This window comes from Falco rusticolus, chromosome 17, assembly GCF_015220075.1.
Source record: "Falco rusticolus isolate bFalRus1 chromosome 17, bFalRus1.pri, whole genome shotgun sequence".
In the NCBI taxonomy this organism is placed as follows: Eukaryota; Metazoa; Chordata; class Aves; order Falconiformes; family Falconidae; genus Falco; species Falco rusticolus.
In genome coordinates, this window is record NC_051203.1 from 2,914,500 (window position 1) to 3,141,088 (window position 226,589).

At 53.6% G+C, this 226,589-nt stretch overlaps 5 protein-coding genes and 1 long non-coding RNA gene across 19 annotated transcripts; 4 read left to right on the forward strand and 2 right to left on the reverse strand.

The window, feature by feature from the left end:
* The first annotated feature begins 472 nt into the window (after window positions 1–472).
* Window positions 473–33,263, forward strand: NUDT3 (nudix hydrolase 3). 2 transcript variants are annotated; one of them, XR_005107843.1, is made up of 6 exons: window positions 473–959; window positions 14,765–14,875; window positions 22,725–22,769; window positions 23,567–23,651; window positions 24,564–24,888; window positions 25,337–33,263. XR_005107843.1 is itself a non-coding variant. In XM_037410140.1 (5 exons), the coding sequence occupies exons 1-5, from the start codon at window positions 861–863 to the stop codon at window positions 24,731–24,733; spliced, it is 510 nt and encodes a 169-aa protein (XP_037266037.1). In that variant the 5' UTR covers window positions 473–860; the 3' UTR covers window positions 24,734–33,263. The 2 variants fall into 2 exon arrangements, 1 of the variants encoding a protein (XP_037266037.1); XM_037410140.1 differs by having other exon boundaries at window positions 24,564–33,263.
* A 3,158-nt stretch (window positions 33,264–36,421) lies between these two features.
* Window positions 36,422–39,577, forward strand: SMIM29 (small integral membrane protein 29). Of its 4 annotated transcripts, none has more exons than XM_037410805.1 (5): window positions 36,422–36,533; window positions 38,283–38,455; window positions 38,537–38,562; window positions 38,639–38,744; window positions 39,112–39,577. In XM_037410805.1, the coding sequence occupies exons 2-5, from the start codon at window positions 38,345–38,347 to the stop codon at window positions 39,172–39,174; spliced, it is 306 nt and encodes a 101-aa protein (XP_037266702.1). In that variant the 5' UTR covers window positions 36,422–36,533; window positions 38,283–38,344; the 3' UTR covers window positions 39,175–39,577. The 4 variants fall into 4 exon arrangements, with proteins under 4 accessions (XP_037266702.1, XP_037266701.1, XP_037266700.1 ...); XM_037410804.1 differs by lacking the exon at window positions 36,422–36,533 and adding an exon at window positions 37,590–37,629; XM_037410803.1 differs by lacking the exon at window positions 36,422–36,533 and adding an exon at window positions 37,638–37,665.
* Window positions 39,578–39,782: 205 nt separating this feature from the next.
* HMGA1 (high mobility group AT-hook 1) lies at window positions 39,783–49,263 on the reverse strand. Of its 4 annotated transcripts, XM_037410800.1 has the most exons (6): window positions 49,148–49,263; window positions 48,701–48,900; window positions 43,728–43,833; window positions 42,821–42,904; window positions 42,316–42,366; window positions 39,783–41,149 (listed from the first exon to the last, which is right to left on the reverse strand). In XM_037410800.1, the coding sequence occupies exons 3-6, from the start codon at window positions 43,827–43,829 to the stop codon at window positions 41,093–41,095; spliced, it is 294 nt and encodes a 97-aa protein (XP_037266697.1). In that variant the 5' UTR covers window positions 43,830–43,833; window positions 48,701–48,900; window positions 49,148–49,263; the 3' UTR covers window positions 39,783–41,092. The 4 variants fall into 4 exon arrangements, with proteins under 4 accessions (XP_037266697.1, XP_037266696.1, XP_037266695.1 ...); XM_037410799.1 differs by lacking the exons at window positions 48,701–48,900; window positions 49,148–49,263 and adding an exon at window positions 48,498–48,634 and having other exon boundaries at window positions 39,783–41,146; XM_037410798.1 differs by lacking the exons at window positions 48,701–48,900; window positions 49,148–49,263 and adding an exon at window positions 48,498–48,627 and having other exon boundaries at window positions 42,821–42,901.
* A 21,601-nt stretch (window positions 49,264–70,864) lies between these two features.
* Window positions 70,865–124,578, forward strand: GRM4 (glutamate metabotropic receptor 4). Of its 2 annotated transcripts, XM_037410661.1 has the most exons (11): window positions 70,865–71,060; window positions 79,504–80,286; window positions 89,529–89,745; window positions 101,118–101,253; window positions 103,669–103,823; window positions 105,930–106,070; window positions 111,907–112,107; window positions 112,994–113,130; window positions 113,691–114,626; window positions 120,281–120,527; window positions 123,691–124,578. In XM_037410661.1, exons 2-11 carry the CDS (start codon window positions 79,768–79,770, stop codon window positions 123,738–123,740), a joined length of 2,739 nt encoding a protein of 912 aa, XP_037266558.1. In that variant the 5' UTR covers window positions 70,865–71,060; window positions 79,504–79,767; the 3' UTR covers window positions 123,741–124,578. The 2 variants fall into 2 exon arrangements, with proteins under 2 accessions (XP_037266558.1, XP_037266559.1); XM_037410662.1 differs by lacking the exon at window positions 113,691–114,626.
* Window positions 124,579–184,114: 59,536 nt separating this feature from the next.
* LOC119158657 lies at window positions 184,115–198,670 on the forward strand. Of its 6 annotated transcripts, none has more exons than XR_005107938.1 (9): window positions 184,115–187,080; window positions 187,193–188,271; window positions 188,419–188,524; window positions 189,803–189,954; window positions 191,785–191,974; window positions 192,691–194,611; window positions 194,717–194,838; window positions 195,834–195,986; window positions 196,472–197,621. It is a non-coding gene; the product is annotated as an uncharacterized LOC119158657 (long non-coding RNA). The 6 variants fall into 6 exon arrangements; XR_005107941.1 differs by having other exon boundaries at window positions 184,115–185,210; window positions 186,261–187,080; window positions 192,691–194,838; XR_005107937.1 differs by lacking the exon at window positions 196,472–197,621 and adding an exon at window positions 198,213–198,670 and having other exon boundaries at window positions 192,691–194,838.
* A 20,360-nt stretch (window positions 198,671–219,030) lies between these two features.
* Window positions 219,031–224,129, reverse strand: LOC119158622 (green-sensitive opsin). The gene is made up of 5 exons (XM_037410806.1): window positions 223,548–224,129; window positions 221,542–221,710; window positions 219,835–220,000; window positions 219,479–219,718; window positions 219,031–219,278 (listed from the first exon to the last, which is right to left on the reverse strand). Exons 1-5 carry the CDS (start codon window positions 223,906–223,908, stop codon window positions 219,147–219,149), a joined length of 1,068 nt encoding a protein of 355 aa, XP_037266703.1. The 5' UTR covers window positions 223,909–224,129; the 3' UTR covers window positions 219,031–219,146.
* Window positions 224,130–226,589: the final 2,460 nt, after the last annotated feature.

A 226,589-nucleotide genomic window follows, 5' to 3' on the forward strand; every position in this document is an offset into this window, starting at 1 on the left:
GCTCTCCCAGAGGTGGCTCGGTGCCGGTGTCCCCCCACACCTTGCAGAGGTCCCCTCCCCGGGGGTGCAGAGCCCCGGCCCCGCTGCCCCCCGCTTTGTTCCGCGCCCGCCCGCGGGGTACAATGGGACCCCCCGCGCTCCGCCACTGGCGTAAGCTGCGCCCCCCGCCCGGTGCAGGACGGGCATTCTTCCCCCGCGGCGGCTGCGCGCTTTGCGTAGAGCCGCTGTCAAAGCGGAGCCATGTGCGCGGGGGGCCGGCCCGGCCCCTGCGCATTTTTCGTAACTGCTAGGGCTCTCCAGCATGCAGCTGCCCGCCGCCTTACGTGCAGCCGCCTTATTCTGGAAGGCGGCTTGCGTAGCGGGCTAGCGTCGAAGCGGAGGCGTGGTGGCGCCGCCTGCGCGGGGGGGAGCGATTCTGGAAGCTGGCTGCGCTGGCTGCGTGGCGGGCGCGCCGTGAAGCGGCAGGGGGCAGCCGTCGCCTCCCCCGCCCGGCGGCTCTACGCCGTTTGCGTAGCGTGCCCCAAGATGGCGTCGCGGTCGTCGTCGTCGGCGGTGGCCGGAGCGCTGGTAGCGGCGGTGGAGCGGCTGGAAGCGAAGGGAGGGATGAGGCGGGCGAAAGGCGGCAGCGCGTAGCGGGCGGCTCCCGGCCCGCGGGAGACAGAGCGAGACCCAGAAAGAGACTGTCGCGGGGAGGCGGCCCCCCTCCGTCCCCCCCGTCCTTCCCCGCCCGCCCGCCCCTCGCGGGAGCCCCGGCGGGTCCTTCCCGGCGCCGCCACCCTGCCCGCCCCCGCCCGCTAGGCCGCGGGCCTCGCCGTCCCTCCGGCCTCCCCCCACCCCCGGCCGCCCCCTCGGAGCGGAGGATGATGAAGCTCAAGTCCAACCAGACGCGCACCTACGACGGGGACGGCTACAAGAAGCGGGCGGCCTGCCTGTGCTTCCGCAGCGAGAGCGAGGAGGAGGTGAGGGCCGGGGGCTGGGGGGCGCGGGCCACCCGGGGCAGGGCTGGGGGGGGGGGGGCGAGGGCCGCAGGGACCCCCCTGCAGCACCCCGGGTGGCAGCGGGGTTGATTATTTATTTATTTATTGCCCTCCGTACCATGAAGCGTGGCTGGGAAAGTTGCTGTGTCTCCCTCTATTATTATTATTATTATTATTATTATTATTATTATTATTATTATTATTAATTTCCCGTTAAACCTAAGGGAAAATGCCCGGGCTGAAAGCCTGTGGGCGGTGGGACAGCGGTGAGGAGTGTTGTGGCACGGGATGTGGGGTTTGGCACTGGAGGGGGGGACCCACCACGCTGGCACGACTTCAGTCCAGAACATCACATGAGATGGGAGAGGAAACCTGACCTTGGATTTATAAAAAGAAACTGGGATAAAAGGGGACTGATGGAGTGCCAGAAGTTGCTGTCCAGAAGGAAGTGGGAATTAAAGGTAGATGGGTTCGTTGAGGAACGGCTGTGTTGCTCAGTGGTGGCATTGTCCGTGAAGTTAAAAAAGAGAAACTTTACACCGACGTGCCTTTTTTTTAATCGCCTCTTAACCTGGGCTTGGGGTGCTGGGGACCAGCTAGACTGCGGGTCTTTTATGTTTTTGTTTTTTTTTTTTTCTTCCTTCTGGAATCAGACATACTTCATTTCATTTACTGGTTCCTGAGTGGCTGTGCTAAAGTCTTTGTTCTCCTGATTATCATATTTGTAGCTACAGGAAATCGGAAGGGAATGCAGACAGTTCGCTGGAGGAAAGTGAATTACCATACCGTTCAGTTATTATTTAACGTGGTGAAGGAGGCTTGACAAACCCTTTGTAGCTGTGCTGTCATGGTGAGGAGTGTCAACAGTGCAAGCAGAAATGGTGTGAAAGGAAAATGATGTGTTTTGGTGCAGCGTTCGTCGTAGCTGGTCCTTCCCGCTGACTTTCAGGAAATCTATGATACTTTGAACTAACTACAAAGAAGAACGTAATGGTGTTGTGTAATGATACTGGGGCTAATCAGCACGGGTGGGCTGAAGGCATCTGGGTTTCCTCATGTGATTTTACACAATTTGTGGGGCAAGTGTGGCAATTCTTCTCAAGAGCTAGATGCCTGACCACGTTAGCTTACGGTATGGCTGAAGGTGGAAATGAAATTTGAACAGCTACCTGATGCAGTCAGCTTTTGTCCGGTTTTTAGTCTTTATTTTGCAACGGCTCAATTTGCAGTGTTGTACAGGCTCCCGTCTGCCCCATGGTAGTGGTCCGTTGTGTCTTCTGGCCAGTGGGAACTGGTCTTATGGTGTCAGTGACACAAAGGTTTGCCAACATGGCAGTTTCACGATGCTGACCCGAGATGGTTGAAGAAGGAAAAATGAACTCCTTCTAGAGGCGTGCAGACTTGTGACAAATCCCTTTCAGTGTAGGTTGAGCTGGTTAGGTTTGTTTAAGGTTGAGCTTTAAAGCTGTTTTTATGTGAAAGTTGGGCCCGTGTTGTAGTTTGCAGCAACTTTCAGTGGACTGAAAATCTCATTTAATTTCAACTGGTATAATTTCAGGCTTTAGTTTCTAGGTAAGACCTAGATTAGTCCAGTTTCAAAGGCAGGAGCTGAGGTAGCTGTCTCCCTGAGCGCCTTGTCTTTTCCGTGGGCCTGTTACGAAGGCTGCAAGTGAAACCCTGGAATTTGTTCTCACGTGAGTGTCATTTTCTCAGTTGAGCTTTGGTCGCTGTTAGCATTTGGCCTTGCCTCTGATCTCCCCAGTAAAATCAGGTGGTGTGCTCTGCTGTTCGGTGGCATGTTAAGGAGTGCTAATTGCTTTGTAAATGATGCAGCATGGGCTGTAGATTGATTTCCTCAAGTATGTGCATGTGTGTGCTTTTTTGTAAGTGAGCCATGGAAATAGTGAAGCAATGAATTAGTTTTGTTTTGGATTGGCCTCCTGAGGACATCACACAGCCTTTCTAACACTGTATTTATTTACGGTACCTATGTATTTAATGCAGAGCTGAAACTGCATCCTGTGTTCTCATCTACTGTGTACGTACTGCAGTGTCCATGTAAGTGGACTTTTTCAACAAATGCATTCAGGAAAGTTATTACCACTTCACACGGTACTAAACACTTACACACCAGCATAGACTCCTTTCACAGGTGTTGCTCTTGGTCTTAGTCAAAAGGCCTAGAAGCCATTTAAATTTTCCTTGTATCAGTTACTGAAATTGGCAAGCAGGAAACCTTTGTTTTTATTAATTTCTCCGATTATTTCTTAGGTTAATTCTCATTTGTTGGCGTTTACTTCATGTTTAATTTGAGAGAAGTCTACTTGCCTAATCTTACTGCTGCTTGCACTTTTTTGATAACAAGAAAGGTGTTATCTGTACACATGTAATTATATAGTTTAACCTGTCTGTGAAAGATTTCTCATTTTTCTTGGAGAATAATACAAAATTTTTTTGTGCTACTGACATACTTTATTATTGATTACTTCTATTAAAATGGCAGTTGAGATCTATTTCAAAGACCTCTCCCCGGAGAGGGTGAAGAAAACCAGACCCAAAGTATGTTAGTAAAGATCTATTAAAAGCTTGCTGCTTAAAAGAAAAAAGAAAAAAAAGAGCAGGTTTTGATAAATAATTTAAACTTGCTGTATTAAAGTTTTATTTTTCTGCAGGACTGGCTGTTTCTGGTTACTGCTTCTTTTAAGCACTTAAGAAATAGTAGACCTTAGCTCTCGTGTTTCTTCTTCGTTTCCTGCTATGAATTTTAAAAAAACCCAAGTTTTTTCCCTTTTTGAGCCCCTAATTAGTTCCTGAATTAAACCATTTTGTCAAGGAACAAGAAGAAATAAGAAGCATTTTGTTTACACTTACAGAGAAGGCTACTTTTTTTTTTTTTCCTTTTTAGGTGTTTAGCCCCTAACTCTTCAGTTCACTGATTTAATTTTCTTTAAAAATAGCTATCAATGGAGATTGTTAAGCAGCATGTCTTTGGTTAGGCATTACGTTTGCAAATGAAAAGAGCCTTCGCATAATAATACTTTGCTTCTTTTTTAGTTTTTTAAGTGATTGATTTTTTCCATGTGCTGCTTGAGGTTGCACATTTTCTCTGTATTGTATTTGGAAGCTACTACTTTTGGACGGGGAAGAAGCTCTGGAAGTTTTTGGAAGACAAAACGTTGGCTGAAAAGATGTCTTTGTTACATATTCCTTTAAAAAGCAGTACAGGGAGAATTCATTCAAACATGAATCTCAAATGGACCAAAAAATAAGTTTCTTAATTGGGCTGTGTGTGGGGGGAAAAAAACTCCTATATCTGTGTCGTTTCATAAACAGTGAGCCACCGCAGAGTTGATGTCTTTTTGGGCAGGAGGGAGAACAGGGGAATCAACAGGATTAATTCAAAGAGAGTGTGAACAGACTTCAAAGGACCTTTCCGCAACCAAACACCAGGGCTCTGCTGCTTCCATCTTTTCAAATGGAGTGAACTTCCCTTGCTGCTTCTGCGAAAGTGGGGAGAGCAGATCAAGGGATCCCCAGTCCTGTGTTACCTCTGAAATAATTTTATTGCTTTGTGATGGCAGCGCCTCTCACTATTGCTATTATGGTGTTATTTAAAAATAACACAAGCATTTTTTGTGTAGACCAGCTGTTTCAATGAGGAAATGTTCCAGAAAATGTCACTAATATCTTACTATTAAGAAGCAGATGGAAGCCTGCTCAATGGCAGCATCTCTGTGTTACATTTTGACAAAAATAAAAAGAAACCGTTTGGCTTTAAGTCCTGCGCTGGTGTAGCTACAGGTTTAAGCATGCCTGCATTGTATCTGGTGAAAGGACAAGCTGCTCATTAACAACTGGTATTTTTAAAGACTTTTTGGAGGAAATGCTTTGGAAAGAATAGGATCCCGGACTGCTCGTCTTTTCTGAATTGTGAATGAAGTCCAAATTGCGATGAGGAAACAGAACTTTCACACAGCGGCTGGTAAGCGCCCTGGCTTTACTGTTCTGTGAGCACGCCAAGGCAATACGGTCACCAAAAGCTACGTTTATGTAGCCCTACAACAGCCTCGGTTGGGGAAAGTAATTTGAATGCAAACGAACCTTTTTCTTCTTCTCCTGGGTCAGTTTTAAACCAAGCAATGATGTAATACGGCAGTTCTCAAATTCTCACTGTAGTACACGTTGATGATCACACAGTGTTCCTGGGCCATCCTTTGTGTGTTTGCTCCGATATAAAAATAATAATAGCTAAAAACACTTGGAGTACTTTGCTTTTGGGACATAAAGGGAGCCCAGCATCGTGTGATCGTTGTACTTTCCATGGAATATAGTCTCAGAATCTCTGTTCTGATGGCTCAGCTAGGCTCTGTACATTCCCTTCAGCTGCATAAAAGGGTTGTGGTTGAAACCAAATGAAGTTCTCCCTGGCTGGTGCGAACACATTACCACATCTCCAGTAGAATATAGTCCAGTTCAGAAATAGTTCTCTTGCTTGTGCTTCTCCTGTCCCTCTCAGCTGTGCCTGTAGCTAGTTTTCTCCAAGAGCAAGAGTATAAACCTCTGCAAACCCTTGCTTCCATCTTAAAAGGTGTTTAGTCTTTTCAGAGAGGCAGCTTTCACAAACAATCTTAGAAGCAATTCCATGATCTCTTGTACTTTCCCAGACTACAAAAGAAGGAAAATTGTTAAATTTTCACTTAATTTACTGGAAGCTCTGTAAGCTGTTGTGAAACTGGAGAATTGAGTCAGCGTTGTTCTGCTGCAACTCAGAGAAAGTGATGAGTATGGGCAGAGGAGGGAGCATGCTCGATCCCTGGGTTTGTTGAGAAGGTCCCAGCAGTGGTGGCCTCTGTCTCTTCCCTGCATAATGCTGCTTTGAAATCTCTTTCATCTCAGATTCATTTACTGCCTGACCAGAGGCTGTAGCTGTTTTCCCTGTCTTTCTCTCCTCACCCTTTGCGTCCTGTCCCCTGGCCTTATTTCTTTTTTTTTCTTTAACTCATGATCAGTTCCCCACCTTGGTTCATCTCATCACCCTTCAGACAAGCTACTGAAGTGTGGAGGCAGGTACAAGCAGCTGGGGGGTGTACCCAGCTGGGACTGCTGCCTAGGACCTAATCTTTCCATGCATGGTCTCTCAAGGTCTGGAAAAACAACTCTTTTGCTTCTCAGTCAAAGGAAAATGATCATGCACTTGGATTTTATAAGGAAAATTATCCTTGTTTGCATACCTCTGTGATAGGGTTGCCCAGAAAAATTGGGTAATTTCAGTTGAACAAAATGAAGAAACTCAATTCTGCCTTGTGAATAGTAAACGTCAGTGTTCAGATGCTGCTGTATATAATACGCAGCGGTTGGGAAACAGGTACTCAGTTTCTTTAAACACTAGCTCTTTCTCAGTCCAACCGAGAGAAGACTGGCTGCATAGGCTCGTCAAGGATCTTTCAAATTTTGTGCATATTTATGTCAGAATTTGTGTCTCTGTAGCTGTCTTTGTTGTGCAGTGGATAACGCACACTAAGTCTTTGTTCTCAGAAATTTCATGTTAACTTGAAATTCAGGCAGATACAGTTACCTACTGGCTAGATGCTTTTAATTTTTTTCAAGGTTCTTCAGATGGTTTGAATGTTATTTTCGTTTCTATTGACTTCGGTGGTTACTTTTTCTTGTGTAAATAACATATATTGATGTTACATGCAGAATTAACTACCTATATTTGAAAAGCCTCTCTAGAGTTTTCATGGCTGTAGGGTTTTTGAATGTTGTATGAGTAGTACTTGTTAATCAAAACAGTAAATGTATACATATGCAACTGCTGACATCCAGAGTCATTCAGTCCATGTAAAAGGCCAAAATAGTCCCTTCATTTCTCTTTTTTTCTCTCCTCATTAAAACAGGCAATTTACAAGCTAGCATTCCTTCTGGAAAAAAATCCACCTGGACCTGTTGTGTCACTACTGAGTGGTCAACAAACTGGTTTTGACAGGCAGAAATAGGTTATCGGTTTGGGGTCTTACACTGGGAGTTGCCTCCTTATCAGCCTTTTGCTTCCCAGGCAAGTGGCTGCTGGTTCAGGCATTTCAGCTGGTTTCTCTGTCCCGTCCCTGCTGCGAAAGGCATGCTGCAGATAATTTTTGTGGTTATCTGCAATGTAATTTTGATGGAGGGAGAGGACTCTGGATTGTGGTGTTCTTTGGTAAGAGTAAGCGGCTGCTCTGAAGTCACAAGAAACTGTAGTAACAGTAATATGACCCTTGGTATTTTGAAGCCAGAGCAGCAGTGCAGTGCGTGATGATTAGTGATTGTTATTCTAAGCAGCAGCCTAAAAACCAACAGAATTTTCTTGGGTTTTTCCTCTATGGTTATAGTACTTTATAGGTGCGATCCAAACACTTGAAATGACTTGAACTCCTTCCAGCTCACCTCTTACTCAGTGTTCAAGACTTGTGCTTTACGTTTGTGTCAGGTTCTGTAGCCTGGGTGCTTTCTCCTTCTAGCTTTGGGCCGTTGATTTTCTGCCTCCAGTTCCTAGGTACCACCTGGGAGGTTACAGCATTACACCACGGAGCAAAGCACGGGTGTGCGTGCAGAAATGACACTCGCCTAAGGAAATGGGTACTGTTGAGAAACAGTAGTGCCTCTGCGAGGACGTGCTGTTATGGCCAGGAAAGGGGTGTTCTGTGGCTTGCTGTTGAGGTTGTGTGTATTTAGCGAAGGACACTGTCATGTTTTAAGCTGGCTGTACCCTTGCTGACCACTGGCTGTACTTGTTACTACTATGTGCTAACTTCCTAACGTGCCCTGAATAGCAAGAGGGTGGGAGAAGCCCTCCTTGTAAGCCTTGGCGTCTGTGTTTAGACCGTCCTGCGTTAGCAGTTTGGCAAAATGCATGTTTTGTTGTAGGGTGACTGAGGCTGTGTTTCTGTGGGTTAAATTAGCTTAATTTTTGCATGGCTTTGCTAACTACAGGGTCTCTTTTCCCCTCCTGCTCCTCTTGCGCTCTGTCAGTGTATGCTGTTCTTGCTGTTTAAAGGCGGTTTGATGTGGTTGAATCAAGATCCCAGTTTTGTCAGATATAAAAACATTAAGTCCAGTAATAATAGTATATTGGGTTGGTAAAAACATTTGTTAACTTCGAGTAATGCGTAAAAGGTCTTTATTATGCTGGACACAGAGCTGCACCGGCTACAGCATCCTGCCTGGTCATAGGGCACATCGGAGAGTCGCTAGCACAGCTAAACTCCAGGCTCCTGAATACAGAGACTCTTATTAAATTGAAACTTTCAAACAAAGACAGATTGTAGGGGGGGGGGGGAGGAAATCATTGAAGTCAGCCATCTTCTCCACCAGTCTCACTACAGCGTGTTATGAGACATGTTACTTGTTTGCAGTCTATTTTCGGGTAAATAATGCTAAAGTGTGAAATGAATTTAAATGTCGGGAGGTTTGTGCTTTAGTCGCTATGCAAAAGATGTGATTTTGTGGCTTAATAGTGATAGAACGCGTGAAAGAGGTTGTTTCAGTAGCCAGTGGCTATAGGTTGGCTTCTGGCAGCGGAATGCTGGCTCGGCCAAAACCCATGTATTTAACATCTTGTCTGCTGTTTCTTATTAAGTCTGCCAGCTTGATTGTGTCCTTAGGCTGGCGTGTGTGGGTAGGACTGTCTTTTCCTGGAAGTCTGGAAGGTTCGCAGCTCATTTTCCATCGGTGTTGTAGCCCAGCTTCTAACAGCGCTGTAGCCCTTTTCGTCTTTGCTGTAATGCTTCTGTGGAGCCTCTTTCTAGGAATTGTGTTCCTTACGGTGTAGCTACTCTTGTTTTATTTATGGGGTGCTGATGGTGGTTGTTTAAATCCGCCACAGCATGAAAGAACCTGGGAATCCCTCAATCTCTCTTCTGTTAACTGAGAATTAATTCTCTGCCTTATTTTGGTTACCTAGTTCTTGCTTTGCAGAACTCCGTTTTTTTGGGGGGAGAAAAAAAAAAACCCTGATGTGAATACAACAGATTTGTATGTAATTAGGTTGTTTTAAGGTCAGCATTGTGTATCGGGGCTCCCAGATTTATCCCGGTGACAAATGCTTTTCCCCTTTTCCCATGGAGCTCCTAGCTCCGCGTGTGGCTGTCCAGGCAGCCTTAGATGTCTCAGCATGTTTCCTGTCTCCTTTCGGGGGGAAAGTTGGTAGGCTGCTCTAGATTTGTTTGGATTTTTTGTATGCATGCTGCTTTGAAGGTTGCTTACTGTAAGGGCTACAATCTAGCACTGTTTAGGAGCCCCTGCTGTAGACTTCAAACGTTGCTTATTTTTCTAACCTTTCTCTTATTTCATTGATTGTGTGTGAGAGCTACTTCAGGGCTGCCTTGTGCGTTGCCAAAGAGGCTTGTGTTGCTCATTTCCCTGCTTTGAAATGACATAATTGTCTTTCAAATCCTGGAAAACAGAACTTGGCCATGTGATGTGATACCTGCAAGTGCTTTTCCAAAAAGACTGCAAGACTTGGCTTCAAAAATCTGCCCACAGAATCCCTGGTAGGACCAGAGTCTCAGTAGCCATCTTAACCACAGTTGCCTGGCAAGAAGAAAATGGAAATGTCAACCTTCCTTTGTGTTTCAGCCTGTTGTTTTGTTTTTTAAAAAGGTAATTTTTCGTGTATTTGTATGATATTTTGATTAAATATCTTCATTATTACTTAAAAACATTCATCTGAATATATGCTAAAGAAGTTAATGAGCAAAAATCCAGGTACCAAGGACACACGAGGTGGTCCTTTAAAAAACTTTACTCTTCTGCTTTGTAAAATTGGATTGTATTGGAAAACGTTTAGTCTGAGCAATTGAGTAACACTTTTTGTCATGCTATGTTGTAAAGTGAATGTAAGCTAGCCTTACAGTGTATCACATGTTTGTTCTGAAACTTAAAAAATATTTTTGACCTCATTATGGCAGCAATACTATGGCATCACTCTTCTGCAACCTGCCCAGCTGGTATCTTTGCTTCCCCAGGTATTTTATGTTCACCCATCCAGCTATCTGGGGAAAAGGTTTCTGCAGGGGAATGTATTTCTTATTTTGCAAACAGCTTTTCAGAGTGGAAAACTTTTTTTGGAAACGGTTTTCAGAGAGAGGTGTTTTTTCAGCAGATCTCATTTTACTGGCTTTTGGGCAGTTTGTAAACATTTGAGTGATGTTGCCTTGTGAAAATATGCCTCGTGAGAAGCTCAAGTTTGTGACCACCTGAGGAACATGAACATACCTAAGTCTATGGGACCTGACAAGATGCATCCCGGAGTCCTGAGGGAGTTGGCTGATGTAATTGCCAAGTTGGTGTCCATATTTGAAAAGGACTGGCAGTCAAGTGGACTGCAGAAAGGAAAACATTGCACCCCGTTTTAAAAAGACTAGAAAGGAGGACCCTGGGAAGCACTGACCTGCTGCCTCACCTCTGTGCCTGGGAAGGTCCTGGAACAGATCCTTCCGTTAGCTATGCTAAGGCACATGGAGGACAGGGAGATGATTCGAAACCGCCAGCTTGGTTTCACCAAGGGCAAGTCCCGCCTGGCCAGCCTGGCCTTCTATGATGGGCTGACTACAGCAGTGGACAAGGGGAGAGCTATGGATGTTGTCTGTCTGGACTTCTTTAAGGCCTTTGATGCTGTCCTTCAAAACAACCTTCTCTCTAAATTGTAGAGGTATGGATTTGATGGGTGGACTGCTTGGTGGATGAGGAATTGGTTGGATGGTCGCATCCAGAGGGTAGTGGTCAACGGCTCAGTGTCCAGATGGAGACTGGTGGCAAGTGGCATCCCTTGGGTCCATACTGGGACCAGTACTGCTTAACATCTTCATCAGTGACATGGGTGGTGGGATTGAGCGCACCCTCAGCAAGTTTGCAGACAGCACTGAGCTGAGTGGTATGGGATGCCATCCAGAGGGACTTGGACGAGCTTGAGAAGCAGGTCCATGTGAACCTCATGAGGTTCAACAAGGCTAAGTGCAAGGTCCTGCACCTGGGTTGGGGCAACCCCTGGTATCAGTACAGGTTGGGGGATGGAGGGACTGAGAGCAGCCCTGCCGAGAAGGACTTGAGCTACTGGTGGGTGAAAAGGTGGGTGTGAGCCAGCGATGTGTGCTTGCAGCCCAGAAAGCCAACCGTATCCCAGGCTGCATCAAAAGCAGCGTGGCCAGCAGGTCAACGGAGGTGATTTTCTCCCTCTCCTCTGCTCTGGTGAGACACCCCACTCCGGGGCCCTGCATTCAGCTCTGGGGCCCTTCGCGTGGGAGAGATATGGACCTGTTGGAGTGAGTCCGGAGGAGGCCAGGAGGATGGGATGGAACGCCTCTCTTAGGGACGGGCTGGGAGAGCTGGGCTTGTTCAGCCTGGAGAAGAGAAGGCTCCGGGGAGACCTTACTGCAGCCTTCCAGTACCTAACGGGAGCTTGTAAGAAAGATGGGGACAAAGTTTTTATCGGGGCTTGTTGTGATGAGACAGGGGTCATGGTTTTAAACTAGAAGAGGGTAGATCAGATTGGGTATAAGGAAGAGACTTTTTTTACAATGAGGGTGGTGAAACAGTGGAGCAGGTTGCCCAGAGGTGGTAGATGCCCCATCCCTGCCACCATCCGAGGTCAGGCTGGATGGGGCTCTGAGCATCCTGATCCAGTGGAAGATGTCCCTGCCTGTGGTGGGGTGGCTGGAATTAGCAGACCTTGAAAGCTTCCTTCCAACCCAGATAATTCTACGATTTGGATTATAACGACCCTTTTACTGGATCCCTTGAAACGCGTTGCATGTATTGGGAGACGGGACTTTTTCAGATGTGTGGGTTTTTGAAACACACCAGTGTCTCACCCTCATTTTGAACTAGGCCCCTTTGTCTTGGGAGAGCTCATTGGTAGCAATATCCTGTTTAAAGTTGTTTTAAAAGAATGACCTTGTAGGGCATGTTTCCTGCTCTCTCTTGATGGGATTTCCTTTTTATTAAACAGGAAATAGTCTGATTACATAAAAGTGTGAGAATGACAGGTTTTTCCTTCCCAGTGAGGGTTGTTCATGTTAATTCTATTCAGAAAATGCTCAACAGCCAGAGCAGCTGAAGTTAATTTACTTTGCCTAAAACTGTTGTTTACACCTAAAAGTCCCTACTAGTGTGTTGCTATAGCATTGTCTTAGTCTGAGCGCTCCATCAGGCTTTCCTGTAGAAGTCTTTGTACAGGGGTTTTCTGAGCAGATACTTTTTTCTCACAAATAGAAGGTGGCAGGACTTCAATGGCTCGAAGTGTGCTGCGCCGAGTTTCAAAGATCTGTTTCTGCCACTTGTTTTAAATCTTTTCCTCCTTTTTTTTTTTTTTTTTTCCTTTGAGCTGGACCTCTGAATTGAAATGGGAAATGGCAAAGATGATGGCTTCCTTACCTGGCAAGAAAACAGATACTTGAAATATCTATTACCTTTCTTTTAAGTTTGTCCTCAGAATCACCTGCTGACCCAGAGGTAGGAGTTTCAGGCCAGGCTCTTCTGTGTACGATGCTGGTAATGAGACAGGATGAAGTGAAAGCCCTGTAGTAGGAAAGGGTGCAGTGATAAGATGGCACAGCCCATCGGCGTGCATGTGTGCTGAGCCTACCGCGGCCACATATCGGCAAACCAGAGGTGGCTGCTGGTGACAGCCATACAGTCCCAGCCCGTGGTACCTGGCTGCTGTCCCAAGCCTTGAAGGCTCCACGGATGAGTGAAGTTTACATTCCCTATTTAGGCATGGCTTACTGGTCGTGTTTTATATGGATTGGATGTTTGGGGGAAAGGAATTCCATCTTCCTCTTGAAGAAAGCCAAACACCATGGGATGTTACTATAGAGTAAATGCTGTTCCGTTGCAGCCTAAGCCAGAAGATGCGTCAGGTAGTAAGCATCTCCGTTAGGAAACTGCATGGCCCATTCAGCTTAATTCATTTCTGGTACGTGTTTGCCTTGATTCAATAGACGTACCGGGGAGTGCTCGGAGATTTCGATGAGCTGCTTTGGGAAATGATCCTGCTTCGTGCAGTGCAGGACTGAGGTGTGCGTTCGGACTGAACTGGGAAGAGGAGGCTTTGAGATGTTATTTTTGGTGGGATCCACAGAAAATTGCTGATTCGAGGAGTGCTGACACTTGAGAACACCGAGTTTAGTTGCAGGCTTAGGAAAGGTTAGACCAGCAGTTGCCAAAATCTTTGTTATGACCCCTCTTCAGTTTCTGCCTTAAGCTTTGCTACTGCTGGTTTGAAAGCTGTGGTTTGGACCCCCACAAGTGACCCTTGTCTCCTCGCCCTGGTATGTTCTAGTCTGCTGGCCCCCCCTCTTTTCCCCGTGCTGAGCCAGCGTGGTCTGGGTGGCCCTGGAAGACGAAAAATCACTTTGCAGCGTGGTTGGTTGGCAGATGAGTTTTCAGAAGATAAAAGAACTGGGAAACCCTGGAAATCTTACGCTTGTTTTTGTTTCAGAAGTTTTAATTTTGAATTCTGTAGGTAGGTTTCCCCTTGGTAATTAGCACAAATCTTTTCATATCCTACTGGTAAATCAACATTTACACAGTAAAGCCTGGGATTTTTAGTGTCTCGCACAGTTTAACTTCGAAATGTCTGAAACTGTTACAGCTGGCCTGTAACCTAATTGGACTGGTATGTTGGAAAGTTTCTGGAGCAAGTCGCTTTGGCTGTAAGCTTTGTGCCAGTGAAATGATGAAGTATAGCATGATGACTCTAATGAACAAGCTTTGTTTAGAGAGCTGAAAAACAGTATTAGTTTTGTTTTTAGTTTCCATCTCTGCTCATGGATGTATTGCAAGTAGATTTAATAAGCAGTGTCTCAATATTCTTTGGGGAAGTTTTTCGCCGGTGGAGATTGTTAGTTGGCTTTTTGTTTCTGGAAGACGACAGAACAAAACCTGAACTTGCACAGAGCAGAATTATGGTGGAATAAAATGTGTTTCAAGAAAGACTGCCACAAAGCCTGCTTATGAAAAATTACTCCTGTGAAAGTGGTTGAACTATTTTCCTGATTCAAAAAAAGTCCGTCCTTCTATGCAGCCTCGTCATAGGGCTTTTAAGTGGTTTAATGTAGAATTATTTTTTGTTTGTATCTCATTGAACAACCTCATCTAAAATAAAAGTAACCAAGTGCTGGCTCTAGAGCTGAACTCGGTGGTGCCTGCTGCAAAAGAGGCAAAACTGGGAAGTTGACAATCTCTGCTAAAACAATTGCACATAAATATTTTAGTGGGTAGTTACCTGACTTGTGTATGTCGTTAGCATAACTGCAGAGGCGGACAAGGCCAAAGGTACTGATAAAGGTAAATCAAGCTACTTCTGCAAAGGTGCTGAGCAGCTTCTGGTGCCATCTTAGGTTGTTGCATGCTGTGTATGTATCCCAAGCTGTCGAGACTATGTAGTGACTTTGAGTACAGCAGTGATCTCTTCCACTGTAAGTATTGTGATGCTGTATCAAATACCAGATCATTGTTCCGGTATGCAGAGGCACTGATTTATTCTGTGATGTGTCCGAGCAGTGAGAAGGTAGCGGCTGAAATAATTTGAAGTGTTGGAGTGCCTTGGTGTCACCGATAATATAGTTTGCCCAGCTGTCTGAAAGGGGCTAAGGAAATTGTCTTGGAAAAAGTGGATTATTTTCAAGGGCTCGTGTTGGATTGGCTGTGTCTGGAGGTGTGAGAGATGCAAAGACAACTTCTCTTCAGCTGGGCTCTGAAAAGGAGCATCGCCTTGAGTTTATACATCACCTGTGCTCTGCTTTCCACAGGTGCTGCTGGTTAGCAGTAGTCGTCATCCTGATCGATGGATTGTCCCTGGGGGTGGCATGGAGCCCGAGGAGGAGCCCAACGTGGCTGCTGTACGAGAAGTCTGTGAAGAGGTGAGTGTTTGACAAGAGCAGGAGCTCCTGAAGCTTTGCTGCTGATTATTGGTGAAGGCTTTGTGAATTTGTTTTCATCACTCTTGCTTGTTTTTCTTAAGATGGAAAGGAATACAAGGTCACTGGTGATATCCCAGTCATATGTGGGAGGGAAACCAGAGTCCTAAATAAAGATAGCACAGGAATGTAATTAAGGCGCTCTCGGTCAGAATGAACTTTTCCTCACCCGATACCTTTAACTGAAAATAGATAAAATTAAACTGTAGTCATTTCAATGCATATGATGATATTCTCTGGTTTGTTTTCTCTCTATGACGAAGAGTTTCTTAAGAGAACTTTAAAAAAGAGCTGTGCTTTTGTGGAGCTACCTAATACTTGAGTAGAAGGTAGAAAGTAAGACCTTATGAACCACTGAAGACACCCCAAATATAGGGACCTTGGTATGTTTTGATCTAGTACGTATTTTGAGTTTTATGTGAATAAGATAAATTGATCATGAGAGTTATAAGCAATAATCCCTAATATGTTAATTTTGGTGGGGTTTTTTTTTTTTACTTGAAGCTATTTCAGAAAGGAGATCAAACAGCAAATCAGACACAAGATTGATGATCTGTAAGGAGAAGGCGTATTTTTCTCTTAAAGCTGAAAGAACAATTTTATCCTTCACAAGGAAGAACTTAAAGACAGCAAATGGCAGTTGACTGCATCGTATGTAAAACACGTCTTTAGAACTTGCTTCTGAATATTTTCAAATTGGAGAGATGCTTGGATTCAGGAACGATTAAGTGATTATATATGGATGACCAAGTCGGTTCACAGTTATATAAGGCAGGATTAAAAATGCTTTCAGGAGGGTTATAAACATTTGTGCTGCGGAACAGAAGTCAAGAGCTAATTGATGGGACTTGGGAGGAAGCTGTGCCAGTAGTTGCTTTATTTATTTATTTAATGTCTGGTATATGAAGATTTTCCTCTGACGTATTTGGAAGTATCTGCTGCTGTCTTAACAAAATGCTGAATATTTGAGCCTTCGGACTTACCTAATGTGGCAGTTCTCAAGTCCTGTTTCTCTTTTGATGGCTTTATTATCTAGCAGTTTATCAGAAAGGTATGAAAGATGATACAGTCAAAGTTTATTTTTTTTAAAGTGTCTTTAGGTCCCTCTCGTACTGGGGATTGCTGCTTGCAAATTTGGTTTTCTTGCTTTTTTAGTAACTCGGCGATCGTTCAAATACGGTACCAGCCAAAGTGAGTTTAACCAGAACAATAGATATATTTTTAGCTGCAGAGTCCTGCTTTACAACCCTACCGTTATTAGTAATCATTTGATACAGAAGTCAAGGGTTCATCCAGGAGATGCATGGCTTCGCCTTTCAAATCCTTAAAATAAATCCGTATCGACCCTCCCTTCCTCGGGCAGCGCAGCGCCTTGGAAGAGTCGCTTTCTTTCCATGACAGCTCGGTGCCTGAAAGGAAGCCTTGGCACGGGCTCAGTCTGCAGCGAAGAAACTGGTTTGGGCTGGCTGAGATAATCCCCTCTCGCTCAGCTGGTGTTCCCTCGCTCACGTGGACCGGTGCCGAATGAGAATGTAATTCAAACTGTGGCAGCCTGGCAGGGTTGTGTCATTCCCAGCGAAGCACCTATCTGCTTGAATGCCGCTCAACAAACGGCAAACGGCGAGAGCTCCAAAAGCGGCAGGATTACCCCAACAGCTAACCTCGACGACACCTAGTAGCGTTTGACGGGAGCGCGTGGTTGGAATCTCAAATGGAGCGATCAGATGCTGTTATGGTAAAGGCTTTGCTGAAAGCGCTCTGCAGAAGAGCAGCCTGTCACGTGTGTAAAATTACTTGAGCACTTCTACAGCTAACGATTAGGCTAGCTGACACAGGTGGAAAGCACGGGGGAGCTTTTAGACGTGTAAGACCTTCCTCAAATAGGTTTGTGTTCCAGCACGCTGTTTACGATCCCCACACAAAATTATAATGTACATCAACTGCCTTGAGCTCGGCGAGCTGTTTACTGTTGCCTGGGAATGTGCGTGCGGGAGGGGAGTGTTTGTTATAGCACAGCTGTAACGCTCTACGGGACTTCGGCACCCGCTTTCCCAGCTTGTGCTGTTGATTTGGCAGAGGAGGTCTTTTGGGAGACTGCTGGCCAACCGGTGTGCGTGCTAGCTGGTAATTCTTGTTCATCCTTCCATGAGAATCTAGGCTTTTTCAGGTAGGCTGTAGCAGGGGCTGATTTCTGAGTAGGTTTGATGTCTTTGCTTCTCTCCTGGGACCGACTGATGTGCCACTCGCAAGCAAACGAGAGGTTAGCTGAGCTGCCTGCCGGTCCAAGTCGTGGAGGAAAATTGTGGACTTTCTTTCACTGGCTTTGGTGTGCCTTTTCCATTTTAACAAGACACAGTTGGAAGAGCCATGAGGACTCATTGCCCTTTCAGTTGCTTGTGGTCTTTGAAAATGACAATAGGCTGTTTTTTCTCAATTTATTCCTTTTTGCATGGTACGCATTCTCTTTTTAAAATACACTTCCCTAAACTAAGATTTTTAACTTCTGCATTCAGTGTTTTAATTTTACCATGTATGTTTGAGTTTATCCGTTTTTTTGCTGCAATAATTGCCCTACAAAGAAACCTGACTTTTCCCTTTCTCTGATTTTCAGAATTTTAGAAGACTGTTGTGAAAATGAAATGTTGATTCTCAGTGAAACCTGTGATCCCTCTGCCCCAAGCTGAGTTAAAGTCCTTGTCCTAGTTTGAGATAGTCCTTATCTATATTAATTTGTACCAGCAGAAGTATTGAATTAGACAGGTACCAACGCTTGTCATGCTTGCTGTCGTCTGCATAAAATTTGAAGTGACTTGAGTTCTTGGCCATTGTTTTAAGGCAAAGTGACAGTAGACAAGCACGCTAGCTCTGAATGAGAGCAACCTTTTCAGAATAGAACCACTTATTTCTGACAGACTGTTGAAAATTGATGTAGTCAGTCTTACACAGCTGTAAACTCCGTGTACATTCTAATGTCCACCTTCTAGAAAAAGTATGCCCTTTTCAAACAGTCATTAGCACCAATGTAGTATATTTTTTTTTTACTTCTTCATTCTTGGATTATTTTTTTTTCGCTATTGGCTTCTCTCCCCAAAATTAATCTTACGTTAGGAATAAGGATTTTTTACGAGTGTGAGCAACTGGCAAAGAACATGTTTTAGAAATAGATGCCTTAAATTAAACTTATTATAGAGTGACTTTGAAAAAAGCCTCCACGCTCATCTGTTAAACCCAAAGGCATTTCATTTTGCACTTACAGCATCTTTCACATCCTGACCTTTAAATACTTAGCAAATGCCAAGTTCTATAAAATTACGGGAGTGTTAGTCATGCTTTCTTCATGGGAATCAAAAGCCAGATAAATTGTGCTTGATCTGTGATCAAACAGGCAATTGATGCCAATATTAAAAATAGTCCATCGTGATAGTGCTTTGATCTGGCTGCTAGACCTTTTTTCTTTTTTTTCTTTTCCCCTCTTAAACATGTTTTATAAATAATTTTTTCTGTTTCATGTATTTTGTTAGTGATTTAAAATACGAATGTTGACACTGTTCGGTGCTAAAATAGGGAGACTCTTTGGTTTTTAAATATTGCAAGGACTGTGGATGAATGACAGAGGTGATGGCGTTGAACTCTTCCTACATTTAGTAATACTCGGTGCAAACAGCGGGCCGAGTTCACTACTTTCTGTTACTCTTGTGTACTCAAACTTCATACAAATGAGTACAGTGTCTTAAAAGTTCCTGCTCTGACATGGCATTTCATGTCTCTCTCACAGATGTAAAAACATATTATTGGTTGTAATGCAGTAAAGGGGTGAGTAAGTATAACCCTCTCTGAGACACAGCAAGAAAATTTGCCTAGCAGGTCCGTAATTGGCGCCTTTAGAACTTGTCTAAGCTAGCAGTTTTTATGGGTGTGCTTTACTACCTCAAGTAGTGCAACTATTAGAGCAAAGATTTGGGTGTTTTACCACAGTCCTCTTGCCCAGCAGTAATCTGTAGTAGATGCAGGCTTTGAGCCTAATAGAGCAAAGTAAAATAGCTGAAATTCCAACCCACATTTTCCTTAGCTCAGATGGAAGGAAATAAAAGCTGTCCCTAGGAACAGATGGTGTTGCTGCAGGCTGCTTTTTGCATCTGACCCCAACTTATTTTCAGCTTTGAAACCTGAACCTGCTGTTCTTGGATGTCTTCAGTAATTTTTCTTTATTAAAACAAGTTGTTCCATGAGCAGCAGAACTAGTAAAGCTTCATTTCCTCCAGATTTTTGTTCCTTGTCCCGAATGCCCAGCCCACCCCGCTGGGTGTGCAGCAGCGGTTTGAAGTGGTGTGCTGTTTTGGGGCGGCTGGCTGTTCTGTGACATTGATGCACTCTTGCCAGGTCTATCTTTTTTTTCCAGTGAGGACTACCTCGGATGCTGGAGACTGATTTGAATCTGCAGAGCAGTGAAAAAGAAGCTCATTTTTGCAAGCTGCGTCTGTCCTCTTTTTTTTTTTTTTTTCTACCTGAGTCTGCCTCTTCCTGAGCAAACACTGTCGTTTGATTGATGGGCTTTATTTTCACACCTACAGATGGAACAGTTGGCGCCGGTGATCTCTTACCCCTTGTTGATAGGTTTAATAGCATCTTCCTGGGACGTGTGCATATTTTGGGGGTTGCAGCCCAGGTTCCATGTGCGGCACTTCCAATGCTTGGTGGGGGAACATGTACCCAAATAAATTGTGCTGTCTCTGCCAGACGCTTACTGTTGTGGCCCACGAGGGCGGAGGATTCTCAGTCCGTTTACTACCGAGGAGAAAATTCCTGAGTCATCTGGTACAAATTAAGATTTAGATCCAGCATTCAATCCTGGATGAGCCTGTGACTGTGCTTTTAACTTTCCAAGAAAATGCTCATTGTCCTGCGGTGGAGTCGGGAGGGTGCTAGGGGTTGGCCCGTAGCAAGGCAGGAGGTATGGAGCTTCCCCAAAGAGGAGCCTGGCACTTCCGTTGCACGTTGTCTAGCTTGCTTTGTTAGTGATAACAGCTACAGATTATTTTCTCAGATGTCTTGCGCAGCTTTTATGTCAGAAACTCATGCGAGACTGTGAATTCCACTTCATGATTGTTTGTTCGATTAAAGTACGTGACTGTACAGAGACCTAGGATGTTCCTATTTGCGTGTGAATTAAGTGCTTTATCAAAAATAGGTGTATAACAATCCAGTTGGTCTGTGTTGGATGTCCTATATGTCATCTTTAAAATCCACTATACCAGTAAAATAGGTTGAGGGTGCCATTGGATTCCAGTGGTAGGATGTGCTTTGCAGTCTTCTATAAAATCAGCCCAGTATTTCTTTGAATCAAACCATTGCTTTGCCGCCATTTACTACTGCATGTGGTAAATTCATATGTGAAGAAAACCTTAGCACTTTTTAATTCAACGTGACTTTCCTACAGCACATGTTTATCTTGGCATCGTTTTTTGTGCCTTTTTGGGTGCATAAGACTAGGCAGAAGAGAGAAGAAGGATCCTAGTTTGCAGACGGAGTGTTATTTCTGTCGCCTCTCTGTTTAAGCAGAACAGAAGGAAGGGCTCCTCACCTGCCTGTATCACTTCAAGCACAGTTTTAGAGCTGGGGATAAACTGCTTGGGAGGCTGGTCGTGCTGTATTCATGCTTGGTTTCCAGGCTGGCTAGCTGCCTGGAGATAAATTTGTTTCCAGTCAGATTGAGAGTTCACTAAGCATCACAACAGCATCCCTGGCTTTTGATGCAGTGCCTCTGCAGGTAAGGAGAAAAGAAATTGGATAGCCCTCTCCAGGAACCAGTGAAGAAAATTGGCTTAAGACAGTTATTTACCTGAAATATTTGGTTGTGTATGTATGTTGTGACGGTGGAAGCCTTGCGTTCCTCCCTGTGTTATTGCTGGCTGATTGATATTGCTGCTTATGCAAAAAAAAAAAAAAAAAAAAAAAAGCCCACTGTTCAAGGCTGCTGAAGGTCTTCTTTGAATGAAATTCATTTGAAGTATTTGCCTTCCAGTTCACTTCTGAGAGAGATTAGCCCAGGGTTAGCAGTAACAGTTTTGCAGATGAGGTAAAATCGCTCATCCGCAAAGGTCAGACCCAGTTATCTGTCCCAGCCATGCTGGTGTGCGCATACACGCGTACATTGACCTTCATGGAATTGCTGTTTGACTCCAGAAATAACCTTGGGGTTAATAGTCAGTGGTCCACCTGTGGGCTGAGCAGAATGTCAGAAATACTGATAAGACAATAAATTTTGCATCCAAAGACAACATGAAAAGGTTCAGTTGAAAAGCTCCTTCCTAGAAGTAGAGGTCAGGGAGCATGTTACAGAAAGAATTACAGATTTCTGTGAACACCTGTAGTAGGGGCAGCTACAAATCCTTTTCTCTTGGGGCAGTTCTAGCATCAGCTGTCATTAGCAGCACTAGTGAGGTGTGCTCTGGCTGTGTAATTTGGTGTATCTGTATGTTCATTTAGTAGGCTGGGCACTTAACCAGAAAAATCTTCTAATTAATAAAAGTTCTTCCTTCCCAAAAGCATGTGACTGTACAGCAACTGGTTAGTAGCTGAACAAGTGGGAAATGGCTTATCTCAGCTGCTCAGGACAGAGGATTTTTCTTATTAAATATTTAGTTGCCCTCACCCAAACATCTTGTTTGTTTGTTTGTATAAGGAAAAAAAAAAAAGCCTGACATAATCAGATCTGCCTATCTTGGCTGCAAGAGCAAAGGCACGATTTTCCTGAACTGTTTCAGATGTGTTCCAGCTGCCAGAGACGACAGCCAAATTTACCTTCCAAATGTGGCTGGGTGGTTTGCCAGATTCTGTGGAGTGTTTGAAACCAGTTAAGTCGTGGAGCAAAATCTCGTCGTGTTTGTAGCACTTCAGTTGCAGGCATCTATAGTTGTAAAAAGGGGGGGAAAAAAAATAATGTAAATTACTGGGGAGGGGAAAGGAGAGGTCTGGGGGGAGAGGAGTGGGATGGCATTTTGCATGCATGCATGATGCGACACCGGAGAGCAGAGGCGAGAAACAGCAGTTTGAGAAAGTGACTGAGCCACAGCGGTGAGTGGATGTTTAAAAAGTGACAGCAAATCAGATAAAGTGGGTAGATCCTCAGTAGTATTCGAGTAGAAGACAAAACTGTTGCTTAGATCTCCTCTTGATTTGTGTCTGTGCCTGATTCAAAAGGCTTCTCTCAATACCCATCTGTATTTTCATTTTCTATCAAAAAATAGTCTTGTTCCTGTTGCAGAGGCCACATTACAAGAAAGTATTTTATGTTTGTATTAGCTTGCTTCAAATGTATGCAGGGCATCCCTGAAATACCTGGTAGCTGTCATGTTGCTTTGATGGTGTAAGTGGATGTCTCGTACATACTTTGAAGTTATTTTCTTAAACTATAACTTCAAAGGGGTAAAACTGCTAACGCCAAAGCAAATTTTATCCGTGTTTAGGCTGTAATAACCTTTAGAGGAGATTCTGGTCATTTGGTGGATATTGGCATGCAATTAGTAACTCATCAAATAGTTGGTTTTTTCCTTCAGATTGAATTAAAAAATGGAATATAGAAAAAGAAGAAAAAAACTACTGGGAATGCGTGCATGGTTAGAACTTGTGATATATTTTTGTCGTTTTTCTTGTGACCGTGATGTTTTAAGGTGTACAGAATTTTACAGCATGTGCTTCCTGTTCTAAAGGAACTGCTCCTGCACAACAAATACGGAAATATGCACTGACCTGTCGTTAAAGTATGGTTTTTTTCTCTTTGAACTCTTCATAGGCTGGAGTGAAAGGGACGTTAGGAAGATTAGTGGGAATTTTTGAGGTAAGTTTCAGACATTGTTAAAAAAATTGTTGAATTTCGATGCAAAAAAAATTGTCTTGAAGTAAAAATCACTTCCTAGTTTGTTGCGAAGTCAGCTCGCTAACTTGTTTGAAGGAAAACTCAAAACTCCCCGTTAAATAGAAACATAGCTGATCAATTTTCAGTGATACCGCTCATCTGCAATTTGCAGTTCGGTTAACAACAGGAGGGATAATTATGCCAACGTAACGGTGGATATTCTCGGTGCCTTCGTACCTTTCTTGCTGCCACACAAGGGCACCCAGCAGCTGGGGAGCAGTGGGGCTTCTTTGTTCTTTAGCACCTGCCGTCACCCGTTGCCAAACTGGTGAAGTGGTGGAGCCCGTGTGCTCCGATGTGGAGTGCGGGAGCACGTGGTGAGTACCGGGGAGATGCTTTGCCACAGGTGGCGGGCATGGCTCTTTCGACAGTTGTTTTTTCATGGAATTGTGTGAAATAGATACAGATCTTTCCTGTGGGGTGGGGTTGGTTTGTTTGGGTTTCCCCCCCCCCCCCCCAGCTGAGGAACTGATTTATACACATACCTGTCCACCAGATACTGCCTTACAGTTTAGGCACTAGACTTTTTGGCTGCAGTAAATAATACTTTCAGACCTCTCATTTAAAACACAGCAATTTTTACTAAACGTGAGGGGAACTAGATGTAAGGTACCGTGGCATGATAGTGAGGCAGCTTGCCGCTTGCAGTCGCCACGTGCCCACTTGCCTTGTTTTTCCCTTGGTAGCTTTGCTTTTACTCTGTTCCCTTTGCCTTCTAGAATCGGGACAGGAAACACAGGACATATGTTTACGTACTTATCGTCACAGAAGTGTTGGAAGACTGGGAGGACTCTGTCAATATTGGTAAGCTCTTTGTGTTTGCTAGCGTGAACTGGTTGGATGCAGAAAAAACAAGTCAGCTGAGCATCCCTCTGGGAGCCAGAATCTTTGTGAGAGTGGTTCGGAAAAGTTGCAGTGGTGTGTCCTTTGGGTGCTTGGGGAAAAAAAATTGTGGTTAAACTGATGCTTTTGTAACCTCTGTGGCCCAAGGTAAGTCAATTCAGCTGTACAGCTGCCTCCACAGCAATTTTGTATTTAATTCTTGCACTTTAAGTTATTAAGTAAAGAGCATGAAGAGCTGTCCTTTCTAAGACAAGAAGATAGGGCAGTGTGGATTAATCATTCGCCGCTATCTTTCGAAATCTTTGCATTTAAATCAGATTCCCAAATGAAAATGAACCTATTGTTCCACGCGACGTTTGTCAGTAGTGCCGTAGCACCTGTAACTTGGCTTTCGTCAGGCTGTATATGGAATAATTATTATGGAAAGAGTAAGAAATTAGTTCTGTCCACCAAAAATTAAGGTTCACTTGCAAATCGATAGGGATTGGGTGGTGGTTGGTATCTGACTTGAATAGAAATTGCAGAAATAGCAAAAGAAATGTGTTTGTGTGTTGATTCTTTGGTTGTTTTTTTTTAAATAAGGAAATGCAAAATTGGTTTGTTTGGACAGTGGATGTAATGCCCTGAACAAATAGCTGTTACGGGGATAGAGGAGCCATTAGTGCGGTGTTTGGACTAGGTAGTCCTGGAGATCAGAAAATCCTGGGAGAAGATTTTCCAGTGTCTTCTGAACTGATGTTTTCTACACAGTGAAATTATTCTTGCAGCGTTTGTGCACGTGATAATGATTGAGAGCTAATCAACAGTAAAGTTTACACGTAGAAAGGATGCCATCGTTTTGCTGGGTCTACTGTTTTTTCTCTTTACCCACAGGAAGGAAAAGGGAATGGTTTAAGATAGAAGATGCCATAAAAGTTCTGCAGTATCATAAACCAGTGCAGGCCTCGTATTTTGAAACCTTGAGGCAAGGTTGTTTGGCAAACAACGGCACTCCCGTCATGACCACAACGTACTCTGAGAGCTCTGTGTCTGACATCAGATGACTGAAGACGTCCCTACGAGAGAAATTTTGAAAACTAGACTGAAACGTGGATTTCCCTCCCCCCTCCCCTTTTTCACATGCCTCCTCTATCAAACAAGGCATGGGCAGCAGCCTGTGGCAGAGCAAGTGTTAAAGAGTGCTGCAATTTAGTGCAAGGTGGGATTTTTTTTTTTTGTTGGCTTTTTTTTTTTGCTTTTTTGGATATGTATTTTGTAAAATACATTTTGTGCATGAAGTGCCCCTTTCCCCTTACACCGCTTCCATGGCCTGGCGAGCGAGGCTGCCCGTTTCGCCTCTGCCTTGTGTTCTGAAGTGTCCCGTTTGTGTCATCCCAGCCATAGCCACTTTTTTTTTTTTAATTAAAAGACTTCAAATGTGAGATCAGCTCTTTAAGTCTTAGTCTGTACTGTAAGGTGCTGTTCAGACCTGTGTGGTGGTCACTTTCAGCGCATATGTATAAACTTTTTTTAGATGGAGAATCTAACATTTTAATTTTGCGGGAATTTTTTTTAATCCTGGTCTGCTTCTGAAAACAAGGGTTCATAATTAATCTGTTTGCCTTTTGTTCTGTTTTTTTTAAAAAAAAATACACGTTCTGTGACAGTGCAAGTGGCTGGGCCAGTTTACTCCCTATATATCTCCCGATTTAGTGCAGTGACACTTGAAGATGAGGGCAGAGTTTTGATCACCTGCGGACATCCCTGCTGCTCCGTTGCTTCTCCTACAGCTTCCGCCAGTGTTTCTGCATTTACATGAAAATGAAACAAAAAGGAGTTGGTCTTTTAACACTTGGCCAAAAATAAATAGCCTCAGAAACGCTACGCTAGAAACTGAATTTAATTGTCTGTGGTAGGAATCAGGGATTTGAAGTGGGGTCAAAGTCTGACCAAGTGGAGCGTCGATCACCAATGCTGTTCTGCTGATCCTGCTGCGTTCTGCTGATGTCTCTTCTTGTCCACATGCCTTATACTGTGCTGAACTGGATACGTGTAATTTGTGCTAAAGCATCGGATTGTGCTTACTGAGTGTTACTGCACGAACCCTCGGTTGGATAACCATGTGTGTCCCTGAAAAGAAGTCCTGGGGGAGAAATTCGGGTGTTCAATCTCTGGTCCTGTGGTTCTGCAGCACTTACAATTGCACCATGGAGCATGCTCAAAATGTTTAAACTCTCCCTCTGTGAAAGGTACAGCTGACTCCCAGCAGAATTGCGAGTTGGAGGAGTACACCCTTTAATAGGATAGTTCCCCTGATGCATTGGCACACTTCACCTTTTTTTTTTTTTTTTTTTTTTTTTTGGCTTTTTCTTTTGTTGTTGATGTAAGTTTCATGCTGTCTTGATTTGCCAACAGTGTTGTCTAGTTGGGAAATAAAATGGGAAGGGTCGGGGGTGGGTTGGGACAGGTACAAGTTTTGGGAGGGGCATTAATTAATCCCTGGCTTGGGACAAGAAGGAGTTGCTGAGTTCAGTAACTTCTCCGTTGTCAGAGCATAGCCAAGATGTGAAATTAAATCTGCAGTACTCTTTTTTTTTTTTTTTTTTCTCCCATTTTTCCCCCCCTCTTTATTTAACAAAAAATATTCTAATAAATACTCACTGTTCCAGAATTTTCTCTCTTCCCGAGAAGCACTTACAATATGAAAAATCTGATAGAAATATCCATGGAGCCTGGGACAAGGGGGAATGGTATCCTTGCTGGTTTGGCAAGAAGCTGTTCATTTTAAGATCCTATTCTGTTCCTTTACTTGTTCTCCTTGCTTTCATCAGTGTGGAGTAGCAAGGCCAAAAGCAGTGCCAGTGATCGCTAACGTGAAAAACCACGCATAAGGAAAAAGCCGAGAGGCATTATTCAAGAAGTAGCTTGAAACCCAGCAGCTGGAATCAAGCCTAAATTACACCAGTTCAGTTCACTTCAACTTAGAGACGAATGTACAATACTTTCTTACTCTTTGCTGAGCGGCCTGAACCAAACTCTTGAAAAAGGGCTTGAATATTGTATCTGGAAGTGTACAAGAAATTCAGACAGCCTGCTGTTACCGAGCCGTGAGTGGCACCTAACAGCCATCTACTGCCTTCAATTGAGATTTTTTTTTTTTTTTGTCTTTACTGTACAGATTAGGATGTTGAAAACGCTTTGCAACAAAACAGCTGGTACTCCTGAAAGAGTAACTGCAGTTTTAATATCAACAGCATGCACACTTCTGTTTTTCAACTAAAATTGTTTTTACAGGGCTGTTAAACTGACGATTTAGGGTAGAATATTGTTAATGACTTGCTAATGGCTTATTTGTTTGGGTCAGAAAAATAAATTGTGCCAAGAAAGTGTTTTAATGTGGCATGAATTGATGCTGTTAACACAGTAACAGGGAGGGGCTGATATTATGCCTTTTTTAACTGGAAATAGCTCCTGGGTAGAAATAGCTTTTATTCGACAGATGTGGATTTTAAAACAGGTCTTAGTCCTGTGCTACCTGAATCTCTCCCTGCACCACACAAATTCCCCTCTTCCTCAGCATCTGAGGTTCTTCTCTAGTTACAGCTGCATGCCCTAGCAGTTTCAGCCATTTGATCCAAAATGATATTAAATTGGTTTGGGACCGACAATCAAACTACCTTTATTAGCGACAAAAAGAGTTGTGAGGACGGGGGTTTCGCAGTACAGCCGAGTGCCTGCTTGATTAAACGGCTTAGGGCTGCTGGCGTGACCAACCGCTCCAAAATCCTGTAGGATTAGACTCGGGCTTGCGGCGTTTGCTAAAACTGGTGCTATATCGAGAGAGCGGGATTCTTACCTCAGCTGATGTAGTGTCTCGTGACCCCTTAACGCGAGCGTTGCGGTGTGTCTCGGCTTCCCGTTGAATAACGTTCTTCGCTTGGCTTTCAGCGTGGCTTTGGTCTGGCTCGGCGCGGGTGTGTGCGTAGGTCAAAAGAAGAGGAAGGCCAGCGCTCCGTGGGGACGGCCCGCGAGTTCGCCGCGGATTTGTCCAGACCCCCTCAAGTTGCAGGTTTCAGACGCTTGTCTTCGGTTCTCTGAAATCCGGTTTGGGATGAATGCCAAATGGCGTGTGGATGATGCGCAGCCGCCGTCTGAGGGGCTACCATTAATTACCTTTTGGCACACCTCGCGAGGGGCTAACGTTAATTATCTTCTGGCGCTGCTCGAGAGGAGCTGCTGCTAACGAATTACCTTTTGGCACACCTCTGAACTCTGGGGTCTCATGAAAAGCTTCCAGTGTCCTCCGCCACTTCTTAGGGGTGGAGTAATTTTGCTAATATGAGTACTTTTTCCCTTGCTGCTTTTCATGTGTGTACTCCCGGTGTAAGGACGCCTCACTCTTGCTACAACAAGAAGCAAACCTGCCTTCGGCGAGGAAGAGGAGGGGGAAATTACTGGCCCTTGAAACACTCGCCTACTAGATTTCTCTCTGCACCTAAGTGTCAGCTCAGGGTTGCGAGATGAGTGATGGAGGAAGAGGGAGACCTGCTGCTCGGCGCAGGGAGGTTCTCTGAGCAGTTCCCACTCTTAAACATTGATTCACTTCCTCTGGTGGTGTCAAAATTAGAAATCCTCGTATCGTGGAGTTGCATCCGGCCATCTGGATTTTCAAACGTAGTTGAGACCTTAATGGGAGAAGTGCTTTCAGCACTTAGATGACGACGCTTAGCGTGATGATTTTTTAAACCTCAACATACTTAGAAAAATCTGGATCTCATGTCACTGGAAGCGTTTGACAGACCAGCTTGGATTACTGGCTGCGGCAGGAGAATGTTAGCTGGTGGTTTAAGCCAATGCTAGGTGGTGGGTATACTGGCATTTGTTGACACCAGCATGGGAGCAGGAAAAAAAAGGATGCCCTCGGGGTACCACTGTCTCCAGCAACTGCTTCTTGATCCTTCCAGCAGGATTTGTCAGATCCCCTACCTTTCTGATGGTCTTAAACGATGCGTAAAGCTCAAGAGGCAGGTGGACGTCCCTCTGCAGAAGAGTGCCAAGTGTAATTAAATTTAGCGCAGCTGAAATCAGACACGTTGTGCTGGAGGAGGTCTCTCTCAAATAAGGTTTTGGTATGGGGGAGCAGGGGTTTGGATGCGGTGGTTCACGTCAGCTTGCAAATCGTGCGCAGCGGAAAACGTACAGCGCCTTTGTCTTGAAGTGGTTACTGTTAAGATGGTTTGGGGGTTTCAAATTTGGCTTGTGCTTGTGCTGAGGCTTTCCAAGGACACGTTTCAAAAGGCAGAGCCTTTTTTTGGGTTAAAAATACTATTTTCTGTTTGGTGAGGGTTCCCCCCAGTATTTAACGGCTGTGCATGCTGGTGGCCTGGCTATGAGAGCTGTGGTGTGACGCTGCCGGGGAGGGGACACCTTTTCCTGGGAGATGCTTAGAGAAGAGTGAAAGGTTGCGTGTTTTTTTTGTTTTCCCCATTCTTCCTGAAATTTGCCATTCAGTGCTGTTAAAGTACTTTTGGTCGCTTCACAAAGATGTCTTTTGATTTCTTCACAAAGATGGGTTGTTTAATTCTAGACAGTAGTTGATTGGCGATAGAGAAGCTCGGTATTGTTGCAAAGCCAGGGGAGGCTTGTACATCCTTTATCTTTGCCCAGTGTTTCTCCTTGCTGTGTTGTGCTCTCTTAGGGTTCGTCGGAGCTGCTCAGCACCCTTGCTCAGAACCGCAGTGACTCCTTACAAGTATGAGTGGTTGGCGTTAGCCTCTCTAGGTTTGACAAGGCAACTGCCTCTCCAAGTATATCATTTGGTAAAACGTTCCTTTGAGTTAATGGCTACTTTGCAAACTGAGAATGAGATGTTTTTTTCAAATGGAAAGTGTGTTAGCCTTTGAACTGCAAAAAACTCGTCAGGACTGAGGCAGTGACAGCTGAGAGGGTGCAGGATGTGACAACAGGCTTTCTCACCGGCTGCTGTGCTGTGAGGACGAGATAGGGTAGCTACTGCTTGCTCCTGGTTTTGAACTCTCAGAACAAGATGTGTAGCCCCTGTGTGGTTTTACAGCTGAAATTTCTTGAGATGAGTCTGTCAAAGAGAGGGTGCCGGGATGGGGCGGTTCAGTGAGTGTAGGGCAGTTGCATCACCTGTAGCAAAAAGAGAACTCAGAAGTTGCTGATGCTCGGCTCACTTGTGTGTGTTTAATGCTGTTAAACAGAGCTGAACTCGTAGGCTGGTATTACTGATAAACTCCATTAGCCAGTAACTGTAATTAAAACCGAATAAAGAAGCTAAAAATACGGGCTTTAACGCAGGGGCGCTTCCTAACGAGTTGGTTTATGCTGCTGCATGGATCCGATGGGGAGGGTCTATCTGGCTGCTTGGAGTCTTGCTACTTCTTCCCCCCTTCCCTTGCTCATGTTCGGTACAGAAGGGTTCAGGCAACATTTGGGAGTGGCCGTTGGTTCTTGATGGTAAACCTGCTGTGATTTAACTGAGTTCTGTGCACGTTACGCTTTAAGGAATTATGGGATGAACAGGTAAAGGGAGCCCAGCCAGGGCTCTCCTCGGATCATGTCGTCTGCCTCGCTTTGCCATAGGAAGGTGGCACGGGCAGGTGAATGCATGCGCTGTCTCTGCATCTTTTTAAAATACATCCTTTGGGATTTGTTTCCTTTTTCATCCATCCTGGGGAGGTGGTTCCTTCCTAGTCAGTTTGGTCCCAGCTTAGCAAGGCAAGTGTGTTGTGTGACAGCTGTGCCAGTGGGAGGGAGCAGAGCCTTACCTGGGGTGTACTTCAGAGCTCCTCCACCCCAAAAAACTGCTGTATTTCCTCTGATGATGGCCTTCAGTCTCGCTGCTGTGGAGGAAGGTAAGAGCTCTGGTTTGGGGGCTGGAAAGGAACTGCAATTTAAACATTCACATCAGCTTTTTTTCCTCGATAGCTGGGCGTTGTGTGTGCTTCCCCGATTTCTGTTGAGCAACGAGAAGGCAGTTTTAATTCAGCGTGGTCTTGAACGTGCCTTAAAGCAAACTCTATAAACTGAAAAATTGAAAGGGATCATCGGAATCTGCTAGTGTTGCTTTTTTTCCCTAGTGCAGACACAAAGTATTCAGTGGCTAAAAATGTGGGTAGGGAATGTCAGGAATCCTCAGTTCCCTTCCCAGATCTAGCAACGGACTTTGGGCCTCTGCCTCAGCATTTCCATGCAGAAAACGCGTTCACCACCAAATATTTGAAGCTGCATAGATCAAATGTTTGCCCCTCCCAATTATAACAACTTCAGCTTTTCTTGCTTGTACTCAGAAACGCAGTTTTATCCCAAATTGATGTGCTTTGTGCTTTTCAGACAGCCAGATACAATGTTCGTAGCTGTGCAGAGCATCCAGTGAAATGGGTGATCTGGGAGTTTGTGAAAGGTTTGAATATTCAGCTTTTGCAGAGTGGAAGCTGTGGCTGGTTCTCGGGAAAAGGTGAAAATCCGTCAATCTCTTTAGCCAAACTTGCACCAAGAAATGAAGTTGTTGCAGACGCTTGTTGGTGTGAAGAGCTTTTATCTTATAAAGATAATCAGCAGCTTTGTATAACTCACCGACTGCTCTGGTCCTGCTTTTAAATGACTCCGTTTCCCCTCCTGGTTCTGTTCCTCCTGTTTAATAAGATAGCATCATCTAGTGGCTGCATCAGCCTGGGGATGCAGGTGACCTTGCTTCTGGTGTGCTCTCTCGTCTTGTCTCCGTGTTAGAGACTATAACATACATATATATATCTATCTATATCTATGATCCTCGCTTTTCTCAGTGTTAGAATAAATTTAATACAGTTAGAGAGGACTCTCGGCTTCAGTGGTGGAAGGTGGTGTGTAGATACGTGCAGTGTTTTACTGGGTGTAGTGTCATGAGGTCTGTACATAATTGAGAGAGGTGTAGATGGATGAAGAAGAACACTTAACTGGATTGAAGATGTATTTAGGAGATTTATAAAATCTTTTTTGGTGCTAGTCGATAGGGTTGTGTTTTTGGGGGTTTTTTCCTCTTTTTTTTTTTTTTCTTTTTGGTGGGAAAGTGAGAATTTTGAAGTTATACTTGAGAAATTGGCTCTAGAATTGCCTCAGAAATTAACCTTGGGAGGTCCAAGAGTGTTTGCTGAACTTCCTGTATGTCCTATTTTATATTTATTAAATCAGAAGATCTGGAACGATTGCTTTGCATTTTCTGCTCAGTCTTTTCCTGAACTCTCTGTACCTGAGACCCCCTGGCAGCACCCCTGAGCTGGGAGAGCAGGATCCCAGCCCCCATCGGAGCCTGTTGCCCAGGGTACGTCACCCCGCCAAGGGCCCGAGCTGGATGCCCGTGGGTATGAGCGTATCTGCCTTAGGCTGCTCCATTCCTTACCAAACCGAGATACCTCCGAGATCAAAGCTGTGGGGCTTTGACCGTCTCTTCTCTTCGCCTCTGAACTGGTGCATTCGAACCTCCTTCACGACCAAGGGTAAGACTTCGATACCACCAGTGTGGGCGATCCCTATGGAAAACGTTTGGGTTTTTTTAATCCTTGCAGATTTCCAAGTCCTTGAAGCATGCAGGCCTGGGGTGGGGGGGCACAGTGGCAGCAGCAGAGCGTGGCGAGTGATTTCCCCGGGGTTCCTGCTCCTGTGTGACCTGTGGTGTTGGTTGGGATGTCTCCTGCTGCTGCCCGGCTTTCCCACGGAAACGTCAGTGAGTTTGGAGGGGGAAAACTGGTGTAGAGAACAAACTTGCTAATTTATTAGAATTAAAAGAAGCCTGAGGTTTTCAGTGATTTTCAGTGAATCAGAAGTAATATAATAGTCGGTTCCCTGTGAGTTCTAGATGGTTTTGGACTTGCAGTTCCCATAGTCTGGTTTGGTTTATTTTTCTGGCTGCGGACTTCTGTTCCTCGCTCCAGTGCTTTGTGTTTCTAATCTTCTGGTAAATTTAACATGTGGGGTTTTTTATGATATATTAAGTTAAAATGGTTTGCAAAAACACTTTACAACTGCAAGGGCACTTTGGAAATCTAGCATTTCAGCTGATGCTTTTTCTTACTGACTGGGACTTGTTCTTACTTACAACACATTTGTTCAAAGTCAAATGCGTTCAGTAGAAAACACGTTTTGTTTTCTTTGAGGCTCAGATCTTAGTTCGAGCCTGTGAATAATGCAGGTGCTCTCTTGCTCCTGCTTAGTCTTGGCTGGCAGGTATAGCGTATACCTACATAATTTTGACATTCTCATCCATAGTGTTTCCAGAAAAAACGGAGGGCTCACTATCCACTCCTCGCTCAGCTCTGGTATCATCACAACCCCCTGTCCCTCTTCTGCCATGAGTCTCGGTGTGTTTTGAGCCAGATGTTGAGACGGTATGAAGCTGCGCTGATGTACAGCAGCTGGCGGTCTGGTTCCTTTCTCAAGGTGTTTCCTCTGTTGGAGTTGTGTGCGAGGGGGAGGTCATCACTGTCTTTAAAAGATTTAAAAAAAAAAAAAAAAAAAAAAATCGTGGATGCAAGTTTGACAAGAGTGTAGGCTGTAATCTAGTGCCAACCAATAAACACGCCAGTATTTCACACATGGCTCTGCTTGCTGCGTGGTCTCTCTTCTTCCCGGCACTTGTTACCATGTACGTGATCTTGGAGATTGGGCAATAGTGTCACCAGAGGAGAAAGCCCTTCCTGAAGTGTCTCGGGATATTCACAGTCTGGAAAAGAAAATTTGGAGGGATGTCACCCACAGCCTGATGCTGAGATGGGCTGGTCTGAGTGGGGAGAGCATCCTGCCATAAAACCAGGGTGAATTTTAAGGCACGGCGTAGTATCATCAGATGTTTCTGGTCCCGAGAGCCTCGTGGAGCAGAAGTGGTCCTGACTCGCAGAGTCCTTATGGAGAGCCCTTCACGTGGAAATAGCCACTTGCTGGGGGAGGGGCTGGGTGCCACCAGCACCCAGAGCACCGACAGCCTTCGGCAGAGCATGGTGTGGGTCGCCGCTCCGGCGAGGGGGTCAGCGAGGGCTGGAGGTGTTGAGAAACATGGGCAGAGATGCCGGCTGGGTCTGTGCTCTGCGTGTGCGCGCACAAATGCTCTGCCCAAGTCTGACCGCTGCCCCCAGACCCGTGGTCAGGCTGGGGGTGTCCCAAGCCCTTTGGAGGTTTGGTGTCCCCCCTGCCTGCCTGGGAAGGGTGAGCACTGGGAGGTGCTCAGAGCCCATCGCAGGGGATGCAGGATCGGTGCCGGGGTGTGCTGGGGGAGCGCACAGGGTGCTCTGCACCGCCGCAGGCTGCCTTCAGTGGGTCCCCCTGTCCTCACCACCAGTGGGATGGGGCTGCTCAGCACCTTCCTTGGCCTCCGCGTGCTCCGGTAAGAGCTGCCGGGTCCCTCTGCCCCATGCCATGCCTGGTGAGGGAGAGCTGGGTGTGCTGGGGGCAGCACCCGTCCCATGGGTGCCTTGCGTGGCCCCCAGAGCTGTCCCTTCCCCCAAACGCCCCCCATTCCTCTCCAGCTTGGGGGGGCCAGGCTCTGCTGATGCCCCAGGGCAGCAGATTTGCCTTGAGTCTGGGGGAGAGTGAACCAGCTCCTGGGGCTGTGGCCTGGCCCTCGCTCAGCCGGGGTGGGGGTTTCTCCCCCTTTTGGGATGCAAAACAAGATGCCGGGCAGGATCCAGTACTGCGCACCCGATCACAGCAGCGAGGCTGTAAATCCGGTCACGGGAGCTCTCGTGTTTTATCTGCGACGTGGAATGCGTCCTGGTTTGGAGATCCCATCCCGTGCCACCACCCTTTGGAAATTCCCGTTGGGATCTGAATGCAGCGGGGCTCCCCACAGCGTGTTATCGCAGCGGGGGAAAACACACCGGCTTGTGCCCGACGCCCTCGTGTTCGCAGCCGTGGCGCAGAGCCAAGGACGAAGTTAATCTTTGCTGACGGTGGAGTTAACACCTTGGCCGGTGAGCGGTAAGGCAGAGCCGGGAGCGGGCTGTGCCCCCGTGGATGGGTGACGGTGCTTCCCCCCACCCTGGTGTTTCTGGCTGGGTGAGCAGCTGGAGGGATGCAGTGGCTGGAAATCCGGCCACTTGTGTTTAGCTGCTTAAACGGGAGCTTAGCGGCTCAGCAAAGCTGTCCCCAATTATCTGCTGGGGGGCCGAGCAGTAGGGAAGAGGGGGCTGATGTCTCCTCACGGCAGGTTTTGGAGCAGAAATACCCCGTGTAACTATTCTAGCTCTCAGCACCTGCTTAAAATTTGCCCCCCTAGCTGACCCCCTCCCAGCTCGGTCGTGAAGGTGCCAGGATGAGCGGCGATGCTGCTCTCAACCCCCCCAGCATCCTTCCCCTACCCTGGGGTAAGTCACAGAGGTTTCCGCAGGGATGCGCAGCCCCTGTGCTGCCCCAGCCTCACCTCCTTCTTTCCCCATCCACGTGGGTAGCGGTGGATGGGGAAGAGATAGTCCCCTGGGATTTGGGGATACTGCAAGGGTCCAGGGCTGTCTCTGGCCACACGGAGGGGCTTGGTGACCCCCCAGTCATGCTGCTTCCCCCAGGACCCCGTGTGCCCTCTGGCCAGGCTGAGCTGGCTGCACGCTCCTGCTGGCCCCCGCTCGCTCTCTCCAAGGAACTTTCCGAGAAATTCCTGGATTTATTTTCAGCTGCCGCACAGCAGCACCGTGCTGGGAAGAGGTGGGCAGCGGCAGAGTGGGGGGTCCATGCGGTGTGGATGGGCTCCCCCGCTTTGCCCAGCTCCTGGCCCCTTTGGGCATGGAGGAGGGGATGAGGATGGGCTGCGAGGAGAGCTGCTGCTGCTCACGCAGGGGTGATGTCCTGTGCAGGGTGTGGGGTCCCCCTAGAACCATCTCATCGGTGCTGACCCCCAGGATCTGCCTCCCCTGGTGCTACCAAAGCCCTGGCTCCCATGGTGAGATGGGCATTGGGATGGAGATGATGCATGAGGATGGGTTAGGGGAACGGGGCGGGGGGCTGGGGCTGGTTTGGGAAGGCTGTGTGGGGCAGGGAGTATCAATGGGGCCAGTGGGACCACTGGGGACAACGAGATGCTGGGAACAGTAGGCATCAGGTGCTCTCAGGACAGCTGGTGCCCTTTGTGGGGCTGGGGGATCCCCCAATATGGGAACAAGCCACCCTGACCCCTACCCACCCTCTGCGAGGGGCTCCGGCGTCCCCCACTCCACACCGTGCCTGGCCAAGGGTATCTCCACTCCTGCATCCCCATCAGCAGGTCCCCAAGCCCTGGCCCGGCACTGGTGCAGGGACTGGGAGGCAAAATTAACCTGGCAGGGGGTGCAGGCAGGAGGTGCAGGCAGGAGGAGGAGGACTCTGGCTGTGCAGCTGGTTGGCCTCTCACTGGTTTTTGCCATGGGCAGGTTCATCCAGCGGGATGCAGAGTGGGGAGCTGCTTTCCCGCGCTGCTGCGTTGGTGCAGGATGTTCTTGGTGCTTTGCGGTGGCACCCAGCCCCATCCTGCCACCAGCCCAGGCACGGGGGGCTGTGTCCCCCCACCTCCACCATTTCCAGGCTCCTCTCTTCCACCTCATTTCACTTAATTATTATTTATTTTAGCTATGGGGAAGCAAAATGGGGCTCCTTGCTCCCCGGTGTCCCCCGCTCCCATCTGACCCACTTAGCGGGGCCATCTGGTCCCCACGTGGGCAAAGCGGATTACCCTGCGCCGGGATCAGGGCTGGGCCGCTGCCATCACCCCGGGGCCCCACCGGGGCTGCCCCCACCGGCAGCGTGATGGCACCGCCAGGGAGGGGACCCCCGGCAGCCCCCGCTGCGGGTGACCCAGCCCTGCCAGCCTGTGTGCCTGCGCCCACTGGGACCCGGGCCCTCGCGGTCTGTGGGCTCACCCTGTGCATGTCTCTGTCCCTCTGTCCCTCCGTCCCTCCCTCTGTTCCTCTGTCCATCTATTCATCTGTTCCTCTGTCCATCTATTCATCTGTTCCTCTGTCCATCTATTCATCTGTTCCTCTGTCCATCTATTCATCTGTTCCTCTGTCCATCCATCCCTCTGTCCCTCCGTCCATCCATCCCTCTGTCCCTCCGTCCATCCATCCCTCTGTCCCTCCGTCCCTCCATTATCTGTCCGTCCATCCCTCCCTCTGTCCATTCCTCCCTCTGTCTCTCTGTCCATCCCTCCCTCTCTCTTGTCCGTCCATCCCTTTGTCCATCCATCTTCTGGCCATTTGTCTGTCTGTCCCTCTGTCCCTTCCTCTGTTCCTCTGTCCATCCTTCTGTCCATCCCTCCCTCTGTTCCTCCATCCATCTATTCATCTGTCCCTCTGTCCATCCATCCATCTGTCCCTGCGTCCCTCCATTATCTGTCCTTCTGTCCGTCCATCCCTCCCTCTGTCCATCCCTCCCTCTGTCCTTCTGTCCCTCCATCATTGTGTCCCTCTGTCCATCCCTCCATCCATCCCTCTGTCCCTCCATCCATCTGTCCCCTGTCCCCCGCTCCCCTAACGGAGCAGGGATGCACCTCCCCACCCTGCTGTGCCCCCCGCCGTCCATCCACCCGTCGGGTTGTCGTTTCACCCTTCCACGCCCCAGATGTGCCCCCCACCCCCACCCCGCCAGCTGTGCGACCCTGCCCCACCCGCCAGCTGTCCACCCGCTCGCCCTCCCCCCTCCTGGAGCCCCCCCGTCCCTTCCTTCCCTCCTTTTTTTCCCCTTTTTCTCCTTCTTCCCTTCCCCTGTTTTTAATTTTTCCGGTTTTCCCTTGCTTTCTTTGCCTTTTTCTTTCCCCTTTCGCATTTCTTTTCTCCCCTTCCCCCGCCCCCCGCCCCGCCCGGTCTCTGCTGCCCCCTGTCGGCCCCGCACTGCCACCGCCCCGCCCCCAAGCCCCGCCCGAAGCCCCGCCCCGCCCGAAGCCCCGCCCCGCCCGTCACGCGCCGCGCGGGTTCCGGGGGCGGGCGGTGCGCGGCGCGCGCAGGTGGGGCGGGGCGGGGTCGTGCGCGAGGATGCGCGGGTGGGCGGGGGTGCGATGGGGGATGCGGGGAGGGGGGGGGTGCAGGGGGTGCGATGGGGGATGGGGTGCAGGGGGGGTGCAGGGGTTGCGGGGGGGGGGAGAGGGGCACCCAGTGCATGGCCGAAATTAGGCGCGGGGGGGGGGAGGGGGGGCTGTGGCGTGGGACGTGTCCTGCGTGGGGGTCGGGGGGGGGCAGAGCCTGGGCTGAGGGTGCTGCCAGCACCCGCCCTACTTGGCCCCTGTCCCGTTCCCCCCCCCGTGTCCCCCCCCCCCCATTCCTCCTGCTTTGGAGGCCGAGCCCCCCTGAGCCCAGCTCTGCAGGGGGCCGTGGGGTGACCGCCCCCACGTGGGGCTGTGGGGGCGCTGGGCACCCCTCAGCCGCATCCTGGGGGCGCCCGTGTCCTGGCTGGGTTGTGGGTACCGGCCCCCCACGGTCACGGTCACTGCCTGGCCCTGGGGGCTGTTACTGGGTGGTTATTGCCGGGGCGGTGGGTTATTGCCAGGGGAGTTGGTTATTATCAGAGTGGTGGGTTATTACCGGGATAGTTGGTTATTACTGGGGCAGCAGGTTAGTACCGGGATAGTTGGTTATTACTGGGGCGGTTGTGGGTTCGCAGACATCCCAGCCGGTGGGGGTGGCCACCCGCGTCCCCATGCAGGCAGGAGCCGGCTCTGGGCCATGAGCAACACCACAGCCCCCACAGCCCCGGGCGCAGCAGGCGACTCACTGGTGGGCTACGTCCTGGGACCCTTCCTCCTCGTCACCCTCCTCGGTGCCCTCCTGGCCATGGTGAGTGGGGGCTGGGGAGGGCTGGGGGGGGCACCAAAGCATTGCCCCGAGCCCTGTACCTGCTTACACCTTTCCCTGCAGGTGATGTACGTCCAGAAGAAGCGGAGGTGAGCGTGGGGGTGTGGGGCTGGGGGGTCAGGGGGACACGCACCGGTCACCGCTCAGCCGCCGTCCCCCTGCCAGGTTTGACCGGCTGCGCCACCGGCTGCTGCCCATGTACAGCTACGACCCGGCCGAGGAGCTGCAGGAGTCGGAGCAGGAGCTGCTGGTGGAGGCGGAGGACACCTGGGTGGGTCAGCCCACGGGGGTGCGTGGGGGGCTGTGTGGGTCGCTGGCTAGCTGTGCACGGTGCTGTGGGATTCGCTATTTATGTAATTTTTTGCATGAAAAATCAGCATTAAGCAACAGCCAGTTCAGGAATGCGTGGGGATGGCTGAGCCGGGGTGGAAGCCCCCCGGGTTCCGGGAGCCCCCCGAGAGTTTGGGGGGAATCCAGAGGTTTGGGGAGGGTTGGGCTGCGCAGCCGGTGCCGGTGCTTTTCCGCTTGCCCCGACGCCGTTCAGGGATGCCTGGCACCGGGGCTGGGGGGGGGGCGTCCAGGCTGGGGCCACCCACTGTGCCCTCCCAAGGGTGCTGAGGGCACGCTCTCCATTGCAGGCGTCGCCCGGCTGGGGGGGTTCCTCATCCCGTCAGCCCCCCCGCGGGGACTGGAAGGCCTGATGCTGCCCGGAGAGCTGGGACCGAATCCTGCCCGCAGGAGGCAAGGGAGGACAGTATCGGCACCGGCGCTGCCACCTTCGCCATCCGCCGGGAAGGGCAGGATGCGCCCACGGTACCATGGCGATGCCAGCGGCTGCAGCCTGGGAGCAATCCCACCCCGTGAGCACTGACGATAACGGGTTCTCTCCCACCTTAGCACCTATTTTTGCCATTTTTTTTGCTTGAATCACCCCGCCAAGCCCTTAAAACACAGCAGGCAGGACGGGCAGGACTGGCACCGGGGCAGGCAAGTGGCTGGGTACAGGGGCTGTGCCCCCAGGCACAGAGGGCAGGATGGCAGCCGGGGAGCAGCGTGGCGTGTGCTAGAGCAAATAAATATTATTTTTTGGGGGGTTTCTCTGCATTCAGCCCGGAGCCTCCCACATCGGGCGGGGGGATTCAGCAGCATGGGCACTGCTGGACCACGGGCCAGCCCAACGCCGAGGTGCTCAGCATCCTGCATCCCTCCCTCGCCAGCAGCACGGCTCGGTTTGCTGATAAAAAGGCGTCGAGGACAGGAGTTTGGCGGGGGGTGGCAGGGTTTTGCCTGTTTCTGTTTCCATCGGCAGCTCCTGTCCGTCCCGGCGGAGGATGGCTGGCACCATCATGGATATCCCTGTGGAGAAGGTGGCCGCTCCATGCCCGTCAGCTCTCCCTGCATGGAGAAAACCTGCTCCCACCCTGCTGCCGGGGCCGGACCCCAGCCAGAGTCCAGGGCGGAGGCATCAAACATCCATAAAATGTTTTATTCAAGTAACTGCAAATAGGAAACCAAAAGGTCGTTAACAGTAAACCAAAAAAAAAAAGAAAAAAAAAAAAAAGAAAACCAAAAAAAACCCAAATCCCAATTTTCTCCCACCGGGGCCGCCCGGCACCGACCTCCGGTCCCGCTGCAGCAGTTGTGCAAGGGCAGTGTGGTGGGGGAGCATCCCGCATTCCCCCCACCCCACTGCCCTGCCAGCCTCTATCCCTTGAAGCAGCAGAGCAACCAAGACCTCAAAATAACAATTTTTTTTAAAAAAAAAGCCCAAAAAAAGGGGAAGGAAAAAAATACCCCAGGGCCCCCAGCAACACCCCGAAAAAGGAAACACGGAGCCAATGATGCCCCGGCAGCTGGCACAGCAGCAGCATGTCTGTGAGTTCAGAGAGTGGAACTTAAATATCCAGAGGTAGTTGTGAATGAAAGGAAAAAAAAAAAAAGAAGTATTTTTTCTAAAAAAAAAAAAAAATATATATATATATACCAGAACCTATGAGGAAGGGGCTGCCCCGAGCCAGCCCCACTTGGGCACCCCCAGGGATGGGTGCTGAGCCCCGGCGTCACGGCGGGAGCTGCTCTCCCACACACAGTGCAGTCACCCGGGACTGGCGGGGGGGGGGGTGGGGAACAACACACAAGGGGGTTTTTGCCCAGGGTAGCAGCAGGCCAGAGCAAAGGTCTGATGCACGTGGGGGTCTCGCCTTTGCTGACCCCCCTGTCTCTTCCCTGCAGAAATCCCGGGGCAAAGCCCGGTGCTCAGGGGGCAACCAGCACCCGCTTTGGATGGGTGAGATCATGGGGGGGGGCAGCAAAGGTGGGGGGGGTCCCAGCCCCAGCTCTCTGCCTGGCACCCCCTGTGCCAGTGGGGCTGCTCCACAAAACCCAGCGCTGGGGAGAGGGGGGAGCCGGGGCGAGTGCCCCCCCTCTGGGCCGGGGGGCTGCGGGGGCTGCCCAGGCTGGGCCGTTTTCCAGTGCTGCCATTGTCTGAGGGTGAGGAAGGAGCGGAGGAGGGAGGAGGAAAAAGCCAGGGCGGCACAGTGGGTTTCTCCCCGTCCCTCTCCCCCGGCCGCTGAGGACGCGGGACCGTCAGGCGATGAGGTAGCGCCGGTTTGGGAGGTTTCACTGCTCGTCCTCGGATGATTCCTGGGAAATGTTCACCTCCTCCTCGTCCTGCTGCTGCAAGCCAAGGGAGTGCAGTCAGGGGGTGCCAGGGGCTGTGCCCCCCCCCCGCCCCATCACCCCTGGAGGGTGGCCAGACACATCACACCCCTTATGCAAAGAGGGAAACTAAGGCACCAGCATCCTCCTGAGTTTGGGACTGGTCCTTGCTCCAGGTTTAACCATTACAGGTTAAATCCCAGGTAAGACCCCCCCGGGTGGGCTTGCAGCGAGGAGGGGGGGGGAGCCACATGCCCTGGGTGCACACCCCCCCTGCAAGCCTGACACTGTGGTCCCCAGTGCCTCCAGTTGGCAGTGGGAATGCCGGTGGTGGCAGGACTGGCTGTCCGTGGCCAGGCGGCCGTGAGCATCACGGCCCCGCACGCGGCGGTGAGTCAGGGCTGAGTGTGAGTGTGAGTCAGCGCCGGCCCCCGCTTCCTCCCGCTCCATTCATAAAAAACCCACCACAGCCAGTGGCTGCCAGAGCGGGACACGAGTGTCCCCGGCATGGCCCTGCTGGCACGGGACAGGCTCGTTCCCACCCCACCCAACTGGCTGCCCACCCTGGGGTCCCTGAAACAGCCACTGGTGCTGTGACACTGGTGCAGGACACCCAGGATGTGCCCCCCTCGTTTGCTGGTCCCAGCCCTTCGCCCTCTGGAAGGAATTTAAGCGGGAAAAGGGGCCAAACCCTGCATGGGGCAGAGCAGTCGCACCTGGAGGATGCTCTGGGGTGGCTCCTGCATCCCAGCGTGTGGCAACAGCTCCTGGGCATGGGGACATGCCCATGCATGGGGTGGCCTGGGGCTGGGGACAGTGGGTGGCTGCAGTGCTGGGGGGATGCTGCACACACAGGCTGCAGGAATGGCGTGCTGGTGACACTGGGTGACAATGGGTGCCAGGCAAGTGCGTGCCAGCGTGCCACCGAGGCAGGGACCTGCGCACGACCCCCACGGAGAGGTGGGGGAGCAGGGATGGCTCACAGCCCCCAGCACTGGGGCAGGGCACGGCATGGCATGGAGCCCATCCTGTGCCACACTGTGTCCCCTTTTTGCTCACTGCTCTGCTGTCCTGCAGCCTGGCAGCATTTACCCCACACGTGTGGGGGCAGCCGGAGGGCTGCTGTGTCCCCACAGTGCCCAGCACCCTGCCAGGGTGGAGGAGGCAGGGAAAAGCCCACTCACCGATTTTTTGGGTCGGCCTCGAGGTTTTCTCCCTGGTGTGACTGCAGCTTTCTGAGCCAAAATAAAAACCAAGATGTTTTGGTCAGGCGGGGGCCGTCCCCTCGTCCCCAGGATGCTGTTGGGGGGGGCAGGGGGTGGTATTCCCCTTCCTCCCACCCATGACTTGCCAAATTCATCACCCCAATGGCATCTCCCGGATTGCTGCACCCAGGTGGCCCCGGGGCCACAGCCAGGCCCCCCCGCCCCCCCCTGCAGCCGGCTTCCAGCACCGGGATGGCCCCGGCCCTGTGACTCATGAGGCGGGCGCAGGATGTGACTCGCATGTTTTGCAAACACGTTTATCACGGGTGTCCACATGCTGACACGCGGTCCCCGGCTCCCCCCACCTTCCCTGGGGGCCAGTGCCGAGACGCCCCCACCCCACACCTCCCAGGGCTGGATCTGCCCTGAACTGGCTGTAATTGAGCTCCAAATGGATTTGTCGTCCCTGTCCCCAGCCACCTACCCTGCCTTTCGGGGTGGCCTTGTTTTTACTGCCCTTCGGCCGTCCACGGGGTCTCTTGGGGATCGGGGCCTCGCTGGGCTCCTGCTGGAGGGAGAGTGGAGGGGGATCATTGTGGATGAGGGTCCTCAAGGAGGGAGCCATGCCCAGGGGGGCTCCCAGTGCAGCAGCGCACCCAGAGATGCTCCAGGCTGGGAGTCCCATTCTCCCCAGCAGACCCAGGCAGGGCAGAGATGCTCTTGCACGTGGTACTGTGAGCACTGGTTGCACTGGGATTGGCGGCCAGGCACAGGCCCCTGTGCGTCCTTCAGCTGGGCATGTACGTCACCCATCCCACCCTGGCATTAATCGCTTGGCTTAGCCAGACGGTCCCCACAGGTTTCTCAGCACCAGACCCCGGCTTGCTGCTGGTGCCGCTGCCCTGCAAAGCGTTGGGCAACCCGCAAATTGCCTTTTCTGTGGGAAAATGATGCGCACAAACCCCACCTGCCCTTGGGGGGGGCTAGGGGCGGGTTGGCACTATAAAGGTTCCAGCAGCATCTTATCCTTCTGAGCAGCTTTTGCTAATGGGGCTTTAATTAGCCCATCTGCAAAGGCAGGTTCAGCTGCAGCCTGGGGAGGAGCAAGGGGAAGGCTCCAGCTCTTCCCTGGGTGAGGAGCAGCTCTGAGATGTTGCAGGGCTGAGGGGGGTGGGTGGGCTGTGAAGCCCCCCAGGAGGGTTTTGCTGAGGGTGAGCACCCAGGAGGTGCTGCTCAAAGGGAGGTAGGGGGAATGCGCCATGGGCGGCCCCCTCCCTGCCTGGGGGATGCTGCCAGGGTGCGAGTAGGGGCGTTTCTTGCTGTCCCATATGATGGCATCGCTCCCCAGTGGGGTGCCCCCTCCCTCCTTTCTCCCAGGGGACCCCACGTACCTGTGGCTTCTTCCTGGGCCGGCCCCGGCCCCTCTTCTCCGACACGTCCTTCTCCCCCTTGGAGGCCAGGGGCTGGCTGGATTTGGCGCTGGATTCGCTCATCGTCCTTCCAGCAGCGGTGGAGTGGGAACAGGAGGAAGGTCAGTCAGTGATGGCTTGCCATGCTGGCTGGCACTGCTCCCCCCAGCCCTCTCCCCAGGGCAGGAGGCCATGGAAGTGACTCACTGGGCCACAAGGGATGAGCTGAGCCACCGGAGCTTCCCATGGACTCAGCCTGGCCATACCTCTGCCACCTGCTGCCCCCAGGTAAGGATGCTTGGCGCCCTCAGCTGCCACCTGGTACCTCTGTGGGGATGGGGGCAGCTGGTGGGGTATCAGCATGGACAGGAGGTGACAAGGAGCAGGGTCCCCCCTCCAAGAATGCGTCTTAAAATTAAAATTCAGCTGAAATGAGCAGCTTCTGCCCTGCTTCAGCCCTTCCCGGAGGCTCAGCTGCATCCTGCCCCTCTCCCAGCATGGAGCGGGGACCAGCCCGTGCCCAGGGCACTGCCAGGGCTAGCAGGGCCCGTGGCGGAGAAACCAAAAGCATCACTAAGAGCTATGCCTGGAAGAGACCCCCACCTGTATTTTTGAACCCCCCCAAGCCCATTCAGCAGCACCACGCCGTGGGCTGCGGGGCTCTTCTGCCCCAGAAATGCAGAGCACCTTGGGCAGGCACGACCCTTCCTCCCGCTGCTGCAAAACCAGTATCTGCAAAACCGTCACTGCTGCACCCGTGTCCCTCCTGCAAACAGACCTTTGGCCCGTGCCGGTCCCCGCTGTGCCGTCCCTGGCACAGCCGCTCCCCACCGGTGCCCTGTGGCAATGCCCCAGTGCAACCAGCCCAGGCCAAGGCGCGGGGATGGAGCACGTGCCTGAGGCTGCAGGGCTGGACCCCAGCAGCGGGACCCCCTTGCTGCTCCCCAGTCTCATGGCCCTAACGACCAGCCACACGTGGTGGCTGGTGCTCTCCCATGGCTGGAAGAGGCTCTGGGTGCTCAGACCTCCCTGGCTCGCCCATCCCTGCTCCCTACCTTCTCGCGGGGGGGGGCTGCAGCTGCATCCCTTCTGGGGATACAACCTGCATCCTCCCAGCACCAACTGGGGAGCAAAACCAGCCGGCTGCAGGGCAGGAGTCCTGACTGAAACCCGTGGCACGGACACCCCGCTCGATCAGCCAGCGCCCTGGTGCTAAGGCAGCTCCCGCAGTCCCCAGCAGGAATTTGGGGAGCAGCAGCTTGGCCAGCCCTTCCTGCAGAGCCTGTTCCCTTGCCCCAAAAGGAGGAGAGTGGCTCCAGATTTAATCTGGAGTCCTTGAAAGCCCAGACACGCTGCTGGTACCAGCAAGTTGGAACAGGACGAGCGGTGGCACGGCACCGGGGCCTCTGGGCATCCCCGTGGGTGTCCCAGGCCCTGGAAGGGTGGTGCAGGCTCCCACAGCCCTGCTTGACCCCCCGCACCCAGGGTGGGATGCTGCACCCCTGCACCCTGCTCCTGCCACCCCGGCTGGGTTTAGGGACAGGCACCGCCTGGCACTTGTCCTAGGGACCCTGCATTGTCCCCTCCCCTGTGCATGTCCCAAAGGGCTGGATGGGTTTCCTTGCTCGTGGGGAAAACCCACAGAGCAAAAGGCTCCACGTCCCCTTTCTACCTCCACGCTTCCCCAGGGGGGGTAGGGAAAACCTGCTTTTCCAGAGCTGTGGGGCCAGTTCCACACCCAGCTCCCAGCCCAGGAGCCAGGAGGATGGGCTCCAGGCTGGAAGGGAGCAGGATTGCTACCACAGCCCCAGTGCTTACCAGTGACCCCAGGGAAGAGAGCAAGATTGTACCACAGCCCCGGTGCTTACGGATGACCCCAGGCATGGGGTACCTGCTCTGTTCCTTGGTGGGGTGACCGTGGCCGTGCAGAGGGAGGGCACCTGCTCGGAGCGATGTGACATTTCCCTGCAGAAACAGGGCTGCGAGAGCAGCGTCCCGGTCTTGCTGCTTGGGACACTTGGCTAGAAAATCACAGCTTTGCTCTGGGATGGATGGTGCAACCTCCCTGGGTCACCTCCTGCTCCGGGGACCGTCCCTGCACCCCTGCCCTGGCTCTGACCCATGTCCCCTGAGCACAGCAGCCCCCCGGCCCAGCTTCTCCTGCAGGCTGTGTGCCCAGTCTGTGCGCAAAGACGGAGGCACCCTCCCTGCGGGGTTCATAATGTTTGATTTTGAGCAACTGTTTTCAATTTGGATGGTGTTAGAGCAGCTGGGACAGCACTAGCTACCAGGGAGAGCGGGGTTGTGGGGGGAGCCAGGGTGCTGAGCCCCCCAAGGATGCTGAGCCTTCATGGGGTGGCTGAAGCAGGTGCAGGCGAGACGTGTGGTGCGAGGAGCCGTGCTCAGACGTTCAAGGCCTTTTAAAAAAAAAACACGTCAGCTCCCACTCCCCTCTGGAAGTGACTCACGAGTGCAAAACAACAACAAAAACCACCCTCGGATTCTTTTTTTTTTTTTTTTTGGGGGGGGGGGGAGAGACAGAAACCACGCTGTCGGGTAAACACCCTGAAAATATTACTCACAGCATCCCAGAACCCTTCAAGGATTCTCTTTAAAAAAAAAGAAAAAAATTTAGACTTGGGAAAGGAAAACGCCGGCCAGCTGACTGGGGGCTGGTATGAGTTTGTCGCTTTTCAATCTTTTTAAGTCAATCTTTGACAGAGAAAACGCAGCCTCTGAGCCACGCCGTACCCCCTCCTTTAGCTGGAAACTGCTGGGCCCAGCATGGCCCCCCACCCTGCTGTGCTCCCCTCCATCCTGCCAGGGATGGGCCCTACACAGGGGGCCAGCATAGGATGCTGATGGGACCCCCCCCCCCCCCCCACCATGGGGATGCTGCCGGGTACAGCCCCCCATACCCCTGCAAAGTTCTTGGAGCTGGGGAAAGCACGTGTGCTTTCCCACCCATCCCTCCGCCACCTCCAAACTCCTCCCAGGGGCTCCAGAGCTGAGACCACCCCAGGGGACCACTCCAGAGCTGAGACCACCCCAGGGGACCGAGGGCTCTGTACCCTGCTCTGGCAGGGGGCGTGAGGAGGAGGATGCCTGGGTGGGAGATGGGAGATGCTCCCACCTTCCCAGCCAACACCCCCCCTTTCCCAGCTGGGCGCGATGCTCCCTGGCTCGGTGGCACCTGCCTGGCCCTGGGTGCACCCTGATCCTGCGGGATGGTGCCGGGGATGCCACGGGAAGCAGCTCCAGCCCCACTGAAAGGCAGCAAAGCTGTCCAGGAGGGAGGGAGCAGCGATGTTGCCATGGAGGAAAGGAAGCAGCTGAGAGAAACCTTTCCAGGCAGGGAGGAATTGGTCGGAGAGGAGGGCAGGGGACTGCCGGGCTCCCCGAGGCTGGCAGGGATAAATCTCTGCAAGGTTTGGAGGTGGAAGGGCTATATCTGCCTCTTGATCGATAGAGTTGGGGGAAGGAAAACATCCTTCCCTCTCCATCCTTACGGATGGTGGGTTGCCAGACTCTCCTCCCGCATCCCCCTCTGCTCCGTGACACGAGCTGGGCCGTTCTCAGCAGCCGCCTCTTGCAACAAGCCAGGGGTGGGCTGCAAAAGAGAGACCCTGGCCCCTCGGAGCGATGCTCCTGGGTGCTCCTGGGCCTGCTCCTGCCTTCCCCCCACACACCCGCGCTGGTTTACACCGCTCTGTGCAAATAACCCCATAAATCCCCCGCTCCTGCCACCTACTCCTAGATTAAACAAACCAGCCCAGGAGAAGCGGGGAGCCAGGCGGTGGCTTAGATCTTATTTACCAAAAAAAAAAAAAAAAAAAATTAAAAAAATAGATTTTTTTTTTTTTTTTTTCACGCCCAGGAAATCTACCCTGATTGCAGCGGGAGAAGGATCCCGGCCGCACCTCCTGGCAAAGGGAGGCCGGGAGAGGGAGGAGGGGGAGGAATAGTGGAGCAGAAGTTGAAGAGCCAGTTCGGCAGGGGTGCGAGGGCTGCGGAGGGATGTGCGCAGCTCCTCGTTAGGACGAACCCTCCAGGGGGCTGCTTTGAAGGCCCCCCCCCGGCCTGCTATTAAGGAAAGTCGTCCCCCCCCCCTCCTTCCTTCCTGGGCATGTATAATAAAAGGAAGTGATAAAAGAAAGGAAGGAGGGAGGTGGGGGAAGAAAGAAAAGAGGCAGGAAGGGCACCATCATCACACGCTTTGTGAAGCCCCTGCCCTGCGAGGTGTAATAAAAGCCCGAGCGGAGCCAGCGCTGGGTGGCATCACCCCCCCGCCGGGGAGGGGGGGGAGGGGAGGGGACTGAGCCCCAGCCGTGCAACTTTGCACCGACCTGTGCGTCCCCCCCCCGCTCCGTGAGCCGCGCGTGGCCCCCTTGCCCCGACTCCCCCCGCTTTGCACCGACCCCCCTGCACCGACCCACCCCCGTCCGTGCACCAGCCGCGGCCCCACGCACCTTGCACCGGCCCGGCCCCACGCACGCCCCCGGCCCCACGCACCTTGCACCGCCCCCCCCCCCCAAGCGAGGGGGTTCCCGGGGGCGGCCGCTGCACCCCGGGGCCGTGCGCCAGCCCCCCCCCCCCCCCCCTCCCGGGAGGTGCGGGGCGTTTGCACCACCCGAAACCGAGCAAGTGAAGGAAAAGTCCCGCAGCCGGCACCGAGGACCACCCCCCCTCTCCGACCCCCCCCGCCAGGTGCATCACCCTATTAATAACAATAATTAATAACAAGAATAATACCGAGAGGCATTGCCGAGCCGGCCCGCCGCACGCACACACGCGTCCTTGCAAATACAGAGCAAACCGGGGGCGATCGTGCAAAGCATGCGGGGGGGTGGGGGGCAGCACAGCCCCGGGACCCCCCCCAACCACCCTCCCAGCACCCCCGGGCCCTCCCCCGCGCCCCCCGCAGCAAAAAGCAAAGATTAAAGGCCGGCACTCACAGTCAGCTTGATCTCGGAGCTGGGTGCTTGGGGTGTTTTGGGTGGTTTGGTTTGTTTTTTTGGGTTTTTTTGGGGTTTTTTTTTTGGTGGTTTTTAGGTTGTTTGTTTGTTTTGGTTTTTTTTTCTCCTGGCGTGTCTGTGTTGTGAAGCGAATTAAACCCCCCCCCTCCCGGCGGCTGCTGCTGCTCGCAAATGCGGATCTGAAAGGAGAAGGCAGAGAGAGAGGCTGCGACTCACACACGCATCCACAGCTCAGCCAGGCCCCCCTCTTATTTATATAAATAATAAAGAGAGAGGAAAAAAAAAAAATTGCTCCAGGAGGAAGGAAGCTGGGTCAAAATCATTTGCAGGGAATGAGGAGAAAAAAAAAAAAAAAAAAAAGAAAAAAAAAAAAGGTGGGGGGAAGGGGGGGGAGAGGGGGGGAAAGGAGAGAGCTCCCAGCCTTACTGGAGGGGATCCAGCTGCTAAAAATAGCAAAATCACACTCGAAATTAAATAAGGGCACCCAGGCTAACGGGAGCTTCCAGCCCTTGCGGCGGGGGGAGGGGCCGGCTGCATCACGGCCGCCGGGGGCGGGCGGCGGCGGCGCCGGGAGCGATAGGTCCGTTCAAAGGGCCGCGGCGGGTGGCGGCTGCGCCCCCCGCCCCAGCCCCGGGGGCGGCCCAGGGTCCCTCCCCCGGGGGGGGAAACATCCCTCCACCCCACCCCCCAGGCGGCTGCTGCAGCGATGCTCCCGCCTGGGGCGGTGGGGGGTGCGAGGACCCCTCCGTGCCCCCCGGCTGGCCTCGCCGTGGGGACACCCCCCACTCTCCCCAGGTTGCCTCCACGCCACAGCGGTTTTTTTTGGGGTGGGGAGTATCACCGGGGGGGGGGGGGGGGGGAAGCACGAGGACCCCTCCGTGCCCCCCAGCTTGCCTCGCCGTGGGGTAACCCCCCCCCAGGTGCCCCCACGCCACAGCGGGGGTTGGGGGGTGGGGGGCGATGCGGGTGCGAGGACCCCTCCGTGCCCCCCAGCCGGCCTCGCCGTGGGGAGCCGCCCCCCCGCAGGTGCCCCCATGCCGCAACGGAGGGTTTTTTGGGGGGGGAAGCAGCACCGGGCTGTGCCATGCACCGGGGCTGTGTGGGTGCGAGGACCCCTCCATGCCCCCCAGCTGGCCTCGCCGTGGGGTAACCCCCCCCCCAGGTGCCCCCACACCACAGCGGGGTTTTGGGGGGGGAAAGCATCACCGGGGGGGGGGGTGGAAGCACCGGGTCTGTGCCATGGGTGACAACGCACGATGCTCTTTTCCTTTTGCAGCCTCCCTGCCAGGTTAACACCCCCCCACCCCCCCCACCCCCCAAAAAAAAAAAACCAAACCCAAAAAACCAACCCCTCTGGTCCCCATCTAGAGGCACCAGCGGTGGGTGCTCCATCCCCAGCCCCCCCCTCCCCCTCCAAGGGCTGGCTGGGTTATGTCGCGATATTGATTTTATTTTTTATTACAGCACCACCGCAGAAATGGGAGGCTGGTGTGGAACTGGGTCTGGTCCTGCCTCGGGGATCGGGGGGGGGGGTTGGGAGCTGGTGAGCAGCCCTGAGACCCCCCCGGGGTTTAAGCAGACGATTGGCTCGGGCTGCAGTAAAGAAGTTTTATCCTGAATTCCTGTGATCTGTTTTGGAAGTGGTTTAAGTCAGTCCAGAGTAGGAACCAAGAGCAGCTCACCACGTAGGTACCCCAAAACTCACACACACCCCATGTCCGAGGGGCAAGGGATGTCAAGCGTTGGAGATCTTGTGGTGAGTTTTTTCTTGGGATATAAAGAAATCCAGAGCTCGGCATCCTGTCAGTGACAAACCTGTGCAACATTCCCCCAAACGCCTGTGGAAATGCAAATTGCAAATTCAATGGAAACTCACTTTAGGTGCTTTTGAGCATCCAAGGGTTGAAATCTGGAGTTAGGAGCTGAACTTCAGACTGGCTGGATTTAAGTTTCGTGCAGGTTTTTATTAAAAAAAAAAAAAAAAAAAGGCACCTTTGAAAATGTGAAACTTGGGAGTATCAATACCTGCATGTGCAAAACTTGTTCAGCAGGGAAGATTTATGATGAAAAAAGAAATAAATCAAACCAAGCTGGTCACCCTGGCAATTCTGTTTTGCTAATTGTTATTTGGATTTTTAAAATCCCCTGCAAATTCCCCCTGACTAAAACACAATCAAAGCACTGTCCCTTCCTGACAATTAAAAACTGAAAGCAAAGTGGGGGGAAAACACCACGCTGTAAGAAGCTGACCTGTTTTTCAAACACCAAAAAGAACCGGCATCGCCCTGCTGGCACCACCGTGTTTTGGGGCTGAGCTTGGCTGCAGCCCCCTGACCCGGGGACGGTGGTGGGTGTCCTCCACCTGGGGGCCTTGCATCCAGGCAAGGTATTCGCAGACCCTGAGTATTTTATTTTATTTTAATTTTTAAATTTTTTTTTTTTTTTTGCTAAAATTGGTGTTTCCCTTGGCTGCAGGCAGCCCTGCCTGGGTTTGGAGGTGCTGGGGTGCCTTCTGCCTGCAGTACCCCCTGCTCTGCCCATGGCCATGCTCAGGCTTCCCCCCTTTGCCTTGAGCTTGGTGAGGAATTTGGTTTCTGTCCCTGGCAGAGGCTTGTTGTTATTAATATCCCTCGTTATTTATTCTGTGGTGGCGGTGAATGGCTGTAACTGGAGAGCTGTGAACAACCAGGGCTGCTCTTCCTTGCTTTGATCCCTTCAAACTTTCGGCAATTCCCAGCTTGCTGGAGCCTCCCCAAGCCGGCTTCACCTGTGGGGTGACCACTTGGTCTTTAAAGCAAAATAATTCCATAGTGGTCCCCCGAAATTAAGGTGAGATGCTGCCAGCAGCCGGGAGCAACGCTGAGATGGGAAACCAGCACATGACCATGTGCAAGGAGGGGAAACAGGGGAAAAAAATTGGGATGAGGGGAAATGGTATTTGTTTGGCACTCTGAGTATGTTTGCCAGGACAGGAGGACCCTGGGGATTTTGGAAATAGCCAGGCAATGCACAGCAGTGAGGTCTGCACTAAATCAAAAGAAATCTGTGCCTGTGCGATGATGACGCGACGAGGTGGGATGCAGAGTGGTGCAGGGCTGCTGGATTGGAGCTGGGGCCAGGATTTCGGTGCGGGGAGATCATTTTCACTTTTGTTTTTGCGGTTTTCCCTGGCTCAAGCCTGCAGCTGGCGTGGGTCTGGGAGCAGGACCGGCCAGGTTCACCCATCCTGCCTTCTGCAGTGAGACCCGAAAGTGAAAATGGCTGGAAACAGGGAACCAAGCAGTGATTTCTTTTTTCTCTCCGCCGTGACCAAGGCGTGGAGGAGCAGCCTGCACCGTGCTGGGGTCAGCATCCCACCGAGCAGCGCTGCCCCACGTTATCCCGGCGAACTGGGATGCGTGCAGGGGATGTCCTGGGTGGGGGGCTTGCAGGCCTGGCCGGCCATGGCAGGAGGGGTCCGGGATGGGGACAGGGCCTTTGTTTCCCCTCCCGGCTTTGTTTCCCGATGGCCCCATTGATGAAGCCCCATGTGGCCAAACAGCCCCAGCTCCACCCCGAAACTGTCCTTTTAATTTGATTAAACAGCTCCTTCCTTTTCACCCATTGAGGAGCTTTAGCGCTCACCAGTGCAGTATTTTCCTGTAGTCCTACACTGGGGACAAATTCCTAAATCACCGGATAAATTAGAGGCTTAATGGCCCTGCTTTTGAAAGCGCAAGCCCTGCGTTTGCAGGACACAGCGATGCCAGCGCTGCGGGATGCGTGTGCTGCAGGTGGGGGGGGTGCACATGGATTCTTGGGTTTCCCTATATTTTTTCTAGCCAATGTTTCAGGCCTGGGAGGAGATCTGATGGGGAAATGGGTGCCCAGTGCTTGGGAAAAGCTGCACCTCTGCCAGGTCCCTGGAAAAGAAGGGGCTTGAAATCATTCCCGGCTTCTTCAGCTCCACAGGGATCTGCAAAACTGCAGGTGCTGGTTGGCCCCAAATGCAGCTGCCTTTGGGGGATGTGGGGGACTAGAGGGTGGCCCCGGTGGGGACATCTCATCCCTCTCTGCCCCGTGTCCTGGTGACTACCACGGAGACCTGCAAAGCTGCGTTCGGGATTTGGATGCCTAATTCCTGCTAATTTCCCTGGGAAAGGGGAAACCCGATCCTCTAAGGCAGCTCTGGAAAAAAATCTCAGCCCTGGTTGTTGGGTAATTGGAAGGGCTACCCAACTAATTAAGAGTGTGGTGTGTTTGTCACCTCCAAAGCCCTCTTAAACAGCAGTTAATTAATCCACGTGGTTCTGGCCCTTGTAGAGACAGGTGCTGTTACCCTCGTTTTTCGGTGGGGAAGCATGCGGATCAGAGGTGATGTGACTTGTTTGAAGCTGGGTGAAGAGCATGTTTCACGGGTGTTAGTGTCCAGCCCAGTGCTCAGGCTGCACCGTGTCCCTCCTAGGTGCCCTTACACGGCATCGCCAGGGTGCTGCTGGCTGGAGAGGTTCCTGCTACACCTGGAGCATCCCCCTGCATGCCCTGGTCCTGGCTGCACCGCAGGGAGCATTTGCTGAGGATCCTCCTTCTGTGCAAGTGGTTTTGCATTTTTGCAAAGCCACAGGCAGGACCCGGCTCGCTCTGAAGCTGAGTTTTCTCATTTCCAGCAGCCTTGGGTTATGTTTGTGATGATTGTGTTGATGATGAGCTTGTGTTCAGCTCCTCTGTATGGGGGTGCCCCTCTCCCTGCAGCCCCTCGGCTGCTCCCGGTGTCTCCGGGGAGGGGATATGTCTTGGCTGGCAAAATGCAGCTCAGGTGCACTTTGGTCAGGCAGGAGGATGGTGGCAAGGTCTGACCTGGGTCTGGGCTTATTGCTTCAGTCGTGTCCATCTCTTCCGGCGCAGGAATTGGTTGAACTCTGCATGGCCAGGATCGACATTCATGGCACTACCAGCGTCCCTCCAAGTCACTGCAGGGATGAGCAGAGATTCCCACATTTCCACCCATTTCTGCTCTTTCTCTGCAAGATAAGTGGTGGCTGCACAAGCAAGAAGGCTCCACAGATGGGTCCAAGATGATTAACTGCCTTCGTTAATTCTTGCCCGATGCAATATGGTGAGCATCATGTTCGCTATGCTCCACGTTTCTGACTATCTCAAGGCACCGCAGGGCTGAACTCCTCCTCCTGGGACGACATCTCTGGTGCGGAGCATCCTGAGATCACAGCCCTCAGGAAGGGCTTTCCTGAGATTTGCCACGTCCTGAAATGTTTCTGGCAGACAGGGAGAAATACTTCTTCCTCCAAGAAGCAGAAGGCCTTGCCCAGGTCCATGTGGGAGAGGCAGTAGCGGAGTGGGGCACACAACCCCCTTCCTTCCTCTCATTGCTGTTACCTTGGAGCTTGCGTGCAAATCCCTGCTGAAATATTTATTACTGGCAGCAATCAATAATTAGCCCCTAGGAAAAGACATTTCTGGCAGCCAGCTCCCCTGCTTGCATTCAGAGGGTGGTATGGGGCAAATGTGTGTGGGTCACTGAGCATCATGCCCCCCTATCCGCACCCGGGGGGGGGAATAGGGTGGAAACGGGGGTGCTGAGCACCGGGGAGAAGGGCTGCTGTGGGGGTGTGTGGGTCTCTGTGGAGCCTGCCTTGGGGCAAACTTGGAGGGGAAGGAAGGGAAGAAGATTGTGCCTTATGCCTGTCCCAACCCTCCAGCATCGAGGGGCCTGGGCTGATGAAGAGTGTGGGTGCCCTTTGTGCCTGAAGTGGCCAAATCTGCCCAGACCAAGCCAAACGTGTCAGGTGCTGTCTTGTTTTGAAAGCTCTGCTGGCAAGTTACTCCTGGGATGGCTTTGGCCACCTGGCTGGAGAGTTACAAGGCTGGTCCCGGTGCTGCCCGGCACTTGCTGGGCATCCTCCTGCCTGCCCCTCCAGCCGCGCTGCCGGACACGGCATTTTGTGATTGCAACGCAGAGGTGATGGGGCTGGATCCCCTGACTCCGGGAGCTGGGGATTTAGAGGAGAGTTTGTCCACTTGGCCACAGTGTGAGGAAGCTCTGGCCATGCCAGAGGAACCAGGGGAGAAACCACCCCCGTCCCCATGGTGCAACATCCCTGACTCGGGGCTGGGGGGGGGAGAGAGCCTGGGGGTAGGTGTGGGCCCCCAATGCCCTGATCAGGCAGAGCGACCACCAACCTGTCCCTGTCCCTATCCCTGTCTCACACACACCACGTCTCATTCTTCCTTTTGTTCACAGTCCCTAAAAAACCTGGCTTCAGGGGTGCTGAGCACCCTTGGGTGCTGACCTGCTGCCTTCCACGCTGCAGGGCTCAGGCTTCATCCCACCTCAATCCCAGAAATCAGGTTTAATACCCCCCTCCCTCCCTTTTAAACAAAAATTGAGATTTGCTTTTAATCCCCTGCCAGCAGGAGCCAGGCTTGGAGGGGCTCACCGCCCTGGGTCTGTAATATATATATAAAAGCCTGTATACATAAATATATACATAAACCTCCTAATATATAGCTCCAGAGAGTGCTGGCTGAGCCGCAGCATCCCACATGGTGCAGGGCGAGCCGGACGAGCCGGTGGGGCTGGGAAATGGCTCTGGCTCTGGCAGGGATGCTCCTGCCATGCCCGGGCAGCCACCTCCTGCCTGCAAGCCCCAACCTGCCGGCACCCATGGGGACATGTCCCTGCCGTGGTGCCCCACCTCAGCCCCACATGTGCCTCTCCCATCCCCTGGGATGGCAAGAGTGAGGTTTGGGTGCTGCTGTCAGCAGGATGGCGATGGGTGTGTGTGTGTGGGGGGGTGCTGCTTTGGCTTGGGTACCCCAAGGTGGAGCATCCCATTAATTTTGGGGAGCTGCTCAGTGTCCCGCCAGTGGGTGCCCTGTGCTCCTTGGCCACCAGCCGTGCCACCTCCTGGGGGCTGGGGTGGGCGGTGGGGCTCTAGGGCTGGCAGGGGAGCTGGGATGCTCTGGGGCTGCAGCCATGGCTGCGGTGCACAATGGCCTTTTGTCTGCGGGGCTGCCCCGGGAACATCCCGCCATCCCAGTTTCCCAGTAACATGAAACCTCCTCGGGCCTGCCTTCCCGAGCACAAAGCCTGGGGCTGCTGGGGGGGAGGCTGCTGGGGGGGGGGGGGCAGCTCTAGCCCCTTCCCTGCTCTCCCCCACACTGTGGCACTCATGCACTGAGCATGTTGGGGCTCAGATGGGTGGGGGTCCTGCATCGTGTGAGGCTCAGGTGGGTGGTGGGTGGCCACCGCCCACGCCGGGGTCCTGCAGTGCGTGGCTCCCGCTAGGCATGGGGTGGCATAAATCTGGGACCACCAGGAATGGAGCCACGTGCTGTCCCCATGCCCCTGGGAACCTCCGGGCAAGGATGCAGCATGGGGGGGGTCTCTGGCAGCTTCCTCACCCCCAGGGCTCCTCATCCTCAGCAAAGCAAGAGCACCGCCCCCCCCGCCCCCCCCCCCTTACTCCTCAGGGGCACCCAGGGCATGTGCCAGTGGGTGAGAAAATATCTGTGGGTGCTCCCTGGAGCCCCTTTCCCCTCTGCAGCCCCAGCCCAGCCTGCCCTGGGGCTGGGGGCTAACAAAGGGGGGGTGGTGGTGTAACAAGGCCAGGGAGGAACCGCTGTAAATCATTAATGAGGGATGCAGCGGAAGAGAATGCAAAGGGTCATTAATTGAGGACTTGCTGGCTGGCTCGCAGGGGAGTCTGGCTGCCTTATTTTTTTTTAATCAAGGTATTTTATTGCAAGTGGCACATCTGAACTAAACAGGGTAGTAAAGAAGCTGGCGGGGGCGGGGGCAGGAGCAATGTGGGAGGGAGGTGCTGCGAGGGGGGGGGGGCACATGGTGCAAGGGATGGTGGGCCATGGTGCAAGTAGTGGGGGGCCATGGTGCAAGGGATGGGGGTCCATGGTGCAAGGGATGAGGATCCATGGTGCAAGGAGTGGGGGACACGTGGTTCAAGGGATGGTGGGCCCTGGTGCAAAGGATGGGGGGGCACATGGTACAAGGGATGAGGATCCATGGTGCAAGGAGTGGGGGGCACATGGTGCAAGGGATGAGGATTCATGGTGCAAGGAGTGGGGGGCACATGGTGCAAGGGATGAGGATCCATGGTGCAAGGAGTGGGGGGCACATGGTGCAAGGGATGAGGATCCATGGTGCAAGGAGTGGGGGGCACATGGTGCAAGGGATGAGGATTCATGGTGCAAGGAGTGGGAGGCACATGGTGCAAGGGATGGAGTCCATGGTGCAAGGAGTGGGGGGCACATGGTGCAAGGGATGGAGTCCATGGTGCAAGGGGTGGGGGGCACATGATGTAAGGGATGGGGGTCTATGGTCCAAGGAGTGGGTGGCACATGGTGCAAGGGATGGGGGTCCATGGTGCGAGGGGTGGGTGGATGCACTCCAAGGGGCTTGCAGGGGGTTGGAGGACATGTGGGGCAAAGGGATGGGGGACATGTGCAAGGGACAGGGGACATGTTTTTCCTGCCCTTCCCAGCGGAAGGGCTGGCTCCCTGGACTCTGCAGGCCTGTGTGATGAGGAAGGAGCCCCCCCTTGCTCCCCAGCCAGCAGGCAGCTCCGCTGCCCCCCATGCAAAGACCACCCCAAGCTGTTCCCAGTGGGCATCCAGTTTGGCGCAGGGGCATGTCCTGAGCTCCTCCTCCCACCCAGGGCAGCACCCCAGGGGACCCCCATCAGTCGCATCCCTGGTACCTCTGGGACAGGACACCCAGCTCAGGGGGTGGTCGTGTCCAGAGCCACCACCGCTCGCTGTCACTTCTACATCCACCCCTCCGGGGGGTGCTCCTGGCACAGCCCCCCCCCCCTCCCGCCCCAGCCCCGTGCACGCGTGGGTGCGTGGATGCAGGCACCCTGTACTGGTTTGCCTGGGTCCACGCTTGCTGCTGGTGACCCCAAGGTCACTGTGGCAAAGGGGACACACCAGAGAGGCTGCTCCTTGTTGGGGCTCCAAGAAAATCCCTTTCCCGGCCAAATTCCTTGACACTTTCTCCTTTACTCAGCTCCGGTTGGAAACGCATCAAGGATCCAGGGACTTCCCTCCAACCCGGTGACTCAGGTGGTGGTCATGCGTGACTCAGCCGCTGGCAGTGTCCCCTGCTCCGGAGGTGTGGGGGGGCCTGGAGTGGCCACAGAAGCAGGGAAATGGAAGGCGGGGGTGATGCCGGAGGTGACGGGGCCAAGCTGCCTGCTGGTGTAAAGGAGGGAGCGGGGAGCTGGAGCAGCCCCGCTCTCTGCTGTGGATGCTGTGACTCGTGTCCCCCCCTGTGGGCTGGGGGGTTTAATTAATGGGCTTTGAGGGAGGTGGGTGATGGTGGGCGGTGGGTGCAGCACCGTCTGGGTCAGTGGGTGACCCAAGAGGCAGCAGGGCTGGGTGGGACAGGGCAGCCGGAGATGTAACCAGCAGGTTTTCCTGCAGAGAACAGGCTCCCGCCTTGCTAGAGCGAGTCTGGGGTGAAACAGGTTGGAAACCGGTTTTGTGGCAGAAGGAAAACCAGTGTGCCCAGCGAGCTGGTGGTCCGGGCATCCCCAGCAGCAGCCCAGGGCCAGTGCCCACCCGGTGCCAGCCCGGTGCTGGTGCGATGCCCGCCCGGTGCCAGCCCGGTGCCCACCCGGTGCCAGCTCTGTGCGAGCCCAGTGCCAGCTCGATGCCGGTGTGATGCCAGCCCGGTGCCATCTCGGTGCCAGCCCGGTGCCAGCTCGGTGCCAGCCCAGTGCCAGCTCGATGCCGGTGCGATGCCAGCCCGGTGCCATCTCGGTGCCAGCCCGGTGCCATCTCGGTGCCAGCCCGGTGCCAGCCCGGTGCCGGTGCGTTGCCAGCCCGGTGCCCTCCCGGTGCCGACACGGCGGTTCCCTGCTGCCACCTAACGGGGACAGGGGACAGGCTTCCCGGCAGCGGGGCGGGCGAGGGAAGCCCCTTCCCCAGGTCCCTCCTTCCCCGTGGGGCGGGCACAGGCTGCCGTGGGGTGCAGGTCACCCCAGGGCTGCATCGCCCCTGCAGCCGGTGGGACCTTGGAGCTGTGGGGCGGGGGGAGGGGGGCGTCCTTCTGCGGTGGGGGGAAACTGAGGCACGCCAGGGGCTGTTTGCACTGCGGCTGGAAAGGGATCTGGGTGTCCCGCTGCTCATCCCAGCCCACGCTGGGGGCTGTCAGGCACCCGCAGGCCGGGTGAGCTGCACCTGGCTTGGGGCGGGGGCTGCGGGGGCGGTGGGTTGAGCCCAGCTGGGCCCCCCCGGAGGTGTGAACTGGGGGCTGCACCTAGAGCTGGTCCCTGCCCTCAAAGGACTAGCCCTGCCTGCACCCTGCCCCCTGCCCCGCAGGGGTCTGCACCCTTCCCTGCCCACAGGAGGGTCTGCTCGGCCCCACGGTGAGTCTCAGCATCCCTCCCCCGGGAGCAGGATGGTGCTGGGGTGGGCTCGGGGCAAAGCAGGGCTGGGCATGGCTGAAACGCATCCCTGCCTCTTCCAGCAGGCCAGCCTGTCCCTGTGGGGGGGTTGCTTGGTCCCCTGGGGAGGGGGTGGCTGGGGGGATGCTGGTCACCCTGACCACAGGGCTGAGCCCGCCGCAAGCTGCTTGCTTTGCCCCCCAGGGACTGCAGGGACAACGTGTTTGTCCCTAGCAAGGGACACCCAGGCACGTGGCATGTCACCGACCCTTCGATGCAGCTCCCCGATCCCGGGGGGGCTGTGACACCCAGCCTGGCCAGAGGATTATGGCCGGCTATAACGGGTCGGGTGGTCACCGGTCATTCCTGGCTCTGGTTACGCAGTGCCTGGCCGGAGCGCTGCCCGGTGATGCCAGGGGGTCATCTTTCAAATGGCACAGACACACGGCGGGGGGCTAGGGGGTTGGGGGGGCAAGGGGAAGGGTGAGGGACTTGGCAGGGGGTGTCCCCAAGGTTGGAAGCCACCATGGGGCTGAGCATCCCACCGTGTCCCCACACCCATGATGGGGGTCCCACACAGCACCTGCCACCTTCATGGCTTCACTGTGGGGGGGGGTCAGGAGGCTTCTGGTATGCGCCGGTCCCCCTTCATCCATCACGAGAGCAGCTTGGTGGGAGTTTGCAAGGCTGTCACCCACCTTCCCAGCCAGCTCCAGGGCCTGATTAATTGCTCACTTAGCAACAGCTAATCTGTATGTAGGTGCTGAAGCCCAAAGAATCGCTCGCGTGTCTCCCCTCGGAGCGGAGCGTCACGACGGCGCGGGCTGGGGGGCGGCTCGGTGTGACTCGGCAGTGGGGGAGGACAGCACTCTTCCCATTCCCCATGAGAAGCCCCAGGGTCGCTGCAGAGGGAGAACACCCTTCAACCAGCCCACCCCCAGGCCAGCACCCACGCATCACCCTTAAATAGAAGGATGCATTTAATGAGGGTCCTTGCTTCGCAGCATCTTTGGGGCGCATTGGCTGGGAGGGGGGATTTTCCTTGAGGATTCAGGGAAGGCTCCTGGAGTGGTGTTGAGGACTTGGCTTGTGTTTCACCCACGGCACAAGGGTGCTGGGAAACTGGTTGCGTGGGAGCCGCGTGCTCACACTGTGCGGCACCTTTGCACGTGGGGCAGGAGGGGACAGTCCCCACCACAGCTGTGTGTGTGGGGGGTGTTGGGCCAGTGAATTGCCCCAGAGAACTTCCTCCCTTCCCCCCGCCCCAGCCTGGAGGGAGTCCAGCGTGGCTGGATCCCTCCCGCGGCGTGGCTGGATCCCTCCCGCGGCGTGGCTGGATCCCTCCCGCGGCGTGGCTGGATCCCTCCCGCGGCGTGGCTGGATCCCTCCCGCCGCGTGGCTGCAGTGAGGACGGCTGCCACAGGAAGGCACTGGTGGATTTTGTTGGAATTCCAGGGATGCGAGATGCAGGCTCCAGTTCTAGGACTGGAGCGCTGGTTTGGGGAGCGTGGGCTGGGGTACGTGGCAGCCGGCGGGCCTGGCTGGGGGTCCCGGGGGCTGGCAGTGCTCCCATGGGACCCGTTTGTCACCGTTCCTGGCCCTGCCCGAGGCTCCTGCTGGTCCTTGCTGCACAGATTTCTCCAGATTGTTTTTCATTGTGCTCAGCCCCACTCCCCATAAACTCCGTCTCCTGCTGCTGGGGTACCCTCTTCCCCTGGGACCCCACAGCCCCCTCCTCTCCTTCCCCACCGCCAAGCCTCCTCGGAGCTGAGCGATGCTCCCCCCTCACCTCCCTGCTTGCCGCAGGGGATGGGGCTTGTTTGACCTTGCTATAGGCGCTGCACAGGAGGACACCCCCCCTCCCCGGGACCCCTCGCGTGGGGTGCACGGAGCTGGATGCCCTGGCATGGCCGGAGCACCCAGCTTGGGCCGAGGTTGGGCTGCAGAAGGCAGGCTTGGTAGCAAAGGAGTTTGTGTGGGGTTTTTTTTGTTTGTTTTTTGTTTAATTGGCTTATAGTGTGAAGAACCGTGAAATCTGGGCCGTGTTTTATTACAGCACGTATGGCACTGGACAAGATGGGAGTAATTAAATGCGTGCTGCCACTCAGCCCTGCTCAAGCATGGGCTTGTCCCTGAGCGGTGGCAGTTAAGGGACCCCTCTGTCACCAGGCTGGGGGCTCTGCTTTAGTGTGGGTGTCCCCATGTGCCCTGCCAGTGGCTGGGGAGATGTCCCCCCCCTACACCGGTGGTCCCCAGACCCACCTGCCCCAGGGGTTTGGTGGCTGGCAGCTGCTGAGCACATCTGGATGCCAGAACCTCCCATGGGAGCCTGGCCTGAGCAGGGGCCTGGCTTATTGCCTGGGAATCAATCGGGTTATGGGTGAGAATTTTTAATTAGTGAATTTTAATAGCTGGGTCAGAACACTTTTCTCTATGGGAAGCTGTTCTCTTGGCAATAAAAGCAGCTTCAGCTGATGGTGCCATCCCTAAATTCCCGAGTGCAGCACTGCCAAGCACCCCGCAAGGACTGCGGCTTCATCTGCTGTTGCTTCAGCAAAGCCCCCGCCAGCAGCTGGTGCTGAGCTGATGCAAACGAAGGAGAAAAGTGCTGCTGTGGGGGAGCTTGTTCCGCTGCCAGGCTCAGCACCCAAGGCAGCAGGAGGTGATGCCACTCCATGCCACAAGCAGGGTCCTGGGCTGGGGCCATGGGACCCTCACTGCCCCGAAATGCTGCTCAGGATTGAGCTCCTTCACGGCTGGCTGCTCCCTCCATGGCACAGCCTCCCCATCCCGTGTCCTCCCCGGCTCCTGTGACCGGAGCCTGTGGTGCTGCCCATGCTGGGAAGAGAAAAAGCAAGTAATAATAATAATAATAATAATAAAGGGTTTGAATATTGCAGCCAAACGGGGCCAGGTCCCTCTGCTGAACTCTGCAAAGGGAGTGACATACAAAGGAGCTCTTGATTAATTGATCAGCATCCAAATTGAGGGACAGAAAGGGGGGGGGGGCTGGGGTGGCTGCCAGTGGTAGGTGTGTAATCACAGGCATGTTGGGCTGTGCGTGTGCAAGGAGTGGCGGGTATGATTGGGATGGGGCTGGATTGGAACTGGTGTGATGCTGGGGAAGATGGTCCCTTCTGGGATGGCTCTGCTGGTGCAGGGAGGCAGCCAGGAGGATGGGGAATCTCTTGGGATGCCACTTCACGGTGCAGGATCCATCCCACCTCCTCCCAAACCTTTTATGCCTCTTCCAAAAGCCGCTTTCTTGCATGGGGACACAGACACTGACACTGCTGGGTGTGTGTGTGCGCCTGGTGCAGCCCCTTTTCTTTGCAGCACCTGATCGATGAGGGACATAATTACTCTTGCAAAGGCAAATCTGTGCCGGCCTTGACTGCTTGGTTGCACTCCAAGGAAGACAGTGTTTCCTCACAAAGTATGAGGCCATGAATATTTTATGCCCGAGGAGGACATTTCTTTCAGGAGATTGTTGCATGAATTATGGAGAAGTTGGGAGAAGAAGACGGGTGCTGTTTCGAGGGGGTCGGCTCTGTAGTGGAGGCTGCCCTGGCTCCGAGGGGTTTTGCTTGCCCAGGGTGCCTTTCCCTGGGTGGGGGGCGAGGTGTGCCCCTTGCCACCCGCTGCAGCAGGGGTGCTGGAGGAGCCCTTGGTGCAAATCCATCCCGGTTTGGGGCAGTTTGCTTTCCAGCAGTGCATGCAGAGTGAATGGGGCCATTTTTGCCCAGGGTCGGATGCAGGATGGGTGCCTTTGCTGCTGTCTGAGGCCTTTGAGAGGGGCACGGTGGGTTCCCCACACACTTGGAGGGGAGAAGCAAGGTGATGGCAGCCTCTCTGGCCTGCTCCATGCTCTCCTTGCTTTCCCTGTGTCCTGTGTATCATCGTGCCTGGCTGGGAGCTCGAGATGCCGATGCTCAGCGCTGGGACCATCCAGCATCTTTCCCACTGCTTTCCAGTGCTGGTCCCTGGTCCCTCCCCAGTGGCTCGTGGCTGTTCCTGCTGGGAGCCGTGGTCCACCCTGTGCCCTGCTGATGTCCTGCATCCCGGGAGCTGCTGCAGCTCTGCTCTGGCACAGCTAGTCAGGAAGGACAAGGGGGTTAACTCTCCACACCATCAGTGACTTTTGTGTTAGTTAATAGGTAAAGATTTTTCTCTAATTGTCCTGTTGGTGCGGAGGGAGTATGTGCTGTCTGGCCGTCACAGTTAATTTGACCACCAAATGTGCTCTCTCCTTCCTTTTTACCTCTTTAAAGAAAGCATTTCTAGCCACCCATGATCCCCGTGGGTGGAAAAACCCCTCCTGTATCCAAATGGAAACGCAGCTAGAGCTGTCTGCCCACCTTTCTTTGTGACCCTCCCCCCCATGCCGGGGTTGGTGGACAGGGCTGTGTCCCTGGGATGTTGCAGTGGGGACAGTGGAACATCTCTGGCTTTAAAGAGAAAAGGGGGTGGGGGGGAAGGGAAGGGTGGTCCAGGGGAGCAGGGCAGCGCTGCTACATTGCCAGGACCCTGGTCCCTCTGAGGCTGTGTGGTGGGGGACTTCTGCACCGTGCCAGGCTCTTGCTGCCAGGTGAAGCTTTAAAAGTGGGATGGGGATAAAAGCCCCTACCCTTGTTGTCCCCAGACCTGCTTAAAATGCAGGTAGAAGTGGCTTCTTCTTGGTGCAATATTAGCCTAAAACACAGAGCTGTGCTGATGATGCTAGCATGGCTCTAGTTCTGTCCTGCATCCCTTCAGGGCTTTACAACCCCCGTGGGCCATGCATCTTCACTGTGGCAGCAGGGTGGTGGCTTTAGCCAAAGCTGCATCCCCAAATCCTGTGGGATGTGGGGTGATCTGAGCATGGGTGCGAGGAGTTTGAGCCATCTCTGTGCCTGTTCGGGGTAGGTCCTGCGCTCTCTGGAGCACCAGCCAAAAAAGGTGCTGAAGGTGCACAAGGAGAGATTTCCGATGTAACGTTATGTCCCGGCTTTTCATGTTTCCTTATTGTTTAGACCTCAAATCCTTAGTAATCACTCACCCAAAATAGCTGCTCGACGCTCAGCCACATCCCTGGCCCTGCGCCACGTGAGCTCGTGCTCTCCGACATGGAGCAACTCCTCTGAAACCATTGAGTCTGTCACAGCTATCTTGCTTGTAAAGACTGTTCAAAGGGTTTTGGCGTTGAGGAGGGATGGCTGGATATCAGCGGGAGGGGAGAGCAGGAAGATGCTGCAGGGCGTTCGCTGCCGCTTGGCGTTAGCTGGAGAAGGGTGGAGGATGGTTCATGCCGGCGCTGGGTCCGGCTGCGGAGAGCTGCTTGTGGCACAAGAAACCTGTCTGCTCCCTGTTCCTCGGCTTTCTCAGGAGGGTGGGAACAGCTTGGGAGAGGAGGAGAGCTGGGTCCACTTCCAGTTTTCTCTGCCTCTGGGTGAGGGCTGGCATCTTGCTCAGCCGCGGTGGGGAGGGGGAAAAAATTAAATCCATGTGTTTTGTCAAAGTGTTTGTGTGTATCCATGGACAACTCTGACACTTTCTGTCTGGAAATGTCCCATGTTGGCAGTGAGTAAAATAACTGTGCTTTTTGTGCCACCAGCTCAGCTGCTGAGCGCTTGGGTTTGGGGGATCCCTGGTGAATCGGGCAGTGGCTCCTCTACCTTCTCATTTATAAGCAACAGCTTCTCACTGGGATGGGATTCACCAGTTACACTGGGTGGGTCAAACTGGGGAGCACAACCGGCAGCAGCCCTCGTGCTCTCCAGCAAGTAGCAAAATGGGGTGCCAGGCTCCCAAATCCCCTCTCCCTTCCCGGTATGGCCATGCTGGAGCAGCAGCAGGACATCACCTGGAGGATGGAGTCAGCTGAGGGCTGGAGCAGCGGGGTGGAAAACCTCCATTTGTGCAGGTTATGGTGATACCCCAGGTGGGTATCACATGGGGATACAAGTTATGGGATGCATGGGGAATAAATGTAGCTCGAGTGATGCTGGGGGTGCCAAGCACGTGGTGAAATGTCACGCTGCCCAGGCAAGCTGCGCCAGGCTGGCGTGTTTCTATCACAGAGCTGCCTTGCTTATTTAATTGAGCAAAACTCCCCGTTGCTGGAGCCTCCAGCACCTGCTCACAAGGTCGGTCCTGAGGGTAAAGCCGGCAGCTTCTCCTTTCCCGATCCATCAGTGCACTGAGCCGTGCTGGCCTCTGCTCCGCACCCAGGGGTGCGGGGTGGGTGCTGTGGGGTGGGTGGCCCTGGTGCTGAGGGCTGTTTCCTTGCCCGCACTCTTGCCGTTAGGTGGAAGTGTTGTAGAGGAGAAGAGCGCTGGTGCTGCCCGGCTCCGGGCTCCCAGAGCAGCAAAAGCCAGGCACGAGTCCTTTGTCCTCCCGAGACACGGAGGCAGTGAGGTAGAAAGGGGAATTTTTAGGTTGGCTACACCCGGGAGAGAGGAATAAATCCCCAACAAGCAGCTCTGACACGGCAGCTGGAGGCGGCTCGGCCAGGGCTGGATATGGCCACGGAGCATCAGTGCCCGCTGCTCGCGCTGGATCCCCAGCGTCTGCTCCATCCCCTCAGTGCTGGCATGGGCTCTGCTGGGAAAAAGCCCCCCAGCCCAGGGAAAGTCCCCCCCGGTTGGTGGTCTCCAAGAGGCAGGTCTGGCTGCTTGGCCTCAGTCAGGGTTTTGCTGGGGGTCCCGCATCCGCTGGCTGGGATGCAGGTGCCTGGCAGGATTCCCGGCTGCACGGGGGCTTGGCAGCCCCCAATGTGGGCGAGGGGCAACCAAGGGGGCTGCCAGGGAGCTGGCACAGCTGCAGCAGCCTTCCTCACGAGGAGGAGGAGCTGTCATCACTCACAGCCTGCAGCCGAATCATCCCTCTTTCATTGCTAATTCCTCCCTGTAAGCCTGGATAGGCTTTCCCCCCCCCCCCCCCCCCCCCCCTGCATTTCTTTAAAATGCAACTCTTTCCATCAAAATCTGGTTAGTCATGAAGCGTATAATGAGTTTTATATATATTTAAAATGGTCTGACATTCGGCATCCCATTATCCTCACTCCTCGAGAGAAACATGGACTTGATGTGTGAATGTTGATCCAATAACAGCGCAGTCAGTACCATTTTTGCTCCCTGAAATATCCGTATCTATTACCCATATTCATGTGCTGTTTGTGTGTAGGAGTCTCTTTCTTGTGGAAAGAAATCCAAGGCTTTTTTTTTTTTTTTTTTTTTTTTTTACCTTGGGCCTGTTGTTTAGGTATTTTTTTGGGCAAGCTGACTTATTTTGTTGCTTGGTTTTGTTTTGCCATTTTGTTTATTCTTTTGGTAATCCCCATCTCTGGCTCTAATTGCCCAACACAGGGTAACTCAATGGCTTCTTGCAAGCGGCTCATGCAATTTCTGCTGGCAAATGGCTGCGGGGGGCTGAGCCTGGGTCACCCCACTCAATACCAGCCTGAAACACCCTGCAAACTTCCAGCACTTTTCCCATTCCCCATCCTCTTGCTAAGGTTCTCTGCCTGACGTCAGTGAAAACTTTCCCTTTGCTGCAAAATCCCCCGCAAGGAGCAGGACAAAAATGTCAATGTGTTCTTCTTTCTTCCTTCTTAAATCATTCTCCTCCTCTTTTCTTTTCTTGCAAACCAGCCTTTCGCTTCCTCCTGTGCCACTGCCACCAGCCAGGAGCCCTTGACCTGCCGTGTCCCGTGTCCCTCTGGTGCCGCTCCTCCTGGCCAAGGTTGTCCCCCAGACAAGTGGGACACCAGCAAAACATCTCCAACTCCCCCAGTCTCTTCCCCTGCAAACTTATTTTTTCTTTAAATACACACAAAAATAGTTCTTACTGGGACTCTTGCTTTTTAATTGTGTAGATATTACAGGTAATTACAGCTCTATTAATATTTCAATTTGAATTAAAGATTTTTTCCCCACCCTTCTATCCAGGTGGGAATGAAATCCATACCCAAGGCAACTGCACACTGGCAACAGAACCCACAGATAGAAAGGACCGTGTGTGATTCCTGAGCTTCTGTCTCTTTGACATGAGCGACCCGTGAAGAGGAATGAGGAGGTGCTGGCTTGGCCATAAATTATTCAAAGCCCTTTTGCAGAGCCGAACCGCAAAGTCCAGTCCATAAGATGTGGTTTTGTGCTTTCCTATATTAAAAAAAAAAACAAAAACAAACAACTGCAAGCAGAACGTCTTCCTGGTTGGTGCTTGGTGGCTTTAGCAGTGGACATGGTGACCTTCCTTGCTGCAGGAGGACCAGAGCAGTGGGAGGGTGGATGCTATGGATGCTGTGTGGCTGGCTGGGGGACAACCGTGGGCTGAGTGGGCTCGGGGAGTGCCAAAGCCTCCTGCCTGGGGGTCTGCAAACCCTGGAGGTTCAGGGAAAGGCTGCTGGTGGCCCTGGGGATGCTGGGGCACCCCATAATCCCTGGATGGACGTGAACACGGAGCTGGGACTTGGCTCAGGGTGTGCTCTTCCAACCCTGCCTCCAGGATGCGAGAGGCAGCGACTTGCTCAGTTCCTCTTGCTTTGAGCCTGATGAAGCCATATCGATCCTGCGGAGGATGGAACTGCATCCATTTGCTGACGGTATTGAACTCTCCTGGAATATTTGATCATCTTATGACCCCTGTGCCCAGGAGGAGCCCTGGCAGCAGCAGCAGCGAACTTTGCGGGATTTGCTGGAGTGCTCTCAGGGGAACCCCACGCACGGGCTGCTTCCCTGGCATCGCTGGGGCATCTCCTGCCTGTCCCTGTGCTACCCTACCCATCCTGCTCAGCTGCCACATCATGGCCTTCCCCATCACTCCAGGGAAGCGTGGCGGCATTGGCCTGAGCCGGCTTTCCAAATGTTAATTGTGTTTTGACATTCTCGATGGTGACACGAGCGCTGTGATATTTTGGCTTCTGGCTGACAGCAGGGAGAAGGGCGTGAGAAGGGGAGACGTGGTCTGTGAGGCTTGGAAAGGAGAAAGAGAGACACTGCCAGCTGCAGCTGTGGTGGCAAGAACATCCCCCAATTCCCTGGAACTCGGGTCGCCAGGGCTGGGTGATGGTTGTTTTCCATCAGAGCCAGGGGAGCATCGAGCATCCCTGGGCGAGCAGGCTGCCGGAGCAGTTCAGGTGCTGCTTCAGCCCAAACTTCTGCATAATTTAGCCCAGACACCTTCCCCCAGTGATTCTTCAGGACCTGGGAAAAGCTAAGCAGGCTGGCCTGGTGTCCTTGTGCCTGGGGACACAGCCCTGCCCCAGTGCCGCGAGACCCCAGGCTGCGAGTGGGATACCCTTGTTTCTCCTTGAAGGCAGAGCACATGTCTTACAAATCCCCAGGAGCTGAGGGCTTCACCTGGCTCGGAGCAGAAAGCTTGACCTCAGGGTGCCTCCGAGAGCTGCTTTTGGTGAAGGGATTTGTGTCCGGCTTATCCTGCGGTGGCTGGAGCACCCTCAGCCCTGGCTTGTGGGTGACTCACGAGCCTGGAGCCCTGGCTGGTGCCTCTGCTGTGCCCTGAGGCTCTTCGGGGCTTGGGGCAGGTGAGGGGCTCCTCTCCTCCCAGGGGCTCCGTGGTCCTGGGCACTGATGGGTGCAGACCCCCCACTCCTGCCCATGACTCTGCCCTACATTGTGCCAGTCCAAACAGCCCCTTTGGGTCACCAGGTGATCCCAGAGGTGGGTCTATGGTTGGGTCCTAGGGGGTCTCCCAGATCTGTTGCAGTGTTCCAGCTGTTGCCCATGGTGGAGACAATGTGGCTTCTCGACTTTTGGACCCCCCTCCCCCCCCCCAGCCACTCTGCTCCCCATGCAGAAGGGCCTGAGTGAGTCCTTGCTCCCCTGAGAGCCTTTTGGAAATGTCAGAGCCCCCCAAGACAGGCAGATAGTTGCTGCCTGGGAGCCTTGCTCGGGGACCTGAGGTGCTGCTGGTGGGGCAGATTGCAGCTGGGAGCTGGGCTGTCACTAGCATCCATCCTTGTGCCCCCTCCCCACCAGCCACAGTGCAGAGATCCTTTTGCTTCCATTCCTGGCACTGGTGCTGGCACAGCTGAGGTTGCACACCATGTGTGCATGCATGGGGGGGTGGACGGGTCTGTCCCCCTCCCGGGGCTGCCCTCCCCTGCATCAGAGCAGAATAACAATGAGAACAGCTCCAGCTCTTGCTGTAAACGAAATCGCTGCAACAGCCTGGTCTCTCTGCAGGCGACAGTGCTCTGGGCGCGATCCCGTGAGCATCTGAATCCATGGGAATATCGCCACTTATTTTAATGGCAGGAGGGCGGCTGGCCAGCTTTTCAGGCAAGTGCATCTCACTGGAGAGCACGTAGCTCCTTCAAAGGCCTGGCCAGGGTATCGTGCTGGGAGCTGGGCAGTTCTGAGCGCTTCTGAAAAACCAGCTCATCACCAGCCCCCCGAGCAGGATCTGTGCGGCAGGGCTGCGATGGCCAAGGCCGAGCCCTTCACACCGGCACCAGGACTTGGCTGACCTCACACCAGGGCTGGTATTTTGCTATTCCAAGCAAACAACACAGATCAATCCTTAGGGAAGATGAGGCTGGAAATGTGTGTTGGAAAGGCTGTGCTTTGCTTTTTGGTGCTCAGAGAGGGAGGTGGAGCTGCAGAGAGCCTTCCCTGCTGCCAGACCCCTGATTTGTGTGCAGGGACCGGGGTCCCTGCATGGGCTGGATGCTCTCGAAGCCCCGGTGTAGGGGCAGGTGTACTCCCTAATTGCTCCAGTGACCGATTATCCCGCAGTCATTACCATGATGGATCGGAGCAGTTAATGTGTCAATGGCCATTACTAGGGGGCTGTGTTTTCTCTGGATTAATGAATGGACACACCATGACGGGCTCCTTGGAGCCGCCAGGGCCTGGGGCTGGTGGTTTGGTAGCCAATGGAGGCGATGCGTGAGCTGTGCTCCACGTGTGTGCAGAGTGGGCTGGTGGCGTCACTTGATGGGAGGCTGAAGAGAAGGGCAATGGCTTCGGGCAACGAGCATCCTCCCTTGAGCATCCTTCCTTATCACTGCCCTGGGGAGCTGCTCCCACCACGGGGAGGGGAATTTAGGGATGGATTTTTTAGTGGATGCAGTGGGAGCCACAGCATCCCAGCAGCTGGGTGCGGGGGACCCTTCCCACGCCCCCAGCACATACCGTGCTCCTTGTGGGGCTGGGCAGAGGCTGGTGCATTTGCACCCATGGGAGCAGGCGTGGACCCCCACTTATGCAAATGCTGAAATTAGAGGATTGCAACCTGGGGGAGGCTCTTTAGCATGGGGGGGGTCTGGATGCCCGGGCTCGTGCCAGCCCTGCTGCTGTGCTCATGGCTGCGACGACGGCTGGAGGTGACGGGCAGGGACAGAAGGACAAGTCCAAGCAAAATACATCTCGATGCAAAGACCAGGAGGGGAGAGAGAGGCACGGGGGACTGCAGGGGTATGAGAGGGGCCGGGTCCACTCCCCCCGCGCCGGCCGGGGCTGTCGCTGCCCGGCGGGGGGGGGGCTTGCGGGGCCGCAGCCGTGCCCCCCCCTCCCGGGAGCCGGGGGGCAGCCGGGGGCGGCCGCGGGGTCCCCCGCGGTGCGCTAGTGCTTTAAAAGGCTGGCAAAGCCGGCGGCGGGCTTCCCAGCGCCTCTTCATGCAAAACTTCCCCGGCCCCAGCCCTCCTCCTCCTCCTCTTCCTCCTCCTTCTCCTCCTCCTCCTCCTCCTCCTCCTCCTCCTCCTCCTCGGCGCGGCTGCGGTGCGCGGAGCGCGGCGGGTCCCGCCCGGCTGCGGCTCGCTCGGCTCCCCGGGCCGGGCCGGGGCTGGGGGGGCCGGGCTGCCCCCGCCGCATGCCGCAGGGCCCCCCCGGGCTGCCGGCGCCCCGCCGGGGCCGGGGGCGGATCGCGGCACCGGGCAGCGGCCGCGGGCGGAGACGGGGTCGGCGGCGCCGCCAACTTCGCGCTGCCCGCGGGTAAGTGCGGGGCGGGCGGAGCATCCCCGGGACGCCCGGGACCCCCAACCCTCCCGAGGGGCTGGGGTGCCCCCTCCTCCCCCCACCCCAGCAACGCTCCAGCAGATTTTCCGCCTTTCCTTTTTTTTTTTGTTTGTTTGTTTTGTTTGTTTTTGTTTTTAGGGGGGGGCTGCGACAGCGGGGGCTGCAGCAGGGAGCCCCCTCCACAGCAGGGAGCCGCCTCCAGCCCCAGTCTGTGTCCCCCCCTCCGGCAGCTCCCCGGTTCCCCCCTCATCCCATTATTCCTAGTTGTGGGGCTGCGGAGCACTGCCCCTCACCCCGCAGCATCCCCGCCGTGGGGGGCACAGGGGGACCCCTCCTTGCCCCAGTCAATAAGCCTGTCACCTTTGTCCCCAGAGGTACCCGTCGCCCCCGTGTGGGCTCCGGGGAGGGGGCTGTGGGGGGGCTGGGGCTGGGGGCTGTGGCCGAGCCGCAGGCGGGTGGCTGCCCCCCCTCGCCGCAGCGGGCAGGGCCCGCAGAGCCCGCCGCAGGGCAGGGCAGGGGGAGAAGCAGCCGCTGCTTTGCCCAGCTCAGCGGGGAAGGGGCTGCCCCATGGAGCTTGGGGGGGGGGGGAGACCCTTCCCCAGAGCTGGAGCGACCCCACGGAGGCATCCCGGGTTGGGAGCTGGGAGCCCCGCTCTGGGTGCAGACACGCTCCCAGGTCTGTTTTCCTCTCCGGAGCGCTCTGGCAGAGCCGATCTGCCTGGCTCCGGGAGCCGCTGGGGAAGTTGGCAGCCGTGGGAAAGATCCACACAACTCTCCCACCACCTGCCTGGGAACAGCCCCGCCACCTTCCTCCTCCTCCTCCTCCTCCTCCTCCCGGTGTGATGAGTTTGCCGTGCTCTGCCAGCCGGCTTCTTTTTCTGGGGGCTGCTTTGGCTTTTGCGGGGGGGATGCCCGCTGCCTTCGGTGGCGGCTGCGACGGAGAGGCTGCGGAGTGAGTCATTGCCATCGCTGCTACCGGGTGACCTGTGGCTGGGGGCTTGGGGGGGGGGGGGCTGGGGTGACCGAAGCAGGGCTGGGGTGACCGGAGATGCTCACCGGCGCTGGCCGCTGGCCCACGGCAGGGCCTGGGGAGGGAGAGAACTGAGCCGATCTGTTGAATGCAGCGAGGAGCTCGGGGAAATGCCAAGAGAACTGCCAAAAGAAAAAAAAGCAAAGCGCTTTTCCTTCCCTCCCTCTGCTCCCTGTAAACAGGGATTTATCCACAGCAGGGCAGTGGGCAGGGGGTGCGGGGGGATGTGCTGGGCAAGATACAGGCTGGGGGGGGGGGGGGAGACCCTCCTCCCTGTGACCTGCCACCTCCGCACCGAGCCGCGGTCCGATGGGATGTGCAGAGATCCTGGCTGCTTTTGACCAGCCTGGCTGAGCCGGGGGGATGCAGTGCTGGGGACCAGGGTGATGGTGGTCCGATGGTGGTCTGCCTTTGCAAGGGGGATGGGTCCCCACGGGCACAGCAGGTTCCAGCTGCCCCAGGCTGGGGGGGCACAGGCAAGCCTGTTTTGGGGAGGGCAGCAGGTGCTGAGCGGGTGGTGCTGAGCTGCACTCTGGGGTGTTGGAGCAGCGGAGGGGGAGCTTCAAGGGGATTTTACAGTGGGAACTGAAGCTCGGACGCAGCCGTGGCCCGGCCCCCCATCCCAGGGGCCAGCATCACCCTGCAGAGGAGCGTGCCCGCTCCCTGAAAAAGTGTCACGTGCTTCAACTTTGGCATCAGGCAGGAGGAGGATGGATTTGTCAGCTCAGCCACCCCCTTCCAGCTCTTCCCAGAAAGGCAACGGCTTGAAGATGTGGCAGGTCCTAATTATGACATACGCGAACCCGCTCCTGCTGCCCTCCCCGGCTTTGTGCCCGCTGCGGGCACTGTATCATCCTCTCCGGCTTCACGTCTAATGGAGGAGTTTCCTCAGCGGGGTGGGCCGGTTCCCTGTGCCCTGGTGCTGTGGATAGCCCTGCACCAAGCCCAGCTCAGGATGGGTGTCTCTGCCCCCCCCCGGGGCTTTCCCAGGCTGGGTATGGGCAGGGGATGGTGCTGCCAGACCACGGTCTCGGGGTGTAGGTGTGATGGGGAGCAGAAGCACCACGCGGTGTCACGGGCACCACTGGGGACCGACAGTCAGCTCTTGCTCTGAGCCAGTGCCGTCCCAATTTGCAGAAGGTGATCAAAAATTAATTGCGGGATTTTGCTGCACGTGGCAGAAGCAGGGATGAGCGCCGGCTCCTTCCCTCCCTCCAGCCTCTCCTGGCTGGAGCTCCGTGTGCTGGCTGCCGGCGGAGACCCCGCGCCACCTCCCGCAAGGTGAGCCGCTGCGATCTCCGCTTGTTCCGCGGCCGGATCCTGCTCGCCTTCCCCTCGCTGTGCCATCCGATCCTTCAAAATGAGGGATTAGTCCTGGCCTGCTTGGCAGTGGGGAGGGAGAGGGAAGGAGAGAGCTTGGCTGCAGTTAAGGAGATATATATATATATCATGATAAATATGTCCTAGGTCTGATCCGTGCTCAGTGGGAGCATTTTTCTTCGGACTTCAGCATCCTTCAGGGGATGCTCTGTGGCAGTGAAGAGGGTGGTGATACGCGGCTTTGCCCGCTGCGGGGCTGTGAGCCGGGCGCTGGCAGGACGCGGTTGCAGAGGGGTTGAGTCGGCACCCTGGCACTGGGCTTGGGCTTATGCAAGCGTTGCGATATCTGTTCGTGCATCGATTGAGGCGTTTCTGGGGGATGCTGCATCTTGGAGCACGTCGGATGGGTTTTGATGTTAAAACCCGGGGTCTCTGCTTGCCGCTGCCTGCCGAGCCGTGGCCTTGCTTTTCCTCTGAGCAAACGCCGGGGTACTTGACCTGAATACTTAAGGTTTTGCCTGTCAAGAGAGAACTTAACCTGTTGTCCCCTTCCTCTATGTCTAAATTCTGCTATACTTAATGGAGCTTTTGTGATTAAAAAAACCAGGAGCCAAAACGAACTTCCCTGTAATCGCTTGCAAGTGGGGAAGAGTGAGCGTGCGCTAATTGGGATATTGTGCTGCATGCCGGCTGGCCCCGCTTACTGAAGGAATAGCAGGTGGGGAAAGAAATGGCCTTGATTTTCAAAAAGATGCTGGCGAGCTTGCGGCAGCCAGTGTGGCAGAAGCCGGCACAGCCCTTCCCGTGCTGGGGCTGGGCTGGGGAGGTCTCCTCGGTGGTGGGCTGATGGGTGGTTGGCTCCTTGGCAGCCAGGGATGGAGTCACGCAGGTGAGTGCTGGGCACAGCCTCTTCGCTGCTTATTCCTGCGTCTCCTGGATTGTGTCACCAGCTAAGCCTTTGCCTGGTTTAATAAGCCCTGATGCAACTGGGTGGGCTCAGCACAAAACCAGTGAGTGCCCAGGTTCTGAACTGGGAGCCAACAGGTCTTGTACAGCTGGAGGAGCCCCATCCTGCTCTAAGATCCGTGGGAGCAGGGTCTGCTGGCGGTGGGGTGGGATGCTCAGGATAAGCCCTGGCTGGGATCTGAATTAACACGCCTCTGTGCTTTGCCCACTGCCAGCGGTGACGAAGCCATGGTGGTTAGCGCTTAGCCGGCGCTCTGGTTGATGGCACACGAGATGTGAACTCGCCTGCCTGCAGTGGCATGGGCTCCATGGAGCTAATGGCAGCAAAATGACTTGGTTTTGACTGGGAGTCCTGCAGGGCGTGGAGCGAGGGAGAGAAATGGGCCATTCCCTTCCTTATTTATTTAACCCCTAAAGGAGCTTTTTCACTGCCGCAAAATCCCTGTGTCACGGGGCAGGTCTGGGGGGCTCCAGCAGAGACCCTCTGTGCTGTGCCGCTGTCATGGGCCAAGTCTCCTCTGGCCCCAGGCTCTTGGGGTTGGTCGGTGTGATTTGGGGGACACTCTGGGCTGTTTTTTCCTGGGGCTGCAGCAGCACCAAGCTGGGGAAGGGAAATCTTGCACACAAAACCCAGGCGATGTGTGGAGGGGGGGGCTCCAGCTGCCCCTCCTGGAGGTGCACCAGCCCCATGGAGCAGCTGCGAGCACTTGCCTTGGCTGCAGAGCCTTGGGATGCAGATCACCCTGGCGGGATGGGCTGCCCAGCTCCGGGGCTGTGTGTCTGGTGGCTGTGGTCACCTCTGGGCTCTGTGGGACATGGTGAGCCCGGATGATGTTTCTCTGCAGCCCTGACTGGTGCGGCGCTTGCAGGGATGCACAGGAGGAGCTGTGGGAAGGAGCTGCAGAGGTGAAGCCCGGGATGGCCAGTCCTTCCGCCAGGCACTGGAGATGGGTTCACAGCACGAGCTTTGTGGGGTGCAGGAGAATTTTTAATCAGCGCTGGATTTGTCCTGCCCAGCTGAGCCCTCACCCTGCCCCATCCAGGGACCTTCGTGGATGGTGATGCTGGTGCTGGCCCGTGGCTCAGTGGCATGGCCACCACTAGAGGGGAGCAGGATGCCACCATGCAGGACCGGCCCTGTGTCCTGGGGTGCTGGGGACCCGCAGGGCAGGGGTGCAGCCCGGTGCTGAGCACTGCCCCTGGCCCCCTTGGCTCTGCCCATCCCAGGGCAGCAGCAGCCCCAGCACCCGCATCTGCAGCTCCTGGTGCTCCTCAGATTGGTCTGGCTCGGGCCAGGCAATGACCCTTGCCTGGGTTCTGGAGATCCGCTGGGTTTGATTAGTCCTTGCACTGCTCTCCAGACTGCGGATCTGGCTGTGGCACAGCCGGGATGAGGGTGACAGAAAGGCTCATTCCTCACCGACGATGTGCTTGCGGGGAGTGGGAGGAAGCAGCATTGCTCCTTCCTTTGGTGCAGTGATAAGTGCCACACTGGGCGTTTATCCCACCCCCTTTATTGCCACCCTCGGTACCTGCACCTGACTTATTGCAAATCTGCAAATATATCTTCCCCTGGGGTGGTGGTGCTCCCATGGATGGGGCAGGAGGGTGGCTGTGTCCCCTCGTTGCCTGTAGCACGTGGGTAAGGCTGTTCCCTGCTCCACGAGCACCTGCTGTAGGCAGGTGTCTCCCTCCAGATGTGCATCTCCCTCCAGATGTGCAGCACCAGCCTCATGGGAGGAGGGCTGGCTGCTCTGGGGAGGTGCAGGAGCCCTGCGGATGCAGAGGCTGGTCTCACACCTCGGAAGAAGGATGGCTTTCCCTCCTTCTTGTCCTTGAGCTGTAAGGGCTCCTGCTGGCTCGCCCAGCCCCACGCGCTGCCCACCCCTCCGGCCAGCCCCCCAGGGCTGGGTGCATCCCTGGCACGGGTGGGACCAAGGTTTGGGGTCTGTGGGGAGCAGCGGCTCGTGTGTGACCGTGGGGATGCTCAAGACAGGTGGAGGGTGACAGTGGGAAGGGGACGCTCATCTCCTGCCCCTTCCCGGTGAGTGCTCAGGCCATTGGCAGCACAGGCTTATCGGGTAACTCAGGCTGCATCTCCCCTAATGATTCAGCGAAGGATTCAAACCAGCTCCCCCCTCCCCTTCCCATTATTTGCGCTTTCTTCTTGCCTGCCGTGATATTTTTACCTTCAGTTCGTTCAGATTATATGATCAAAGGAGGCACAAAGGGGAGAGAACAGAGAGGAAAAAGCTTAAAAGAAGAAAGGGAGAGGCTGTGGGCTCTGAGGGCACTGCTGGCTCTGCGGGAGCTGCTGGGGGCTCGCAGGATTTTCCTGGGAGCAGGTCCACGTGGTGACCATCGCACCTTCTTCAACGGGCTGAAATGTCGCAACTCCAGGGGTGAGGGTGTAAGAAATGACCTGATTTCAGCTGATGCGGGGCTGGGGGGGCGGGGGAGGGGCTGGCTGTGGTGTTGGCGCACCTCTGGGTCTTCCCATCATCTGCTCCCTCCCCATGGGCAGAGCTTGACCCGCTTCCAGGCTGTGGCAGGAGCCGCTTTCCCCCTCTCTGCTCCCGCTGCTGCTGCATGGGATGGTTCTTGCAAAGGAGACGGGACGATGTGGAGGGTTGATCCCTGTCCTTGATCCCAGTGGGAGCGGGGCCGTGCTGGTGGGAGCTCTCCTGGCGGCAGGGCAGGCTGGGGTGGGTGCTGTGCTGCAGCACTCCCAAGCTCCTGCCTTTCGGAGCAAAGAGCTTGGCACTGGGTAATTCTGGTTGCTTAAAAGCCCCGGCTGTCAGAAACGCTTTGGAGATGGGCCTTCAAGTGGCTCCGACGGACAGGGATGTGCATAATTTATGGAGGTGAGTTGAGGCAAGGGCCCTCCTGGCTGGGGCGGCTGCGGAGCAGAACCTCCTCCGTGGTGTAACGGGGCTCCATGGTGTAACGGGGCTCGGCACAGCCGGCCCTGGCGGGCAGCACCCCTCGGGGCTGGCTGAGGATCCGGCCCGGCAGGTGTGGGCTTGGATGCCAGGCTCTGTGCTCGAGCTGAGATTAATTTAAGCTCTTTCTTCGGTCTCGCCGTTGCAGTCTGTCCTGCTTGGGGAATGCATTTGCCTGCTCCGCTCTCCTCTGCTTTTTGGAGCTTTGCATTAATCATGCGCTGCCATCGCAGCATCCGTCAGCGGCTGCTTGGAGACAGCAGGGACGGGCTGCAAGGGAGAGCCTTCCCCCAGAGGGGAAACTGAGGCAGGGGGCTATGCTGCTTGGGCAGGGGCAGCTCCGCAGCGTGGGGAGGGGGATGAAGGGCTGTCCTGCCTGTGATCTCAGGGCCAAGACCGTGGCAGCACCCTGTGCCTACTCAGGGGGTCTGTGGTGAAAGCAAAGGAGACAAGGTGAGGGCACAGGGGGCTGCGGGAGGGTGGTGAGAGGTAAGACCCCCCCAGGCTGCCCCACAGCTGCAAGCAGGAGGCTGCCAAGAGGGTGTGGGGTGGAGGGGCTGGGCTGGGCTGAGCCCTCTCTGCCAGCTCCAGCACTGGCTCTGGAGGAGCCAGCAACTCCAAGACAGGGTGCGTGCACCGGTGTGCTGGGGTGGCATGGCAGTTAGTAGGAGCAGGTGGGTTTTTTCCATCTGGTGAAAGGACTAAATCTCACCCTGTGAAGGTTAATCGGGACCCAAGGGTGCCTGGCTGCTCTTCTATTGCTGCCTCTCCAAAAAGAGCCGCTGATGATGCCGAAATGCTTCCCATCGGCTGCACTTGGTGCCAGGGCTGCTGAATCCCTGTGGCCCTCGGGGAGGTGTTGGGATGTGGGTCAGGATGCAGCGGGTGTCCATGGGCACAGCCTGCGCGCATCGCTCAGCCACCGCTCCCGGTTTTACTCCCAGTTTTCCCAGGGACCATTTGCTCCTTCCTTCCCGCCCCGTGGGCACCCAGCTCGGGGTCCGAGGAGCAGCTCAATGCCCTTGGCACACAGCTGACCATCCATCTTGCCATTTTCAGTTTGGGTGGACCCTCAGGGTGCTTGCCTAGGGCAGCCAGATAGCCAAACTCCCCACGTGGCTCGGGCGAGACCTCGGTACCATCGATATTTGCTGCTGGAAGCTGTCGATAGCGGATGCTTGCGAGGAAGCAGCTGCTGGTTTGGAAATCAGTGGCCTGAAGGAAGAGCAGCAGGAGCAGCAATGCTTAGGGTAGCGATTCAGATCCGTGACGCTGGCTTTCGGCAGTGCCTGGATGTGTCGGCTCTTGCTTAAGATAGAAATCAGCTCCGAGCCCGCTTGGTTTGCAGTGCGGCGCTCGAGACGTGGGGACTCATGGCAGGCGGTTGAAAAAGCTGTTAGGAAACAGCCCCAGGTCCTTCGGCACCTCCTTGCTTTGGGCTCGGTGGTGCAGGGGATGGGGGATGCACGTGGCTCTGACCCCCACCAAGGGCATGAGCCTGGCAGACCTGGGAGGAGGCTTGGGAAGATCTTCAGTCTTGGCTGGCTTTGCTGGGGGCAGGAGCTCATGTCTGGCAGGGCCGTTGATGGGGACAAGGAGGGGGCAGGTGGGTGCAGCAGGGGGTGCTCCACTCAGTAGAGGGGGTGTTTAGAGAGCAGATTTCTCCCCACATCATCTTGGGGTCTAAATCAATCTTGGCTTTAAAGCGGCTGCTTCGCTCCTGTGCCTGGCTGTGTCCTGGGGCAGGAAGGATGCTCTAGGGCAGGCAAGAGACCAGGGCTGTGGGTGCATGTGGGGTTTGCCCCCCTCTGAGCACTGTCTAGGAGCCTGTCCCGCCCTGGCAGCTCCCTGAAGAGGGGGTGGGATGGGATGGGGTCCCAGGGTGTCACTCCAGCCCTGAGCTGGCCACTGACCTGGCCCTGCTCCTTTGGGCAGAGTGAGCCGGGGGCCCCTGCACCAACCCCCTGCCCAGATGCAGTCTGGGCTGAGCCAAAGCTGCTGGCATGAATCAAAAATCAAGTGAATCCCAAATCTGTGTTTTGCAGTAACCCCCAGTGCTAATTTCTGCCAGCATCCCTGATGAAAGCACGGAATAGCTGATGTCCTCTTCATGCTCCTGCTTAATTTTCTCTCTCCCTCCTGTTCCCCCCTCCCTCTTAAGGGCTCCGGAGGAAGGATTCGAAGCTTTGCTTGGGCTCACATCTCGGCTGCCACCTCCTCTCCCTGGCATAGCCATGCAGACCGTGGCACCCTCCTGCAGCCCGGCTGCCCGCTGCTCCCTGGGGGCTGGCATCACCAGTGGGAGCTGCTGACGGTGCCGCGAGCGGGAGCCCACCGGGAACCATGCTGCCCGCCCGCGCCAGCCTGGCTCCCTGACCACTGCCGGGATTTGGGCTGCGAGCTCTGCCCCATCACGGCTTTGGCGATGAGCGGGGGTTATTTTTGCATGGAGCGTCTGTCCTTCTGCCTCCTCCTGAGTGCCTGGAGCTGGGGGTGGGCGCCCGGGGGTGCCGCCAAGCCCAAGGGCCAGGGCTACCCACACATGAACTCCATCCGCATCGACGGGGACATCACGCTCGGGGGGCTCTTCCCCGTGCACGGCCGGGGCGTGGAGGGAAAAGCCTGCGGGGAGCTGAAGAAGGAGAAGGGCATCCATCGCCTGGAGGCCATGCTCTTCGCCCTGGACCGCATCAACAACGACCCCGATCTGCTCCCCAACATCACCCTGGGCGCCCGCATCCTGGACACGTGCTCACGGGACACGCACGCCCTGGAGCAGTCGCTGACCTTCGTGCAAGCCCTTATCGAGAAGGACAGCACCGAGGTGCGCTGCGTCAACGGCGGCCCCCCCATCATCACCAAACCAGAGCGCGTGGTTGGTGTCATCGGTGCCTCGGGCAGCTCCGTCTCCATCATGGTGGCCAACATCCTGCGGCTCTTCAAGGTAGGGTTTGGCAAGGGTAAAAAGAACCGCCCGGCAGAAACACCGCGAGTGTTTTTGCAGTGTTTCTCCACGCATGCCTCTTCCACGGCTGAGGGTAGGGAGGAGCTGGTGTCTTTAAAACCCTTCTCCTGCCTCCGCTGTGTTCCCTGGGATCCCTTCATCCATTCTCCTCCAGTGGTGACACTTTTAGCAGGAGGATTTTTCTCTCTTCTCCTCTGGTTTTGTGGCGAGGGGGGATGCTGATGCTCCTGGTGCCAGCGGGGCTGTGGGAGGGCAGTCGCCTGGCAGGGGATGGATGGGGAGGTGGGCTGAGTGTGAGTGTGGGCTGGGATAACGCAGGCTGGAAGGACTGTGGGGGGCTCATCCCACTGCCTGTGCCCACCAGGACCATCTCTGGGCTCAGACTGGGTTGCTCAGGGCTTGGTTGTGGTAGATCTTAAAAACTTCTGAGGCTGGAGGGGGTGCCGAGGATTTCTGGGGTGCAGCCCTGGCCCCCCTTCCTGGCTGGTACTTGAGGGGGCTTGGACAATCTGTGGGAGCAGTGTCACTGGGAGGGTCAGCCCGGGGGCCCCCTGCCCATCGTGTTCAGCACCCTGTGTGTAAAAAGTCACATAAAAGATGCCGGGCACCTCCCTGCTGTGGCTGTCACCTATAGACTGTCTCAGCTGCCTGCAACAGCTGAGAGTTGGGGGTGTTTCAGTATAGGTCCCCCTTACACAGGTTATGGGGGGTGGCTCATAAGGGGGGGCGGGTTATACCCCCAAAACGTAAGGTCACGCCTGAGCCAAACGGCTGGGGAGCTGCAGGGTTGCCACGTCCACTGCTGGGGTGGAGGCGGCTCTTGCTGATGGGCTGCGAGGGCGGCTGTGACCGCTCCGTGCTCCGGCCCAGGGGACATGGGCCAGGCTGGGGACACTTGTGCTGTGCCACTGGCCCCGGCTGCGTGGGGGGGAACAGGGGGCTCAGGGCTGCGGTGGGACACGGGCTCCCCCCGGCTCTCCCTACCAGCCGCAGGAAAGCCGAGGAGTTCATAATTACTCTCCCCTCGCTGTGCATTTATTTATCTGCATCAACATCCCTGGGCTAGAGAGTGTTTGAACAAGAGTCCCCTCTGCAGCAAACGGCAGGGAGAAATATAAATACTCTGCACACCCAGCAGCGGTGGGAGCCCCGTGCTGCCCCCGGAGTGGGGTCCCACCTCTTCCACCCCTCCCAGCACCCCGGAACCTCTCGGTTCTGCAGGATCGGGGCCGTTTTCCCTTTTTTCTTACCTTCGTCCTCCGCCAGCCCAGTACACTGAGAGCTCTGGGTGCCCTCTTGGGAGGGCTGGAAGCTGTTAGCGAAGACGGAAAAACCAGATCGCTGATGGAGTTTGATTTTTCTGGGTCCCTTTTTTTAAAATGTGTTAATGTTCCAGGCGACGAGTGAGAAGGCTATTCAATAATTAAAATAATATAAATTAGAGGGAGCGGGAGGAACTTAAAAGCTATTTGCCGAGACAAAAAAGATTGAATGCTTGCTTGGGAGAGGAGGAGGGAGGCGACAGGCAGTGGGAAAGGAGGAAGGAGACTGACAGTTGGAGGAGTGGGGATATAGGGATACCTACATCCTTTCTAGATTATGATGGTTTTTTTTCCCCCCTTCTCATCCAGTTTTGCTCCCTGGGCAAAGCAGCTGTGACCTGTGCAGGGAGGATGTCGCTGAGCTCAAATGCACCCACGCCGCAGCCTTGCAGCCAGGCACCAGTGCCGCTGGTGGCTCGGTGAGGGCACGTCCAGAGCCCTGGGGGTCCGCAGCAACTTTAAAACCCAGAGTTGATCTCAGCCCAGCGTGACAGTGTGGAAATGCAAGTTGATGGACAGGCAGGTAGAGGATGGAGACTTCAACCCCCCCGGGTAGGGGGATGCAGGGTGACCTCAACCATTCCTAGACAGCGGCGAATCTCTGGGGGATGGGGTGTGCATGCAGGTGGGCTCACCCCCGGCCGTTCCCAGAGCAGAGACATCATTCCCATGGGATGTGTGGTCTCACCTCACCTTGCTGGGCCCAGCCACATTGCTGCAGCAGCAGGGGCTCGGGGATTCCGGGGTCTCTTCCCCTCTGCCATGACCTGAGAGCTGCTGCTGCTCTTTGTTATTCAAATAGTGGGTTTATGGCAGGGACATGCTTAAAATGAAAATAAGGCAACTTCCATTTCACGCTGCCGCTGACCTTTAAGCACGGGTGACTCCACTCTGAGGTTCAGCAAAGCATTTGCCTTCCCGGGTGTCGCTGCACAGGCAGTTGCCTTTGCCTGTTCCCTGGGGAATGATGCTCACCGGAGCTCTGGCTCCTGCTGTGGCCTGCTGGCACAAGGCGAGTACGGCTCACATCCCCCTCCGAGTACTGCTCACATCCCCCTCCGAGTACTGCTCCGAGTACTGCTCACATCCCCCTCTGAGTACTGCTCACATCCCCCTCGAGTACTGCTCACATCCCCCTCCGAGTACTGCTCCGAGTATTGCTCACATCCCCCTCCGAGTATTGCTCACATCCCCCTCCGAGTAATGCTCCGAGTACTGCTCACATCCCCTCCGAGTACTGCTCACATCCCCCTCCGAGTACTGCTCACATCCCCCTCGAGTACTGCTCACATCCCCCTCGAGTACTGCTCACATCCCCCTTGAGTACTGCTCACATCCCCCGCCGAGTACTGCTCACATCCCCCTCGAGTACTGCTCACATCCCCCTCGAGTATTGCTCACATCCCCCTCCGAGTACTGCTCACATCCCCCTCCGTGTTCCCTGGCGAGGGGACGCTGATGGGAAGTGCTGGGAGCCAAACTGGTGCAACCTGCTCCCGATGCTGGGGGGAGCACTGGAATGCCTGCCCTGGCTGGGGGTCGGTGCCCCCTCCCCGTGGGCAGCTGGTGGGGGGGAAGCAGGGTGGCGTTTCAAGTGCCCTCCAAGTACTTTGATTTTTTTTTTTAATTGCTGAAGTGGTTCTCTGGGAGGGTTGTAGCACATCCAGACACAAAATCAATTGGAAAGTCCAACCAGGCAAGGAGCAAACAGCATCCCCCCCAACCCGTCCCTGGGTGTGCGCTCGCACCCCTGCACCCGTGGGGATGCAAGCAGGAGCCGTCCCCTCCCTTTGGTCACCCACATTTCAGCGATGGGTCCCCTCACCCCGCTCCAGCAGCAGTAGGTGGGTCACTGCAGGTCTGCATCCCACCCTGCAGGTGACAGCAGCCCCCCCAACTTGTCCCCAGGAGCCTGGAGCAGCCCCTTTACCTCCGGCCGTATGCATGGCAGAGGTGGTTGTTCCTGCCCCAGGATGATGCTGTCCCCCTCCGTGGTCCCTCGCCCCATCCCACGCTCCCCTCCCACGCATCTCTCCCTGCTCCCTTCCCATGCAGCCCACCGGCCCTTCCCCACCGGCGGTGAGCCTTGCCCCTCCCTGCCAGGGTTTTTGTTGCTCCTGTGCTACATAAATACGTAACGTGTCCTTTTAGATGCCACTGCCTAATTAAAGCTGTACATCAGTGGAACAACTTGCAGATGCGGCATCCTCTGTCCAAGCTGGCTCCATCTCTCCTCGTAGCTCTGCTTGCAGAAAAAACCTTCCCCCAAATCCCTGGTCTCGGCTCCTTGCGATAGCATCTCTCTGGCGTCACTGCAAGAGCTTTCTGGCATGCTCCAGCTCCTTCCCACCCCTTTCTGCTAGCTTTCCAGCCCCAGCTCTACGTACTTTCTCCTGAACCACCACGGTGATGCTGGTGTAAAAGGAACCAGGTCTGTCCCCTGCAAATATGATCCCCAAAAAGCTGCGTCGGGGTCTGGGGTTGCATTTTTCAACCCCACCCAGAAAGAGCTGGGACGTGATGAAGCCTAAGTGCTCAGCTGGGGTGAGGAGCATCCTTGGCCAGGGGAAGGACTCAGCACACGCCGGACACTTTGAGGTGCTTGTTTTCTTTGTGGCAGTGAGTGCAGCAGCTCTTTTTAGCACAGGGGTATTGTACAGCATGAATAATTCACCTAACGGAGGACGATGCCAGTCGTGTGTGTGGCGGGAGCCAGGAGTGCTCAGCACCTGCAGGCACATGAGGTTTTGCTGCCTGGGGCTGGGTTGCTGCAGCTGGGGGTGTGTGTATGTGTGTGTGCAGAGCTGGATTAGACCCCTGGTGCTGAGCCCCCCAGGTTTGTGTCTGCTCCCTGCAACGGGGGATGCCCCAAGGCTTTGGGGGCAGTGGGATGGGAGGGCTGCTGCATTCAGCACCACGCTTCCCCACTTAGTGGGTAAATAACCTTCATGAAGCCAGGAAGGTGGAAATCGGCTGGGGGACTCTGATTAATCACCCGCTCCTGCCACTTCATTTCCTTGTTCTTCACTGGGTTTATTAAAACAAATTGCAGCTGCCTGGCTCCCCCAAGCTGCCCTGGCCCCGCAGCCCCAAGCTGTGTCCCTGGGCTGGGCGAGGAGGAGCGGGAGGCTGAAGGCAGGGGGACCGCACTTTCAGCCAGGAGCATCCCGAAGGGCAGCATCCATGGCTGTCTGCACCCCATGCTTGGGATGGGAGCTGGGGTTTGTTTTGGAAAAAGGGATGCAACCACCCTTTGGCAGCACCGGCGTTATCCACTGGAGCTGCCTCCCCAGTGCAGGAAGCCTGGTCTGTGGGCAATTAAGAAAAAGTTTTCTTTCTCATCACTGGTTTTCCATCTGCCGCCAGCACCCCCAGCTGAGCTGTCTCCTTTCGGCATCAGCCGGTGCCAGGGCTGGCCGGGAGAGCCTCCCGCAGCTGCCGTGCTTCCCGGTGCTTTATTTTTTGACAAGAGCCAGATTTATTGAAGGAGACCGAGCAGCCCGTGCGTGGCTGGTGTCAGCCCCGGCGCTGGAGCTGCCTGATTTAGATGCTCGGTTGAACAGGTCACGACAAAGGAGCGGGCAGGTCGGGGAGTCTGTGCTCCCTACCCTGAGCTATGTCCTCTCAGGAGTGGCTTCATCCTGGTGGCACCGGCGCTGGGAAACGGAGGAATCTGGTATCAGCTCTGTCTTGTGGCGGTGTGCCGTGGTCCCTGAGCGATCTGCCTGCCCTGTGCGTTAGGAGCAGCCCACCCCCACCCCCACCCTACATTTTCAGCTGGGGAAAGTGAGGCACGGAGAGCTGGTAAGCAGCCCAGGGTCTGTGGGATGCGGGAACTTTATTGCTCTCCAAGGAGATGCTGAGGGCTGCTGGACCCTGTCTTGGCACTGGGCCTGATCCTGCAGCCCCGGGGAAGGGGCAGTGGCACAGGGGCTGCAGCTCATTCTGTTCCGATGACAAAGTCTGACCATCCCCACTCAGCCCCCTCGCTCCTCCAGCCCCTGCGGTGCTTTACGCTCTCCCTAATTAAAAGCTGCTGTCCAAATGGCTCGATGATGGAAATTCTAATTAAATCAATTCCATCTTGTCGGTGAACCAGAGGTTTGCAGAAGATACGCATGAAATTAATAAGTGTGGTTAGGGAATTAGCTGCCTCTGACCCTGCTCCTGGTGTGGGGGGGTCGGTGCAGGAGCCCCTTCTCATGGGGTTGCTCCCAACTGGTGTGTGAGGCTCTGGCCACGCGATGGCCCATTTGTTTTTTGGTTCCTTCCCTCCTGGCTGCTCGGGCTGATGTTCAGATTGATGGTTTAAGCCGTGCTGAAATCACCGCCTTTGCCTAATTCTCCCCAATCCAGAGGGATTCTGTCCACCGCTGTAGGAAAAATGGCCCACCAGCTCGGTGTTCGTGAAATCGGTATGAAATCCAGGTGCTTTGGCAGTGGGTTTGAGGTCGATCACACCAGCCCATTGACCTAAGGGGCTGGGAGGAGCAGGATGACACCCCCGACCATGGCTCTCGCCTGCTCTCTTACCCTGAGGGGCACTTCTGCAGGCTGGGGGTGCTTCTGGATGATGCTGACCCTGTTTTTTGGTTCAAAAAAAGGGAGGAAGGAGGTTTTACCCCCTGCTCTGGCATTACTCCTCACTCTTGATGGGACAAAGGAGTCTTGAGGTGCAGGAGAGCTGGTCCCACTGATTCCCCCCCGCCCCAGTATTTATCCCAGGCTGGAGATGAGCCAGAGAAGGTACCACTGGTGCCCAAATATGCAGCTGAGAGGCCAAATTTCCAGCTTTGGCCTCCCCGCTACATCCTTCTTCTTTCTAAGAACCCTGAATTCCCTGCCTGCATTTTGCTTTTACGGACCTAAAAGGACTTTTGTCTTTTATCTGAGAAAATAGCTGGTGCCAGGAGCTGGGCTATTGCAGACCAGGAGATCAAAAAGGCAAAGGGGAGGAAAAAAGGCAGAAGTCATCTATGAAATGGTCGTTTGAGAACTGGTATTTTATTTTCACTTCCATCCAAGGCAGAGGAATAAGAGAAAAAAGCTCTTTCCATTTGTTTATTAAAATACAGCTTCCAGTTTATAGCCCGTAGATCAACAGGTAGTTTCTAGGCTTCATTTTCCAGCAGAGATTCCGGTGGGATGGGCAGCCTGGGGGTTAAAGCCAGATGTGCCCCAGCTGTCCGAGCTTGGATGGGATGCGCGGTGGAATGGGGGAACAGCTGGGAAGTCTCCATCACCAGCGCTCTGCTGAGGAGGCAGGGATCTGTTTAAACTAAACCACTTTGCAGAGAAAAAAAATCATTGAGAAAGGATCCTCTGGAAAGACAGGGTTGCATCCCTGCCCCCCAAAATCTCCTTTGACGTGGGCACTGCTGCTTTCCATGCCCACTTGACCTCATTGCATGGGTACGCTGCCTGCATCACCTCCATCCCAAGCCCCCGTGTCCATCCTTTGCCCGGCACCGCTGTAGCCAAGGCAGGAAGGATCCTGGCAAGGAGAGCAGGCGCGGAGCAGCCCCCCCCCCCCCCGCCCCGTTCCCTCCCCAGGATGAATGATTGCCAGACGAGCGCCTCACCTGCTGAGCAGAATTTTAATCGAGTCTCATGTACCGGCTCCTGGTCACAGATACCCAGCGAGCAGATCACAGCCCCTCGGAAAGGAGCACAAAGCAGATTGTCACACAGAGTAATCCTATTTGTGTCTTGATAAAGATTCCTTCCTCTCCCACTCCTCCTCCATCTCTCTCTTTTTTTTTTTCATCTTTTATTTTGCAGGTAGGTGGAAGGGTGGCTGCTCCTTTCTGGGGGCCTTTTAGCATTCAGGTGGAGTCGTGAGTTTATAACACTGGTATTGCATTTTAATAGAGAGAGAGACAGGAGTGGAAGAGGGGAAAATAACGGAGAAACAAAGGAGAAACTGTGCGGTGCAGCCTGGGAGCAGGAGCGGAGGAGAATGGAGGAGGTCCTGGGAGGGTTGGGAGACCTGGGAGGGTCCGTGGGGTAACTCTGGTGCACGTCTCCCCATCCTTGGGATGCTGCTACCCTGCTGGGCTCCCAGTAAGGTGGCTTGGTCTTATAACACCAACTAGGATTCCCACAGATCCCCCCCTCCAAACCTCTCCCTGTCCCCTCCAAGCCCACCCAGGTGTTTCTGCTGCTGGGATCTGGCTAATTGCTTAACGGGGACTGGTGATGGGTGAGGCCGAAGCTGATTTAGGCATCTGGCATCGCCCAGGAGCCTGCTGAGCCCAGAGGATTACTGGGATCCCTTGCAGTCCCCTGTGGCTCTGGCAGCATTTGCGCTCCTGCAAGCTGCCATTACTGAATTATTCCTAAATGGATTAGCGGGAGCAGGAGAGGGGGGAAAACTCTCCGAGAGCCGGGGGCTGCTGCTCGGTGCCTGCTTGCCCCCAAGCCATGGGGTGGTTTGGGGTCGGCGATGCCCTGGGCTGTTCCTCCTCTGTTTGCTTGGTCCTGGCACTGAAGCAGCATCCGCAGGAAGGTGAGAGGGCAGCGGGTGGCCGGATCCTGCCACCGGCCGTGCCCGCTCCGGGTAGGGCTGTCGATGTCTCTGCTGTGCTGCTGCCCTGTGGCTCTGGGCGCATCCTGGCTGAATTTAACACCTTCCCCAGGTTTTGGGCTCTGCCAGCCCTTGCAATGTGTGGGGCTGCACCCTGGAGAGGTACCTGCTTGGGTGGGGGGGCGAGGGGGTGGTGGACGGGGCTGTCTGGGTGCTCGGTTTGCCTTTGGCAGGGAGCTTCAGGCTGGTGGGGAGAAACTGGGCTTGATAATTTAATAAGCCTTTTCCATCTTTAAGATAAATTAACATCTGTGGTGTGTTTTGGAGATGTAAAGTGCTGTGTAAGTGTTAAGCATTGCATGATCCTGCGGTGCTAAATCATTCTAATGTACTGCGCGAGGTGCGGTGGCTCGGGTTAATTTAAAGGGCTTATTTATGGCTTGGGTGGACGGGACCTGGTGGGGTGGGGTGGGATCTGTCCTTCCTGGGGCAGGAAGCCAAGGGGAGACCTTGGGAGTGCTGTCCAGGGCAGAAATAAGGTTTTCTCTTTGGCGTCTCCCATGTTGGGTACTTTCGATGTTCAGGCAACTGGGGATCCTGCTGGGTGTCCCTGAGCTTCAGGTGGTCCCTGAGCCCCGATGTCCCCAGGGGCTGAGCTAGCCTGCGTGGCCAAGGGTTGGAACCGGCTTTCCCTGCGTGGTGCTGGTCCCCTTTGCCCAGGCAGCACCCAGAGGTACCCACAGCTCTCGTGCTGGCTGGCACCCGCGGAGCACGGGGGGGAGGTCAAAGCAAGCAGGGAGGCAGGCAGGCGTGGTACATGCAGCAATGAAAGCTTGGGATGCTCTGAACCTCTCCTTGCAATGCCTGCCCAGCTCCATGGTGGACCTTGAAGGGACTTGTTGGTGTCTGCTCTGCCCTGGGGCTGGGCTCTGTTCTTCCTTGGGAGATCCTGGAGTCCTTCTGACCTGCTGGGCAGATCCTGGAGTCCTTCTGACCTGCTGGCCTCTGTGTGGGCTGGACTGGAGGGTGCAGAGATGTGTGTCTTGGCATGGGTTAGGGTGGTTTTGTGTCTCCTGTGCCCAATTATGCATGGAAGCTACTGGATCAAAGCCTTTGGGTTTCCACCAAGACCCAGTAGAGCTGATCACCCACCACTTCATAGTCTTCCTCCATAAGGTGCTGGTCTTGGGTGCTGTGGAGCATCCCATGCCTGTCTAGTGGCACATGCTCCCACCTACCCGGTGGTCTTCCTTGATTTCCACCCCTTCCTTCTCCAGAGCAGGGCTTTGGGAGCATGGGCAAGGTGAGGGCATTGCAGTGGGGTGAAGATCACCTCTTTCTCCTGATGCTTTGTCTTGCCCCCTCCATCCCAGATCCCCCAGATCAGCTACGCCTCCACCGCGCCGGACCTGAGCGACAACAGCCGCTATGACTTCTTCTCCCGCGTCGTCCCGTCTGACACCTACCAGGCTCAAGCCATGGTAGACATCGTCAAAGCCCTTAAGTGGAACTACGTCTCCACCTTGGCCTCCGAGGGCAGCTATGGTGAGAGCGGTGTGGAAGCCTTCATCCAGAAGTCCAGGGAGGATGGTGAGTAGGTTTCTCCTGGGATGGGAGCTTGGTGTGGGCTTTGGAGCAGCTGGGGCTGGAGGAGAAAAGGCAATGGCTGGGGATGGGTGGATGCATCTGGTGGGCTTCTCGGCTTGAGCTGCGATGTGATTGTGGCGCACGAGCAGGGCTAGGTGGCATGGTTCTGGGGACAGCCCTGGGGCAGTGTGGGTTTTGGGGCTGCCCTGCTGATTGCAAGGACAATGTGGTGGCCAGCAAGGATCCAAACTCTCCAGCAAGGATTGGGACCAGCAATCCCAAGCTGCCTCCACTCTGCAGGGCAGGCTGCTTTATTGCTGCTGGCTCTTTTTGGAAAACATCTCGAGATCCCATTCCCTGCTTGCCAGGAGACCTCAGATCTGCTGAGCTTCCTCCATGGCTGAGCCACGGTGCTGGGCGCGTTCCAGAAGAAAAGGCTTTTACAAATACTCCCAGGTTTTAACAGAAAATAAAGTTGGCATCACCGCGTGCTTCGCCCAATTTTAGTGGAATTATCCTCGAGGGCAGGTGCTTTAATTTGTCTATAGGCTTTGGACAGGCGGAAAGTCTGTGCTCAGCAAAACTCTTTGGGAGGATTTGTCTGGAGTCAGAAAGATTTTGCTGACAGGAGCACTGGGATGCTTAGGGGGGATTAGCAGCCTTGGGAATGGCAGAGGAGCTTGTGGGTACCCGCTGGTGGCCGAGCATCAACCCTGGATGGGCTGGGCTGGGTGAGGAGCCCTGGGGATCGCTGTTATGGGTGCTATCACCATGAGTGCAGAGCCACCCTGAGACCCCACGGAGTGACCGGCACAGCACCGGGGTCCCTCCTGGCTCCGGCATCATCACTTCGCCTCCACAGCATCGTGTGCACGGGGTGGGATGGGAGCTAAAGAGTGTTTTCCGAGGCAGTTAAAACCCTGCAGTGCACAGGCTGCTGCCTATTACTGGCTTAACTGTATCTGAATGGCACATTAAGTTCTGGCAAAATCGGTGGGACACCAGCCTATCTGGAGCTAGTCAAACTGTGTTACGGCCTTATAAATGGATAAAGGGAATAAAAACTTCTAGGTGACGAGCTCCTAATCAAAGCCCTATAAATAGGAACAGCGTTAATTCTGTCTTGCGTGCACGCCCTGGCACTGGGAACCGGCTGTGCTTTTAATATGCAGAGAAACCCATCTGGGGATTCAACCTGGAAACTGCTCTTCAGGATTTTAACTTGAAAAGCAGAATATTTTTACGGGGTTGTGGTTGAGCAAGAAGGAGCGTGTGGGGATGCTTCGGAACAGGCGGGTGCGATGCTCGTGCCCTGGGATGGGGATGCAGGTGTGAGCAGTGCTGGGGTGCCCGCGCCGAGCTGGGGTTGTGTCCGCGCAGTCGGGTGTGACGGCGAGTTGCTGCAGGGGATGATACGTGGATCTGCAGATGCAAAGGTGCCGGGGGGGGGGTGCGTGGGTCCAGGGGTGCCCTGCAGGGTGGGGTGCCCCATGGAAGGGCTGCGAGCAAAGGGCTGCCCTTATGGTGATGTTAACAGCTCCCAGGGTTTGTAAATGCAAACAGCAGCCCCAGCTGGTTAGTGCTGATAATGAGATTCTCATCTGACTATAGGAGCAGTAAGGGAAAGCAGCCTTTTTTGGGGGAGGTGGGGGCATTTTTGCATTATTTCCAGCATTTTTCCACCCAAAAAAAGGGAGTTTCCATGCCCGCCTTGGGCCGGCAGAATCTGCCCAGCGAGATGCCCAGGGCAGGGCTGATGGGACTGCTGGGTGACACGGGGCGGGCGGGGGGGGGGGTGACAGGGTGAAGCAGCTTCGTTAGCCTGTGCCTGGCTCTGTTGTGCCCTTATCCTGCAGCAAGCAGGGCTGGAGGATGCTCTGCATCTGCTCCAGCACCCATGGTGCTGCTCCCCGGGGTGCTGGGCTGCACATGGCTGGGGTGAGAGGGCTGGGGCACAGGCAGGATTGGAAGCCACGCTCCTCCTCCATTAAGCACCAGTAAGGAGCGGTGGTTGTGACTGGTGGCCCTACTGCAGCGCGAGCACTTCTTCTCTCGGATACCTGTGGTTACCGCAAATTCTTATAACCAGATGGTTAACGATATGACAGTGTAATTGCAGAGTAAACAAGTGTACATGGAGTCGAAATGCACGTGTATTAATCTGGGGCTGAGGCAGTCCTGTAATTTGTGTATCCACGTAACCCAACGATTATGTGCATTAGTGATAATTTAGTTATCAAAAAGCATAATTCCACTGTAATTGCAGTATAACAGCGGCGTAAGTGCAGCCTATGTGTTATCAGCAGTAATGCCACGCCGCAGGAATACGTTTATTTAGAAGAGCCATCGTTTATCAGCCGGAGTCAGGGCGCCGGGGCAGCAGCTCTCACTTGGGTGGGCTCCAAGCTGTTTCCCAAAGCATCTCCCCTGGGAAGGAGCACCGGGGGGTCTCACCCTCACTGCTTTGCCCATGGAAGAGGGCTCCATGGCTGTGAATAATGGTGAGGTTGGACCAAGAACATGCTTTTTCTTTTTTTATTTTTTTTTTTTAATTTTATTTTTATTTGAAGATCTCCCAGTCTTGCCCCCTGTGGTGGCAACTACAAGGGTGGAGGAGGAGCTGGGCTGCACCTGCTTCATTTCTCTGTCTTCCCCCCTAAAGATGGCTCTGCTGACACTAAATACCTTTACACCAGCACAGAGCCACTAGGAGCAGGTGAAGAATCTGGCCTCTCCTTCATAGCCTGTTTGTATATGCCTGGCACTCATTTGCATTTCTCCAGCAGCATGAAGGGTCCTGCGATTTATTGCTGCTTCAAGGTGCCTCCAGCATGTCAAAGTGATGTAAAAGGGCTGTCGGTTGACTGAGGATCTGGCCTCTGCCGAGGGCTTGCCAGCAGTTTGTCAAGCGATGGAGTTTACCTGGTCGGGGGTATTTATGCTGGGAGAAAGAGCCCTGCAGGAGGGAGAGCGGCGGGGGCAGCGCAGGGGGTCTCTGACCCGACCCGGGGATCAGGGTGAGCATCTCCCGCTCTCCTCCTGAACTCGCTCTGCTTCATTTTTCATGCCAAGCCTGAGCCTTCAGAGTCAGTTTTTATTTCCATCAGGCAATAATGCTCATTGCTGTAGTTAGCAGTTAGCATTCAAGCTGTTTGCTTTCTGATGCATTATCAACTTGACCTTCAGTTTCAATTTTTAGCAAAGCCTCATGCTAAAGCCCTCGCTGTCGCAGTGGAAAGTGTTTTTGCTCGAGGCACAAACCCACTCCCTCCGCTGGCGGGGAGGGAAGGATCTCACCCCGGGGACAGGTTATTCCTGCAGCCAAGGCTGGCCCTGGGTTACCAAGACATACTGGCACGTCTTATATATTGCAATTATTCTGGCAATTATGCTGTTGGCTCCTGGTGATTGCTGGTGGTTGCACCGATGGCCAGCTGGTCCTTATTTAGTAAATGCTTTTTTTTTTTTTTTTTTTGGTGCTAGCATTGCAGAGGTGTTCAGCCTGCAAAGGGTGAATTTCCTTTGGCCATTTTAAAGTGTTTTAAGTGCTTCCCTCAAAGCATCCTGCTCCTCTGAAGCATCCTGCAAAGGCAGTGGGTGTCAGCTGTATTTGCGCTGGGCACCAGCGCAAGGCAGGGCCAGCACTGGGGTGTCTCCAGTGTCCCCATCTCCCACCCCTGGTGTACAGCATCACCCCCTGACCCCAATCCGTGGCATTGTTGGGGTGGATGGGCAGACCCGTCAGCAGCCCTTTGGTTCTGGGTGTGCTGACATCTCTGCTGTTGCCGAGCTCTTGGAAATGAAGTATTAGATTTATGTTTATGTAATTTAGCTGGTGAGTGCAGCATGTTATGCCATGCGTCGTAATGTGCAGCGCTCGGTTTTGTGAAGAGGGTAATATTTCCAGCCAAACGCAAGACTCCTTAGTCATGTGTCTGGATCAATTTTACACTGTCATTTCCCCCCTCTGCTGTTTTATCCTTCGCTGAGTTTTCTATATTTTTTAGTGAGGAGGCTGATATGTATTTGTGATGCATTTGTTCATCTCCATGTGACATTCATGGCTGTCTCCTTCTGGTTTCAGCCGGGTTCATTACTTTTGGTTGATGTGTCAGGATGTTGCACCCAAAAAGCTGCTCCCAAATAAGCAAAAATAGGCTGTGTCTTTATGGCAGATCTGTATGTGCAATCCTGGATGTGGCTAATCCTGGTTATTCGCTGGTTTTGGGGAGTGCCTTTGTTCTGGGTCCCATGGATGTTGTCCCCAGCTGGGATGGATGGGAGGATGATGCTGGTGGGGCCCTGTCCCTGGAGTTCCCTCCCCAGCCGAGTGGGCAGGAGTTCAAGCGAGTGACCTTCAGCCCTGTGGCAGCGAGGTGTGATGAGCGGTAAGGCAGAGCAGGGCTGGTGATCCAGCTCCCTTTCATCCCTGAGGACGGCTGTTCTTGTGCAGTCAGCACTCAATTACCACGGCTCACCGGAGGGCTCTTATTTGCTGCCGGCGTCTCGGTTACCCAGCCAAATCGTCCCATCCAGCAGCCAGCGCAGAGTTGGATGGTTTTTTTTGTGGCATGATGCCATGAGCCCAAAGGGTCCCTGCTCTGCGGGAAGGCTGGCTTTTGGGTCAGTCTTTTCCTGTGGGTGTTTTCTGGCTGATAACGCCAAGGCTGGTGGCATCTCTGGCCCCTCCGGGGCTCAAACGGAGCATCCCTGAGAAGTCCTTTCATAGTATGGCTCATGAAGGGTCACCAGCATGCTTATACTCACCCCCTGAGCTTCTGTGCTGGACTGTATCATCCCACCCTCTGCCCAAAAATTACCCCCAGCTCTCACTGATGCAATGCCTTCATGCAGGACAGGGCAGCTGGAGGGACAGGTCTGGCCACTGAGGCTCTGCTGCCATCGTTGCTTTGGGTCCTGCAACTCTCGCAGGCTCCTCGGAGGCAGAAACCATGTTTCCCGAGTTATTTTCCTATTCTTCCCCCCCCCCCCCGCTTCTTTTCTTTTTGCTATTGTCAGTGCTGTGTACCCCAATACAGCCTGAAGGGAGCTGTGCCTCAGTTTCCCCACCTAAAAACCTTCCCTGCCCTTGAGCTGTTTGCTGGTGGATGCAAAGTGTCCGGCAGGCTGAGACTGGGGAGAGCCAGAGCCAGACTGGGACTACTGGGCACCGCTGCCTGGAAAAACACACGCTCCAGGCCTGGATGCCTTTGCTGGCCGAAATCTGCCTGTAAATAACGCTGCCCTCGCCTCTTCCCTCCGCTCCTTGTTTTGGCATCTCGGTGGGAGCGGGGAGGGAGGGGAGTAGGGCCGGGCGAAGAGGAGCTATTAGTTGTGGTCGAGGCTGGTGCGCGGGCTCTGGCTCGCAGCCCAAAGCTGGGTTATGGAGGCAGCTCGAGTCGATATGTTGCTTGTGAATATTTTTGATGTGTGTTGTGGGTGCCCACAGGCTGGCGACCCCGGCTGCGTTGTGCCAGTGCCAGTGGTGAGGTCTGGGTGAGACGGGAGACGCGGCCGGGGGGGTCAGTGAAGCGGGGAGCCTGGGTGTTTTCTGTGGTGTGGGCTTGGGTTAGGAGTGCTGAGCTGAATTATTATGGTAAATGAAGGGAAAAGCTGTCTTTGCTTTCAGGACTCACCTGGCACTTCAAGCCCCGGCTCCTGGAGCTGCGTGATGGGTGGGGGGCTCTGCTGCAGGCAGTGAACTCCAGCCTCTGACTGCAGAGCAATGCTCCCTGTGCACAGCAGTAGATGGGGGAAAGACTGCAAAATCCTGCTAGAAACCTCCCCAAAAATCCCAGAGCGTCCTGGCTCTTCTTAGTTCAGTGCTGCAGTAGGGTGAGGGGGAAGGAGATGCAGCTCGCCCACAGAGGGGCTGCAGGAGCTGGGGGGGCTTGACTCACCGAGTCCCTGATGAGGTCTTTGGCATAAGAGCTTTCCCGTGGACACAGACCGTGGTGCTGTTACTTACTTGCATGAGGAACCTGAATTTTCTGCTCCCCAGTGCCCTGCCCAGGGCCCTAGGCTTGAGCTGAAGACTTGCTTTTTTTCTTCTTTTCTTTTCCCCATTGCAAATTCATTAATTGCCGATTTAGCCCAGCAATGCAGGCAGTTGAAAAGCAGGCTCAAATTGCTCGGATTGATAATGCCTGATGAGATTTCAAAACACTGAAGAGCAGCGTTTGAGCCTGTTCCAGGGATGAGGTAGGCGGCAAGTGCCGGGAGCCTCTGGTGATGGGGATGCATGGTGCAGAGCTCAGGACACACAAGGAGGGACCCACCATCCCCAAAGTGGGACCAGGCTGAAAAAACTTGGGGGTTGGGGGGCTGCTGTCACTCCCTGCTTTGCATTGCCAGGAGGGAAGGGGTGAGATGCCCGCCTTGCAGTGATGTGCAGAAGTTTACAAGTTGAGAATCTGGCTGCACCAGGGGGATGCGCTGGGGCTGGTTTGGGGTGACAAAGGGGGGTCAGTGTCCCCAAGCACACCTGAGCTGATAGCGGAGGTGCTTTGCCAGCAGTGGGACTGGGACTCGTAGGATATTGCAGCCACCATGTGGGATAATCTGGGTATGGCTGTCATTAGGGCTCTGCCGCAGCAAAGGTGAGACCACACCGTGGGTGGTGGGACCAGGGTGGGCTCGCCAGTGCTGCTGTTGTCCCTTAGCTCATGCTGTGGCGTTGGGCTGTTCCCTCATCACACCACGCTCCCCAGCCGGCCTGTCCGTGGGTGCCATGGGATGTAGGGAGCGTTCCCCAACCTGCAGAGGCGCATGCTGCTGCAGTGTTGAGGGTGGGTGGGTGGGTGGATGGAGGATGGAAGCCCCCGCCCGGTGCGGGGCATCCTGTGCTCTGTGGTTAGACCAAAGTGTACCAGGCTCACGATGGTGCAGGAGCTTTGCTCCAGGAGGGCAAAGAGCCGTGTCCCTAATGACTTCTCCTCTACTGAGTTGGTTCCTGGAGGCTTTGAAGTGACATGAATAATGAATCCCAGGGCAGGGAGCAGCCTGCCGCTTGCCAATTAAGACTCTGGGCTTTGGAATCTTATTTAAATGGCTGGGATTAGGGAGGCCAGGAGCATGGAGGGAGCCGTGCAGGTGCTGCATGCAGACGGCCACCGTTGCTGAGTTGTGCAGAGCCTGGACCCCTCCTCGGGGTGCCTGGGGCTGCTTGGGGAGCACGTGTGGTGGTGCGGGGGACATGGATGTTGCCGTTCCCAGCACGGTTGAGCCAAGCCCCCCTTCTCTACGTGCCATGCCTGTGCTTGCCCAGCACTTGGCAGCTGCCGGCTCGGTGGGGAGCCCCAGCAGAGTGCTCCCTGATTGATGGTGTACGTTAGCAGCAGCAAAAGCTTATTAGCTACCTGCAATCAAGAGGGTGCTTCCCAGAGCAGCTGCGCTCCCACCGAGCCCTTAATGGTGGAGATTAAACCCTGACCTGTGTTTGACAACATGCGTTAACCCCACCTTAATGAGGAGAGTCCCTGCGGCCCCCAGCGAGCTGCGGGGATGCTGGAGGAGGCTGAGATCTCACTGGGCTGGGGGTGATGCCGGTGGGAGGGGTGCGGCCGCATGCTTGAGGATGGTGCAGGCAGCAGGTTGCTCCTGGGGGGCTTTGCCCTGCCCTGGGTCGGGGGGGATACACTCACAGGCAAGCCATGCACGGCGGGGATGGGTGCATGGGGCTGGTGGGTGGCACTGGGTGCAGACCCTCGTGGTTTTGCTCCTGGGGCCACCTCGGGGTGGCACTTGGGTGCAGGCACATCCCTGGCCCTGTGGCAGGAGGGTGGGTTGTTTGCTGGACAACGAGCCCCGCGGCAAATCCTTCCCTTGGCAGAGCTGCTCTTGCTGCGTGTCCCTGTTCTGCGTGGGAGATTTTTCCCTCTTGCCCTGCGCTGGGACCTGTCTGGGTGAGATGGGGCAGCCGCTGCTTATTAACCAGGGTGGGCTTGTTACAGCAAGCTCTGGCAGGCAGCAGAGAAAGAGCTGCAAGTGCAGTGCCAGACACGCTTGGCCACCTCCTGTAATTACGTCCCCACCATTTCACTTTCCCTGTCGGTCTCCGCTTCCGTGGATGCGGGCTGCTGAATATTGCATCCTTGGCTCTTCCTAGCAGCCTCCCTGCGAAGCTGCTGGCTCTGTCATCATGGGGCTGGGCTGCCACCGCTGCGGGAACTCTGGTGCTCTGGGTGCTCCCAGGCCCTGAGGCTGCAGCTCTGGGTGCCTGGTTGCTTCCCCAGCCCACAGGGGATTTGGAAATGGGCTCAGGTTGGGTTTTCAAGGCTGTTTCTTGCTGCAAGCGCCCTGCATCCTGCGCTGCCATCTGTCAGTGATGGCATGCACGGGACCGCGTCTGAGCATCCTTAAACTGGGCACCTGTCTCCACGCTGCCTCCAGCAGCTGGTTGTGAGATGTTGCCCTGATCCTGGAGGCTTTCCTCGCTGTTCCTACTCCTCTTTGGTCCTTTCACAAAGCTGGGGGAGGAAAGGGGTCCCTGTACCTTGCCTCCTGCTTTCTCCCAGAGTCAGACTTTGGCCTGAGTTGGGAAGCGATGCTGTGCTGTCCTGCTGGAGGAGGGAGAGTGGCCACCTCCTCCCCATGGCCACCGCCGCCTCGCTTTGATTTCTTGCTTTAAAGGAGTGTTTTGACTAAATGGATTTTTGTGCGGAAGACGGTAGGAGCATCACTTGGCAAATCCCCCTTCCCGCTGTGGCGCCTGGGGTCCATGAATAATGCAGGCGCTGAGAGCCTGGGCTGCTGGAGGTGAGCAGGGCTGCCCCGAAACGCACAGCTCTGCCTGCCCCACCCCCGACCCCTTTGACCCCTTTTTTCCATTATTAAGAAGATTTCATGAATTAAGAAGATAAAAATGTTAAGTGGTGTTGTCAGCATCAGTCCGTGGGGCTGGAGGAGGACGCTGGGGGAATGGGGGGCTCCCAGACCCCCCCGGGGGCTTTTACCCAGGCTGGTTTTGTGTTATTTTTGAGCTTGGAGATCCCTGATGAGCTGTAGCAAAACTTAGGGCCCAGGCCTGGCAGCCAGGGTTTGCAGACATCTGTGTTCATCCTTGGGGCAGTTTTCTCCCAGCATCCAGCCACTTTTTTGGGGCCCCATCCCCACTTTCCCACTGGCCTGGCCACGTCCCCCCTCACGTACTCGGTGCTCTCCAGCCAGTGCATTAATAAAGTCCTCATTACATCCTAATTGCCTGTATCCCTTTTTTGTTACATTCCTCGTTAGTTTGATTTAACAGAGCTGCCGAGCGGCTTGGTCATTTCTGAATTGCCATTGATTTAGTATCTTTTCTTATTTATTTACGGGCCCATCTCCTCTGCCACCCGCTCTCGCCACGCGTAGGAGGAGGTGGTCCCTGCTCCAAGTTTGCCCAAGGCCATTTGCAAGTGCCACCAGGATCCTGGGGATGCTCAAAGCCCCTGCAAGGAGAATAAAGCCCTCGTGGAGGGCGCCAGGGCAAAGCCTTGCTGCTGTGCCAGGAAAGCCTGGAAGCTGGCTCGGCTCTGGCTGTACTGGGAAGGGGCTGGTGCTGCAGCTGCCACATGCACACCTGGACCCGCCGTGTCCCTGTGTTGCACACTCATGGTGCGCATGTGTTCAGGGGCACGTGTGGCGGTGGGATGTGTCACAGCGTGTGTCTTCTTGCACGAGCCCAGAGCAGAGGAGCCTGGCTGTGTTGGTGGCTGGTGGCACACGGGTGTGCGCTTGTGTCAGCCCTGAGCTGTCACTTGCACGTGCACGCACCTGCCCGACTGCGCCGGGGCTTTTGGAAAGGGTCTTGTGTTTGCAAACTGCTGCTTTTGTTGGATTTTCTCCTTTTATTGCCATGGAAACTGTAATTAAGCTGCACCAGCTCCTTAGTTGTCACCTCTGGTGGCACAGCTGGTGCCACACTGGCCTGGCCGGGGGCTTGGTGGTGACCGGGGCTGAGTGTCCCCCAGCCAGGGATGCGCTCGTCCTGCCGGCACTGCCTGCTGCTGCCCGTCTCGCCTGGCTGATCTGTCTGTCCGGGAGTCTGTTTATCCAACTCCCTCCTCTCCATCCATCTGGCTCCCCATATGGAAAACACACAGCAAATTGGCCCAATTTCTTAGAATAGGAAAAAAAAGAAAAGCCCAACCTAACACCCCCCCCTCCCCCCTGTGCCGGGGCTGGGCGATGGTCCCCCGGCCAGTGGAGATTTGCTGGGGGATGCTGTTATCCCCATCCCTGCAGCCTCCCTTGCTGGATGCTCAGCACTCATCAGATCCCCCCCTCTCTCTGTATTTGACTGCAAGGGGGCCAAGTTACTCCAGCTTTACTCCAGCCCAGTGGGAGGGAGCAATCCCTCTGCCTCGGAGCCTGTCCCCATCCCATCCTCCCCCTGCTCCTCTCCAGGGCCTTATGCTGGGAAATCTCTCCCTGCCACCATGTGCTAATTACTCTGACCTTTGCTTAAGCGGGCATCTTTTAATGACAGGCGAGGTATCAGCCATGTCATTTACTATGCAAATTGAGACCATCAATTACATTCAGAAGGTCCCACAATGTTTAATTTTCGCTCCCATCTCTCTTTTTATTGGCATTTGCAAAAATGCAGGAGCAGGAGGGCTCTGGCTTTTCAGAGCTGGAGGCTGGGAGACCAGCAGCCATGTGTGGGGACTCTTCCAATTGCCAGCTTCCCCTCGTCTCTTTTAATTTTAATTAGCTGCTTTTGCAATCACTCTGTGGAAAGCTGGGCTGGGAGCTCGGCTGGTGCTGCAGGGATGGGAATAAAACCCTTCGCAGAGCCAGGCTGCTGTGTTGGGGGCGAAGGGCTGGTGCTGGGGCTGCAGCCCATCATCTCTTCTTCCTGTGGGCTGTTTGTGCCAGTATTTGACCACTGTGTGTGCAGAGCCCTTTGCAAAACCCAGTCCTGGGCTGGGGAGGGACTGGTGCCTGGAGCTGGCTGGAAAACCCTCTCTGAGCCACCGGGATGGGACCCTGTGTCTGTTGGGGGGATGGGGGGTGATGTGGTTGTGGCTTGAGGTGACAGGTACTTGGAGGAGTGGGTGGAAGGCAGAGAAGAGGTATGGAGATCCGGGATGGGAGGGAAGGTGGCACAGAAGGGCTGAGCTGTTGGGGAGAAGGAGGGGTGAAGGCAGTGACCTGGGTGAGGAGGTGTAAGGGCAAGGCTTGGGTATGTGTCCTGGGGGGCTGGCTGATGGTCAGGGGCTCTGGGGGCTGTGGGCTGTGGAGATGGTGTGGTCCTGAGCCCCTCACTGGGGTGGGAGCTGGGGAGCCCCCCTGTTTACCTGTTGTGGGGATGAGGAGCCCTGGGAGAGGGGTTGTCCTGGGGGATGGGGGCTCGTGGGGGTGTCTCAGTCCCGGGGCTCTCTCTGCCGCAGGGGGTGTGTGCGTGGCCCAGTCCGTCAAGATCCCACGGGAGCCCAAGCCGGGAGAGTTCGACAAGATCATCCACCGCCTCCTGGAGACCTCGCACGCGCGGGCCATCATCATCTTTGCTAATGAAGATGATATCAGGTGCGGAGGGGCTGGCCTGGCTGGGAAGGGAAGCTGGTGGGGGGAAATGCACTTCAGGGCACCCGCATCGAGCCTGTTGGGCGCTCTGCATGTGCCGTTGGCTGGGGCATAGGGTGTGGGATGCTGATGGCAGGAGCTGGGCACTACACCCGGAGCCAGCCGTGCCTGCAGTGTGCATATGTGTCTGCAATGTGGTGTAGATGTGTCTGCAACATGCAGCAGATTGTGCCTGCGTAGCTGCCTTCACAGCGTGGTAGGGACGTGTCTGCAATGGGAAGAGGATGAACTTGCAGCGTGGCATGGATGTGCCTGCAACGGAGAGAGGATGCACCTTGCAGCGTGGCATGGATGTGCCTGCAACGGGAAGAGGATGAACTTGCAGCGTGGCAGGGACGTGCCTGCAACGGGGAGAGGACGCGCCTTGCAGCGTGGCAGGGATGAATCTGCAGCAGAGACCCACAAGAGCTGACTTTGGAGTGGCCGCCTGGCATGTTGCTGCCATCAAACCACAGCGATGCAGAGCTCAACAGAGGAAAGATCTGCTTTCTGCTGGCTTTGGAAACCCCTGCTGTCACCACCCTGCTGCTTCACGCTGCTCACAGCTTGGGTCAGAGCTGGCGCGGGTCCTCACTGAGCACCAGCCGTGGCAGGATCCAGGCACCAGTTCGGCTTTGCTGTGCAGCTTCAGCCCCCAGCGTGGAAGAGGAAGCCTCTCAGGGACCCCCCCTTGTCGCCTTGCCTGCCCAGTGGGGCTGGGGATGCAGCCACACTTTGAGGTGATGGGCTGCTCTGCAGGCGAAGATGCAATGTCTTGCAGCTCCCGTTGTTTATGGAGCAGAATGATTCACATGGAACTACCCCTGATTTTCTAAGTATCTAATTTATTAATCAGCAAACATTATGTAAATGTGGGTAAACTGCGATTTTAAATCAGTTTACATCAGATGTGCAAACGCTCTGAGTTTCTTTTTTCCTTCCTTAATAGAAATGTCTGCAAACCTGACATTTACGCGGGTGTGTGGTGAGAAGCGGGGGATTTACCTCGCTGTGTAAATGGCAAGTCCCATTAACTGGGGTTTGTAAACATTTACCCATCCAAATAGGATTACATCCCATGAACAGTGGTTTACATGCACCTACCTCGTGCTGGGTAAACGTGGGTTTCGCCCGGGAGTGGAGACTGCCGTGATCCCGACCCTCGTGCCAGGATGGGCTGCGAAGCCTGGAAGACGATGTGCTGCCTCTCCCGAAACACGCGGGGCCATGCTGCCGAGCAAGATGGTCTGGGGGTGGTTGTTGCTCAAATTTCTGCCTGGCTCAGATCGGGTGTAAATCACTGATCTCACAGGAATATCCTAGATTTGCCCTGGGGAGCTCCTGCCCCGCACGAGGACCATGGGCAACTGGAGATGCTGCTTGTGCTTGGAGCGGGACGTGGGCTTTGCTGACCAACCTGCGGTGGGATGCACCCGGAGCTGGGGGCAACCCCGGATGAGCACGGAGCAGCTGGCACGGCTCCCTGGCTGCTTGCTGGCCCCGTGGCTCCCAGAGCACGCCTGCCTCTTCCCTTCTTGTCTCCGCTCTTTGCTCAGTTTGTATGTGTTATTTTTTTTTTTTTTCTCCTTATTACGTGTTTCAAACACCATCTGGACTTGAAATGATCAGCTCCCGACGGCGGGGGGTGAGTCACAAACCTGCCTCCTCGCTGCACAGGGAGATGGGGAGGTGAAGCTGCCCTGGGCCCTGCTCCTGTGGGGCTGGGGACCCACACAAGCCCCCAGGGGGACAGCGAGCCCTGGGAAAAAAGAGCCTGGAGGGTCGGATCCAGGAAAGCTCCCATCCACTACTGCGATTTTCTGAACTGGCTGGTGCTATGGAGCATGCAAGCGTGTGCGGCTGAGTGTCTGGCCACGGTGAGGGATGCTTGGCAGGTCGGATGGTGTCTCCAGCTCCCAGCTGCTGCTCAGCTGCCCAGTTTTGCCCAGCAGAGCCCAGTTTAGCTCTAGCCTGGGCACTGGCAGCACTGGCTGGCCCTCTCCTGTGGCTTGCAATGCTGATCAGAGCAGAGCACACGCGTGCTCTCTAGTGCTGCTGCTTCTCCTGCCTGCTGCAGCATAACCTGATTTTTTTTCCTAATGTTGGGTAATTAAGGGGGAAATTCAATTACCAGTCAGCAAATATGCAAATGAGGTGCGAAAAGCAGCCTGTGTGCCTGGGCTGGGGAGGACGGAGGGTGTGGGAGCTGAGCAGCATGGTTTGCTCTCGTGTGTCCATATGCACCGGGTGGCTGGTGCCGAACCGAGTGCCCAGCACAGGAGATGCAAACAGCGCTGAGCCCTGCCCCACGCCAGCATCCCTGCTTCCACGGGCCCTGTGGTGCTGGCAAGTGCCAGTGCCTCTTGCTTCTCTCCACAGAAGGGTGCTGGAGGCGGCCAAGAGGGCGAACCAGACAGGACACTTCATCTGGATGGGCTCAGACAGCTGGGGCTCCAAAATCTCCCCAGTCTTGCACCTGGAGGAGGTGGCCGAGGGCTCTGTCACCATCCTGCCCAAGAGGGTCTCTGTCAAAGGTAAGGCGTGGCACTGGGTGGGTTCCTGCAACTCCCCTCCCCCCTCCCTGGTCGGTTGTCCTCTCTGACAGCATCCCCTTAACTGCAAGGTTTTGGCTGGGAAACAATCAAAGAAACATGGAACGGTTTGGGTTGGAAGGGGCCTTAAAGACCATCTCGATGCCACCCCCTGCCATGGGCAGGGACACCTGCCACCAGCCCAGGTGGTTCCAAGCCCCGTCCAACCTGGTCTTGAACCGTGCCAGGGATGGGGCACCCACAGCTGCTCTGGGAACCCTGTGCCAGCGCCTCACCACTCTCACAGTGAAGGGTTTCGTCCTAATATCTAACCAACATCTGCCCTCTTTTCAGTGTAAAGCCACCCCCCCTTGTCCTGTCACTACATGCCCTTGTAAGAAGTCCCTCCCCAGCTTTCTTGTCGGCCCCTTTAGGTGCTGGAAGGTGCTATAAGGTCTCCCTGGAGCCTTCTCCAGGCTGAACAGCCCCACCTCTGCCAGCCAGTCTCCACGGAGAGGTGCTCCAGCCCTCTGACCACCTGTGTGGCCTCCTCTGGAGTCATTCCAACAGGTCCATGTCCTTCTTGTGCTGGGGCCCCAGAGCAGGATGCAGCACTGCCGGTGGGAGCAGAGGGGGACAATCCCCTCCCTCAACCTGCTGGCCACGCTGCTGGCGACGCAGCCCAGGATTCGGTTGGTTTCTGGGCTGCAAGTGCACGTTGCCGGGTCACGTTGAGCTTCTCGTCCACCAACACCCCCAAGCCCTTCTCCTCGGGGCTGCTCCCGATCCATTCTCCATTCTCTGCCCAGCCTGTCTTTGTGCTTGGCATCGCCCCCACCCACGTGCAGGACCTTGCACTTGGCCTTGGTGCACTCCATGAGGGTCACACAAGCCCACCTCCCCAGCCTGTCAGGGTCCCTCTGGTGGCATCCCTTCCCTCCAGCATGTTGACCACACCATTTAGCTCGGTGTCACAGTGAACTGGCCGAGGGTGCGCTCGATCCCACTGCCCGTGTCGCTGGCAAAGGTGTTGAACAGCACCGGTCCCAGTACGGACCCTGAGGAACACCACTCGCCACTGGTCTCTGCTTGGCCATGGCACAGCTCTTCTGAGCACGACCATCCAGCCAATTCCTCACCCACCGAGTGGTCCATCCATCAAACTCATCTCTCTGCAGCTTAGAGACAAGGATGTCAAGTGGGACAGCGTCCAATGCTTTGCACAAGTCTGGGTGGATGACACCAGTTGCTCTTCCCTCATCCACCAGCGCTGTAACCCCATTGTAGGAGGCCACCAGGTTTGTCAGGCACGATTTGCCCTTCGTGAAGCCACGCTGGCTGTCACCAGCCACCTCCTTATTTTCTGTGTGCCTTAGCACAGTTTCCAGGAGGATCTGCTCCATGGTCCTGCTGGGCACAGAGGTGAGACTGACCAGCCTGTAGTTCCCTGGGTCTTCCTTTTTTCCCTTTTTTCAAAAATGGGGGTTACATTTCCCCTTTTCCAGTCAGCGAGAGCTTCACTGGACTGCCACGACTTGTCAAATATGATGGACAGTGGCTTAGCAACTTCATCCGCGAGTTTCCTCAGGACCTGCGGGTGCATCCTGTCAGGTCCCATGGACTTGTGCACCTTCAGGTTCATTAAATGGTCTTGAACCTGATCTTCTCCTACACCAGGTGGTTCCTCATTCTCTCAGCCCCTGCGCCTTGGGCAGTGTGGCTTCACTTGCCAGTGAATGACACAAAAAAGTGGTTGAGTACCTCAGCCATCTCCATATCCCGGGTAGCCAGGTCTCCCATTTCCTTCCAGAGAGGGCTCACATCTTCTCTAGTCTTCCTTTTATAACCGACATACCAAGAGAAGCTTTTCTTCTTGCCCTTGATGTCCCAGAAAGACTGTGTTTTGCACTGGGTCTTCCTGAGTGGGTTCTCCAGCCTTCAGCCTTGCCCAAGTGGCACCTCAGACACAAACCCACCGTGGTCTTACATGTCACCAGGCCCCGTCACTCACAAGACCCTCCTGCCCTCTGTCTGGGGAGTTTTGGGCCATGCTGAGCATCTCTCTGCCATCCCAGAGATTTTTCCCTCCATCCTCTCTTCCCCGGGCAGGTTTCGACCGCTACTTCTCCAGCAGGACGCTGGACAACAACCGCCGAAACATTTGGTTTGCTGAGTTTTGGGAGGAAAACTTCCACTGCAAGCTGAGTCGGCATGCGCTGAAGAAGGGCAGCAGCATCAAGAAGTGCACCAGTAAGAGTGGTGGGGATGCTGTGGCAAGCAGAGGCTCGTGGGTGTGCGCTGCTGTATTGCACGGGGTGCATGGGGACGTGAAGGTGATGGCAGGGAGCCCAGGGCAAGCGTTAGAGAAGTTTCACTTGCCTTCCCCTTATGGCCTTTCAGCACAGCCATGTCCTTATTGCTCCAGAGCCGCCAGCCCAGCTCAAGGCAACTATGCGGCAATTAATGCTCTGTGCGGGGCAGGCTCAGTTGTGTGTTTTTTTATGGACTAAGCATCAAAGCTAGGTGGGAATTTGGGAAGACCTGGGGAAACATTGGCACTTCTGCAGCGTGGGGAATGTGGGTGACGCCGAGCAGCTCGGCTGCACGGGCACTCGGGTGTCTGCTGGGCTGGTGAGGGCGGTGGCTTGCTTAAAAGTGGACGAGAGTGTTGCACAAAAATGCTTTTGTGCATCCCGATGTGCTGTGTGTGATTGAGAAAGCGGGTGGAGCCTGCTTGGTTTGTGTGTGTGCAAAGGCACCGTCCCCGTGCAAAGCTCCCAGGGCTGCTCCCTCTCACGCAAGCTTCTTGCGCATCCCCCTTCCCTTGGCCCCGTCTTTTGTGAGTACAAAACCACCCGGATTTGGGGGATTTGGGGCTGAATCCTGCATTGCTTTGCAGCATTTGAACAATTGTCTGTTTCTCACTGTGGGCTTGGCAGAAGCACTGTTGTCCCATGTAAGGCACGAAGCCACCGGTGCATCCTTGCCCCCTTGCTGGTGGCTCCTGCCTCACCTGAGCAGGGTAAAAGCTGGGATGACTGTGGAGAAATGAGGCCAGTTGATAGCGCAGGGTCAGGATCCAGGTCTTGCTTAGCCAGCATTGAGGTTGGGGCTGTGGCACACTGATGCCTGCAGGGAGGGTGCTGCCAAGCATCCCACGGGAGGGTGCAGGGGTACCCAGGGAGGAGGTGATCACCCTGGGACACACGCTGGAGTGGTGTTTGCCCGTTTCTTGTTGCAAATTGCTTTGCTGATGTTCCCCTTTGTCCACTCCCGGCAGGGAGGCCAGCAGAGCCTGATCCCAGGCCCCTGACCCCCTCCTCAGGCCCCACTGTGCATTTTTAGCTATTTCCAGCTAAAAGAGAGGCTTGTAGGGATTAATGCAGTAAACAAGGCAACCAGGGGATCTGTCTTGCTGACAGCACTGCTGCTGAGGTGATGGTTGGAGGCTCAAGGAGATGACATGTTTACTGAGAGATGGGAGAGATTTACTGCCTGCCTGGCACCGGCTGAAGACAGATAACGACACAGCGGCTCACAGGCTGCGACATGGCAGGACTTGGGGATGTTTGTGCATCCCCCCCATCCCCTTCGAACGGATGCCTGTGGAAGCCGTGGCACATCAGCAGGCAGATGGACCTGGCTGTGCCTGGAAAGTTTGATCATTAAGGTGTTGGGTTTTTTTCCCCCTGCTTTCACCACTGAGGATGAGACGGATGGTGCTTCCATATCCTCTCCCTTACAGGCATCAAATCATCAGCTGAGGATCTGGGGACACCTCTCCTTCCCCACAAGGGCTTTCCAGTGCTGCAGCTTCCCCAAGTAGTCTTGTGTCTGATGCATAGGTGTGAGTTTGGTAAGCAGCAAAGGCATGCAAGAAACCTGGCCATGGCCATGGCTTTGGGTAGCTGAGAGTGCCTCAGCTTTCCCGATTGCATCAAGAAGTCCCCGGCAGGAGGAAATGCATGAGCAGGTCCTGCAAACCACTGATCTCTTCATCTTCACAGTAATGTAGCATTTCAACAAGCAATATTTCAGGGCCAAGGTATTAGTGGAGGCAGCTGAAACCATGACATGGCAAATGTCCTAGGAACTGTCTTTAAATTATCTAAATTTGTCAGCAAATAAATTATCTCCTGAATGTTTGCTTGGCAGATATGCAAAGCAGGGAAATAATGCACAATGAAGCAAATAACTTGCCCGTGCAGATCCATGCACTCCTGCTTTGCTCAGCTTATGCAGATGTCCTGCTTGGGGCTGTTTTCTAGAGGGAATTGTACTGACTTCCCCCATGGACTTCAAGTTTGGGTAGAGCCCAGCAGGCACAGAGAAATGCTGCCTTTGCTTGCTTTTGCACCCCAAAACCCAAGCTGGAGGGTCCCACCACTGAACAGGACAGCTCACAGCTCTCGTTCATGTATGGGAGAGCTGGGAGGAAGGTGAGGAGTGAGGGCTGGCGTGGGAGACCAACCCTAGCATCCATCAGGACCCGTGCGCTCCATCCCCAGGCTGTCCTGCTGGGACTAGGACCAGAATCGGGTCAGGACCTGTCTCCCGGCTGCTTTCGCAGTAGGACCACCTCAGCATCCTTCCTCACCTGCAGGCTCCCTCCGCTGGGCTGCAGCCCCAGCCCTCCGGGGCTGGGTGGGCTCCTGTGGGTGAGCCAGCCCCTGCCCGCGCCTAGTCGGCTGGGCTGGAAGGGTCCTGCCAGCTGCTTTGTTAATTCTCACACGTGCAGATGTAGACGGGGAGGTGCTGGGATGCTGTGAGCGGAGGTGAAGGAGCTGATGGCAGCACTGCATTTGCTAGGCTGATGGGGTGGCAAGGGCAAGATGACGGGGTATGGCTCGGGGCTGTGTCCCCCCACCTGTCACCCACACGGGGACTGCAGGATGCTCCCAGGCCCTATGGGCTACTTTTTCTCCAGGAGAGCTAATTAATGGCCTTCATTTAGCAGGGCTGGATGGTAACTCTGCTTTGAAGCAGGGCTGGGGATGTCTCTGCGTGCTCACCTCCAACCGACCAGGCTGTGGATCGATGCAGAGCAGCACCATGGGTGGCAGGGAGAGGAGCTTTTGTTTGGTTTTTTTTTTTTTCCCTTTATTGTGATTCCTTATATTCCTTTCCCTTTCTGTTTCGCTTCTCTCCGGTCTCTTTTTAATACGGGCTTATGTTTTTTGGCACTGGCTGTTTTCTAGCACAGCATGCCCCAGCCAGGCCGACGGGGGAGGATTTGCACTGCTCGCTGGGTAGTTAAGATGATAAAAGGCTCCTGTTGACTGAGACTGGGTCTGAGCAGGCAAAGATGTCCCGGCAATGCCTCTGCTCGGCTTCTCTTCGCATCCCTGGACATCCCTGCTGTCCAAACAGGCACCGCCAGCCTCACTGCAAGAGCAGCTCAAACCCTCGTTGCAGAGATTTTTGCAGCGAGTATCCCTTGGGGCGGGGGGCAGCCCCTGCTCCCCAGATGGGCTCACCCCACCTGACAATGCGGAGATGGGTGCTGCTGCCAGCACCCATGAGATTCGGAGTTCCAGAGGTGACACCGCTCCCCAGCTCTCCAGAGCAGCAGTGTGAGCGATTTTGATTAACTGCTGGTGCCGGCAATGTGATGGGAATTGATGCTAATCCTGTCTCATCCACCGCTTGAGAAGATAGCTGAGCCCATCCTCCAAGGGGTGCCTGTGGAGGCTCATCAGGCACTTGAAAATTAATTATCAGCCCTGTAGAACAATGCGCGACCCTGCTATTATAATCAGTGGGGTCACATCCTTTTTGCGGCCCTCATCTACTGCAAGTTTGGCGGAGATTATTGTCTCCATGTTGGGAACAAGCCTTGGCTTTCTGCTCCGTGTTGGCCTGTGTGTGCGCCAGCCTAATTCCCGTCTGCAAAAAGCAGCTGGGACCTGGGGCAAGGTGCTGGCCAAACATCCCTGGGGATGCTGCTTATCCGCTACGGCTCAGCGTTGGCACTGGAGCCAGCTTCTCCCACCACGCTGCTGGGCTGACGCTGCTCGCTGCAAGCCAGAGGGATGTTCAGGAGGAAAACCCAGCCTCCGCAGCCTGCCTGATCACAGCAGGTTGTGTTTTACTTGCTGGGACCTGTGTGGGATTTCAGGCGCCTGCTGGGAAGCTGGGAAGGGACAAGTCCTGGGTCTTGTGCATCCTCTGGGCTCGGCAGCCCCTGCGGAGCGGCAGGATGGTGCTGGAGGTGGCAGTGGGGCTGGGACATCCCCACAGGCTCAGCTCCCCTGGGCCTTCTGTTACACCCTTTTTTTTTAATGGGTAATTATCTTGACAAGATAGAGTGGCTTGTCTGCTCCTTGAGAGATGAATGCGGGGAAAGGCCTAAAGTTGAGGGAGAAGATTAATAGCTCTTGTCAATAACGTGGAAGAAAGGATAACTTGACGGGTTTTGCATGAGTAATCTCCACGTAGTCCGAAAGCATTTTTATAACTTTGAAGGATGGGCTATAAATTCACCTCCTTGATATCATCCTTTCTTGTTGGTCAGTTTGCTATCAGTTTGCTTTAGTGTCTTGTCAGTAGCACGTTTCACTCTCCGTCCTGGTGCGGGGACCTCCGGGCATGTGGCTCTCGGGGCCGTCCCTGCTCAGCGAAGATTTGCTCAGCGTCCAGCGCTGGCTTCGTCCCACCTTCCTGCAGCAGGGAGGGAGGAGACCAGCAACTGCTGCTGCCTCGTGCCTTCTCTGTCCCCATCCGCACAGGCGCGTGCCCTGCTCTCCTGCAGTCCCTGGAAATCCCCACCTTACATCAGGGAGCATCCGTGCATGGTGGAGCCAGAATTAATTATTTTGGACACCCTTGCATGGCTTTCTAGGATGCCTCTGCCTCTCCAGAGGATGAAGGCCATGTCCTCAGCTCCCTGAGAAACTCTCCTTCCCTTTTGCTGTTGCTGAAGAAAGGACCTGTGGCCTGGCGGGGTGCCCAGGCGTGCTGCAGAGGCGGTGATGGAGATGCAGAGGCCATGGCTCTTCGTCGTGGCATGGGAGATGCTTTCTTAGCTGTAATTAACAGCATGCTACATTAATCGGTGTCTTTTGCTAAATGATTAACATGTTTCTGGTCCCATTAAGGACAGTTATGACAGGAGAGGCAGGCAGCTGTCGCTGTAATTACCAGATCCTTGCAGGATCCTGCATGCCTGGGTGGCTGGGGAGGCTGCAGGGGGGTGCAGGGTCAGCGGGGTGGGAGGATGGCAGAGGGTGACAAGGGGAGCAGGGTGACAGGAGACTTTGGGAAGTGAGATGGGGGACATGCACCCAGTGATGATACTGCCTGGGCAGTCCCTTGATGCTGCTGATAGAAACTGAGCTGGTGGGAGCTCCTGGCAAGATGAAGGAGATCAGCCCATGGGGTGAGGATGGGATGTTGATCACAGACCAGCCCATGTCCCACTGAGGGACCTGGGAGTACAGGGATGGCTGGGGGATGTGACACCCCAAGGGCTCTTGGAAGCACAGTTGGGTGCCAGCACCCACATTTTCAGAACTACGTTACAGGGAGGTTAGTTGGGTATTTCCCCAGTAAACGTGTTCCCTGGCTGCATGTCACCCTCCTCCTGCCTGCAGAGTCCAGCTCACGGACCCCAAACCTTCCCGTGTGCTGCTCAAGAGGGGCTGGGGTGAGAGCCACAGCATCCCCCCAGCTGTCCCTCCTGACCCCTCCGGACAAGGGACACACAGGCAATGGGAGGACTTCCAGGGGGTGGAGAGGCTGGAGCCCAGAGCCCTGGCAGAGCAGATACAGCCGGTGCCTTGGGCTGGCACTGTGAAATACATCTGCAATGTGGGGTTTGTGCTGGGGGGAGTCTGGTGGTGTTTGAGATGCGTTTCTGCCCTGCTGCACCTTCCCAGGGCATGCCAAGATAGCATAAGCTTCCCGCTGGGAAAGAGGTACCCTGGCTGGCTGATGGGTTTGTAGTTTTGGGAATGGTGTTGGAGTTTCCAGCTGCTTCAGTCCAGAGGGGGCTTGTTTGCAAGGGTTTGGCTGCAGCAGAAACGTCCCAGCGGAAAACGGCTGGGATGGCAGGGAGATGGCAGCCCTGCTTCATGTGTGTCTGCAGACCGAGAGCGGATCGGCCAGGACTCCTCGTATGAGCAGGAGGGCAAAGTTCAATTTGTCATCGACGCCGTCTACGCCATGGGGCACGCTCTGCACAACATGCACAAGAACCTGTGCCCTGGCAAGGTGGGGCTGTGCCCCATGATGGACCCAGTGGATGGTGTGGAGCTGCTCAAGTACATCCGCAACGTCAACTTCTCAGGTCTGTCCATGCCCGGGGCGGTGGGGAGGAGTGGTCCCATGGGGCTGGGTGTCTTGGGTTGTTCCCTGTGATGGGTCACACAGCAGCACCTGCAATTATTGGTGTTACCATTTGAGACTCGCCATGCTGCAAATGCTGGGTGCAAAGACGGGGTGGTTTTGCAGCAGCTCAGCAGATGAGGAGGTCTGAGCTTCTACTTCTGGGAGCCTTTGGAGAGTAACCTGACTGCGATCCTGCCCTCGCCCTGTGGTCCTGCCTGCCTGGCCTCTCCCCTTGCCCGCTCCCCCCGCTGCCTCCTCGCATCACGACTGGCAGAGGTCCCGCTGAGTCCCGCTGCTGTGTCCTTGTCCATCATTAGATCTCTGGAAACACATCTTTTCCTCTGTCTTCTTAATAAACATTTTCTCTGTCTTGTCCTCCTTATTACTTCTACGTATCTCCACTCTGTGATCTTCTCTGCAATGTCTCTTTTATTTATTTTTCCTCTTGCCTGATTTTTCTCTTCCTTGCTTTCATTAGTGTTTATTTGCACAGTTCACTTGATTTGACTTTAAAGCTGCTTTCCCCCCGCTTTTTAAAAGAAGCAGTAAACTGGCTGGTGTAACAGCGCTCGGTGCCTGGCGTTGCTCCGTGAGCTCTGGCTCCTGGGGTGGTTGGAGGGTTGATACCATCAGGTCCCTGCACCAGCTTGGGTTTGGGCTTGGTTTTCTTTTCCTCAGCTGTTTCCTCCACCCTGTGCCCGCTTTGGCATCATCCTGGCAGCTTGCAGCACTCCCAGCAGTGAGAAACCCCACGCCAAAGGGGAAGCATCAAACCAGAGCCCCCTTTGACAGCATCACCCAGAGCACCCCATTCTGCTGGGTGCTGAGCCCTCCCTTTCTTGCAGGCATTGCTGGGACTCCCGTGACGTTCAATGAGAACGGAGACGCGCCGGGGCGTTACGACATCTACCAGTACCAGATCAGGAACTCCACTCCTGAGTACAAAGTCATCGGGCAATGGACTGACCACCTCCACCTAAAAGTAAGGCTGGGGGCTGGCTGGTCCTGTGGCATGGCCGTGCCAAGGGGAAGGTCCGGCAGATTTCTCCTGCACCCACTGAGGCCATGTAGGGTGTAGCAAACCTGGCTGGGAGGCAGGAGCCCATGGGTGCAAGTTTGGCAGCCAAACTTGGGGAAGGGTCAGAGGGAAGGGTGTCCCCTGAGTACACGCTTTTGGTTCAGCCACGGTGACCCACCGTCAGCGTGTGTGACCATGTCCCACTGGCTCAGGCACCCAACTTTGCAGCTCTGGTAAGGGAATTAGAACCCAAAACAGAGCAGAGGGAGTTTTCTCAGGGAAGAAGGGACTTTGTTTTGGGTTTCTGGCGTTGAATCTTCCCAAAGGGCTGATGGAGAGCTTCACTGCCTCCCTGTCCCAGCTGGGTAGGGCTGGGGTCCTTCATGGGATGTACTGGTGGGGTGAGGGGCCGGATTCAGGCAATGCTGCCACAAGCAGAGGCGAGGCACCCCCTCATGCCCCAGGAATGCTTGACTGATGCCCAGTTCGAGCATCAGTAGGGCTGGTGCCATCTCGCCCCACAGGTGGAGAACATGCTGTGGCCGGGGGGCGGGAGCCAGCTCCCCAGCTCCATCTGCAGCCTGCCCTGCAAACCGGGCGAGAGGAAGAAGTTGGTGAAAGGCATTCCCTGCTGCTGGCACTGCGAGCGCTGCGATGGCTACCAGTACCAGCTGGATGAGTTCCACTGCAAGCGGTGCCACTTCAACGAGCGGCCCAACGAGAACCACACCAGCTGCACCCCCATCCCCATCATCAAGCTGGAGTGGAGCTCACCCTGGGCTGTGGTCCCTGTCTTTATTGCCATTGTGGGCATCATTGCCACCCTCTTCGTGGTGGTCACCTTTGTGCGCTACAACGATACGCCCATTGTCAAGGCATCGGGGCGGGAGCTGAGCTACGTCCTGCTGACGGGCATCTTCCTCTGCTATGCCACCACCTTCCTCATGATCGCTGAGCCCGATTTGAGCACATGCTCCTTGCGACGCATCTTCCTCGGGCTTGGCATGAGCATCAGCTATGCCGCCCTGCTCACCAAGACCAACCGCATCTACCGCATCTTCGAGCAGGGCAAGAAGTCGGTGAGTGCCCCCCGGTTCATCAGCCCTGCTTCCCAGCTGGTCATCACCTTCAGCCTCATCTCGCTGCAGCTCGTGGGTGTCTGCATCTGGTTCATCGTGGACCCGTCCCACTCTGTCATTGACTACGAGGACCAGCGGACTACAAACCCCCACTTTGCCCGGGGCATCCTCAAATGTGACATTTCGGACCTCTCCCTCATCTGTTTGCTTGGGTACAGCATGCTTCTCATGGTCACCTGCACTGTGTATGCTATTAAGACCCGTGGGGTCCCAGAGACCTTTAACGAAGCCAAACCCATTGGGTTCACCATGTACACTACTTGCATTGTGTGGTTAGCCTTCATCCCTATATTTTTTGGGACGTCGCAGTCGGCGGAAAAGGTAAGGGAGGTGGGGAGGGGTCTGGCTGGTGGACTGCAAGGAAAGGGGCTGAGAGAGGCTTACAGGTCCTAAGCAAGGAGGGGTGTTTCTCTGCGGTCCTGCAAGCTTGGGAATCATGGTGGGAAGAGTTGGTTTGCAAACTTCTTGCTCTGCTGGGGAGCAGAGACTTTCCTGTTTCATTTCCTCGCTCTGGTTTTCTGTGCCCTGGTGGCCCTGCTGCCCCTTGCCGGGCAGGGTAGCGGTGGGCAGCTCAGGCTGCTGCTCTGTGGGCTGGGGGAGGATGAGCCCCCAAGGCAAATCCAGGTCCCCGGTGTCGTGAGCACCATTTCTGCATGGAAAAGGGACCAAGCACTGTCTAGCCAGCACCTTTTCCCAGTGCTGAGTCAGTGATGGAGGCTGGAGAGATGGAGCTGCCCTCCAAAATCCCCGAGAGCTGGAAGCAGTGGAGGGCAAGGGTGAAGGAGAGGGAGCAGAGAAACCCCACAGCACGTCCCCTCCCTTTCCAGGATGCATGGCAGTTTGCAGCTTCTTACTCGATTACCATTTTGCTGTGATTTTAATTAACACCTGTGTGTTTGGCAACACGGCACCAACAACAAATTGCTCGGCTGGGCTGCGGCGGGCAAGGTGGCACAGAGCTGCGGGGGGAGCAGTGTGGCTGAGTGGTTTGGGGAGAAGAGCATCCCCTGCGACTCCGAATGTGACTCTGCACACAGTGTAGACGAGGCCCATGCCAGATAATTCCAGATGTGGATTTGTGCTGTGAAACAACCTGTCCGTCCATCCTCGTCCCCATCCTCACTTCCTGGAGGGTGGTCCTGGTGCCAGTACCCATGAGACTGAGGCCAGCCTGGGTGAAGCTCTGTGCTCAAGTGAGAGGGAGTGAGAACAAAGGAGAAAAATCTCATGAATGAGACCCAAATCCCCTTTGCCTGCCAGCCAAAACAAGAATTGCATTTATGTTAAATGGGAACAGCTCACGCCTGCCAGCCCGGAGCTGCCTGTGACAAATAAACCTCAGTGTTGCTATTCCCTGGAAATCCCTGGGGTGACCCACTGCCCGGATTCCCTCTCTGGACCCATCACAACTGGGACAGTGTCTCCCGGGTGTCCCCCCCGGTGATGCTGAGCTGCTGATGCCACGGCTTTTGGGAGCGCCTATTGCAGAAGGGCCAGGGGTGGTTTGCTGAGAGGTCTTTTGCTGTGGACACCAGAGTTTCAGACATGTCCTGGAGAGCTGGCTCTGCTCAAAGCATCACACCCTGGAGCTCCAGCAGGCCGGGTCTGCACAAGCACCTTTAACCTTGGCTCAGCCAAAAAGCCTTTACCGAGCTAGCCGGCGCTGGCTGGAAGTGTGCAGGAGAATTAAAGGAAATAAACGGAGCCTTTTGCAGCATTTCCATTTTGATGAGATGGCAGGGGAGATACTAACAAGAAAGCAGGTTTTTTAAGAAATTACTGCAAAACAAAAGCTCCCTTAAAGCCTCCTTAATGTGCTCGGCATACTGTGGGTAATAAAGATGGAAATGATAATGATTGTAGATTATGCACAAGGTTGCTCACCTCTTCACTGCAGCTTGTCATGGGATAATTTAGGGCTGCCGAAAACTGGCTGTCAAGCAGCAGTTCGACAATAGGCTGTGCCTCACTTTGGGGGCTTGTAATGTGCAGGGCTTCTCTGTTATTAGGCTGCTAACAAGCTGATTAGAGGCGGAAAAAGTGATGTTCCCAACTCCCCTTGGATGCAGCTCTATTTCTCAAAGCCTGCCACTGCCACGGTGCCTGCTGAGCAATCCCAGGAGGGGTTTGTGGTGTTTCAGCTTGGTGCTTGGCTGTGCTGCCATGGGACATGAGCTCCAAGCATCTCCAGGCTGTGGCTGAAGGGTGATGGATGCACTCAGAGGGGCAGCTAGAGGAATTGGGTGCTCGGTGCTGCCCCGATGCTTTAGCTGCTGGTTTTCAGTCTTGGCAAGAAAAAGGTAAAAAAGGCATCCTTATGCAGCTTGCACAGAGGATCTGGCTCTGAGCACATCCTTGGGATGAAAATCAGGAGTGTTGGCATTGGCATCACCCCGTGGTGGTGCTGGTGCTGCCCGGGATGCTCAGCAGTGTGTCCCCAGGTCACTGCAGGGAGGGATCCCCTTGCCTTCGCCCCATTGCTGCCGGGACCAAGGCCCTGTTGGGCTCTGTGGAGGGTCAGCACACCTGGGAAAAGAAAAGCCAGGGGCATCGGCTGGGCTGTTGTTCTCCCCACAGAGCATGGCCTGAGTTCTGCTTGAGTCCTGAGGATGCCATGGGGCAGACCCACAGCTCCAAACAGTGCTCAGCACCTCTGCTCAAAGCCCATCTGAGGCTGTGGCCAAGGCTGCCTCATGGCCCAGAAAAGCTGGATAAAAATCTCAATTTTTATTTTATTTTGCTTTACCTCGTGCCTACAACTTTGCATGGAGGTGGCATATTATTATAACAAGTCCCCCAAGCCTTTTCTCAAAAGAACCTCTTATCCCTGCCGATCCCAGCGGATTACAGAAATAGCAATAACAGAGGATCTAAAGAAAGAGACAATTTCCTGCACTGATAAGGCAGCAGCTGAACAGTGGTGTCATTGTCTGGTTCTCTGTTTATCACATTTGCTTTCAGCAAAGGAAAAGAGGGAGAGAGGAAGGAATGAAAAGGACTGTCCAGTGATTTGTTTAGCAGCACTGGATGAGGGTTGAGTGGGTTTTCCCTTCCCCAACACCTGTGGTGGTGCAAAATCTCTTGTAGCTGAGCCAGGCATGGATTTAGAGCAGGGGAGTATCCAACTGATGGCAGAGATTTGTTCTGGGACAAACACAGGCTGTGCCTGGAGCTTGGGCTGCTCCGCCGGGGCAAGACAGGCTCATCCAGCCTTGGGGCAAAGGCTGAGCACAGTGCTGGGCTTGGGAAATTGTGCTGGGTATTTAGGTTGTGTGGTCCCTTGACACAGCGTCATCATCTTGAGTCAGAGACAGGCTGTGTTCTTTGATCCTATCCATGAAGCAGCGGATGCTGCTGAACCAGGAGCTGTAAGTTCTTTGATAACTGCAGCGCTTGGCTCAAAGGGCTCCGGAGGAAACTCAAGTGTCGTTAACGGAGGGGCAAAGTGGGGTCCTGGGCTGGAAAGCAATTAAGAGAGTAGGAACCAAGAGAAGTGAGAAATGGTCATTTTTTTGATGTGGCAAAAGGTTAACTGTGCAGTGCTTCGTGGCTGTGGTTAGACTCCAGGCTAAAAATATTCCTCTCTGAGTTGAAAAGGGCTTGCTGTGGTGTGATACAAAGCGACTGAGGTCAGCGCGGGCTGCAGAAAACGGGGCTGTTTCTGGCAAACGCATCATTAGAGTAGCCATGGTGGCCCTGTGAGCCCCCAAAGGTGCTGCAGGGACTGGAGGAGGGCTAAGAGATGGGGGGGAGCATGGAGAACCTGGAGCTGCGGGTCTGGGTGGAGGGGAGTCCCTGGTGGCACTGAGAGATGGAGACCCTGCCCAGGCGCGTAGAGGGACGCGTGCGTGGAGATGTCTTGTCTGAGCTGAAGCTCAGCTGCTCTCTCCACTTTGCTGAAACGCCTCCGAGTCCCGAGGCATGGGTGGGAGTCACTGCAGAGGCAAGAAATATGGAAATCACTGGGCTGAAAAGTGAGGCTCCTCCAAAAGGCATCTGCTGAGGACCAGGAGGGTGGGCAGGCGGGGGAGCCGGGGAGGTGAAGGGCAGCTGAGCCTCCGCTGTGCCCCATGGGGTCGTGCTGAGCAGAGCTGTGCTGGTCCCTGGAACAGAGGTTGGGGTGCCTGCGGTTCGTGTCCCAGTGCTGCCCTCATTCCTGGCAAGTCCAGGACACCTGCGGCAAAGTCTGTAGAGTTGCAGTGTGAAAAAAAATAAAGGAAGGATAAAAAAAAAAAAAAAAAAAAGGAGCAGATATTCTGGCACAGCTATATGTTTTGACTTTCCTTGATGAAATGACATTTTTAGTTCCAAAAACTGCCTAGATTGACTCTGCGTGCATATAGAGAGAAGGTGGAACAAACAAACCAGCGCATGTGACAGCAGGAGGTTTTATTCTGGGGACAAACAAAACTTTTCAGTTGACTCAGAACAAGCTTTGTTGGTTTTTCTTCTTTTGGGTTGAGTTGGAATGCTTTGGGCTGCTGTGTTTGTTTTCTTTGCATGGTCACAGCTGAGACTTGCTGGTCCTGGGGTGGGATGGCAGCCCCGGCTGGGAGCTGTTGCCTCCTGCCAGCTCACACTCGTGGGATGGAGCTACCTTCATGCACCTTCTCCCCAGGGAGCTGTGTAGAGCCTCTGCCTCATCTCCTGTCCTCCATCACCTGTTTGCTCTAGTGACTCCAGAAAATAAGCGCCCAGGTTAAGTGTGCGTGGCTTGGGGAGGTGAGGACCCCCTGCCCTCCCTGATGCTGCAGCCCCCAGGCTTCCCCTGGCTCCTTCAGGTCCTGCCGCTTTGCAGGGCACTAAATCCCATGTATGAAACAACTACAGAAGAAACTCTGGATACCACGCTGTGACTGAGTTATGGGATAAAGTTCAGGAACTGCCTTCAGCCTCCTTCTGAAACCTTGTTAGCAACCTGAAAAAGAGCCATGGCATCTAAGCACAGCTGGAAAAGAAAAAAAAGTGCATGCCAAGGCACCCAAAGACCTGGAGCCCCCTCCCTGCTGAGCCCAGAGAGCCAGCATGTGAGCAACACAGCAGAGAGGATGCTGGAGAGAACAGAGCCCTGTGCCAGGAGCAGGGATGCTGACACGGCAGGGATGCTCATGGAGGGGCTTGACCACCTGGTCTCCCCATGTTGCTCAGGGGCGAGAGGTGGGGATGGACAGAGGGAAAGGGTCTCTTCACCTCCCATTGCTGCCTGCTTCAGATGCCCTCAGCTTGTGAGGAGCCTGCCAAATGCTTTCCATAGAAAAAATGGATTATTCTACAGTCAGATTAATGGGCTTTCATTTTGCAAAACATCTGTCACTGTTAGTCCTGGACAGTGAGCGTGAAATTAGTTTTGACTGCAGAAAGGCAACGTCGGTGTGTAATATGTGACTTACATGACAACGGCCCAGGCAACCAGCTGGGGAATGGGAATTACCTGTTGAAAGGAGATGGGGGAGCAGGGGGTGCCCTGGGAGTGGGTGTCCTTGCTGTGCCCATCACCGCAGCATTGGAGCTCCTGCCCTGCAGCTGGTGAAGCGTGTGCTGTGAGTGCTGGGGAGGAGAGAGGGTGGGTGAAGAGGGTGTGGGGGGTCTGTCTCTGGTGATGTTTTTGCGTTGAGATGCTGGCAGGTTGCTGCCGGAGTATGCATGAGTGCTGGGAGGGCTTGGCACAGGGAGGCTGTGCCAGGGCCCCGAAATGCGGGTCAGGGCATCAGCACAGCCTCCCTGTGTTTGCAGGTGGGGAAGCAGCAGAAATGAGCTGAAGGCCTCTCCAGGTGCACCTTGGCCCATGCAACAAGTCAAGTCTGACGTTTAAGATCCAATACTGCCAACATTTGCAACCCTGGCTCCCCACCCCTTCATTTCTTTAACCCCAACTTTTCCGTGTTGCCCCGTTTCCTCTCCTCCTTTCCCAGCTGACCCTTTCTGGATCCTACAGAGCCGCGGTGGGTCTCAGCTCATGCCCTTGTGTCTTGCAGATGTACATCCAGACCACGACGCTCACCATCTCGGTGAGTCTGAGTGCCTCGGTGTCCCTGGGCATGCTCTACATGCCCAAGGTGTACATCATCCTTTTCCACCCGGAGCAGAACGTCCCTAAGCGCAAGCGGAGCCTCAAGGCGGTGGTGACAGCGGCCACCATGTCCAACAAATTCTCTCAGAAGGGAGGTTTCCGCCCCAATGGAGAAGCTAAATCAGAGCTCTGCGAAAATCTGGAAACACAAGGTAACGTGGCTCCCCATGGGGTTGGGAAGCTGGTTCTGCCGAGGACCGATGTGGTGCTGAGGAGCCCAAAGCCCTGGCTCGCCGGTGGGCTGTAGCTGTGCTGTCCTCCATGGGCAATGCCGGCAGCGCTGCTCCTTGGCAAAGGGACGTCTCAGCTCCCTCCCGCTCCATGGCTTGGCCCGCTGTCCCCCAGGAGCCAGGGCAGCGTGGGAAGGGATGCATCTCGCAGGCTAGGGGCCACGCTGCACCCCGCTGTACCCAAAGCCACCCTGAGGAGGGAGGTGTGCTCTGGTTATCTGTGCTCCAGCCGGGGCATGAGCTGGCTTTTGGCAAGGGGACAGCATCATCTGTCTGTGGGCAGGGGAGATCCTCCCTTCGTTAATACCCACCCAAGAAATGCCGTTTTCCATCACCGCAGCCAAAATAGCTGATCCTCCCTCTGATCAGGATCACTCCTAGCGCTCCGGTCCCTCCACAGGCCTGTTTGCATTATCCCATAGGAAATGCTGCTGGGCGGGTAGCAGGGGGGATAACGCTGGAGACACGCTCCTGCTGCTGCTGGGTGAGATGCTGGCTGGGGCACACAGAAATCTGCTCGAACACCTGGAAAAGGATCCTAACAGCCAACCCTGGGTGCCTGGAGCTGCTCCCGGGCAGGGTCTGGTGTGGCTGATGGAGAACGGTGTTTGCTGTCTGCCTGCGGGCTGTTCCCAGGGCCAGGCTGGGGCTAAGGCTGACACAGGGACAGAGCCACCAATCTCCCCTGGGAAGAGAGGCTGGGGGCTTGGGAAACCCTGGCAAACTGGGTGCACACCTCTTCTGTGGTTGGGTTTCCAAAACCAGAGCCTTGCAGGAGGAAGAATTGTTGGAGCCAGTGCTGCTGGGCTCCTTTGTGAAGGGAAATCCCATCTGGCCTTAATCTGAAAAAAACACCATGGAAATACAAATGTTCCTCATGTATCAGCAGAGTTTCTGGTTTCCAGCATCAGTGGGATGGAGACCAAACAGCATTTCCATGGAAAGCCATGACTGCCTTTGTAATCCCAGACTCTCTTTCCAACCTGAGCTATTTAATATCCCTTGGCATCTCCGTATAACCTCTGTATCCACATCGCTCTGTGTAATGCCTCTCGCTGGCGGTGGGTCTGTACGCGATGTCTCTCTGTAAGCAGTCTTTCTGCATAATTGACTTTCATCTACCTGTCTGCATTGTGAAGGGCAGCTACATGGTCAGACCCCCCTCACCGCCCGTGCTGGAGGTGGCTTTTGTCAGCCGCTCTTGCAGGTCTGTGGTCCTATCCCAGCATGGCAGTGGGTAGGGGTCCCTCTGTTACCCCTGCTTTGTCTGTGCAAGGGATGCTTCACGCAAGGTTGGGGGGATGTGCGGGCTCCCCACAGGAAGGGCTTGGTGGGAGCGTGCCAGCCCTGTCCTGGGGTGCCAGATTTCCCATGGCATCAGTGTCACAGGCTGTGATGCTGTGCACGCGTGACCTCATCTCCCTCCAGCCACACACGGCTCCTGGCCAGGGCTCTGCTGGCACGAAGGGCCAGTACCTGCTTTGCAGTGGCAGTCGGGGGCCTGGCTGCAGCAAGCACCTCGTCCAGGACCTGAACCCAAACATTCCCATATGCTCTCAGCTGCGCTGAGCATCCTTCTCCCCCACGGGATTTGCAGCAGGAGCCTCTGGGGACTGTATGTGCCGGGAGCCGGGATTGCTGAGCCTCCTGTCTGCCGCATCTCCAGCTCCGATGTGTCTCGCATGGGGAATGCGGGAGCTTGGTGCGGATGCGGCTGGCAGCGCGCCCCTGAGGTGTGCCAAGGCAAGCAGCTGGGCACATCGTCGATACTGGGGACAGAAGGCACGGTGGGGTTGTCAGCACAGCACCAAGGGGCTGTTTTTCACTCTGTCACTGGCAGGTCACGTATCCTTAAATAAACAACAGAATAAATAATTTGCAGGACTTTGATATGGACAGATTGGCTATGAAAACACTGAAGCTAACAAATAGCTCTGTCAGCTCTAATTTCTTATGGCCTATCTAATTGTTATCTGGGAACACCAGTCTGAAATCTGCAGCAAGGTTCATTTGTCAGCAAGGCACTGAGACAGAGGGAGTGCTGCTGGGTGTCCCCTCCGCGCGGTGCTGTGGGGATGGATGGTCTCCACAGGGGACGTGTTCGTGCTGCTCATGGTGTCGGGCTTTGCTGTCTGTCCCAGCACCTGTCCGTGTCCTTGGCTAGAGGATGTCCGTGTGTCTGCTGGTCCTGGGGACCCCAGGGTGGGATCTCAACAGAGCATCGTGCCTGGCTGGAGCACTGAGACAAGCCAAGGCGTTGCAAGCTGCCGCTACCACCTCTCCCTGAGCTGTGGCTGCTGCTAAAAGCAAGTGACATTCTGCAGCCTCTAAGCCCGAAGGCAGCGGTGCAGCCCTGTGGGGAGCAGGAGGATTTATTGCTATCTGGCATTTTTCTGGCTCTGGGCCTTGCTGCCACTCCCCTGGTGTCAGTCTGGGATGTGCGGTGGCTTTGTAGCCATTGCTGCTTCCCTCCTTCTGTGTTCAACCCTGACCCGAGGGCTGGGGAAGCTGGAACGTGGCAGCAGGTTTGAGTAGGTGCCTGCTCCTCCAGCACCCGAGCATGGGCACAGGGATCCCTGGCTGAGGGACACAGCTAGGCTGGCTGGCTTCATGCCACCCACTGCCGGCATTGGCAGTGCCCTGCGGCTCGGCTGCTATGGACCGGTGTGCTGGGGTGCAGGGCACCCAGCTTGGACCCCAGATTGTGCTCTTGCAGGGCTGGGGCAAGCTAAGGAACATGGACCACCTGTTGGTTTGTCTGGAAGAGGCTGCAGAAGGAGGTTAAAAGGAGCCTGAGAGCACATTCCCATGACTCGTGTCACATCCCAGGGTTGCTCTTCAGGATGAACTGTCTTTAGAGAGCCCCCAAGGGCTGCTGTGGGGCTCAGCCCCTCTGCTATGGCTCAGTGCCCCATACAGGGAATGATCCCAAGTGCCAGCGCTGGCCAGATCCATGAGCAAATTCTGTGTCACATCCCCACCAGCATCTCATGGCAAAACGGTCAGGTCAGGGTGATGGGATGGGAGCCAGAAAGGGAGGGTGGACCTCATTAATGATACATGTGAGGTTTGTCTCTCTCTCCAGCACTGGCTACCAAACAGACCTACGTCAGCTATAGCAACCATGCAATTTAGCTCCAGCGATCACAACTGCCTGGCATAGAGGGAGGCTGCGGATGCCACGACGCAGGAGGGAGCTGAGTCGCATCACTCATGGCAGGACGCTGGAGGGGGAGCCGGAGGGGATGGGGAGGTGGCAGCGGGGGGCACATGCTCCTGGTGGGGCCACTGGGCAGAGCTCCTGGGGAAGATGGCGATCAACAGCAGCAAAAAAACCCATAAAGAAACAATAAAAATAAACCACCGACCACCGTGACAATGCATGCCTCCCCAAGGAGGAAGAGGAACAGTTGAGTAGGGAGGATGTAGTGTGGGGAAGAGGTGACGGACTTCAGCAAATCTTTGGGGTTTTTTTCTGTATCTTGGCAAAAAAAAAAAAAAAAAAGAGACCCAACATTTTCCCTTTTCTGGAATTTGTGAGGTTGTTTGTGGTTGTGCAGAACCTTCTCTTTTTTCTATTTCTTTTTTTTTAATCCTCCATTTTCTTTTGTTCCTGTCTTCCTCCGTTCCTCTTCACTCTCTCTCCCGTATCCTACCAAATTCTATATGTTGCAAAAAGAAAAATAAATAAAAATACATAAAATTTAAATAAAAAACAGACAAGAAAATAAAATGAAATAAAACCTAGACTGTGTTCAAAGTGCTGATTTCTATAGGTGGTTAATTAATGTATGTGATGACCATATGGATTGAAATATGTCTGCTTTATGTACTGACCAGTCAAAAAACAAAACACACACAAAAAAAACAAAGTTCAGTGCCTGGATGTTTATGAATTATTCGATGACTGTGTAGAGCATGATCATTTTTATACAAGGAGATTTCTAATAAAAGACCATGGTTTTGCACTCAGCGTTTGGTGTCTCTTGGTGACTGTTCGTTCCAGGCTCCAGGAGGTGACTTGGTCTTGGCTGGCAGGGAAGGGTTTGGGTGGCCTAGTGCATCAGGCCAGCGTGGGGCTTGGTGTCCTTCTTCTCCAGGTCATGAGGGTCCTGGTGAGGGCAGAGCTCAGCATCACTCCGGCTCAGTGCGCTGGGGTACGCGCTGTAGCCTGCGCTGCACCAGCGCTCAGGGCAGGATCTGGGGCACAAAGGGCTGATTCCTCCTTGTTTGCTTTTTCCCAGGGTGTGGGGGGATGCTGGGGGGATGGAGCAGGGAGGAAGGGATATTTAGAGATTTCCCCCCACCTTCAGAGGCAACTCCACCCTCCCCATCAGGACCCATCTGGGCTAATTAGGGAGTTGCCAGCCAACAAAAGCAGCTCTGCCCTTTCTGGGGGGAGGGTTCCTCTTCCTAGTTCCAGCTGCCATTTGGGATGGTGCAGGTATGTGGTTGTTCAGAATCTCGGTCTTGTCTGTTCTGGGGAGGTCTGGTGTGTTTGCTGCCAGTGTCTCTGTGCTCTTGGAAAGGGGGCGGTTGTGCTTGTTTGCTCCTGGGTGAGGAGAGGATGCTCTGAGCTTGTCTTTTGGAGAGGAGATGTGGGAAGGAGGCAGAGGAAGATGCTGCTACCTGCCCCAGGGAGGTGGGCTGCCTCCAGCTTTTGGGCAGGTTGTTGCTTTAGGTGCCCAGCAAAAGTGCTGGAGCTGGTGGTGGCATCCTGACCTGGCACAGGCAACGAAAGCAATGGGATGGCTCCCCACCCCTTTGCATGTGTTCCTCCTGGCCCAAAGGTGCATATATATTCCCTTCTTTCAGCCTGAATGAAGTTACCCTTATGTTTTGCATGTTTCTAGACCTATTTGCGTATCAATCATAACTCCACTCTTGCTCTGGTGGGCTGCCCTGGGGAAGGGAGGCCTTGGTGCTGCTCTGAGCACCGAGGGGAGCTTCAGCCATTGATCAGTGCCAGACGGGAAACGTGACTGTTCCCTGCTGGTGTGGAGAGGACAGAGCGCGGCTTGAAGGCAGGAGTTAAAAAAAAGAAAAAAAGAAGTGTAATGAAAAGCTTGAAACTTTGATAAGATCATACTTGTCAAAAGAGCTTCTCAGGAGGAAAGAACTGCTCTGTTCCCACCGCATCCATCACTGTCGGATCAGATGTGAAATGCTGCCTGGTTCAGAGGGCTCCCAGCAAACTCTGGTTGATGTCTCTCATGCTGTTTCTAGCTCTGAGATCCTGCTCTACTGTTTTCCACCCCAAATTCTGCCTGATAAAAGGCTGAGTCTCCCTTAATTACAGCATCCCGCTCCCTTGCCTTGCAGTGCCTGTGAGGAGGGATGCTCTGAGTCCTCCAGAGAGGCTGTGGCTGAGGACTGACCCTGCTGCCGCCAAGCAGATCTCTCAGGCTCATCTGTCCTCTGATGGCCCAGGGAGCTCTGCAGGGCATGGTGTGGACATGGGGGCTGGACAGGGTGTGGGGAAGAGGAGACATGTGGTAGTGAGGTGATCTACTTGGGTCGGTGCTTCCTACCCAGGCAGGAGGCAGAAAGCTGCACTGATCTAACAGCTCTGCTCCAGTAGCTGAATGAGCTACGTTTTCCACGTGAAATCAAGGTGCTGCTTTGTGTCTGCCTTGTTCTCAAACATTTCTGCCTTCAAATTGCTTCTTTAGAAACACAGACGGCCCTGGAGTGCACCCTGCCAGCTGCTTGGGCTGCGCTGCTGCGGGGTGTTAGAGCAGAAAGGTGCGCAGGAGTGGGAGCGGTGCTGCGGCTGTTGGCAGCCAGCAAAGCACAGCAGCTCCGAAGCTGTTGCTTTGGACGCTGGGGTCTGGGCTTCGATGGCTGGGATGGCGCATCCCAAAGGGATGCTTTTGATGCTTGCTTGGTGTTGGGGGAAGTCACTTGGCTAAACTTCAAACATGGTTTCGACTAGATTCATGTTCTCCTCCTGTACCAGACCCTACTTAAGCAAAATAGCTACCCCGATTTCTTGATGGATCTGGTGGAGTGTTAAATCAAAAGAGTCCTCATGTGGGTACTTATTTTGGTGTAAGTGTGCTTTACAGTGATTCAGTCTTATTCCTTACAGACTTTAGCTTAAATGATATAAAGATGCTCTTAGGCAGATATGCAAAATATTTGCACAAATCCAACCTCACTGGTCTCAACACAGAATTTTAATTGGCCCCATTTTTTGTCAGCTACAACCTACACTACTGGCACCATTATGGCGTGCTGCTAAATAGACCCATATCCTTCCTAGTGCTGGGTGCATTTCAGCAGCAGATGCAGTGACCTCCGAACATGGCTGGTTAATTTTATACGGCATTTCATGATACAGTGCTGTTTAATTCTAGACACTTATTTGATTATGAAAGCTAATTAAAAGGGAGTAGTCTCTAAGCAATGGAGATGGATGTAGAGTGACGTGGATCTGGGCAGGCTCTGGTGCCAGTATCTGCAGAGAGGTGATGATAGATGCTGCCGGGGCAGTTTTGGGAGCTAGCTGATGGCTATTAGGATTGAGTTTCTGCTTTGCTTAGGATTTCTGAGGGCAGTTCTGCTGCCTGCGCCTGAGCAGAAGAGTAGAGTAATACTGATTTGTAGATACTAGATTCCTAGGGTTTGGTACTCTGTATATATACACTTTTTTTTTTTTTTTTGCCTTTTCAAATAAGGCACCTGTCCTAAAATCTGCGCTGTTGTTTCTCTTCCTCACCTCCCTTACAGCTTAAAAGCACTTGTCTGATTTTCCCCTTATTTCTGTGAAGAGCTGTTGAATTTAAATAGCAATAATTGCCTGAGTTCCCTGAATGGTTGACCTGTGTGTTTTTCACTTTCTGGGAATCCGAGAACTGGAGGGACAAACCCAGGCTGATGCTGTCTCCCTCCATTGCCTGCTCGTATTTCCCCCCTCCTCAAACTTTCTGTCAGCCTTGGCAGCTGTTGCCAAGCTGTACCTCTTCTCCTGAGCTCCCTTCTCCAGGGACAAGTGGGAACTTTTGGGGTCCCGCTGCCCTTGCCACGGCACAGCTAGGGGCTGGAGCGGGGAGCTCTGTGTGGGCTCATCTCCCCAGCCCTGTGCGGAGCAGCAGCAGCAGCGTGGAACCTGTCATTAGCTCTCTTCTGTGAGAGGCAAATTACAGACTTTAGCAGCACAATTAAGCCAACTCGATAGGAAATGGAAAAACAAAATAATTTCTCTGTGAGTTTCTTGCTTTGCCCGCCACCTCATCCCTTGCTCCTCTGTGGCAATGGCTGGGGAAAAATTGCTCACCTGCCACCCAGATCTGGAAACCTCCTGTTGAAGCCATGGCAAACCTCCTTAGTAAGCAAATCTGGAGAAAGGGGATGGAAAGAACAGGGCTGGAGTAGAGAGTGGCTTGTTTCTTGCTCCAATAGGTCTCCATCCAGCTCCTCTCCTACAGGGAGGGCCACAGAGTCCCTTTTTGGCCCCAGGAGAGCTGAGTGCTGCTCAGAGCAAAGGTGTGACTTGTGTTTAGAGCAGAAGGCAGCAAAGCCTGTGGCAGCTGATGTAGTTTGTAACGTGGTGGGGTACCAGCTCTGCAGCAAGCAAGTCAAGCTCATTTCTGTGCTACAAAGCTCCCAACAAGACCCTCTGCCAAGCCGAAACCTTTGGCCTAGAGCATCAGGCTCTTGTTGGGCCACTGGAGCTTTGGAGATGTAAATGGAGACCTTGAACTTAATTTTCCTGGGTTGCGGGAGGCAGCAAGGAGGATGGAGGGCTGCAATGAGCACATCGGTGCTGCTGAGAAGACTGGTGATGCCCCTGAGCGGCCTCAGGGGGACAGTGGGTGCCCCAGAGGGAGGGCACCCCAGCCCTGGCTTCTGGACCACCCAGTTTGCCCTTGGCAAAGTGGTCCCTGTGGCTGTAGCCTGCAGCCATAGATGGAGGCGTGTGGTGTGTGCGCAAGGGTCTCTCCCCAACACCAGTGTTCTCTTGTATGGCCCAGCGAGTCAATGGCAGATTGTGTTGAAATTTCACTTCAGTGGCGAAAGCTGCAATTAGCATTTAATGAAGCTTCTTGCTTTTATTTTTAGGTAACCTCCGATTCCCCGACTGTGTAATTTAGTCCTCCATTGCTTGGAGATAATTAAAGTATGTCACTATAATTTGCTTTTTTTAAAAGCCTGTAATTATGTTTTTATTGAGAATAAAAAAAGAGGGGGGAGGGAGAAATGAAAACAATGTTAGGGGAGGAGAAGGCTTTGGATGGGCAAGGGTATTTTTTCCAGCTTGAAGGTTTAGGAGATCTTTCCAGGATGCTGGGTAGACTGGGGACAGAGGAAAGGCTCCTTCTCTATTAGCACGGGTCATAGCAAGGTGCAGTGTTCCAAGCAGAGGTGTGAGAGCTTTGGGTATCCACAAGCCCTGACCATGCCTGCACGTGCTCTAGCTGTGGGGGGTGTGCATGGACTGTGCAGAGTACCAGCGCTGCTTCCTCTCTTGCGTTGTTTGTGGTGTTCAGCATCCTTCTCCCAGTGCCCTGCTCTGTCTGCACCCCAACCTGCGGCCCCTAGGGCAGCTGAAGCGGGGGCAGGCCAGGATGAGTTTAGCCTGGAGCAGAACAGCTGAGGTCTCATCCCTGCAGCCTCCCACTCCCAAGACCGCCCTGCCAAGCCTAGCAAACATCTGCGTGCTTGCTGGGTCTTCATGTTTCAATTGCAGGCATCTGGTCTCTGCGACAAAACACGCTTTGCTGATGCAGGGCTACGTAGCTCACACTATATGTCCTCCCCACACAATAACCAATTAATGGGGAGGAATTAAATGTATCTTCCCAGGCCCGGCAGGACTGCACAGCCTTTGGGGGATGCTCCTTGCAGCTTGGGCTGTATTTGCATCTGTAAATGCTGCTGCTGGATGTCAGACAACTTATGTCCCTCCAAATCCTGCCGGCACTGTCTATTGCTGAACGTGCCAGCTACAGCATCCCGCCTTGCTCCAGTCCATGTAATGCTGTGTATGGCCCTGGGCCAAGCGTTGCTCCCAAGCAGCCCAGTGAAGCTGCTTCCCTGCAAACTGGTCTGAAATGAGAGTGTGGCCATCGCAGGAGGAACTGCTCACCTACAATTCACAGCCTGGAAATTGGCTGTTACAGGGAAGTTGAATAACGAATAAATTCAAGATAATTGATTGGCCTGTGGCCAGTTCACAGCCAGAGAGAGCTGAAATGAGTTTGATTGTTGGCTTTTTCTTGAAGTTAGTCGCGCTCAAAATTTTTGAGCGCTAAGAGGTTACATTTAGTTTAGAATATATTTGATTCATTAAAACGCTGATCTTCTTGGCTGCAGAGTACAGATCTGATCCCAGGCTTTATTTCTTACCTAAATGCAAAGGTTTCTTGCCAGAAATACAAAGCAGAAAAAAAATCTTGGTGCTTAGGAAAAGTGACATGATGAAAGGAGCATGGTGCTGGACTGCGTTCCAGTGCTGGAAACCTGCTGCAAGTTGAGCTGACATCCTCACTGGCACATGCCCAGTTTCCTTCTTGCCCATGCTGGGATGCAGTCTTTGGGGGCTTTTTCCCAGTCCCACAGTGCTTGACATGTCCTGGATGCTGCAAGCAGCAACCTGGTGTGCCTGCAGCCAGTCCCTAATGCAGGGTACTTGTATGCTGGGATGCTGTGAAATTTGGTGCAATCCCCTGCAAAACCTCCCTCTGGAGCTGTCTGCCCCTTATGGAGCTGGGGCTGGAGTGACTCAGGAAAGCCTCTTTGATAGAGCAATATCAGGTCAGGGTTTTATTTTCAAGTGTGTCCTCAGGCAGTGCATCCACCCTGAGATACCTGCTCTCCAGGTGTCTGAATTCAATGGCACCGTGAGCAGGATCAGCCCCCCGATATGCTTGCAGCACGTTTGTGTTCCTCCTCGCTGTGCAGAGATCCCCCTCCTGAGCCAGGTGTCACACCACCTTCCTTGCAGAGCCTTTGTTATCTGCTGGGGATAACAAAAAGAAGGAACGGCACTTAAAACCCAACAAAACCCACACACCATCACCAGCTTTTGTACTGGTTGCTATGGGAACCCCATACATGCACCGGAAACTCTGGAGTATGCAAATGAGCTTCTTAATTAGTTCTCCTTAGTCTTTCATGCTCCTGGTTCAGCAATTTGATCATTAGATGAACATGCCACTTAATTATCAGCAGCTTAACCAAACACAAGTTGGGGTGACCTTTGGGGAGGGCAGTGTGTCTTGGGAGCTGGCTGGCAGCTAAGGAAGACGGAGACCAGTGGCTGCGTGGGGCTGGGAGTCTTCTCTAGCAGCTTTCGTACTGGCAGGAGCTGTTGGTATCATTCCTGTTGCCTCTGGAGAGGAGCAACAAGCCAGGGTGGGTCTGTGTCTCCGGATTGCCCCGATGCTCCTTCCTGGAGAGGGCTGGCCGGGTGCTGGGGTCTCCACAGCGTGGTCGCACGTACAGCAGGCTGAGATCGCGTGGTTAGCTTGAGCAGAAGGACCAAGCGCCTCGTCTCGCTGTGGGGCAGCGGTGGAGTGGGGGGCTGGCTGGCAAACCCAGGCTCTGAGCTGTGGGGCAGGGTGCAGTGTCACCCTGGCTCTGCTGGCTTTGGGGGTTGGGATGGGACTTGTTGCCGCCAGCCCAGCGTGCCAGTTTTGCAGAGCCAGATGCCAGCCGAGTGCATGTGTGAGCTCTTGCTGTAAATGCTATGAGTTTTTCACCAAACAAGCTTCATTAATCGTCTAATAACCGGATTAATTAAGGACACTGAAAGTAAACAGCAAGAATGTAATTTGCCTCTGATTGCCATGTAATTGCAGGAGTATGGTCCTATTTGCATATGCAGAAAGTGTTGTTGACAAAGGCACTGGGACCAAGAATAACAATTTATGGAGGGCAAATGTGCCCTTGGGGCGTCCAGACCCCTTCAGCCATGCTCTTTGCTGCCTTTGGTGCTGCCTGTGCGTGTGTGTGTGTATGTGTGGGTTTTTTTGTTTTTTTTGTTTTTTTCCTGTGGTTCTCTGACTTCTTCCCAATTAGCCAACTCTCCTGCTATTTGTGGAGCTTTCCGAGCTGTTTGCTTAGGCAAACATTGATGCTCCAAATAGACTGGCAGATCAGCTTGGGAACACTCTCCCGTGTCCTGCAAGACAGCAGAAATAGCTGAGAAACCTTTCTTTCTCTCAAGGCTGCCCTGCTGAGGGTTATGCCTAGTTCTCCCTTTGACCCTGCCTACTTGGGACTCGGGGATTTTGGTTGTGCTTGGAAGAACTTGCCCTTGCAAGCCCCAGAGAGCTCCCAGAGCCCAGAGAGGAGGCAGGGACGAAGAGGTGAATTGGGAGCATGCAGAGAGAAGCAGATGCTGTGTGGATTGGAGGCAGAGCCAGGGATTGAATACCAGAGTCTAAGTCCCACACCATCTTGCATATCTCATGTCCTCCACCCCTCATCAGCTGGCTGGCTTTTTTTCCAGCACTTCTTTTTCCCTGCAAATGCAGACATCTGGATGGTGACTAATCTTCCAACTCTCTGCCTCCCATTAGCCCTGGGTGAGCTTTCTTCTTGCATTTGACCTTGTCAACACTAGATCTGGGCTGCTTGAGGAATGGGAGTATGCAGTGCTCTGCGAAGATGGCTATATGCTCCTTCCACGCACGCGTACGTGTGCCCAAAGGGGAGAATTAGGAGGACTAATTCCATCCTTGGGAGCCCCAGGGTTGTATTTTTCTCTCCCTGACAGACACAATTTGGTGGAAGCCTACAATGTGCAGGGATGTGACCTTTCAGGAACAGCCCAGAACATCTGTGGCAGGCATGATTTCTAAGTGTATCCATTTATTTTTTTTTTTCCCCCTTATGGTGGGGATGAGGTCTGTATGCTTCAGCTATTTCAGCCTGTTCAAGTGTAGATGGACTTGGATTAAATCATTGTGCATTGTTTGACTTGAGACAGGCACCTGCTGTTCACTTGTGTGTCTTCACGCTCAAGTGGGATAAGAAGCAGCAAATACAATCCTTTGAGCAATTGTTTTAGAAGAGAGCTTGCTGGCAAAATGGATGGGGGCCAGTTCGCCAGCAGAACGCTGGCGACAAATATCTGTGAAGGAAAATAGGGATTTAGGACCCCCCTGCCTGTCTGCGGGCATCTTTCCCATCAACCATTTGTTTCTTTGCAGTGTCTGAAGGTTTTGGGCCAGTTTCCCATGGCTCCAAGTGCCATACCTGCCCCAAACAGCTGCCAGACTTCATTTATCACAGACAGCATTTTGTTTTCCTCTTCTGGAAATCTGAAATGTTTAGAAAGAAATCAAGTTTTCCCTTGAAATTCAGTGGGGAGAGGGGCGGAAGAAAGGTAGCCTTCTGTTTATTTTGCTCTGCCTTTCTGTAAGCTGCTACAAACAACCTGCCATCATGTCTCCAGTGAAGCAGCTGAGCAGGCTCCCCAGGTGTCCGTGTTTGGTTCCTTGCCATGGGAGGTCTTGTTAGAGGTGGTGTTTGTTTCTGGTTAGCCACGAACTCCCCTTGAGCCTGAAGAGCAAGACAGGGAAATAGCAACTGTTGTGATTAGGGCTTTATTTTGAACCTCTAACATCTCCGTTTCCTGCGGAGAACAACATCCTAGAGCAGCTGGAGGCTGCACCCCACTAACGTTTCGTGGTGAAATTTTCAAAGAGATAAACAAGGGAAGCAATCAGCCCCTCCTGAATATCAGGGGGATGTGGGTGGTGATGCCTGCCGTGCCTTTGAGACCTCTCCCGTTGTCAGCATCCTTTTTTCAGGATTCGAGGCCAACCTGACGGCTCTGACACTGCCGTTGCCTGCTTTAAGCTGGATCTGAATGCCTTCAGACCTTCCCTACAAGAACCTGGGCTTCCTCCTGGAGCAGTACCACTGCCTCTATCTAGGGTAAGCCAGCGCTTCTCGATTCTGAGAGCAAGCCTTTGCTTCCTCTGCATGTTGGCTCTTGGAAATCAAGTATTTGGTTGGTCTTGAAACTTGTGAATGTGAGTCAGTCGTTGAGGCTTAACGTTCTCACAGATGTCTCTTTCCCCCCGCCACCATCCCTCCTTTCCTTGTGCATTGGAGTAGGTGTGAGGGATTTGCAAGAACCTGACCTTGAATAAATGTGGATGAACCCAAAAGGATGGACATGTAGGCCTATTATCATGTCCTGGTTTGAGTGATCTTTGGCTTTGAGGATACTGAGATTCTGATTAGATTCCTATGGGATCTTGGCATAAGCAATTAATCTTTCCCTGATCTCACTCTTTGAAATCCCTTTTTTTTTTTTCTTTTCTTCCAAGTGGGCTCTGTATTCTGGTGCTGTTTTTCAAGGCTGATGGGGAAGCTGCCTCTGGTCTGATTGTCTATTATTTTTCTGATGCCTTGTGTTTTTTGGGGAAAAAAAAATTTCCAAACCCTGCTTTGTGATTTTTCTCTTCTCTGTAATTAGATGTAGCAGTGATCAAAATATGTTGCATTGCACTGCAAGCTTCTCCAGGCAGATGTTTCATCACCGGAGGAGAGATGACTTCATTCTTTACATTTGGGGAAAATTAAAAGAGAGGAAAAAAGAAAAAGGCGAAGGAGAATTGGATTTCCTGTAGTGTGAATACATCTTACTATGCTTTAGGGGAGGGATGTGTGAGAGAATGAGTGCTAGGAGTGAGAGGGAGGGCAGATAATTTTTTTTTTTTTTTTTAAATCCTGCTGGCATTCAGAACTTGAGAAATGCATCCCTTGGTACTTATTTTGCCCCCAGAACTGGGGGTGGTGGCTGTGACCTACCTTGCCGCTTCCCTGCAGCCTCCCTTGGAGAAGGGTTTTTAGCACGAAGCAGTCTGTTAGCTCCATGTTTTGACTTTCTGGGGTGCAGAGAGCCCCTCAGCTGCTGCCGTACCTCTACAGCTCTTATACGTGAGCTTTCAGAGCAGCTAGGGAGGCTGCAAAGGTGGCATGAAGCTCACTTTCTGTACTCTGGCATCTGGAACCCCTTGGTGCATGGTGCTTTGTATTGATGGTAAGAATGGATTAATTCCCCAAACATGATCAGTAGAGGAAGGTGGGGCAGAGGAAAAGATGGGAAAAGGCCTGTAAATGGCTGTTTGTTTGGGGGTGCCAGCACCAAATGTCACCAGCTTTGATGCAGAGACTTGGGTTTGGCTGGGGAGAGGGTGAGTGTGTAGGAAAAAATGTCTTCTGTGCTGGGAACACCGAGCACGATTCCTCAAGCTCGGCTTAATAAGAGAGCCATCAAAAGTAAAAATGACAGCAATTCTGCAGTCAATATAATGTGGCTGCAGGTTAAATAAATAATGTTTGAATGATAATAATTGCAAAATGATACTATTTCATCTGCCACAAACATGTGGTTAAGCTCTCATTAGCTGAGACTACGAGCTTTGCAGGAAGCACAGACTCTTTGAAAGCAGATCTCTTTGGATTATGCTGCTATAGAAATTCCTGGACTGTTTTTGCGAGTCTTTAATAATGCCTGTCAGTAAGTTTGCTCATGGGATTGAGAGGAAAAACAGAAAGACCAGCACCCCAAAGTGAAGCTGGATTTTTGTTTATTTGAGGTCTACTTTTTTGGCTTCTCGGGGCTTCTGAAAAACTGGGTTTATAATTAATGTACTATATTATAGTCCTTGCACTCTGCAGAAAAATAAAAAAGGTGTATATATTTTTAAAGTGTTTTTTACATAGAGAGGTTTTTTTACTCGTAATTGTATGTATATGAGAAAATCCAGCCACATCTAGCATAGTTTTGTTTGAATTTCAACTTTTGCCAAGAAGCTGCTCTGTCCTGTCCCAACATCCTCCTCATTGCCACCTCTTGGACCCTGTGAAGCCATCCTGGAGCAATGTTGTCTGTGCTCCCCAGAGATGGTGCTGAACCTCACACTGGGGAAACTGATGCGCTCAGCACCTCACCAGACCAGGGTGCTTTCAGGCTTGGCTGCAATATTGATCCTCTCTTAACATAGTAATGAGAATCTGCTTCTCTAATCGGCAAGGGAAAAATCTTATTTTCCAGCTGCTAGAAGGAAATGAGCTTTGAGTCGTGTTGGATGTGGGGTGGTAGGGAGGTGGGTGATGCTGGCTGGGCTTCGCTTTGGTCGCCTCAGTGTGGGCAGGAGCCTGCTGCCATCGCTTAGGTCGTGTGTCCTTCTCATCTTGGCTTCTCTTGTCCACCTTGATGTTTGAGGAAAGCTCTGTCTTGCTCATCCTGAAGCCCAGCTTGGGGTTTGATGAGGAACCCCATCATTCGTATTGACGTTTTGGAGTCCGCTGGGACAGGCGATGGCTTTCCAGCCCTGTTGCATCACAGAGCTGTGGGGCAGTGTCCCTGCCAGCTCCTCAAAGCCCAGCCTGGCACCTCATCTTCCTCATCCAGTGCATTTTTGGAGTTGGGGAAGCCTTATTTCCCTGTCATTCCTGGCTCGGGCCTCCTGGAACGTGGGTGAGGGACCTCTCCTCCCCTCGGCAGCTCTCCCTGGGCTGGGTGCCTCACCGGACCGTCTGGCTGACGGCAAATTGTTTTTTGATGGCTGACTCGGTATAACTGAACTCAATTTGCCTTTCAAAAGCAGCTAATAGTCGCATTAAAAAATCCATTTTCACTTGTGATTGAATTTGACGGCGGCTCAATCAATAAGCGAATGGAGTGTTTCACACGCTGTACTGAGCGGGCGTCACCATGGCAACGGTGTAAGCCAGCGCCGATGGGTGAATCCCCCTCCGGCGGGTGTCACCGGCGGGTGTCACTGGCCCTGCCACCCCGTAAGGGGCTGCCACGTGCCGCGGCGGTGCCCCTCCTCAGCCTCATGGCAGCGGTGCCAGCCAAAATAGTCTTCATTTTCCTTTTTTTTCCTTTTTGTCGCCACTGTGGAGGGGGCTGAGTGTGTTGTTGGTGGCCGGCCTCACCGGCAGTAGCTGTGGTGCCAGGGCCAGGCCTCCTGAGGGGAGGCGGCCATTTTGCGGTGGTGCTGGCACTGAGGGGACGGCAGCCTGGCACACGCCTCGAGGTAGGGGGGAAGGGGGTCCTGCCCCTTCCAGCACTTCTCCTTCTCCCACATCTCCCAGGCCTGAGGAGGAAAGCGGTTGTGGGGCTGCGGGCGAGGGTGGTAGGGCTGGGAATGGAGCTGGCAACGAGCTCTCCTGAGGGGACAGTTTTTCTATGGGAGGAAGATAATGAAATGAGGAAACGGATATATATATATATATATTTTTTTTTTTAATAGGGTTCATCTGCATTTGATGAAAAATGAAAGTGACACTCTGCTTCATGACAACCAGAGTGTTTCCTTTCAGCTATTGTTTGCCTTCCTCCTATCGTAGTATAAAACGAAAATGAAATGGTTCAGTCAGGAATCCTGCAATTGCGATCTTTTTTTTTTTTTTTAAATTTTTTTTATTTTCCACCCCCCGCTCTCCCTCTGCATGCTCCACGGCATCCCAGCTCCTTGCTGTCAATGCAGGCAGCCTACCTGCATGTTGGTGCCACAGCCATTTTGCTAGCGTGACGCCGGGGAGCCCACCCACGTGGTGCCACCTGCAGCCGCTGCCCGGCCTGCCTTCGCTGCTTCCCTTCAGCGCCGAGGGGGTCCGCATTGTGCCATGCCATAAGCTGCTTTACAACACGTTGGTGTGTTCTCTGCAGGGAGTTTGCCTGAGGCTCCAGGATGCCGTTAGTTGCCTTGTATTTCGTCTCCGTAAAGCATACGCAAACAACGCAGTCCTGTCTTCGAGCTCATTTCTATAGATTGATCTGCACTTGGGGGGGGCGGGGGGCAAGGTCTGTGCTGGGTTTGAGCTAAAACAAGAGGAAAGCCAGGCACCCTGGGTTTAACTTGATCTGGCAACTGGAGTTCACCCCCACTGAGGACTGAACGGAGTTGAACTGTTGCTGCCCACCTGAGTTAAATCTAAGTCCCTTCCCTCCCCAGCTCGCTTTCCTGGCAATCCCTGTCACTGCACCGGACCCAAATGGTTTTTCAGGGCTGCCCTGGACTGGGACGGGCTCTTGGCCCTGCTGCAGCATGGCATTTCTCACCTTTCTCTCCTTTGAGGTGTGCGCTGCATCCCGTGGGGACCTGCAGAGCTGGAGGTCAGGACGTGGGGCTGATACTGTGTCAGCTCAGCCCCTTCTCTCCTCTCCTGGCATGCTGGAGGTCATGACACTCTTGCTGAAAAAGGCAGGAGGCTCTGAGTTTCCAGCCCTTTTGCTGAAGGCTTCTATGTTCCTTGCAGAGGAAAGAAGCCGTTTCCATTAATTTCACAGGCTGTTTCCACCACAGCTATGTTGGCTGCTGCTGGTGGCTGAGGATGATTCTCTTCCCACGTTCACAAGAAGAAACAAAACCTGTAATAATGGTGCTTGAGCAATCTGTGGAGCTCTGGAGACAGCCTGGAGGGTCAGGGCTTTTTTTCCTGACAGGTACAGGGCTCCCTTAAACTGTAATTTCATTGTCACCGGGAGCTGACATCTCTTTGTTTTACATACTGGAAGGAACTGGCAACAGAGCTGGTTTCAGTGTGCAGAGGGGAACTGCAGTCTATTCCGCCTGAGAGAGCACAGCTTTGCTGCATGGAGGAGCCGCTCTGGATGCGACAGGCCAGGCTTCGCTCCCTGCGGGTGATGGACGGACCCGGTCCTGCTTCTGACTCCGCTGCTCACTGGCCTAAGCCAAACTGCTGTGCCCCAGCTTTGCGCCCCCGTTATCGCCCGTGTACCTACACCTCCCCCAAATTGGGTGATGGTACTTCAGGGAAATCAGAAGCAGCTGAGGGGTAAAGTCAGACTCCTTGTCTATGCCCACTCCGTGCCAGTGGGGATGCTGGCTTTTCTCCTGGGCTCCCTGGGTCATGCCTGCTCAGAGTATTGATCGGCTACCTGACCTTTTTGTTTTCAATCAGAAATCTTTCAAAGGCACCATGTTAGCCCTGTCAAAAGCTGAACTGAACGGACCAGTGGCCACACTGCTGCTGCCTGCACAAACCTCTCGGAGAGATAAAGAGACTCAGAGGAAACTGTGCCTGTGTCTGAGCTTTTTGCTTTCAAAGCCATGCCAGGCCCTGCTAGAGAGCTCAGAGTGAAATGGTTTCTCGGTGCTCTTTTCCCAGATACAAAGCTGCTGAGGTGTAATAAGCTGAGGGGAAGGCGATAAGCTATGTGGTCAGCTCCGCGTGCTGCAGCGGCACGTGTGCTGTCATTAGCCTTTGGGAGCTGTGTCTCATCTAAAAGTCGCTTGGGAATGAATTGTCTGCTGGTGCAGCTCCTGTGGGGAGATGGCTGGTTACATCTTGGCTTGTCCAGGCTTAGGAGCAGGGAAAGCATTTGAATCTCCATCCCAGCTAGATCCCATCTGCATGGCCAGGGATGCTCAGTGCTAGATTCTGTACTTAAAGCTGGGGATAGTCTTTATCCCAGAGATGAAGGAACGGAGGAGAAACCATCCCTTAGAGGAAACGAGGTACCGAGATTAAATGATTTGCTTGAGTCGTGCAGAAGATATAACAACGCTTGGGTGGCGTGCTTGAGGCGGTGATGGGAACTCTGGGTTGAGGTTTACAATTTGTGATGAGGCTTAACAAGCATTGGCTGAAAGAGCTCAGAGGAAGAAAGCAGCGCCGCGGAGGGTGCTAGTGTGGAGCCCTGAACTAAATCTAGTCAGACTGGGTTGTGTCACATTTTGAGCCAGGCTGTCCCAGGCCAGAGGCTGTTAAAGCTGAGAACTGAGCCCAGGTCTACTGAATTGACTTAAGGAAACTGCTCCTGGGTGTTAGTGTTCCCAGCGTTGCCTGTCAAGCTCTGCACAGGATGAGCTTGTGTGACAAGGGATAACTCTTACCCTGACGCCAGCTGGCATACCTCCATCAAAGTCAGCGAGGACAAGGGATGTGTTTCCCAGTACGGGGGCTCCAGGAACTGGTGGCTGTGGGTCCTGACGTTGCCTGAAACAGGGGGAGAATACCCGTTGCCCACCTGTGATGCCAGTACCACAGCCAATTGATTTGTGCTCACTTACGTGAGCAGCCCCAGATTAAAGTGGGCTTTGGGACCTGACGTGTAAAATGATTTCCTGTCTTACATGGCTGTGCAATTATTTCCAGATCTTTCCCCTTTACAATCGCATGGAGAAAAGTTAAGACAAGAGCCTAGCAATATTGCAGAAATAAATTAAAGAAATTAATATGGAAGGAGTGGAAAAAAGTTCAGGGCTGAGCTGGCATTATGATTAATTACAGATCAGCTGTTGCTATGTGTGTGTGACAGGGAAGTTGTCTTTGTCGCAGAGGGCTGTGTGCATGCTGATGCAGGGAAGCTGAGAGAAGGCCTGGGACAAGGTGCCAGTGAAATGGGAAGGCATCAACTGTGGAAGGCGTCTTCCCTCTGTCTTCCTTACCGCTACCCTTTGCTTTGGGCTTATCTATGTGCAAAAGGGCTTCTTGTCCATTAATAGAGCCTCTGAGAAAAATGAGGCACTTGTGATTGTGTTCTGTCCATCTATCTTAGCCTTTCTACCTCAGCAATCTTTTAACACATTAGCCAGTTTGAACCACATTTGAGAAAAGAACCAAGGTCTTGGAGATGTCCCGTTTTGTACATTAACTCGGTCTCTCTGTTGACAACAGCAAAAGAGGAGTCGATCACTGAGGGTGTTGAAACAGGAGCAGTTTTCCTGGATGGGGTTTTGCCCAGCCTGGTCTAGTGGCAAGTATCCCTGTCCATGGCAGGGCGGTAGGATCTAGATGATCTTTAAGATCCCTTCCAACCCAAACCATTCTATGATTCTAGAGTTGTTCTGCAGCCAGTATTAAGGAGTAGTAGCTGCCTGCTGATGTCCGTGGCCATATCTCAAAGCTATTGATAACAAGAGGTGTAAGAAATAAGGATATTTTTTTTTCCCCATCCCTTGTCCTTTTTCTTAGAGAGCATTTACCTTTGAGAATCACTGCCATAATCTTGCCAACTAAAAACTGCTGACAGCTCTTGATCAAGTAGCCCTTGCCTTCTGCCCCCTTATTTGTGGGATGATTGCCTTACTCCACAGCCTCCTTCCCTGAGATTGCAGCCTGTCCTTTTGCCAGCAGAGCCCTTGCAAAAACCCAGAGAAAAGCATATTTTAGCAATTCCTCTAGGTCGCCCCTGCTGAGGAAGAGCTGTTCCTAAGGGTGTCTCACTCCTCCCTGGAATGCATCAGTTTTTCAGCAAGTGGGTTGGAGATGATGCCTGGATCCTGAGAGACAGCACGTACACATGGAGGCTGTGCCCCTTCCCTGCGTCCCCAGCTCACAGGGACCTGCCAGGCTGCAGCAGGGGTGTGAGCCCGGTGACGGTAGACTTTTCCACCTGCCTCTTTCCCAAAGACTGCCTGCATATTGCTGCAGAGCTGTGCCAGGGCTGATGGAGCAAACGTGCTTGGGAGACCTACCTTGAGAGAGGTGGAAAACAGCAGGATTGGTGGCCTGTGTCTTGTAAGAAAAGGTTTGCCAGCCCTGCTGTATCTGCAGACTCTCCTACCGCTGAGGCAGCAGTGCCAGGAGAGCTTTCGCAGCCCTCTGACCCACTGCTTGCTTTGTTTGGCCTCTTGCGGATTACGTCCTTCGGGGGTTTTGTAAGAGCAGAGATGTTCTTTTCGGACAGGGCAATTCTTGATGCTGACTGATGTTTTTGGACAGCCAGATAGACCATGCTGCCTATCAACTCTGTTACCAAACCACCAGTAAGTTCAGAGACTTCTCGCTTTAGTCCTCCATAGATGGGAGTCTTGCACATACCCGTTTACCAGCTGCACTAAAAGAGCACCGTAGCTCATCGATTTAACTCATGGCCTGCTGCAGGGCTGTGGAAAACTTTGGTGTTGGTGCCTGCTGCGCTTTTGCCTTCTGTTTTCTGCCTAGGTACTAGGAAAGGAGGTGAGATGTGCTGGCCCTTCAAGAGGAGGGGCTGGAGGCAGTGTTTGTGCGGAGAGGACTGGCTGAGGCACTGTTCAGCTCAGCCTTGCAGCTGTAATTGCGCTGTTACTGGCAAGTTAAAGCAAACATTGCTAGGAACCTTTTCATTAGAACAAATGCATGAGAATTTATCACTGTTACTAAATGCCTTAAAACATGTCTGGAGGAGGAGTGGGAAGGGCAGCTTCCAAATGGAAGTGTTGGCATGTCACTAACCCAGCTGCTTGCTGCTGGCTGGGAGCGTTGCAGGGGGCTGTGCCACCACTTTAAGATGATGTTCTGTATTGCAGCCGTGGATGTTGGATCTGAATAGCTCTGAGCAATTCATGAAACACCGTAACTGCGTGTCTGTGCTGTGTGTAAGCTCTCCCCAGGGGGAGAAGTGTGTGTTTGAATGTCTTGTTTTGATAGGGCACTGCTGCTGGTTTTTAGCATGCACAGAACCACAGTCTGTGCCTGGATTCTGCCTTTGTATGAGGATCAAGAGAGATGAGACAACCTCTTATGTGAGCTTCAGAAAAACAGGCCTGCCTTTTCTTGGCCTGGTTTTTTTTTTCTTTCTTTTTTTTTTTTAGTGTGTGTATGTGGGAAGGGATTGTGTTATTTTTATTTACTATCCCTGGTTAAGCACCAGTCAAAGATCTGGTTCTTCTTTGCATGCCTAGTCCTAATTACAGCATGGCACGTTTGTTTTCTCTGAGAGGCTAAGCTCTAAAGCAATTTTCATCTGTGCCTTTGTTTTCATCACCCTGAAATGTGAGAGATCTGAGCGGCTGTCTCGGGTGCTTTGCTCAAAGTGGAGAACAAGCCCTAGCGAGAAGGGCAACTGGAAAGAGAGATTAATTAACCTGGCCTTGGTTGGCCTTGTAAACAGGGGGAGAAATCTCTCTCAAACTGCTTGTTGCTTATTTAGCTTGTAAAAAGCGCCCTGGTCTTGCACACAGTCTTAATCCAATCCACCTTTCCACAGAGCTAATTGCCAGTAATCTGCTTGTACGTTCTCTAGTGTCCTCCTCTTCCTGGCTGGCTTTGCCAGCTGTGGGCCAAGGTGATGAAGTAGTGTGCTTTTCCTTTCTTTGGCTACAGAACAGACAGTAGAAGTCTGTTGATCAAGTCCATTTATCTTGATAATCCCAGGAAGATACTTGTCTAAAACTGGGGAGAGGAATGCAGAGCAGAGGTGGTCATGGAAGATGTCTCTCCTCTGCTCCCGATGTATTTACAGTGTAATCTAATTAAATGAAGGCTGAGTAGCTGAGATCCATTGATTTTCATCAGTGGCAACCTTGCTATGTTATCAGAAGTGAGTAATCCCTCCTCTGCGAAGCAGGCATTGATAGATCAATAGGAGAGAACATGCTGTACCTCCTGGCAGCTCCATCAGCCTTGGAGGGAGAGCTATCAAGGGCACCAGCATTCCAGTTCTCCTACTTCCAAAGCTTCAGTGCTCCCTTCCATGCAGTTGCTGCACCAAGTCTTCCCTGTCATTGATACAAGCTGCTCATCAGCCCCCAGCCTGAGATTCCTCATCTCCCTAGAAGCATCTCTGATATTTCCTTCCTACTCCATGGGACAATCTGCCATTAAAGTAATCCCCCTCTTGGTCTGGCTGTGCTAATTACTGTGTTAGATCTGTTATTTCTAAGGGCATGGCACAGGGGAGTGCCTTCTAGCTCAGAACTGGGCAGGCTTTAGAAGGCAGGTGCTTGCCTTTTTGGAGAAGTCCCGTGGATAAAAGGAGGGAGAGACGTTAACCATAATGGGCCAAAGGTGTTTGGGACCGTGTCAGACCTGTTGAACACAGCTTCTGTTGTGTCAGACGCTGGGTGGACCTGGTCCCAGAGGTCTTACAATGACAAGACACTGGTAACGGTGGGGGGTGTGGATTTTGGGTATGGTTTGAGCATATTCTGGCTTCCCTCTGGGAAATGGGACTCTGACTGTGAGACTGAAGGCTTGTAGCAGAGGGAATTGAGATGGATAATTGATTTTGATTTTTAGTAAACAAACTTAAAGAGCAGATTTTTATCTAAAGAAGGTAGTCATCACAAGTTCTTGTGCCATTAAGCTCTAGATACACAGTTCAGCTGCAGCAATGCACAGTCAAAGCTCAAAGTAGAAGGCACTTGGGACAGAAAGGAAAGGCGCTGGGGTGAGAAGAATTAAAAACTAGCAAGGCTGTTACAACCCCCTCTGAGCTCTGCTGTTGAGACTTCTGATAACATATTTGTTTTTGAAGATTTCACGCAATGCTGCTCCTGGCTGGGGAGTGAGAAGATGCTATGCTTGCTGCAAATTGTCTTGATAGAAAATAGTGGTACTTTGGCCATTAGCTGCATGAACAACCACTTTGTTCTGCTCTCTAATCGCTTTGCCTATACATAATTTGGTGCCTAACATACCACTACAAATACTGTGATTATTCTTAACAGTCATATACAGTACATATAATTTGAGGGTGAATGCGGGAGCTGTCAGAAGGAAATGTCTAGCTTGTGAATAGTGAAGGTCATGTCACTACAATAGTAACTCTTCCGCTCACTTGCAGTTAGGTATGTGAAAGCAAATTCTGTGTCGGGAGGTCTCGATCTGCGTGGGACAAACAGGAAGGCAGGAAAAGGGAGAGCACATGTGGCAGGAGACCATGCGATGCAAGGGTCTGCCTCTGGCAATGTTTATTTTGGAGAAGCAGGGAGCCCAGTTTTGTCCTAGGAAATTTCAGCTGTGGCTTTCTGGTGGGATGCACTTGATCAGTTCCTGCGAGCGTGATATAAGGACAGCTCTGCTCTCCTGCGTGTGTAGATGAGGGCTGGTGTTTCCCTGGCAGAGCACTGTCCCACTCTGCCTCTACAGTATGCGAGCATGTTGTGAGCACGGTGAGTTGTAGCCTTCCCTTTGCTACGGGAGCAGAGGGACAGTTGTTTTGGAATTAAAACATAACAAATAATCAGCTTTGCCTCACCTTGAGTTTATAGGACTCTGCATGTGTCTTATCTTGTGTGTGATGATGGGACTTGCTGTCCCTATCTCATGATTTAGATGTGATTTCTACCTAATATTCCTTCCTCTGGTCTTGGAGCAGACTAATAAAATGCTACAATCCAGGGGGTAGAGTCCTAGGAAGCATCAAAACCCCTACAACAAATAGCTCACGAGTGGTTCTTCTCTCGCACATCTTATCTTCCCGAATTAGACACAGAGAGACAATCAAAGTCAATTCTACGCTTATTGTAAAATCTTTACAGCGTGCCTCTGCAGAAGTTACAAGAGGAGTGCTGAGTTGTTCCTTGGCTAAGTGATTTTTTTTTTTTTTTCCCCTTGCTTTGAAGCTTGCCAGCCGGGACTCTGCAGCTGGTAGGACTCACTGGGATCTGTATCACCTGAGCAGAAAAAGTGCTGGCCACACTTGTGTTACCATCCACAGCTCTTCCCCCTCAGCTTCTGCCTCTGAGAAACTTGGGAGAGACCAAATGTTACTAGTACTACTACTGAAAATGCTTGGAATGAAAATCCAGCCTTTTGCCTTGACTTAGCCATCACTGGAAAATGAAGCTTTGGAAATGTACTTGGTGCTGTGGCACCTGGAGAGCTGGAGGACTTTTCGGGAGGCGGGTGGGAGAGGAGGCTCCCGCTCAGACTGAGTCCTTGGTGTTTCTGTGCAGCAGTCTTTGGTTTCTTGAATTGAACCTTCGGAAAGTTCCTGTTTCCCCCGTACCCAACCCAGGGCTTCAGCCTGGACTCGGCGCCTCCCTGAGAGGCATCCCAGTGGGCTGGAAGGAGGCAAGGGGAAACCAGAGCACTGCGCGTGTGCAGAGCTTGTCTGAACCCTCAAAACATTTCCCATGATGTGTTTGGAGCTGCAATGAGCAAGAAGCACCCATGCATGCTCTCGCCACGCTCTGGCTGTCCCTCACTCCCACGCTTGTGTTTCAGGCAAAGTCCCTCGTGTGCTGATGTTGAACAAGCAGTGTTGGCTCCCCGAGGGCCCCTCCGGCTCCTCCTGGTTGTGTTGGCAGGCGTTGGGTTGGGATACCTGGTAAAATAGTGCTCCTTCAGCATCGGGTGTGCCCGGTGAAGGTGAGGTATGGGAAGGGTGGGTGTAGAAAGTGAGTAATTGGAGACCAAGAGGCAAAAGTGTCTGACAGAACAGGATTGATTTGAAGCTTTTCACTGGAACACTTGCAAAAAAAAAAATAAAATCAATGCTTATTCCCTGGACTCGAGAGTGTGTTTACTGTATTCAGCAGCTAGCATTAAAAGTGAATTCCAGCAACTGCAATTATAGCTTTCTCCTTCGTTGCCATCGCCCCTCTCCCTCCCCCGTTCCCCACTCCCCCTCTCTGCTGGCTGGCTTTCGTCATGTTTTGGAGCCTAAGGCAAAGCTAATGCAGTCAAACTGAAAGTGGTTTTATAAATTGTAAAGCCCACCTTCCCCCTTCCTTCTCTTTTCTTTCCCTGGGGATCATCTTTGCCTGAGCACTGTCAAACTTGATTCAGCTCGGAGCGACAGCGGTGCCTGGCCGAGGAGATGGCGAGGCGCTGAGCCTGGCTGGAGCACGGCTCCGTCGCGAGGCAGCAGGCCAAGCCATGTTAGTCCTAATGCTCTCTGATAAGACCATTTGATTTCTTACTGCCTGATGGCAGGAGACTTAAACACAGAGTTTCGGGGCTGGGGGGGCAGGCGGTGTGGTGGGATGGGGATGGGAAGCTGGGAGGAAGGAGCCTGGGCGGTGCCCGGGGAGGGCGTGCTGCCCACCCGCCTCGGGGGACTGCACCTATCCTGCACCAGCCTGGGCACATCCAACCCTTCTGCTGAGAGCTGCACAGGGTGCCCAGCACGCCCCCATAAACCCTTCTGACTGGTCCCAGTAGAGGGCACTGATGTCTGCACTCTGATCCTCTTCATTAACCTTTAATTAACATGCAAGTCCTGCACTGGTCCCAGCTCTGGACTGAGCGTGGAGGCAGGGTTTGTCCTGCCTGCTGCACAGAAGCTGTGGCTAAAGCATCAAGTGCTGGGGCCATTGCCAGGGTCCCCAGGACAGGCTCCATGACAAGGGTGACTCGAGGAGTTGTCCTGAGCGAGGCAAATGAAGTTGGTTGATTTTTTGCCTTTTTTTTTTTTTTTTTTTCAGAAAAAAAATATCCCCCCCCCCCATTTTCTTTTTTGCAGGGTGGATTTACAGGGGAGGGAGATGGAGCCTCCCCTGCCCTGTGTGTTAACCAAGCAGTCGCAAACGCTGCTGTCATCTGAGGATGTCTTACAGGGGGGTTGGGGTATGAAGTGGAAAGAGCTCAGCTTTACTTGCAGACACAAGCCTGAGCTGGGGATGGGTGGTCAAAATGCACTTGCTGTTGCTTGTAAACCGAGTGGTTTTTGGTCTGGAAGTTGCTGGTGGGGAAAAGAAAATATGAGAAATCAAGATTTCATTACTCCTGCTCTGCTTTCCTCATTTTACTGGTTGAATTTTTTTTGGTTTTGACTATATATATTTATTTTTTTTTGCGTGTGGCCTGTGTGGATAAGACAAGGGACTACTGACTGTATTTTGCTTGTGCTTTTGACTATATATATATTTTTTTTTTTTTGCGTGTGGCCTGTGTGGATAAGACAAGGGACTACTGACTGTATTTTGCTTGTGCTTTCTATCTATGCATTGATCTAGTCTCTTCTTCGGAAGAAGTGTCTCCAAAAGTGTGTAAACCTGCTGCTTTTGGGTGTAGGAGAAGCTTCTAATTTTTTATTATTTTTTTTTAGTGCTTCTGCGAGTTTAATCCAAAGGACCAAGCTGCTTCCCACCAAGCACGTGGGTTGCCACTTGCAGGGACTTCCAGGGTGTGCAGCCAAGACCCTGCTCAGCCCTTCGTGCAAACCTGCCAGGAGAGGTGGTTTGTAGCTCTAATCCTACTTCTGCGTGAGCTGCTTCTCTCCCCCTGCTGTGAAACCAGGGTTTATCTGCCTCCCAGGGAGTGTGGAGGAGGTGGATGCCAGTAATGTCCATACGCAGGCTCCGTGAGTGGTGTTGGTGTCAGGTCTTGCTCTGGATCTGGCAGAACCTCTGAGCTGGATTTTGCCTCCCCACTTGTGCCTTGTGTTGCAAAACTCCCGGCAGCATCCAGTGGAGAAGAAAGCGCTTTGCCAGACAAAACTCCTGGCGTTTGAATGCCTGGGTTTGTAAATGCCTACAAAAGGACCATTAAGCAGCGTCGGTATTTATCCCGCTCTCTTTGATAAATGCACTTCAGAAACTTCCCTCGTGAGCTGTTGTTTCTCAGCGCTTAGCTGACCGGAGCCGTTTGGGGCTGAACTGGGGAGCAGGAGCCCTTGGCTCTGAGCCTGCCTTTGCTACGGACTGCCTGCGCTGTCTGTTAGTTCAGCTCCGTTTTCCTCCAGTCCCATCTACTATATCCATTTGGAATAGCAGTTGTTACTGGGAGTTGTGTTGAGCTCAGGACCCAGCTTTGGGTCAGCAGTGTCAGATCTCAGCATTTTGTAGCTGACCAGCAGAGATGTCCCAAGTGTGAGAGTTCGATGCATGTGGGCTCCCTTCCTCACGTGTGTGCAGTAGCTATGAGAGCAGCGTCTTGTCTTCACGGAGGCTTGTTGGCATGACAGTGACAATATGCTGGTGTTTTGTTTTGGGTTTTTTTTTTTTTTTTTGTGGCTGTTTTTGGTGGGGTTTTTTTTTGTTGTGTGGGGTTTTTTTTCTTTTTTTCCTTTTAAACTGGAAAGAAGGATCTCCTCCGATGAATAACAGCTGACCCAGCCAGGGATGGGTTCAGGGCATGTTGTCTCTCACTTGTAACTTGAAAAGTCACGTGGGAAGAGGCTCTGGGCAAAAAAGGGGAGACTAGAGTAAAAAAAACCAGAGTGTGCTTCTGTGGCAGCCAGAGAAAGCACTGGTGGCTGCGAGCAGGCAGTCTGTCCAGGGCAGCCTTTGGACAGGCAGCTTTCAGAAGCGTTCAGCCCCTTGAATTTGCCTTGGGTCCTGAGTACTTTGCAAGATCTGGCACTTAATTCCAAACCCAGAGCTTGAGGGAAATGATTTTCCTCTTGATTTTGAGGGACGCTGAGCTGGGGACTGGGAAATAGACTTTGTGATGGCCTGTCATGAATGGATTCGGTGCTCCGTTTACCTTGGAGATGCTTTAGAGGTGGAAAATTCATGCTGAGCTTTCAAATGAAGCCACTGTGCCTATTTGCATGTATAAAGCATTCAGCAGGACTGGGGTTGCTGGCTGCAGACCCTTTTGCTCAGTCTAAATTGCCGGCACCGTGCACAGAAACAAATATTATGTTGATCTTCCTGACTAAAGTCAATAGCACGCAATTCCCCGGGTTGCTAGTGAAAGCACCACGTGCTCCAGACCTTTCCACAGCAAGTCATTGGAGACGCTGCTAAGTCAAACCCCAGCTTTTCCCAGACAGTGTGGTGCAGGAGTGTTTGTTTTCTTGAGTACCTAACTAAAGTTGCCACATACAGCAAATGAATATTGACTTAAACACAGTTGTGAAGACAAGACCCTAGTGGAGCTGAGGAATTCCTTTTCCAGGTTTTTGCAGGCACGGTTGATGAATATAAAGAAGGAGCAGCTGCTGCATGTGCCCTTTTTCACCACCTTCGCTGGGTGTCCCTCCAGAAGCATCCCTGTAGCCTGCCTGGCTCTCTTAGGCTGTGACAAAACAACGCTGCATGAAAAATAACTTCAGCTGGGATAGTCCCGTGGTCAACTCTTCTTCCAGCTTGGAAGAAACATCTTTGTTTGTCATGAGAGGGGAAAAAATAGACAGCCTTGGAACTAGATTGCTCAGCCAGGGCAAAACTGTCCATGCACGAAGGCAGCCGCCTACCTGCTGCTGATTCTTCCCTTCCCGGGAATGTTCCTGCTTCCTCCTGGGGTTGTCTGCCAGGCAGCACACAACAGACGGTCCCTGGAGGGGTCTGCTGAGCACACATATAGAAGATGATTACTGGCTCTGGAATGGATTGGGGAGGGATTTAGAGACTTGGAGCTCGGCTGCGTGGCTTGGAGATCTCCCTGCAAGTAAGCTATCCTCTTTGCTGACACCGGCTTTCTCTTCAGGTCATGCTACTAAACCTCTGGACCCCAAGATAAATCACTTCCTGCTGTAATTACAGAAACTCATTTGCCTGTGATTAAGCAGTTTGGTGGAAGGTGTTGGAAAAGTGGTAGCTGAGCTCTCCTGGGTTGTGCTTTAATTAGGATGAAAGGGCTTCCTTCCCTTCTTCCCACAACTCTCCCTGGGCTTTACACCAAGTCTGACGGAGGCAAGTTACTGTTGGCTTGACCCGCTGCTGACTTTAACGTGTTCATTCAACCCAGTGCAATCTTTAGGGTGTAAATATCCTTTAATTATACAGCATAGTGTTTGCATGGCCGTAGTTATCCCTGCCCTTGCTGGGTGTCCTGCACCAGCTCTCTGCAGGTCACCCCTTCAGGAATGGGAGGAGGGTGTAGAACAACTGATGAAGGTGAAAAAAGGATAGCCTGGGGTTTCGAGGCACTGGCAAACAGGGTGTGAGGCAACAGAGGTTCCTACTTTCCCCATCAATTGTCCTGGACAAACTTCCTCAGGTCCCTTATGCAGGCACAAAGCAGTGAGCATCTGGGGATGTATGATCCCTGTGGACTCGGTGGGAGCCGGTGTCTCGCTGAGGCTTGAGAGCAGACCTGAGTTTTCTGACTGCTAATGATGGTAATCCTACTGCTGTGTTCTGGAGTGGCAGCGTGTTGGACAGGGGCTGTGAGGATGGCCGGGAGATGATGGGAAGGGCTGAGAATCGAAGATTGCTCCTTCTTTTGGCAAAACTAGAGAGAGTGGAAAGAGTCCCCTGAGAAGGACTGTGTAAATGGAGTAAACCCAGCTCCTCCTGCAGGAGACTCCTTCATCCTTCCCTGGGAACTGGGAGTAGTCTCAACAAACCACTCTGAGTTTTTGTGCTCGTGCAGAGCATGTTCCCTTCAGTGTCCCACACTCCCCAGCGGTTCCCTGGGGCCGCTAATTGCTTGTGAAGGCTCTCTGAAGTGTTTTGCTTGGTGGATGTACTTTCGTGATCTCCAAGCAGTACTTGTGAAAAGTGGCGATCCGTGTCGCCAAGGAACCGCCTGATTCATCACAAATCAATTTCCCTTGGCCCTGGTACATGACTTGGAGACTGTTCAAGCCCGCTGCACGGGGGGAGAGGAGAGAATTGCTCTGGGTTGAGATGGGAAGTTGTTAAAAACCAATGCTTGGAAAAGTCCAGAGAAAGTGTGGAGTTGTAGTGATCCCTCTGGCTCTGCTGGTTTTTATTTCTCCCTCGTGCTACTGTTTGCTCAATGCCACACAGCTTTATGCAGAAAAGGGCCATCAACCTGGAGGTTTTTTCTGTGTGTGGCTCAGCCTGTGGCTCTGCACAAAGCTGCTTGGTGGAAAAGCTCTCTATAGGTTGGAGAGCCCCTGGGTTTGATAAACGAAGACCTGGGTTGTTCTTAGTGACCTGCCCCCAGTCTTTTCCCATGGATGGCTACGTATAATATTTGCATATGTAACTGGGGCTTTGACAGCACCGTTGCAAGAGGCAGGTCTAACACCATAGTGATGGCACCCGTCTTGGACAGAGACTGGGTAATTTAAACTGAAAGTAGCTGCTGGGATGAGCAGAAGAGCAATTGTCTGCGTCTGTCTGGGACGTGCATCCAGGATGCTGGTGTTTGTGACTCATAGCTTGCATCTGGCCAGTGCGAGTAGCTTTCCGTGCTTTTCATTCTCCTGCAAAGCCATTTGGTTTTTCTAGCTAATAAAAATCTGTTTTATTAGAAGGTAGTGTGGTGTTTTCCCTCCTTGTCTTTGCCTCTTCCCTTCTTCCTGTGGCCTGGACCAGAGCCCTTGGAGACCTTCGCAAGCTGTGCTCTGTTGATGGGCACCAGTTGTCCCCTGTCACACTCTGTGCTTGCACTGCATGCCCCAGCTGCAGAGGGCTGAAGAGTTTGGATTTGTACAGGGCTGTGAGGTGCTGTGCAGCCCCTTGATACCTCCTCTCCCAGCCCGTTGTAGGAAGCTATGGACCTGGGCTGTACAGATGGGAGAGGAGCAGAGATTGGGTTACCCCTGTTTGGTATAGCAGGGCAGTGTCTCGTACTTGCTGGGACGCAGAGGAAAGGCTTCAGCTTCCCTAGCTCTATAAATTCTCCTTACCCTGTGTGCTGGGCATGAACATGTGCTGGGTGCGAGGGCAGGATTTATCCTGATTATTGGGACTGGATTCTCAGACTTTGGGGACAAGAAGGTGACTATAAAAACAGCCCTTTCTTGTGTTGTCAGTGTGGGCTCCTCTGTACCTGTGTCAGCCAGGTCTGGTGGCTGCAATTTGTTTGTCCCACTGGCCCTGCCGAGCCGGCCGTAGGTGCCAGCGGTGGAGTTGGCTCCCTGAGTGCCTTCTGCAAAGCAGCCAGAGTAACTTGCTTTTGCATGGCAGGATACCCATTACAGGTGGCTGATCGGAGCCAGCCTTTGGCTTTCAGATCCCAGCAGGAGTGCAGGGCTTGGGCAGCAAGGCTTACAAATGCAGGAGGGTTTTAAAGCAAGTCTGATTTGAAATTGCCAAGACAAGAATGCCCATGGTGGCTCTTGCAAAAACCTATCCTCAAAGCTGGGTTGGTTTTGAACACCAATTAGTCAGTAGTGAAGTTGCTTTCATCCCCTGCAATGGCTTTAGCAATTTGTCGTTCAATTCTAATTCATCTGAAGCCAGGACTCTGTTTTCTGTATCCTAGTGTGCCCTCTGAGTTTACCTATGAGTCAGGCTGGATTGCCGTGTGCCGCTGCTTCTCTGGGACTGGGAACTTTTCGTTTGCTCCTGGCTGATTGTACAGGACGGAAACATCCACAGTTCTACAGAACTGCATAGAGAGACTGTGACCTTTTGCATGGGTTGCCTGGCTGCTGTGGATGCAGGGCTTTTGAGGATGGGTAGGAAGTCAGTGGGAAGGCTGTTGCCTTTCTCCCTGCCTTTTATTTTCCTTTTTACTTGTACTGACAATTCCATTCCAGTGATCTTAACGGCAGTTAGGCTTTCTTAAACTGGAGCTATCCATGTTGGGGAGGATGTGCTTTTAGTAGATGTGAAAGATGCTACAATCTAAATGGAGGAGATGGGTAAACAAAGGATAAGAGTGAAGCTAAGGGACAGCAGATCAATAACAAACTCGGGACGTGACCCTGAACTGTGTCTCAAACCAGCTCTGTTTCCATCTGTCTGCTGTGGCCCAGATGCCAGCATCTTGCTTATGCCTCGAATCTGGGGTTAAGCTGGTTTCCTCCTCCTCTTGCAATTCTGACTTCATTCAATCTTACCCAGAAGAAAAACCTCTTTAATAGTGCATGCCTGTGCTGCTGTGGCATGTTCATGCTGCCAGCAAGGCAAGAGTGTCCCTTTGCTGCTGGAGTGGAAAGAGACCTCATTTTGAGGGTGGCTGCAGGAGGTGGCTGAGTCACTGATGCCATCTTCAAGCACCCTCCTGCATCCTTCACAGCTTCTTCCCTGACCTGCTCTTGCAGTTTAATGGGTCTGGCAGGGACCTGCCTGGGGATGCGGGTACTGGCAGCGCTGCCAGCTGCCCTGAGGTGTCCAGGACCAGAGGATGAGGCCAGTGTGTTCCCTGTTACCCAACGGCTGTAGGATGCATCTTTGCTTTCCCCACCAGCCCATGGGTCTCCTTCTGTTGGGGGCTGATGGGAGGGGATGGGACGTATTGATACCTTGGTGCAGGGAAGCCGGGTGAGAGAAGGCTGAGCTGGTTCCTCCCTCTGGCTGGTGACAGCAGTAAAAGGAGGGGAAGGCAAGAGCTGTCTTGCCTGCTCCCCAGACAGTTGTGGCAATAGTGCTCAGCAGGACAGAGAGGGTAGAGAGCATGTCTCTGCACTCTCCTTGTGTGAACACCAACTTGATTTGTCATCCAAGGCCTGTCCTCAGAAAACGCCCACCATTTCCTTTGCTGTGAGCAGGATCCAGGCTTGCTCCAGCTCCCAAGAGGTCTAAAGATGCTCCCCTCTCCAAGGGAGAACTCCCATGGCAGCCCTTCCCAGTGCAGGACGAAGCCAGCCCTGCTCAGGCCAGCGCAGGAGCTGCCGACCGTGCCAGGGCACAGGGAGAGGATCCCATCTGTGCTCGGATCGTGGCCTCGTGCTGGCTCTGTCCCTCCTGTCTGTTCCAGAGGATGTTAGAACTACATGTTAAATAACTTCGTCTTTGGCACCTCTCCCTTGATTTGGCTGTGAAATGATGGCAGAGAGAGAATAGGTGGTTGTTTGCAAAAACAAAGCAGCACCCTAAAATGGGCAATCACTATAAGAACAAAAGAGCATATGAAATGCCTATAAATCTCCATACTGTGTTTAAATGGTGCAGGATTTTTTTTTTAATGCCCCCTTTTTTTGCTTTTTTTTTCCATTTTTTCAGTGAGGATTATATCCTAACAGATGGGCAGCATGAAGTAGAACATCAGTCATCGGGCACTGGAGAAGGGCAGGATTTTGTTAAATACCTTGAAGCTGAAGTCTATACTGTAGTAGCTCTGTGATTTTTTTTTTTTTTTTTTCTTGTTAGAACTTGCCAAGTTTAACTTGGTTGCATGATGGATGCAGGAGGGTGTAGGAGGAAATCTCCAGCAGGAAAAAGCCCTTGTTGAGGCTCTGGCTGTACCTGGGTCAGTAGGGTCCCTGCAGCACTGTGGAGCACAGGGACAGTGGCTATGGGGAAAGGTACCACTCCTGATCAGTGAGCAAGAAGGTGATGGAGCCTCGACCCCAGTTTTCCTTGGGATCAACATTGGTGCCTGGCTTTTGTTTTATCTCTGCTCCTCTCCCTTGGAGCAGCAAAAACCTGCTTCATGCCTGTTGCTGCTGTCGGGCTGTTCAGAGCAGCCTTTCCAGTCAGGTTCCTTGTCTGGCTCCAGGAACCTCAAAGCGCTACGTGTTTTCCTCATTGACCTCCGGTTATGTTATGCCTCTGTGTCAGCCTCGTAGGGTTCTGGACAAGAAAGACTCTAGATTGTTTATTATAGATTAAAATACCATATTGTGAATTACTTTTTTTTAAGGGAGGGTGTTAGAAGCCCTAGACTAGACTGTCTGTGCTAAGGAAGCATCCTAGGCTTTGGCTGGTGTAGGGTTAGGGCTGGCTTTAGGGTACTGAGGGCTGCAGATCCTGTAGTCTGATGCTCTTGCCACTGCTGGGTCTGGTCCTGTTCTGTTGAAGCACTTCCCACCCCCACCATACGGAGCTGGGGGAGGCACCAAGATGATGGCAGTCCCTGGCTATCTGTACCCTTCTCTTCCTGCCCACAAGAACAGTGAAGCAACTCAAGGCTCAGGCTTATTATGAGAAAGAAGTTCAAATCTCTTTTGCCAAGAGTGCTGGGAGGATGCAGAGCTTACACCACGCTTGGATGAGACAGGACAGCCGACACGTGGAGAGCGGCACTAGCATCATCCTCATCCTGCACTTGCACAGGGGGTCAGGTGAATTTAGGGGCTGTGAGTGAGGCCAGTGTCTTCCCCCACTGTTTCTCCTCCTCCCTAATCTGTGTGGGAGCCCTCGGCTGCGAGGATGGTTTGTCTCTACCGTTTTGGAGGTGGAGGCTTTCAGCCAGTCCTGTTGGGTTAGAGTGAGCGCAGTGGGTGAAGGAGGGGGAAGTGGTATTGCCTTGTCATATACCTTGTCATATTACCTGTAACCAGCCCCGTCCCTCCTTCAGCTGCATGAAGCATCTGCCCTCAATCTGCACAGCAAATCCCCAAAGCTGGCTCTCTAGTTTCTGTTAGTCCCCTGCCTCCTGCCTCATTTTCCTTCGCAGTCCATTGACATTTGCATTGCTGCAAGGGGAAAGCTGCCTTTCCAGCCGAGAGCCAGGTCATCTGTGCGACCACAGGGAACAGCAGCCAGGGACTGAAGCCACAAGTCCCCAGCAAATACAAAACAATGTATAAACACGTTTTAATGTCGGGTTTTTATTACAAATGGACTAAGAGATTAAGATGTTCATCTGCCTTGGAGGGAGTGACTTTATAAATCACTTTATAAATCTCAGCTTGCACGTGCTCACAGAGTGTTGCTAATCTCCATACTAGATCCAGATAGTGTGTGCGTGGATTGCTTGTTTGTGGAAACCTCTCTTTCTCCCAGCAATGAGAGCTGGGGCTCAGCAAGCCTTGCTTGGGCTTAAAGTAGCTTCCCACTGAGGCAAAGCTCTGGAGGCTCCTTCCCCTTTTCAGATGGTTAAGCTGGCCTTTTATATGCTAGTGACCCATGGTTTGAAGACCCTGCCAGGAGCCGCACTGGAGCCAGCAGACCCATGGCTGATATCTGCCGTATCAGCAGAGCCGTGGCTGCTATGAGACCCTGGGATCTTGTACTGGACATCGTTCAAAGATGCTTTGAGTGCTGCAGGGATGACAATGGCCATTGAGAAGGCCTTTGAAAGCAACTGGAGTGTTGCTTTCTGCCATGCTGAGGTGCAGTGGTGGAAGAGATTTAGGAGCATCTGAAAATCCTATCCTTTGGCCTCTTTTTTTTAAGCATGAAACAGTCGTAAAAGGATTGGAGCAGCTTTGGCAAGAGATGATTTGATTCCTGGCTTTTCTTTCTTCCTCTCTGCTTGTTTTCTTCTCCTATAAGCATTCATCTAGAAATTCCCCCTGGCCAAGGTTGGATTGATGGCTCTGGGACAATCAGTTGTATTCTGCTGCTGTTAGTGGTTTTAAAGGCAGTAAAGTTGGGTCCTTGAAGTGCTGTCAGTAATCATTTTTATGGTGGTCAGATTGCTCATTAGCACACTTGTTTTCAGATATTTAAGCTGGAAAGAAATCTATAGTCCTTGCATTTTTAACTTGATAACCATTCAATAGAACAAATAGAGTGGGAAATTAGAGCAGGGCTGGCCTGGAAAAAATAGTCCTGAACAGTCACCTTTTACCCCAAAGGTCTACGGAGGCAAGTGCTTTGAGAACACAGCTTGGGGGAACACATATATCCCCAGCCTACAGAGAGGTAATAACAGCTCAGGTTTACAACGGTGATTAACCCGTAGGATGGTCAGGATCTGGACATAGCCCTAAAATAGGTATGTTGAAAGCTTCTGCTCCGAGTTGGGGAGAAAGCCAAGGACCGGATCAGAGCATTAATTTTCAGGTCGTATACTGAAGTGAACAGTCTAAGAGGTCCTAAATGATGGTTCTCAGAGCTTGGAGGTAACTGGCTGGAAAAAAATCAGAGGATGCAGTGCAGAAATGGCTTTTCCTAAAGGCAGGGGCGTCAGCAGCTGGTTGCAAACTGCTCCGTGTCCTGGTGTGGGAGAAATCCTGGGTGTACAGGGTGCTCTGGCCCAGAGCTGGGCACAGCGAAGCATGAAGATGAGTCGGTATTTCCCCCACCACACCTTCAGTTCTGGCAATAAAACAGTAAAGAGGGCTGGGGGATGATGTTGGGCTATTTTTATTTTTTGTAAAACATTTTGGGATTCAGTTGGAGGCAAGGTGCCGTGCAGATGTAGGCTCGTTAGAAGATCATTATCATTATTTACCTGCTGTGTCTGTCTGCCTCTCTAAATAGCATTAGCTGTCAGCCTATTTATCCATGTACCCCTCACCATTATAGTGGCAAAACACCAGCTCGCCCCATCTCCCAGCCCCTCCGCACATCCTCTCTCCCCATTTTTCATATCCAGAAATACTGGTTGCACTGGGCTGTGTGTCATGGGAGCTCAAGGGGCATGAATCCAGACTGTGCCCTGGGTTCAATCTATCCTGTGCTGCAAGGGAAAACTCAGATTATTAAATTTTTTTTATTTTATTTTTTTTAAGCCTTGAAATGCAATGAGTTCCCCCTCGGCAGCCAGCCTTCGCCCATCCCTGGGCCCCCCCTTAGGAGCCTGTGCGGCTCAGTGCCGTTCTGTGTAGCGTTGTGGTCGCGTTGCTCTGAGGAGATAATTAGTATAAGGAAGCTAAAAATTTTGTCTTGCACTTTTTACAGCCTCTAACCCTATTAGTCAGGTCATTTGGAGTCCAGGGAGGGTTGTTTCTTGCCAGAATAGATTGCAAATGGATTGAGTTCCATTATGTTGTTAATTAAAAGGAATAGGAAAAAAAAAAAAGAGGGAAGTGGGAGGAGAAAAAGCAATGGAGTTGCCTGAAACTTTGGAAGGAAAATTAAAGCCTCTTGGGTATTTTCCACTGATGCATTCATGTGCATTACCTTGGTACTTCATCCACCCTGGGTTTTTTTTGCTCTCGAGCATCACAAGTGCCTGCCTGTCCCACTGGACCCCACCTGAGGAACCCCAACAGTCCAGCAGGGTCTGTAGCACAGCGCAGAGAGAGGAGCTGGTGGGTCTGTGCGAGCGTTGAGGAGGTGCAGCCGGTGGGGCTGAGCAAGCGTCGAGGCAGTGTGGCCAGAGGAGGAGGTGGCAGCCAGCCCAGGTTTGGCGAGCCCGCTGCCCCAGCCAGGCTGCTGGAGGGGTGAGCAGACGGTGCTGCGAGGCAGCCGGCCCCCCTGCACAGGACGGTGCTGCGAGGCAGCCGCCCTCCCTGCACATCAAGGCAGCCCCGTTAGACTTTCATGAGCGCTATCGGTTGCCCAAAGCACTCGGCGCGCTCACTTATTTTGTACCACGGTCCCGCCGCCTGTGATGTGCCGCAGCCTGTGATGTGCCAGACATGTCTAAGAAGCTGGGCTGTTCCTTATCAGCTGTTCGCACTGTCTCAGAACCCTTCTGCTAAGCGTCTTTTGTCCCCTAATAAACTGATAAACTCCTAGTAATCCACCGATCGCTGATAGGCAGGGCAGCCCTGCTCTCCCGTGCCTGCACAGATAAGACAGCTCTTTGCCAGAGGGCAGCGGGTGATACAGCAGCAGCCTGTGGAGCCGTGAGCCACCCGCCAGCAGCTGGGAAAGGGTGGGCTGGGGGGGGGGGGGGGGGGGCGTGTGGCCTGATCCAGCGTGCCCCTGCCTTGTGCTGGGAGAGGGGATGGGGCGTGATTGCAGGGCAATGAGGATAGATTGGTCCAGCCGCTCTATTATTTAGCCTGGCGCGGTGGTTTTGCACGGCTCGGGTAGGTGGGCTGGTGGCCTGGGTCTGCCCGCAGAGCACGGGCACAACTCGCTGCCCTCCCAAAGCTGCTTCCCGGTCGGCCAGGGCACGGAGTCCCACTGGCTGCCAGCGCCGCAGCGGCTTAGCAGAGGATAATTGAAAAGAAATGGAAAGAGGGAGAGAGAGCAAGGGAGAAAACACGCATTTTCTCCTCTCCCCTCGCTGTTACAATGCTGGTTTGCTTGCCTCCGCCAGGAGATGGGCAGGAAAGAGCTCTGCAGCTGCTTCCAGGGTTAATTATCTGAGGTCTTCCCTGTGCATCGGAGCTGCTCTGGTACAGACAGCTCCCTTCCCAGGGCAGTTGGCCACCTGGCACAGGGGGGAGCAAAACCAGCTCCAGCCTCCTGGCCTCCAGAGCCAGCATGGGATGAGGGGCTGGAATGCAGCATCGCTTCTCCCTGGGCACCCAGTCCCTGCTTCCCAGAGGCCAGTACAGGGCTACCAGTCTGCCTGGGTCATCAGAGGGGAAGACCCCCAGCTCAGGCAAGGGACCGCCGTGCCTTTTGCAGCCACATGTGCACACATCAGAGTCATTTAATTTGCCAAGTAGTAGGGAGGAAGGGAAAGGAGGGTTTCATTCCATGTTTTTACCATCTTGACGGCATTCTCCTCGGGGGTGGCTGATCTTTGGCCTGTTGTAGCTACAGCCCTTGTTTAGCAGAACCTGGACTTGTTCTCCTTATTTCTTAGTGTGGAAAACAACTCATTAGCACAAGGTATGCTGGAGCCCTGGAGACTCGCCTATTTTCCTGCTTTTTTGCACAGTGCAAGAATAGAGTATCTTTTTCCTGGCACCGAGCAACATTACGGGCTCACCTCTGTGTTCTCCTCCTCCTCTCCTCATGTGTTTCAGGGTTAATGCTAGCTGCTCCCTCTCCTTGATACAGGGTTTTGAGCTGGGGGTATAAAATCAAAAGTAGGATCAATTTTCCCCCTGCCTTCTCTCCTTAATTGCGTGCATTTATGTATCTGTTTGCTGCTGCTGGAATGAGTGGGCTCAGCCCAGCAACCTGCTGTGTGGGGATTGGAAATGAAGCATCAAGAAGATGCTGACAGCCTGCTCACGAAGGCTTGATCAATCAGTATGTAATAGAAAAATGGCTCTAGCTCCCAAAGGGAAAGGGAAACAAAGGATTTGATTAAAAAGTAGGACAGTAGTTGGTTGGAGGGGACATCTCTTGGAGGTGGATGAATCATCTGGCAGTTAGAGAGGGGTTTTGGCTTGAGAGTAAAGTGGGGAGAATCGTCTGCACCCTTGGGCTGGGGAGCAGCGTTGCACATCACAGAGTCTGTCGCTGATCTCGCTGCCTTCTTGATGGGAATGTTGGGTTAGCAGAGGCAAAGCTGTGGGTGGGAGATTGCCCAAGGGCTGTGGGCAGAGTCGGGGGTGGGTCTGCACTGCAGCCCAGTGGTGCTGCCTGGGATGGACCCGGGGAGCAGGGCGTGGGTGTTCGAACTGGGAAGCATCAAATCCAAGCCCTGAATCCACTTGATAAAGAGGCCAGTTGTACCCAGATGGCAAACCATGGCACCTTGAGTTGGTGTTGGAGATGGGCTGCAGGTCCCTGCTCCTGCTTGGGGGCTCTTGAGGATGGAGCTGTGCCGTGCTGTGCTCCTCTTGTTGCAGAGCCTGTTGCAGGTTGGTGCCTGCCCTGCTGGCATTTGATGTGGGCGAGCAGGCACTAAATAATCGGCAGCCTATCGATCCAAGGTCACCTGTGCCAAGGTGTGATCGATAGAAACAGACAGCTGAGTGGTTCTGTAATAAAGTGCCTTCACCTTAGTGGATTTGGGAGAGAGCAAGGGTATGGGAGATTAAATCCTCCTGCCATCGACAGCTCATCAAGCAAGAGATATATTAGTGAAGAAAAATTATGCTTCCTGAGCCCTGATCGAGCTGCTGGGAACTCTTTGTGCTCTTTGGGGGAACATCAGCCAGGAAAGCAGCTCTGCTGTCTCCCACCACCCCGTTCCCAGCACCAGCTGGCAGGGAGCTTCCCGAGCAGTGGCAAAGCCTTCGAGGGCTTTGAAGGTATTAGGGAATCAGTGAGGGAATTTGCCAGGGCTGCTCCTGCAGCCCAGCGTGAGGCTGCTGGCCAAAGGGCTGGTGTGGATCTGGCTGCACTGTGCTGAAACCCAGCTGCCACCGATGCCTTTCCCAGCCTGATGGGCTGTGACGGGCTGTGGCAGGCAGTAAAGGGCATCACACCCCGACCCCGCCGTGCCTGGGCTGCCCTGGAGCCCACGGAGAGAGAGAGGCTGGGAAACACCATGTTCCCAGCAGGTTCTGGGACCTGTCCCCATCCCCACGTGCGAAGGGAAGGGAAGGCAGTCCCTGGACACCAGGGTCTAGTGGGATAAGGCTGGTGTTATCTGAAGCAGAGAAATGGAAGGTACAGAGTTAGATTCTGCATCTCCAGGCTGCCTTGTCCAGCTTTTACCTGCTAACGCCCCCTTGCCTGGCTGTAATCTTGCAGTAGGAAGGAAAATAGTGAATAACACTTAAACCTGTGCAGGCCTGGGGTGACAGCAGCCTTCTGACATCTCCTCCACCTGTTTTTCAAGACAAACTTTCCGCTGTGATCCACACGCCACTTTATTGAGCTCTATTTCCTCCAGTCTAACTACAGAAAGAAATTGGCAGCAAACGTTCTCGCGGGCAGCGTGGAACGGCAGCGGCCGGCTGTCGGGGCCCCTGGGGTTTTATTGCCCTGCCAAACACCTACATCATGGTGACACGTACATAATTACATATCGGACCAGGGAGGATGAAGCACCCGGCACCTCCTAAACGTGTCAACATGATTTGAGAGGTTTGGGCTTGGCTGGACTTCTCAGGCATTAGATTTTAGACTCCAATCACACGGGCGTGCGGAGGATCAATAGCTGCACACCTTAAAGCAGCTGGCTGGAAGGTGAGGGACTGGGGCACTGGGTGTCAAGGAGGACAATTAAGTTGATGTATGAGTTGGGTTTGGGGTTAGTCGCTCTTCCTTCTTGCTGGGAAGAGGAAATCTCGTGGGCAGATTGTGTCTCAGCATCTCGATCTCGTGTCAGCGAGCCGCCTGCGGATGCTCCGTGACCCTCGTTATGCATCTCCCAGATTCACCGGTAATCCCACATCTCTGATCTAGACATGCCAACTCCTGCCGACAGCAAATAGCTGTGGGTAAGAGAAGCAAGCATCCGCTGGCTCAGCTCCATCTGATGGCAAATGCAGATGGCTGCCGGCTGTGCTGCCGGCACAGGGAGCGTGGCATCGTGGTGGGAGATGCTGAGGTTGTCTTGGCTTTGGCTCGAGACTGAGCAACAGGAGGGAGCAGACGGAGCTGTGATTTTGGGCCCTCGTGTGGGTTCTGGCCAAAGCCGTGTGAGACAGAGCTGCCCTGATTTGGGCGATGCCACTCTCCGTGGGTTTGGGCGATGCCGCTCTCCGTGCGCACTGTAGGAGCTGCCCTTGGAAAATGGGGGGAACTGGGGATGATTCGTGTTATTGGGGCTGAGTGGGAGAGGAACAACAATCCGAAAATTCTTGAACAAAACAAGTTGAGATTTGCACGGAGTCTTCTTGTGGTAAGCTTTGGGAGTAAATGATTTGAGCTCTTATAGCAAAGAGCTGAGGTTCATGGAGTTCTTGTCCCCTCCAGCTCAAACTCGTGGCATTAGGCACATGGGACTTTCTAGTGACTGATGAATAGTTAATTAAAATATCCATTGATTACTCATTAAGCCTGCACACGGTGCTTCAGGACAGCCCTGCTGTCAGCCTCCTTCCCTCTCTCGCCTGGGGCAGCTCTCCTGCAGCGGGATCCCTTGGCTCCTTTCCCCCCTTTGAACTTTCTCACCTCCCATCTTTCAGGTGGGGAAAGAACCGAACATCCTCCGCATCCCCCTCGGTCCTCCGCATCCCCCTCGGTCCTTGCTGTGTCCACAGGACCGGGGTCTCCCCTCCACACCAGGGAAGGTTTGCATGTGCATGTTTGTGAGCTCCTGTGTGCTGACAGGTTGTTCAGCCCAGCCCAGCCCTCACCCCATTTGTTTCACATGACAAATTAATTTCCCTGATATGGAAGCTCTGCTTTAGCCCCGTGACTTCTGTCACATCTTGCAAACCGTCCCTGGATCAGCCGGCACCGAGGTTTGTGGCATCTGTCTGGGGCTCCCCTGCGTGCTCTGCCAGCCCCGATTACCCAGCATGACTTAAGGGGAAAACACCTGCAAACAAATTGAATGTTTCTAAGTGCAAATTTGTTTTTCAATTGCTCAAGATTTAAAGTGGCTCTACAGCAAAATAACATTAATTTTAAGGCAGGTGTATTTGGAATACAGTTGTTTTTTTTTTTATGGGGTGTGTATGTCTTGGAGGAGTGTGTTGTATGGGGAGGGCGAGGGAGCTCGGAAGAGGCACGTGGCTTGGGTTGTTTGGGGATGCTGAGTGAAACGCTAAGTTTTTAGCTGGCTTCTGACATTGTACGAGGCAAGCAGGTCCTGGGAGGCTGGTTGCACTGGAATGTCTTGGACTGCTGCTGTCTGGAAACAGCCAGCAGATGAATCTCACACCTGCACTGCTGGCTTCAGCTGCTTCCAGTCTGATGCTCATGTCGCAGGGGAGGGAGGAAACACGGTACCCTGGCATGAAACGAGCTGAGAAGTAGTACCTGCTCTCTGTCCTATTTTGAGGCGTTGACATGATCTGGGGGTGACCCTGGACCTGTACCTGATAGATACAAACTGATGGATGCCGATACTGCAGCTCCTGGTGAGGCTTTGAGCGGAGTTCAGCACCGCTCCAAACTTCCTCTGTGTGCTCTCCAGTCTTCATTTCCACTAAATCACCTAAATCGGTTTTGCTCAGCAGTAGGAAAGCCATGTTCGGAATATAATGGTTGATCTTTTATGACATTTACCGCCACTCATGTAAGAGCAAGCGCCTGTTTAATTCACTTGTTGCTATGCCATCCGTCAATCACTATAAATGTTATAACAGCAATCTGTCAGGAGTGTGCGCAGGGATGCGCACGTGGGGTGTTGGATGGGCCTGAGAAATGATGTGCCACCTCTGAAGTTGTTTTTTTTTTGGGGGGGGGGAGGGGACATCCATGTCTAACCAGTGCTACTGGGTCCCCTGGCACTAACGCACCTGCCTCAGCAATAGCAAAAAAAAAGCTTATTTATTTGCTTGCAGCTGATTCATTTGCTGCCTTGGCCAGCACCACCCAGCAAACACCCTCCCTCTTTTGGGGAGCAGGAGGCTTCTGATGAGATTTTAAGTGGTGAAAGTTTGCGTGGTTTTGTGGCAGTTTGCATCCCCAACAGCCCATGTAACAGCAGCCATCAACAACAAAGAGCCCAGCAGCAAACCAAATGAAGACAAAGTAGCCTTAGGTTTCACTTCTTGCCCTTTGCAAGAAATTATATTAATACATCTGCAAGCTTGTGTGTAATAACAAAGATGAAATTCCAGTGACGCCTTGTTTGGGTGAAGGCAGGCTTGCAGGAGATGTTTGAGCTTGCTTTTCCTATGAAGAGTCAGCATTTTGATTGATCTTTCAGCAAAGATATGAAAATGCGCCAACTTTGTGTGACTCTTACTTTCTGTGGTGACATTTTGCACGGCTCCCGTGCCTGCCAATATAAAATAAACGATACGTGACGATTCCCACTGCACGTGGCTATAACTCCATGGGGTGATGCCACTGTCATTATAAGCACACGCTTAAAGCTCAGCATTTTCTGCCAGCACTGATTGCGCTCGAATGCGGATCCCAGCCAGCTCCCTGTGCTGAGCTAACTGGGATTGGGAGAAGTCCGGTGTGGATGAAGGCAGACCAGAGCAGGGTCCTGCTGTCAAAGGAGGTGTCAGGATCCAGTGTGATAGGTAAAAGCCCCGTGCCTCCCCCTCCTGACTTCAACATGGCAGGTGTTTTAGATGCTCCTTTTCCTCCTTGTGCAGAGCTCTTCATTGATGGTAATTAAGAGGGGCAAAGTTTGTGATACACTCATTGCCCCCAGACTCACAACTGTGCTGGTCTCTTGTTGCCTGGTGAAGGCATGAGGGTCTCCCTGGGTCCCCAAAGCAGCTCTGCTCCCTAGGGAGAGCTCTGGCTGCTGCACAGGGATGGTGGGAAGCTCCTGGATGAGAGGCTGGGGAAATCCCGCAGTTTGGAGCCAGCAGGCTCTCCGCATCCCCGTTAACCCTCACGGGTGTGATTTTTGGCCTCGGTGGGTCTCAGATTCCTTGTCTGTGAAACGGAGTGAAACTTTCTTTCCCTCTACTGCAGTGACACCGGCCCTTCCAGCCCCGCTTGGGTTTTATTCTCTTCTCCACAGAAGTGCTTGAAGGCGCTTGCCTGTGTCGGAGGCTGATGGGCAGCACGGTCGGTGAGCAGGGACAAGGCTCTTCCTATTAAACCACAGAAGCGCAAAGGCAGCTCTCCACTCCCCCATTATTCCCCCGTTACTGTCCTGTATTTCCTTCTTCCTGCTTCCCTCTCTGCCCTCCCAGATGATGCTCAGCTCAGTCATCCCTGCGATGCTGTCACAGCTGTGAGCAAACGGAGGAGCAGGGCTGGGAGGTGCAGACCCCATGCAAGGAGCGAGATGATCAGCCCTGTGCTCCCACTGGAGTTGTGTCTGCACCCCAAAATCTCCCCTCAAGGGGTCTTTGTGGGCCAGTGGCTGAGAACTGTGTGGTGCCCCGGGGATTCAGACCCACGAGAGCTGCTCTGAAAGCAGGTGGGAGCATCGCTGGACCAGCTGCCAGGGCTGCTGGGCAAGCTCTGGGTCTGGCACATCACTTTTGGGGCAGGAGCAGGTGTTGCATGCACTTGCAGATGTTTTGAGCAAATCTCTAATGCTGACATCTGGGTTTTGAACCTCAGAGGCTGTTCTTCATCACCGGCACCTCAGACGTGAGGCTGGCTTGGGAGCGAACTAACAAGTGTTTCTGGGGTCTCAGGTTTTGATTCAATTTGAGCAACGTGTTCTCCTTTGCTCCCCAGTCCCAGGAGACAGGCTTGCCACCCCTTTCCAAAAGGAAGCCGAGACCCTCGCCCCTTGGGTGAGGTTTCAGAGTCAGCTGTGCTGATGCAGAATTGCCAGCCAGCTGCACAAGGCACAGGAGCTCCAGCACGGTGCTGGCACGGAGGGACTTTCACCCCCTCAACACAGCCTGTGTTGGAAGGCACAAGGTTCCACCTGGCTTGCAGGTAGCTGAGATTTGAGGGTGCAGGGGAATAAAAGCAGGAGGAGAGCATCTGCAGGAGCAAGGAAGCAATCGCCACCCTGGGTAGGGGGAGGCAGGGGCTCCAGCTGGGCGAAGGGGCTGCTGGAGCAAGTGCTCATGGCTGCTTCCCTAAACCCTTGAACATGAGGATTTATAATGGAAAGGCTGCCAGAGCAGGAGCCTAGCGGGGTGAATGGAGCTGCTCTAATGGATATTAAGTGATTTGCGAGCCTGCTGCTTGCAAACACAGCTGTAAATAGAACCGTGTGTGGGGGGGGGTGGGGGCAGATGAAAAGAGGCTCAGGCTCTTTAGCGGTGTAGTGTGAAAAATGGGGAAAGGTTCCTGTGCAGGGCTTGGGCAGTGAGAGAAACAAAAGCTGCAGCATCTATTTTCATATCTTTTATGTCTTCCTTGCACTTAATCTTGTTTAGCTCTGCAATTAAATTTTAAGACGCATAAGAGTGTTCGCTTACACACTTGGATTCTTCGCAGATTGAATTATTTAATAGAGTGTGGAGCGGCTCCATGATCTCGGAGCTATGGCACCAAACGCAGCCAAGCAGAAAATTAATAAACACTGCCTGCCGTCTCCGCGCCTCCCGCGCTCCCCTCTGCCATGTTCCCTCTCCAGCATGCTCTCCTCCTGCCAGCCGCCCCCTCTCCACCTCCTTCTCCAGCCTTTCCTCTGGGGTTTCCTCCTTCCCTCTGTCTGCTGCGTACTTGTTTGCTTTTGCTATTCGTCCTCCTGCTCCCCGCCGCCCCGCCACTGTCTGTGTTTCAGACCCTTGGCTGGGTCTATGGGCTGCTCTGCCCGTGCGTCCCGTGGTACTTGCAGGGTGATGGGGATGTCCAGCCCACGCTGCCATGGGTGGCCAGGCTGCTTTGGACAGGTGGGTTTATTGGACCCCATCCATGGGGTGGTAGCTCAATCCCAATGAGCCGTGGCTTCACCCACACCGGGGAAGCCCCTCGCAGCGAGCAACGGGTTGTCCCACACCTTTCTGCAATTGCATGCCTTGGCCTGGAATAAATTGCCCTTAAAATGCTGTTGGCTTTCCACGCTCTCCTTCTCCCGCAGCCAACAAAGTTGTTCTTCTCTCCCTTCCTTTCTGGTTTGGTAACCTTTCCAGGCAACAAATTGCAGGGGGCAATTATGCCGTGTGCTAAAGAGAGCGTTAAGCCAGCCACAAATTCTGTAGAGAATGTTGCTCAGCAAACAGCAATACAAAAGCAGCCTGTGAAATTCATCAAATTGCCTGTTGGATAAAGGCATACATTTACAATGCACTTGGAGCCCTTGCGAATTATCTGAAGAGAAATCAGTTTGTTATTTCTTTTCCTTTTAAGTTCCCCTCTTTACAAGGCACCAAATAAAAAGGTTTCAAAATTGCTGTTAAAGAAGAGGTCTGGCCTCTCCTTCCTCGGAGCTGCTGGCGGTGTTCCTCTGTCGATTGTTGGCGGGGATGTGCTTGGGGTTTTATGGCTTTTAATGCAAGTCTCGATCACTCCTTCCCACAGAGCCTCCCTTCCCAGCTCCTGCCCTTCGTGTTGCTCTTGTGACGGCTGTTGGACATCGCAGTGGCACTTCATGAGGCCACCCAGCATGGGTGACGGCAAACGGAGGCACCAGCAGGTTAAACTGCATGTGCCCCCGGAGCTGAGCCATCCCCGCATCCCGGCCCCTGCCCAGCATCTTTGTGGAGCCACCGGTCCCCAGCACCGCTCTCCTCCTTCAGGGAGGTGGCTGCCAAAGTGCATCTTTTCCTTCTCAAAAGCCAAGGGAGGAAGCTTCCTCCTGGATTGAATTGTGATTATTTCTCAGCCTTTCCAGGATATTTTTCTTTTTGTGAAAGCTTCCTTCCCTGCTCCTCCCTGAGGCTTTTTGGGAAGAGCGAGGGCTGGGGCACAGGCTGTGGGGTCAATGTTTCCCTGGCCTTGCTGCAGGATGGAAATAGGTCTTGTGCAATTGAAATTCTGGAGGGAATAACAGGGACACAGCAGAGAAGCAGCTAAAACACCTCTCTAATTGCTAATCAATAACCTAAAGAAATGTTGCCCTGGCTGAAACCTGCTCCTGAGGAAAAAATAAAAATCCACATGATTTGTTTCGTGATTAGAATGAGATTTTATTTGTCTGGCTTCTGGTTTGCTTTCCCCCCTCTTCTGTGCTTCTGCCCCCCCTGCCTTGTGCTGAGGTTTATGAAGTTATCACCCACTCCTCGGTTCAAAACCTCACTGCGAAACTTTTGGCTCTGCAGAAAGACCGACACTAATCTTCTGTGTAATTGAATCATCATCGTGGATATTATTTGGCTGCTTTGAAACAGTTCTGTTTCTCGAGTAATATTTTTATGAGCTTTTGGTGCTGTTGTGGAGTGAGGGTTTGTTTTCTTTTTTGGTTTTTGGGTGGTTTTTTTTTTTTCAGTAGTAATATTATTTCTTTGCTTTGAAATGCTGTCTGCAGCGTGGCTCTTTATTGATGTGTTACTAAGATTTTGGTCTGTCTTAAATTCTCCGCAGAGCTGCGAATCCCTCTGCGCTCTAACAGCAGCTGTCGTCTCTCCGAGGACGAGTAATTAAGGGACATGACCAAGGAGAATTTCCCTGCACTTAGCTCTCTCCAATCTCTTAAACCACCAGCTTGCCGCTTGATTTGGGCTGGTTTGCAGCTCAGCGGGGTTATCACCATTCCCTGGGGAAAGGATGGGATTTCCTCCATCCTTCAGTGATGGGAAGGCAGAGGCATGGGGCTCCCCTAACCACAAAGGCTCTCTGCAGCCTGGATAACCTCTTCCATAATATAGGTCCCATCCCTGTGCTCCTGCCATCAGGGATGGCTCCCGGGGAAGAAAAACCATGGATCAGCACGTTGTGCTTTGACCCAGAGATTTTTCGTGGCAGTTTGGAGGGAAGACTGGGGAAGGGGCCAGGCAAGGAGCTCCGGGGGGGTCGGGCTGAGCTGCTGGGGCTGCGGGAGGGATTTGTTGAATCCTGCAATTGCCTGAATTCATTTCAGTTATTGGCAGCATTTCTCTACAGAACTAAATAAAGTAAAATAAATAAGGAAAGCAGAAGGTAATATAAAGCAGTTAGAGAGGATCAGTGGTGAATTGAATAATTCATTCAGGAGAGAAAAGGAGCTATTTGCAATGTCAGTCTTATCTTGATTGTATTTATAGACAGGAACTTTTGACAAGGAAATTACCTGTAAATTCCTCTTCTTTTTAGTTGTTTTTTTTTGTGTTTTGTTTTTTTTTCTCCTTCCTTCATCCAGAACATAACGGGCAGAAAGATTTCCTACAGGTTTTGGTTTTTTTTTTTTCCTTTTTTTTTGGAGGTGATTTGATGCATTTCTGTGAAGAACATGAAGTCTTGTGACCTCCCTGGGAGCCCAGGGGAAGCTGCTGCTTTGATGGAAACCGAGGTAGCGGCAGCTGGAAACTCAGGAGGGAAAGGAGAAAAAATGTTCCTTGGTGCTTCCAAAAAGGGATGGAGGCCGCCTGTTTTTAATTCGTAAGCTGGATTTTGGAGCAGGAGGGGTCCCTGTTTGCTGGTAGGAGAAAGTCACTATGAGTTTCTGTCTCTTGAAAGTGTCGATTTGGGGATGGGGGTTTTGCCGCAGCCTTGCCGGAGGCAGGGAGGCTCTGGGCAGGGAGCTGGAGCCAGCACCCATCACTGCCAGCGGGACTCTGCCCATGGTCCTGGGGTGCAGCAAAGGTGCTCGGGCTGTGAACAGGGCGCTCGGCTTCCTGCAGCCCCCGGGATGCTGGCGAGGAGGAGGAGCGGGCGAAGGGCAGCGGGGCCAGCCTGAATGCCTCTGTGAGCACGGCTTCTCCTCCTGTTAAGCCACAGCCTGTCAGGAGTGTCGTTTTATTTCAGAAGACATCATTTGGAGTGAAAGATGGTTTGAAAAAAAGATTAATCCTACTGAGTTCCTTTGGCAGAGAGGGACCCAGGGGCTTTAAACATTTTTTTTACAGCTCTCACGCCTTGTATTTGCTCTTCCCCTTATTGAGAATCGGGTGACTTTTGGGATCAAACTCCACTTTTCTACCCTAAAAAGTGGCCCTGGAGTGAATTCACAGAAATCCAGCCCAGGACAGAAGCTCCGGTTCTGCCTCTGAACAGACGTCGTTGTAATTTGTTTTCCAAACGGTGTTGGGAAAATGCATGTTGTTCACAAACCCTCCCATTTGCATTGAAGGGAAGTTATAATTTGAGCGAAGCATGAAATACGGCAAACTTCTTGTCTCCGCGAGCGCACTGGAGCTCAGCCTCGTGTATAATTGAGTTGTTGTAATGAAGTCTGGGTTTGGTTTCTCAAGAAGGAATTTGTTGCAAAAGGAGCCTCTCGACTTAATTTAGATTTCATGCTATTTCCTAGCGCTTGCTGCGAGTGTTGCAGGTCTTACGGGCCAATTTCTCCCTGGGGTAATTCCACGGAGGTCAAGTGGTGCTGGGATGTGGCTCTCCGAGGAGCTCAGGGATGTAATAGCCAGCAAGTGGTCCCTCGGCAGTAACAGCGGTGCTGCAGAGGGTCTGAGCAGGCAGCGTGCTGAGCTCCGACCGCGCAGCGCGCTGGATGCTCGGTGGTGCTGCCGTGTCCATGGGATGGTGACAGTCTGGGGTCCCCACGGGAACCGGAGCTGGGGGTTGCTCAGTGGAGCACGCTCTTGGGATGGACATATGGCTGGGGGAAAAAAGAGCGTTTTCCCTGTTATCTTAAAACTGAAATGGAGGAAATACAGGGATGGAAGGGGCTGACCTTCCAGTACCTCGCACCGTCTCCAAAGGACCAGACTTTTTTGCTCTGTTGCCCTTCTGGGAACATCATCCTCCTCCTGCCGAGAGGATGGTAAATACTTTAAGGCTCCATAACTCATTAGCATCTCTAAGCAAATGTAAAAGCAACAAGCAAACAAGCTCCCTTTCCTTCATTTGTGCATTTTGGTTTAAAATATTACGTTTCCAGGGATAAACGTTGGCAGCACTTGAAATAAGATGTATTAATTAATGAAAGAAGCACTTAATTTAGGTTTAATAGGATAATCCTTTGCCGCGTGTTACATAAATAGTAATTGAATATTAAGAATGCATTGAATTAGAATTAACTGCTAGGGGAGAGATGCAGTTTATTGCATTCTTGTTAAACATGTGGCCCCAGCCTGGGTCTCCAGCATGGGAAAGCTGGATTCAAAGGCTCTGAAAGTCAATGCAGAAACTGCTCTGAAATGTGTGTGGTGCACAGGGTGAGAAATTCAGAATTAGGCGTTTGTTCTTTACTGGTCGGTGGCCTGACCCGAAGCTCAGCTGAGCAGGGGCAGCAGCCTTGCCTTGGCTTTGAGAACAGCTGGATCATTCACCAGGTGGAATCAAGCCATCATCCTAAACACACGCCTAGGATAAAGGTAATCGCTGGTGAGGGGGATCAACAGGTCTGGACGCAAAGGGCTGCTTTAGTCATTACCCAGAGCCGTGAGGCTCTCTGCTATGCAGAGCTTGACGGCTTTGCCAGGTCTGGAAAAATTCAGACTGAGCCAGGAGAGGGTGGCTGAGCACCAGTGATGGGCAGGATGGGGCCCTGATATCTCCTCTTTGTGGCTTGAACTGGTGGAGAGCTGTCCCTGGGTGGTGTGTCCCTTGGTGCCAGGGTCACCCAGACCCCCCCTAACCCCCCGACTATGGTGACCACTGGCAATGCAGTCCTGCGTCCTTGCTCACTCATGGAATCTGCCACCTTCATTTTGTTCTGATATTTATCTATTGCCACTCGCTCAATTACATCATTGCCAAGTGTGAGTGATAAAACCCTTAAATTACTTATAGCTCATCCTTGTTTAGGGGAATAATTAGTGTGCTTCTAAACAGAGAACAATTCTTCACAATGGGAAATTTAGTCTTTAAGGCTATATCCCCTGTAACTTAAGCTATGTATTTTAGCACTGATTACACAAGTGTTTTGTTCCGTCTAGCCCTAAAACTTTTCCTCCTTCCCATGCCAGTTTAATCCAGTGCTGTGGGTCATTGCACACTGGAGGTGCTGCAGAACCTGCTTAGGGGACTTGCTGAGGGCAGCTCCAGCAACCCATGCCAGGGCAGAGGACTAACATACAGTCCCCTAAACTCTCCATCGATGGAGCAGTGAACCCTGAGATGCTCCCGCTGGCTGCATCCCTGTGCTGTGCCCACCTGCAGCAGCCGTGCCAGCTCCACCGAACCCCCAAATGCACTTTCTTTTGGCAAAACCCCAGCCTGGCACTGGCAATCAAGTTGGTGACAGGGTTTCTCTGGCTCTTGTTTTAATTATTTTTATCCTTGGCCAGAAAAACTACTTCAAACCTCAGCTGTTTGCCTGTGTCACTTCAGCCTGTCCAGGTGATTTATGCAGCCGAGGAGAGGGAGGTTATTCAGCTATTGTTTCAAAACCAGGTGCAGGGGAGCGGCGAGGGGGGATGGAGACGTATTTAATTTGTGATTCAGATCCTGCCACCTGGGAGAGGCTGTGGGTGACAGGTAGGGAGAGCTGGCGTAATTCATCTCCCGCACTGGGAGGAGCTGGAGCCTGAAAGCAAATCGTGCGGCAGGAGTTTGGAACATCTCCCTTGGAGCTGGGGATGAAGGCTCTGCTGGTGCAAGGGGATTTTGGGTGGGAGGAGAGGTGACAGCCCCCCCCGCGGGGGACCGAGCCGGAGGGGTCTCTGCCCTGACCCGATGCTGTTGTTCCTGCGTTGAGCCGGGAGCAGGAAATTCAACAGCAGCTTTTGTGATGTGGGGGGAGGCAGAGCGCCAGGATTTCCAGTGCAACCCAGTTCTCCCTCTATGTTAATTAAATGGGACAGGAACATGGATCTGGCTTCTCTAAATAAGAAATCAACTGGAAGGTGGCACCTTCCCTGAGCCCTGCTGCTTCAGCAGCCAGACGGGAGGGAAGGTGGGAGGAGAAGAATATCCCTGGATTAAATTTAATTAAAATAAATATATCAGTTCTACCAGCAGCAGACGGGGCCCTGTTTAGGGAACAGCAAGTCCAGCTCATTCTTCAGGAGCTGTAACTTTTGTGCTGGCTCGGAGCCCTCTTAGTGGCTTTGCACGAAGTGTTTTGGGAGGTGCAGGAATGATGCCTAGGAGGTAGGTGAGACAGCCTGGGAGACAATGATAGATGAAGTAATGCTTCACGAAGCTGGCATATGCTTGACGATGAGCCTATTATGCTGGATGCTAAATACCAAATGGTGATTAAATGGTGGCGGTGTGGGAAGGGAGGGGGTGGAGGATGGAGAGTTTGACCTGTCAGGCAGCTCCTGGGCACTTTGCTCAGCAAAACTTCCTCCAAGGTTGTGTGGAGGTGTGGAGGCTTCACGGGTCCATTTGCTCCTTGGCTTTGTTACGCAAGTATTTCTGAATAGTCTAAGCAAAACAGGTATTTCCATAAACAGCTGGCAGTAAGAAAGTTGCTCTTCTATGGTGCTCTCCCAGATTTGGTTCCTTTGGTGTCCCACAAGAACTGGCACAGGCTCCTGTCCGTGGTGGGGACACCAGCACCTGCCTCCTCTCCCCCATCACGGTTGCTACAAAGCATGTGAGATGGAAGAGGTGACCAGGACGGGAGCCAACCTGCCCCAAGCTCTGTGGTCAGTCCCTGCCCCCCAGCCCCCCCAGTTTTGCAGCAGGGATTTAAGACGTACCTGGGGCAGCCCCTTCCTCAGGTCACTAATTAGAGGTTTGCTCATGGCCTGTCATGACTTGCTGGACTTTCTTTGCTTAGCTGCACACCGCCAGTGCTCTGGGCTGTTTACATGTAGGGATTTGATTTCAGGTCCATCTCTAAGCCTTGCAGTGTCTTGTGGTGACATTTCCCTTGCTAAATATCAGAAAAAGGATGCTTGAAAGCCAGAACGAGGAAGGACAGAGTGAGAGATGCAGGATGAAGGATGGGAAAGGGCTGGAGGAGAGGATTAGGGAAACAGTAATAGGAAGTGAAAGGAAAACAAAGTCCAAATCAGGCCCCGTGGAGGAATAAATACCAGGATGGTTGGGTGGTCAGGCAAGGCTCCTGCAGAGGCTGTAGGATCATTCAAAAAGCAGTTAAATGCTTTCCTGGGGAAAAGGGCTTACTGGAAAGAATAAGCCACTTTGGACCTTTTCCAGTCCCTGCTATCTTAAATGATCTTCCAGCAACTTGAGCCAGCTGGTGGCTGAAGGCAACAGCCAGGACGTCCTAGAGGAGTTGGGCAAAGTGGTGAATTGGGGCGTTGCAAGCGGGTGGTTCGGTACCGCACAGCTCGGCAAGGACGGGGTGTTACGGGGAAGCGTCGCAAGGGAGGAACCCCCCCTCGAATCTCTGCCTTCAGCCCTGAGTGTCCCCAAAATCCAGATTCTGCAACATCCTGGTGAAGAACAAGGTGATGGCCTTGCTTGAAGCTGTGCAGCGAGTGGATGGAAGGTGCCGGCTGCCTCACTGCTCGGCAGTGGTTCCCAATCCTGCACGCAGCCGCCGTGGGCTTTACCCTTCCTCTGCTGTGTTGGGACTAGGAGCCTGGCTGCACCACACCGCTGTGGGAAGGGCACTGGGGAGACGGGCACGGTGACCCTCCACGAGTGACGGTGCTGCAGGAACCCAGCGTCACTGGGGCTGCAGACCCTCGCTGGCCCCGGGCAGGGCTTGCTGCAGGACACATGTTGGGGTTTTGCTGCCTGTGGTCGCTCTCCCCTCTCTCCAAGGCTTTTCTGACCTGTGCAGGGCTGAGCCTTTTGGGTCTGTGGGCTTTTTCCAGTGGTAACTTGTGTGCCCAGTGGCTGAGCAGAATCAAACCCAAGGTCCCGGTCCCAAGGGTGTTGCTGGCCACAGACCCACCCTTGCACGGGATGTGAGTATCTCTGCTTTCCCTGGCATCTATCCTGGTCAACTTTTTGGTTGTTGATTTTGTGGTTGTGGGTTTTTTTTTTTTTTTTTCGCCTTTTCCACTCCTGTAGGAGCAAATGATCTGAAAAGATCTCAGGAAATGTGAAAATAATAATTATTCACTTCAAAATAGCAGTTCTGGGACACCTGATCTCCCCATCTTGTTTTAAAATGAGGCTGTAGCAGACTGATGCCTTTCACAACACAGAGCTCGGGGGGGTAGGCAGGCGAGCTGGGAAACATGCTACGTGCCAAGGCAGCACTTTCCTCTGTGCCACGCTCGACGGTGCTGCGCCCACCTGGCTCCTCCGGAATGGCCCACCCATGGCACCCCATCCCCTCGGCAGCCGAAACGCCAGGGTGCTGGCACAAGGCACTGGGAGTCCCAGGCGCTTTGATGGGACCGGCTGTCGGGCAGGCAGGGGAGATGTGCAGGAGGCAGGAGGCTTGAAGTGCAATTTGCATTTTAATAAAGAAAGTTGTGTTTTTGCGGTAATTTGCATTTAAATCAGCCGTGTTTCATAACGGAGCATCCCTCTTAAAGGGGCGCTCGGAGCTTTACCTGACTCGGGGAGGGTGGGGGTAGGTGAGAGGAGACTTTTACTTCTCCGGCTCAAACTGGGGGCTAATAATGTCACCACTTCTGTTTCAGGTGGTACCTACTGACCCTCACCCACCTATTTCTGTCTGCTGGAGTATCCAGAGTCCCTCACAGTGCTGACAGTGTCTGAGCGGCTCTGGCATGAGCAGGCAGAGTGGAGGCAGCACATAGGAGACAGGGGGATTTACCCAGGTAGAGGAAAGGGGGACCCTGGCAGCGACCCAAGCAGAAGCAGGGTTGGTGCAGAGATGCCCAAACTTGGGTGAAACCATGAAACCGCTCCTTGTGGGGCAACGGTGGCAGAGGGAAACATTTATAGTGCAGAGAATATAAAGATATTATCATTTTAAAAACTTGTTTTGGACAAACTGAAGTATTCTGTTTTCCACAAATTTGATGCTTTTTTTTCTTTCAACTCACTTTTGTTCTAAATCCATTCCTGCTCCAGCACAAAACACAGGATCTTGAAAGGAGATGGCACTTCTGAAGCCAAACAAGGAGCTGTTCTGTTCTGAGCACGCTGGAAAGCTTCGCCCCCTCCAAACGTAATGAACTTTTACCACTGTTGAGAGGTTTCTATAAAAAGCCGTTTTCCGATGCGGAAAGCATCGCACCAGAGGCCTGTTTTGCTGGGTCGCTGGGTGACGGAGCTGAAGTTACTCGGCGCTGCCTCTTCTGCCTCCTGAGCCCACCCGCAGCATCATCTCCTCTCCCCGGCACCCGGGGGTGCCCAGGACCTCCTGCACCCCGAGGAGAGCACTCTGCAAGGTGCCGTTTGCTTGCACTTGCTTTTGTTTGCCGAGAGTGAGTTTTCCATCAAAGCTGCTGCTGCCTTTCATCCCTGGGGATAGCTGCCTGTGAGAACAGCCTTTTAACCACAGCTGATTTAGAGGATTGGGAGCCTTTCATGGCCCTACTTTTATCTTAGGAATGGGGTACCTGTCTTTGTAAGACGTGGATTCAAGAGCTTGGAGGGGGAGAGACCGATGGGGCGTGGGGCTTTGTCCTCCCCCTGGATGCTCCAGCCCTTGGTACCAGGAAGATGCGCTCCAGCACATTCATGCTCTTCCCTTTGGAGAAAAACCTGCCTGTGATGAGCCGCTGCTATTCATTTATGGAAGGGCAAAAAGCTCAAACATTAATTTTAATGTTTAATGCTTTTCGACGAGGTGAAAGCAGAAGGAGGAAGGGGATCACTTCCTATTTAAGCACCTCGGTCGGATGCCAGGGTATTTAGGTGAGAGGGTCATGGGCTAAATCCCATCCCAATTAACTTCCACACCGCAGGGCGAGCCACGCACCCTCCTGGGAGGTGCATTCAGAGGAGGGTTAGGAGTGCAGCTGCTGAGCTAAGCGCAGATATCTCTTACAGCATTACCTGGACAGGGGGTACACATTGCTGCTGACGCTGCGGTTGCCAGCCGAGGAGCTGCAGGGTCTCTATCCAGGAGGTGATGGCCACAAAGGTGTGACCTGGCTGATCTTCACGTGCTGCTGAGCTGGAGATGCCGAGATGCTGCAGCGGTGCTGTGTCACCACCGGTCCTTCCCGTAAAGGATGGGAAAGGCGTGAAGGGGAGGTTGAGTAACAATGGGTATAATTCAGGTTGATTTCCTCCCAGACTCTTCATTTGCTGAACATGTCACCAGCCGTGTAGTATATGGGGTGTTTCGTATCAATTTTCTGCGATGCCAGGCCATAAATAAAGAAAATAAATGTTGCAACTGTTAATCAGTCGCCGCTCACCCAAATGAGTTCCCTATACATTTTCCTGTTCTATAATTACTTGTCACCTATTGCTAGTTTGTAACTTTTCGGTCCGTGATTCTGTTAGGTGGCTTTTCCCCCTTCTTTTGACAGGATTAATCTGTTGGTTGTGGGGTTTTTTGGTTTTTTGTTTGTTTTTTTTCCCCGAGGCGGAGGGAGTTAAAAACCTATTGATTGGTAGTGGAGGTTTCCTACGGATTAGGAGCTGAGGGAAAACAACCTCCAATCAGAGCTGTATTTTTAATGTCCAGAACAAATATTCGATGATACCTGGTGCTGGCACTGTGTAATTTGTGCAAACAGACTTTTTGCAAGCCTGTGTTGGTTTAAGCTTGGTGTCGTTGCTGGGAGGCAACTGCAGCAGTGCTATGAAAGCAGGAGCAGGTGCTGGATGCTATCCCCTTTTTCTGCCTGTCTGTCTGGTTTTCCACAGCTTTCCAGTGCTCTGGAGATGCGATGTCTTGCAGCACTGCTCTGCAGGCACCCCACCGTGCCTCTCCTCTGGGATTTGGGTCAGCCACCCCATTTTGCAGGTGGGTGAGTGGAGGCAGGGAGCCTTCCTCCTGACCGTCCTCTGCGCCAGGCTCCCAGCCAGCCATCCTGGCTCCCCGTCCTGCAGGCTGGGAGGAGGAGAACCCCTGTGAAGTGATGGCTTCTGATGAGGACTGCTTTAAAACAGATAAGTCTAATGGACGAGAAACAACTGTGAAAGCATAGTGTAATTTTTCAGCCGGGCCCTTCAAGCCGGAAAACAGAGCTAACTTCATCTCCTTTCCCCTTGCACCGAAAAGAATTGTAATTTACACACCAAAGGGACAGATACGCTGGAGCATCTTGTGGCAGGAAAGTATTAACTGCAGCTGTCATGCGGAGCCGCCCCAGGGATGGGTATATTAGTGGGGAGGCTGCGGAGATGGATTTTGGGGAAAGAGTGCAGGGAAAACGAGCACAGGTTCATGGGGAGGCTGCGGAGATGAATTCTGGGGAAAGAGCACAGGGAAAACGAGCACAGGTTCATGGTGAATACATCCCTCGTGCCTCTCCAGGCTGCCTGGTGGAGCTGCCTGCCGCACACGGGGATGCCTTGCACTTTATATCCATTGAAACCTTCCCGTACATTCATTTGCCTGGCAGCCTCTGCTTTGAAGGCAGAATAAAAAGCTAAATTTCTAATGCGGTAAAGGATAAAACACAATGGGGAAGTCGGTCTGCTATACAGGAGGAATAATAGGTCTATTAGGTGCATACATTTTCTGTGCACCCAGCCAAAACGTTTCATTAAAACAACGGGGCTCCTCCTTCCCCTGCTAATAAATTAACCTCTGCGGAGGGGACTGAGATGCTGAAAGGATTCATTTTCCCAAGTGAAATGTGAGCCTGCATCTCTCACAGGGAGGGCTGCCTGGTCCTCCCCTTCAGGGGGAGAGCTTGGGGTCCAGCTGGAGCCCCCAGCATGGGATGCTGGGCACTGGGATGGAGGCTGGTCTCTGAGTCTTCATGGAGGGGGCTTCCTGCATCATTACACCTCCTTTCCCCCATCTCCTTCATTTCAGGCAGTTGAGTACCTCTCATCTTTGCCCTGGGTCTGTCCGGGGCCCAGCAGGAGCCTGAGGGACTGCAGAGCCCACCCAAGCCTCCAGCCTGTCCTCCCCAGCCATCCAGGGGTGAGCCGGAACAGCATCCCTCCTCCAGCCGTTTAGAATCTTGCAGGGTCCGAGGATGACAGACACGGGTTTGGGTTTTGAAAGAACAGAATCCAAACATCCATCTAGCCGTGAGCTCGCCACCATCGCCCAACCCTCAAAACACCTCCAGGCTTTGGCACCTCCAAAAGCAAGGCATTTTTGTGAAAGGCATGTGGGATGGAAAATTGTTGTTTGTGTTCACAGAAGCTGGAGATCAGATGCTCTGAGCTGTAAACCAGCCTCATTGCTCAGGGCAGCACTGGCAGAGGGAGAAGGGCCTGCAAAAGCATCTGCTGAAAGGGTTCAGGTAGCTTTCTCTGCTGGAACAGCAGCTGCTGCAGGGGTTTTGGTAGCCGAGCTTGATTTCCTGCAGAGCCGGTCCCTGGGGCTACCAGCAGATCACCGAACTCAAAATGCACAAACAAACCAAACCTCCTGCAAGAGTTTCCGTCAGGGCTGTGTGAACGGTGCCGAGGTGCCTGGGCACAGCAGCCGACCCCCTGCCTTTTGGGGGGGACCAGGGACCGAGCGCTTATAAATATGGATGGAGTAATTTAAATATTACTCTTGCAGTAAGCGGAGTCAGTCCTGTCGCTGAAAAGATCTTATTGCAAGTCTAGTGCAGTCTTACACATTTCTCCACAAATTATTTATCAGGATAAATAATTATATATTAGGACCATAGTGGATGCAAATTATTTAATTAATAATACACCCTTCAAGAGTAATTTGCAATTTAAAGTGCTGTGTAAAAGCTGAGTATTAGCAATACTTATTTTTATTAATTAATTGCTGGCTCTCAAAAGCTCTGTGGTGAATAATTTCCCATCTTTTTCATTTTGAATTTATTTCTGCGGTTCTGGGGAGGGGAAAGGCAACCTTGCAGTGACCTTGCATGGAAGGGAGTCCCCAGCCCTGGCACCCCCTTGGCTGGTCTGTGGCTTGTTTTTTTTAGCCGTCATTACCGGAGACTTGGGGATTAGGGTCTGTGATCTTATGAATAGGCTTGATTCACTTTTTTTTAGCTGGTACCTACCACCTGAGACTGCCTTGCTGCTCTTTCGAACTGTGCGTTTGGCTGATGTTTAGGGAAACTGTTTCCAAAATAGGGATACGGTGCTTGTACCAATTCCTTCAGCGCAGCAAAAATGAACCCTGGGTGGGATTTATGGCCTCGACAAGCCCCGCTACCTGCCTCGCAGCAAGTGCTGTGTCCCAAAAGCCCGGTCTCCGCTTCTCCCCCTTCAGCTAACGCCTCCAATGCACGGAGACCAGGTCCCTAAACTTTGCCTTTCTGCTGCGGGAAATGCAACTCCCCTGCTTTTACATCTGCCTGTGCTGGTACAAGCCGTTTCACTGCTTTACACACGGAGGCAGAAAGGTGCTGAGCACTGCGAGGGTCCTGCCAAGGTCAGGAGGGGCAGAAATGGGTGCCTTTCCCCTTCGCAGGGCGTCCTGAGAACTGGTCTCTCTCCTGGCATCCCTCTTGGTTTGAGCATCGCACCGAGCAGGACTGTGGGCTGGCTGCCGGCAGGCGCGTGGCAGCTTTGCCCTTTTTCTGATACCAAAGCGTTTTGTATAACATGCGAGTCCTGACGCTTTGCTGCCTGTTTCTGAAAAGCTGGCAGAACCTGGTGGGCGCTGGGAGCTGCAGCATATGGTGCGCGTCACTCCGAGTGCACCCAGCAAAAGCAGTCTTGGGGAAATGGGTCAGGGCGCGGGGGAGGAGGGATGCTGTGCCGGTGCTGCTGGAGCCGTCCCCCTGGCAGCCACCCCGGGAAGCGATGTGGGAGCTCAGCCAAGCAGGGAGCGAAGTGGGAGCTGCTTTGAGGGTTCCTCGGTGGGTCTGGACAGTGCCACGCATTGCTTTAGCCGGGGGGCTGCCGGGGGTTTTGTCAGGTTCCTGGAGTGGGAACCCACCGTGGTGATGGGTGCTGACTCCGAGTGCTGCGCTGTCCCCGTGCTTGCAAGGGTGGCACCTGCAGCTGAGGAGTGTGTGCTCATCCCACCCCACGGTAGAGCAGCAGGCTGCGGGCTCACCTGGCCCACAAGCAGAGGGCAACCAGGACCCAAACCCACCCGACCACAAATCCCCCAGCCTCTGCAGCAATGCTCTCGGCAGGAGCTGGAGCTGTCGCGGCGCAGAGGATCAGTGCCGGCGCAGGGAGGGAGTGCAGTGGGATGGAGAACTGCCGGCGGGTCGGTGCCGAGCGTGGCAGTGGCAGCGACGCAGCTGCTGGCCCATCTGGCAAAGCAGCTGCTGGTGGGAGCTGGGGCTTTGCAGGCAGATGTGCAGGCGGCTGGGAATAGCAAGGGGGAGAGGAGGCACCCAGTGGCACAAGGCTGCTGGGGAGCAGGGGGAGGCGTGTGGACTAAATCCTGCCATGTGTCGTGCTGGTCTGGCACTGGTGATGTGCTGACCAAACTGGTGGCAGTGTGGGGGTGAGCAGAGACGTGTGACCCTGGGACGAGTAACGGCAAAACCTTCTGGGGGTTTTGGCAGGTCGTAGGATACCTGGTTGCTTCTTGGTTTCTCTTAGGATCTTGCTGCAGTGCAGCAAGGATGTGATGTGCCAGGTAGGGTGATGGTGGGACCAGAAAGGGTCTGAGCAAACATGTGGCTTGGACCTGGGGTGCAACCGTGCTCTCGGTGCTGGGGGAGCTGGCCTGCCCGAGGAGCGCATGGCTCATCTGGGTACATGGGTTAGATAGCTCTCTTCTAGGCTGAAGTATTTTAATGCTGTTTCTATGTTGGCAAGGAAAAATGGCATGTCCTTGTGTCTCCAAAGCCTTGGCACGGACGCAGCCTGGTGGCACGTGCCCTGCCAGAGGCCAAAAGCCACCCCTTGCAGGTGAAGATGTCCCTGTGAGCAGGGTGCGGTGCTGCAGGGATCTCAGTACAGGCTCTGGAGCGTGTCAAAGACTCAGTGCGCACATCCCTGCTCGCTAGCGAGGATGCTGGAGCAGCGGTGGACCTGGGTGCTCATCCCTGCCCCTCCCCGGCTCCTTCCCCCAAGCCACCGTGCTCGTCCAGTATCGCAGAGTGATGAAGATGCCCGGCTTGTCTCCGTGGGGCATGGGGAAAACGTGGCAGGTGACAGGCTTGTCACAGCGCTTGGGATTAGAGCCCGTCACAGCCCATGTGCTGACGTTCTCATTGCAGAGCCTGCTGCTCCTGCTCGCAGCCCCGGGGAGACGGCGGGGCTGGGGCAGGACCCTGAGCCCCTGTGTTTCCCAGGAGCTCAGCTTTGTCAGCTCCTGTCTTGCCAGGCAATTTTTTTCTTTTCTGTCTGGCACTGCCAGCAGGTCCATTAATCCTCCAGCAGCTGAAGCATGGAGGGGTTTTCCAGGTGGAGTTTAGGCTGGGTCATCAGGTCCTGATGGAGCCTGGAGGGATGGATCTGTCCAAGACCAGCAGGGCTCAGAGCCCCAAAACCCCAGAAAAACCATCCCAGCCATTGCTCAGGCAGTGGGGAAGACAATTCCCCTCCTTCCACCAGTCCAGCTACTCCAGGGAGGCCAGAGAGCAAGGACAGTCTCTTCCTTAAAGGTATTTTTGCTCATTCCAACTTTCCAAAGGTACTGTGGAAGTCAGTCATTTATCTGTAGGGGTTTGTCTTCTGCAGCCTGTCTTCTAGGAGCTGGGATCTCTTGGCTGGATCCTTCTTGCAATTCGTCATCACAAATATCATTTACCCTCCGAAGTCACATCTTGCTTTTAATCAGTCTTTACCGTTCAGGCATGCTGCAAACTGCTCCCTAGATGGCAAAGCGTTATCCTTCTTAATGAGTGGGACTTTGGGGGACATGGGAGAGCAGAGCAGCCCATTTCTCTTCATCACCACCAACAGATCAGAGCAAATCACTTTTGCATTAGCTTTAATAAATCGATTCAATTTGGTGAGCGCCCCCCACCCCCCAAAAAAAAGAAAAAAAAAAAAAGAGAGGAAGAGATTAAAAAGTAAAGGAGGAAACAGCATGGGATGCTTCCAGCAATTGTGGTGAATGGTAAATCTCTTCTTTATTACTCTTTTATTATTTCCAGAATCTGAAGTTTAAATAATTAAGCAGAATAAATGGTGGATGAATATTATTTTCAAGTTTTATTTATTGATTCTCAAAGGACAGATGTGTAAAGAAACCCAGGCATAAAGGAAGCTAATTTCTCTGGTGGTGTAAATCAGGGTAGGAACATTAACATGAATGCCATTTAAAGGAGATTTACACCAGCTGATCATCCACTCTCCTAATTTTGGGAGGAAAATATGGAAGACTACATAATTTTTAATAATTTTTTGTACTGTCTTCTGTGCGATTAATTTATTTTCCAATTTAAAAGCACATCAGGTTCGGGTTTGTTTTTGTGGCTTTTTTTTTTTTTTTTGGTAATTTAAATAAATTTGTTTGCAGTATTACTCACTCTAAAGGTCTTTTCAGGAGCATGAGGCTGGAAAAGCTCCATGTGCCTGCGGGTTTCTGCTCACAGCATCTGCAAAGCCGGGCTGGTACCCTGCAAGGCGAGGATGTGCTGCATCGCGCAGCAGGCGCTGGACTCGTAATACCTGCTTTAGCAATGTATTTATTTTTTTAAACATATAGATGAAAGCCCAACTTCCTGGAGCACACCCCTCTGTGCAGTCCCGAGTCTGCCACCGTGCAGGGTTGCGTTTGGGGGCAACCACCTCATCGTGCTTTCACTGTTCTTAATTGCAGCTTCAGTCTCAGGTCACTGCTGATCCGTCGCACGCGGGGGTGGGGGGGCTTGCCTTCTGCAGGAGATCTCCAGCGCTGGGATATTTTTGGCAGGAGGAGGAGGAGGTGGTGGCTCCAGCAAGAGCAACAGAGGCCTCGGAGAAGCAGAGGCATGCGAGTTGGTATTAACAGTGGGGCCAATTAAGGAGACAAGGAATTAAGTCAAACTGACACCTGTAAGTAAATCGACCCAAAGGAAATAGGATGCTACATGAAATTTCTGCTACGCAGGGAGGGACATACGGATAAAGTAGCTACAGGAACAGATAAATAGGGGGTTCCCTTTGTTACCCACCCTTGCCTGTGTGGTAAAACCAATTAGGGCACGTCGCTGGTGCAGTCGCAGCTGATGGGGATGGGCACCGGCGTGGGAAGCACTGCCAGTTTTCAGGAATCCCCAGCTCAGCTCACTCTGGGCAAGTTTCGTCATGCAAAGTCTCAGCATCCTGAGAAGGAGTTTCTCGTGCTTGAGGCATCATGCAAAGTCTCAGCATCCTGAGAAGGAGTTCCTCGTGCTTGAGAGAGCCCTGAAATACAAATGCCGGGAAGGCGAGGCTGGGTGTGCGCAGCTCTGACTTTTATGGCTTCATTCTCCACGGATGGGGTCATGGGAAGTTATTTTGTTCCAGCAAGACGGGGAGAATCTCAGGCGTCGGGAGTTTGGCTTGGGTCCCTTCTCATCTATTACCAGCCTAGAAATGAAAAATCTGGCTGTGATTTGTAGTGATTGCAATGGAGCAGAAAAGCAGTTGGTGTCTCCGATCCCTCACCGTTCATTATTTTTTTTCCCCCTGTGCTCCTTGATAGGATTGGCAATTGGGATTTGGGGAGCACAGGGGTTGGTGTTTGTGGCCTTTTCAGCTCCACCAGTAGCACCTGCATCGCAGTGTGCCCTGAGGCTTGTTTGGGCAGCCTGAAGATAAATCAGAGAGTTTATAAAATGTTTCAGAGGAGCACGTGAAAGTTGGGGATTGCCATTGCACGGTGTGTTTGCGACCAAGGAGGATCCATCCACTGTTGCCTCTGGAGATGCGTGGAGTTCATTATCCCCCTGCCTGGAAAGCAGGCTGGAAAGCCAGGAGGCTGCATTCATGTCTCTGCCAAAGTATGTCAAATTAATCTATCTAGCATCTTTGCGATTTTTTTTTTGCCCAGCTTTAAAATGGGGACAGTTGTCACCTGCCTTTTTTAGAGCAGGCTCATGTGTTTAAGAGGAACTGCGTGTGGGACGAAGTTTTGCTCCCACGCTCGCAGCAGGGGTGAGATTTGGTCCTTCAAAATGCCACTTGATAAATAACAAGTAGTGATAAACACTTATTGTTATTCTCCCTTTTTTTTTTTTCTTCTGTGGGAGTAGATGATATTGCTAAGTGACCGAATACTCATTTGACCCTTGAAAATGCAAGAGTCATGTTTAATTCATGTCTTTTATTTATAGATTTAGGCTCCTCCAGTTTCTGTCTTGCAATGTGCAGCTGCTGCTCCAGAGCAGAGGGAGGGTGTTTGGCCAGAGCCCCCCCCCTCAAGGAACAGCTTTCAGGACCAAGCTGTGGCAGGAACGCTGTTGGGTACCATGTCAGCCCCCTGCATGCTGATGAGGGCTTGTAAGAAAATAAATATGGGGATTTTTGCAGCCAAATTGCATGAACATTTTTGGTGGAGCAATCACAGCTGGCTGCCCGCCTGCCTGCCATCAAATCAAGGGTTTTCCAGTGGTATTTGCATCCAGCATGTTCCTCCAAGAGACCAGCCCAGCGAGATGGGGTGGAAGGGAGCCATGTCTCCCTGTCCCTCGCCCCACCAGCCCCATGGCGCCCTGCCGAAGCCGAGCCCAAGGGTTGGAGCAAACTGGGCTGAGGGGGAAGCTCTGCCCCATGACCACAGTCCAGCAAAGCCACACGAGGAGCTGAGCGCAGCGCAGAGATGCGTGAAGCCAGGAGATCATTAATCAGATTAATGAGGCCATGATCTTAAAGCCACATACAGATGACAAAAGTGATTGAGTGGTGCTGGACAGAAGCAACGTGGGCAGAGCTGGCTCTGGGATGAACTCGTGTTGTCAGCAGGGAAAGACAGTCCTGGGATGTGTGGCCAGGGGCACCCGAGCAGAAGGACGGGGACATAATCCTGCCTCCCAGTACAGCACTGGTTAAACCACTGTCAGCTGTGGGCAAAGCATCACAGGAAGGGAGTGGGAGAGGCTGCAAAGGGAGGGAATTGCAGCCTGGAGGAAGATAAAGGGTTTAGAGAGGATGGCTGTGAAGAAAGCGATTAGAGGAAATTAAAAATGGCCAGGCTGGAGATCAGGGTTGGGGAGGAGGAATCTGGCCATGCCGGTGCGAGGGTGCACTGCAGCACGGGGAAATTGCTGTCATCACTGGACCGTGCCGAGGCTGGCAATAAACAACGACATTAGATGGAGCAGGAGGCTCACGCGCGTCCAAGGCCAGCCAGGCACTCCAGCACTGGCACCAGTTTGGGGCTGAAACAAAGCAGCAGGCCAGCGAAGGGGCTGGAGGGGGCAGGGAGGTGTTAATTCCTGCCTGGTGACACCCTGAGGTATATGCTTGGTGAGTCCGAATGAGCTTTTGGTAGAGCTCTTCTGCCTCTGGTTTTTCAATCTAGTGATTAAACATCCATCGCAGACGTGCCTCTTCCCTCGGACAAACGTCTTGCAAAGGCCAGGCAACCTTGGGCATCATCAGTTGCCTTGAACTTGGCACCTTCTGCAGCCACAGAGAGCCACGGGAGATGGATGTGTCGTCCCCAGTACTTCGGGGCGCTGGCTGGAAGCTTGCCTTGCCCTAGGAGCTCTGAGGATGCTGAAGGACCGGTCCTTGGAGTGCAAACGCTGGATTGGAGCAGGATTGGAGATTGGGGACAGATAAGGATGCTCTTGCATGTCTCAGCAGTGCCATCAAATGCACTCGTGTCGCTTTGGTGGGGGAGAGGATGAGGTGGGCTCCTGGGTGCTCCCTGGGTCATTGCTGCTGCTCCTGGGAGGTGCCCGAGGGCACGACCCTACAACTTGCTCCCTAGAAATTGCTGCCAACCTGCGGGGGCTCCGACAGAGGCAGTGTCACACCAGAGGTGTTGTGTCCATTACAGGTGGCTGTGCCACACCTCCAGGTTGAAGAACAACTAGGAGAGCCGAGATGTTCACCACAAGCCTTCTCTTGAAAAGGATGCTGCTGGAGGGGAGAGCTCCGGGTGGTGGTTTGACCCCTCGTTCTCCTCTCCCACTGCCTCTTCTTAAAAAATAGGAAAGAATTAAATCCCATCAGTGGCTTTTAAAAGCTAACTGAAAATGTCCTTTATTAAATTACCACCCTATTGATCTAGCAGTCATCCGAAAGGGGATTGATTGAGGACTTAAACAGACGCACAGCCGGGCCAGATGTTCAATTAATGTGCATAAACGGGCAGTGGAGAAGCAATTTTCAGAGTAAGTCAAGCAAAAGATCAATCCTGTTTTGCCTCCCATGCCAAAGTTGCTTCTGTATTTATTTTTATGTTATTTCATCTTTTCCCCCCCTCCCCGTCTCTCTTATGATAAGGATGTCGTCGAGAGACAGCACTCAAAGCCCAGCTCGCTCCACTCACGGAGCCATCGCTCCCTTCCGTCAGGACTTGGAGAGGACACGTTTGCAGAAGGGTCGGGGAAAGCCACATCGAAGAGAGAACTCGCACCTGAGGGTGTTTTTAGCATTTTAAAATCCCAGGTTCTCTGTTAAACTCCTACAGAGAAGGCAGGATGCAGCAGAAGATCTGTCACCTACTTTGAGGATTCACGTGTCTGATGAACCTTGAGTTTCTCCTCCAAGTCTGGGGAAGATCTGGGGGGGAAAACATCTTTATTGAGTGTTTCCTCCCGTCTCTTCCCCACATGATAATTCCAGCTGGATGCTAGGGGCGAAGCAACTATGATGGATATACAAATATCTAGCTTCTCTCCGGCCTTTCCAAAGACAGCCCGCGGACACAGCTGAAGCAGGAGTGAGAGGAAAGCATTTGAAGGCAAGTCACCGTTCTGTGTGTGTGTGTAAACAGCAAGAAATACTCTGGGTGGGTTTTTTCTCCAGACTTAGCAAGGATCCTGGCAAGAAATGCTGCTCTCTGAAGGCCATCAGCACAGCTTTGGCTTGAGGGCTTTGCTCCCGATCTCCCTTAAGGCAGAGGTAGGTGGCATCACCCCACGCACGTAGAAGGGATCACCTTTGACGCGGCCCAAGGAGAGCGCAGAGCCAGGCTGCTGAGCCCCAGTGCATGGGGAGGCTGAGCCAAGGCGTTCCGTGGCTCCAGAAGAGCTTCCAGGTGGAGCTGAACCACGGACCCAGTGAGCTGGAGATGCTGAGGTTCCGCTGTGCCTGATGCACCATCGGTGCAAATCCGCTGGGTCCTTCCCCAGGGAGCCAGCAGTGCCTCACAGCAGTGACACTGGGGACCTTGATCGTCTTGTTGGGGACGCTGGGGCAGAACTGGAGCCCAGTCCCCTGCACTGGGTTCTGCTCATTCAGCTTTTGCTAAGCAGCGGCTGAAACTCCTTCTTCTCCGTCAAGCAACAGAACAGGAATTTGGTGGGGCAAAGGACTCTTGATCTACTGCACTTGGGGAATATGGGCTCAGGAACGTCCATGTGAGCTCTTCCACCTTCCCTTCACTCTTGGCTTTGTCCTCTGCTCCCCCTGGTTGGGTGGATGTGGGGTCCCCAAGGTCCCCATGGTCTGGGCACGTGGAGAAGGATGCTTTCCACTCGCTGACCTCTCTCCTCCTGCCCCCCCAGACCCAGCCGTCCCCTCACGCTGCTGCTGCTGCTCTGGGTGACAACATGGCTTTGTGCATCTCCTCCTGCGGGAAGGGGGGGACCGTGTCCTGAGCTGGCATCACAGGTGAGTCACCACGGCGGACAGCCTCCCCTTTCCTTAACAGCACAGCCCTGGTGCTCGCAGCTCCTTCCCCAGCACCAACAGGAGGGACCAAGCTCTGAGCTAAAGCCATAATTAGCAGGAGCTCATTGCAAAGGCTGGGACCGAGGGGCTTTTCCGGTCTGTTACTGCTTGAGGAGCCTTTCATTATGAGGATGGAGAAGTGTTATTCCTCTTCCCCTTGGCAAAATGTGGGATTTCTTCTCCCAGGAGGGGTGGGGGTGCCCTGGGGTTCACTTTCCTCCTCCTCCTCCCTGGGGAAACATGGTTGGAGCTGCTCTTGGTGCAGGGAGGAGGGGGCAGGAGGAGGGGATGAGGAGGGCCATGGGGGGACAGCCATGGGAGGAGAGCCAGAGGGATGTGCTTGGTCCAGATTTGTTCAGTCTAGTGATTCAGGAGCCAAAAAAGAGCTGGCGGGGGCAGCAGCAGCGCAGCCCCCGTCTCGGGTCAGGGCAGAGGGGGGGTGAGTGGAGCGGGGAGCTCGGGGGTCCCGACCTGTCTCCTCTCTCCACCTGTGGTGCCCGTGGGGAGCAGCAGAGAGGGAAGGGAGCTGGAGGCTCCTTTCCCCTCTCTCATCTGTGTGATAGAATCATTTTTGAGGAAGATAAATTATTAAATGAGTGAAATCTTCTGTGAAGAGTTAATAAAAATGTATCTTCAATGAGAATGTGCTGGGGCTTTTTACAGCACCTGAATGGAAGCTGCTCCTGCGGCAGACAGAGACCTCTCATCTCCTTTTCCTTTTCTTTTCCTTTTTTTTTTTTTTCTTCCTCTTTTTGGTTTTTTTTTTCTCCCCAAGATCATTGTTTCTTTCCTGTTCAAGAATAGCCGTGCAGGAATAGATCCGCACCCCAGCAGCTGGCAGGAGCCATGCCAGCGGGGGGACATTGGACCATCTCTTTTAAGTCAAAAACTGGTCAGCAGTGAAAAGGATTTTTGTGTGTTTGTTTTTTAATTTTTTATACCTCTGCTTTTGGGATTTTTGCAGCCAGTATGTTATTTTAACGTGTTACTTTGTCCCTGGTAGTACAGGCTGTAATTTAATGTGATTCTGTGTTAATAAAAGATTATTCTGTCTTTCTTTTTTTACTTATTCTTCCTTTGGTTATAATCAAATAAGTGGAGCACATTGTTTAACAGGCTGTGAGTGCTGGAGTGTGCCTGGGTGTGATGGGACCTGCATCCTGGTGTGACAACTCGCTCCAGCCAGCACTTGCATTGCTTTTCCCTCTGTCTTTACAGCTGTTGGGTGTTTTTTCTCCCCCAAAGATGATCCCTGCAACATTCCCACCCCACCAGGACAGAGAACCCGAGCCCTCGCCTTGCTGATCTGCTGCTTTGCCACGTGGCTGTCGGGATTTATCCAGTACCCTTCCAGCCTGAGGCACGGGATGGTGAGTGTCGGGATGCTGATTGAGATGCTGCCCATCAACCAGCATCCTGGCAAAAGTCCACAGCTGTGGGAGCACCGAGTAAAGCTGCTGCTGGGGGCAAAACCCCTCTGCTGGCATCTCCTTAGGCTGCTGAGACATCCCAGCTGCTCCTGCGATGGCCAAACCGCTTCCCTGCCTAAGGGCAAACTCACCAAAGCTCATCCAGAGCAGCAGCACAGCCCGGTTGTGACTGTAAATTTGGGGGGCAGGGGGGAAGAAGTGATTTATATGTACAGTTGGGATTTTATTTGCATTTTAAATCACACTCTCTGCTAAACTAATGGACCCCCTATTTATAGATGGCTCCAACATAAAGTGACTGCTAATTACTACAATTAATATAGCGTTAAAGGCTTGCCAGCCAACTCCACTGCAACTTGTATCGCCTACTCATTTTCAATTAAGGCACATTGACAAGTAAAATACGCAGTTATTAAGAGCAGAGCCCTGTTGTGTAATTACATTTTTCTAAGGTCATTAATCTCCTGCAATATTCAGTTTTGCACCCAGTGGCCGGAGTGGGGGCAGTTTCAAGGGGCTCATCGGGGACGGTGGTAGCTTTTAGGCAAAGTGAAAAAACGGTGAGATTTGTTGTTTTTATTTGGCCTGCAGGCTGTGGGTGCACATCCTTGGGTGGGCACCCTTGGATAACGCATAGGACCATCGCATCTGTGGCCAACAGGTGCCTGTCTAAGGAGCCTGTCTCTGCCACGCTGCACCCTTGGGTGCTTTGGCTGCCTGTGAGATCTTTCTGCATTAAAGTCAGGCAGAAAACCCCGTGTTTGTGGAGCTCTTAGGTGGGAGTTATACTACGGTCAGGTTTCTATGGTTCATCCCCACGTTTATTATTATTTCCTAAGCTCTTTGGAGACACCCAGGATGAGCTGCCTATTGAATAGGGCTTTTTCCTCCCGGATAACGGACGGGAAGGGCTCTGGGCTGTACCCTGTGTGCTTTTTGGGGGCCAGAGGGAGAGTAGAGGAGCTGGGGGGATGGAGACCCCGCTGTGTTCTCCCCACCCGGGAGCAGAGCAGCCTCCTCCTGCCCCACCAGCTCCTGCCCACCATGCTGGGCCAGGGGGTTACGGCAAATGCCAGCGAGGCTGAATCCTCACGCTAAGTCCATGTCTGTTAATCCAAGCCCCGGCAGCACAGCACTGAGCCTCTCCCGCCGCGGGTCCAAGCCTTCCTTGTTTGATGCTTTGTGTGCTTTTTGGCCGAGTGTCAGTAAAGGCGCTGCCAGCCACGGAGGGGGCAACGGATCTGTAAAGCAAAAGGAAAACAAATAAAGAAAAATCAGTATAAAGAGAGGCTTAACTGCAAACAAGCAAGCAAACATCCAGAGCAGCGAAGGAGCATCATCTCCCTAATGCCTCCAGCAGCAGCTGGTGAAATCATGCGCAAAATCCTGCAGCATTAGGGCACACATGGCGACAAGGTGTAGTGCTGTGATTATAATAAAGACAGACACGGGCCTTTAACACTTTCAAGCTGATGCTTTGATTGACTGCTTGAGACTCGGTGCTGGCAAAGCAGCTGGAGCTCACCGATTGCCGGCGCCTGCCTGCTGCGGGGAGCGGGGAAGGAGGGCAAGGAGGGCTGGGTGGGGGGGCTGGTGCCCACGCAGGGCTCATCCCAGTGCTGGTGCCCACTGGGCGAGCTGCTGGGGGAAGCCTGGATGCTCTGTGCAAGGCTCAAGGTCTAACCTAGCTCTCACCCATCCCATGGGTGTCCAAGAGCTGAAACTGCCGAGTGCTCCTCAGCCCCCTGCAACAAAGTCCTTGCTTTACAGGTCCTGCCTGGTTTGTAGGTGGTTTGTTGGTTTTCTTGGAGCTGAAGCTGTTTCTCTGGGTGCCACCTCCTCCCTTAGGTCCGGGGTTTGGTCTTTGTCTCTGGATGCTCTGGGGTTCTGCATCTCCACCGACTCTCTGGATGCTTTCTGTGCCAGAACTGCTCTCCACAGCTCACCCGTGCCTCGCCAGGTACTACAGCGCTCCGCTGGTTCCCGTAACTCCAGGGTTTAAGCGCCCAGCATGGCCCTTAGCACCAAACAGCCGTAAATCTCCAGGTCCTTGTTTGCCTCTGGCTTTTATTGACAGCACGGAGGAACGGCCAGGGCCACGTGCAAGGAATGAAGATGTCCGAGGAGCTCCGTGTGGAGGGATGGCCAGGAGCACATGCTGCTCGTCTGGGCCTTGGGACACTTTTTTGCTGCTCCCTGGAAGGGGATGGCTTCTGCCCCACTGCAACGGCAGGAGTGGGACCTCATCCAATCCTTGCTCACCAGCTGGGTTTTTTTGATGTTTAGATCCTTGCAAAAGGTGAATGGAGGTCCTTGTGTAGGGACTGCACCGCAGGGCAGGGCTACTCTATGAACAGACTGGATGCTCCGGTGTCTCCCCTGCAGACTTCCAGAGGGGTCCAGCAGGAGCTGGACACGTGGCTTTTGCCAAAGCTCAGCAGAAACTGCCCCAGCTTTCCCAGCTGGCTCCCCACATCATCCCCCACCCAATTCCAGCAGACCAAGGAGGGTGAGGGTGCTCCATCCATCTCCATCCCTCCTGGTCCTGTCCCTTCTTGCTGCTTGGTAGTTGCTATGGATAAGGTTTACTCAAATTTATGGCACTTTGGAGGAGGTTTCTAGGAAGAGATGCCTTTTGCCCACTGAATTACCAACATCTCTCTCTCCTCTTCCCAGGGCTCAGCTCCACGGCTTGACTGACACAGAAGCGTTCCAGCATCAGAGACTGAGAGACAAGCAAGCAATTTGCCAGGAAATTATCCTTTGGGATTCCTCCTCTCTCCAGTCAGTTTAATTGGGTGAGCTCAGGGTGGCTTTAATTGCTGTGCTCAACACGCAGCTTCACCCCCTCCTCTCTTGTTTTGTCTCCCATCTCTCTCTTCCCCCACCTCCTTCCCAGCACCATTTATCTTCCTCCTCCTACAGCATCTCCCCTTGTTGTTTTTTCCCAATATCCCTTGGAAATGGTGGCAAGCTGAAAACTGAAACACTGTTTGAGTCCCTCATGGCTGACAGGTTCTTTAAGACTTTGGTGCTTCTCAGAGGGTGATGAACTGGCTCAGAGAATCCTGGATTCACCCAGGGGATTTGCAATGGTTGTGGCACTGAATGGCAAAGCATCTGTTGCTGGTTGTGTGCCCTTTGGTGAAGGTGGTGATGTCCGGTGGGATGTGGGATGTGTTTTCACAGTAGCTGCCTTCTTGCCCACGTGCTTTGTGGCTGATGTCTCCTAAATATGTCCCAGCATGGGCTGAGGTTGCAGCAGAGGCTGTAACTTCCCAGTGCAGGACTGGGAGCCCCTGGTCATGGCTGGAGCCTGGAGGATGTTCCCTTATCCCTGGTGCTGCTTCCCAAATTGCTCTTATAATTTTTAAGGGGTTGGAGACCACGTGGGGTTCATGGTCATCACGCTTGCATATGGCAACTGAAGTGCACAAACTACACCCACTTAATTTGTCTCGGTTTTTGCTTGGGCTTATTCCAGAACGACCTTCAGGGCATTTTATGGGTCAGATTCTCAGTGATGTGAATTGGAAGCATCCATGAGCCCTCCCAGGGAGGTACCTGGTACTCGAGGGTGGTCTGGCACTTGCCACAGGACTTGTCTAAATGGCTCTAGGGAGGGCTGCAAGGACAGGGAAAGTAGAGAGAGACATTCAAAGTCCATCCTGGAGTCCTTCCACCTGTCAGCAGCATCCCCCTCCTCTCTTCTCCACCTTCACCAGAAGACCCCTGCTCCCCCAGCCTGGCCTGGCTGCAGCTCTCTGCTGCCCACAGAGGCAAAGCTCACTGCTGGGGAGCTTGCAGTGCGTTTCAGTTCGGTGTCTGAATTTTATATAGTGTTCAGAAACAAGACTCAATCTGCAAGCCCACTCCCTGGCCAGCAAACACCAGATTTGTGGCTTGCTCGTGGTCCCCAGGGACACAGCACGAGCATCCAAGCAGCACATGCAGCACTATGATGAATGAGGGATAATTTAAAATGGCAGCTGAAGTCCAAATTCTGTTTGTAATAAATACATAAACTAGTTACAAATAAATTGATTAGCCAAAGATATGCTCTTAACACTCTTTAAACTCTAACATCTGTTTGTAATAAATAATTCAACTGGTAGATGTTAATGGGGAGGCCGGGCTCGGTGGGAGGGAAGGCTGCTTGAGGCTCCGCAGAGACACAGGGCTGCCAAGAACCACGCGCCGGAGGAGCGGCTGTGGCTGCAGACACATCCGTGTGCTGTCCTGGGGGCTCCCCACGTGCCTGGCAGCCACACGCGTGTCCAGCCGTGTCCCAATTGACACAGCCACGGTTGCACAGGTGGAGAAACTCTGCACGCAGGGTGGCACGTGTGTGCTTCGCGTGTTCCTGCCCGCGCCATGTGCTCCCACCCATGGGAGCAGGCTGATCCCTGGGCGCAGCCACACGCAGCACCGTGTCCCTGTGGATTGACGTGGAGATACGGCCGCACGCAGGCGTGACGTTATGGAGCTTGTTGCATGTGGTGTGCGCACGCTGTGGGCGCAGCGGGTGTGGAAGTTGCACACGTGTGTGTTTTCTGGCATATCCCTGCCCTGCTGCGGGATCCCAGGGAAGAAGCAGGTACCTGCACCCCCCTCCCAGCCTTGCCTCCAGCAGCCCTGGCTGCAGGCAGCAGAACTGGCTGTCACAGGCTGATAATTGTTGGGTTTCTCCTTTTTTAATCAGTGCTAACAGCTGCTGTGCCCAATGCACGAGGGGCTGCTCCTGGCACTGGTGGTGAGCTGTCAGCTCAGGACCATCTCCCCGATCAGCTGGAGGAGCCAGCTGGAGCTGGACCAAGGCTGAGAGTGAGTAACACACTGGGGGGAGTGGGGGGCACTGGCAGCTCCAGACAGGGGATGGGGATGAGGGATGGACCCACTGGTACCCAACCAGGCTGCTTGTGGTCCTCCAGCTGAGCCAGTGCTGATGGTATTGCTCTGCCTCCGGGAAATGCAAATCCTTCGGTGTGGATACATCAGAAGACACTGTCCAGCTCCAGGCTTAGCCGGTTCTGCACCGCTTTTGCAGGCAGAGGCAGAGCTGGATGGGGCCAGAGGCAGGCGAACGCCAGAGCATCAGCCCAGGCGAGGCAGCATGTGCAGGAGGAAGGTGACGGTGCCCTGGCACAGCCTGTCCTGCTGTGCTCTCCAGGATTGTGTTTCAATTCCCCCTCTGCAGACGGGGAGCAGGCGGGTGCCGATGCACAGGGGTGGGCTGCAGGTTGCTGGGGCAAAGCTGGCTGTCGGGGTTAAGGGGCTGAATTGCTGCAGTGATGAATTGCTCAGTCTGAGGGTTTTGCTGCTGTCCCACAGCTGTGCTGCGGTCGCAGAGCCACATCCCGGACAGCATCTCCTGGATCCCTCCCATGGGGTCACATCCAGTCTTGGTCTAAGTCACTGTTGCTCCCCACAGTCCTTGCTCCCATGGGCTCCAGCTGCTGTTGGCTTTCTGCTGAATTAGCAAGAACCAAGTTCATTGCTCTAAAAACTTGGTTGAAAACACATTGCCCTCTCTAGGCTGGATGTGTTGCTCCACGCAGAGAGGACATCCAAGGGCTGAGTGATCTGCCATGGGCTGTGGGATGGGACTTTCCCAAAGTATCTCTTGGTGATGCGATGGGGCTTGCACATGTTCCTCGTTGTACGCATGGACCTACTTGTGCAAACCTGGCCATCACCGCACTGTGAGGCCACCCAAAACCAGTAGCAGCAGCAGCTGTTTATGGCTCTCCGTGCAACTACCCACACGAAATATTTTGCCTCCCATATTTTCTGCTGCTTTTTCATCTGCTCTGCTTCAGCTGTAGGGCCAGCCAGCAGCCTCCCGTGGGAGCAGCCCATCCCCGTCACTTTTGGGTGGCTTGTCCTCTGGCTGGCATCCTCCCCTGAGAACAACAGGATCCTGGAGTGAGCGTGCACCACCCCCAGATGTGCCACCATGGGAATTTGATGGGGTAAGAGGGAGAGAAGAGGACAGAAGAAATGATTGAAGGGTCTTAATCCTGCCTGTGAAGCTCTGGGGAGGACCCAAACCTGGGAGATGGTCAGAGGGACAGTGTGGGCAGGAGGGAGATGGACTGTCAGTGTGGTTGTCACCTCCTGTCACCCAGGTGTGAGGCGGGGCTCTAACTGTTCGCAGCCTGCAGCCTCCAAGCATCAATCCCTGCTGCTCCATCCTCTGGTCCCTGCTGCTCCATCCTCTGTCAAAACAGCACCCTGAGCTCCCCAGGCGGTGCGGAGGTGCTCCTCCCATTACTCACCCCATCCCATCCGTGTCTGCCCTGGAATTAAACTCATTTGTCACTGCTGCCCTCCTCCCACCCGCCCCTCTCCCTGTGTGCTCATCTCGCAGGACCAGCTGCTTGTGGCAGCCCCATGGCCTGTGTATCCCGATGTCCTCAGGCACCGCAGGCCTCATCCTGTCTCCATCTGCTTACAGATGTCCTGGGGCATGCACAGAGCCATTTCTTCTGGCCCCCACCTCCACAGACCCATCACAAGTTGGGACCCCCCAGTGCTGCGTTCAGAGGCAGCCCCTGAGCCCAGCCCACACCGGTGCTGATGCACCAGGGCTGGATGAGGCTGAGCTGACCCATTCTCCACCAAAACCCTCTGGAAAATGCCAAGGAGCCTCTTATGCCCTCCCTTTCCCAGGGCTGACATGGCAATTTGGCTGAAGTTGTTCTCCAGCCCCTCCCTGTCCCTTCCCTGCCCCAGGCACCTCAGCCCCCGGTGAAGACGCGGCAGGGAGCATCGCTCCCAGAGTAACAGGTTCATTCCCAACCTCCTCCATCCTCCCATGCTGCGTTTCCTCGACACGCTCGCTCAAACCTGCTTTGCCGGCATTGCTCTCCAGCTTGCAGCACAGCCCCTGGGAACATTCCCCCAGCAGCCAGCAAGAGCTGCTCGTTAATTAGCCTCCCGTTACTCCCGAGCATCCCCTGCAATAACACACAGCTCCTGCTTTTTAACTACCTACAAGTAATCACTCAGTCTCCAATAAAAAGGGAAGGAACAAGCCCCTGGTTGTGTTGTTAGCAATAATTTTCCTGGCTGTTAACCTGCTCCCGTACTCTAATTTTTCTCATGGAAGCCCCAGATGTGGTGGGGAAGGACGGGAGCCAAGCGCAGCTCCCGTCCTGCTGCTGACTTGCTGCCAGCCGCCCAGAGCCACACGTTCAGCAGTTCTTATTCCTCCCTGCCCATCCCACGTGCTGGTTTTAGGGGCACAGAGGGTGTGTGCACGTGAGTCTGTGCAAGAGAGACTTCCCACGGTCCGGCGCTTAGCTCAGCCTGCAAATTTTTATGGAAAAAGCTGGGAAAATGCGAACGGCTGTGATTGGGATTTCTGCATTAGTCCTGGAAATCCCGCATCAGCCTCGGAAAGGCAGTCGCTGCCCTTAAACAACTTAAAGTGTGAGGAAAATACAGTCCTGTCTGAGACGTCAGCCTTGCCGGGTTATTCCCAAGGAGCCAGCTGTTTTCTTCTCTTGTTGCCTGTAAATCCCTGTCACGCTTAAAGCCTCTCTCCTGATAGGGAGCCTAGCGCCTGAGCCCTGAATAAACCTGCTGCAACTTTCCAGCTTAGCATGCCGAATGTAATGTTCTTAACCAGCCTCATCGCGGCAAATCTCCATATTTCTCAGGGATAAACACTCACCTCTCCTCCCTCTGTTTTCTGCTTTATGGCTGATTTTCCACCGGGAGTGTGGTATCAGGCTGTAATTGCTTGGAGGGATGCTGAGGCCACTAAGAAGTCTCTTGGTTTCTCCGTACCCCCGCTCTTGCAGGAAGGTTGCCCGCCCAGGGTGGTTTGCAAACAGCTCTTTCTTGAATGGGAGAGGGTTTTGCAAAAAAATGGAGCCGGGGGAAATACCCCTGAGAAGCTTTCAGCTGGGTGGTCCTGTCTAGTGGTGGGGATGGGAGGATGCTGGCGAGGGATGGCTGCTGAGATTGCTACGGACACAGTGATGCTGAGCCGGGCAGTGGCATCTCTGTGGGCTCCCAGGCATCACCGGAGTGGTACAGCCATCGGTGGTGGGGGGAAGGGCTGTCCTGGGTGGGCTGCATCTCCTCTGAGGGCCACACTGAGGGTTTGGCATCACTGGGGCTGGGTCAGGCAGGGCTGCTCAGTTTTACATAAATTCACCTGCACTGGGCTGCTCCCTCTTGAGTTTCAGATGCAAACGGAGCTGAAATCCCCACCCTGGCCCACACCACTGCCTCTCCTGAGCTGTTACTGGTGCAGAAAACCAAACTGGACTCAAACCCCATGTCAACAGAGAGAAGGCTGCATGGAAGCAGGGCCAAGCTAAGCAAGCTCCGAGCCCTCCCAGTCTTGAAAACATCTTGAATTGTGCTGTCAAACAAGGTGTGTTGGGGCAGGGTATGCTCAAGGCTGGTTCAGCAACCCAGGGAGGTCCTGGGAGAGTAGCCAGGCTGGTGCAGCACTACCAGGAGCTGGTGGTGGTCTCCCTCCTGCTGCATGGGGGCTTCTGCTGCTGTGGGCTGGAGCTGTGGCCATAGGCTGTGCCTGCCTGGGGCTCTGTAGCAGCCAGAGGTGCCATCCACTCGCTCCTCGCTGGGCTGGTGATGCTCACAGCTCTCCAGCCCCGTCTCGGTGCAGCACGTAGGTGAACAAGGGGGAAAAGAGATGGTAGAAGGGAAAGGATGGGGGAGCTGATGAGAGGAGGAGAGAGACAGGCAGGGATTGTTCCTAAAGCATCGGGGTGTGGGGGGGAATGAGGATGTAGATCACCAGAATTGGCAAGGGACAGGCCATAAAGCAAAAATAAAAAGGTATTATAATTTATGATGCACAGTAAAAATATCCTGGGAACTGGGTTATGAAGAAGAATTCATTTTCGCACCAACTCTGCGTATCTTTAAAGATGATAAATGACATTATGATTCTTCCTTATATCTGAGAGCTGGAAAATTCACTCCACCTGCGGGGAAGGAGCGGGTCCTGGGCTGGGGACAGCACTTGTGTGTCGCTGGGCCAGGGGTGCCGCAGCAAAGCCGGCATCTGCCCCCCACGGTGCACCCTCAGCCGTGTGTGTCTGCATGTTACAGGGCTGCAGCCAGGCTTCTGCCAGCACTTTTGGGGTGCTGTTTGTCCTTCCCATCCCCAGCTGCAGATCCTCCTGCCTATCTTCAGTGGCTGCTGTTGTCCTTTGCATGGATGGTGTCCCAGTGTCTCCAGCTGCCATGGCAGAGCTGACTAGAGGAACCTCTGGATCGCCATCCCATGCAGGGTGCATGTTTGGGGTGAGTGGGAGGAATTCCCTTTATCACGGAGATCCATGGGGCCCTTGAACCCAGACCCTGATCCAGGGCAAGGGAGGAGGGCGAGGACCACTGCCAGGAGGATGGAGCCCCTCAGCCACGTGCTGGGGCTGACCTCTTGTGCTGGCCCCAACTGCAGCAGGAGGAGTTGGTCTCTACCTGGCTGAACGCCGGGAAGCAATATATAAACATGGATTAATTGTTCACAAGGTGGATTTAAAGAGTTAGGAGAGGAGAATGAAGCCAAAACTTTCTTTAAACCAGCGCAGGCAGCCTTGGCATCTCCTCCCTCCCCTCTGCACAAAGCCAACCCGCTGGCTTGCTTCTTTGATAAGAGCCCTTGATGCCTCTGTGCCTCCAGGCACTGAATAAAAGGCTTTAATTACCCACTGCCAGGCACAGGCAACGCTGCTGACAGCAGGGAGGTGCCTTCTGCCCACACCTTGGGAAGGAAAAGCTTCCTACAAAAGGAGCCATTCCCATTTTGTGTGCACAAGTGTCCACTCCACCACCGGCTGCCCTGGAGCTGGTGGGCAGAGCCCCTGCTCAGCCCCCCGCACCTCCCCGACTCCTTTTGCAGGGAGGTGGTTTCCCTCTGCTCACTGTCTCCCACCTTTTGAGCACGCTCTTGTCCTTCCTAAAGGATGTGGCTGCAGCCCGGTGGCTGGTGTGAGCTCTTTGCATGACTGGGGCACGGGCTCTGCAGGCTTCCCAGCTGCAGGCGGCTCTTCGTGGTGGGGTTTCAAGGTACCATCATACCAAGCTGTCCCGAGCCCACCAGTACCGATGCCCTCCGGATAGTGATGGACACTGGACCTCTCCCACCGGTGCTGTCTGCCCTGGCACAATGCTGCTGCGTGGCACTTGTGGGCTGGCCCTGCAGCGAAGCCTCCTGCTGACGGGTGGGCATCGTCACGGATGCGTTTTCAGCGGGATGTGGGATGAGATGGAGCCTGGACCCTTTGACTGCATCACCCCAAACTCCCTCGCTGTCCCAGCATAGGGAATGGCAGGTCACTTGTGCCTGGCAATGCAAACACTCAGGAGACTCCTGTCTTACACCAAAATTAGGAAGGAGATAACGAATCGCACTTTCATCGCTCCAGCTGAGCGCTGCAAAGGTCAGGAGCTGTCAGCTGCCAACCAGCCGATCCACCCGCTTGGGCTGGCTGCGAGGCAGGGCTTCATCAGCACCTTTTTCCAGAAATTGCCATTTTCTGGAAAATCAAATTCAAAAAAGAAATTTCCATCCTTTCCCAGGCCCATCAGCAGCGCAGCCAGCTCCTCCGCTGCCGGCAGGCTGGGAGCTCATCCCCGGTGCTCCGAGACCCCCGCTGCACGACGGGGGTCCCTGTCCCTGCAGGGCAGAGCAGGGCTGGGGGCAAAGGCAAATCACTTCCAGCAGCAAATCCTCGTGGGGACTGACAAACCCTGCTGCTTCCAAGCACCTGGGTCTCTCCTGGATCCCCTCCTCTGCTCCTGCAAAACCTATTAAGCATAGAAGAGCCTCAAGTATTCCCCAATGAGTCATTAACCAGGTCCTGGTAACAGGTGTTCCTTTAAAAAGGCCTCCAAAGCCTTTAGAAACAAGGGGAGCGGGAATGCTTGGCTTTAATCATACACCACCAGCAGATTCATTTTCACAGTGGGATGGCAAGCTGCCTCATCCGATAAAAACACGAAATACCGCAGGGAGGTGTGTGCTCCGGTCCCAGCTGCAGCGGGACCGCGTGCCCAGCCAGCGCTCTGCCTTCCCCACTTGTAGTTTCTTAATCTAGTTTTGGAATGTTTTATGACTCCCGGCTCTCATCTGCTTTTTGTTCAGCGTGGCGCTCCTTCTTCCCCTCCTCCCTTCTCGCTCCAGTTAAATTACGTGCTGCAACCCATTGCTTTTGCCCAGAGCTGCTCCACCTTCTGCTCTGCCATCTCCTCCAGCTCGGCATGTGATGCTGGTCAGCATGGTGTGCCCGGGGCTGGTGCGCACAAAAAGGGGCTGTGTCACACCCTCCCGGCCATGGTCCCTGATGGGGATGCTCTTCTCATGGGCATTGAAAACCACGAGGCTCCTGGTGCGGTGCCTGCACCTCCTCCATCCTGTGCCCTGCACCAACAGGTGCCTTCACCCACCTTCACCCACCTTTGGGCTCCCCCCGCCAGCCCGAGGACCGGGGTGAGTTCAGCCCCACTGAGGGAGTAGCGTGGCCCGTCTAAAAGCAGAATTGGTGTCTTCTAAGTTGTATCGCAGAATCTGCTCCTTTCTCTGCAGTTCTGCTCTTAAAAAGTCTTTATTTCCAAGCAAGTGATGCGTGTGACAGCAGGAATGCCCCCTGCCACCAACCCCTCCTGCTGCCCGGCTCTGCCTTCCCTGCCCCGAGGTTTTCTCATGCCTTTGTCCATCTGCTGCACTGAGGATGCCGTTGGGGACAGCCAGTGCTGCTGCTGTGGCTGCAAACTCAGCTGTTGATTGAACACTCGCCATCTGTCCCCAAGGACTGCAGCCCACCGAGCACGAGGGACTGACGTGGTGTGCCAGCTCCAGCCGCTCGTCCTGGTGACTACCGAAGTATCCGTGCTTTGGGGGAAGATTTAGGAGCTGGAAGGAAGAGGGGAGGGGGTGGCTCAGGCAGGAAGGGTGGATTTGGGGCAGTTTGTGCCCCTGCAAGGAGCTAGTGGAACCGAGACATCTTTTGAGCCCTGCGTTTGGGGCTGTGCTGGCCTGTCCGGGCTGTCCCGGTGATATTGGCTGTATTCTCCACCTCCCACTAGACAGGAGACCACCCCCAAGAGTTCGTGGCTGGGCTCTGCTCCCCTCCAGCTGCTCAGAGAGGCTGGATGATGCCCCCGAGCCGCCCTCCCATCCCCATCCCCTGCAACCACCCATGCAGAGGCAGCATCGTTGGCTCCAGCTGCAACACGCAGGATGCTGCCACGCAGCCGCTGCTGGTGGGACCCCAGAGGGACCCCTGCAAGCCCCTTCTCTGCTCCCAAGGTGGTATCCCCTTGGGGTGCACCCCGTGGGGGCTGACTGAAGAGCCACGAGGCTGCCTTTATGTAGAAGTTAGGAAGCTGCCCAAACCCAGCCATCCCTGCAGCTTGTCATGACTCCGGGGGTCCCTTCCCAGGGGACCGGAGCCTCTAAAATTGATGTGGAAGGTGTGGAGCGGCCGAGGGAGGTGACAGGGAGAGGGTGTTGCGATGCGTGGGCTCATTTTGGAAAAAAACTCCATGCAGCAGCAAAGGGGCTGCAACCACTTTTCTGCAGAGAAAAATGGTGAATTTAGGGGAGTTTTCTGCGTTTTTATAAACTTGAATTTTTACTGAAGAAATGAGAGGTGGAAAGACGCGAAGGATGTTTGGCAGCTGAGTGCACACCCCTTCCTACCTCCCGATGGCTTCTCAGCCACAGGGATTTGAGCATTTGATTTCATTTTGCTGCCACCAATAAAACACACGTCAAAGGGGAATTGTGGGGTGGAGGGCGGGAGGGAAGAGAAGCATCATGAGCTGGGAACCAGTGCCGAAGTGGAGGGTGGGGACCAGTCCCATCCGTAACCGTTAAAGAGGGAGTGAGTAATAAACAGGGGTGGTGGATATTTGGCAAGATAAATGGCACACAGAAAATATGCTTCTTGCAAACTTTGTGGGGATAAAAATGATTTAAAGAGACACTGTCAAGATAAAAATCATATCTATTCAAGAACAACTCCTTACAAGTGTTATTAATAGTACCCGAGGTTGTTACGCTGGGAAGGGCTTTAAAATACTGCATTTTGCTTTTCGCTGTTGGTGCTGCCTGGTTTAATTTCAGCACAACGATGCCTGGGCAGGTGGGTGGCAAGTGCTGGAGCGAAGGTGAGGTGGCAGGGCCATGCAAGCCCTGAATCCTGCTCCTCAGCATCCTGGGGGACATGGTTTTGGGGTATAGATGCCTTTCTCCACTCTGTGCTCCAACCACGAGCTTCTCCTGCATCCCCGGCTGCCCTTGCGTGGTGGTGCTGAGGGCTGGGTAGAGGCAGTGGGTACTTTGCTGTGTTGATCTCAGCACTGATGCTGCCAGATTATTGCACAGAGCGTGTCCCTGCTGCACCCCGTAACCGGAGCCAGGCTGGGGTGAGACATCAGTGAAAGCCTCTAAGTGCTGGTGCCTTCCATACATCCCTTGGGAAGCAGTGCTTTGACTGCTGGATGAAAGGCATCTCCAGCATCACAGACCTCCTCCCTGGGTGTTTAATTACAGGCTGTGATCCACTTGTCTCCTCATCTCTTTGCTAACATCAAGGCACTGCTCACCAGGGTCTCCGGGCCCCGTGCATCAGTGCTTGCAGGGTCTGGGCTGCCATCGCTGCGGTTTTCCCTGCAGGGGCAGAGATGGGGAGTGGGGCAGGGATGGGGAGTGGGGCAGGGGGAAGCAGAGCTGCCTCCAGCACCATTTGGAGATGTCGTGCTCAGCTCCGGGGTCAGCACAGCAGCAGGCAGGCACCCACCGCAGGATGCTCTGGAGGGACACAGGCTGCCCTGCCACTGTGCTCTGAAGAAGGGGAGGGGGCAGCTCCCTGCTGCCCCTCCAAACAGGCAGGTTTTAATGGAAACTTATCAATGGGGAAACCTGGATAATCCTGTTGCTTCTGCCTCCTCCCAGCCAGGTGTCCGGGTTGGCCAGTTCCACGACCCTGTCTGCAGACTTGGCCACAGAGCCCCGTCTCGGGGCTGGGAGAGAGCACGGGGGTCAGAGGGATGCGATGAGGTTGAGCTTTGCCCAACACTCCCCCAAAGACCCCCAACTTCCCCATCTGCCTCCCTCTCCGCTGCTTAACCCTCCACAGAGCCTCCCCTCCCACCCAGCCTGAATCTCGCCGTCTCTGCCACCCCTTACTCCCTGCTGTGCACACAGGGGACAGATTATACCTTTCCTCTGCTGCAGCGCTTTTGCATCTTTGAAAACTGCCAGCGTGTTTCCCCTCTTATCTTCTTTGAACTGCTCAGCCCCTGTGCTCTCCATCCCTGCACGCAGGTCTCGTTTTGCAGCACACCCCCCCCCCCCCCCCATCATTTCTGTTGCTCTCTCTGGGCTCGTTCCCAGCGCTTGACATCTTTCAGCCAAGTAAAGATTCATTTTCGCTGCCTGGCCTGCTGGTACACGGGAAAAGGGGGATCACTGCTGTATTTTAAGCTGACTGCTTTGGAAGCTGTGAGCCAAGAACTGAGAATTTAATGGTACGTTAAATATACGGCTGATTTTTAGGTCCAGTTCTGATTTTCAAGCAAATATGGGCTTGGGAATTAAGGATGGAGATGAGTTTCACTACAAGGTAAATAAAAATTAACTGGTGGTCATATAAATGTACCCGCATATTAAAAGTGGGTACATGATTTTTGAAATATACTCAATTAGAGAAATGAGAGTTTGGGGTTATTTTTAATAGAAGCTTCATAAACATGGCAAAATTTCGAGGACCTACAAACAATAAAAATGCCCCCAGCTCCAATATCTAACCCTGGATGTTTATGACTGTTTAGTGCTCCTCACATAAAATAAAAGCACCACCACAAATTAAGCCAGTTACTTTTGCTGCCTCCTGTCCCTGATCTCTGCAGGCAGCTGTAAACCCTGCCCAGGAGCGAGGAGGTGGTGAGGGGACACCAGGATGTCCCTGGGGACAATACCGGGCTCACTGCAGGATGGAGAGTTGGCCCAAGCTGGGAAATGGAGTGATTGCAGGAATTAATTAGGCAGGGCTGTCCCTTGGATGCAAGTCCCTGGGTGTGGATGCAATTATGCATCAGCCTTGATGATGCTCTCGCAGGGTCTGTTTATCCTTGAGGGCATTTGGAGGGAGCAGCAGCGCTGGGCTGGGGCATTGGTGTTGCTGTAGCACAAATGTGAAATAATCAAACTTGGCTACACCCGCTTTTTGCTAGCTAGATTTGCACTTGGTGTATGCAGCAATTCTGGAAACTTGCTTCTGGTTTGGGTACCAAATTGGGAGCTGAGGGTGATGAAACCCCGGCTCTCCGGCAAGGAGGGCTTGGAGCTTGCGGAGGCTCTTTCCACAGCTCACTTGTGCAGGAAAAATCCCTAAAGGCATCGCGGAGAAAGAGAAAATGAGAGTAATAAAAGCTTCAGGGAACAGTCGCCTCTGTTACCAAACTTCTTGCAAACACGAAACAACAAAGAAGTGAAACGCGGAGATAATTAAGGACATAATTGTACACACACAACTGCTTAATTAAGTTTTTCCTCTTTAAACCTGACAGAATCTGCTTACAAGGTGCGAGCGCGAGGGGAGGCTGCCCATATGCTGGGCCATCTGCACTGCAGGCGGGGGAGGCGAGCCAGCCCCATTGCCACAGCCCGGGGAGGAGGAGGAGGAGGAGGAGGAGAAGTAGAAGGCTGCCCGCTGGGGAAAAGAGCATCACAGCCCCGAATGTGGCCACATGCTGCTGTCGGCCCCACGCCTGTGCCTGCCCGGGGAGGGGGCCAGGACTGGCAGGTTGCCGTCTCTTTGTTGCTGCTGAAAAGCAGGGAGCCATCCCAGCTTTGAGGTCCTCTCCCTGTTCCACCCCGCAGCATCCTCCTTGGTGGGATGCGGGGGATGAGGACAGACAGACAGTGAAGATTAATAAGTGAAAGAAAAAGGGAGGGGGACACCTGACCCAAGCTCCTTGTTTCTGAGATTCAAATTAAAGTCATAACGCTGTTAGGAACACGATTCAGAGTTTATGAACATGTTATTTATATTGATTTATCCCCGCAGCCCTCAAGACTTCTTGAAAATAATTAGGGTTGACATTGCCAATGCTAGAGCTAAATGTTGGTATCACATAATGAAAACTGCACGCCTTGGCTCTGCCTGGCGAGCACGGCGTGTTAAAGCAAATACCAACATCTGCAGATCGCACCCTGCGCGGCTCCTAAACCAGACACTGCAGCTGCTGGTGGCACCCAGCCGGACACGTGGCCACGGGACAGGGCACCTGGAGACCCCCCCTTGTGGCTCCTGCTGCCCCCAGCCCCACTTGGCCGCAGGAACCACTTGTCTGAGGGGCTGTGGTAGCCCCATTGCCTCCATCCCAGCACCGGGATAGCCCTCCCCTCATTTCATCCCGCATCCCTGCTGGGATGTGCAGCCCAGCCCTTCCACCGACGCTGCGCTGCCTGGGCAAGCATCTCCACCAAGCATCACCCCTTTTTCTTTGGCATATAGTAGTTGGTTTTTTGTTTTTTTTTTTCCTTAGCACGGCTTATAGGAAGATAGGGCATGTGTGCCCGGACTAGGAAGGTGTGTTATGGACCAGCCTGGGGCTGGATACACGGCTCCAGATTTAGCGCACGTGGGCTCCCTGTTAGGGCAACATTTACTTGAGCTGCTGTGGAAGTGGCTCCCTGGAGACAGCCCATCTCCTCCAGCGATGGAGAGGGCCTGAGCTGTATCAGCTCTTTCCCCTAACGCAGAGGACACCCTCCGTTGAGCTGCTTCATTACTTTTATTAAAACCCCATCAATTTTCCAGCTCAGGGGTATCAGTTTCTCTCACCATCACTCTCAGCAACGGGTACCGTGCCACACCTCAGCCCCTATGGTGGGGACGCCGGCACGTGCTTTGTCCCCATGTTTGGGGCATTACATCTGACTGTCCACCCCCTCCCGGGCTGATGCCAGATGTGAGAAGTGAGCTTTGGGATCGCCGGGATGCCCACGCATGCAGGCAGCCCCACGGAGAGCAGGACATGGGAATGGAGGTTCCAGCCCGAGCTTCGCAAGGCAAAGCTGGCGGGATTGAGGGAGCAATTCAATTAGGCACTCGACCAAGCAAGGAGAAACGAGACGGGCTGTGACCGCACCAGTGTCGTGCTGGGAGAGGTGGAACAGGAGTGACGGGAAAGGGCAAGGCCTGGATCATGGGAATATGCATCTTTAGCGGCAATAAGCAGTAGCAGAGATGACAAGCTTGACAGCCCCTCCTGCCTCCAAAATCCAAGGAAAAGGTGTTGTGAAGCTGCCAGAAAGGGGCACAAGGAGGGCAGGGAGCAGGGAAAGCCCAGCTGGGGGGGAAGCAGGGGGAGGGAGGGGGCTGAGCCCCAGCTGGGGCGATTTGGGAATTAGCAGCAGGCAAGGCACACCTGGGGCTTTGTCCTTGATAAGGGGCTGGTTGCGCTATGGGGGGCTTTGCAGGGAGAGGAGCCGGTAAAGTCATGTGGAGACCTTGTGGCTGGTGGGCTGCCCCTTTTCTTTGGGGGGAGGGGCTGGTGGGATGCCCCTTTCCTTTGGGGGGGGGGGGGTGCAGCTGGTGAGATGCCCCTTTCCTTTGCGGTAGGGGGGGGCTGGTGGGCTACCCCTTTCCTTTGGGGGGGGAGGAGGGGGGCTGGTGGGCTGCCCCTTTCCTTTGGGGGGGGAGGAGAGGGGCTGGTGGGCTGCCCCTTTCCTTTGGGGGGGGAGGAGAGGGGCTGGTGGGCTGCCCCTTTCCTTTGGGGGGGAGGAGGGGGGCTGGTGGGCTGCTCCTTGGGGCTTCGCTAGAGCCCACGTAGGACCCCTGGGGGAGACACCGGTGCTGGGCTTTGGCACCTGCCCCTTCTGCTGAGCCAAGGCTCTGCCCGCAGCCGGGGCTCAGCATTTTGGTGCAAGCTGAGCTTGGCTCCAGAAGCCGGCTTTAATGCCGTGCTTGGTGCCGTCCCTGCAAGCGGGGCTGTCGGCAGAGCCATTGCTCATCTCGCCCAGGTTAGCCGCGTCCCACACGCGCCTGCTCTTATCTGGCTGTTTATTGCTGTAAATTATTGAAGTCAAAAAGGCTGACTCAGCAACGGAGGCTGGAGGAAATTTTTACACATCTATCAAAGCGCCGAATCCCACTCCCGTCTGCGTTTATTGTGGGTTGTTTCACCTTGTGGTGGGCTCACCTCTGGGCTGAAACCGGTGCTGGCAGCTGCGTCAGTGACTTGTACCTCTTTGGGGCTGCCCCAGGTGGGGTAAAACTTGATCCACGGGGCCAGCCTTGCAGCAGGCAGCAGCTCGTGCTGTGCCTTGTTGGATGTGGGGTGGGATGGGGGGACCATGAGCATGGTTGAGCTGGGAAGCTGGAGTGGGGAGCTCGGTGGGGTGTTTCAGCTGCATGGGGAGAAGGGGTAAAATTTTGTGCTATTTCCACAAGAAGAGGGGAAACCTTTAGTCTGCGAGGGGGGTTCTATGCCTGAGACCCCTTGGATGGCTCCATTTTGGGGTGCTAGTGCCCCAAGACTGCTGAGAGCTCAGGCCTCGGTGTGCCCAGCACTTGGGGGAAATAAGTTATCTTGAGCCAGCTGCAAAAAAAAAAAAAAAAAAAAAAAAAAATTCCCTTGCTGTCCTGGGAAAAGTTGGCTTGTCCCAGCACCGCGGTGTCTGCCCTGTGCTGGTCCAATCCTGGCACTCACCCATGTGTTCCCATTGTGGATGTGACCTCCTCCAGGGATGCGATGGCTGAGTCTCCTGGGGGTCTGGGTGTGTGTGCATGTGTGTGTCCCAGGGCATGGAAAGTTTTGTTTGTGTGTCTGGTCCTCTTTAATTTATTGAAGTGGCGTGGGGACCTGCTAATGAAGTGTTGAAGATGGATCGTGGCCGGGTTGTGTTACACAGGGCTCATAGGATAGTTGATTACCCTGGGAAACTCGAATGCCATGAATACTTCATAAAGCAAAAGCCAACAGTAAATTATTCATTATCCATTTATCAGGGTCAGCTACGATAAACCCTCTGGGACAGGGGCTGAGCGTGGGCTCCCCTTCCCAGCCCTCAGCAGGCACGAGGCTGCTCATCTCCCTCACCAGTGTGGGGTCCATGGGGACAGGGACCCCACGGGGCTTCTCCGGGGAGGGATTCTGGGGGAAGCTGTTCCCTAAAGCATTGCTCCATTTGTTCAGTCATGCTAAGCCATGAAAAATTCAGCAAAGGGCTGGGAAGGGGGTTTGGAGACATGGGGGGTGGGGGGTGTCGATTGTCTCCCTGCAAGAGGGAGAGTGGGATGGGTCATCTGCAGCAAAGGGGACAGGCACTGTCCCCTCTGAACTTGAGTGCAAGGTGGCAGCGTGGCTGCTGCCGTGGGGGTACCCAGGGATGCCCCGCTCCAGGGATGAGGGGGAGGGAGGAGAGGCAGGCAAGGAGCCAAGCACCAGGCACAGAGGCATTTTAAACACACCTGGCTGGCTAATTGGCTTGACACAACCTAACCAGGGAGAAATTAAGATCCATCCTGAACTCTGCATGTGCTTAAGGAGAGGAACCTGGGGAAAATGAGCTGTGGCAGAAAACTCGGATCGTGGACCGGAGGGTCTGCAAACACCCGCTGGGTGCGGTGGCCTGCAGGGCTGGATGGTGTCTGAGCGGGGACCGAGCTGTCGCATCCCGGTTGCCGCAAGAAACAGGCTTTGCTGCCATCTACCTCTCCCGGGCTCCCCGGCACTGCTGTGGGGATGCTGTGTGTGCCGTGGGCTGCTGGTGGGGCTTGAGGCTGCCCTGCTGCTCTTGGGGGTCCCAAACATCCTGACCTGAGGCTGAAAAGGTGCGGGGAGGTTTGCAGGGGGCAGCGTTTTGGTTTCTCCTCTCCATCCCTCTGCTTCGGTCGTGGGGGCTCTGGCGCCGTGGTCTTCCTCCAGCATCAGCCCCAAGGTTAATCGCTCCACTCCAGCGCAGGGTGTCAGTGCCTCCCTGATCTCTGTGCCTCGGGGGGATTTCATGGGGGAGAAAGAGCAAGGGAGGGGGAAGATATCCCCTTGCCATCCTATTTCATCGAGTGCCTGCTGCCAGAGCGCTGTGTCTGTCCAGCACGGCCTCGTTGAGCACCAGGCTGTGCCAGGCATCTTTCGGGGCTGCTCTGCTCTGAGCATCAGCAGCAGCTGGAGTGAGATGTGGCTTTGCCAGAGCCTGGCTGGACCAGGCAGCCTGCCCTGCCTGCAGGCCCTGGGCACTCACCTCCCCCCTGCTTCCCTCCCTGCTCCCCATTTCATCAGGTTTTTTTTGGCACAGGCAGGGCAGCCTCTGCTGCACATCTGTGCTGCACATCTGGGTGCTGTATCCCCCTAAAAGCCCTGGCTAAGCCTGCGCCATGCTGTGCCTGATGCTGCTGGATGGAGATGCAGCAGCGATGGGATGTCCTGAGCCTTCCCGTCCCCTAGCCCTCTGCTGCTGCCTCTTAGCACTTCCTCAGCTCCAGTGGTACCCAGTTCAGTTTGTGCTGTTTCTAGTTCCGTGTTATCCCCTGAAATCTGTGCTCCTGCTGATGTTCTCTAGACCTGAAAGAATATTTAACCACCTGGTAAATTATTTATCCCTCTAAGGTTTCATGCACTTGGGGCAGCTAGCAGGCCTCTCTGAGAATTAACTAGAGCCATAAATCAAAGAGACATTTGAGAAATTTCCCATTGCTTGCACTGATGGCGGCCTGGCCCCTGAAATGCCACTTGCAGGTTGGGAGCCGGGCGCTGCCACTTGCTGCTATTACTTGTTTAGGAGCTTGTTAAATTTAGAAGTTAAATAGACTCCAGGAAACGGATAAGACATACCAAGTGCCGGTGACGGGGGAAATTGGGTGGCTGCCACCCCCTAATACTCCTTTTTAAGGTGGGTTTTTTCAAGCTCTGCAAAGCACTGCCATCAATCCACTTGTGAGGGTGAAGGCAGCTGAGGGTGGCTGGTGGGCTGCTGCAGGGTGCTGTGCTGTAAGGGATGGGGATGCTGCCCCCTTGGCAGGGCTGGATGCGGCTGTGCTGTTGGTGGGTGGGAGAGGGGGTGGTGGGGCTTCAGCAGCTCCCCTTGCATAAAGTGCAAGGATGCGCCTGATGCAGGGGGGCATAACATGACCCCCAAGGGGCTGTCAGTAATGCTGGACATGTTAAAAAAAAAAAAAAAAAAATGGTTTTCACTTGTTGTCTAACAGACCGGCTAGGGTAGGGATGGGGCAAGGGCTCTGTCATCCCACTGGGATGCTCCAGCCGTTCGGGAAGGCTGCCTGTGCTTCCAAGGGGTCTAGTGGCCGACGTGCGGTGGCATTTGCCTTGTTTGACAAGTAAGCCTTGTTCTGGGGGTCCCTGGCAGCTGCAGAAAAGGGTTAGGAATAAAAGGAGGTACAGGGAGGAGACACCCAGCAAGGGGTCAGGCCGCCAGCCTCCTGGCTTGTCTTCACTTCTGCACTGGCACTGAGCTGAGGGTGGGAATTCAGGTGGTCTCAGCAGGGTGGTGCGTTTGGTTTTGCACGGGACATTTTCGGATGCTTGCTGCAGCAGCAGGCCAGCCAGGCTGGAGCAAGGCAGAAGCCCTGCACGGGCATCCCTGCAAAAGCTGTTCAGAAATGCAAGGCAGGGGACAAATCCTGGCCCTCGGGTGATGCTTTGCAGCATCATATGGAGTGAAATGTGTTTAGGAGATGACCCTGGGCAGGGCCTCTCGGTGAACAAGCTGTTGCGTGGTGCTGCTGTATCCTGGGCAGGGGGCTCTGGGCGGCGGAGATGCAGCGGTGCCTGCAGAGCTGTGCTGATGCCAAGCGACACCCGTGGGGGTCTCCACTGCAAGGATGCTCCCACCTTGCTGGAAGTCACCGATTGCCCTGTGCCCTGAGGTCTGCAGCTCGCTTTGCATAGCTTCTGTATTTGTATGGCTTTTTTGCATGCTTTATGTCATCTGAATGCTACCGATTGCACTGCAGATGAGTTGGGGGCATCTCTCCTCTCCTGCTCCATGCCCCCAGCAGAAGGGAGATACGTGGAGCTGGGAGCTCGGGGCACCCTGGGTTTGCAGGAGGAGGCCGCTCAGCTGCGGTGCTGCCAAGAAACCATCCCCTGCCAGCCCAGCTGTGCCAGCGTGGGCTCTCCAGAGGCCCAGAGCTGGATGGAGCTGTTCTAACATGGGTGTGGGGTCCACACTTGTATCCCCTACCCCAACGATGCCTTTTCCTTTGGGTCCCCTGCTTTCTCCCCATGCCAGAAGCCTTCTGCAGGGGTGACAGACAGGTGTTTCACCTCTCCTGAAACATCATAGCTTTCTCTGCCATCAGCATTTTTCCAGCAGAAGCCACCTGCATCACTTTGGCTCCCAAGCAGAAAGAAGCTGCCTCAGGAGACAGCTTTCCCTGCTGACCACAGTGTGAATCACCTAGGTGATGGCTTTCCCTCCACCATCAAACCCTTCTGCTCCCCCTGTGCCATCCTGCAAGGTTTTAAGCATCATTTGTCCTTATTGCCTTCTTGCATTAAACCTCAGGCCCACCTCAAGGTGCTGGGACAAGCCCAGCTGCCCCTGTAGCACTGGGGTCCCCAGGGACTGTGGGAATCCCCCCAGTCTCCACCCCTCCTCCTTGGGACCAGGGAAGGGTATCCAAAGAGAGGACATGATCTGCTGCCATGCAGTCAGACAAACCCCAGCCCCACCTTCCCTAATAAATTAATTTGCCTGGCTCCCCGTGTGATGATGCAAAGCTGCAGCCAGACCCCAGAGAGAGGTTCCTCCCCTCCCGCGCTGCCTCCAGCCCTTTGCCACCATCCTGCTTCTGTCCTGCTCTTTATTCCCCATCCAAGTGAGAATTCCCGTTTATCACATCTGCCTGGCGGGCAGCAAGGCACCAAGCAAGAAGGAGCCCACAGTAGCCAGCGGGAAAGAGCTGGGAGAAAGCGCCAGGTAATAGAGGTATTTATTAAAGGAAGGAGAAAATTTATATGCTATTCCTGCTTTTTCAGCTCTCGGTTATCGCCAAGGGGAGAGGAGGAGTGGGCAGCTTGCGCAGGAAATAGCCAGAAGTCTCTTTTCTGCCCATTTGTCAGTCTGATGAACAAGAAAAATATAGGCGATCTCGATGAAGGAGAAATCGAGTCTGGAGGAGGCTGGCGCATGTCCCCCCGTGGCTGTTCACAGCCACCAGCAGCCTGACCCCCCTGGGGCTGGGGGCTTGTGCCACTGAGGGGACCCCAGGCTCCCACGGGAGCTGTGAGTGGGAGGGCAGGGGTGGGGAGGGGAGGCATGGGGGGAGGGGGAGAAGATGGGAGGAGGAAAGGGAGGCTGGAGGAGAGCCCTGAGAGCGGGATGGGGATGGTCTCAATGTCTGGAGCCATTGCTGCAGTCTGTGCCTCTCCCCTCAGCAAGGGCCCCCCTGCCTGTTAATTTATTTAAAGTGCTTGGCATCTACCAGAGAAGAGCACTAGGGAGTAAAAAAACCCACCAAGTATTAAGTGCTAATAATTCCCTACTTTTATTTGCAGTTATCCACCTACATGAAAGAGGCTGGGTTTTGCTGACACTTTCTTGCTGGGAATTGAATGCTGCCTGAATCATCCATCCAGGGCCATTTGTTCATAAAAGTAAGGAATTGCTGTTTGAATCTTTTTATTGCTGCTAATGTGACACAGGCAGCGGTGATGGATTCAAGGAGTCTGCACAGGCTGGGGGTGTCTGTGCTGGGAAGTGGCACAAATGTGGGTGCTCGTGCACCCTCCTGGGGGGGGCAAACACTGCCTGGGTCTCCCTGGGTTTAGCCTCATGGAGGGGTGGCTGTTGGGGCTGTGCAATGTACCCCTGGCACTGGCAGGGGAAATCTTGGTCTCTCCTAAGCTGTAACCCCCACAGCTTTTCCACTGAGGGACAGTTTCCTCCCATGGTACCAGGGTCTGTGCGCTCCGGAGAGGGGTTGGGGTGGGATTTGGACCCCCTAGCGCTGTGAGTGTGATGGCAGAGAGGGAAGGGGGGAATTTTTAATCTTAATCTTGTTGTTTCCAGAGCTGCTGGAGCAGCCGGACAAGGAGGTGTTTTTCCTTTGGCAGAGACAAATGGTCGGAGCCATACCCTTCGGCATCCTGGCTGCTGCTGCTGCACTCAGACATGATAAATACATCCCAGGAGAAACCCCAGAAAGCAATGTCCCAGCCTGAAGGGGATCAGCCCTGGGGCAGGATGAGTGCTGTACGGCACAGCACCAGGCCAGGGCTCCATCTCAAACCTTGCAGCCTTGCACCCCGCGCCCGTCTCAGTGTCTCGGTGCAGAATCTCAGTCTGTGCCCTGCAGCTTCAGGGGACTCGCACAGCCGCTGCAGGGCAAGGACCAGGGCACGGCCCCTTGCTGACATCTCCCTCCTCATCCCTGCGGATGTCTCCAAATTAGGGATGTCATTAACTGCAAGCTGCTTTTCCCCTGACTGCTGCTTGCACAAACGATAACTGATTTAAAATGAATTGAGCCAATTACTGCAGTTTTCCTAAAACAGATGATGGCAATACTCGGGTAAGGAGGAGCGATCCCAGCTGCAGTGGGGATAAGAATTAGACACTGAAATGCCCTTTGGGCCCACAGTTCCAGCTGTCTGGGCTTCCTGGCTGGCTGGCTGCTTTCCTCAATTGCATGTGAATTTAGGTGGTAGCAGCTAGGGGCTGCTGAGCAACCTCAGGCCAGTGGTGCTGGAGAAGGTGCTGGTACCTGCTCTGTGTGCAATTATCTGCTATGAATGAGTGATGCTGGAATGATCTTTGCTGATGGCAAGCAAGAAGTGGCTGAAAATACCAATGTATTTATGGGAAAGTGGAAAGAAAACTCCTGAATGTGTTTTTGTTGGGTTGTGTTGTGGGGTTTTTTTTGTTTGTTTGTTTTTTCCCAAAGGTAAGACCTTGGGGCTGGGTTTGGGCATCTCCCAGTTCCTTAGAGCTAGCGCAGGTGGGGGAAGGTGTAGGTTGCCCAAGGGCTCTGGAAGGGTAGCTTTATTATTGAACTTATTTAACTTTATTACTTAACCCAAGTTATTTAATTGAATGGTTATTTCATAGGTATGCCAAGCTGGCCCGCTATGCCCAGATACAATCCATACACGAAGTTCATAAAATTTTAAAAAACAAGTAATTGTCACTGGATGCCTTGTCCTTGTAATATGAGGAGCTTTAGTGAAAAGGAAAGATAATGAAGGTGGATTAAAGCTTAACTGTGTGAAAATGAGCTGAGGGATCTTGAAATTGGGTTCCCATGTGTCTGCCTTTCCAAATTATGGGAAATATTGATTTACTTGCACCAGCAGCGGTGACAGCACACCACGATCCTGGCAGAGAGGGTGAGGAGCGACACATGTGGCACTGGCTTTCTGGGATGGGGACAGGTCGAATCCTGCGCAGCCCCTCAGCTTGCCGCAGGGACCTGGGCCATGCAGACACTGCAGGCTGAGCTGAGGAAGAGGCTGGGCATGCCTTCCTCACACCAGGGGTGGCAAGCAGCTGGTGCCCAGGCTCTGCCTCGCTGAGGATGGGGAGACCCAGCTCAAGCTCTTCCCTTGCCCATCGTACTCCCCAGTTTGGCTGCAGCCCCCAGCCCTGGGCTTCCCTCTGCTGGGAGATGCCCCTGGACAGGATAATCCCCTTTGCAGCCCACACAAAAGCCTTTAGAACTGAGATTAGATGAGCTGTTGCAAAATCAGTTAGTGATAAATGCCTAGGTACACGTGTATAAAACAATCTGAAACACTGGGTCAGGAATCTGGGCTCCTGCTGCTTCCCTCTTAATCTCCTATTAAGTGATATATCTTCTGATTGCTTTTGTCAGCGCTCTAAATTTAATAACTGAACTAACCATCTTCTCCTATTGTTCGCATATAAATAAGTGTTGGATCGATAAAGAACATCTTTAAAAGCCCCTGGATTTGAAAAATGAGGGGAGCATGGCCTGGCAGGCAGTTGCAAGAAAATTATGACTTCATATCTCCAAAAACCAGTGTTTAAAACAAGGGGGGGGGGGGGGGGATATGACAAAGAAGAAAAACCCTTCAAGGAGATGCTTTCTGCTAGAGAAAGGTTGGATCAGTGAGGGCTGGGTGAGGTTTTAGCTTTTGGCTGCAGGTTGCCTGGTTGCTGCACTCCTCCCCTACCCCTATGGTTTTGGAGAAACCAAGTGCTGCAACTTGGATGTTTTAATTTTTTTGTAGGGATTTTTTCAAGGATTGGTGAGCTGCTGCTGCGGGACCCCCTCTGAGGGGTGGAGAGGGGCTGAAGGCAGAAGCAGGGAGTTGCTCTCTTGGGGTGAGTTTATTTTATTCCCACCTGCAGCCTCTATTCCAAATAAAGCAGCTTCTCCTTTGCATCGTGGATGACTTGGAGCTGCACCTCCAAGAGCATCAGCAGCCACGCTCAGGACACCGTGGGCACGCAGCCTGTCCAGGCAGCATCCACCTGGAGAGGGCTTCTTGCAGCGGGGTAGACACATCAAGGAGGTAAAACTATTCTGCTGGAGACAATTCCCTTTGCAAAACATCCCCGGGGCTGCAGGGGCAAGCCAGGTGCCCGTAACCTCCACTGGCTTTGCAAACAGATGATTTTGCTCATCTGCCACGGTGTCATGGGCAGTGACACATCTGGCGCAGCAGTGAGCACGAGTGGGGTGGCCAGAAGGCATCACTGCTGGCGCTGCTGCCAGTATCTGCGGCTGCCCAGCGTGCCGCAGCACCGTGGGGCCGGGGTGCTCTGCTCCATCCCTCTCACACCCGTGGGAAATTCAGCTGCAAAGCCCCGAGGTGGTCCTCAGCTTGCCAGAGCTCCCTGTTAGGGGTCACGGGGTGTTATCTCCCTCCAGGGTCTGCTACATCGTTGTGAATTCTCCCAGCAGCGCTGCACGGCAACAAAAGGCGAGCAGCCCTCAACTATAACTGCAGCATTTAAAAAAAAAAAAAAAAAAGTGTGTGGGATTACACAGCCAGGCACCGTGCTCGGATTGGGACGTGTGGTTATGGAGGGTTGTGTTCCCGTAATTTATTGCCCTCCAAAGTCTAGGGGGTGAGATAAGCGATGCCGAGGAGGGCTCCTTGGCGCGTGGTGCGTTCAATCACTCGCTATAAAAGCGCCCCGGTGCCTCCGCTCCTCTGCTTCTCCCTCGCTTCAAAGAACAAAAGGAAATGGCCTTGTTGCTTTGTAGGCGAGGAAAAGGAGGCTCCCGAGACCAGGCCGGGGAGTGGGCCATGAATTATTCAGTGCAGCTGCTGGTGCAGGAGTGGTGCTGAGACCTGCTCCTGTGGTGACCACAGCCAGGACCCCAGGGTTTGGATGGATGCGGGTGCAGTCTTGGTGGGTGCTGAGGCAGGAGGGTGCCTGGAGAGCTGGGGCTGGGGGCAGCATCCTGCCCCCCTCCCCAGGATGGTTCGGGGAAAGGTGGTTTCTATTCCTGCGTTTCCATCCCGGGATGAGCCTTGGGTTTCCCACCATTTTTGGTTGCTTTGGACCAAAAAAGGAGGAAAAATGCCTGACAGGGGGCATGGGCTGAGTGGGGAGGGTGGTGGGGTGAGATCCCAGGGAATGCGCTCGGGATCACTCTCCAGCCAGCTCGGTAACAAATTCACTGACACAGGGAACAATTTTTCCCTGACTCTGCCAATTCCTTAACGATGCTGACTCAAAGGGCCTCGCGGGGAGGGGAACTTGAACTCTGCAAAAAGCTCTCTGCTGAATCTTTATTTAAGGCTACGTGGGGGATACTTAAATATTGAAGGACAAAAAAAATGATGGCTGGGGGTAGGCTGGGCAGCAAGGGCCGTGGTACAAGCTGTGACACCGGCTGCCCTGTGCCTTGTCTGTGTGTCGGTTTGCCTCTAAAACCCTTCGGTGCTCCGGCTAATGGGGCTGTCACCTTGCTGGGGATTGTCACTGCTCTCCCCTCTGTGATCCAGGCTGGTTTAATGCACGTATCCCCCTTCCCATGGCTTTGGGGACAGCTTTGGGCTTGTGCCTCCGACAGCAGCATCGAGTTGGCTCAGCTGGACACCAGCACCTTGTCAGCGCAGCCCAATACAAAGGACAAGGACTGAGCGTCTGTATATTTTTTTCTCTGCTGCTTCTGTTTATTTCTTATTTTTTAATGCCTGCTTCTTGACTGTAGAAGTCCTTGTGCTGACACGGTATTATTTATTTATAAAATATGTACAGGAAAGCGCTCGGGTACCAGTCCCACCCTCCAAGGTTGGCCGTACGTGTCCAGCTGGCAGGAGCAGACGTGAAAGACAGTTTCTCTGTCTTGGAGTAGGGAGGAGGAGGAGAAAGGAAAGGGCTGAGAAAAATAGAGACTTCAAAGTATGTGAGCAAATATTTACAGGTTCCAAGACAAAAAAATATATCTACAGTGTTGTCTTGGGGATACAGGGAGTCAGGCTTGAAGCGAAGCCTGCTCACAGCTCCATTTGTTATATTGATTTATAAAGACTACGGGTATTGATTTCCATCGGCTGTGCCGGCACTGGGGTGCGCAGCTCCAGCGAGCCCCAGGCTCGGGCGCTGGTGAGGGGCAGCCGGGACCACTCCAGCCACGGGTTCCTGCTTCTGGGCTTTTTGCAATGGTGCTTTGTCAGGATGCTTAGGTTTTTTCCAAATGAGGGCCGAATGCTTCTGCAACACTCCCTTGAGCGCCAGGGAAAGGGGATGCTAGCAGGGAGCGCGTTTCAGGGCAGCGGGGAGGAAAATATTGCAGTTTGGGGTTTTCGACTGGCCACTGCTGTTTTAACATGATGTGAACAAAGCAGGGGGGTTTGCTGGTGCTTGGGGTGGGTAGGGACAGTCCCCAAAATCTGACCAGCTCCTGGGAGCTGGGGGATGGACCTGGGCTCCCCTGCAAGGGGCTGCGTCAGTGTGGAAGGGCTCAGTGTGCCCTGTCTGCACCAGTGGGTGTGGGGATGTCCCAGCGACATGCCTGGGGCCCTGTGCATGGTGGGGAAGCTACCGCAGTATGTGCACAGCTAACTTCTCGTGCTGGGGAGGTGTTGGTGCGCAAGGGAGTGACTGTGTGGAATGAGACTGTAGGTGTGTGGGTGTCTGCCTCGGTCCCCGAGCTCAGGGGGATACCCCAGTTCAAACTGTCCATGGTCTATGCAGGTGATACTTGGCTGGAGGAGACAGAGGAGACCTCGGTCTTGCTCTGGGATACGGTGGAGGAGACGTCTTCATCCCCAAAGGGGTTCTTGCCACAGCAGATTGTGGTGATCATGCAGTTACGGAACTGAAGAGGGGAGAGAAATGGAGAACAATGGCATCGGGGGCCAGCAGGGATGTGCTGAGACCCCAACGGCCCTGAGCTTGCTGCTCCCCTCCAGGCTGAGATTCATCCTCTTCTGGGAGACAGCAAGGTGCCTGCAGTGGCCCCAGATGTGCTGGGGAGCCAAGGGAGAGGCTCACCCTGCGCAACACGGGGCATCTCACCTGTTTGTTCATGAGGACGTAGATGATGGGGTTGTAGAGAGAGGAGCTCTTGGAGAAGAAGGCAGGCACTGACATGAGCGTGGCGGTGAAGTCTGCTCCCTTGTTGGTGAAGATCCAGAATGCCACCACGGCGTAGGGTGTCCAGGCCAGCATAAACCCCAGCACCATGAGGATCACCATCCGTGTCACCTCCTTCTCGGCCTTCTGTGTCGTGGCTGATTCCTGCTGCTGGGCAGCTGCCTGCAAACAGGGGGGTGGTGAGGGGCACCCCGCAGCTTTCCACCCTTGGACCACCTCCCCTTTCCTGCCCGAGCTGCCCACCCGGTCGGTGCCCATTCATCCCCTCCCAAAGTTACCTCTCGGACTTTGCAAATGAGGCGCCCGTAGGAGAAGAAAATGACGATGACCGGGATGATGAAGTGGATGACAAACATGTAGAGGACGTAGGACTCGTTGTGGTAATCAGGGTTGTGGGTGTAGTAGTCGGGGCCGCAGGAACACTGCATCCCCTCCGGCATGTATCTGCCAGTGAGAAAGGTTAGGATCTTCAGCAGGACCTTCCCTGGGGGCAACAGGAGGGGCTCAACCTGGGGACCGAATTTCTCGGGGATGGGGGATGCTTGAAGAGCAGCATGTGTGTTTTGGGTGAGCTTGTCCCTGGGCTCTCCCCTGTGCCCCGTGCACCCAGCCTCGCTGGCTCTGCCGCGCACGGCTCCTTTGGGGCCAGCACGAGCCATGCCGACGTGTTGCCCTTGGGCACGTAGCATCAGTTTGTTGTGATGCTCTCTCCCTCCCACGGGGAACGGGCTATTTATTTCCTTCCTACGTGGCTGAGCACTTGCCTGCCAGGAGCCACCTGCTCTCCCTCTGCCGATGGAGGGATGCCGAGCGGGGATGAGTTGCCAGCTTGGTGGGTCCAAGTTCTTGAGGGCTTTGTCCCTGCTGCTGCACAGGGTGGAGGGATGCGCAGCCTGGGTTTGGAGGGGCCCTGGCTCAAAGGGATGCAGCGCAGGTCTGCTTCGGAGCCAAGGACCGGCTGCCTGGGCAGGGATCCCAGCTCAAGGCTGGAGAGGGACCATCTGGCTATGCCTCATTGCAGGTGGACACTGAAGGGACTTTGCTGCCCCCAAGCCACCTCCTGCATGTGCTCGAAGGGCTGGTAGGGCCTTGCTATAACCCCACAGGGCAGCTCTGCAGGGGGGGGTGTCAGGAGGGGCTGGAGCTGCAGCATTAGTGAGATCACCTCCATCTCCTCAGCTCCTCCCTTATGCTCCGGGTGGCCTTTGGCTGCTGCATCAGCTCCTGGCTGGGGATGTGGGTGCACGTGAGAGCCAGACGTGGGCTTCAGCTGCCTGGAGGACACACTCGCTGGAGCCTAGTGAGCAGCATGTGGCTCAAACAGCCAGCGTTGCCTCTGTTTCACCCCCAAATCCTGAGTCTTTGCTCTCTCATCCCTCAGGCCCTGCCCCTCGCCCCACACAGAGGTGAGTGGCAGCGTGTGGCTGCACGGTACTCCTCAGGGGTTATGGGGCTGGAGTAGGGACAGGGACTGAGGGGTTGCTGTGCCTGAGCCACGCGTTTGCCGGGGGGAGCTGAGACGTGCTGTGGTGCCAGAAGCAGGACAGACAGGCTCACGGGGAGAGTGGGGCTGTGCTGGGAAAGGTGCTGCAGGGCTCCCAGGAGCAATGCTGGGGTGGAAGCACATCAGCACGGCGTTTCACCTCCCCTGAGCAGCCTTGCCTGCTGGTCTGGTTGTCCAAATGCTCTTTATGGTCTGCAGAGAGAGATGGGCTCTTTGCAGCATGGGTGAGACAAGTTGTGCCCATCGAAGTGTCTCTTTCTCAGCAGAACGTGCAGGGAGCACGAAGGGCAACTGCAGCTGGAGGTGCTGAGCCTCTGGCTGCCTGTGGTTAGGGGACACCAAGACTGACAGCTGAGGTCCCATTCCTGTTCTGACTTGCCCCATTGTCCCTCTCAGCTGGAGCCTGGGGGAATTTCATGTCCTGTCCCACCGGGGTGCTTGTCCAGCAGCTGGGGCTGCCGCTGAGCATCCTTGGACTCACCTGGACCAGCCAAAGAGGGGTGGAGCGGCACAGGAGAAGGCCATTACCCAGGTAAAAGCGATGCCCATCATGGCATGGCTTGCAGAGAAGCGAAAGTTCCCCATGGGCTTGCAGACCACGATGTAGCGCTCGATCGCCAAGACAACCAGGGACCACAGGGCAACTTGGCCTGAGGGAGGGAGAGAAAAAGAGAGCGTATGGTGGTGGTAAGAGCTCCTCTGGGTTTGGCCTTCCCTTCGTGGTCTTGTGGTTGCAGCGAAGAGCAGAGGGAGCTGAGGAGATGGGGATCGGTGAGGGATAACCAGCATCCTACTCAATAACTGAAAATCTCCCGGCTGGAATGTGCAAAAGGTCTGGGAGCTGAGGGGAGTGTCTGTGCCGCAGTGGGATGCTGGTGATGGAGGAGGGGAGCATCACGGGTTTTTGTAAATAATTTAAAAATCAAGGGGGGTGAATTCCACCTCGGCGTGAGGAAGCACAATTTCCGACAAAGATGCCAGATGCGTCCAAACCTGTTGATGCCTTTAAATGTGTATTTCATGAGTCTTCCGCCAGGGCTGGATCCAGGGGGAGGCGTGTGGGGGAGGCAGTGTGGGTGGGCATGCGTGCACATGTATTTATAAGGGATAATTAAACTTCAGGGGATTGGGAGCGTTTAGTCGGTGCTGTAAGCCTGCTAATGCCCCCAGCTGTGATAATCTGCTGATAACTACACCCTGTGCTAGGATTCGCTGGAGACCCGCTGCTCACACGGTGACTGCTTCCCATCAAACTTTCTTCCCTGCAAACAGGAGCCTCCTTGTTCTTTACTAGATACAAACATTGGAAGGGCAAATAATGCTGCCTGAAAGCCCACCGGCTCACTCAAGCAGAAATGGTGCAGTCTCATATGATCTTCAAGACCCCAAGACCAAGCCCTTCCTTGGTCCTTGGCTTGGATCAGGACATTTAGTTCTCCTTTTCCTTGGCAGAATTATTTTTTTTTCTTTTTTATTTTCCCCCAGATCAGCGTCATTGCAGGAAATTGCCCCATTTAAGGGGAAAAATAGGGACATCCTTGTGGTGGTTATGGATCTCTACAACAAGGATTAACAGTTGTCAGATCCATCACGAGGTGTCGTGTGGGCCCGGCTGGCTGCGTGGGCATGGGGTGCAAAATGAATTTTCCCTGTTTCACATGGGGGCTTTCTGCAGGGTGAAGCGTTAGCGGCTCCCGTGTCCCTGAGAAATGAAATAAGGAAGCGCCCAAGGGCACCCAAATCAGGTGCAACTGGGACAGAGCTGAGAAATTGCTGCAAAGTGCGGGCCTGGTTACCCCAGCTCTGTGCAACCCCGAATCTTCCTTCCCCTCCATGCTGCTGCTCTTCTCTTCTCCTTAGGAGCTGCTGCGTCTTCCCTTTGCCCCTAGGGAAGCTTCTCCTTATCTTGAACTCATCCTCTCCACGCCTGTACCTCTTCTATGGGGTCCCTCTCCTGAGTGGTCTCTCTCCCGAGGGATATCTCTTCCCCCTTTAAACCCCTCTCAATGCTTCACCTTTTCCCAGAAAGGGAAGCCTTTTGGCAAAGACGTTTGGCCTTAATTCAGGGACACGATGTGGTCATCCCCAGCAGGTCTCTGATAGCCCCGCAACCTTGGCGTGAGACCCCCTGAACACACGCTGACCAGTGCGGCCAGATGACCCCAGTTCTGATCCTGCAAACAAGGATCTCTCCCTGGGGGTTCAGTTCCTTGCAGCAGCCCAGCTAGCCATGAGATGGATGCTTCTTGGTATCAAGACCCAACTTGCATAAATTTCTGGGTTTATCCCTGTCTTTAAGCGGCAGGGAAGCAGCACCTTGCATGGCGAGCTCTGCCTCATGCAACGAGCCGAGACGCGGCAGCAGTGTGCGAGATGGGTGAGATGCTCTGCGCATCGCAGTTGTCCTGCTGGCATGATGAAGGGAAGGAACTGGGCTCCCAGAGCCTTGAAGAAGCATGGCCCAAGCTCCCACCCTGCAGCCCTTACCTCCCAGTGTGGCGAAGAAGCCCTCCACGGCACAGCCAATGGGGCCGAAGACGAAGTAGCCGTTCCAGGCAGTGTAGAAGGTGACGGTGAAGCCAAAACAAGCCATGAAGAGGTCAGCCACCGCCAAGTTGACCAAGATGTAGTTGAGTGGCTGCCGGAGCTTCTTGTGTTTGAAGGTGACCAGGAGGGTGAGGAGGTTGATGGGCAAACCCGTGGAGATGAGGAAGAAGATGTAGCAACACACGATGCGGTATTTCCAGGGCTCGGCTAGGTAGTACTGGGGGTACTCAAAGGGGCTTCGCACCACCCCTGTCTTGTTGGACATAGGCACATAAAAATTGATACCTTCCGTCCCGTTCATCCTGCCGAGGTTACGGCAGTTGCTTTGCTTTTAAAAGTTTGTTAAAAATCAAATGCTTTGGTTTCGTAATGAGTTTTGCTTTAACCCCAAATTAAAAAATAAATAAATAAATAAAGGAAAGCCCCCGCCCCCCAATGTGGAAAAATTCCCGCCCCCCAATCCAAAAAATAAATTAAGAATGGTAAATCCCGAGGGGACAGGAGGTGGTGCGCTACCCCTGCTCCGTGTCGAGGGCTGGTGGTGCCCGCGTGCCAGGGAGGTTTTATACCCCTCGGCCTCCTCGAGGGAGCGCGGGGGGAGGCTGGATTAGGGGCTCGGCTAACTTTGTATGACAAGGGCAACGGGATTGAGAAGGGTTGATGGTTTAAGCACCCTCTAAGCAGCCAGTTGGCCCCAAAACCTGCATTAAAGCGTATTAATTGCCATTAAGCGTTTAATATTGTTTAAAGAGTTGGGAGGAGGAAGGGATGGGGTGGGGAGCCCTTTGGAAGAGGGGCAAAGGTAGGAGGAGCAGCGGTGACTTGGGAAGCGACTGCTTTGGGCGATTGATGGGGAAATGGGTCAGTGCTTGTGTCCACTGTGGGTCATAGCCTTTGGGGTGTCCCTGGGTGGCTGAAGGACTCCATGGGAGTATTTGGGAACTGGGGAGTGCCCAGCTCTGCCCCACTGACCTTGGGGAGGTCACTGGGGGAAGACTGGATGGAGCTCTGCAGGTCTGAGCCGTTGGCTCAGCTCTGGCTGTTTGGCTGCTCTGTGCTGTGGGTGCCTGATTCAGCGTGGGTGCTGCCTGGTAGGGGTACAGGTCCTGGTCAGAGCAAAACTGGGCTCTGCTGATATGGCCAAGGGTCACTTCTGAGCACGGAGGAGGGCAAAAGCAAGAGGGGAAACTGCTTCCCATCCTGAAGGCTGCAGTCTTGGTCCACGTGGCATTTTGGGGGCAGATCTCTTGGCTGTATGACTCCCTGAATTGTGCACCCTGGTTGTGCTACAGTGCAAAGGGCTGAATTTCCTCCTCTCTGGGCTGAAGGATTTACATTATTCACCTGATCCTCCAGGGATCAACGGAAGGATAGGAGAGGGTAGGGATCAGGGATGAACGCTGCATGATCAGCCCTGCAGGTCCCTGTCTCCCAGGGAGCTCCTCGTGAGCGTTTCCCACCAGAGCCTCCTCCCCATCCCAGCAAGTTTGACACCCATCTGGGTTGCAGCTTGGTGAGGATTGGTGGGGTTTAGGGAAGGTCCTTAGCCACAGCTCTAAAAACCAGACTGACCAAGTGTCACTACTTGCTGGAGAAGCAGTGCCTGGATGCCCAGGAGGAGGGAAGTTAAAGTCTTAACAACGCTGACACCCTGAATTCCCTCCAGAGATAGGGCAGAGGGACCAGCACCAGCCTGGGAGCCACACTGGGAGAGCAAGCAGGATGGAAAGAAGCTTCTCCCAGTCCCCAGCACTCAGTATGGGGTGTGGGATTCCCATCCCAGCACACACGAGACTGTGAAACCCTTCTCAGCGAGGTCGGTGCCAGCTTGGAGCACCAATGCTCCATCTCATCCAAGCTCTTTCCCCACTTCTTCCTTCTGGGTCATGGGTGCTCCTTCTCCAGAAGACCTGCCTAAGGCGCCTTAGTGGAGCTCTTCCATTAATCTCTGACATCTGGTGGCGTTAATGGCCCTGATCTGTTAATGCGGTAAGCCGTTAGCCTCCTTCTCACTGCTGCCCTCCACCAAGACAAGGTGGATGGAAAAAGTCAACACTGTTTTGCTGGATGAGATGAGGTCTTCTGCAAGACTGGAGTGTCTCAGAGCTACAGGACCGGAGCGGAAGGCTAAGGGGTGTGGATGGGATGAATGATGTCCTAATCGCCAACCCGTTGATCCATCTGCAGAGATCCAAGAGGAGCAGAACTAGGACACGGTGAGAATAAGTGGGTCACATCAGCCTCAGGTGCCCTGGGATGAGGACTCCCTACGGGATCTCTGTGCCTCTCAGAAGTATCTCGCTGCATGTCCTGTGAAACCACTGGTTGTGAAATCCCCAGTCTAGGTCCTCCTTGAAGGGAAGAGCTTCTTGTGGAGAAGCCCCATGGTAACACTTTCCCTGGAGGTACTTCATGCCTCTCCTGGCCATAGTCAGGCTTCTGGATGTACAAAAGTTGAGCACATTTTTGCTGAATTAGTTGAATGTTAAAGGAGAACCCAGAAAAGCTAACGCACGTAAGCAGACGTGCACCTCAATTCCAGTGTGTCCCTCCCAGCTTTCATGGTGGAAAGCAACTCTTTTCAGCTAAAAGATTTCACTATGATGGTCCACCTCCAAAAGGCTTGGACCTGGCTGTCAGTGCCAGCAGCGCCTGAAAGCTTTGGTGTTTCTCCAGGGTTTTGTATGTGAACATTGTTATCTCATGGGAAAGTTAATTTTCATCTCCCAGAAAGTAATGTTCACCTCCCACCTCTGTGAGACTTTCTGCCACATCTTTGTGGTGTCCTGTCTTCTCCTAAAGAGTAAAGAGCTCTACAAATGAGGCACAGCTATGAAGAGGAGAGGTGAAACGACCGTCTGTTTTGGCTGGTGGGGGAAAGGCTCAGCAGTATTTTTGGCACAGAGATTTTTTTCCTTTATCAAAGGACCTTCTCCACTCATTTTTCCAGCTAAGGTGTGGCGTGGATTTGGCTCCGTGTGT

Bases quoted from the DNA above. Each gene is read 5' to 3' on its own strand.
- GRM4 (XM_037410661.1), top strand. From the start codon at position 79,768: ATGAGCGGGGGTTATTTTTGCATGGAGCGTCTGTCCTTCTGCCTCCTC. The intron at 80,287-89,528 runs GTAGGGTTTGGC...CCTCCATCCCAG, and splicing joins ACATCCTGCGGCTCTTCAAG to ATCCCCCAGATCAGCTACGC. The intron at 113,131-113,690 runs GTAAGGCTGGGG...CTCGCCCCACAG, and splicing joins CTGACCACCTCCACCTAAAA to GTGGAGAACATGCTGTGGCC.
- NUDT3 (XM_037410140.1), top strand. From the start codon at position 861: ATGATGAAGCTCAAGTCCAACCAGACGCGCACCTACGACGGGGACGGC. The intron at 14,876-22,724 runs GTGAGTGTTTGA...AACTCTTCATAG, and splicing joins TACGAGAAGTCTGTGAAGAG to GCTGGAGTGAAAGGGACGTT. The intron at 22,770-23,566 runs GTAAGTTTCAGA...TTTGCCTTCTAG, and splicing joins GATTAGTGGGAATTTTTGAG to AATCGGGACAGGAAACACAG.
- SMIM29 (XM_037410805.1), top strand. From the start codon at position 38,345: ATGAGCAACACCACAGCCCCCACAGCCCCGGGCGCAGCAGGCGACTCA. The intron at 38,456-38,536 runs GTGAGTGGGGGC...CTTTCCCTGCAG, and splicing joins TCGGTGCCCTCCTGGCCATG to GTGATGTACGTCCAGAAGAA. The intron at 38,563-38,638 runs GTGAGCGTGGGG...TCCCCCTGCCAG, and splicing joins TACGTCCAGAAGAAGCGGAG to GTTTGACCGGCTGCGCCACC.
- LOC119158622 (XM_037410806.1), bottom strand. From the start codon at position 223,908: ATGAACGGGACGGAAGGTATCAATTTTTATGTGCCTATGTCCAACAAG. The intron at 220,001-221,541 runs GTGAGTCCAAGG...TCTCACTGGCAG, and splicing joins CCCCTCTTTGGCTGGTCCAG to ATACATGCCGGAGGGGATGC. The intron at 219,279-219,478 runs GTGAGATGCCCC...TCCCCTCTTCAG, and splicing joins ACGTCCTCATGAACAAACAG to TTCCGTAACTGCATGATCAC.
- HMGA1 (XM_037410797.1), bottom strand. From the start codon at position 48,583: ATGCTTTGCACGATCGCCCCCGGTTTGCTCTGTATTTGCAAGGACGCG. The intron at 43,834-48,497 runs GTATTATTCTTG...CGCTGCTGGAAG, and splicing joins CGGCTCGGCAATGCCTCTCG to GACGATGAGCGAATCCAGCG. The intron at 42,905-43,727 runs GTACGTGGGGTC...CTCTCCCTCCAG, and splicing joins GGCCCAGGAAGAAGCCACAG to CAGGAGCCCAGCGAGGCCCC.